Below are 243793 nucleotides of genomic sequence, written 5' to 3' on the forward strand. Positions count from 1 at the left end.
ACAACGGTTTAGGGGGAGCGTACCTGTGAGGGCGCGGGTTAGTGTGAGCGTACGGGTTAGGATTAGGGGACGGGTGAGGGGAAGGCTTCGGGGAAGTGTTAGGGTTAGGGTTCGGGCTAGGGTTAGGGTTAGGGGACGGGGACGGTTAGGGTCCAGGTGAGGGTACAACGGTTTACGGGGAGCGTACGTGTGAGGGTGCGTGTTAGTGTGAGCGTACGGGTTAGGATTAGGGGACGGGTGAGGGTAAGGCTTCGGGGAAGGGTTAGCATTAGGGTTCGGGCTAGGGTTAGGTTTAGGGGACGGGGTCAGTTTAGGGTCCATGTGAGGGTACGACAACGCTTTAGGGGGAGCGTACGTGAGAGGGCGCGGGTTAGTGTGAGCGTACGGGTTAGGATTAGGGGACGGGTGAGGGGAAGGCTTCGGGGAAGGGTTAGGGTTAGGGTTCGGGCTAGCTTTAGGGTTAGGGGACGGGGACGGTTTAGGGTCCAGGTGAGGGTACGACAACGGTTTAGGGGGAGCGTACGTGTGAGGGTGCGGGTTAGTGTGAGCGTACGGGTTAGGATTAGGGGACGGGTGAGGGGAAGGCTTCAGGGAAGGGTTAGGTTTAGGGTTCGGGCTAGGGTTAGGGTTAAGGGACGGGGACGTTTTAGGGTCCAGGTGAGGGTACGACAACGCTTTGCGGGGAGCGTACATGTGAGGGCGCGGGTTAGTGTGAGCGTACGGGTTAGGATTAGGGGACGGGTGAGGGGAAGGATTCGGGGAAGGGTTAGGTTTAGGGTTCGGGCTAGGGTTAGGGTTAAGGGACGGGGACGTTTTAGGGTCCAGGTGAGGGTACGACAACGATTTAGGGGGAGCGTACGAGTGAGGGCACGGGTTAGTGTGAGCGTACGAGTTAGGATTATGGGTCGGGTGAGGGGAAGGCTTAGGGGAAGGGTTAGGGTTAGGGTTCGGGCTAGGTTTAGGGTTAGGGTACGGGGACGGTTTAGGGTCCAGGTGAGGATACGACAACGGTTTAGGGGGAGCGTACGTGTGAGGGCGCGGGTTAGTGTGAGCGTTCGGGTTAGGATTAGGGGACGGGTGAGGGTAAGGCTTCGGGGAAGGGTTAGGGTTAGGGTTCGGGCTAGGGTTAGTGTTAAGGGACGGGGACGGTTTCGGGTCCAGGTGAGGGTACGAAAACGGTTTAGGGGGAGAGTACATGTGAGGGCGCGGGTTACTGTGAGCGTACGGGTTAGGTATAGGGACGGATGAGGGGAAGGCTTCGGGCAATGGTTAGGGTTAGGGTTCGTGCTAGGGTAAGGGTTAGGGCACGGGGACAGTTTAGGGTCCAGGTGAGGGTACGACAACGGTTTAGGGGGAGCGTACGTGCGAGGGCACGGTTAGTGTGAGCGTACGGGTTAGGATTAGGGGACGGGTGAGGGGAAGGCTTCGGGGAAGGGTTAGGGTTAGTGTTCAGGCTAGGGTTAGGATTAGCGGACGGGGACGGTTTAGGGTCCAGGTGAGGGTACGACAACGGTTTAGGGGGAACGTACGTGTGATGGAGCGGGTTAGTGTGAGCGTACGGGTTAGGATTAGGGGACAGATGAGGGTAAGGCTTCGGGGAAGTGTTAAGTTTAGGGTTCGGGCTAGGGTTAGGGTTAGGGTACGGGGACGGTTTAGGATCCAGGTGAGGGTACGACAACGGTTTAGGGAGAGCGTACGTGTCAGGGCGCGGGTGAGTGTGAGCGTACGGATTAGGTTTAGGGGACGGGTGAGGGGAAGGCTTCGGGGAAGTGTTAGGGTTAGGGTTCGGGCTAGGGTTAGGATTCGGGGACGGGGACGGTTTAGGGTCCAGGTGAAGTTACGACAACGGTTTAGGGGGAGTGTAAGTTTGAGGGCGCGGCTTAGTGTGAGCGTACGGGTTAGGATTAGAGGACGGGTGAGGGGAAGGCTTCGGGGAAGGGTTAGGGTTAGGGTTCGGGCTAGGGTTAGGGTTAGGGGACAGGGACGGTTTAGGGTCCAGGTGAGAGTAAGACAACGGTTTAGGGGGAGCGTACGTGTGAAGGCGTGGGTTAATGTGAGCGTACGGGTTAGGAATAAGGGACGGGTGAGGGGAAGGCTTCGGGGAAGGTTTAGGGTTAGGGTATGGGCTAGGGTTAGGGTTAGGGGACGGGGACGGTTTAGGGTCCAGATGAATGTACGACAACGGTTTAGGGGTTGCGTACGTGTGAGGGCGCGTGTTAGTGTGAGCGTACGGCTTAGGATTAGGGGACGGCTGAGGGTAAGGCTTCAGGGAAGTGTAAGGATTAGGGTTCGGGCTAAGGTTAGTGTTAGGGGACGGGCAAGGTTTAGGGTCCAGGTGAGGGTACGACAACGATTTAGGCGGAGCGTACATGTGAGGGTTCGGGTTAGTGTGAGCGTACGGGTTAGGATTAGGGGACGGGTGAGGGGAAGGGTTCGGGGAAGGGTTAGGGTTAGGGTTTGGGCTAGGGTTAGGGTTAGCAGACGGGAACGGTTTAGGGTCCAGGTAAGTGTACGACAACGGTTTAGGGGGAGCGTACGTGTCAGGGCGCGGGTTAGTGTGAGCGTACGGGTTAGGATTAGGGGACGTGTGAGGGAAAGGCTTCGGGGAAGGGTTAGGGTTAGGGTTCGGTTTGGGTAAGGGTTATGGGACGGGGACAGTTTCGGGTCCAGGTGAGGGTACGACAACGGTTTAGGGGGAGCGTACGTGTGAGGGCACGGGTTACTGTGAGCGTACGGGTTAGGATTAGGGGATGGGTGAGGGGAAGGCTTCGGGGAAGGGTTGGGGTTAGGATTCGGCCTAGGGTAAGGGTTTAGGGATGCGGACGGTTAGGGTCCAGGTGAGGGTACGACAACAGTTTAGGGGGAGCGTACGTGTGAGAGCACGGGTTAGTGTGAGCGTACGGGTTAGGATTAGGGGACGGGTGAGGGGAAGGCTTCGGGGAAGGGTTAGGTTTAGGGTTCGGCCTAGGGTTAGGGGACGGGGACGGTTTAGGGTCCAGGTGAGGGTACGACATCGGTTTAGGGGGAGCGTATGTGTGATGGAATGGGTTAGTGTGAGCGTACGGGTTAGCATTAGGGAACGGGTGAGGGGAAGATTTCGGGGAAGGGTTAGGTTTAGGGTTCGGGCTAGGGTTAGGGTTAGGGGACGGGAACGGTATAGGGTCCAGGTGAGGGTATGACAACGGTTTAGGGGGAGCGTACGTGTGAGGGCGTGGGTTAGTGTGAGCGTACGGGTTAGTTTTAGGGGACGGGTGAGGGGAAGATTTCGGGAAAGGGTTAGGGTTAGGGTTCGGGCTAGGGTTAGATTTAGGGGACGGGGACGGTTTAGGGTCTAGGTGAGGTTACGACAAAGGTTTAGGGGGAGCGTAAGTGTGAGGGCGCGGGATAGTGTGAGCGTACGGGTTAGGATTAGGGGACGGGCGAGGGTAAGGCTTCGGGGAAGGGTTAGGGTTAGGGTTCGGGCTAGGGTTCGGGTTAGGGGACGGGGACGGTTTAGGGTCCAGGTGAGGATACGACAACGCTTTAGGGGGAGCGTACGTGTGAGGGCACGGGTTAGTGTGAGCGTACGGGTTAGGATTAGGGGACAGGTGAGGGGAAGGCTTCGGGGAAGGGTTAGGGTTAGGGTTCAGGCTAGGGTAAGTGTTTAGGGATGCGGACGAATTAGGGTCCAGGTGAGGGTACGACAACAGTTTAGGGGCTGCGTACGTGTGAGGGCGCGGGTTTATGTGAACGTACGGGTTAGGATTAGGGGACGGGTGAGGGGAAGGCTTCGGGAAAGGGTTAGGTTTAGGGTTCGGGCTAGGGTTAGGGGACGGAGACGGTTTAGGGTCCAGGTGAGGGTACGACAACGGTTTAGGGGGAGCGTACGTGTGATGGAGCGGGTTAGTGTGAGAGTACGGGTTAGCATTAGGGGAAGGGTGAGGGGAAGACTTCGGGGAAGGGTTAGGTTTAGGGTTCGGGCTAGGGTTATGGTTAGGGAACGGGGACGGTATAGGGTCCAGCTGAGGGTACGACAACGGTTTAGGGGGCGCGTACGTGTGAGGGTGTGGGTTAGTGTGAGCGTACGGGTTAGGTTTAGGGGACGGGTGAGGGGAAGGCTTCAGGGAAGGGTTAGGGTTAGGGTTCGGGCTAGGGTTAGTGTTAGGGGACGGGGACGGTTTAGGGTCTTGCTGAGGTTACGACAAAGGTTTAGGGGGAGCGTAAGTGTGAGGGTGCGGGATAGTGTGAGCGTACGGGTTAGGATTAGGGGAGGGGTGAGGAGAAGGCTTCGGGGAAGGGTTAGGGTTAGGGTTCGGGCTAGGGTTAGGGTTAGGGGACGGGGACGGTTTAGGGTCCAGGTGAGGGTACGACAATGGTTTAAGGGGAGCGTACGTGTGAGGGCGCGGTTTAGTGTGAGCGTACGGGTTAGGATTAGGGGACGGGTGAGGGAAAGGCTTCGGGGAAGTGTTACGTTTAGGGTTTGGGCTAGGGTTAGGGTTAGGGGACGGGGATGGTTTAGGGTCCAGGTGAGGGTAGGACAACGGTTTAGGGGGAGCGTACGTGTGAGGGCGCGGGTAAGTGTGAGCGTACAGGTTAGGATTAGGGGACGGGTGAGGGTAAGGCTTCGGGGAAGGGTTAGAGTTAGGGTTCGGGCTAGGGTTAGGGTTAGGGGACGGGGACCGTTTAGGATCCAGGTGAGGGTACGACAACGGTTTCGGGGGAGCGTACGTGTGAGGGGGCAAGTTAGTGTGAGCGTACGGGTTAGGATTAGAGGACGGGTGAGGGGAAGGCTTCGGGGAAGGGTTAGGGTTAGGGTTCGGGCTAGCGTTAGCGTTAGGGGACGGGGACGGTTTAGGGTCCGTGTGAGGGTACGGCAACGGTTTAGGGGGAGCGAACGTGTGAGGGCACGGGTTAGTGTGAGCGTACGGGTTAGGATTACGGGACGGGTGAGGGGAAGGCTTCGGGGAAGCGTTAGTGTTAGGGTTCGGGCTAGGGTTAGGGTTAGGGGACAGGGACGGTTTAGGGTCCGTGTGAGGATACGGCAACGGTTTAGGGGGAGCGTACGTGTGAGGGCAAGGCTTAGTGTGAGCGTACGGATTAGGATTAGGGGACGGGTGAGGGGAAGGCTTCGTGGAAGTGTAAGGGTTAGGGTTCGGGCTAGGGTTAGTGTTAGGAGACGGGGACAGTTTAGGGTCCAGGTGAGGGTACGACAACGATTTAGGCGGAGTGTACGTGTGAGGGCTCGGGTTAGTGTGAGCGTACGGGTTAGGATTAGGGGACGGGAGAGGGTAAGGCTTCGGGGAAGTGTTAGGGTTAGGGTTCGGGCTAGGGTTAGGGTTAGGGGACGGGGACGGTTTAGGGTCCACGTGAGGGTACGACAACGGTTGAGGGGGAGCGTACGTGTGAGGGCGCGGGTTAGTGTGAGCATACAGGTTAGTATTAGGGTACGGGTGAGGGGAAGGCTTCGGGGAAGGGTTAGGGTTAGGGTTCGGCCTAGGGTTAGGGTTAGGGGACGGTTTAGGGTACAGGTTAGGGTACGACAATGGTTTAGGGGGAACGTACGTGTGAGGGCGCGGGTTATTGTGAGCGTACGGGTTAGGATTAGGGAACGGGTGAGGGGAAGGCTTCGGGGAAGGGTTAGGGTTAGGGTTCGAGCTAGTGTTACGGTTAGGGGACGGGGATGGTTTAGGGTCCAGGTGAGGGTACGACAAAGGTTTAGGGGGAGCGTACGTGTGAGGGCGTGGGTTAGTGTGAGCGAACGGCTTAGCATTAGGGGACGGGTGATGGGAAGGCTTCGGGGAAGGGATAGGGTTAGGTTTCGGGCTAGGGTTAGGTTTAGGGGAGGGGGACTGTTTAGGGTCCAGGTGAGGGTACGACAACGGTTTAGGGGGAGCGTACGTGTGAGGGCGCGGGTTAGTGTGAGCGTACGGGTTAGGATTAGGGGACGGGTGAGGGGAAGGCTTCGGGGAAGGGTTAGGGTTAGGGTTCGGGCTAGGGTTAGGGTTAGGGACGGGGACGGATTAGGGTACAGGTGAGGGTACGACAATGGTTTAGGGGGAGCGTAAGTGTGAGGGCTCGGGTTAGTGTGAGCGTACGGGTTAGGATTAGGGGCCGGGTGAGCAGAAGGCTTCGGGGAATGGTTAGGGTTAGGGTTCGGGCAAGGGTTAGGGTTAGTGGACGGGGACGGTTTAGGGTCCTGGTGAGGGTACGACAACGGTTTAGGGGGAGTGTACGTGTGAGGGTGCGGGTTAGTGTGAGCGTACGGGTTAGGATTAGGGGACGGGTGAGTGGAAGGCTTCGGGGAAGGGTTAGGGTGAGGGTTCGGGCTAGGGTTACGGTTAGGGGACAGGGACGGTTTAGGGTCCAGGTGATAGGACGACAACGGTTGAGGGGGAGCGTACATGTGAGGGCGCGGGTTAGTGTGAGCATACAGGTTAGTATTAGAGGACGGGTGAGGGGAACGCTTCGGGGAAGAGTTAGGGTTAGGATTCGGGATAGGGTTAGGGTTAGGGTTTGGGGACGGTTTAGGGTCTAGTTGAGGGTACGACAATGGTTTAGGGGAAGCGTACGTGTGAGGGAAAGGGTTAGTGTGAGTGTACGGGTTAGGATTAGGGGACGGGTGAGGGGAAGGCTTCGGGGAAGGGTTAGGGTTAGGGTTCGGACTAGGGTTAGGGTTAGGGGATGGGGACGGTTTAGGGTCCAGGTGAGGGTACGACAACGGTTTAGGGGGAGCGTACGTGTGAGGGCACGGGTTAGTGTGAACGTATGGGTTAGGATTAGGGGACGGGTGAGGGGAAGGCTTCGGGGAAGGGTTAGTGTTAGGGTTCGGGCTAGGGTTAGTGTTAGGGGACGGGGACGGTTTAGGGTCCAGGTGAGGGTACGACAACATTTAGGGGGAGCGTACGTGTGAGGTCGCGGGTTAGTGTGAGCATACGGGTTAGGTATAGGTGACGGGTGAGGGGAAAGCTTTGGGGAAGGGTTAGGGTTAGGGTACGGGCTAGGGTTAGGGTTAGGGGACGGGGACGGTTTAGGGTCCAGGTGAGGTTACAACAATGGTTGAGTGGGACCGTACGTGTGAGGGCGCGGGTTAGTGTGACCGTAAGGGTTAGGATTAGGGGACGGGTGAGGGGAAGGCTTCGGGGAAGACTTAGGGTTAGGGTTCGGGCTAGGGTTAGGGATAGGGGAAGGGGACGATTTAGGGTCCAGGTGAGGGTACGACAACAGTTTAGGAGCAGCGTACGTGTGAGGGCGCGGGTTAGTGTGAGCGTATGGGTTAGGATTAGGGGACGGGTGAGGGTAAGGCTTCGGGGAAGGGTTAGGTTTAGGGTTCGGACAAGGGTTTTGTTAGGGGAAAGGGGACGGTTTCGGGTCCATGTGACGATACGACAACAGTTTAGGGGGAGCGTACGTGTGAGGGCGCGGGTTAGTGTGAACGTACGGGTTATGATTAGGGGACGGGTGAGGGGAAGGCTTCGGGGAAGGGTTAGGGTTAGGGTTCGAGCTAGGGTTAGGTTTAGCGGACCGGGATGGTTTAGGGTCCGGGTCAGGGTACGACAACGGTTTAGAGGGAGCATACGTGTGAGGGCGTGGGTTAGTGTGAGCGTACGGGTTAGGATTAGGGGACGGGAGAGGGGAAGGCTTCGGGGACTGGTTATGGTTAGGGTTCGGGCTAGGGTTAGGGTTAGGTGACGGGGACGGTTTAGGGTCCAGGTGAGGGTACGACAACGGTTTAGGAGGAGCGTACGAGTGAGGGCACGGGTAAGTGTGAGCGTACGGGTTAGGATTAGTGAACGGGTGAGGGGAAGGCTTCAGGGAAGGGTTAGGCTTAGGGTTCGGGTTAGTGTTAGGGTTAGCGGACGGGCACGGTTTAGGGTCCAGGTGAGGGTACGACAACGGTTTAGTGGGTGCGTACGTGTGAGGGCGAGGTGAAGTGTGAGCGTACGGGTTAGGATTAGGGGACGGGTGAGGGGAATGCTTCGGGGAAGGGTTAGGGTTAGGGTTCGGGCTAGGGTTATGGTTAGGGGACGGGGACGGTTTAGGGTCCAGGTGAGGGTACGACAACGCTTTAGGGGGAGCGTACGTGTGAGGGCGCGGCTTAGTGTGAGCGTACGGGTTAGGATTAGGGGACGGGTGAGGGGAAGGCTTCGGGGAAGGGTTAGGGTTAGGGTTCGGGCTAGGATTAGGGTTAGGGGATGGGGACGGTTTAGGGTCCAGGTGAGGATAAGACAACGGTTTAGGGGGAGCGTACGGGTTAGGGCGCGGGTTAGTGTGAGCGTACGGTTTAGGATTAGGGTAGGGTGAGGGGAAGGCTTCGGGGAAGGTTTAGGGTTAGGGTTCGGGCTAGGGTTAGGGTTAGGGGACGGGGACGGTTTAGGGTCAAGGTGAGGGGACGAGAACGTTTTAGGGGGAGGGTACGTGTGAGGGCGCGGGTTAGTGTGATCGTACGGGTTAGGATTAGAACAAGGGTGAGGGGAAGGCTTTGGGGAAGGTTTAGGGTTAGGGTTCGGGCTAGGGTTAGGGTTAGGGGACGGGGACGGTTTAGGGTCCAGGTGAGGGTACGACAACGCTTTAGGGGGAGTGTACGTGTGAGGTCGCGGGTTAGTGTGAGCGTACGGCTTAGGATTAGGGGACGGGTGACAGGAAAGCTTTGGGGAAGGGTTAGGGTTAGGGTTCGGGCTAGAGTTAGGGTGAGGGGACGGGGACGGTTTAGGGTCCATGTGAGGGTACGACAACGGTTTAGGGGGAGCGTACGTGTGAGGGCGCGAGTTAGTGTGAGCGTACGGGTTACGATTAGGGGACGGGTGAGGGTAAGGCTTCGGGGAAGGGTTAGGGTTAGGGTTAGGGCTAGCGTTAGGGTTAGGGGACGGGGACAATTTAGGGTCCAGGTGAGGGTACGACAACGCTTTAGGGGGAGCTTACGTGTGAGGGCGCGGCTTAGTGTGAGCGTACGGGTTAGGATTAGGGGACGGGTAAGGGTAAGGCTTCGGGGAAGTGTTAGTGTTAGGGTTCAGACTAGGGCTAGGGTTAGGGTTAGGGGACGGGGACGCTTTAGGGTCCAGGTGAGGGTACGACAACGCTTTAGGGGGAGCATACGTGTGAGGTCGCGGCTTAGTGTGAGCGTACGGGTTAGGATTTGCGGACGGGTGAGGGGAAGGCTTCGGGGAAGGGTTAGGGTTAGGGTTCGGGCTAGGGTTAGGGTTAGGGGACAGGGACGGTTTAGGGTACGGGTGAGGGTACGACAACGGTTTAGGGGGAGTGTACGTGTGAGGGCGTGGGATAGTGTGAGCGTACGGGTTAGGATTAGGGGACGGGTGAGTGGAAGGCTTAGGGGAAGGGTTAGGGTTTGGGTTAGGGTTCGGGCGAGGGTTAGTGTTAGGGAATGGGGACGGTTTAGGGTCCGGGTGAGGGTATGACAACGGTTTAAGGGGATCATACGTGTGAGGGTGCGGGTTAGTGTGAGCGTACGGGTTAGGTTTAAGGGACGGGTGAGGGGAAGGCTTCGGGGAAGGTTTAGGGTTAGGGTTCGGGCTAGGGTTAGGGTTATGGGACGGGGACGGTTTAGGGTCCAGGTGAGGGTACAACGGTTTACGGGGTGCGTACGTGTGAGGGCGCGGGTTAGTTTGAGCGTACGTGTTAGGATTAGGGGACGGGTGAGGGTAAGGCTTCGGGGAAGGGTTAGGGTTAGGGTTCGGGCTAGGGTTAGGGTTAGGTTCGGGGTCGGTTTAGGGTCCAGGTGAGGGTACGACAACGCTTTAGGGGGAGCGTACGTGTGAGGGCGCGGGTTAGTGTGAGCGTACGGGTTAGGATAGGGGACGGGTGAGGGTAAGGCTTCGGCGAAGTGTTAGGGTTAGGTTTCGGGCTACGGTTAGGGTTAGGGGACGGGGACGGTTTAGGGTCCAGATGAATGTACGACAACGGTTTAGGGGGAGCGTACGTGTGAGGGCGCGGGTTAGTGTGAGCGTACGGGTTAGGATTAGGGGACGGGTGAGGGTAAGGCTTCGGGGAAGGGTTAGGGTTAGGGTTCAGGCTAGGGTTAGGGTTAGGGTCGGGGTCGGTTTAGGGTCCAGGTGAGGGTACGACAACGCTTTAGGGGGAGCGTACGTGTGAGGGCGCGGGTTAGTGTGAACGTACGGGTTAGGATAGGGGACGGGTGAGGGTAAGGCTTCGGCGAAGTGTTAGGGTTAGGTTTCGGGCTACGGTTAGGGTTAGGGGACGGGGACGGTTTAGGGTCCAGGTGAGGGAACGACAACGGTTTACGGGGAGCGTACGTGTGAGGGCGCGGGTTAGTGTGAGCGTACAGGTTAGGATTAGGGGACGGGTGATGGGAAGGCTTCGGGGAAGGGTTAGGTTTAGGGTTCAGGCTAGGGTTAGGGTTAAGGGACGGGGACGTTTTAGGGTCCAGGTAAGGGTACGACAACGCTTTAGGGGGAGCGTACATGTGAGGGCGCGGGTTAGTGTGAGCGTACGGGTTAGGATTAGGGGACGGGTGAGGGGAAGGCTTCGGGGAAGGGTTAGGGTTAGGATTCGGGCTAGGGTTAGGGTTAGGGGAAGGGGACGGTTTAGGGTCCAGGTGAGGGTACGACAATGGTTTAGGGGGAGCGTACATGTGACGGCGTGGGTTAGTTTGAGCGTACGGGTTAGGATTAGGGGACGGGTGAGGGGAAGGCTTCGGGGAAGGGTTAGGGTTAGGGTTCGCGCAAGGGTTTTGTTAGGGGACGGGGACGGTTTAGGGTCCATGTGACGGTACGACAACAGTTTAGGGGGAGCGTACGTGTGAGGGCGCGGGTTAGTGTGAGCGTACGTGTTAGGATTAGGGAACGGGTGAGGGGAAGGCTTCGGGGAAGGGTTAGGCTTAGGGTTCGGGCTAGTGTTAGGGTTAGCGGACGGGCACGGTTTAGGGTCCAGGTGAGGTACGACAACGGTTTAGTGAGAGCGTATGTGTGAGGGCGCGGGTAAGTGTGAGCGTACGGGTTAGGATTAGGGGACGGGTGAGGGGAAGTCTTCGGGGTAGGGTTAGGGTTAGTGTTCGGGCTAGGGTTATGGTTAGGGGACGGGGAGAATTTAGGGTCCAGGTAAGGGTACGACAACGCTTTAGGGGGAGCGTACGTGTCAGAGCGCGGGTTAGTGTGAGCGTACTGATTAGGATTAGGGGACGGGTGAGCGTAAGGCTTCGGGGAAGTATTAGGGTTAGGGTTCGGTCTAGGGTTAGGGTTAGCGGACGGGGACGGTTTAGGGTCCAGTCGAGGTTACGACAACGGTTTAGGGGGAGCGTACGTGTGAGGGCACGGGTTAGTGTGAGCGTACGGATTAGGATTAGGGGACGGGAGAGGGGAAGGCTTCGGGGAAGGGTTATGGTTAGGGTTCAGGCTAGGGTTAGGGTTAGGGGACGGGGACGGTTTAGGGTTCGGGTGAGGGTACGACAATGGTTTAGGGGCAGCGTACGTGTGAGGGCACGGGTTAGTGTGAGCGTACGGGTTAGGATTAGGGGACGGGTGAGGGGAAGGCTTCGGGGAAGGGTTAGGGTTAGCGTTAGGGATAGAGCTAGGGTTAGGGTTAGGGGACGGGGACGGGGACGGTTTAGGGTCCAGGTGAGTGTATGACAACGCTTTAGGGGGAGCGTACGTGTGAGGGCGCGGCTTAGTGTGAGCGTATGGGTTAGGATTAGGGGACGGGTGAGGGGAAGGCTTCGGGGAAGGGTTAGGGTTAGGGTTCGGGCTAGGGTTAGGGTTAGGGGACTGGGACGGTTTATGGTCCAGGTGAGGGTACGACAATGCTTTAGGGGAAGCGTACATGTGAGGGCACGGGTTAGTGTGAGCGTACGGGTTACGATTAGGGGACGGGAGAGGGGAAGGCTTCGGGGAAGGGTTATGGTTAGGGTTCAGGCTAGGGTTAGGGTTACGGGACGGGGACGGTTTAGGGTCCAGGTGAGGGTACGACAATGCTTTAGGGGAAGCGTACATGTGAGGGCGCGGGATAGTGTGAGCGTACGCGTTAGGATTAGGGAAAGGGTGAGGGGAAGGCTTCGGGGAAGGGTTAGGGTTAGAGTTCGGGCTAGGGTTAGTGTATAGGGACGGGGACGGTTTAGGGTCCAGGTGACGGTACGACAACGCTTTAGGGGGAGCGTACGTGTGAGGGCGCGGGATAGTGTGAGCGTACGCGTTAGGATTAGGGAAAGGGTGAGGGGAAGGCTTCGGGGAAGGGTTAGGGTTAGGGTTCGGGCTAGGGTTAGGGTTAGGGGACGGGGACGGTTTAGGGTCCAGGTGAGGGTACGACAATGGTTTAGGAGAAGCGTACGTGTGACGGCGCGGGTTAGTGTGAGCGTACGGGTTAATATTAGGGTACGGGTGAGGGGAAGGTTTCAGGGATGGGTTCGGGTTAGGATTCGGGCTAGGGTTAGGGTTAGGGGAAGGGGACGGTTTAGGGTCCAGGTGAGGGTACGACAATGGTTTAGGGGGAGCGTACATGTGACGGCGCGGGTTAGTTTGAGCGTACGGGTTAGGATTAGGGGACGGGTGAGGGGAAGGCTTCGGGGAAGGGTTAGGGTTAGGGTTCGCGCAAGGGTTTTGTTAGGGGACGGGGACGGTTTAGGGTCCATGTGACGGTACGACAACAGTTTAGGGGTAGCGTACGTGTGAGGGCGCGGGTTAGTGTGAGCGTACGTGTTAGGATTAGGGAACGGGTGAGGGGAAGGCTTCGGGGAACGGTTAGGCTTAGGGTTCGGGCTAGTGTTAGGGTTAGCGGACGGGCACGCTTTAGGGTCCAGGTGAGGTACGACAACGGTTTAGTGGGAGCGTATGTGTGAGGGCGCGGGTAAGTGTGAGCGTACGGGTTAGGATTAGGGGACGGGTGAGGGGAAGTCTTCGGGGTAGGGTTAGGGTTAGTGTTCGGGCTAGGGTTATGGTTAGGGGACGGGGAGAATTTAGGGTCCAGGTAAGGGTACGACAACGCTTTAGGGGGAGCGTACGTGTCAGAGCGTGCGTTAGTGTGAGCGTACTGATTAGGATTAGGGGACGGGTGAGCGTAAGGCTTCGGGGAAGTATTAGGGTTAGGGTTCGGTCTAGGGTTAGGGTTATGGGACGGGGACGGTTTAGGGTCCAGTCGAGGGTACGACAACGGTTTAGGGGGAGCGTACGTGTGAGGGCGCGGGTTAGTATGAGCGTACGGGTTAGGATTAGGGGACGGGTGAGGGGAAGGCTTCGGGGAAGGTTTAGGGTTAGGGTTCGGGCTAGGGTTAGCGTTAGGGGACGGGGACAGTTAAGGGTCCGGGTGAGGGTACGACAACGGTTTAGGGGGTGCGTACGTGTGAGGGCGCGGGTTAGTGTGACCGTACGGGTTAGAATTAGGGGACGGGAGAGGGGAAGGCTTCGGGGAAGGGTTATGGTTAGGGTTCGGGCTAGGGTTAGGGTTAGGGAATGGGGACGGTTTAGGGTCCGGTTGAGGGTACGACAACGGATTAAGGGGATCATACGTGTGAGGGTGCGCGTTAGTGTGAGCGTACGGGTTAGGTTTAAGGGACGGGTGAGGGGAAGGCTTCGGGGAAGGGTTAGGGTTAGGGTTCGGGCTAGGGTTAGGGTTATGGGACGGGGACGGTTTAGGGTCCAGGTGAGGGTACAACGGTTTACGGGGTGCGTACGTGTGAGGGCGCGGGTTAGTGTGAGCGTACGGGTTAGGATTAGGGGACGGGTGAGGGTAAGGCTTTGGGGAAGGGTTAGGGTTAGGGTTCAGTCTAGGGTTAGGGTTAGGGTCGGGGTCGGTTTAGGGTCCAGGTGAGGGTACAACAACGGTTTACGGGGAGCGTACGTGTGAGGGCGCGGGTTAGTGTGAGCGTACAGGTTAGGATTAGGGGACGGGTGATGGGAAGGCTTCGGGGAAGGGTTAGGTTTAGGGTTCAGGCTAGGGTTAGGGTTAAGGGACGGGGACGTTTTAGGGTCCAGGTAAGGGTACGACAACGCTTTAGGGGGAGCGTACATGTGAGGGCGCAGGTTAGTGTGAGCGTACGGGTTAGGATTAGGGGACGGGTGAGGGGAAGGCTTCGGGGAAGGGTTAGGGTTAGGGTTCGGGCTAGGGTTAGGGTTAGGGGACGGGGACGGTTTAGGGTCCAGGTGAGGGTACGACAATGGTTTAGGAGAAGCGTACGTGTGACGGCGCGGGTTAGTGTGAGCGTACGGGTTAATATTAGGGTACGGGTGAGGGGAAGGTTTCAGGGATGGGTTAGGGTTAGGATTCGGGCTAGGGTTAGGGTTAGGGGAAGGGGACGGTTTAGGGTCCAGGTGAGGGTACGACAATGGTTTAGGGGGAGCGTACATGTGACGGTGCGGGTTAGTTTGAGCGTACGGGTTAGGATTAGGGGACGGGTGAGGGGAAGGCTTCGGGGAAGGGTTAGGGTTAGGGTTCGCGCAAGGGTTTTGTTAGGGGACGGGGACGGTTTAGGGTCCATGTGACGGTACGACAACAGTTTAGGGGGAGCGTACGTGTGAGGGCGCGGGTTAGTGTGAGCGTACGTGTTAGGATTAGGGAACGGGTGAGGGGAAGGCTTCGGGGAAGGGTTAGGCTTAGGGTTCGGGCTAGTGTTAGGGTTAGCGGACGGGCACGGTTTAGGGTCCAGGTGAGGTACGACAACGGTTTAGTGGGAGCGTATGTGTGAGGGCGCGGGTAAGTGTGAGCGTACGGGTTAGGATTAGGGGACGGGTGAGGGGAAGTCTTCGGGGTAGGGTTAGGGTTAGTGTTCGGGCTAGGGATATGGTTAGGGGACGGGGAGAATTTAGGGTCCAGGTAAGGGTACGACAATGCTTTAGGGGAAGCGTACATGTGAGGGCGCGGGATAGTGTGAGCGTACGCGTTAGGATTAGGGAAAGGGTGAGGGGAAGGCTTCGGGGAAGGGTTAGGGTTAGAGTTCGGGCTAGGGTTAGTGTATAGGGACGGGGACGGTTTAGGGTCCAGGTGACGGTACGACAACGCTTTAGGGGGAGCGTACGTGTGAGGGTGTGGCTTAGTGTGAGCGTACGGGTTAGGATTAGGGGACGGGTGAGGGGAAGGTTTCGGGGAAGGTTTAGGGTTAGGGTTCGGGCTAGGGTTTGGGTTAGTGGACGGCGACGGTTTAGGGTCCAGGTGAGTGTACGACAACGATTTAGGGGGAGCGTACGTGTGAGGGCGCGGGTTAGTGTGAGCGTACGCGTTAGGATTAGGGGATGGGTGTGGGGAAGGCTTCGGGGAAGGGTTAGGGATAGGGTTCGGGCTTGGGTTAGGGTTAGGGGACGGTTTCGGGTCCAGGTGAGGGTACGACAACGGTTTAGGTGGAGCGAACGTGTGAGGGCACGGGTTAGTGTCAGCGTACGGGTTAGCATTAGGGGACAGGTGAGGGGAAGGCTTCAGGGAACCGTTAGGGTTAGGGTTCTGGCTAGGTTTAGGGTTAGGGGACGGGGACGGTTTAGGGTCCAGGTGAGGGTACGACAACGGTTTAGGATGAGCTACGTGTGAGGACACGGGTTAGTGTCAGCATACGGCTTAGCATTAGGGGACGGGTGAGGGGAAGGCTTCGGGGAAGGGTTAGGTTTAGGGTTCTGGCTAGGGTTACGGTTAGGGGATGGGGACGGTTTAGGGTACAGGTGAGGGTATGACAACGGTTTAGGGTGAGCATACGTGTGAGGGCACGGGTTAGTGTCAGCGTACAGGTTAACATTAGGGGACAGGTGACGTTAAGGCTTCGGGGAAGGGTTAGGATTCGGATTCAGGCTAAGGTTAGTGTTAGGGGACGGGGACGGTTTAGGGTCCAGGTGAGGGTACGACAACGGTTTAGGGGGAGCGTACGTGTGAGGTCGTGGGTTATTGTGAGCGTACGGGTTAGGATTAGGGGACGGGTGAGGGGAAGGCTTCGGGGAACGGTTAGGGATCGGGTTCGGGATAGGGTTAGGGTTAGGGGACGGGGACGGTTTAGGGTCCAGGTGAGGGTACGACAACGGTTTAGGGGGAGCTTACGTGTGAGGGCGCGGGTTAGTGTGAGCGTACGGGTTAGGATTAGGGGATGGGTGAGGGGAAGGCTTCGGGGAAGGTTTAGGGTTAGGGTTCGGGCTAGGGTTAGGGTTAAGGGACGGGGAGAGTTTAGGGTACAGGTGAGGGTACGACAACGATTTAGGGGGACCGTAGGTGTGAGGGCGCGGGTTGTTGTGAGCGTAAGGGTTAGGATTAGGGTACGGGTGAGGGGAAGGCTTCGGGGAAGGGTTAGGGTTAGGGTTCGGGCTAGGTTTAGGGTTAGGGGAAGAGGACGGTTTAGGTTCCAGGTGAGCGTATGACAACGGTTTAGAGGGAGCGTACGTGTGAGGGCGCGGGTTAGTGTGATCGTACGGTTTAGGATTAGGGGACGGGTGAGGGGAAGGCTTCGGGGAAGTGCTAGGGTTAGGGTTCGACCTAGGGTTAGGGTTAGGGGATGCGGACGGTTTAGGGTCCAGGTGAGGGTACGACAACGGTTTAGGGGGTGCGTACGTGTGAGGGCGCGGGTTAGTGTGAGCGTACGGGTTAGGATTAGGGCATGGTTGAGGGGTAGGCTTCAGGGAAGGGTTAGGGTTAGGGTTAGGGGACGGGGATGTTTTAGGGTCCAGGTGAGGGTACGACACGGTTTAATGGGAGCGTACGTGTGAGGGCGCGGGTTATTGTGAGCGTACGGGTTAGGATTATGGGACGGGTGAGGGGAAGGCTTCGGGGAACGGTTAGGGTTAGGATTCGGGCTAGGGTTAGGGTTAGGGGACGGAGACGGTTTAAGGTCCAGGTGAGGGTACGACAACGGTTTACGGCGAGCGTACGTGTGAGGGCGTGGGTTAGTGTGAGCGTACGGGTTAGGATTAGGGGACGGGTGAGGGGAAGGCTTCGGGGATGGGTTAGGGTTAGGGTTCGGACTACGTTTAGTGTTAGGGGACGGGGAAGGTTTAGGTTCCAGGTGAGTGTACGACAACGGTTTAGGGGCAGCGTACGTGTGAGGGCGCGGGTTAGTGTGAGCGTACGGGTTAGGATTAGGGGACGGGTGAGGGGAAGTCTTCGGGGAAGGGTTAGGGTTAGGGTTCGGGCTAGGGTTAGTGGTAGGGGACGGGGACGGTTTAGGGTCCAGGTGAGGGTATGACAACGGTATAGGGTGAGTGTACGTGTGAGGGCATGGGTTAGTGTCAGCGTACTGGTTAGCATTAGGGGACGGGTGAGGGGAAGGCTTCGGGGAAGTGTTAGGATTAGGGTTCGGGCTAGGGTTAGGGTTAGGGGACGGGGACGGTTTAGGGTCCAGGTGATGGTACGACAACGGTTTAGGGGGAGCGTACGTGTGAGGGCGCGGGTTAGTGTGAGCGTAAGGGTTATGATTAGGGGATGGGTGAGGGGACGGCTTCGGGAAAGGGTTAGGGTTAGGGTTCGGGCTAGGGTTAGGGTTAGGGGACGGGGACGGTTTAGGGTCCAGGTGAGTGTACGACAACGGTTTAGGGGGAGCGTACGTGTAACGGCGTGGGTTACTGCGAGCATACGGGTTAGGATTAGGGGATGGGTGACGGGAAGGCTTCGGGGAAGGGTTAGGGTTATGGTTCTGGCTAGGTTTAGGGTTAGGGGACGAGGACGGTTTAGGGTCCAGGTGAGGGTACGACAACGGTTTACGGGGAGCGTACGTGTGAGGGCGCGGGTTAGTGTGAGCGTACGGGTGAGGATTAGGGGACGGGTGAGGGGAAGGTTTCGGGGAAGTGTTAGGGTTAGGGTTCGGCTAGGGTTAGGGTTAGGGGACGGGGACGGTTTAGGGTCCAGCTGAGGGTACGACAACGGTTTAGGGGGAGCGTACGTGTGAGGGTGTGGCTTAGTGTGAGCGTACGGGTTAGGATTAGGGGAGGGGTGAGGGGAAGGTTTCGGGGAAGGTTTAGGGTTAGGGTTCGGGCTAGGGTTAGGGTTAGTGGACGGCGATGGTTTAGGGTCTAGGTGAGTGTACGACAACGATTTAGGGGGAGCGAACGTGTGAGGGCGCGGGTTAGTGTGAGCGTACGGGTTAGGATTACGGGACGGGTGAGCGTAAGGCTTCGGGGAAGGGTTAGGGTTAGGGTTCGGGCTAGGGTTAGGATTAGGGGACGGGGAAGGTTTAGGGTCCTGGTGAGTGCACGACAACGGCTTAGGGGGAGCGTACGTGTGAGGGCACGGATTAGTGTGAGCGTACGGGTTAGGATTAAGGGACAGTTGAGGGTAAGGCTTCGGGGAAGTGTTAGTGTTAGGGTTCGGGTAGGGTTAGGGTTAGGGGATGGGGACGGTTTAGACTCCAGGTGAGGGTACGACAACGGTTTAGGGGGAGCGTATATGTGAGGGCGCGGGTAAGTGTGAGCCTACGGGTTAGGATTAGGGGACGGGTGAGAGGAAGGCTTCGGGGAAGGGTTAGTGTTAGGGTTTGGGCTAGGGTTAGAGTTAGGGGACGGGGACGGTTTAGGGTCCAGGTGCGGGTACGACAACGCTATAGGGGGAGCGTACGTGTGAGGGCGCGGGTTAGTGTGAGCGTACGGGTTAGAATTAGTGGACGGGTGAGGGGAAGGTTTCGGGGAAGGGTTAGGGTCAGGGTTCGGGCTAGGGTTAGGGTTAGGGGACGGGGACGGTTTACGGTCCAGGTGAGGGTACGACAATGGTTTAGGCGGAGCATACGTGTGACGGCACGGGTTAGTGTGAGCGTACGGGTTAGGATTAGGGGACGGGTGAGGGGAATGCTTCGGAGAAGGGTTAGTGTTAGGGTTCGGGCTAGGGTTAGGGTTAGGGGACGGGAACGGTTTAGGGTCCAGGTGAGAGTACGACAACGGTTTAGGGGGAGTGTACGTGTGAGGGCGCGGGTTAGTGTGAGCGTACGGTTTAGCATTAGGGGACGGGTGAGGGGAAGGCTTCGGGGAAGGATTAGGTTTAGGGTTCGGGCTAGGGATAGGGTTAGGGGACGGGGACGGTTTAGGGTCCAGGAGAGGGTACGACAACGGTTTAGGGGGAGCGTACGTGTGAGGGCAAGTGTTAGTGTGAGCGTACGGGTTAGGATTAGGGGACGGGTGAGGGGAAGGCTTCGGGGAAGTGTTAGTGTTAGGGTTCGGGCTAGGGTTAGGGTTAGGGGACGGGGATTGTTTAGGGTCCAGGTGACAGTAAGACAACGGTTTAGGGGGAGCGTATGTGTGAGGGCTCTGGTTAGTGTGAGTGTACGGGTTAGGATTAGGGGACGGGTGAGGGGAAGGCTTCGGGGAAGGGATAGGGTTAGGGTTCAGGATAGGGTTAGGGTTGGGGACGGGGACGGTTTCGGGTCCAGGTGAGGTTACAACAACGGTTTAGGGTGAGCGTACGTGTGAGGGCACTGGTTAGTGTGAGCGTACGAGTTAGGATTAGGGGACAGGTGAGGGGAAGGCTTCGGGGAAGGGTTAGGGTTAGGGTTCGGGCTAGGGTTAGGGTTAGGGGACAGGGACGGTTTAGGGCCCAGGTGAGGGTACAAGAACGGTTTAGGGGGAGCGTACGTGTGAGGGCGCGGGTTAGTGTGAGCGTACGGGTTAGGATTAGGGGACGGGTGAGGGGAAGGCTTCGGGGAAGAGTTAGGCTTAAGGTTCGGGCTAAGGTTGGGGTTAGGGGACGGGGACGGTTTAGGGTCCAAGTGAGTGTACGACAACGGTTTAGGGGGAGCGTACATGTGAGGGCGCGTGTTAGTGTGAGCGTACGGGTTAGGATTAGGGGACGGGTGAGGGGAAGGCTTCGGGGAAGGGTTAGGGTTAGGGTTCGGGCTAGGGTTAGGGTTAGGTGATGGGGACGGTTTAGGGTCCAGGTGAGCGTACGACAACGGTTTAGGGGGAGCGTACATGTGAGGGCGTGGGTTAGTGTGAGCGTACCGGTTAGGATTAGGGGACGGGTGAGGGTAAGGCTTCGGAGAAGTGTTAGGGTTAGGGTTCGGGCTAGGGTTAGGGTTAGGGGACGGGGACGGTTTAGGGTCCAGGTGAGGGTACGACAACGATTTAGGAGAAGCGTATGTGTGAGGGCGCGGGTTAGTGTGACCGTACGGTTTAGGTTAAGAGACGGGTGAGGGGAAGGCTTCAGGGAAGGGTTAGGGTTAGGGATCCGGCTAGGGTTAGGGTTAGGGGACGGTTTAGGTTCCAGGTGAGGGTACGACAACGGTTTAGGGGGAGAGTACTTGTGATGGCGCGGGTTAGAGTGAGCGTACGCGTTAGGATTAGGGGACGGGTGAGGGGAAGGCTTCGGGGAAGGGTTAGGGTTAGGGTTCGGTCTAGGGTTAGGGTTAGGGTTAGGGGACGGTTTAGGGTCCAGGTGACGGTACGACAACGGTTTAGGGGGAGCGAACGTGTGAGGGCGCGGGTTAGTGTGAGCGTACTGGTTAGGATTAGGGGACGGGTGAGGGGAAGGCATCGGGGAAGGGTTAGGTTTAGGGTACGGGCTAGGGTTAGGGTTAGGGGACAGGGACGGTTTAGGGTCCAGGTGAGGGTACGACAACGGTTTGGGGGGAGGTAACGTGTGAGTGCGCGGGTTAGTGTGAGCGTACGGGTTAGGATTAGGGGACGAGTGAGGGGAAGGCTTCGGGGAAGGGTTAGGGTTAGGGTTCGGGCTAGGGTTAGGGTTAGGGGACGTGGACGGTTTAGGGTCCAGGTGAGGGTACGACAACGGTTTCGGGGGAGCGTACTTGTGAGGGCGCGGGTTAGTGTGAGCGTACTGGTTAGCAGTAGGGGATGGGTGAGGGGAAGGCTTCGGGGAAGGGTTAGCGTTAGGGTTCGGGCTAGGGTTAGGCTTAGGGGACGGGGACGGTTTAGAGTCCAGGTGAGGGTACGACAACGGTTTAGGGGGAGCGTACGTCTGAGGGCGCGGGTTAGTGTGATTTTACGGGTTAGAATTACGGGACGGGTGAGGGGAAGGCTTCGGGGAAGGGTTAGGTTTAGGGTTCGGGCTAGGGTTAGGGTTAGGGGACGGGGATGGTTTAGGGTCCAGGTGAGGGTACGACAACGGTTTAGGGGGAGCGTCCGTGTGAAGACGCGGGTTAGTGTGAGGGTACGTGTTAGGATTAGGGGATGGGTGAGGGTAAGGCTTCAGGGAAGGGTTAGGGATACGGTTCGGGCTAGGGTTAGGGTTAGGTGATGGGGACGGTTTAGGGTCCAGGTGAGGGTACGACAACGGTTTAGGGGGAGCATACGTGTGAGGGCGCGGGTTAGTGTGAGCGTACGGGTTAGTATTACGGGACGGGTGAGCGTAAGGCTTCGGGGAAGGGTTAGGGTTAGGGTTCGGGCTAGGGTTAGGGTTAGGGGACAGGGATGGTTTAGGGTCCAGGTGAGTGTAGGAAAACGGTTTAGGGGGAGCGTTCATGTGAGGGCACATGTTAGTGTGAGCGTACGGTTTAGGATTAGGGGACGGGTGAGGGTAAGGTTTCGGGAAGGGTTAGGGTTAGGGTTCGGGCTAGGGTTAGGGTTAGGGGACGGGGAGGGTTTAGGGTCCAGGTGAGGGTACGACATCATTTTAGGGGGAGCGTACGTGTGAGGGCGCGGGTTAGTGTGAGCGTACGGGTTAGAATTAGGGGACGGGTGAAGGGAAGGCTTCGGGGAAGGGTTAGGGTTAGGGTTCGGGCTACGGTTAAGATTAGGGGACCTGGACGGTTTAGGGTCCTGGTGAGTGTACGACAACGGTTTAGGGGGAGCGTACGTGTGAGGGCGCGGGTTACTGTGAGCGTACGGGTTAGGATTAAGGGACAGGTGAGGGTAAGGCTTCGGGGAAGTATTAGTGTTAGGGTTCGGGTAGGGTTAGGGTTAGGGGATGGGGATGGTTTAGGCTCCAGGTGAGGGTACGACAACGGTTTAGGGGGAGCGTACGTGTGAGGGCGTGGGTTAGTGTGAGCGTACGCGTTAGGATTAGGGGACGGGTGAGGGGAAGGCTTCGGGGAAGGGTTAGGGTTAGGGTTTGGGTTAGTGTTAGGGTTAGGGGACGGGGACGGTTTAGGGTCCAGCTGAGGGTACGACAACGCTTTAGGGGGAGCGTCCGTGTGAGGGCGCGGGTTAGTATGAGCGTACAGGTTAGGATTAGGGGACGGGTGAGGGGAAGGCTTCGGGGAAGGGTTAGGGCTAGGGTTCGGCCTAGGGTTAGGGTTAGGGGTCGGGCACGGTTTAGGGTCCAGGTGAGGGTACAACAACGGTTTACGGGGAGCGTACGTGTGAGGGCGCGGGTTAGTGTGAGCGTACGGCCTAGGATTATGGGACGGATGAGGGGAAGTCTTCGGGGAAGTTTTATGGTTAGGGTTCCGGCTAGGGTTAGGGTTAGGGACGGGGACGGTTTAGGGTCCAGGTGAGGGTACGACAAAGGTTTAGGGGGAGCGTACGTGTGAGGGCGCGGGTTAGTGTGAGCGTACGGGTTAGGATTAGGGGACGGGAGAGGGGAAGGCTTCGGGGAAGGGTTTTGGTTAGGGTTCAGGCTAGGGTTAGGGTTAGGGGACGGGGACGGTTTAGGGTCCAGGTGAGGGTACGACAACGCTTTAGGGGGAGCGTACGTGTGAGGGCGCGGCTTAGTGTGAGCGTACGGGTTAGGATTAGGGGACGGGTGAGGGGAAGGCTTCGGGGAAGGGTTAGGGTTAGGGTTCGGGCTAGAGTTAGGGTGAGGGGACGGGGACGGTTTAGGGTCCATGTGAGGGTACGACAACGGTTTAGGGGGAGCGTACGTGTGAGGGCGCGAGTTAGTGTGAGCGTACGGGTTAAGATTAGGGGACGGGTGAGGGTAAGGCTTTGGGGAAGTGTTAGGGTTAGGGTTCGGGATAGGGTAGGGTTAGGGGACTGGGACGGTTTAGGGTCCAGGTGAGGGTACGACAATGCTTTAGGGGAAGCATACGTGTGAGGGCACGGGTTAGTGTGAACGTACGGGTTACGATTAGGAGACGGGTGAGGGTAAGGCTTCGGGGAAGGGTTAGGGTTAGGGTTAGGGTTAGGGCTAGCGTTAGGGTTAGGGGACGGGGACGCTTTAGGGTCCAGGTGAGGGTACGACAACGCTTTAGGGGGAGCTTACGTGTGAGGGCGCGGCTTAGTGTGAGCGTACGGGTTAGGATTAGGGGACGGGTAAGGGTAAGGCTTCGGGGAAGTGTTAGTGTTAGGTTTCAGACTAGGGCTAGGGTTAGGGTTAGGGGACGGGGACGCTTTAGGGTCCAGGTGAGGGTACGACAACGCTTTAGGGGGAGCATACGTGTGAGGTCGCGGCTTAGTGTGAGCGTACGGGTTAGGATTTGCGGACGGGTGAGGGGAAGGCTTCGGGGAAGGGTTAGGGTTAGGGTTCGGGCTAGGGTTAGGGGTAGGGGACGGGGAAGATTTAGGGTCCAGGTGAGGGTACGACAATGGTTTAGGGGGAGCGTACGTGTGAGGGCACAGGTTAGTGTGAGCGTACGGGTTAGGATTAAGGGACGGGTGAGGGGAAAGCTTCTGGTAAGGGTTAGGGTTAGGGTTCGGGCTAGGGTTAGGGTTAGGGGACAGGGACGGTTTAGGGTACGGGTGAGGGTACGACAACGGTTTAGGGGGAGTGTACGTGTGAGGGCGTGGGATAGTGTGAGCGTACGGGTTAGGATTAGGGGACGGGTGAGTGGAAGGCTTAGGGGAAGGGTTAGGGTTTGTGTTAGGGTTCGGGCGAGGGTTAGGGTTAGGGAATGGGGACGGTTTAGGGTCCGGGTGAGGGTATGACAACGGTTTAAGGGGATCATACGTGTGAGGGTGCGGGTTAGTGTGAGCGTACGGGTTAGGTTTAAGGGACGGGTGAGGGGAAGGCTTCGGGGAAGGGTTAGGGTTAGGGTTCGGGCTAGGGTTAGGGTTATGGGACGGGGACGGTTTAGGGTCCAGGTGAGGGTACAACGGTTTACGGGGTGCGTACGTGTGAGGGCGCGGGTTAGTTTGAGCGTACGTGTTAGGATTAGGGGACGGGTGAGGGTAAGGCTTCGGGGAAGGGTTAGGGTTAGGGTTCGGGCTAGGGTTAGGGTTAGGTTCGGGGTCGGTTTAGGGTCCAGGTGAGGGTACGACAACGCTTTAGGGGGAGCGTACGTGTGAGGGCGCGGGTTAGTGTGAGCGTACGGGTTAGGATAGGGGACGGGTGAGGGTAAGGCTTCGGCGAAGTGTTAGGGTTAGGTTTCGGGCTACGGTTAGGGTTAGGGGACGGGGACGGTTTAGGGTCCAGATGAATGTACGACAACGGTTTAGGGGGAGCGTACGTGTGAGGGCGCGGGTTAGTGTGAGCGTACGGGTTAGGATTAGGGGACGGGTGAGGGTAAGGCTTCGGGGAAGGGTTAGGGTTAGGGTTCAGGCTAGGGTTAGGGTTAGGGTCGGGGTCAGTTTAGGGTCCAGGTGAGGGTACGACAACGCTTTAGGGGGAGCGTACGTGTGAGGGCGCGGGTTAGTGTGAGCGTACGGGTTAGGATAGGGGACGGGTGAGGGTAAGGCTTCGGCGAAGTGTTAGGGTTAGGTTTCGGGCTACGGTTAGGGTTAGGGGACGGGGACGGTTTAGGGTCCAGGTGAGGGTACGACAACGGTTTACGGGGAGCGTACGTGTGAGGGCGCGGGTTAGTGTGAGCGTACAGGTTAGGATTAAGGGACGGGTGATGGGAAGGCTTCGGGGAAGGGTTAGGTTTAGGGTTCAGGCTAGGCTTAGGGTTAAGGGACGGGGACGTTTTAGGGTCCAGGTAAGGGTACGACAACGCTTTAGGGGGAGCGTACATGTGAGGGCGCGGGTTAGTGTGAGCGTACGGGTTAGGATTAGGGGACGGGTGAGGGGAAGGCTTCGGGGAAGGGTTAGGGTTAGGGTTCGGGCTAGGATTAGGGTTAGGGGACGGGGACGGTTTAGGGTCCAGGTGAGGGTACGACAATGGTTTAGGAGAAGCGTACGTGTGACGGCGCGGGTTAGTGTGAGCGTACGGGTTAATATTACGGTACGGGTGAGGGGAAGGTTTCAGGGATGGGTTAGGGTTAGGATTCGGGCTAGGGTTAGGGTTAGGGGAAGGGGACGGTTTAGGGTCCAGGTGAGGGTACGACAATGGTTTAGGGGGAGCGTACATGTGACGGCGCGGGTTAGTTTGAGCGTACGGGTTAGGATTAGGGGACGGGTGAGGGGAAGGCTTCGGGGAAGGGTTAGGGTTAGGGTTCGCGCAAGGGTTTTGTTAGGGGACGGGGACGGTTTAGGGTCCATGTGACGGTACGACAACAGTTTAGGGGGAGCGTACGTGTGAGGGCGCGGGTTAGTGTGAGCGTACGTGTTAGGATTAGGGAACGGGTGAGGGGAAGGCTTCGGGGAAGGGTTAGGCTTAGGGTTCGGGCTAGTGTTAGGGTTAGCGGACGGGCACGGTTTAGGGTCCAGGTGAGGTACGACAACGGTTTAGGGGGAGCGTACGTGTGAGGGCGCGGGTAAGTGTGAGCGTACGGGTTAGGATTAGGGGACGGGTGAGGGGAAGTCTTCGGGGTAGGGTTAGGGTTAGTGTTCGGGCTAGGGTTATGGTTTGGGGACGGGGAGAATTTAGGGTCCAGGTAAGGGTACGACAACGCTTTAGGGGGAGCGTACGTGTCAGAGCGCGGGTTAGTGTGAGCGTACTGATTAGGATTAGGGGACGGGTGAGCGTAAGGCTTCGGGGAAGTATTAGGGTTAGGGTTCGGTCTAGGGTTAGGGTTAGCGGACGGGGACGGTTTAGGGTCCAGTCGAGGTTACGACAACGGTTTAGGGGGAGCGTACGTGTGAGGGCGCGGGTTAGTATGAGCGTACGGGTTAGGATTAGGGGACGGGTGAGGGGAATGCTTCGGGGAAGGGTTAGGGTTAGGGTTCGGGCTAGGGTTAGCGTTAGGGGACGGGGACAGTTAAGGGTCCGGGTGAGGGTACGACAACGGTTTAGGGGGAGCGTACGTGTGAGGGAACGGGTTAGTGTGAGCGTACGGATTAGGATTAGGGGACGGGAGAGGGGAAGGCTTCGGGGAAGGGTTATGGTTAGGGTTCAGGCTAGGGTTAGGGTTAGGGGACGGGGACGGTTTAGGGTTCGGGTGAGGGTACGACAATGGTTTAGGGGCAGCGTACGTGTGAGGGCACGGGTTAGTGTGAGCGTACGGGTTAGGATTAGGGGACGGGTGAGGGGAAGGCTTCGGGGAAGGGTTAGGGTTAGCGTTAGGGATAGAGCTAGGGTTAGGGTTAGGGGACGGGGACGGGGACGGTTTAGGGTCCAGGTGAGTGTATGACAACGCTTTAGGGGGAGCGTACGTGTGAGGGCGCGGCTTAGTGTGAGCGTATGGGTTAGGATTAGGGGACGGGTGAGGGGAAGGCTTCGGGGAAGGGTTAGGGTTAGGGTTCAGGCTAGGGTTAGGGTTAGGGGACTGGGACGGTTTATGGTCCAGGTGAGGGTACGACAATGCTTTAGGGGAAGCGTACATTTGAGGGCACGGGTTAGTGTGAGCGTACGGGTTACGATTAGGGGACGGGAGAGGGGAAGGCTTCGGGGAAGGGTTATGGTTAGGGTTCAGGCTAGGGTTAGGGTTACGGGACGGGGACGGTTTAGGGTCCAGGTGAGGGTACGACAATGCTTTAGGGGAAGCGTACATGTGAGGGCGCGGGATAGTGTGAGCGTACGCGTTAGGATTAGGGAAAGGGTGAGGGGAAGGCTTCGGGGAAGGGTTAGGGTTAGAGTTCGGGCTAGGGTTAGTGTATAGGGACGGGGACGGTTTAGGGTCCAGGTGACGGTACGACAACGCTTTAGGGGGAGCGTACGTGTGAGGGCGCGGGATAGTGTGAGCGTACGCGTTAGGATTAGGGAAAGGGTGAGGGGAAGGCTTCGGGGAAGGGTTAGGGTTAGGGTTCGGGCTAGGGTTAGGGTTAGGGGACGGGGACGGTTTAGGGTCCAGGTGAGGGTACGACAATGGTTTAGGAGAAGCGTACGTGTGACGGCGCGGGTTAGTGTGAGCGTACGGGTTAATATTAGGGTACGGGTGAGGGGAAGGTTTCAGGGATGGGTTCGGGTTAGGATTCGGGCTAGGGTTAGGGTTAGGGGAAGGGGACGGTTTAGGGTCCAGGTGAGGGTACGACAATGGTTTAGGGGGAGCGTACATGTGACGGCGCGGGTTAGTTTGAGCGTACGGGTTAGGATTAGGGGACGGGTGAGGGGAAGGCTTCGGGGAAGGGTTAGGGTTAGGGTTCGCGCAAGGGTTTTGTTAGGGGATGGGGACGGTTTAGGGTCCATGTGACGGTACGACAACAGTTTAGGGGGAGCGTACGTGTGAGGGCGCGGGTTAGTGTGAGCGTACGTGTTAGGATTAGGGAACGGGTGAGGGGAAGGCTTCGGGGAACGGTTAGGCTTAGGGTTCGGGCTAGTGTTAGGGTTAGCGGACGGGCACGCTTTAGGGTCCAGGTGAGGTACGACAACGGTTTAGTGGGAGCGTATGTGTGAGGGCGCGGGTAAGTGTGAGCGTACGGGTTAGGATTAGGGGACGGGTGAGGGGAAGTCTTCGGGGTAGGGTTAGGGTTAGTGTTCGGGCTTGGGTTATGGTTAGGGGACGGGGAGAATTTAGGGTCCAGGTAAGGGTACGACAACGCTTTAGGGGGAGCGTACGTGTCAGAGCGCGGGTTAGTGTGAGCGTACTGATTAGGATTAGGGGACGGGTGAGCGTAAGGCTTCGGGGAAGTATTAGGGTTAGGATTCGGTCTAGGGTTAGGGTTAGCGGACGGGGACGGTTTAGGGTCCAGTCGAGGGTACGACAACGGTTTAGGGGGAGCGTACGTGTGAGGGCGCGGGTTAGTATGAGCGTACGGGTTAGGATTAGGGGACGGGTGAGGGGAAGGCTTCGGGGAAGGGTTAGGGTTAGGGTTCGGGCTAGGGTTAGCGTTAGGGGACGGGGACAGTTAAGGGTCCGGGTGAGGGTACGACAACGCTTTAGGGGGTGCGTACGTGTGAGGGCGCGGGTTAGTGTGACCGTACGGGTTAGAATTAGGGGACGGGAGAGGGGAAGGCTTCGGGGAAGGGTTATGGTTAGGGTTCGGGCTAGGGTTAGGGTTAGGGAATGGGGACGGTTTAGGGTCCGGGTGAGGGTACGACAACGGATTAAGGGGATCATACGTGTGAGGGTGCGCGTTAGTGTGAGCGTACGGGTTAGGTTTAAGGGACGGGTGAGGGGAAGGCTTCGGGGAAGGGTTAGGGTTAGGGTTCGGGCTAGGGTTAGGGTTATGGGACGGGGACGGTTTAGGGTCCAGGTGAGGGTACAACGGTTTACGGGGTGCGTACGTGTGAGGGCGCGGGTTAGTGTGAGCGTACGGGTTAGGATTAGGGGACGGGTGAGGGTAAGGCTTCGGGGAAGGGTTAGGGTTAGGGTTCAGGCTAGGGTTAGGGTTAGGGTCGGGGTCGGTTTAGGGTCCAGGTGAGGGTACGACAACGCTTTAGGGGGAGCGTACGTGTGAGAGCGCGGGTTAGTGTGAGCGTACGGGTTAGGATAGGGGACGGGTGAGGGTAAGGCTTCGGCGAAGTGTTAGGGTTAGGTTTCGGGCTACGGTTAGGGTTAGGGGACGGGGACGGTTTAGGGTCCAGGTGAGGGTACGACAACGGTTTACGGGGAGCGTACGTGTGAGGGCGCGGGTTAGTGTGAGCGTACAGGTTAGGATTAGGGGACGGGTGATGGGAAGGCTTCGGGGAAGGGTTAGGTTTAGGGTTCAGGCTAGGGTTAGGGTTAAGGGACGGGGACGTTTTAGGGTCCAGGTAAGGGTACGACAACGCTTTAGGGGGAGCGTACATGTGAGGGCGCGGGTTAGTGTGAGCGTACGGGTTAGGATTAGGGGACGGGTGAGGGGAAGGCTTCGGGGAAGGGTTAGGGTTAGGGTTCGGGCTAGGGTTAGGGTTAGGGGACGGGGACGGTTTAGGGTCCAGGTGAGGGTACGACAATGGTTTAGGAGAAGCGTACGTGTGACGGCGCGGGTTAGTGTGAGCGTACGGGTTAATATTAGGGTACGGGTGAGGGGAAGGTTTCAGGGATGGGTTAGGGTTAGGATTCGGGCTAGGGTTAGGGTTAGGGGAAGGGGACGGTTTAGGGTCCAGGTGAGGGTACGACAATGGTTTAGGGGGAGCGTACATGTGACGGCGCGGGTTAGTTTGAGCGTACGGGTTAGGATTAGGGGACGGGTGAGGGGAAGGCTTCGGGGAAGGGTTAGGGTTAGGGTTCGCGCAAGGGTTTTGTTAGGGGACGGGGACGGTTTAGGGTCCATGTGACGGTACGACAACAGTTTAGGGGGAGCGTACGTGTGAGGGCGCGGGTTAGTGTGAGCGTACGTGTTAGGATTAGGGAACGGGTGAGGGGAAGGCTTCGGGGAAGGGTTAGGCTTAGGGTTCGGGCTAGTGTTAGGGTTAGCGGACGGGCACGGTTTAGGGTCCAGGTGAGGTACGACAACGGTTTAGTGGGAGCGTATGTGTGAGGGCGCGGGTAAGTGTGAGCGTACGGGTTAGGATTAGGGGACGGGTGAGGGGAAGTCTTCGGGGTAGGGTTAGGGTTAGTGTTCGGGCTAGGGTTATGGTTAGGGGACGGGGAGAATTTAGGGTCCAGGTAAGGGTACGACAACGCTTTAGGGGGAGCGTACGTGTCAGAGCGCGGGTTAGTGTGAGCGTACTGATTAGGATTAGGGGACGGGTGAGCGTAAGGCTTCGGGGAAGTATTAGGGTTAGGGTTCGGTCTAGGGTTAGGGTTAGCGGACGGGGACGGTTTAGGGTCCAGTCGAGGTTACGACAACGGTTTAGGGGGAGCGTACGTGTGAGGGCGCGGGTTAGTATGAGCGTACGGGTTAGGATTAGGGGACGGGTGAGGGGAAGGCTTCGGGGAAGGGTTAGGGTTAGGGTTCGGGCTAGGGTTAGCGTTAGGGGACGGGGACAGTTAAGGGTCCGGGTGAGGGTACGACAACGGTTTAGGGGGAGCGTTCGTGTGAGGGCACGGGTTAGTGTGAGCGTACGGATTAGGATTAGGGGACGGGAGAGGGGAAGGCTTCGGGGAAGGGTTATGGTTAGGGTTCAGGCTAGGGTTAGGGTTAGGGGACGGGGACGGTTTAGGGTTCGGGTGAGGGTACGACAATGGTTTAGGGGCAGCGTACGTGTGAGGGCACGGGTTAGTGTGAGCGTACGGGTTAGGATTAGGGGACGGGTGAGGGGAAGGCTTCGGGGAAGGGTTAGGGTTAGCGTTAGGGATAGAGCTAGGGCTAGGGTTAGGGTTAGGGGACTGGGACGGTTTATGGTCCAGGTGAGGGTACGACAATGCTTTAGGGGAAGCGTACATGTGAGGGCACGGGTTAGTGTGAGCGTACGGGTTACGATTAGGGGACGGGAGAGGGGAAGGCTTCGGGGAAGGGTTATGGTTAGGGTTCAGGCTAGGGTTAGGGTTAGGGGACGGGGACGGTTTAGGGTCCAGGTGAGGGTACGACAATGCTTTAGGGGAAGCGTACATGTGAGGGCGCGGGATAGTGTGAGCGTACGCGTTAGGATTAGGGAAAGGGTGAGGGGAAGGCTTCGGGGAAGGGTTAGGGTTAGAGTTCGGGCTAGGGTTAGTGTATAGGGACGGGGACGGTTTAGGGTCCAGGTGACGGTACGACAACGCTTTAGGGGGAGCGTACGTGTGAGGGTGTGGCTTAGTGTGAGCGTACGGGTTAGGATTAGGGGACGGGTGAGGGGAAGGTTTCGGGGAAGGTTTAGGGTTAGGGTTCGGGCTAGGGTTAGGGTTAGTGGACGGCGACGGTTTAGGGTCCAGGTGAGTGTACGACAACGATTTAGGGGGAGCGTACGTGTGAGGGCGCGGGTTAGTGTGAGCGTACGCGTTAGGATTAGGGGATGGGTGTGGGGAAGGCTTCGGGGAAGGGTTAGGGATAGGGTTCGGGCTTGGGTTAGGGTTAGGGGACGGTTTAGGGTCCAGGTGAGGGTACGACAACGGTTTAGGGGGAGCGAACGTGTGAGGGCACGGGTTAGTGTCAGCGTACGGGTTAGCATTAGGGGACAGGTGAGGGGAAGGCTTCAGGGAACCGTTAGGGTTAGGGTTCTGGCTAGGTTTAGGGTTAGGGGACGGGGACGGTTTAGGGTCCACGTGAGGGTACGACAACGGTTTAGGATGAGCTACGTGTGAGGACACGGGTTAGTGTCAGCATACGGCTTAGCATTAGGGGACGGGTGAGGGGAAGGCTTCGGGGAAGGGTTAGGTTTAGGGTTCTGGCTAGGGTTACGGTTAGGGGATGGGGACGGTTTAGGGTACAGGTGAGGGTATGACAACGGTTTAGGGTGAGCATACGTGTGAGGGCACGGGTTAGTGTCAGCGTACAGGTTAACATTAGGGGACAGGTGAGGTTAAGGCTTCGGGGAAGGGTTAGGATTCGGATTCAGGCTAGGGTTAGTGTTAGGGGACGGGGACGGTTTAGGGTCCAGGTGAGGGTACGACAACGGTTTAGGGGGAGCGTACGTGTGAGGTCGTGGGTTATTGTGAGCGTACGGGTTAGGATTAGGGGACGGGTGAGGGGAAGGCTTCGGGGAACGGTTAGGGATCGGGTTCGGGATAGGGTTAGGGTTAGGGGACGGGGACGGTTTAGGGTCCAGGTGAGGGTACGACAACGGTTTAGGGGGAGCTTACGTGTGAGGGCGCGGGTTAGTGTGAGCGTACGGGTTAGGATTAGGGGATGGGTGAGGGGAAGGCTTCGGGGAAGGTTTAGGGTTAGGGTTCGGGCTAGGGTTAGGGTTAAGGGACGGGGAGAGTTTAGGGTACAGGTGAGGGTACGACAACGATTTAGGGGGACCGTAGGTGTGAGGGCGCGGGTTGTTGTGAGCGTAAGGGTTAGGATTAGGGGACGGGTGAGGGGAAGGCTTCGGGGAAGGGTTAGGGTTAGGGTTCGGGCTAGGTTTAGGGTTAGGGGAAGAGGACGGTTTAGGTTCCAGGTGAGCGTATGACAACGGTTTAGAGGGAGCGTACGTGTGAGGGCGCGGGTTAGTGTGATCGTACGGTTTAGGATTAGGGGACGGGTGAGGGGAAGGCTTCGGGGAAGTGCTAGGGTTAGGGTTCGGCCTAGGGTTAGGGTTAGGGGATGCGGACGGTTTAGGGTCCAGGTGAGGGTACGACAACGGTTTAGGGGGTGCGTACGTGTGAGGGCGCGGGTTAGTGTGAGCGTACGGGTTAGGATTAGGGCATGGTTGAGGGGTAGGCTTCAGGGAAGGGTTAGGGTTAGGGTTAGGGGACGGGGATGTTTTAGGGTCCAGGTGAGGGTACGACACGGTTTAGTGGGAGCGTACGTGTGAGGGTGCGGGTTATTGTGAGCGTACGGGTTAGGATTATGGGACGGGTGAGGGGAAGGCTTCGGGGAATGGTTAGGGTTAGGGTTCGGGCTAGGGTTAGTGTTAGGGGACGGAGACGGTTTAAGGTCCAGGTGAGGGTACGACAACGGTTTACGGCGAGCGTACGTGTGAGGGCGTGGTTTAGTGTGAGCGTACGGGTTAGGATTAGGGGACGGGTGAGGGGAAGGCTTCGGGGATGGGTTAGGGTTAGGGTTCGGACTACGTTTAGTGTTAGGGGACGGGGAAGGTTTAGGTTCCAGGTGAGTGTACGACAACGGTTTAGGGGCAGCGTACGTGTGAGGGCGCGGGTTAGTGTGAGCGTACGGGTTAGGATTAGGGGACGGGTGAGGGGAAGTCTTCGGGGAAGGGTTAGGGTTAGGGTTCGGGCTAGGGTTAGTGTTAGGGGACGGGGACGGTTTAGGGTCCAGGTGAGGGTACGACAACGGTATAGGGTGAGTGTACGTGTGAGGGCATGGGTTAGTGTCAGCGTACTGGTTAGCATTAGGGGACGGGTGAGGGGAAGGCTTCGGGGAAGTGTTAGGATTAGGGTTCGGGCTAGGGTTAGGGTTAGGGGACGGGGACGGTTTAGGGTCCAGGTGATGGTACGACAACGGTTTAGGGGGAGCGTACGTGTGAGGGCGCGGGTTAGTGTGAGCGTAAGGGTTATGATTAGGGGATGGGTGAGGGGACGGCTTCGGGAAAGGGTTAGGGTTAGGGTTCGGGCTAGGGTTAGGGTTAGGGGACGGGGACGGTTTAGGGTCCAGGTGAGTGTACGACAACGGTTTAAGGGGAGCGTACGTGTAACGGCGTGGGTTACTGTGAGCATACGGGTTAGGATTAGGGGATGGGTGACGGGAAGGCTTCGGGGAAGGGTTAGGGTTATGGTTCTGGCTAGGTTTAGGGTTAGGGGACGAGGACGGTTTAGGGTCCAGGTGAGGGTACGACAACGGTTTACGGGGAGCGTACGTGTGAGGGCGCGGGTTAGTGTGAGCGTACGGGTGAGGATTAGGGGACGGGTGAGGGGAAGGTTTCGGGGAAGTGTTAGGGTTAGGGTTCGGCTAGGGTTAGGGTTAGGGGACGGGGACGGTTTAGGGTCCAGCTGAGGGTACGACAACGGTTTAGGGGGAGCGTACGTGTGAGGGTGTGGCTTAGTGTGAGCGTACGGGTTAGGATTAGGGGAGGGGTGAGGGGAAGGTTTCGGGGAAGGTTTAGGGTTAGGGTTCGGGCTAGGGTTAGGGTTAGTGGACGGCGATGGTTTAGGGTCTAGGTGAGTGTACGACAACGATTTAGGGGGAGCGAACGTGTGAGGGCGCGGGTTAGTGTGAGCGTACGGGTTAGGATTACGGGACGGGTGAGTGTAAGGCTTCGGGGAAGGGTTAGGGTTAGGGTTCGGGCTAGGGTTAGGATTAGGGGACGGGGACGGTTTAGGGTCCTGGTGAGTGTACGACAACGGTTTAGGGGGAGCGTACGTGTGAGGGCGCGGATTAGTGTGAGCGTACGGGTTAGGATTAAGGGACAGGTGAGGGTAAGGCTTCGGGGAAGTGTTAGTGTTAGGGTTCGGGTAGGGTTAGGGTTAGGGGATGGGGACGGTTTAGGCTCCAGGTGAGGGTACGACAACGGTTTAGGGGGAGCGTACATGTGAGGGCGCGGATAAGTGTGAGCCTACGGGTTAGGATTAGGGGACGGGAGAGGGGAAGGCTTCGGGGAAGGTTTAGGGTTAGGGTTCGGGCTAGGGTGAGGGTTAGGGGACGGGGACGGTTTAGGGTCCAGGTGAGGGTACGACAACGGTTTAGGGGGAGGTAACGTGTGAGGGCAAGTGTTAGTGTGAGCGTACGGGTTAGGATTAGGGGACGGGTGAGGGGAAGGCTTCGGGGAAGTGTTAGTGTTAGGGTTCGGGCTAGGGTTAGGGTTAGGGGACGGGGATTGTTTAGGGTCCAGGTGACAGTAAGACAACGGTTTAGGGGGAGCGTATGTGTGAGGGCTCTGGTTAGTGTGAGTGTACGGGTTAGGATTAGGGGACGGGTGAGGGGAAGCCTTCGGGGAAGGGATAGGGTTAGGGTTCAGGATAGGGTTAGGGTTGGGGACGGGGACGGTTTCGGGTCCAGGTGAGGTTACAACAACGGTTTAGGGTGAGCGTACGTGTGAGGGCACTGGTTAGTGTGAGCGTACGAGTTAGGATTAGGGGACAGGTGAGGGGAAGGCTTCGGGGAAGGGTTAGGGTTAGGGTTCGGGCTAGGGTTAGGGTTAGGGGACGGGGAAGGTTTAGGGTCCAAGTGAGTGTACGACAACGGTTTAGGGGGAGCGTACATGTGAGGGCGCGTGTTAGTGTGAGCGTACGGGTTAGGATTAGGGGACGGGTGAGGGGAAGGCTTCGGGGAAGGGTTAGGGTTAGGGTTCGGGCTAGGGTTAGGGTTAGGTGATGGGGACGGTTTAGGGTCCAGGTGAGCGTACGACAACGGTTTAGGGGGAGCGTACATGTGAGGGCGTGGGTTAGTGTGAGCGTACCGGTTAGGATTAGGGGACGGGTGAGGGTAAGGCTTCGGAGAAGTGTTAGGGTTAGGGTTCGGGCTAGGGTTAGGGTTAGGGGACGGGGACGGTTTAGGGTCCAGGTGAGGGTACGACAATGATTTAGGAGAAGCGTATGTGTGAGGGCGCGGGTTAGTGTGACCGTACGGTTTAGGTTAAGAGACGGGTGAGGGGAAGGCTTCAGGGAAGGGTTAGGGTTAGGGATCGGGCTAGGGTTAGGGTTAGGGGACGGTTTAGGTTCCAGGTGAGGGTACGACAACGGTTTAGGGGGAGAGTACTTGTGATGGCGCGGGTTAGAGTGAGCGTACGCGTTAGGATTAGGGGACGGGTGAGGGGAAGGCTTCGGGGAAGGGTTAGGGTTAGGGTTCGGTCTAGGGTTAGGGTTAGGGGACGGGGACGGTTTAGGGTCCAGGTGACGGTACGACAACGGTTTAGGGGGAGCGAACGTGTGAGGGCGCGGGTTAGTGTGAGCGTACTGGTTAGGATTAGGGGACGGGTGAGGGGAAGGCATCGGGGAAGGGTTAGGTTTAGGGTTCGGGCTAGGGTTAGGGTTAGGGGACAGGGACGGTTTAGGGTCCAGGTGAGGGTACGACAACGGTTTGGGGGGAGGTAACGTGTGAGTGCGCGGGTTAGTGTGAGCGTACGGGTTAGGATTAGGGGACGAGTGAGGGGAAGGCTTCGGGGAAGGGTTAGGGTTAGGGTTCGGGCTAGGGTTAGGGTTAGGGGACGTGGACAGTTTAGGGTCCAGGTGAGGGTACGACAACGGTTTAGGGGGAGCGTACTTGTGAGGGCGCGGGTTAGTGTGAGCGTACTGGTTAGCAGTAGGGGATGGGTGAGGGGAAGGCTTCGGGGAAGGGTTAGCGTTAGGGTTCGGGCTAGGGTTAGGCTTAGGGGACGGGGACGGTTTAGAGTCCAGGTGAGGGTACGACAACGGTTTAGGGGGAGCGTACGTCTGAGGGCGCGGGTTAGTGTGATTTTACGGGTTAGAATTACGGGACGGGTGAGGGGAAGGCTTCGGGGAAGGGTTAGGTTTAGGGTTCGGGCTAGGGTTAGGGTTAGGGGACGGGGATGGTTTAGGGTCCAGGTGAGGGTACGACAACGGTTTAGGGGGAGCGTACGTGTGAAGACGCGGGTTAGTGTGAGGGTACGTGTTAGGATTAGGGGATGGGTGAGGGTAAGGCTTCAGGGAAGGGTTAGGGATACGGTTCGGGCTAGGGTTAGGGTTAGGGGACCTGGACGGTTTAGGGTCCTGGTGAGTGTACGACAACGGTTTAGGGGGAGCGTACGTGTGAGGGCGCGGGTTACTGTGAGCGTACGGGTTAGGATTAAGGGACAGGTGAGGGTAAGGCTTCGGGGAAGTATTAGTGTTAGGGTTCGGGTAGGGTTAGGGTTAGGGGATGGGGATGGTTTAGGCTCCAGGTGAGGGTACGACAACGGTTTAGGGGGAGCGTACGTGTGAGGGCGTGGGTTAGTGTGAGCGTACGCGTTAGGATTAGGGGACGGGTGAGGGGAAGGCTTCGGGGAAGGGTTAGGGTTAGGGTTTGGGTTAGTGTTAGGGTTAGGGGACGGGGACGGTTTAGGGTCCAGTTGAGGGTACGACAACGCTTTAGGGGGAGCGTCCGTGTGAGGGCGCGGGTTAGTATGAGCGTACGGGTTAGGATTAGGGGACGGGTGAGGGGAAGGCTTCGGGGAAGGGTTAGGGCTAGGGTTCGGGCTAGGGTTAGGGTTAGGGGACGGGGACGGTTTATGGTCCAGGTGAAGGTACGACAACGGTTTAGGGGGAGCGTACGTGTGGCGGCGCGGGTTAGTGTGAGCGTACGGGTTAGGATTAGCGGACGGGTGAGCGTAAGGCTTCGGGGAAGGGTTAGGGTTAGGGTTCGGCCTAGGGTTAGGGTTAGGGGTCGGGCACGGTTTAGGGTCCAGGTGAGGGTACGACAACGGTTTACGGGGAGCGTACGTGTGAGGGCGCGGGTTAGTGTGAGCGTACGGCCTAGGATTATGGGACGGATGAGGGGAAGTCTTCGGGGAAGTTTTAGGGTTAGGGTTCCGGCTAGGGTTAGGGTTAGGGACGGGGACGGTTTAGGGTCCAGGTGAGGGTACGACAAAGGTTTAGGGGGAGCGTACGTGTGAGGGCGCGGGTTAGTGTGAGCGTACGGGTTAGGATTAGGGGACGGGTGAGGGGAAGGCTTCGGGGAAGGGTTAGGGTTAGGGTTCGGGCTAGGGTTAGGGTTAGGGGACGGGGACGCTTTAGGGTCCATGTGAGGGTACGACAATGGTTTAGGGGGAGCGTACGTGTGAGGGCGCGGTTTAGTGTGAGCGTACGGGTTAGGATTAGAAGACGTGTAAGGGGAAGGCTTCGGGGAAGGGTTAGGTTTAGGGTTCGGGCTAGGGTTAGGGTTAGGGTACAGGAACAGTTTAGGGTCCAGGTGAGGGTACGACAACGCTTTAGGAGGAGCGTAAGTGTGAGGGCGTGGGTTAGTGTGAGTGTAAGGGTTAGGATTAGGGGACAGGTGAGGGGAAGGCTTCGGGGAAGGGTTAGGTTTAGGGCTCGGGCTAGGGTTAGGGTTAGGGGACGGGGACGGTTTACGGTCCAGGTGAGGGTACGACAATGGTTTAGGGGGACCGTACGTGTGAGGGCGTGGGTTAGTGTGAGCGTACGGTTTAGGATTAGGGGACGGGTGAGGAGAAGGCTTCAGGGAAGTGTTAGGTTTAGGGATCTGGCCAGGGTTAGGCTTAGAGCACGGGGACGATTTAGGGTCCAGGTGAGGGTACGACAACGGTTTAGGGGGAGCGTACGTGTGAGGGCGCGGATTAGTGTGACCGTACGGGTTAGGATTAGGGGTAGGGTGAGGGGAAGGCTTCGGGGAAGGGTTAGGGTTATGGTTCGGGCTAGGTTTAGGGTTAGGGGACGGTTTAGGGTCCAGGTGAGGGTACGACAACGGTTTAGGGGGAGCGTACGTGTGAGGGCGTGGGATAGGGTGAGCGTACGGGTTAGGAATAGGGGACGGGTGAGGGGAAGGCTTCGGGGCAGGGTTAGGGTTAGGGTTCGGGCTAGGGTTAGGGTTAGGGGACGGGGACGGTTTATGATCCAGGTGAGGGTACAACAACGGTATAGGGAGAGCGTACATGTGAGGGCGCGGGTTAGTGTGAGCGTACGGGTTAGGATTAGGGAAAGGGTGAGGGAAAGGCTTCGGGGAAGGGTTAGGGTTAGGGTTCGGGCTAGGGTTCGCGTTAGGAGACGGGGACGGTTTAGGGTCCGGGTGAGTGTACGACAACGGTTTAGGGGGACCGTACGTGTGAGGGCGTGGGTTAGTGTGAGCGTACGGGTTAGGATTAGGGGACGGCTGAGGGTAAGGCTTCGGGGAAGTTTTGGGGTTAGGGTTCGGTCTGGGGTTAGGGTTAGGGGATGGGGACGGTTTAGGGTCCAGGTGAGGGTACGACAACGGTTTAGGGGGAGCGTACGTGTGAGGGCGCGGGTTAGTGTGATCATACGGGTTAGGATTAGGGGACGGGTGAGGCGAAGGCTTCGGGAAAGAGTTAGGGTTAGGTTTCAGGCTAGGGTTAGGGTTAGGGGACGGGGATGGTTTACGGTCCAGGTGAGGGTACGACAACGGTTTAGGGGGAGCATACGTGTGAGGGCGCGGCTTAGTGTGAGCGTACGGGTTAGGATTAGGGGACGGGTGAGGGGAAGGCTTCGGGGAAGGGTTAGGGTTAGGGTTCGGGCTAGGGTTAGGGTTAGGGGACGGGGACGGTTTAGGGTCCAGGTGAGGGTACGACAACGGTTTAGGGGGAGCGTAAGTGTGTGGGCGCGGGTTAGAGTGAGCGTACGGGTTAGGAATAGGGGACGGGTGAGGGGAAGGCTTCGGGGAAGGGTTAGGGTTAGGGTTCGGGCTAGGGTTAGGGTTAGGGGACGGAGACGGTTTAGGGTCCAGGTGAGGGTACGACAACGGTTTAGGGGCAGCGTACGTGTGAGGGCGCGGGTTAGTTTGAGCATACGGGTTAGGATTAGGGGACGGGTGAGGAGAAGGGTTCGGGGAAGGGTTAGGATTAGGGTTCGGGCTAGGGTTAGGGTTAGGGGACGGGGACGGTTTAGCGTCCTGGTGAGGGTATGACAACGGTTTAGGGGGAACGTACGTGTGAGTTCGCAGGTTAGTGTGAGCGTACGGGTTAGGATTAGGGGACGGGTGAAGGGAAGGCTTCGGGGAAGGGTTACGATTAGGGTTCTGGCTAGGGTTAGAGTTAGGGGACGGGAACGCTTTAGGGTCCAGGTGAGGGTACGACAACGGTTTAGGGTGAGCGTACGTGTGAGGTCACAGGTTAGTGTTAGTGTACGGTTTAGGATTAGGGGACGTGTTAGGGTACGTCTTCGGGTAGTAGTTAGGGTTCGTGTTAGGGTTAGGGTTAGGGGCGGGAACTTTTCAGGGAACAAGTTAGTGTATGACAACGGTTTAGGGTGAGCGTACGTGTTAGGGTACACGTTAGTGTTAGCATACGGGTTAGGATTAGGGGACGGGTTCAGGTAAGGCTTCGGGTAAGTGTTAGGGTTAGGGTTAGGGTTAGGGTTAGGGTTATGGACGGGGAAGGTTTGGGGTACAGGTTAGGGTACGACAACGGTTTAGGGTGAGCATACGTGTTAGGGTACGGGTTAGTGTTAGCATACGGTTTAGGATTAGTGGACAGGTTAGGGTAAGGCTTCGGGTAAGGGTTAGGGTTAGTGTTAGGGTTAGTCTTAGGGAACGGGTATGGTTTTCGGTACAGTTTAGTGTACGACAGCCCTTTAGGTTTAGCGTACATGTTAGCGTACGGGTTAGTGTTAGTGTACGGGTTAGGATTGTGGTTCGGGTAAGGGTTAGGGTTTCGGTTAAGGTTAGGGTTATTGAACTGGTACGGTTTAGGGTACAGGTTAGTTTACAACAAAGGTTTAGGCTTAGCTTACGTGTTATGGCACTGGTTCGTGTTAATTTATGCGGTAGGATTAGGTTATGGTTTAGGGTAAGGTTTTGAGTAAGGATTAGGGTTACGTGTAGTGTTAAGGTTAGGGAATGGGTATGGTTTAGGGTACAGTTTCGTGTACAACAATGGTTTACAGTTAGCGTACGTGTTAGGGTACGGGTTAGTGTTGGCGTATGGGTTAGGATTAGTGTATGTTTTAGGGTAATGCTTCGGTTAATGATTAATGTAGGGTTAAGGTTAGGGTTGGGGTTAGGGAATGGGTACAGTTTTGCGTTAGGTACAAGGTTAGGGTTACAGGTAAGGTACGTAAGGTACAGGTTAGGGTACAAAACGGTTTATGGTTAGAGTACGTGTTAGGGTACAGGTTAATGTTAGTGTATGGGTTAGGATTAAGGTACGGGATAGGGTAAGGTTTCGGGTAAGGGTTAAATTTAGGGTTAGCATTAAGGTTATGGTTAGGGAACGTGTACGGTTTAGTGTACAGTTTAGTGTATGACAAAGGCTTAGTGTTAGGTTACGTGTTGGTATGGGTTGGTGTTAGTGTACGGGTTAGGATTAGGGTACGGTTCAGGGTAAGGTATAGGGTTAGTTTTAGGGAACAAGTATGGTTTAGGTTACAGGTTATTGTAAGTCAGTGCTTTAGGGTTAGGGTACCTGTTAGGGTACTGGTTAGTGGAAATGTACGGGTTACTATTAGGGTACGGGTTACTGTTAGTGTTAGTGTAAGGGAATGGGTACGGTTTAGGGTACAGTTTAGGGTACAACAAAGGTTTAGTTTTAGGGTACGTGTTAGTGTATGGGTTAGTGTTAGTGTACGGATTAGGATTAGGGCATGGGTTAGGGTAAGGCTTCTTGTAAGGGTTATGGTTATGGTTAGGATTAGTGTAAGGGAACAGGTATGGTTTATGGTACAGGTTAATGTACTACAACGTGTTAGGATTAGGGTACGTGTTAGGCTACATGTTAGTGTTAGTGTACCAGTTAAGATTAGAATACGGGTTAGTGTAAGGTTTAGTGTTAGGGTTAGGTTTAGGGTTAGGTTTAGGGTTAGAATTAGAGAATGGGTATGTTTTAGGGTACAGGTTATTGTACAACAACGTGTTAGGGTTAGGGTTAGGGTACATGTATGGTTTAGGGTACAGGTTAGGGTACGAAAACGTTTTAGGGTTAGGGGACTTCTTAGGGTACAGATTAGTGATAGTGTACAGATTAGGATTAGGGTACGGTTTAGGGTAAAGTTAGGTTTAGGTTTACAGTTAGGTAACGGGTATGGTTTTTGTTATGGTTAGGGTTAGGGTTAGAGTTTGGTTTAGGGTACGCGTATGGTTTAGGGTACAGGTTAGTGTATGACAACGATTTAAGGTGAGGGTATGTGTTACGTTACGGGTTAGTGGTAGTGTATGTGTTAGGATTAAGGTATGGGTTAGTGTAAGGTTTAGGATTAGGTTTAGGGTTAGGGAACAGGTATGTTTTAGGGTACAGGTTATGTTACAACAACAGTTTAGGTTTAGCATACATGTTAGGGTATGGGTGTTATTGTACAGGTTAGGATTAGGGTACGGGTTCGTGTAAAGTTTAGTGTTAGTGTTAGGTTTAGTCTTATGGTAAGGTTTACAGAATGGTACGGTTTACAGTACAGGTTAAGGTACAACAAAGGTTTAGTATTAAGAGTACGTGTTAGGGTATGGGTTATTGTTAGTGTACGGGTTAGGATTAGGGTACCGGTTCGCCTAATGTTAGGGGTTAGATTTAGTTGAAGGTTTAAGTTTAGAATAAGGGTTAGGGAAAGGGTACGGTTTAGGGTACATTTTAGGATTCGACAATGTTTTAGGGTTCGGGTACGTGTTAGGTTATTGGTTAGTGTTAGTGTAGTAGTTAGGATTAGGGTATGGGTTAGGGTAAGGGTTAGGGTTACAGTTAGAGCTAGGGTTAGGGAATGGTATGGTTTAGGTTACAGGTTAGGGTATGACAACAGTTTAGATTTAGGGTATGTGCTAGGGTACAGGTTCATGGTAGTGTACTAGTTAGGATTTGGGTATGGTTTAGGGTTCGGCTTAGGTTTAGGGAACATGTACAGTTTAGGGTACACTTTAGGGTATGACAACAGGTTAGGTTTAGGGTACGTTTCAGGGTATGGTTTAGTGTTACTGTACGGGTTAGGATTAAGGTACGTGTTAGGGTTTGGTTTAGAGTTAGTGTTAGGTTTAGGGTTAAGTTTAGGGTTAGAGTTAGGGAATGGTTATAGTTTAGGGTACAGGTTAGTGTACGACAACATGTTAGGGTTAGGGTACATGTTAGGGTATGGGTTAGTGTTAGTGTACGGGTTAGGATTAGGGTACGGGTTAGAGTAAGGGTTAGGGTTATTTTTAGGGTTAGGGTCAGGGTTAGATTTAGGGATTGGGTATGGTTTAGGGTACAGGATAGGGTACAACGACTGTTTAGTGTTAGGGTATGTGTTAGGATATTGTTCACTTTTAGTGTATGGGTTAGCATTAGGGTACGTGATAGGGTAAGGTTTAGTTTTAGTGTTAGGTTTAGGATTAATGTTAGTTTTAGGGTTAGGGAACAGGTATGGTTGAGGGTACAAGTTTGGGTTCAACAACGGTTTAGGGTTAGGGTATGCGTTAGGGTACAGGTTAGTTTTCGCCTATGGTTTAGAATTAGGGTACATGCTGGGTAAGTTTTAGGGTTAGTGTTATGGTTAGTGTTAAGGTTAGTGTTAGGTTTAGGGAACGGGTATGGTTTAGGTTACTGTTTAGGGTACAACAAGAGGTTAGGGTTAGGGTATGTGTTAGGGAATGGGTTAGTGTTAGTGTATGGGTTAGGATTAGGTTATGGGTTAGGGTAAGGTTTAGGGTGAGGTTTAGCGTTAGTGTTAAGGAACAGGTACGTTTTAGGGTGCAGGTTATTGTATGACAACAGTTTAGGCTTAGGGTACGTGGTAGTGTATGGGTTAGTGGTAGTGTACGAGTTAGAATTAGGGTACGGATTAGGCTAAGGAATAGGGTTAGGGTTAGGGAATGGATATGGTTTTGGATACAGTTTAGGGTACAACAATAGGTTAGGGTTAGGGTACGTGTTAGGGTACAGGTTCGTGTTTGTGTACGGGTAAGGATTAGGGTACGGTTTAGGGTAAGGTTTTGGGTTACTGTTAGGTTTAGGGTTAAGTTTAGGTTAGGGTTAGGGAACGGGTATGGCTTAGGTTACAGGTTAGGGTACGACAACGGTTTAGAGATAGGATACGTGTTAGGGTATGGGTTAGTGTTAGTGTAAGGGTTAGGATTAGGGTATGGGTTAGGGTAAGTATTAGGATTAGGTATAGTGTTAGGCTTTGGGAATGGGTATGGTTTAAGGTACAGGTTAGTGTACGACAACGGTTTAGGTTTAGGGTATGGGTTAGCATTAGTGTATGGTTTAGGATTAGGGTACGGGTTAGGGTAAGGTTTAGGGTTACTGTTATTGTTAGTGTTAAAGTTAGGGTTAGGGTTAGGGAACGCATATGGTTTAGGGTATATTATAGTGTACGACAACGGGTTAGGATTTTGGTACGTGTTAAGGTACAGGTTTGTGTTAGTGTACAGGTTAGGATTAGGGTACGTGTTAGGACAAAGTTTAGGGTTATGGCTATTGTTAGGGTTAGGGAATGGGTACAGTTTAGGGTACACGTTAGGGTACAACAACAGTTTAGATTTAGGGTACGTGTTAGGGTGTGGTTTAGTGTTAGTGTACAGTTTATGATTAAGGTACGGGTTAGTGTTTGGTTTAGAGTTAGTGTTAGGGTTAGGGTTAAGTTTAGGGTTAGAATTAGTGAACTGTTATAGTTTAGGGTACAAGTTAGCATATGACAACGTGTTAGAGTTAGGGTATGTGTTAGGATACGGGTTAGTGTTAGTGTATGGTTTAGGAGTACGGTACAGTTTAGGGTAAGGTTTAGGGTTAGGGTTAGGTTTAGGGAATGGCTATGTTTTAGGATACATTTTAGTGCACAACAACTCTTTAGGGTTAGGGTACGTGTTAGGATATGGTTTAGTTTTAGTGTACGTGTTAGGATTAGGGTATGGGATAGGGTAAGGTTTAGGTTTAGTGTTAGTGTTAGGTTTAAGGTTAGTTATATGGTTAGGGAACGTTTATGGTTGAGGGTACAAGTTAGGATACGACAAAGGTTGAGGGTTAGTGTAAGTGTTACAGTACAGGTTAGTTTTCGTGTACAGCTTAGAATTAGGGTACATGCTGGGTAAGCTTTAGTGTTAATGTTAGCATTATGGTTAAAGTTAGGGTTAGGCTTAGGGAATGGGTATGATTTAGGGTACAGTTAAGGATACAACAATGGTTTAGGGTTAGGGTACGTGTTACAGTACGGGTTAGTGTTAGTGTATGGGTTAGGATTAGGGTACGGGTTAGGGTAAGTTTAAGGGTTTGGGTAAGTATTAGGGTCAGGTTTAGGGTTAGGCTTTGGGAACGGGTATGGTTTAAGGTACAGGTTAGTGTAAAACAACGATTTAGGGTTAGGGTACGTATTAGGGTATGGATTAGCGTTAGTGTATGGGTCAGGAATAGGTTATGGGTTAGGGTAAGGCTTAGGGTTAGTGTTTGGGTTAGGGTTAAAGTTAGGGTTAGGGTTAGGGAATGGGTATCTTTTAACGTACAGGTTAGGGTATGACAACGTTTTAGGGTTAGGGTTGGGGTTATGGTTAGCGTTAGTGTTATGGATCAGTTATGGTTTAGGGTACAGATTAGGGTACAATAATGGTTTAAGATTATAGTACGTGTTAGGGTACGGGTTACTGTTAGTGTACAGTTTCGGATAAAGATATGGGTTAGGGTAATGTTAGGGTTAGGGCTAGGGAATGGGTACGGTTTAGGGTACAGTTTAGGGTATGACCACGGGGTAGAGGTAGGCTACGTGTTAGGGCATGGGTTATTGTTAGTGTACGGGTTAGGATTAGTGTATGGTTCAGGGTAAGGTTAGTGTTAGGGTTAGGGTTACAGTTAGGTAACGGGTACGGTATAGGGTACAGGTTAGGATACAACAACAGGTTAGATTTAGGGTACGTGTTAGGGTTAGGGTTAGTGTTAGTGTATGGTTTAGGATTAGGGTATGGTTTAGGGTAAGGTTAGGGTTAGTGTTAGGGTTAAGGTTAGTGTTAGGGAACGGGTATGGTTCAGGGTACAGGTTAGGGTATGACAATGTGTTAGGGAATGTGTTAGGGTACGGGTTAGTGTTAGTGTACTTGTTAGGATTATGGTACGGTTTAGGGTAAGGTTAGGATTACGGTTAGGGTTAGTGTTAGGGTTAGAGAATGGGTACAGTTTAGGGTTCAGGTTAGGATACAACAAGTGTTAGGGTTAGGGTACGTGTTAGGCTACGGGTTAGTTTTAGTGTACCGGTGAAGATTAGAGTACAGGTTAGTGTAAGGTTTAGTGTTAGTGTTAGGGTTAGGATTAAGTTTAGGGTTAGAGTTAGAAAACGGGTATGGTTTAGGGTACAGATCAGGGTAGGACAACATGTTAGGGTTTGGGTATGTGTTACATTGTGAATTTGTTTTAGTGTACGAGTTAGGATTCTGTTATGGGTTACGGCAAGGTTTAGGGTTAGAGTTAGTTTTAGGGTTAGGATTAGGGAACAGGTATGGTTTAGGGTACAGGTTAGGGTACAACAACGTTTTAGTGTTAGGGCACGTGTTAGGGTACAGGTTAGTGATACTATACAGGTTAGGATTAGGGTATGGTTTAAGGTAAAGTTAGGGTTAAGTTTCGGTTTATGGTTAGGGAACGGGTAGGGTTTGGACTAGGATTAGCATTAGGGTTAGAGTTTTGTTTAGGGTACACGTATGTTTTAGGGTACAGGTTATTATACAATGACGATTTAGGGTTAGGGTATGTGTTAGGGTATGGGTTAGTGGTAGTGTACGGGTTAGGATTAAGGTATGGGTTAGTGTAAGGATTAGGATTAGGTTTAGGGTTAGGAAACGGGTATGTTTTAGGGTAAAGGTTAGCTTACGATAATAGTTTAGGTTTAGGGTACATGTTAGGGTATGGGTTAGTGTTAGTGTACAGGTTAGGTTTAGGGTACGGGTTCATGTAAGGTTTAGCGTTAGTGTTAGGTTTAGGCTTAGGGTAAGGGTTAGGGAACGGTATGGTTTAGGGTACAGGTAAAGGTACAACAACGGTTTAGGATTAGGCTACGTGTAAGGGTATGGGTTATTGTTAGTGTACGGGTTAGGATTAGGGTACGGATTCGCGTAACGTTAAGGGTTAGAATTAGGTGAAGGGTTAAGTTTAGGATTAGGGTTAGGGAACGGCTACGGTTTAGGGTACATTTTAGGATACGACAACATGTTAGGGTTCAGGTACACGTTAGGGTATTGGTTAGTGTTAGTGTACTAGTTAGGATTAGTGTATGGGTTAGGGTAAGTGTTAGGGTTACGATTAGGTTTAGGGTTAGGGAACACTATGCTTTAGGTTACAGGTTAGCGTACGACAATGGTTTCTGTTTAGGGTACATGTTAGGGTATGGGTTCGTGGTAGTGTACTGGTTAGGATTAGGGTACAGGTTAGGGTCAGACTTAGGTTTAGGGCTAGGGAAAGGGTTCGGTTTAGGGTACGCTTTAGGGTACGACAACAGGTTAGGTTTAGGGTACGTTTTAGACTATGGTTTAGTGTTAGTGTTCGGGTTAGGGTTAAGGTACGTGTTACGGTTAAGTTTAGAGTTAGTGTTACATTTAGGGTTAAATTTAGGGTTAGAGTTAGGCAACAGTTATAGTTTAAGCTACAGGTTAGGCTACGACAACATATTAGGGTTACGGTATGTGTTAGGGAATGGGTTAGTGTTAGTGTACGGTTTAGGATTAGGTTACGGGTTAGGGTAAGGGTTAGGGTTAGGGTAAGGTTTAGGTTTAGTGTTAGGGTTAGGTTTAAGATTAGTTTTATGGTTAGGGAACGTGTATGGTTGAGGGTGCAAGTTAGGATACGACAAAGGTTTAGGGTTAGGGTACGTGTTACAGTACGGGTTAGTTTTCGTGTACATCTTAGAATTAGAGTACATGCTTGGTAAGCTTTAGTGTTAGTGTTAGGGTTATGGTTAAGGTTAGGGTTAGGATTAGGGAACGGATATGATTTAGGGTACAGTTAAGGGTACGACAATGGTTTAGGGTTAGGGTACGTGTTATAGTCCGGGAAAATATTAGTATACGGGTTAGGATTAGGGTACGGATTACGGTAAGTTTTAGGGTTTGGGTAAGTATTAGGTTTAGGTTTAGGGTTAGGCTTTGGGAACAGTTATGGTTTAAGGTACAGGTTAGTGTACGACAACGATTTAGGGTTAGGGTACCTGTTAGGGCATGGGTTAGTGTTAGTGTATGGGTTAGGATTAGGTTACGGGTTAGGGTAAGGTTTAGGGTTAGTGTTTGTGTTACAGTTAAAGTTAGGGTTACGGAACGGGTAACGATTAATGTACTGGTTGGGGTACGACAACATGTTAGGGTTAGGGTTGTGGTTATGGTTAGCGTTAGTGTTATGGATCGGTTCAGGTTTAGGGTACAGAATAGGGTAAAACAACGTTTTAGCGTTAGGGTACGTGTTAGGGTATGGGTTAGTGTTCGTGTATGGGTTTGGATAAAGATACGTGTTAGGGTAAGGTTTAGGGTTAGGGTTAGGGTTAGGGAATGGGTACAGTTTAGGGTTAAGCTTAGGGTACAACAACGTGTTAGGGTTAGGGTACATGTTAGGATATGGTTTAGTGTTAGTGTATGGGTTAGGATTACGGTACAGGTAAGGGTAACTTAGGGTTAGGGTTACAGTTAGGTTTAGGGAACGGGTATGGTTTAGGGTACTGTTTTGGGTACAAAAACGTGTTAGGGTTAAGGTACATGTTAGGGTGTGGGTTAGTGTTAGTGTACGGGTTAGGGTTAGTTTACGGTTTACAGTAAGTTTTAGGGTGAGTTTTAGAGTTAGGGTTAGGGAATGGGTAGGGTTTAGGGTACAGGTTATGGTAGGACAACGGTTTAGGGTTAGGGTACGTGTTAGGTTATGAGTTAGTGTACATGTTCGTATAAGGGTTCGGGTTAGTGTAAATTTTAGGGTTTGGGTTAGTGTTAGGGTTAGGGTGTGGGTACACTTTAGGGTTCAGGTTAGGGTACGACAACCGTGTTAGGCTTAGGGTAGTTGTTAGGGTACGGTTTAGTGTTAGTGTATGGTTTAGGATTAGGGTACGGGATAGGGTAAGGTTAGGGTTAGGGTTAGGGAATGGGTACAGTTTAGGGTACAGTTTAGGGTATGACCACAGGGTAGAGGTAGGCTACGTGTTAGGGCATGGGTTATTGTTAGTGTACACGTTAGGATTAGGGTACAGTTCAGGGTAAGGTTAGTGTTAGGGTTAGGGTTACGGTTAGGTAATGGGTATGGTTTAGGGTACAGGTTAGGATACAACAACAGGTTAGATTTAGGGTATGTGTTAGGGTACAGGTTAGTGTTAGTGTACGGTTTAGGATTAGGGTATGGTTTAGGGTAAGGTTAGGGTTAGCGTTAGGGTTAGGGTTAGTGTTAGGGAATGGGTATGGTTCAGGGTACAGGTTAGGGTATGACAACGGGTTAGGGAACGTGTTAGGGTATGGGTTAGTGTTAGTGTACTTGTTAGGATTATGGTACGGTTTAGGGTAAGGTTAGGATTAGGGTTAGGGTTAGGGTTACGGTTAGGGAACGGGTTTGGTTTAGGGTACAAGTTAGAGTACGACAATGGGTTAGATTTAGGGTACGTGTTAGGATATGGGTTAGTGTTTCAGTACTGGTTAGGATTACTGTACGTGTTAGTGTAAGGTTTAAGGTTAGGTTTAGGGTTTGGTTTAGGGAACGGGTACGGTTTATGGTACAGTTTAAGGTATAACAAAATGTAAGGGTTTGTGTACATGTTAGGTAAGGGTTAGTGTTAGTGTATGGGTTAGTATTAGGGTATAGTTTAGGGTAAGGTTAGCGTTAGGCTTAGGGTTAGGGTTACGTTTAGGGAATGTGTACGGTTTAGGGTACGGCTTAATTTACAACAACAGGTTTGATTTAGGTTACATGTTAGGGTCCTGGTTAGTGTTAGTGTATGGGTGAAGATTAGGGTATGGTTCAGGGTAAGGGATAGTGTTAGGCTTAGGGTTAGCTTTAGGGAATGGGTACAGTTTAGGGTACAGGTTAGGCTATGGCAATGGCTTAGGGTTAGGATACTTGTTAGGGTACGGGTTAGTATTAGTGTATGGGTTAGATTTAGGATATGGGTTACTGTGAGATTTAGGGTTATTGTTAGTATTCGGGTTAGGATTATGGTACAGTTTAGGGTTAGGGTTAGTGTTAGGGTTTGGTTAGGGTTAGGGTTAGGGAATGGGTACAGTTTAGGGTACAATTTAGGGTGCGACAATGGCTTAGTGTTACAGTATGTGTTAGTGTTCTGGTTAGTGTTAGTGTACAGGTTAGGATTAGGTTACGGGTTAGGGTAATTTTTAGGGTTAGTGTTAGGATTAGGATTAGGGTTAGGGTTAGGGTTAGGGAATGGTTACGGTTTAGGGTACAGGTTAGGCTACGACAACAGCTTAGGGTTAGGGTATGGGTTAGTGTTAGTGTACGGGTTAGGATTAGGGTACGGTTTAATCTTAGGTTAGGGTTAGGGAACAGGTACGGTTTAGGGTACAGTTTAGGGTACAACAATGGATTAGGGTTAGGGTACGTGTTAGGGTATGGGTTAGTGTTTATATATGCGTTAGGTTTAGGATAAGGGTTTGGGTAAGGTTTAAGGTTAGTGTTAGGGTTAGGGTTAGGGTAGGGTTAGGGTTAGGGAATGGGTACAGTTTAGGGTGCAGGTTAGGTTATGACAACGGTTTAGGTTTAGGGTACGTGTTAGGGTATGGGTTAGAGTTAATGTATGGCTTAGTTTTAGGGTACAGTTTAGGGTAAGGTTTAGGGTTAGGGTTAGGGCTAGTTTTAGGGAATGGGTACAGTTTAAGGTACATGTTAGAGTACAACAATGGGTTATGGTTAGAGTACATGTTAGTGTATGGGTTAGTGTTAATGTATGGGTTAGGATGAGGGTACGAGTTATGGTAAGGTTTAGGGTTAGTGTTAGTGTTATGATTAGGGTTAGGGTTAGGTTATTGAATGCGTACGGTTTAGGGTACAGGTTAGGGTACGACAACATTTTAGGGTTAGGGTACATGTTAGGGTATATGTTAGTGTACAGGTTAGGATTAGGGTATGGTTAGTGTAAGGGTTATGGTTAGGGTTAAGTTTATGGTTAAGGTTAGGTTTAGGGAACGGATACAGTTTAGGGTACAGGTTAGGGTACGACAACGTGGTTAATTTTAGGGTTATGATACGGGTTAGGGTTAGAGTACACTTTCGGGTATGGCTACGTTTTAGGGTTACAGTATGGGTTAGGGTTAGGGTATGGGTTACGGTATGGTTTACGTCTAGATTTACAGCTAGGGTTCGGATACGGGATAGGGTTAGAGTACAGTTTAGGGTTTGGCTATGGTTTAGGTTTAGGCAACCTTTTAGAGTACGATTTATGCTTAGGGTTAGGATTAGTGTATGGGTTAGGGTTAGTGTATGGGTTAGTGTTAGTGGATGGGTTAGAGTTAGGGTACTGGTTAGGGTAAGGGATACGGTTAGGTTTAGGGTTAGAATTAGGGCACATGTACGATTTAGGGTACAGGTTCAGTAAAAGCAACTTGTTAGCATTAGGTTACGTGTTAGGTCAAGGGTTAGTTTTGCGGTACGGGTTAGGGTTAGGGTATGTTTTAGGGTACGGTTTAGGGTTAGGGTTACAGTATGGGTTACGTTTAGGTACAGTTTAGGATATGGCTACAGGTTAGTGTTAGGGTATGTGTTAGGGTTCGGGTTAGGATTAGGGTACTGTTTAGGGTAAGGGTTAGGGTTAGTTTTAGGTTTAGGGTATGCATTAGAATTAGTGTACAGAATAGGTCATGGCTGCAGGTTAGTGGTAGGTTATGGGTTAGGGTATGGGTTAGTGTTAAGTTATGGGTTAGGATTAGGGTACAGGTTAGGATACAGTTTACAGTTAGGGTACGGTTTAGGGTACGGTTTTGGGTAGAGGTTAGTGTACAGCTATGGGTTAATGTTACGGTATGGGATATGGTTAGGGTATGGTTTAGGCTTAGTGTATGGGTTAGGGTTGGGGTACGGGTTAGGTTTAGGATACAAATTAGGGTTAGGGTTATGGTACGCTTTAGGGTTAGTGTATTTATTAATCCTCTCACCAGATATCACTTAGCACGTAAAGGAATATTATTTGGTGTCCAGCCATGGAGAGGACCTTAGACACTAGGATAAGACAAAGAACAAACACATTATAAGTAAATCACATTAGGATTTTGTTTTTAACACGTACATTAACACACTAGTGCTTAGGAAATCTAATGGAGGCAGAAGCAGTAAAGGGTAGTTTTATGGGAATATCATCACAGATTTTCTGTAGTATACACAGATTTTGACTGGTTAGAAAGTCAAGGAGGAATGCTTTTGTTCTGAAGATATAAACCCTCTTCTAAATTGGGCTGTTTTTGGAAGTTAGAAATTTTTTGTTGCTGTTGTATTGCTTTGTGTTTTCATGATTATTCTCCTTGCATCTCCTTTGCTATACCTTTGATTAGGGGAAGAGTGCCATTACTGGAAAAAAGTTTACAGAATTATTCTCAAAAACAGAAGGAAATGGTTCTCACCTAAATATTAAGAAATAATCTCTACTGGTGTACTAACAGAATTATGATTCAAGGATAATAATTCTATGAAATGTAATTAAACACACAATATATATATTTTTTCTTTTATATTTCCATTCTTACATTTTAAAAGTACAATTATAATTCAAGTTCTTTGTAACAAGTGAAATTTAAAAAGATTATAGGAAAAAAATATTTTACCTCTTGCCATCCTTTCCCACTAGCTGAAACGACCAGCATAATGTGTAGCTTTCTCATTTTATCCAGGTGTTCCTTACATATGGAACATCATGTTTCTCACTGTAGAAAAACAGATTTATCTCTCACACTTTTTATAGGCTACATAACAGTCCATAGAACAGAAGTACCAAGTATTTCAGACTTAGCTTTTTGAGGGACACTCAGATTATGTTCCGTTTATTTTCTTGTTCTGCTAATTTGTTTTAACCCTAGAAAAATATTTTTTATAATACAAAAAAAAATTTATTTCGGGGTAAGGATTAGGGATTAGGCTACAGTTTAGAGTACAGGTTATGGTTAGGGTACAGGTTGGGATTAGGGTACAGGTTAGGGTTAGGGTACAGGTTAGGTTACAGGTTAGGGTATGGCTACGGGTTAGGTTTAGGGTATGGGTTAGGCTACAGGTTAGGGTTACAGTACGGGTTAGGGTACAGGTTAGTGTTAGGGTAGAGTTTAGGGTATGGCTACAGGTTAGGGTTAGGGTACCGTGTTACGGTACAGGTTAGGATTAGGGTATGGGTTAGGGTACAGGTTAGGGTTAGGGTTAGGGCTAGTGGTGTACGGTTTAGAGTACAGGTTAGGGTACAGCTACATGTTAGGATTAGGATACGGGTTAGGGTATGGTTTAGTGTTAGGGTATGGGCTATTATTAGGGTACAGATTAGGGTACAGGTTAGGGTTAGGGTATGGGTTAGGATTAGGGTACAGTTAAGGGTATGGCTACGGTTTAGGGCTAGGGTATGGGTTATGGTACGGTTTAGTGTTAGTGTACAGGTTAGGATTAGGGTTCAGGTTAGGGTACAGTTTAGCGTTACAGTTAGGGAATGGGATAGGGTTAGGGTAAAGTTTAGGGTATGGTAATGGGTTAAGGTTAGGGTACATGTTAGGGTATGGGTTAGTGTTAGTGTAAGGGTTAGTACAAGGGTACGGGTTAGGGTAAAGGATAGGGTTAGGTTTAGGGTTAGCATTAGGGCATGGGTACGGTTTAGGGAACAGGTTAGTGTTCGGCAATGGGTTAGGGTTAGGGTACATGTTATGGTGTGGGTTAGTCTTATGGTACGGGTTACGATAAGGGTATGGGTTAGGGTAGCGTTTCGGGTAAGTTTTAGAGTTAGGGTACAGTTTAGGGTACAGGTTAGGGTACAGCTATGGGTTAGGGTTAGGGTATTGGATAGAGTTAGGGTACGGGTTTGCTTTAGAGTACGGGTTAGGCTTAGTGTATGGGTTATGTTTAGGGTATAGGTTAGGGTTAGGGTAAGAGTTAGGATTACGGTTATGGTACGGTTTGGGGTTAGGTATTTATTAATCCTCTCCCACTCTCCAGATATCACTTAGCATGTAAAAGAATATTATTTGCGATCCAGCCATAGAGAGGACTTCAGACCCTGGGATAAGACAAGGAACACACACATTACAAGTAAATCACATAAGGATTTTGGTTTTTACCTGTACATTAAAACACTAGTGCTTAGGAAATCTAATGGAGACAGAAGCACTAAAGGGTAGTTTTATGGGAATAACATCACAGATTTTCTGTAGAATACACAGTTTTTCGCTGGTTAGAAAGTCAAGGATGAATGCTTCTGTTCTGAAGATATAAACCCTCTTCTAAATTGAGTTTTTATTGGAAGTTAGAAATTTTTTGTTTCTGTTGTATTGCTTTGTGTTTTCATGATTTTTCTGGTTGCATCTCCCTTGTTGAACCTTTGATTTGGGGAAGAGTACCATTATTGGAAGTGAGTTTGCAGAATTATTCTCAAGAACAGAAGGAAATGGTTCTCACCTAAATATTAAGAAATAATCTCTATACTGGTGTACTAACAGAATTATGATTCAGGGATAATAATTCTATGAAATGTAATTAAACACACAATATATTTTTTCTTTTAAATTTCTATTGTTACTTTGAAAAGTACAATTATAATTCAAGTTCTTTGTAACAAGTGAAATTTAAAGATTAACGAAAAGACAATATTTTATCTCTTGCCATCCTTTCCCACTCCCTGAAACGACCAGCATAATGTGTAGCTTTCTCATTTTATCCATGTGTTCCTTACATCTGGAACATCATGTTTATCACTGTAGAAAAACAGATTTATTTCTCACACATTTTTAGGCAACATAACAGTCCATAGAACAGAAGTACCAAGTATTTCAGACCTAGCTTTTTGAGGGACACTCAGGTTACTTTCTGTTTTATTTTGTTGTTCTGCTAATTTGTTTTAAGCCCAGGAAATATTTTTTTAAATACAAAAAAAATTTTAGTTAGGTGTAAGGAGTAGAGTTTAGAGTACGGGTTAGTGTATGGGTTAGGGTACGGGTTAGGGTTAGGGTTAGGGCACGGGATAGGGTTAGGGTACAGTTTAGGGTATGACTACAGGTTAGTGTTAGGGTACATGTTAGAGTATGGTTTAGTGTTAGTGTACGGGTTAGGATTAGGGTACGGGTTAGTGTAATGTTTAGGTTTAGGGTTAGGGCATGGGTACAGTTTAGGGGACAAATTAGGGTGTGGCAATGGGTTAGGATTAGGGTACATGATAAGGTACAGGTTAGTGTTAGGGTAAGGGTAAAGATTAGGATACGGTTTAGGGTACGGGTTAAGGTTAGGGTTACGGTACAGCTTAGGGTTAGGGTACAGTTCAGAGTATGGCTACGGTTTAGTGTTAAGGTTCGTGTTAGGGTATGGGTTAGTGTTAGGGTACAAGTTAGGATTAAGGTATGGGTTAGGGTACGGTTTAGGTTTAGGGTTAAGGTACGGGTTAGAGTTAGGGTACGGTTTAGGGTATGGCTACAGGTTCTGGGTAGAATGTGGGTTAAGGTACGGTTTAGAATTAGGGTATGGTTTAGGGTACAGTTTAGGGTTAGGGTTTCAGTTAGGGTATGGGTTAGGGTTAGGGTACAGTTTAGGGTATGGCTACGGTTTAGAGTTTGGGTTAGGGTTAGGGTACTGGTTAGGATTCAGGTACGTGGTAGGGTATGGATTAGGGTTACATTTAGGGTAAGCGTTAGGGTATGGGATAGGGTTAAGGTACAGTTTATGGTATGGCTACGGTTTAGGGTTGGGGTACGTGTTAGGGTATGGGTTAACGTTATGGTATGGGTTAGGAGTAGGGTACAGGTTAGGGTACAGTTTAGGGTTAGGGTTAGTGTTAAAGTTCGGGGTCAGGCACCAGTACGGTTTAGGGTACACAGTAGGGTACAGCAATGGGTTAGTGATAGGGTATGTGTTAGTGTATGGGTTAGTGTTAGGGTACAGGTTAGGATTAGGGTATGGTTTAGGATATGGGTTAGGGTTAGTGTTAGGGTTAGTGTACGGTTTTGGGTACAGTTTAGGGTTTGGCTACAGGTTAGGGTTAGGATACAGGTTAGGGTACAGTTTAGGTTATGGCTATGGTTTAGGATTAGGGTACTGGCTAGGGTACAGGTTAGTATTTGAGTACTGTTTAGGATTAGGGTACAGGTTAGGGTACAGTTTAGGTTATGGCTATGGTCTAGGATTAGCGTACCGGCTAGGGTACAGGTTAGTGTTTCAGTACTGTTTAGGATTAGGGTACAGGTTAGGGTATGGTTTAGGGTTAGGTTTAGTGTTAGGGTTAGGGTACAGTGTGGGGTTAGGGTACAGTTTAGGGTATGGCTACTTGTTAGGGTTAGGGTACGTGTTAGGTTATGGGTTAGTGTTAGGTTATGGGTCAGGATTAGGGTTTGGGTTAGGGTACAATTTTGGGTTAGTGTTAGGGTACGTTTACAGTTTAGGGTACAGCTTAGGGTACAGCAATGAGATAGGGTACGTGTTAGGGTATGGGTTAGTTTTAGTGTATGGGTTAGGGTAAGGGTTAGGGTTAGGGTTAGGGCATGTGTATGGTTTAGGGTACAGGTTATGGTATGGCAATGGGTTAGTGTTAGCATACATGTTAGGGTATGGGATAGTGCTAGGGTATGGTTTAGGATTAGGGTACAGTCTAGGATACAGTTTAAGGATAGGGTTACGGTAAGGGGTTAGGGTTAGGATACAGTTTAGGGTATGTCTACGGTTTAGGATTAAGGTACGGGTTAGGGTATGGGTTAGTGTTAGTGTATGGGTTAGGATTAGGGTACAGGTTAGTGTTAGGGTTAGGTTTAGGGTTAGTGTACAGTTTAGGGTACAGGTTAGTGTTTGTCTATGGGTTAGGGTTAAGATAAGATTTATGGTACAGTTTAGTGTTAGGGTACAGGTTAGGATTAGGGTACAGGTTAGGGTACGAGTTAGGGTTAGGTTTAGGGCTAGGGTTCAGGTTAGGGTTAGGGTACAGTTTAGGGTATGTCTATGGTTTAGGGCTAGGTTACAGGTTAGGGTATGGGTTAGGATTAGGGTAAGGGTCATGGTATGGTTTAGGGTTAGTGTATGTGATAGGGTTAGTGTAAATTTTGGGGTATGGCTACGGGTTTGTGTTAGAGTATGTGTTAGGGTATGAGTTAGTGTTAGTGTACGGGTTAGGATTAGGGTAAGTGTTAGGGTTAGGGTTAGGTTTAGGGCACGCGTATGGTTTAGAGTACAATTTAGTGTATGGCAACGGGTTAGGGTAGGGTACGTGTTAGGATACATGGTAGTGTTAGTGTATGGGTTAGGATTAGGGTACAGTTTTGGGTATAGGTTAGGGTTAGGGTTACGGTATGGGTTAGGGTTAGGGTACAGTGTAGGGTATGGCTACGGATTAGGGGTAGGGTACATGTTAGGGTATGGATTAGTGTTAGTTTACAGGTTTGGATTAGGGTAAGAGTTAGGGTAAGGTTTAGTTTTAGGGTTAGGGTTAGGGCACAGTTACAGTTTAGGGTACAGTGTAGGGTACCTCAACAGGTCAGGGTTAGGGTACATGTTATGGTACAAGTTAGTGTTAGGGTACGGGTTAGGATTAGGGTATGATTTATTGTATGGGTTAGGGTTAGGTTTACAGTATGGATTAGGGTTAAGGTACAGTTTAGGGTATGGCTATGGTTTAGGGTTAGGGTACAGGTTATGGTACAGGTTATAGTAGGGTATAGGTTAGGATTAGGGTACGGGTTAGAGTTAGGATATAGGTTAGGATTCGGGTACAGGTTAGGGTACGGTTTAGGTTTAGTTTTATGGTTAGGGTATGTGTTAGGGTTTGGGTACAGTTTAGGGTATGGCTACAGGTTAGGGATAGAGTACGGGTTAGAGTATGGGTTAGGATTAGGGTACCAGTTAGTGTACAGATTAGGGTTAGGGTTAGAGTTAGGGTACGGTTTAGGGTACAGGATAGGGTATGGCTATGGATTAGGGTTAGGGTACAGGATAGGGTTAGTGTATGGTTTAGGCTTAGTGTATGGGTTAGGGTTAGGGTATGAGTTAGGGTTAGGTTTAGGGTCCGCTTTAGGGTTAGGGTATTTATTAAACCTTTCCCACTCTCCATATATCATTTAGCACATAAAGGAATATTATTTGGGGTCCAGCCATAGAGAGGACTTTAGACACTAGGATAAGACAAAGAGCACACACATTATAAGTAAATCACATTAAGAATTTGTTTTTAACATGTACATTAAAATGCTAGTGCTTAGGAAACCTAGTGAAGGCAGTAGCAGTAAAGGGTAGTTTAATGAGAATAACATCACAGGTTTTCTGTAGAATACATAGATTATGACTGGTTGGAAAGTCAAGCAGGAATGCTTTTGTTCTGAAGATATAAACCCTCTTCTAAATTGAGCTGTTATTAGAAGTTAGAATTTTTTTGCTGCTGTTGTATTGCTTTGTGTTTTCATGATTATTCTGCTCGCATCTCCCTTGTTAAAGCTTTGATTTGGGGAAGAGTGCCATTACTGAAAATGTGTTTACAGAATTATTCTCAAAAACATAAGGAAATGGTTCTCACCTAAATATTAAGAAATAATCTCTATACTGGTGTACTAACAGAATTATGATTCAGGGATAATAATTCTATGAAATGTAATTAAACACATTATATATATTTTTTTAATTTCCATTGTTACTTTTTAAAAGTACAATTATAATTCAAGTTCTTTGTAACAAGTGAAATTTAAAAAGATTAATGGAAAAGAAAATATTTTACCTCTTGCCATCCTTTCCCACTAGCTGAAATGACCAGCATAATGTGTAGCTTTCTCATTTTATCCAGGTGTTCCTTACATCTGGAACATCATGTTTCTCACTGTAGAAAAACAAATTTAGCTCTCACACTTTTTATAGGCAACATAATAATCCATAGAACAGAAGTACAAAGTATTTCAAACTTAGCTTTTTGAGGGACAATCAGGTTATTTTCTGTTTAATTTTGTTGTTCTGCAAATTTGTTTTAACCCCAGAAAAATATTTTTTAAAATACAATAAAAAATTAAGCTAGGGGTAAGGATTAGGGTTTAGGGTACGGGTTAGGTTATGAGTTAGGGTATGGGTTAGTGTTAGGGTACAGGTTAGGGTTAGGGTATGGGTTTGGGTACATGTTAGGGTTAGGTTTAGTTACAGGTTAGGGTACAGGTTAGGGTACGGCTATGGGTTAGGTTTAGGGTATGGGTTATGTTACTGGTTAGGGTTACGATATGGGTTAGGGTACATGTTAGGGTTAGTGTATGGGTTAGGGTACTGGTTAGTGTTAGGGTACGTGTTAGGATTAGGGTACAGGTTAGTGTCAGGGTTAGGTTTAGGGTTAGGGATAAGGTTAGTGTACAGTTTAGGGTATAGGTTAGGGTACAGCTACAGGTTAGGGTTAGGATATGGTTTAGGGTATGGTTTACTGTTAGGGTACATGTTAGGATTAGGGTTAGGGATAGGGTTAGGGTACGGGATAGGGTTAGGGTACAGTTAAGGGTATGACTATGGGTTAGGGTACGTGTTAGGGTATGGGTTAGTGTTAGTGTACGGGTTAGGATTACAGTATGGGTTAGGGTAAGGGTTAGGATAAGGCTTAGGGTTAGTGTTAGGGCACAGGTACGGTTTAGGGTACAGGTTAGTGTATGACAACAGGTTAGGGTTAGGGTATGTGTTAGGTTACAGGTTAGTGTTAGGGTATGGATAAATATTAGGGTATGGTTTAGAGTACGGTTTAGGGCTAGGATTAGAGTTACAGTACAGATTAGGTTTAGGGTACAGTTTAGGGTATGACTATGGATTAGGATTAAGGTATGTGTTAGGGTACCAGTTAGTGTTAGGGTATGGGTTAGAGTTAGGGTACAGGTTAGGATTAGGGTACGGATTAGGATACTAGGTAGGGTTACAGTTATGGTAAGGGGTTAGGTTTTAGGGTACAGTTTAGGGTATGGCTACGGTTTATGGTTAGTGTATGGGTTAGGGTATGGGTTAGTGTTAGTGTACGGGTTAGGATTAGGGTATGGGTTAGGGTACGGGTTAGGGTTAGGGTTAGTGTACATTTTAGGGTACAGGACAGGGTATGTCTACAGGTTAGGGTTAGTATACGGTTTAGGGTATGGTTTACTGTTAGGGTACGGTTTAGGATTAGGGTATGGGTTAGGATACGGGATAGAGTTAGGGTACAGTTGAGGGTATGACTATGGGTTAGGGTTAGGTTATGTGTTACAGTACAGGTTAGTGTTAGTGTATGGGTTAGTATTAGGGTACAGGTTAGGGTAAGGCTTAGGCTTAGGTTTAGGGTTAGGGCACGGCTACAGTTTAGGGTACAGGTTAGGGTATGGCAATGCGTTATGGATAGGGTACATGTTAGCGTACGGGTTAGTGTTAGGTTACAGTAAGGTTAGGGTACGGTTTAGGGTACAGGTTACAGTTAGGGTTATGGTACGGGTTAGGGTTAGGGTACAGTTTAGGGTATGGCTAGGGTTTATGGTTAAGGTACATGTTAGGTTACAGTTTAATTTTAGGGTACGGGTTAGGATTAGGATACGTGTTAGGATATGGTTTAGGGTTAGGGTTAGTCTACGGGTTAGTGTTTGGGTACAGTTTAGGGTAAGGCTACGGGTTCGAGGTAGGGTACGGGTTAGGGTAAGGGTTAGTGTTAGGGTACGGGTTAGGATTAGGGTACAGGTTAGGGTACAGTTTAGGGTTAGGGTACGGGATAGGGTTAGGGTTAGGGTACGGGATAGGGTTAGAGTACAGTATAGGGTATGGTTATGGGTTAGGGTTAGGGTAGGTGTTAGGGTACAGTTTATTGTTAGTGTATGGGTTAGGATTAGGGTAGGGGTTAGGGTAAGGTATAGGGTTAGGTTTAGTGATAGCGTTACGGCATGGGTACAGTTTAGGGTACAGGTTAGTGTACAGCAATGGGTTAGGGTTATGCTACGTGTTAGGGTATGGGTTAGTGTTACGCTACAGGTTAGGATTAGGGTACAGTTTCGGGTATGGGTTAGGGTTAGGGTTACGGTATGGTTTAGGTTTAGGGTACAGTTTAGGGCATGGCTATGATTTAGGGTTGGGTTACGTGTTAGGGTACGTGTTAGTGTTAGGGTATGGATTAGGTTTAAGGTACTGTTTAGGGTATGGTTTAGGGTTAGGGTTAGTGTTAGGGTTAGGTTACGATTTAGGGTTAGGGTACAGATTAGATTATGGCTACAGGTTAGTGGTAGGGTACGGGTTAGGGTAACAGTAGTGTCAGGGTATGGGTTAGGATTAGGGTACGGGTTAGGGTACAGTTTAGGTTTAGGGTTAGGGTACCGTTTAGGGTACAGTTTAGGGTATGGCTATGGGTTAGGTTTAGGGTACAGGATAGGGTTAGGGTACAGTTTAGGATTAGGGTGGGGGTAGGCTGGGTGTATGGGTTAGGGTTAGGTTACGGGTTAGGGTTAGGATACGAGTTAGGGTTAGGGTACGCTTTAGGGTTAGTGTATTTATTAATCCTCTCCCACTCTCCAGATATCACTTAACATGTAAAGGAATATTATTTGGGGTCCAGCCATGGAGAGGACTTTAGACACTAGGATAAGACAAAGAACACACACATTATAAGTAAATCACATTAATGTTTAACTGTACATTAAAACACTAGTGCTTAAGAAATCTAATGGAGGCAGAAGCAGTAAAAGGTAGTTTTATGGAATAACATCACAGATTTTCTGTAGAATACACAGATTTTGACTGGTTAGAAAGTCAAAGAGGAATGCTTTTGTTCTGAAGATATAAACCGTCTTCTAAATTGAGCTGTTATTTGAAGTTAGAAATTTTTTGTTGCTGTTGTATTGCTTTGTGTTTTCATGATTATGCTGCTCGCATCTCCCTTGTTAAACCTTTGATTTGGGGAAAGTGCCATTACTGGAAATGAGTTAACAGAATTATTTTCAAGAACAGAAGGATACTGTTCTCACCTAAATGTTAAGAAATATCTCTATACTGGTGTACTAACAGAATTATGATTCAGGGATACAATTCCATGAAATGTAATTAAACACAATATATATATTCTTTTCTTTTAAGTGTCCATTGTTACATTTCAAAAGTACAATTATAATTCAAGTTCTTTGTAACAAGTGAATTTTAAAAGGATTAAAGAAAAGAAAATATTTTACCACATACCATGTTCTCCCACTCCCTGAAACGACCAGCATAATGTGTAGCTTTCTCATTTTATCCAGGAGTTCATTACATCTGGAACATCATGTTTCTCACTGTAGAAAATCAAATTTAGCTCTCTCACTTTTTATAGGCTACATAACAGTCCATAGAACAGAAATACCAAGTATTTCAGACTTAGCTTTTTGAGGGACACTCAGGTTACTTTCTGTTTTATTTTGTTGTTCTGCTAATTTGTTTTAACCCCAGAAAAATATATTTTAAAATACAAAAAAATTAAGTTAGCGGTAAGGATTAGGGTTTAGGGTATGGGAAGGGTACATGTTAGGGTTAGGGTACAGGTTAGGATTAGGGTACAGGTTAGGGATAGGATCCATGTTAGGGTATGGTTTAGGGTACAGGTTAGGGTACGGCTACGGGTTAGGGTTAGGGTATGGGTTAGTCTATGGGTTAGGGTTATGGTACGGGTTAGGATTAGGGTATGGGTTAGGGTTAGGGTACAGTTTAGGGTATGGCTATGGGTTAAGGTTAGGATACGGGTTAGGGTATGGGTTAGTGTTAGGTTACGGGTTAGGATTAGGTTTCAGGTTAGGGTATGGTTTAGAGTTAGGGTTAGGGTACGGAATAGCATTAGGGTACAGTTTAGGGTATGGCTAAAGGTTAGGGTTATGGTACATGTTAGGGTATGGGTTAGTGTTAGTGTACAGGTTAGGATTAGGGTACAGGTTAGGGTAAGGGCTAGGGTTAGGTTTAGTGTTAGGGCACCGGTAGGGTTTAGGCAACAGGTTAGTGTACGGCAACTGGTGAGGGTTAGGGTACGTGTTAGGTTACGGGTTAGTGTTATGGTATGGGTTAGGATTAGGGTATGGTTTAGGGTACAAGTTAAGATTAGGGTTACGTTACTGGTTAGGGTTAGGGTACAGTTTAGGGTATGGCCACGGTTTAGGGTTACAGTACAGGTTATGGTATGAGTTAGTGTTAGGATACGGTTTAAGATTGGGGTACAGGTTATGGTTAGGTTTAGGGTTAGCTTTAGGGTTAGAGTATGGGTTACGGTTAAGGTACAGTTTAGGGTATGGCTACAGGTTAAAGGTAGGGTACAGTTTATGGTACATGTTAGTGTTAGTGTATTGGTTGGGGTATGGTTTAGGGTTAGGGTTAGGGTTAGGGCTAGGGTACAGTTTAGGGTATGGCAACATGTTAGATGTAGGGTACGGGTTAGGGAATGTTAGTGTTAGGGTATGGGTTAGGATTAGGGTACAGGTCAGAGTACAGTTTAGCGTTAAGGTTACAGTTAGGGAACGGGTACGGTTTAGGGTACAGGTTAAGGTACAGCTATGGGTTAGGTTTAGGGTACGGGATAGGGTTAGGGTATGGGTTAGGTTTAGGTTACGGATTAGGCTTAGTGTATCTGTATCGGTTAGGGTTAGTGTATGTGTTACTGTTAGGTTAGGAGTTAGGGTTAGGATTAGGGTACGCTTTATGGTTAGTGTATTTATTAATCCTCTCCCAATCTCCAGATATCACTTAGCATGTAAAGGAATATTACTTGGGGTCCAGCCATGGAGAGGACTTTAGACACTAGGATAAGACAAAGAACACACACATTATAAGTAAATCACATTAGGATTTTGTTTTCAACCTGTAAATTAAAACACTAGTGCTTAGGAATTCTAATGGAGGCAGAAGCATTAAAGAGTAGTTTTATGGGAATAACATCGCATATTTTCTGTATATACAGAGATTTTGACTGGTTAGAAAGCCAAGGAGGAATGCTTTTATTCTGAACGTATAAACCCACTTCTAAATTGAGTTGTTATTGGAAGTTAGAAATATTTTTGTTGCTGTTGTATTGCTTTGTGTTTTCATCATTATTCAGCTTCGATCTCCCTTGTTGAACCTTGGATTTGGGGAAGAGTGCCATTACTGGAAATGAGTTTACAGAATTATTCTCAAGCACAGAAGAAAATTGTTCCCACCTAAATATTAAGAAACAATCTCTGTACTGGTGTACTAACAGAATTATGATTCAGGGATAATAATTCTATGAAATATAAAACCCAGAATGGAAATGCAGAAATACTATAGCCTTGTGGCCATTTCCCGCAAGAGCGGATTAAACCCACATCTAATGGTCACTTAACATTCACAAGGACTCAGGGCTGTAAAGGACACCTCTCCTCAAAAAATATCCTGGGGTAAGGAATGGCCAAAAAAATTCAAAACCGGCAAAATGTTCAAGAAGATAACATGAAGAGGTAAGTTTTACTCACTCTCTTTAAACAGAAAATGAAAATGGATAAAAGCTCAATATCAAAAATTATTAGACTCATGCAAATCTAATCTACAAAAAGCTTTCAACTCACACCAGTCGACTGACCATCAGCAAAAAGTCTACAAACAATAAATGCTGAAGGGATTTTAGAGAGCTGTGTACACTCTAGCTGCTGGTGAGATGTGAAGTGGTAACAGCCAATACTGAGAAGAGAAAGGAGCTGCGTTGAAAAGTAAAAATTGAGCTACAATTCGATGCAGCTGGCCCACCGCTGGGCCTCTCGCGTGACAACACCAGAATCCCGAAGACACAGGCTGCAAAAGCTGCACTGAAGCCTATTCACAATAGCCAAGACATGGAAGCAACCTAAATGTCCATCAACAGATGAATAGATGAAGAAAATGTGGTCCACGTATACAATGGAATATTAGCCATGGAAAACAATGAAACACTGCTCTTTGAGGCACCATAGATGAGCCTAGAGATAATCACAGAACATGAGGTAAGTTGGAAAGCAAAAGACAGATATCCGATGATATCACTTATAGGTGTTACGTACGACCTGACAAAAATGGACATATTTCCACAGAGAAAGACACACAAAGACTTAAAAAACAAACCATGCATATCTAAAACGAAAGGTGGTGGAAATGGATAAATTAAGATTCGATTTACCATACCTACACAAATACAGATTAAGTACATATATCTAAAAAGACCAAGCACATGGCAAGGGAGGTCTATGAAACATTCTGTAATCTTTTACATGGGAAAAGGATCTGTACATGAATAGATATATATGATGTACAAATAAACCAGACTGTGTACACCCAAGACAAACTGTATTCTAATCATTAACCCAATTAAAACAACGAACAATAATTAATAAGACATAAATTTCAGGGGCTTTTCCTGGCACATTCCATTGTAATTTACAACCTAGGAACACGCCTTCCAGAAAGACTCTGCTGCCCGTGTACCCAGATTTGGGAATGGAGAAATGCTGCCCCCTTGTGGCCTTTTCTCACAACACAAGCTTTAAACCCAGTACTAAAGGTCACTAAATATGCACAATCATTGCAGGCATGTAAATGACACCTGACCTGCTCTCAAAATAAATCCTGGGGCAAAAACTGACAACAAAATTCAAAAGAGGGCACCTTCCAAGACAATTTCCGGAGGTATATTGTACACACACTTTTTCTTTTTTTTTCTTAAAGCAAAGAGAAGGGTGTGGAAAGATGCTGAACATTAGGAATTATTAAAGACATGCAAATACAAATTACAAAAACCTATCAGCTCACACCAGTCAGAATTGCCACGAGAAAACATTCTGCAAAAAATAAATGCTGAAGGCGTTGTGGAGAAATGGGTACCCTCAGTTCTAAGGGGGACGTGGTAAGAGCCACTAATGAAAACAAAATGGAGGTGTTTTGAAACGGTAAACATTGAGCTACCAGTTAATGAAGCATACCCACTGCTGGGCCTATCACTTGAGAAAATGAGAATCAAAAGTCACAGGCTGGTAATACTGCACTCCAGAAATATTTACCATAGCCAACACTTGGAAGCAACGAAAATGTCCATCAACAGAGGAATGCACAAAGAAGAAGTGGTCCATGTACACAATGGAATATTACTCCACTAAAAAATATAAATCAAATTTGAAAAACAAACATAAGTAAGAAGACATAAGCTTTTGGGGGTTAATCAGGGCACATTGCACTCTAAATTATATCTGAGGAACACCACAGGCAGGAAGTTCTGTTTCCCTAGGTACCAGAGTGGGGAACGTAGAAATGCTGCCGACCTCTGGCTGATACCTGCAAAAGCAGCTTGAAAATATGTGCTAATGGTCACTTCATATGCACAAGTACTGCAGGCCTGTAAATGAAACATGCCCTCAAAATTTCTTGACGCAGGTAAAGGCCAAAAAATTTCAAAATGGGGCACATGTTTCAAGAAAACAATTTGAAGAAGTAAGCTGTAATAACAGTTTGAACAATAAAAGGACATGCCTGAAAGCTCAATTTCAAAGGATTATGAGACACATGCAAATCCAACCACAAAGAGGTATCAGCTCACACCACTCAGAATAACCATCAGCAAGAAAACTATAAACTACAAATGCTGAAGTGGTTGTGGAGAAATGCATACCCTCAACTTTAAGTGGGACGCACCCTGGAAAGGGCCACTAATGAGAACAGAATGGAGATGCCTTTAAAAGGTAAACATTGACCTACCATGTGATCCAGCAGGCCATCCCTGGACCTATAACCAAGAAGACAGAATTGGAAAGACACACGCAGACAAATCTGCACTACACAGGATTACAATAGCCAAGATATGGAAGTAACCGAAAAGTCCAGCAACAGAGGGTGGACAGAGAAGAACTGCTACAAGTAGAGATGGAATATTAGCTGGGGAAAAAATGAAACAATGCCATTTGCAGCACCATAGATGAGTCTAGAAGCAATCACGCAAGTTGTAGTAAGTGAGAAAATGAAAGACACATATCCTATGATATGACTTATAGGTGTTACCTAAAAGTTGATAACAACGAAGATATTTCCACAGAGAAATCCAATCACAAATTCATTAAGCAAACTTATGCTTGACCAAAGGGAAAGGTGTGAGGATTGGATACATTAGGATATTGGGGTGAACAGAGATATACAAACACACGTGAAGTATAAAATCACCAAAGACCTACGGCATACCAAGAGGAGACTACTCAACATTGTGTCATAACCCACATGGAAAAAGGATCCGAAGAAGAATAGATATATGTATATGTGTAAAAGAACCACATCTTGCACACCTAGAACAAAAAAAAAACATTGTAATCAAATTGGTTGTGATAAAAAACAAAAATTAAATTAAGAAACGAACAAGAAGTAATGAGACATAACATTAAGGAGATTTCGCTGCCATTTTCCAGTCTAATTTACAACCTACAGCACAACTTCCCTTAGGGCTCTGTTGCCCTAGTAACCAGATTTGGTAAGGAGAAGAGCTGCCACCTTCTGGCCATTTCACACAACAGCGCTAATGCTCACCTAATATTCAAAATAATTGCAGGCCTGTAAATGACACCTGCCATCAAAAAAAATCCTAGGGTCGTAAATCGACCAGAAAATTCCAAAGACGTCAACATTTCAAGAAGACAATTACAAGAGGCATATTTGGCGAACACTTTGTCTTTTTTTATTTTTCTTTAAAATAAAAGGGAAAGGTAACATGCTCAACATCAGCAATTAATAAAGCCATGCAAATCCAGTCTACAGAAATCTTCACCTCACAGCCGTCAGAATGATTTTCAGCAAAAAGTCTACAAAGAATAAATGCTGAAGGGGTTTCAGAGAACTGTGTACCCACTAGCTGCTGGGGGAATGTAAACCCCTAACAGCCATTACTGAGAACATAATGGAGGTGCGTTTAAGGGTAAAAATTGAGCTACCATGTGATCTCGTAAGTCCATAGATGCGCCTATCACCTGAGCAGACCACAATGAGAAAGATACAGGCTGGCAATCCTGCACTGCTGGAACATTTACCATAGCGAAGACTTGGAAGAAATCAAAATGACCATCAACAGAAAAATGTACAAGGAAGAAGTGGTCCATGTACACAATGGAATATTAGCCATGGAAAAGAATGAAACTGTGCCATTTGCACCACCATAGAAGGACCTAAAGATCATCACCCAACTTGAAGTACGAAAGAAACTGAAAGACAGATATGCTATGAGGTCACTTATAGGTGTTACCTAAAAATTGATACCCACGAACTAATTTCCAAGAGAAGGAAAAGCATGGATTAAGAAAAAATTACGTTTAACCAAATGGAAAGTTGTAAGGAATGGATGAATTAGGATATGGGGGTTAACAGACATGTACTAATACATATGAAATATATAATCACAAAATACCTATGGAATACCAAGAAAGGTCTACTCAACACTCTGTAATAACCTACACGGGAAAGGATCCAAAGCTGAATAGACAGATACATTGATATAATGAACCAGATTCTGTACACCTAGGAGAAACAAACTCTTTTTATCAAATTTGCTCTGATAATTAATAAAAGTTAAATTTAAAAAACAAACAAGAAGTAAGGAGATATAAGCTCTTGGGGTTTGTCCTGGCACATTCAACTCAAGTTTGCAGCCTACTAACACGATTTCCAGGAAGGCTCTACTGCCCAAAAACCGAGTTGGAAATGGAGAAATGCTGCCGGCTTGTGGCCGTTTCCCGCAAGAGCGGCTTTAAGCCCACAGCTAGTGGTCACTTAACATTCACAAGGACTCAGGGCTGTAAAGGACACCTGCCCTAAATATTTGTGCTGAGGTAGGGAATGGATAAAAAAATTCAAAACAGGCAAATGTTTCAAGAAGATAGTATGAAGAGGTAAGTTTGACTCACTCTCTTTTCTAAAAAAAGGAAAATGGATAAAAGCTCAACCTCAGGAATTATTAGACTCATGCAAATCTAATCTACAAAAAGCTTTCAACTCACACCTGTCGACTGACGATCAGCAAAAAGTCTACAAACAATAAACACTGAAGGGGTTTTAGAGAACTGTGTACCCTCTAGCTGCTGGTGAGATGTAAAGTGGTAACAGCCAATAATGAGAAGAGAAAGGAGCTGCTTTGAAAAGTAAAAATTGAGCTACCATTCGATGCAGCAGACCCACCGCTGGGCCTCTCGCGTGACAACACCAGAATCCCGAAGACACAGGCTGCAAAAGCTGCACTGAAGCCTTATTCACAATAGCCAAGATATGGAAGCAACCTAAATGTCCATCAACAGATGAATAGATGAAGAAAAAGTGGTCCACGTATACAATGGAATATTAGCCATGGAAAACAATGAAACACTGCTCTTTGAGGCACCATAGATGAGCCTAGAGATAATCACAGAACGTGAGGTAAGTTGGAAAGCAAAAGACAGATATCCGATGGTATCACTTATAGGTGTTACGTACGACCTGACAAAAATGGACATATTTCCACAGAGAAAGACACACAAAGACTTAAAAAACAAACTATGCATATCTAAAACCAAGGTGGTGGAAATGGGTAAATTAAGATTCGATTTACCATACCTACACAAATACAGATTAAGTACATATATCTAAAAAGACCAAGCACATGGCAAGGGAGGTCTATGAAACATTCTGTAATCTTTTACATGGGAAAAGGATCTGTACATGAATAGATATATATGATGTACAAATGAACCAGATTCTGTACACCCAAGACAAACTGTATTCTAATCATTACCCCGATTAAAACAATTAAAACAACGAACAATAATTAATGAGACATAAACTTCAGAGGCTTTTCCTGGCACATTCCATTGTAATTTACAACCTAGGAACACGACTTCCAGAAAGACTCTGCTGCCCTAGTACCCAGATTTGAGAATGGAGAAATGCTGACGCCTTGTGGCCTTTTCTCACAACACAAGCTTTAAACCCAGTACTAAAGGTCACTAAATATGCACAATCATTGCAGGTATGTAAATGACACCTGACCTGCTCTCAAAAAAAATCCTGTGGTCAAAAATCGAACACAAAATTCAAAAGAGGGCACCCCTCCAAGACAATTTTAGGAGGTATATTGTACACACACTTTTTCTTTTTTTTTCTTAAAGCAAAGAGGAAGATGTGGAAAGATGCTGAGCATTAGGAATTATTAAAGACATGCAAATACAAATTACAAAAACCTATCAGCTCACACCAGTCAGAATTGCCACGAGAAAACATTCTGCAAAAAATAAATGCTGAAGGCGTTGTGGAGAAATGGGTACCCTCAGTTCTAAGGGGGACGTGGTAAGAGCCACTAATGAAAACAAAATGGAGGTGTTTTGAAACGGTAAACATTGAGCTACCAGTTAATGAAGCATACCCACTGCTGGGCCTATCACTTGAGAAAATGAGAATCAAAAGTCACAGGCTGGTAATACTGCACTCCAGAAATATTTACCATAGCCAACATTTGGAAGCAACAAAAATGTCCATCAACAGAGGAATGCACAAAGAAGAAGTGGTCCATGTACACAATGGAATATTACTCCACTAAAAAATATAAATCAAATTTGAAAAACAAACATAAGTAAGAAGACATAAGCTTTTGGGGGTTAATCAGGGCACATTGCACTCTAAATTATATCTGAGGAACACCACTGGCAGGAAGTTCTGTTTCCCTAGGTACCAGAGTGGGGAACGTAGAAATGCTGCCGACCTCTGGCTGATACCTGCAAAAGCAGCTTGAAAATATGTGCTAATGGTCACTTCATATGCACAAGTACTGCAGGCCTGTAAATGAAACATGCCCTCAAAATTTCTTGACGCAGGTAAAGGCCAAAAAATTTCAAAATGGGGCACATGTTTCAAGAAAACAATTTGAAGAAGTAAGCTGTAATAACAGTTTGAACAATAAAAGGACATGCCTGAAAGCTCAATTTCAAAGGATTATGAGACACATGCAAATCCAACCACAAAGAGGTATCAGCTCACACCACTCAGAATAACCATCAGCAAGAAAACTATAAACTACAAATGCTGAAGTGGTTGTGGAGAAATGCATACCTTCAACTTTAAGTGGGACGCACCCTGGAAAGGGCCACTAATGAGAACAGAATGGAGATGCCTTTAAAAGGTAAACATTGACCTACCATGTGATCCAGCAGGCCATCCCTGGACCTATAACCAAGAAGACAGAATTGGAAAGACACACGCAGACAAATCTGCACTACACAGGATTACGATAGCCAAGATATGGAAGTAACCGAAAAGTCCAGCAACAGAGGGTGGACAGAGAAGAACTGCTACAAGTAGAGATGGAATATTAGCTGGGGAAAAAATGAAACAATGCCATTTGCAGCACCATAGATGAGTCTAGAAGCAATCACGCAAGTTGTAGTAAGTGAGAAAATGAAAGACACATATCCTATGATATGACTTATAGGTGTTACCTAAAAGTTGATAACAACGAAGATATTTCCACAGAGAAATCCAATCACAGATTCATTAAGCAAACTTATGCTTGACCAAAGGGAAAGGTGTGAGGATTGGATACATTAGGATATTGGGGTGAACAGAGATATACAAACACACGTGAAGTATAAAATCACCAAAGACCTACGGCATACCAAGAGGAGACTACTCAACATTGTGCCATAACCCACATGGAAAAAGGATCCGAAGAAGAATAGATATATGTATATGTGTAAAAGAACCACATCTTGCACACCTAGAACAACAAAAAAAAAAACACATTGTAATCAAATTGGTTGTGATAAAAAACAAAAATTAAATTAAGAAACGAACAAGAAGTAATGAGACATAACATTAAGGAGATTTCGCTGCCATTTTCCAGTCTAATTTACAACCTACAGCACAACTTCCATTAGGGCTCTGTTGCCCTAGTAACCAGATTTGGTAAGGAGAAGTGCTGCCACCTTCTGGCCATTTCACACAACAGCGCTAATGCTCACTTAATATTCAAAATAATTGCAGGCCTGTAAATGACACCTGCCATCAAAAAAAATCCTAGGGTCGTAAATATCGACCAGAAAATTCCAAAGACGTCAACATTTCAAGAAGATAATTACAAGAGGCATATTTGGCGAACACTTTGTCTTTTTTTATTTTTCTTTAAAATAAAAGGGAAAGGTAACATGCTCAACATCAGCAATTAATAAAGCCATGCAAATCCAGTCTACAGAAATCTTCACCTCACAGCCGTCAGAATGATTTTCAGCAAAAAGTCTACAAAGAATAAATGCTGAAGGGGTTTCAGAGAACTGTGTACCCACTAGCTGCTGGGGGAATGTAAACCCCTAACAGCCATTACTGAGAACATAATGGAGGTGCGTTTAAGGGTAAAAATTGAGCTACCATGTGATCTCGTAAGTCCATAGATGCGCCTATCACCTGAGCAGACCACAATGAGAAAGATACAGGCTGGCAATCCTGCACTGCTGGAACATTTACCATAGCGAAGACTTGGAAGAAATCAAAATGACCATCAACAGAAAAATGTACAAGGAAGAAGTGGTCCATGTACACAATGGAATATTAGCCATGGAAAAGAATGAAACTGTGCCATTTGCACCACCATAGAAGGACCTAAAGATCATCACCCAACTTGAAGTACGAAAGAAACTGAAAGACAGATATGCTATGAGGTCACTTATAGGTGTTACCTAAAAATTGATACCCACGAACTAATTTCCAAGAGAAGGAAAAGCATGGATTAAGAAAAAATTACGTTTAACCAAATGGAAAGTTGTAAGGAATGGATGAATTAGGATATGGGGGTTAACAGACATGTACTAATACATATGAAATATATAATCACAAAATACCTATGGAATACCAAGAAAGGTCTACTCAACACTCTGTAATAACCTACACGGGAAAGGATCCAAAGCTGAATAGACAGATACATTGATATAATGAACCAGATTCTGTACACCTAGGAGAAACAAACTCTTTTTATCAAATTTGCTCTGATAATTAATAAAAGTTAAATTTAAAAAACAAACAAGAAGTAAGGAGATATAAGCTCTTGGGGTTTGTCCTGGCACATTCAACTCAAGTTTGCAGCCTACTAACACGATTTCCAGGAAGGCTCTACTGCCCAAAAACCGAGTTGGAAATGGAGAAATGCTGCCGGCTTGTGGCCGTTTCCCGCAAGAGCGGCTTTAAGCCCACAGCTAGTGGTCACTTAACATTCACAAGGACTCAGGGCTGTAAAGGACACCTGCCCTAAATATTTGTGCTGAGGTAGGGAATGGATAAAAAAATTCAAAACAGGCAAATGTTTCAAGAAGATAGTATGAAGAGGTAAGTTTGACTCACTCTCTTTTCTAAAAAAAGGAAAATGGATAAAAGCTCAACCTCAGGAATTATTAGACTCATGCAAATCTAATCTACAAAAAGCTTTCAACTCACACCTGTCGACTGACGATCAGCAAAAAGTCTACAAACAATAAACACTGAAGGGGTTTTAGAGAACTGTGTACCCTCTAGCTGCTGGTGAGATGTAAAGTGGTAACAGCCAATAATGAGAAGAGAAAGGAGCTGCTTTGAAAAGTAAAAATTGAGCTACCATTCGATGCAGCAGACCCACCGCTGGGCCTCTCGCGTGACAACACCAGAATCCCGAAGACACAGGCTGCAAAAGCTGCACTGAAGCCTTATTCACAATAGCCAAGATATGGAAGCAACCTAAATGTCCATCAACAGATGAATAGATGAAGAAAAAGTGGTCCACGTATACAATGGAATATTAGCCATGGAAAACAATGAAACACTGCTCTTTGAGGCACCATAGATGAGCCTAGAGATAATCACAGAACGTGAGGTAAGTTGGAAAGCAAAAGACAGATATCCGATGGTATCACTTATAGGTGTTACGTACGACCTGACAAAAATGGACATATTTCCACAGAGAAAGACACACAAAGACTTAAAAAACAAACTATGCATATCTAAAACCAAGGTGGTGGAAATGGGTAAATTAAGATTCGATTTACCATACCTACACAAATACAGATTAAGTACATATATCTAAAAAGACCAAGCACATGGCAAGGGAGGTCTATGAAACATTCTGTAATCTTTTACATGGGAAAAGGATCTGTACATGAATAGATATATATGATGTACAAATGAACCAGATTCTGTACACCCAAGACAAACTGTATTCTAATCATTACCCCGATTAAAACAATTAGAACAACGAACAATAATTAATGAGACATAAACTTCAGGGGCTTTTCCTGGCACATTCCATTGTAATTTACAACCTAGGAACACGACTTCCAGAAAGACTCTGCTGCCCTAGTACCCAGATTTGAGAATGGAGAAATGCTGACCCCTTGTGGCCTTTTCTCACAACACAAGCTTTAAACCCAGTACTAAAGGTCACTAAATATTCACAATCATTGCAGGTATGTAAATGACACCTGACCTGCTCTCAAAAAAAATCCTGTGGTCAAAAATCGAACACAAAATTCAAAAGAGGGCACCCCTCCAAGACAATTTTAGGAGGTATATTGTACACACACTTTTTCTTTTTTTTTCTTAAAGCAAAGAGGAAGATGTGGAAAGATGCTGAGCATTAGGAATTATTAAAGACATGCAAATACAAATTACAAAAACCTATCAGCTCACACCAGTCAGAATTGCCACGAGAAAACATTCTGCAAAAAATAAATGCTGAAGGCGTTGTGGAGAAATGGGTACCCTCGGTTCTAAGGGGGACGTGATAGAACCACTAATGAAAACACAATGGAGGTGTTTTGAAACGGTAAACACTGAGCTACCAGTTAATGAAGCATACCCACTGCTGGGCCTATCACTTGAGAAAATGATAATCAAAAGTCACAGGCTGGTAATACTGCACTCCAGAAATATTTACCATAGCCAACATTTGGAAGCAACAAAAATGTCCATCAACAGAGGAATACACAAAGAAGAAGTGGTCCATGTACACAATGGAATATTACTCCACTAAAAAATATAAATCAAATTTGAAAAACAAACATAAGTAAGAGACGTAAGCTTTTGGGGGTTAATCAGGGCACATTGCACTCTAAATTATATCTGAGGAACACCACAGGCAGGAAGTTCTGTTTCCCTAGGTACCAGAGTGGGGAACGTAGAAATGCTGCCGACCTCTGGCCGATACCTGCAAAAGCAGCTTGAAAATATGTGCTAATGGTCACTTCATATGCACAAGTACTGCAGGCCTGTAAATGAAACATGCCCTCAAAATTTCTTGACGCAGGTAAAGGCCAAAAAATTTCAAAATGGGGCACATGTTTCAAGAAAACAATTTGAAGAAGTAAGCTGTAATAACAGTTTGAACAATAAAAGGACATGCCTGAAAGCTCAATTTCAAAGGATTATGAGACACATGCAAATCCAACCACAAAGAGGTATCAGCTCACACCACTCAGAATAACCATCAGCAAGAAAACTATAAACTACAAATGCTGAAGTGGTTGTGGAGAAATGCATACCTTCAACTTTAAGTGGGACGCACCCTGGAAAGGGCCACTAATGAGAACAGAATGGAGATGCCTTTAAAAGGTAAACATTGACCTACCATATGATCCAGCAGGCCATCCCTGGACCTATAACCAAGAAGACAGAATTGGAAAGACACACGCAGACAAATCTGCACTACACAGGATTACGATAGCCAAGATATGGAAGTAACCGAAAAGTCCAGCAACAGATGGGTGGACAGAGAAGAACTGCTACAAGTAGAGATGGAATATTAGCTGGGGAAAAAATGAAACAATGCCATTTGCAGCACCATAGATGAGTCTAGAAGCAATCACGCAAGTTGTAGTAAGTGAGAAAATGAAAGACACATATCCTATGATATGACTTATAGGTGTTACCTAAAAGTTGATGACAACGAAGATATTTCCACAGAGAAATCCAATCACAGATTCATTAAGCAAACTTATGCTTGACCAAAGGGAAAGGTGTGAGGATTGGATACATTAGGATATTGGGGTGAACAGAGATATACAAACACACATGAAGTATAAAATCACCAAAGACCTACGGCATACCAAGAGGAGACTACTCAACATTGTGCCATAACCCACATGGGAAAAGGATCCGAAGAAGAATAGATATATGTGTATGTGTAAAAGAACCACATCTTGCACACCTAGAACAAAAAAAAAAAACATTGTAATCAAATTGGTTGTGATAAAAAATTAAATTTAAAAACGTACAAGAAGTAATGAGACATAATCTTAAGGAGTTTTCCCTGGCATTTTCCGTTCTAATTTACAACCTACAGCACAACTTCCCTTATGGCTCTGTTGCCCTAGTAACCAGATTTGGTAAGGAGAAGTGCTGCCGCCTTCTGGCCGTTTCACACAACAGCGCTAATGCTCACTTAATATTCAAAATAATTGCAGGCCTGTACATGACACCTGCCATCAAAAAAAATCCTGGGGTCGTAAAACGACCAGAAAATTCCAAAGACGTCAACATTTCAAGAGGACAATTTCAAGAAGCACATTTTGCGCACATTTTGTCTTTTCTTTTCTTTTTTTCTTTAAAATAAAAGGGAGGGGGGCTGCTGGGAAGATGGCGGAAGAGTAAGACGCGGAGATCCCCTTCCTCCCCACAGATACACCAGAAATACATCTACACGTGGAACAACTCCTACAGAACACCTACTGAATGCTGGCAGAAGACCTCAGACCTCCCAAAAGGCAAGAAACTCTCCACGTACCTGGGTAGGGCAAAAGAAAAAAAGAAAAAACAGAGACAAAAGAATAGGGACGGCACCTGCACCAGTGGGAGGTAGCTGTGAAGGAGGAAAAGTTTCCACACACTAGGAAGCCCCTTCGCGGGCGGAGACTGCGGGAGGCGGAGGGGGGAGCTTCGGAGCCGCGGAGGAGAGCACAGCAACAGGGGTGCGGAGGGCAAAGCGGGGAGATTCCCACACAGAGGATCGGTGCCGAACAGCACTCACCAGCCCGAGAGGCTCGTCTGCTCACCCGCCGGGGCGGGCGGGGCTGCGTGCTGAGGCTCGGGCTTCGGTCGGAGCGCAGGGAGAGGACTGGGGTTGGCGGCTTGAACATAACCTGAAGGGGTTAGTGCACCACGGCTAGCCAGGAGGGAGTCCGGGGAAAAGTCTGGACCTGCCGAAGAGGCAAGAGACTTTTTCTTCCCTCTTTGTTTCCTGGTGCGCGAGGAGAGGGGTTCAAGAGCGCTGCTTAAAGGAACTCCAGAGACGGACGCGAGCCGCGGTTAAAAGCGCGAACCCCAGAGACGGACGCGAGCCGCGGCTAAAAGCGCGGACCACAGAGACGGGCGGGAGACGCTAAGGCTGCTGCTGCCGCCACCAAGGGGCCTGTGTGCGAGCACAGGTCACTCTCCACACCCCTCTTCCGGGGAGCCTGTGCAGCCCGCCACTGCCAGGTTCCCGGGATCCAAGGACAACTTCCCCGGGAGAACGCACGGCGCACCTCAGGCTCGTGCAACGTCACGCCGGCCTCTGCCGCCGCAGGCCCGCCCCGCACGCCGTGCCCCTCCCTCCCCCCCGCCCCCCGGCCTGAGCCGGCGACCTACACGCAGAGGCGGGGCCAAATCCAAAGCTGAGCCCCGGGAGCTGTGAGAACAAAGAAGAGAAAGGGAAATCTCTCCCAGCTGCCGCAGAAGCAGCGGATTAAAGCTCCACAATCAACTTGATATACCCTGCATCTGTGGAATACATGAATAGACAATGAATCATCCCCAATTGAGGAGGTGGACTTTTAGAGCAAAATCTATGATTTTTTTCCCTTTTCCTCTTCTTGTGAATGTGTGTGTGTATGCTTCTGTGTGAGATCTTGTCTGTATAGCTTTGCTTCCACCATTTGTCCTAGGGTTCTATCCGTCCATTGTTGTTTTTTTTAAATTTTTTTTCTTAATAATTAATTCTAATAACTTTATTAAACTTTACCTTCTTTCTTTCTTTCTTTCTTTCTTTCTTTCTTTCTTTCTTTCTTTCCTTCCTTCCTTCCTTCATTCCTTCCTTCCTTCCCTCCTTTAGACAACGAATCATCCCAAATTGAGGAGGTGGACTTTGAGAGCAAGATTTATGATTTTTCCCCCTTACCTCTTTTTGTGAATGTGTATGCTTCTGTGTAAGATTTTGTCTGTATAGCTTTGCTTCCACCATTTGTCCTAAGGTTCTATCCGTCCCTTTTTTTTTTCTAAATAATTATTTTTTAATTCAATAACTTTATTATACTTTATTTTATTTTACTGTGTCTTCTTTCTTTCTGTCTTTTTTCCTTCCTTCCCTCCTTCCTTCCTTCCTTCCTCCCTCCCTCCCTCCCTCCTTTCTTTCCTTCTTGCCTTCTTTCCTTCTTTTCTTCTTTCTTCCTTCCTTCCTTCCTTCTTTCCTTCCTTCCTTCCTTCCTTTCTTTCTTTCTTTCTTCCTACTTCTACTAATTCTCTCTACTTTTTCTCCCTTTTATTCTGAGCCGTGTGGATGAAAGGCTCCTGGTGCTCCAGCCAGGAGTCAGGGCTCTGCCTCTGAGGTGGGAGAGCCAATTTCAGGACACTGGTCAACAAGAGACCTCCCAGCTCCACATAATATCAAATGGCGAAAATCTCCCAGAGACCTCCATCTTAACACCAGCACCCAGCACCACTCAACGACCAGCAAGCTACAGTGCTGGACACCCTATGCCAAACAACTAGCAAAACAGGAACACAAACCCACCCATTAGCAGACAGGCTGCCTAAAATAATAATAAGTCCACAGACACCCCAAAACACACCACCAGACGTGGACCTGCCCCCTAGAGAAACAAGATCCAGCCTCATCCACCACAACACAGGCACTAGTCCCCTCCACCAGGAAGCTTACACAACCCACTGAACCAACCTTAGCCACTGGAGACAGACATCAAAAACAACAGGAACTACGAACCTGCAGCCTGCAAAAAGGAGACCCCAAACACAGTAAGATAAGCAAAATGAGAAGACAGAAAAACACACAGCAGATGAAGGAGCAAGATAAAAATGCACCAGACCTAACAAATGAAGAGGAAATAGGCAGTCTACCTGAAAAAGAATTCAGAATAATGATAGTAAAGATGATCCAAAATCTTGGAAATAGAATGGACAAAATGCAAGAAACATTTAACAAGGACCTAGAAGAAATAAAGATGAAACAAGCAATGATGAATAACACAATAAATGAAATTTAAAATGCTCTAGATGGGATCTATAGCAGAATAACTGAGGCAGAAGAACGGATAAGTGACCTGGAAGATAAAATAGTGGAAACAACTAATGCAGAGCAGAATAAAGAAAAAAGAATGAAAAGAACTGAGGACAGTCTCAGAGACCTCTGGGACAACATTAAACGCACCAACATTCGAATTATAGGGGTTCCAGAAGAAGAAGAGAAAAAGAAAGGGACTGAGAAAATATTTGAAGAGATTATAGTTGAAAACTTCCCTAATATGGGAAAGGAAATAGTTAATCAAGTCCAGGAAGCACAGAGAGTCCCATACAGGATAAATCCAAGGAGAAATACGCCAAGACACATATTAATCAAACTGTCAAAAATTAAATACAAAGAAAACATATTAAAAGCAGCAAGGGAAAAACAACAAATAACACGCAAGGGAATCCCCATAAGGATAACAGCTGACCTCTCAGCAGAAACTCTGCAAGCCAGAAGGGTGTGGCAGGACATACTGAAAGTGATGAAGGAGAAAAACCTGCAACCAAGATTACTCTACCCAGCAAGGATCTCATTCAGATTTGATGGAGAAATTAAAACCTTTACAGACAAGCAAAAGCTGAGAGAGTTCAGCACCACCAAACCAGCTTTACAACAAATGCTAAAGGAACTTCTCTAGACAAGAAACACAAGAGAAGGAAAAGACCTACAATAACGAACCCAAAACAATTAAGAAAATGGAAATAGGAACATACATATCGATAATTACCTTAAATGTAAATGGACTAAATGCTCCCACCAAAAGACACAGATTGGCTGAATGGATACAAAAACAAGACCCATATATATGCTGTCTACAAGAGACCCACTTTAGACCTAGAGACACATACAGACTGAAAGTAAGGGGATGGAAAAAGATATTCCATGCAAATGGAAACCAAAAGAAAGCTGGAGTAGCAATTCTCATATCAGACAAAATAGACTTTAAATAAAGACTATTAGAAGAGAGAAAGGACACTACATAATGATCAAGGGATCGATCCAAGAAGAAGGTATAACAATTGTAAATATTTATGCACCCAACATAGGAGCACCTCAATACATAAGGCAAATACTAACAGACATAAAGGGAAATCGACAGTAACACATTCATAGTAGGGGACTTTAACACCCCACTTTCACCAATGGACAGATCATCCAAAATGAAAATAAATAAGGAAACACAAGCTTTAAATGATACATTAAACAAGATGGACTTAATTGATATTTATAGGACACTCCATCCAAAAACAACAGAATACTCATTTTTCTCAAGTGCTCTTGGAACATTCTCCAGGATAGCTCATATCTTGGGTCACAAATCAAGCCTTGGTAAATTTAAGAAAATTGAAATTGTATCAAGTATCTTTTCCGACAAAAACGCCATGAGACTAGATATCAATTACAGGAAAAGATCTGTAAAAAATACAAACACATGAAGGCTAAACAATACACTACTTAATGACGAAGTGATCACTGAAGAAATCAAAGAGGAAATTTAAAAATACCTAGAAACAAATGACAATGGAGACACAACAACCCAAAACCTATGGGATGCAGCAAAAGCAGCTCTAAGAGGGAAGTTTATAGCAACAAAAGCCCACCTTAAGAAGCAGGAAACATCTCGAATAAACAACCTAACCTTGCACCTCAAGCAATTAGAGAAAGAAAAACAAAAAAAACCCCAAAGTTAGCAGAAGGAAAGAAATCATAAAAATCAGATCAGAAATAAATGAAAAAGGAATGATGGAAACGATAGCAAAGATCAATAAAACTAAAAGCTGGTTCTTTGAGAAGATAAACAAAATAGATAAACCATTAGCCAGACTCATCAAGAAAAAAAGGGAGAAGACTCAAATCAATAGAATTAGAAATGAAAAAGGAGAAGTAACAACTGACACTGCAGAAATAAAAAAGATCATGAGAGATTACTACAAGCAACTATATGCCAATAAAATGGACAATCTGGAAGAAATGGACAAATTCTTAGAAATGCACAACCTGCCAAGACTGAATCAGGAAGAAATAGAAAATATGAACAGACCAATCACAAGCACTGAAATTGAAACTGTGATTAAAAATCTTCCAACAAACAAAAGCCCAGGACCAGATGGCTTCACAGGCGAATTCTATCAAACATTTAGAGAAGAGCTATCACCTATCCTTCTCAAACTCTTCCAAAATATAGCAGAGGGAGGAACACTCCCAAACTCATTCTACGAGGCCACCATCACCCTGATACCAAAACCAGACAAGGATGTCACAAAGAAAGAAAACTACAGGCCAATATCACTGATGAACATAGATGCAAAAACCCTCAACAAAATACTAGCAAACAGAATCCAACAGCACATTAAAAGGATCATACACCATGATCAAGTGGGGTTTATTCCAGGAATGCAAGGATTTTTCAATATATGCAAATCTATCAATGTGATAAACCATATTAACAAATTGAAGGAGAAAAACCATATGATCATCTCAATAGATGCAGAGAAAGCTTTTGACAAAATTCAACACCCATTTATGATAAAAACCCTGAAGAAAGTAGGCATAGAGGGAACTTTCCTCAACATAATAAAGGCCATATATGACAAGCCCACAGCCAACATCATCCTCAATGGTGAAAAATTGAAAGCATTTCCACTAAGATCAGGAACAAGAAAAAGTTGCCCACTCTCACCACTCTTTTTCAACATAGTCTTGGAAGTTTTAGCCACAGCAATCAGAGAAGAAAAGGAAATAAAAGGAATCCAAATCAGAAAGGAAGAAGTAAAGCGGTCACTGTTTGCAGATGACATGATACTATACATAAAGAATCCTAAAGATGCTACCAGAAAACTACTAGAGCTAATCAATGAATTTGGTAAAGTAGCAGGATACAAAATTAATGCACAGAAATCTCTGGCATTCCTATACACTAAGGATGAAAAATCTGAAAGTGAAATCAAGAAAACACTCCCATTTACCATTGCAACAAAAAGAATAAAATACCTAGGAATAAACCTACCTAAGGAGACAAAAGACCTGTATGCAGAAAATTATAAGACACTGATGAAAGAAATTAAAGATGATACAAATAGATGGAGAGATATACCATGTTCTTGGATTGGAAGAATCAACATTGTGAAAATGACTCTACTACCCAAAGCAATCTACAGATTCAATGCAATCCCTATGAAACTACCACTGGCATTTTTCACAGAAATAGAACAAAAAATTTCACAATTTGTATGGAAACACAAAAGACCCCGAATAGCCAAAGCAATCTTGAGAACGAAAAATGGAGCTGGAGGAATCAGGCTTCCTGACTTCAGACTATACTACAAAGCTACAGTAATCAAGACAGTATGGTACTGGCACAAAAACAGAAATATAGATCAATGGAACAGGATAGAAAGCCCAGAGATAAACCCACGCACATATGGTCACCTTATCTTTGACAAAGGAGGCAGAAATGTACAGTGGAGAAAGGACAGCCTATTCAATAAGTGGTGCTGGGAAAACTGGACAGGTACATGTAAAAGTATGAGATTAGATCACTCCCTAACACCATACACAAAAATAAGCTCAAAATGGATTAAAGACCTAAATGTAAGGCCAGACACTATCAAACTCTTAGAGGAAAAGATAGGCAGAACACTCTATGACATAAATCACAGCAAGGTCCTTTTTGACCCACCTCCTAGAGAAATGGAAATAAAAACAAAAGTAAACAAATGGGACCTAATGAAACTTAAAAGCTTTTGCGCAGCAAAGGAAACCATAAAGAAGACCAAAAGACAACCCTCTGAATGGGAGAAAATATTTGCAAATGAAGCAACTGACAAAGGATTAATCTCCAAAATTTATAAGCAGCTCATGCAGCTTAATAACAAAAAAACAAACAACCCAATCCAAAAATGGGCAGAAGACCTAAATAGACATTTCTCCAAAGAAGATATACAGAGTGCCAACAAACACATGAAAGAATGCTCAACATCACTAATCATTAGAGAAACGCAAATCAAAACTACAATGAGATATCATCTCACACCAGTCAGAATGGCCATCATCAAAAAATCTAGAAACAATAAATGCTGGAGAGGGTGTGGAGAAAAGGGAACCCTCTTACACTGTTGGTGGGAATGTAAATTGATACAGCCACTGTGGAGAACAGTATGGAGGTTCCTTAAAAAGCTACAAATAGAACTACCATATGACCCAGCAATCCCACTACTGGGCATATACCCTGAGAAAACCATAATTCAAAAAGAGTCATGTACCAAAATGTTCATTGCAGCTCTATTTACAATAGCCCAGAGATGGAAACAACCTAAGTGTCCATCATCAGATGAATGGATAATGAAGATGTGGCACATATATACAATGGAATATTACTCAGCCATAAAAAGAGACGAAATCGAGCTATTTGTAATGAGGTGGATAGACCTAGAGTCTGTCATACAGAGTGAAGTAAGTCAGAAAGAGAGAGACAAATACCGTATGCTAACACATATATATGGAATTTAAGAAAAAAAAATGTCATGGAAAACCTAGGGGTGAAACAGGAATAAAGACACAGACTTACTAGAGAATGGACTTGAGGCTATGGGGAGGGGGAAGGGTAAACGGTGACAAAGCGATAAAGAGGCATGGACATATACACACTACCAAACGTAAGGTAGATAGCTAGTGGGAAGCAGCCGCATAGCACAGGGAGATCAGCTCGGTGCTTTGTGACCGCCTGGAGGGGTGGGATAGGGAGAGTGGGAGGGAGGGAGACGCAAGCGGGAAGAGATATGGGAATATATGTATATATATAACTGATTCATTTTGTTGTGAAGCTGAAACTAACATACCATTGTAAAGCAATTATACTCCAATTAAAAAAAAAAACCTTTAAAAATATCTGTGTCTTTCAATCTAATACATATAGGAATTTAGAATACAGTAAATGTGACATTTCAAAAGATCAGGTAAAGAGTGTGCTAGTCAATGAACAACACTGCGGCAATTGCCTATAGTTGGGGGAAAAAATAAAGCTAACTATTTAAACTTATGGATAAAAATAAAATGCTATATACGGCTAAATGTAAAAAAACAAATAAAAAACTATAAACTTGAAAGGACTTTCAAAAGAAAAGGAAAAAAAAGCACAAAACCATAAACCCATGAAGAAAAAAAGGTAAACAAAACTTTAAACTTCTTTATGACAAAAGAAACCATAAACAATATTGAAAAATACATTTGAAAACCAATGTGAGGCTGGGAGAAAATATTACAACTATATAACAGTTTAATATCTGGTATATATGAATAGGTACTAGAAATCAATGAGAAAAAAAGAAAGAAAATCAGGTAAGAGGGGGATTTCTGACCAGAAGATTCTCTAGAATTGATTCATAAACTAACCTACTAGAATGACAGGTGTAGCTTGCCATCCAACTTTATTTAAAACGACACAGAAAAAAAACTGAAATAGACTAGTTAATATAACAGATGCAAGGAAATCTGGAATGGCTTCTCTCTATATATAAGATAGCAGTACATTTTATTTGGTGCAATTACAGAGGAATGACCTTCAGTTTCTTCACAAGCTAGCTCTTATTTTTGTAATCTCATCTCAAAGCTCACTCTGGCCTTATATATTCTTTGAAGTCAGAGTATTTAGAAAATAAGGAAGTTGAAATCCTACATCCAAGATTGAAAGGACTCTGCCCTACCTTTACTCAGAGACCAATTATACATTAACTAAACTACTATTATACTGTTTTTTAGTGGCATATAACACATTTTTGGGTAAGGCACCACAGTATCTTTATAATAATGAAGATAGTGATATGGATCAAAGGCCACTCAATTAATTGTGGTTGAAACTCTTAACGAGAAGAACAGAGTTCAAAATATTTATTTAGATAAGAAGTGGCTAGTTTGATAAGAACTCCTTGAACAATACACTCCCTCCCACCTCACCTTGATTTGATGGCTCAACAGGAGCTGACAGATAAGGGGTAGAAGGCATGGACAGCCTAGGACCCCCTAGATGTCAGCTTTGGACCGTGTTTCTTAATTCTGGGTTGCACAGTATAATCACTTGAGAATGTATTTTAAATTACTGATTCATAGCCCTAACTTCTCTTCCTTCCTTCCACCCCAAGAAATTTCTATTTGATTAGTCTGAGGTAGGACCTGGGTGATGGTACTTTTTACAAAGCTCTAAGCTGACTCTGATGGGTAGCTAGAGTTGAGATCTGTTGATCTAGAAATAGGGTTAATATTTCAAACCAGTTGAGAAGCCAAATGGACTCTGACACACACTTGATTGTGCATATCACTCAGCATATGTATTTCTCAGCAATAAAAATAAAGCTTGATACAAGGCTGTTTCGCTGGCCAAAAACAAGAAGATTTTTGTATCTTTACTGAGCATGGTTTAAGATTAATTATATACTTCTTGATGACTGTGGAATGGAAGAATTGTGCAGTTCTTTCCCTAACCTCATTCCCTCTACCTGTCTTCTCATTCCACCCAATGTGGACAAGAGATGCTATGAAATAGCCCAATTCAAGAACATGCAGATGGCTAACAGACACCTGAAAAGATGTCCAACATTGCTTATCATTAGAGAAATGCAAATCAAAACAACTGAGAGATATCACCTCACACCTACTAGAATGGATATCATCAAAAAGTCAAATATTGGCAAGGATGTGAAAAAAAGGGAACCCTTGTGCACTGTTGGTGGGAATGTAAATTGGTGCAGCCACTATGAAACCGTATGGAGGTTCCTCAAAAAACTAAAAATAGGGGAATTCCCTGGTGGTCCACTGGTTAGGACACGGCGCTTTCACTGACATGGGCCTGGAGTTCGGGAAACTAAGATCCTGCAAGCCGAGGGGTGTGGCCAAAAAAACAAAACCAAAAACAAACAAACAAACCAAAAACAACTAAAAATAGAACTACCATATGACCCAGAAATTCCATTCCTGGGTATATATCTGAAGAAAACAAAGACACTGATTTGAAAAGAAATATGCACCCAAATGTTCATAGCAGCATTATTTACAATAGCCAAGATATAAAAGCAACTTAAATGTCCATCAACAGATGAATGAAAAAGAATATTTGGTATATATATATATAGATATGTGTGTGTGTGTGTGTGTGTGTGTGTGTGTAATGAAGTATTACTCAACCATAAAAAATAATGAAATTCTGACTTTGCAACAACATGGATGGACCTAGAGAGTATTATGCTTAGTGAAATAAGTCAGACAGATAAAGAAAAATACTCTGTTATCACTTATATGTGGAATCTAAAAATAAAGCAAATGACTGTGTATAACAAAACAGAAACAGACTCACAGGTATAGAAAACAAACTAGTGGTTACCAATGGGGAGAGGGAAGGGGACAGACAAGATAAGGGTTTGGAATTAAGAGGCACAAAATACAGTGTAAAAACTAGATAAGAAACAAGGACATATTACACAGCACAGGGAATATAGCCATTGTTTTGATCTAACTTTTTTTTAACATCTTTATTGGAGTATAATTGCTTTACAATGGTGTGTTAGTTTCTGCTGTATAACAAAGTGAAGCAGCTATACATACACATACATCCCCATATCTCCTCCCTCTTGTGTCTCCCTCCCACCCTCCCTATCCGACCCCTCCAGGTGGACACAAAGCACTGAGTTGATCTACCTGTGTTATGCGGCTGCTTCCCACTAGCTATCTATTTTACATTTGGTAGTGTGTATACGTCCATGCCACTTTCTCACTTCATCCCAGCTTACACTTCCCACTTCCCGGGTCCTCAAGTCTATTCTCTACATCTGCGTCTTTATTCCTGTCCTGCCCCTAGGTTCTTCATAACCATATTTGTTTTTTTAGATTCCATATAACCATATGTGTTAGCATACGGTTTTTGTTTTTCTCTTTCTGAATTACTTCACTCTGTATGACAGTCTCTAGGTCCATCCACTTCACTACAAATAACTCAATTCCTTTTCTTTTTATGGCTGAGTAATATTCCATTGTATATATGTGCCACACCTTCTTTATCCATTCATCTGTCAATGGACACTTAGCTTGCTTCCATGTCCTGGCTATTGTAAATAGAGCTGCAATGAACATTATGGTACATGACTCTTTTTGAATTATGGTTTTCTCAAGGTATATGCCCTGTAATGGGATTGCTGGGTCATATGGTAGTTCTATTTTTAGTTTTTTGAGGAACCTCCATACTGTTCTCCATAGTGGCTGTATCAATTTACATTCCCACCAACACTGCAAGAGGGTGCCCTTTTCTCCACACCCTCTCCAGTATTTATTGTTTGTAGATGTTTTGATGATGGCCATTCTGACCAGTGTGAGGTGATACCTCACTGTAGTTTTGATTTGCATTTCTCTAATGATTAGTGATGTTGAGCAGCTTTTCATATGCTTCTTGGCCATCTGTATGTCTTCTTTGGAGAAATGTCTATTTAGGTCTTCCACCCATTTTTGGATTCGGTTGTTTGTGTTTTTGATATTGAACTGCATGTGCTGCTTGTATATTTTGGAGATTACTCCTTTGTCAGTTGCTTCATTTGCAAATATTTTCTCCCACTCTGAGGGTTGTCTTTTCATCTTGTTTATGGTTTCCTTTGCTGTGCAAAAGCTTTGAAGTTTCATTAGGTCTCATTTGTTTATTTTTGTTTTTATTTCCATTTCTCTAGGAGGTGGGTCAAAAAGAATCTTGCTGTGATTTATGTCATGGAGTTTTCTGCCTATGTTTTCCTCTAAGAATTTTATAGTGTCTGGCCTTACATTTAGGTCTTTAATTCATTTTGAGTTTATTTTTGTGTATGGTGTTAGGGAGTGTTCTAATTTCATTCTTTTACATGTAGCTGTCCAGTTTTCCCAGCACCACTTATTGAAGAGGCTGTCTTTTCTCCGTGGTATATTCTTGCCTCCTTTATCAAAGATAAGTTGACCATAGGTGCATGAGTTTATCTCTGGGCTTTCTATCCTGTTCCATTGATCTATATTTCTGTTTTTGTGCCAGTACCAAACTGTCTTGATTACTGTAGCTTTGTAGTATAGTCTGAAGTCAGGGAGTCTGATTCTTCCAGCTCCTTTTTTCTTTCTCAAGATTGCTTTGGCTATTCAGGGTCTTTCATGTTTCCACACAAATTGTGAAATTTTTTGTTCTATTTCTGTGAAAAATGCCGTTGGTAGTTTGATAGGGATTGCACTGAATCTGTACATTGCTTTGGCTAGTATAGTCATTTTCACAATATTGATTCTTCCAATCCAAGAACATAGTATATCTCTCCATCTATTTGTATCATCTTATTTTCTTTCATCAGTGTCTTATAGTTTTCTGCATACAGGTCTTTTGTCTCCTTAGGTAGGTTTATTCCTAGGTATTTTATTCATTTTGTTGCAATGGTAAATGGGAGTGTTTCCTGAATTTCTCTTTTAGATTTTTCATCATTAGTGTATAGGAATGCAAGAGGTTTATGTGCATTAATTTTGTATCCTGCTTCTTTACCAAATTCATTGATTAGCTCTAGTAGTTTTCTGGTAGCATCTTTAGGATTCTCTATGTATAGTATCATGTCATTTGCAAACAGTGACAGTTCTGCCTCTTCTTTTCCAATTTGGATTCCTTTTATTTCTTTTTCTTCTCTGATTGCTATGATAGCCATTGTTTTGTAATAATTTTAAATGGAGTATAATCTATACAAATATTGAATCACTATATTGTACACCTGAAACTAATATAATATTGTAAATTAACTGCACTTCAATTTTTAAAAAAAGGAGAACAACAGTGGAAACAATAGGGACTGCCTCTCTTAGGATTACCTCTGATCTTTCTATAAAGTTGGGAAAATAAGAACACACAACCTCCTTTCATAAAGCTAGAAAGGTAAGAATTTTTGAAGAGGGTAATTCTCCAGTAAGTCACTTCAAGCTAAGAAAGATTGAGGCAGGTAGCATAGATAAGTTATGCTTTAGTTTTTGGGTGAACATTCTTGGAATTTAGCACTGATGACAATCTTTCTGGTCAAATTTTTCCTCCCCATCAACAGATTATGTAAGACTTTTAGGGAAAAGAGGAGAAATTCCCTTTCTTTTTCCAGTGTTGTCAAAAGACTTAAAACACTTTCCATTCTTTGGATTATTCATTTACATGTAAAATTTGTGAAATAGCACACAGGATTGTCCTGTCCAAAATTACCCTAAGTGTTTGTAAAAAGTACCATCATAGACTAATCAGACAGAAATTTCTTGGGAGAGGGGAGGGGGAAGGGAGGAAAAGAACAGGGCTATGAATCAGTAATTTAAAAATAATCTTATTGGGAGATTGGGATTGACATATGCACACTCCTATATATAAAATAACTAATAAGGACCTAATGTATAGCACAGGGAACTCTACTCAATACTCTATAATGACCTATATGGGAAAAGAATCTAAAAGAGAGTGGATATATGTATATGTATAACTGATTCACTTCGCTGTATAGCAGAAACTAAAAAACACTGTAAATCAACTATACTCCAATAAAACTTAAAAAAAAATTAGTCTCAAGTGATTATACTGTGCACCCAGGATTAAGAAGCACAGGCCTAGGCTGCCATCTCCATGCCTCTTACCCCTTGTCTATCAGCTCCTGCTGAGCCCTCAAGACAGGGTGAGGTGATAGAACATGCATTGTTCAAGGACCCTCTTATCCAACCAGCCAACAATTTATATCCAACAGAATTTATATCAAGAAAAGAACATTTCTAAAGAAAAATCTCCTCTCCCCCAGAAATCCATTATATGACCTTGATATGTTTTATTTTGTAAATATGAAGTAACATTCATGGATTCCAGGAAGAGAGCAGGAAAAAGCAAGAGAAATACAGTGAGAGAGAGAAGAGAGTCTAACTTCTAATTAGACACAGAACACTCAACATGACACCGAGAAAGTGTAAAAAAGATCATTAAATATGATCACAGGGGCTTCCCTGGTGGCGCAGTGGTTGAGAGTCCGCCTGCCGATGCAGGGGACACGGGTTCGTGCCCCGGTCCGGGAAGATCCCACATGCCGCGGAGCGGCTGGCCCGTGAGCCACGGCCGCTGAGCCTGCGCGTCCGGAGCCTGTGCTCCGCGACGGGAGAGGCCACAACAGTGAGAGGCCCGCGTACCGCAAAAAAAAAAAAAAAAAGATCACAACTACTCATTTTTAACTTCCTTTAAAACAGAGGGAAGCAAGCATGGATCACAGGAAAACAGAAAAGAGAGAAACAGAATAGCAACAATAGATGAATCATTTTTTATTCATCCTTCATTAATTAGAAAGTCTTTACTGAAAACGATTATTTTCAAATTACTGTATTAAAAAAATGCACTGTAAAATTCACTAAAGTTGCGCGCGAGCTCGGCGTCCCAGCGGCGGGGTCGGCCGAACGCGGAAGGGGTGGAGGGAGCCCGCGGCGACGGCGGCGGCGGCTACAGCCGTGAAACGTCGGAGACCGTGGCGGGCACCCGGCGGCTGATCACCAAGCCGCAGAACCTGAACGACGCCTGCGGGCCTCCCAGCAGCTTCCTCGAGGTCGATGTGAGCAACCCTTAGACAGTGCGGGTAGGCCAGGGTCGGTTCACCACCTACGAAAGCAGGGTCAAGACAAATCTGCCTATTTTCAAGCTGAAGGAATCTGCCGTTAGAAGAAGATACAGTGACTTTGAGTAGCTGCGAAGTGAATTAGAAAGAGAGATCAAGGTTGTAGTTCCCCCAGTCCCTGGGAAAGCATTTTTGCGTCAACTTTCTTTTAGAAGAGATGATGGAGTATTTGTTGACAATTTTATTGAAGAAAGGAAGCAAGGACTGGAGCAGTTTATGAACAAGGTCGCTGGTCATCCTTTGGCACAGAATGGACGTTGTCTTCATATGTTTTTACAGGATGAAATTATAGATACAAGTAATGCTCCATCAAAAATAAGACATGCCTGAAATTTGGCAAGAAGGGGCAAAAAAACTTTCCATGACTATTAATGATTCATACGCACCAGTGAAGAAGTTTTAACTTTAGTATGCTGCACAAAAACTGGTGTAATATGCCTTCAGTATACTAACATAATGCTCAGTTCTGTTTTGTTTTGGCAGTTGACAAGAAGTTAATTTGCTTTAGTGAAAAAAATCCCTCATTCCAGCCTTTCCATATAAATAGCCCTTTCTTGCTGTTTTAATGTGGTACACACTGTAGTTTCACAAACCTGTTACTCCAGTATAACCTGCAGTGTCCTAACTAAAATTACTCATTTGGTCTTCACCTGCAGTTTTTGTGTCATGTTTGCTTCTCGGATCTGAGTAATAGAATTTTTCTCTTATCCCCTTTTTAACAGGTGGTGTCACGACCTAATTTATGTGTGGAAGCTACTACACGTTGGTTTCCAGTACCCTACACGTAAGATGCACACTTGTGTGCAGAAGGTATCTCCCTTCAGGCTTGTAATCCCCTTCACATGGAAGATCAATGAGGAAAATCTTTATATTCTGTATAAAAACAAAATCAAATTTATATACTAAAATCATTTGTCTAAAAATTTAGGTTGTTTTCAAATAAAAATAAAAATGCATTTCTGATACACAAAAGTAAACTTCACTGAAGTTAAGATACAGGCACATCTGGTTTTACTGTGCTTTGCTTTGTTGTGTTTCTCAGACAGTGCTTTTTTCTACAAATTAAAGGTTTGTGGCAATCCTGCACACAGTAGGTCTATCAGTGCCATTTTCCCAACAGCATTTGCTTATTTAGTGTCTCTGTGACACATTTTGATAATTCTTGCAATATTTCAAACTTAACTATATTTGTTATGGTGATCTGTGATCAGTGATCTTTGATGTTACTATTGAAAAAAGACTAAGATTTGCTGAAGGTCAGATGATGGTTAGCATATTTTAGCAATAAAATGTTTTAAAATTAAGGTATGCACGTTTTTGAGATATAATCCTATTTCGTACTTAATAGACTACAGTATAGTGCAACTTTTAATGCACTGGGAAACCAAAAAATCAGTCTGACTAGCTTTATTGCAATAATCACTTTATTGAGGTGTCTGGAATTGAATCCACAGTATGTCTGAGGTATGCCTGTAGTGACAAGAACACTAGGGAAAATATCGATATTAATAAACGATTATATCCGATACGATAAACATATAATTCTATTAAAAATACAAATATTTTGTGAGATATTACTATGTGACATCACTATGTGTTTTGCTGCCCTTTGTACTAATCTGTCCCCCAAACAAGATTGTGATTGACCTGAAAGAAAAGTAAGGACTTGAATTCTGGAGCTTCAATATCTTACCTGACGCAAGTAGAAGTCTCAAAAGGCAATGGAGTTAGCCAGATGTGAAAACAGAGTAAGAATGTAAAATACCAGATCGTCTATTGTACAGTTTATTGGAGGTTCTCACTAGAGCAGTAAACAAAGAAAAATAGTAATATTGCAAATTAACTAATTTAAAAACTGGATTAATTCATGTTCTATACAGGCACTATAGGTATAGAGCAGGGAAGAAAGTAGGTACCAATTCCCACCTTTAAGGAGTTTACATTCTTGTGAAGGGAGATAATAAACATTAAAAAAGTTAAATACAGAGTGTATTAAATGGTGATAAATACTGAGGAGAAGATAAAGTAGCAAAGGTAGATAACGGTTGCATGAGGGTGGCAACATTAGACTGTTTGTCCAGGGAGAGTCCCACTGGAAAGGAGAATAAAGACCTGAGAGAGTCGTGGGAATATCTGGAGGAAGAGTATTCCAGGTGGAGGAAAGAGTAAGCAGGAAACAAAAGCAGCTTGGAGTATTCATGGAGCAACAAGGAGACTGGTCTGATTAGAGCAGGTGATCAAATGAGTGTGAGATGAGGTCAGAGATGGAGTCCCAGGGACTCCACTGAAGAACCCAGTGGACCAACGTAAGGATTAGAGATGCAAGGAGAACCCATGGCAGAGTCTAGGTCCAACATAGCAGAAAGGGTTCACAGAAGGTCACACAATCTGAGGAGCAAAGCGCCTAGGACTGAATTTGGGCAGCTGAAGAAAACGCTTGAGGCAAGGAGACTGGTATCAGTGGATAAAGTTTTGAGAAAAAAAGAAGAGGAACCTATTCTGTAACAATCCTGGCTTAGTTTTATTGGTCTGTATAAATTATCAAGTGAACATAAAATTTCTTCCTCTTTCAGCAATAGATACGCTAGCTCAGGTTGATTTGCATGAAGAGAAATATAAAAAAAAGAAATCTAACCTCCCATTTATCAATTGATTTTCTGTGTATAAGCAATTATTTGTGCATTTATTCAAGTGAGCAAATGAACAACTGCAACTAAAGTATTGCTTTATAATCCTGTAAGGTCCAGAGTCCAGAGTCTCCTCCTGTTTCTGATTAATTCCATACCGCACCTAGCTACAGAGCTCAGGAGCCAGAAACCTGATTTGCATGACTGAAAATTCTCTCTGACCCAAGGATATTGCCTTGGGTGGTATAATCTCTTCCCTCTGTGTTTGTAGAGGGGACACAAAAACATTTCAAAATCCTGCCAACACAACTCAGAACCAAGTTGAGAATTTTCTATGGGCCACAAGTGACAGTCGTGAAACAATTTCCTGCCAAAGATGCTTACTTATCCAATAGAGCACTGCAGAAGATTTCCTATGACTAATGAAAATCATGAGGGTGAGTTTTATTTTTAAATATTGCTGTTATTGTTTGTGCTTGTCTCTCTGTGTGTGTGTGTGTGTGTGTGTGTGTGTGTAGGAGAGACAGAGACAGAGAGACAGAGAGACTAGGTCTAGTGCTTCTAAGAGAAGTATTTGAGTCACAAAGATAGAGCAGACCTGAGGGTACAAGACATAAGACTTAGATCTTCTACTCTCTCAAGTCTGATCCACCTGACTGCCACACATCCTTTTCTATATGTCATAAGAACATTACTTATTTCAAAAATATAACCAGAAATTAGCAATTAATAAGTGTGCTATTTGCATTCTAAAGTCATGAAAAATTACCTTATAGGATTGAAAACCAATACTCTTATACTGGCCACTCTTTGTAATAATGAAATAAAAGCTTCTTTTAAGGAACGTGTTGCTGTGGAATTCCAAGATGCTTTTAATATTCATGGTAAATACATTTTAATGTGCAGTAATTGGGCATTTTAGGAGTAGAGATCCAACCTATAGTGGCTAATATTCTGATTCATAGTAAATCCTGAAAAAAACTGATGTATAATGAGACTGTGGGTAAGTAATTAACCTTCTCTGTTTGGAAAAATAAACAAGGACAACTCATGGACAGATAGAGAGTGGAAAATGTTATTTCTGGCCATCAGTGGGGTATTATTCAAATTATCCTAACATAAGATTTATATATTGCTCTAAAAAATTTTTATGCAAGAATGTGGTATTGGACTACTTTGATGTTAACTTTAAACATTTAAGTGTTTTGCAATATTTAATGAACTCCTTTTTGTCACTGTTATTTTTTCAGTAGAATGGTTGGATTGTACAGGTAAATTTCCCCTGTGTTTTCTTACTTTTTTTTTTTTTTTCTTTTTCGGTACGCGGACCTCTCACTGTTGTGGCCTCTCCCGTTGTGGAGCACAGGCTCCGGACACGCAGGCTTAGCAGCCATGGCTCACGGGCCCAGCCGCTCCGCGGCATGTGGGATCTTCCCGGACCGGGGCACGAACCCGCGTCCCCTGCATCAACAGGCGGACTCTCAACCACTGCGCCACCAGGGAAGCCCTCCCCTGTGTTTTCTTATGTACAAGACCATATTATTACATGAGCATTTTTTTTTTTTTTGCTATTATTGACTATCTATTTAGAATCTAAAATTATGCAAATATAACAGGAAAGGAAATGCAGTTTATGTTCTCTTCCTCAATGATGTTTATATATCACTTTTGAAATTTAACACAATTTTTCTCATTGCCTTATTATGATTTTATATATATGTCATACACATAATAATATGCTTAATTTCAAAGCAATATTCAATAGTGGAAAAATATGAGGACCAAAAAGTGACAGAAAATGAGAGTCATATGGGCAGGAGTAGATGCAGGAAACGATGTTGTTATAAAAGGACAAATCAATTTGAATGGAGTGGAAGATATTCAGATTGTAGAAAATTGAAGAACATTGAAAAGTGAGCAGCTGATTTAGCGATGTCACTGCTGTTGACCATTGCCAGTGAATTTACAGTGTAATATTAGGAGAAAAAGTGTAATTATACATGACAGAAAAGACAAAGGCAGGTGGTCTGGCAATTTTTTGAGGAAGAAGGTTGGATGCAAGAACAAAGATACCAACGGATGATATGACAATTTATCTAGGAGAGCTGGACCAAACTTTCTGCTCAAACAGTACCAATAGTAATTATGTAAATAAATCCAATTCTCACAGGCATTTCTCAGGCATTTGGCTGAAAAATAAGTAGAAAATTGTTGGTCTCTAGCAAGAAGAAAAATGATAATATAAACAGGAAGTGAGAATATAACTGAGTCATGTTATAGCCAGTTTAATAAAGTAAAGATGGCTACATCTTGGTTACTTAAATTCTTGGAATTCTTGGAATTTGTCTCAATTACTTAAATAATTATTTTTAAAAAACAACAATTAAAAAAAAACAACAACAATGAAATAATCTGAATGACATGAGACCATATTATCTTCAAATGCATTTTCTGAAAAAAATTTAAACATGTAGAATTTACATTCAGAATGAATGCGTTTTTTCTATAATTTTTAAAGGCTACACTCCATTTACAGTTATTACAAAACATTGGCACAGGAAAAATATATTTCCTGTGTTGTATAATGCATCCTAGCAACCTGTCTTACACTCAGTAGTTTGTGCCTCCCGCTCCCCCACCCCTATATTGCCCCTCCCTCCTTTAAAATTGTTTATGAAAAAAGAATGAATGAGTGTTTCCATACAGGCTTTCAAAGTAAGGATCAGATTCAAAGATGAAAAAGGATTTTCCCTGTTTATTGCTCATTTCTCAGACTCTTGCTTTTTGTCATAAAATTTGATTCTCTTCGATGTGATTGTCACCACATAGTGACGCATTTACCTCACCAAATAAAATTTCGTATTTCATCTTTTATATATTATTTTAAAGTACTGACACGTACTCAAATTTTAATTTCCAGGAAATCAATTGGAAAAGATAGATGAGTTCTTTTATTACTCTTTATTCAAAATTGTGTTGGATTTTTAGTCAAATTTAAATCTTCAGGTAACTCATCTCCTAACCTCTATTAGTCTGCAGTTAGATATTTTAAATATAGAATTGAAACACACATAAATGAAATATTTAAGTGTATCATTTTTTACTGTGTCTCTTTTTTTTTTTTGAAGTATAGTTGATTTACAATATATTAGTTTCAAGTGTACAATTTATTGATTTGATGGGGGTTTTTTTGGGTTTTTTGTTTTTTATTTTGTGTGTGTGTGTGTGTGTGTGTGTGTGTGTGTGTGTGTTTTGGCGGTACGCGGGCCTCTCACCGTTGCGGCCTCTCCCGTTGCGAAGCACAGGCTCCGGACGTGCGGGCTCAGCGGCCATGGCTCACGGGCCCAGCCGCTCCGCGGCATGTGGGATCTTCCCGGACCAGGGCATGAACCCGTGTCCTCTGCATCGGCAGGCGGACTCTCAACCACTGCGCCACCAGGGAAGCCCATAATGTTATAACTTTTGCTTCAACCATCAAATGTATTCCAGAAAACTCAAAAGGAAAAGGAAAATCTATCATATTTGTCCATATTTGTTCTCCTTCCTTTGTTCTGTCTTCCTTACTGATGTTCCAAGATTCCTTGTTTTATCATTCCCTTTCAATTTCAAGACTTTATTTAGCCATTCCTTTAGGACAGGTCTGCTGGCAAGAAATTCTCTAAGTTAACCTTAATCTGAAAATGTCTTTATTTCCCTTTCATTCCTAAAGTGTATTTTCACTGAGTAGAGAATTCTGATTGAGTTTTTTTTTTCAGCACTTTAAAAATATTCTGCCACTTCCTCTGATTTCTGTGGTTTCTGATTAGAAATCTATTATAATTCAAATAGTTTTTCCCATAAAGTTAAAGAATCATTCCTCTACCTTCAAGATATTTTTCTCATTAATTTTCAGAAGTTGGATTATGATGTGTCTCGGCATGGATTTATTCAGGTTTATCCTATTTGTGGTTTGCTTAGCTTATTGAACATATAAGTTAATGTCCTTTGTCAAATTTGGGAAATTTTCAGCTATCATTTCTTCAAATACTTTTTCAGCTCCACAGTTTTTCTCCTCTCTTGGGCCCCCAATGACATGTATATTAGATCTTTTGTTATAGCTCCACAGGACCCTGAGTCTTTATTCATTTATTTCAGTCTCTTTGTTGTTCAGATTGGATAATTAGTATAGTACTATCTTCAAGTTCACCGACTAATTCTTCTGTCATCTCTATTCTCTGCTAAGCCTATTCAGTGAGTATTTTATTTTGGACATTGTATTTTCTTAAATTTCTATTTTGTTCTCCTTTCTATTTGTTTACTGAGACTTTCTGTGTTTTCTGATTTGTTAAAAGTGTGTTCATAATTGCTTATTTTTATGATGACCACCATAAAATCCTTGACAGGTCATTCAAATATCTTTGTCATTTTGATGTTGATGTGTATTGATTGTCTTTTTTTTTTTTTTTTTTTTTTTTTGCGGTACGTGGGCCTCTCACTGCTGTGGCCTCTCCCGTTGCGGAGCACAGGCTCCGGACGCGCAGGCTCAGCGGCCATGGCCCACGGGTGCAGCCGCTCAGCGGCATGCGGGATCCTCCCAGACCGGGGCACGAACCCGCGTCCCCCATTTCGGCAGGCAGACTCCCAACCACTGCGCCACCAGGGAAGCCCTGATTGTCTTTTTTTAATTTGAGATGATATTTTCTTGGTTCTCCCAGGTATGAATTGTGATTTTCTATTGTATCCTGGACATTTTGGGTCTTATGTTACGAGACTATGGATTTTATTTCCATCATCTGTTTCATCAAGGCTCAAATGGCACCAAATGTATGAGAAAAAGAAGATATCTCATATTGCTAAGTGAAGGTGGAACTACAGATCCCCCACTCAGCATTAACACTGTGGAAGGAGAGAGGCACTTTGTTACTGCTGTGTAGGGCTCTGGTCCTCTGCTGACACAACCTCACCTGGTAGAGTGAGGGCCACCTCATTACTGTTCTCTGTGTGATCTCCATTGACTTGGTGGCAAGGCAGCGGGGCTGGCCTCACTGCTGCTGGATGGGAATGAAAGTTCCAGCTCTCCTCTTTGCCTTCACTGACAACAGCCAGGACGAGAAGGGGTACCTTGTTAGCTGAGTGAAGGTGAACCTCTAGGCTCCTCAGTCTTTGCTGAATAGCGGGAGTGGGGCTACAGTTTTCTCTGTGGTGTTTGGTTGGAGTAGGGGAGTTATTGTCTAAAAGTTTTCATTTTGTTAGATTGCCTATTCCTGGTCCTGTGATCACAAAGAGCAGGCTTTCCTTGGGGATTAGTTTATCTTCGCCCATTGACATTTCTGGGTTGTTGGCTTCTCCAGCACCCAGCCAAGGATATATTAAGGAAAAAGAAAAAAAAAAACAAAAACGGAGAACTCGCTATGTGTCATTTTTGACACCTTTCAGAGTCTTCTTGTATTTGTTTTATATATATATATATATATATACATGTATATATATATATATGTACAGTTTTAGGCTTCAGTTATTATGAGGAATAGGAAAAAGTGTGTCTATTCCATTTTGTCCCTGAACTAGGTAATCCCTTGGTTTCTTAATTGACTGATAATATTGTTTCTAATGTCTTCAACCATTTGAACAAACATTCTCACCAAACAATTAATAGACTTGAGTTTATTTTCTCTGGACACATTTCTTTGGCTTCTTCAATCAAACACAATTTATCTCACTCACCTTTGGTTGATGGTGTCTCTTACTTGACTAAAACCTGAGTTATTAAAAATTTTTTTGGTTGCAGCGTGATTTTTCCTTTTATATTTCCATGAAAAAAATTTTCTATAATGAGATTTTAAATTTTATAATTTTTACCACAGTTACTTTACAATAATTTGAAAATATTATAATGAATGCTAGTCTGGTAATGCCAGTGTATATTGTTAACTTTTAGCAAAGCTACAGTATCTTTGCATAATAAATACATAACTCAATAATAAAATAATCCACACCCTAATGTACCTTAAAATGTTTTATTCAAAGTCTACTTTTTTTCTCCTTTACTTGTTTTGACATGATTATGGTTCCCTGGTAATAAAACAAAGATATAAAATAAAGTGTTGCAGTGCTGTGACAGTCCAGCCACTCAAAATGATGTGGAGTTATAACTGTGTCACTGCACTTCGTCTTGATGCAACTACTCATCTCTGTTACTGTAGTGAAAAGGCAGCTATAGACCATATGTATATGAATAAGCATAGCTGAGTTCAGTGGACAGCAAAATTTGAATTTTTTATTTTTGTGTCACAAATACTATTCTTTTCATTTTTCCAATGATATAAAAACATAAGATCCATTCTGAAATCACAAGCCTTCCAAAAATGTATGTCAGACTTGAGTTGGCCAATCCCTGCCCTAGATCACGTTTAGCTTCATAGGATACAGCAAAGTGATGAGGGCATATCTGGAATTTGGCAGAGATCCCCTCATTTACTGTGAAGTGTCCACACTCAGAAACCCTTCACAACCCATGGGAGAAGCACTTCTCTAACCCCTGTTCTACAATAAGATATTCAATCCCACACTGTTTTCTGAGTGGCAGCTGCAATCCACCGCTGTGATACTTAGAAGTAATGAGATCCCTCAAGTCTATCTATGAAGATTGAAACTTGGTCATAGACCTACAGGTTACTTGAAGTATAGAATAAAACTTCTATTGTAGAAACAGCAGTAAGATTGAGCTGAATGGTAATATGAAAATTCTCTGGCATAACTTTTTCAGAATCTCACCCCAAAGTAGATGACGTAGACACTTTACCTGCAATTCACCTTCTCTGCCTCTTAGTGGTGTTCTTTATTATCAATGTATCCCGGGAGGAATATCGCAAAAATGGTAAGTTACTAAATATTTAAATAATTAAAGTCATGACATCTTAAGAGAACTGTCCACTACTCTGACAGACTTTGACATGGTTCCTGAGTGGTGATGATAACAGAGAGGAGCAGAGTATGAGCTTCCCATTAGAAAAGCAGAATTGGAGCCAAGAGATGTGGCAGTCTCATTCCATTGTTTACTTGTTGCTTTTGATGGGAGCTCATTCATTTAGTTCTGGACAACACAGTTTAAGAGACTTTGACAAACTGCAAGTCATCAAGTGTACCATTCCCCCAAATTGCAAAGCTTCTAAAAACATTTCTTTTAAATTAACAGAATAAATAAATAAATAGTTGAAATTTCTCAACTATTTTGATAACCCTTCATTGAGAGTAGATTCTCTCAGTCTCTGTTTCTCCCTCTCTCTCTCTCTCTTCAGAGTTATCTCAACTGTTAGCATAAGAAATAACTGCTTGAAGTTGTAAAGAGTCATATTTGAGCTCTATATATAAGGAAATATTTTAATGGTGAGACCTTTTTCATTATTTAATATACCTGAAAAAAAGGTCATGGGTTGACTAACCACTGATACCACTTAATTGAAATCTTAATGGTCATACACAGGAATTGTTTTTCTTATATTAAAGAGTAGATTTCTAAATCAGATGGAGGATTGAATTATAATATATTTTATCGTAAAGAATGTGCAAGTGTAAAGAAGAAATCCTATATTCTCAAGCAAGATTTGTAGGGTGATGTTAAGAAAAATTTTACCACAGAGTTTTCACAATTTTTTAAAGTTGCTGTAAGAAAAAAATTATTATCTCCTTAGAAAAATAAAATGTGCAATATTTTACAAATTCAAAAATCCTGAATATGCAGAAATTTTCAAAGATACACACTGGGATTTTTTTCAGTATAGATTCCTAGATGGCATTAGGAATCAATGAGTATTAATGAATGAAATCCCACAAAAATATTTTATTCTAAAAACAAACACACTGAATTTAAATAAATGTTCTTAAGTAAAATCAAGACAAAATTTTTTAAAACTCAATTTAAATGAACACAGTCAACGCAACAGAAAAATGGTTATTGGCACAATACAGGAAGCAAAATTTGAACAAATATCTTTTAAAATTCCTAATAATAGATTAAAGCAATCCATATAGTATTAGAATCTACTTCAAAAGATAGAGCCACACAATCCAACTGAAGGAATTCAAACATCATAGCTATGGAAGGGCTAATTGCAAATATTTCACTGAGGACTATTATAGAACAGGCAACAGGAAAGCTACCGTTCTACTCTCTTAGGCTGATAAAAGAGATGGATATGGAAACACTAAAATCCTCCAATGGGGTTTTGACCTGGGTCCAGATTTGTGACAGCAGCAGTGGCAACAGCAACAGAAGTGACATCAGTGGCTGTAGCTGTGGGAAAGAGGAGGAGGTTCTCATTTGTGCAGTGAGAGGGCCTGCAATGGAGGCAAGCTTGCCCATCTGTCCCCAGAGCCTATTCCTGTGACATCTGCATAAATATTAACTCTCTGTTCTGAGTGTTGGAAGAGAAACAAATATTCATAGTAAGTTTATTTGTATTAGCAGAAAATTGGACACAAAGCAAATACCTTTCAATAGATGAAAGGTTAAATAAACTGTTGTACATCCATACAGTGGAATACTATTCAGCAGTAAAGTAGAGCAGACTATTGATTCATACAGCAAACCTTTTGGACTTACACTGTTCTTTGTGAAAAAAAAGTCTATTTCAAAAGATTATATATTATGTCATTCTATTTGTATAACATTTGAAAAATTACATAACTATAAATATGGAGTGTAGATTAGTGGTTGACAGGGTACAAGAGCTGAACAGGGTTGTAGAGTAGGAATATAAAGAGATTGTATGAGATATTTTCTTTGTGTTATGGAATATTTCTGTATCTTTATTGTGGTGGTAGTAACTTGACACTGTATAGGGTGGAACATTACATAAACACAGACGTACATACACACCCAGACACACATACACATCAATGCATGGCAAAACGGTGAAACCTGAATGCTACATGTTGTATAGTTAATAATATTGTACCCATGTTAATTTATTGGCTTTGATATTTTGCTATAGTTATAAAGATGTTATCTATCATTAGTGGAATATGGATAAAGGACACACAGGGCTTTATATGTAAAAAAAAAAGGCAGGAAAAGAAGGCTATGATTGCCATGCTGTATCAGGTAAAGTAGAAGAAACTAGAAATGAAAGAAAAATAAATTCACAACAGAGAAAAAGAAACTAAAAAACCCAGCCAAATCAAAATTTTAGAGCTGAAAAATATATCTGAAATGCAAATATTACTCAATTGACACAATAGCAGAATGTAGATGACGAAATAAAAAGACCAGAAACTGTAAGACAAATCTATAGAATTTTTTTTTATGTGAAGAATAAAAAAGAAAATATACTTAAACAATGAAGAGAGCTGTGGAGAAACTATAAGGTAATACCAATAGTTCTAACACAAAAATCATGAGATTCCCAGAGGAGAGAGCAAGATTGAGGCATAAAATATACCTTGAAAAGAATGTCAAAAATTTCTCAAACTTGGTGATGATTTACACTTAAGGTTACAAAATGCTTGGCAACATACAAGAAGAATAAACTTCAAGAATAGCTACATGCCTAGATACATCACAGTCATAATTCTTGAAAACCAAAGGTAAAGAAATAACTCCTGAAAGTTTCTAAAGGAAAACAGCAGAGAAGAAATGATTTAAGATCAGGTGGTTTCACATCAGAAATCATAGGAGTGAGAATACAGTGCATCAATAGCATTCAAATGCTGAATGAGAAGATTGTCAACCCAGTACTCTATATATCCAGTGAAAATAGACTTCCTTCAGTGATAAAGACAAAATTAAGACAATCATGCACGAAAGGAAGGAAAGTCAAGGAATTTATCAGAATATTTGTTTAATAAGAAACTGTAAAGGAATTTCCGCAAGCTTAAGGGAAATGACACCAGAGGGAGTAATAGAGAGGAAAGGAAGGACATGGTGGATAGAAATAAGATGAAGAGTTTGTCTATTTCAGTTTTCATTCTGAAAATTAAAAATTTCTTCTATTTTTTTTAGAAGACATGAAGAAAGAGAAAGGTATTTTATCTTCATCTATGTACAAAGGATTTGATTAATTAATAACCTAATCAATTTAAACTTCTTAATTCATTTGTAAATTGTATCAATTTATTGGAAACAAATAAATTTATCTAATCTGTTTATTCAGAGAAAGGAAGGAAGGAAAAGGAGAATTTATCTCCACCCAAGTGGAAAATACATACCTGAAGAAAAACTCAGACTTGGATTGTATAAAAGCAATGTTCAGTACCTTGGCATTATGTAAAATAGAGTTTTGTCCATACAAGAATTAATATTTGATCCTCTGTAATTTTATTTATGAATTACTTCAGTTATTTTAATCAATATTTGTCTTACTTGTTTTGCAGAGAAAATAAAAGAAAATGGTGAGTTTCAAATTTTGATCCACTTACAAAGATATCGTTGCAGCAAACCCAGTTTTAGACAATAGTAAGGAAAGGGTTCCAGTATCTTCACATTGTATAAGGAAAAACCTCCCCCTGGTATACCAATCTATTTGAAACTCTGTTCTATTTGCAATTTGCTTCAATTTAATCTGTAATAAGTTTGTTCCTATTTGTTTTTCCAAATTGTCAAAATTTTTGTCTAATTTTTTTTTTCAGAGACAATGAAGGAAGAAAATAAGCCAGAGCAAGGTAGGCCTTTTATCTTCACATAAATATAAATTATGTAGCTAAAGCAATGTCAGCCCTTGTCTCTATGAGAGTAACTCTATGGGTATTTTGGCATTTTGTTAGAACCAAGGGCTTTGTTCATGAGTAAATGAATTGATTAGACCCTCTGTTATTTCATTTGTAGATTTCTTCTACTGATTTATTTTTTAGTTCTATTGAGGTAAAATTTATATAACATTAAATTAACAATTTTGAAGTGTACAGTTCAGTGGCATTTGGTACATTCACAATATTGAGTAACTATCACTTCCATCTAGTTCCAAAATAATTTTATCACCCTAAAAGTAAATTCCGTACTCGTTAAGAAGTCACTTCTCATTCCCCTGCTCCTTAGTCTCTGGCAACCACTGGTCTGCTTTCTGTCTCTGTGATCTCATATGCATGGGATTATACAATATGCCCCCTTTTCTGTCTGCCTTCTTTCACTTACATAAAGTGTTTGAGGTTCAGTCATGTTGTAACGTGTACTCGTACTTCATCCATTTTTAAGGTTGAGTAAAAGTTCGTTGTATGGGTATACCACATTTTGCTTATCCATAAGTTGTTGATGGGCATTTGGGCTTTTTATACCTTTTGATTATTGTGAATGGTGTTGCTTTGGATATTTCTATACATGTATTTGCTTGAATGTCTGTTTTCAAGAATTGGGGGTTTCTATACTTAGCAATTGCTGGGTTATATGGTGTACAATTTTTTTACTTTTTGAGAATCTGCTAAACTATTTCCCATAGAGATGGCACCATTTTACATTACAATCAGCAATGTATTAAAGTTCCGGTTTCTCTCCAATCTCAATAACACTTGTTATTTTTCAATATTTAAAATTATAGCCATACTAGTGCCTGTAAAGTGGTATCTCATTGTGGTTTTGATTTGCATTCCCCTAAGGACAAAAGAAGTTGAGCATCTTTTCATATGCTAATTGGCATTCCTTGGAGAAATATCTATTCAAATTCTCTGCCATTTTTAAACTGGGTTCTTTTTCTTTTTGTTGTTGAGCAGTAAGAGCTTTTTTCCTACATATATTTCTGATACTGGGCCCTTAAAATATATAATTTGCAGATATTTTCTCCCATTCTGTACCTTGTCTCTTCACTTTTTCGTCTTTTGATGCACAGAAGTTTTCAATTTTTTTATTAAGTCCAATTTCTCTGTTGTTTTTTCTTTTGTTGCTTGTGCACTGGTGTCATTTCTAAGAATCCATTCTCAAACCCAAGGTCATGAAAATGTAACTTTATGTTTTCTTTTTAGAGTTTTATAGTTTTAAGCTCTTGTATTTAAGTCTGATTCATTTTGAGTACATATTATGAATGTAGTAGAACATAAAACAGTGAATAAGAGAGTGAATTAATTACATGAATTAATAGTCAGAGGTTTTTCATGATGTTAAATGACTAATTGGATTTTCAAATAATGTGGTTGAAATAAAAAAAAAATATGTAGTATACTCTGTTTAACTTTTTGAGGGTCAGCCAAACTCTTTCCATAGTCTTGCTACGTATTACACAGTATTACATAGCACTGCATAGTATCAGGATTTGAGAGTGCTGCTGTACTCTAACGCTTCGTTCTTCTATTGTAAATTTCTTTCTCTAAAAACAAAATACACAGGCAAATGCATGCCCCATTTTTTCTCTTTTATCACATATTAAGTTAAATTAAAAGAAAATAAATTATTTATGAAGCATTGGAGTAGATTGGTTAAAAATAACTAACAGTTATATGCTTAAAACTTTCTACCGGAGAGACCTAGTAATGGGAGAATTATATTATAATGAAAGTCAAAGCAAATAATAACAAAGAGAATGAGAGAGGGGCCATATGCAGATGAAACAGTTTTACATTTTATAGAAAATAGAAAATGGGTATTATTAGTACATAGCAGAGCAACAGTGATCATAAAACAGAAGAGGAGGCCTACCCTCCTGTATAAACCTTTAACGATTTCCAGACATATCAATGTCAAAGGCAATGAAGAATTAGAGTGCATCATGGAGTTGAAAATAGGGTGTACATGGAAACAACTTTTATGAATTTTCCCAGTATGAATTTTACTGCCGTATACTCAATAATCTAGGAACTTGCTCGTCACACAAACAAAAGACAACTAATACTTCATCTTTATAAAAATTGAATTTCTCTAAAGAAAAAAATTTCTTAACTATTTGCTACTTAGAAGGGCTCCAAAATAATGGCTGGCTCTACCTCTTATGATCCTAAGGAGGAATTCACCTTTTATAGAGCTATTTCCAGAGACAAAGGATGTCCAGTTTGCTTTTAAATGGCCTTACTTTTAAATATGAATTCATTACTAAGCCTCACCCATCATTTGACATGTTGTTCAACAAAGAGGATGAAAAGCTTTTTTTTTTTTTTTTTTTTTGCGATACCGGGGCCTCTCACTGTTGCGGCCTCTCCCGTTGCGGAGCACAGGCTCCGGACGCGCAGGCCCAGCGACCATGGCTCACGGGCTCAGCCGCTCCGCGGCATCTGGGATCTTCCCAGACAAGGGCACGAACCCGTGTCCCCTGCATCGGCAGGCGGACTCTCAACCACTGCGCCACCAGGAAAGCCCTGAAAAGCTAATTTTAAAAATGATGCTGAGGACTTCCCTGGTGGCGCAGTGGTTGGGAATCCACGTGCCAATGCAGCGGACATAGGTTCAAGCCCTGGTCTGGGAAGATCCCACATGCCGTGGAGCAACTAAGCCCTGCGCCACAACTACTGAGCCTGTGCTCTAGAGCCCGCGAGCCACAACTACTGAAGCCTGCACACCTAGAACCCGTGCTCCGCAATAAGAGAAGCCACTGCAATGAGAAGCCCGCACACCGCAACGAAGAGTAGCACTTGCTTGCCGCAACTAGAGAAAGCCCGCGTGCAGCAATAAAGACCCAACGCAGCCAGAAATAAAATGTAAATAAATAAATGTTTAAAAAATGATGCTGAGCTGCCCAGAGATAATACAGAGAACAGATTATTTTATTGGATAAAATAGTTAATTTTGATGTCAGACAGACTTTGGATAAGGTTCTGACTCTGAAATAAGCAACTGTGGGGAGCTCAGCAAGTAATGTATCCTTGCTGTAACCTCAGTTTACACTTCTGCGTAATTTTAATAACTTTCCCGGAGCACTTTTGATGATCAAATGTAATGCTACTTCTAAAGCATGTATCACAGAGTCTAGTATGGAGAAAGCACTCAATGAATGTCAATGGTAATTGTCATGATGGTGGTGATGATGGTGATGATAGCAATGATGCTATTAAGTCTTAATAAGGACTTTAGGAAATCATTTTGTGGTATTTTAAGTTCAGTCATGATAAATTAAAAATTCTTTATCTACTTTACCACTTGGCAAAGAGCAATGTTGACCCCTATATATTTTACAGTAAAACACCCAGAAAATAAATGTTTTTTTCCCTCTAAAGTGGCTAACCTATTTTATATATAGAATAGGTGAAGAGATTTTTGGGAAGATTTTGTGTTTGTTTTGTTTCTGTTTCATAGTGATTTTTATATTACTCTTTTTTATTTTTCAGATCAAATTAAGAAAGAAAACGGTAAATTTAATGATTTTTTACAAAATATGATCATATTAGCTGTTTCATAAGAATTCTTATATTACTCTTTTTATTTTTTCAGATCAACTTAGGAAAGAAAACGGTAAACTCTTTTTTTTATTTATTTTGGGCTGTGTTAGGTCTTCGTTGCTGTGCATGGGCTTTCTCTAGTTGTGGCGAGGGGGGCTACTCTTCACTGTGGTGCACTGACTTCTCATTGCGGTGGCTTCTTTTGTTGCGGAGCATGGGCTCTAGGTGCGTAAGATTCAGTAGCTGTGGCACGCAGGCTCAGTAGCTGTGGCACACGGGCTTAGTTACTCCACGGCATGTGGTATCCTCCCCAACCAGGGCTTGAACCCGTGTCCCCTGCATTGGCAGGCAAATTCTTAACCACTGCACCACCAGGGAAGCCCAGAAAATGGTAAACTTTAATGACAATTTATAAGATGTGATCTTTCTATAGTGATTTTTCTTGCTTCCTCCCTTTTCCATTCCTCCTACCTCCTCTGTGTAATTTTCTCTTTCGTGATTTTTATTCATCCTTACTGTATTACAACTTCTGTTACCTGTTTCTCTCTTTGTTCTTCTCTTGTCAGTTAACTTACTTTTCCCATCATTCTTCTCTTTATCTAATGTATTATTTTTGATTTTCTCCATGCCAACACTAACTCCTTGTCATGGCTCTGAGATGAGCAAAATGTTAATGAGAATATATCTGAAAGAGCTCTTGTGGTGCTTACTGTGCCCACAGTCTGATTCTAAGAAAAATTCAAAAGCTCTTCTATGCAGGACACTTTTTAAAAAGTACAGTCAATTGTTCCTTGTAGAGAACGCCACTGTTTTCTACCTTGTGATTGAAGCCTCAACTGGCTGCCCCAGGGGTGGAGATTTAGGGCATAGTGTTACAGAGTCTTCGTTTTGCATTTAAACAGACCTGGTTTCAAATCATTGATCTGTCCATTTACCAACAGAAACTTCTTCATGTTATTGACCCCTTTGATTCTCAGATCTTTCTGTTTTGAACAGAGGAGCACTACTTCACAATTATTTTGCTAGTATTAATTACATAAAGCCTTTAGCAAATATTTAAGTCACTGGAAAATTGCATAAGTTGTAGCTTGTATTGCATGACAACATTGCAGGTGATGATAATCATGACTCTCAGTATTCTAAATTAGATTAGAAAGAATACTTCATGGAGGAATTTGATAATTTCCCTCTTGAATTTTAACTGTAAAATTATCTATATTAACACATAATATGTTTTCTTCCTTTTTTTTTGAAATGTGTTGGAGAAAACAGTATATCATCCTTCCAAGTGAGTTTAATTTTTCTTTTCTCTGTAACATTAAAATGAAGTTTTTACTTTTGTTTTTCAGAAAAATTGCAAAAGGAAATTGGTAATTGTATTCTAATAGTTAACTATTTGCAAGATTATGTCCTCCTCTGGTGATCCCTTGCTTCTCTTCATTCTTTCCCCTTAACTCCTTATTTTAGGTATCTCTTGCATTTCCCTTTTGCCTCTGTATATTGCAGCTATCATGTTAGGAATAATTTACCTGCTTACCTTGATTAAGTCCTTAAAATCATGTGATTCAACTTTATTTTATCCATGAAAATAATTTCAGAAGGGAGCAATGGCTTGACTAATGATAGAAATGATTATGATAAACTCCTCAGAAGAATGCATGTCTTTTTTTCTGTATCTTCATCTCTTTGGGAGTCCCCATCTTACATGTGCATCTCCTTTCAGATGAGAGGAAAGCTCAATTTAGGAATGGTAAGTAACTCAGGAGTTCTTTCATGGGATCAAATTCCACAAATAATAAGACACCTACCCTTTTCTAAACCTCCTTCCCAGAAAAAGTCAGGAGTAATATACCATTGCATGTGCTCATTGTGTAGAAGCATAAATGGAAGAGAATCTGTAAAAGTGAGTTAACTCATTTTCTTTCTTAGAGTATCTTTTTTACTGAGATGGAAAAGAAAAACAGTGTAATTGTTTTGATGGATATTTCCCAAGCTTTCCTTCCTTTCTCGTCACTTCCCTCACCACTCTTTTCTTTCCTGTTTCCGTCTTTGCCTCACCTTTTCAATTCTTTATTTTTTCACATCTTTAGTCTTTGTCTCGCTCTTTTCAATCCTTTATTCTTTCACCTCTGTTTTTCCTAATTCCTTACCTTTCTCCTTTCCTCCTTGCATTCCTTCCATTTCGTCCATTATTCTTTCTTTCCGTCTTCATTTCTCAAACTATCCACCTTTCTTTCCATCATTTCTTTATTTTCTATGTTCCCTTTTTCCCTTTTCTTCCTTCTCTTGCTTGTAGCTTGATTTTTCTTCTAACTTTACCTTTTTCTGTACATATACACAAACCCAACCATTTTCAAATTAAAGGGATGGTCACACTATGGTGAGGAAGGAAAGGGACAGAGAGATAAATAAGTAACTGAATACTTAGAGAATGCCAGTGATGAGAGAGGAAAAGATATGAGAAGGACCAGGGAAGGGTAATAACATTTTCTCATTTTGTTCACTTGCAGGCTGGCAGAAGACATCATTGTACCCCGGTGAGTACATTGGCCTGAAGATGATTCTAAGATATTTAATTAAGCTCCTAAATTCTATGAAACATCATGCTAACTACCACATGACGGAGAAAAATATAGAAAGCACAACTTGTGGCCCATAGCAAACATGGCAAAAAATGATCATTTTTAAAGTATTTTTCTTCTCATCTCTTTCTCACCTCCATCTCACAAGACACAAGTTAATTAAAGCAGATTCCAAGAAATGAAAGCAGAGTATAATTTTCTCTTCTGTGATTTTTATTTATGCTTACTATATTATAACATCAGTACTCCTTGCATAACTCAAGGTTATGAATTTTTTTCTCTAATTTTTCTACTGAAAATTTTATATTTTTAGCTGTTACCTTTAGGTCTATAACACATTTTGAGTTAATTGTTTTGTGTGGGTTAAGGGAAAGATCTAAATATGTCTTTCTGTATGTGGATATCCAATTGTGTTAGCACCAACTCTTGAAAAGAGTGTACTTTTCCTCATTGAATTGCATTGGACCCTTTTGAAAAAAATCAATTGATCATAAACTGAATTCTGGACTCAAAATTCTGTTCTGTTGCTCTAATTTAGTTTACTCTTCTCTTTTTTAGTCCTTTCAGGGAGAAGCTTAGGCTGTTGGTTTAAGATAATACTCCTTTTCTACTGCAGACATTTAAAGCTCTAAATTTCCCTCTAGGCACTACTTTTAGCTGCATCCAATAAAGTTTGGTAGGTAGTGTTTTCATTTTTATTCAATTCAAAATATTTTCAAAATTTTCTTTTGATTTCCTTTTTGATCCACAGATTATTTATAAGTATATTGACTAATATCCAAATGTGGTTTATATCTAAAATTTGCTTCTGTTTTTTATTCCTAATTTAATTTTATTGTAACAAGAGATCATCCTTTTACGGGCATTCTTTTATTAATCATTTGAAATATTTTTTCATGAATGAGTGAGTCCCAATTTGATGTGTGCCTTTGTTACTTTCCATGTAAAGTGATTATTTCTGACAATTTTTCCAGTCTTAATTGTTGCTTTCAGTGAGAGGATTTGCTGAGCTATTTACTGAGCCATTCCAGAAGAACTCTTCATGTTATTTTTGACATTTTTCTCCAAACTTAGTAGGCTTCTCAACATTTCCTGACAGTTTCATGTGTTAATAATTACATCCAAAATACAACTTTAGACATATTTGTCAATCTCATTTTTTTCTTACATGTTTCCCTTTATGATTGCGCACTTGAAGCTACCCCGTAAAACTGAAAAAGTCCATCATCCTGATTTTTGCTCATTCTTGATTTTCCTACAACACTTTGTTCAATGCACTATTCCCTTGAGCTGAGTGCACTTGTAATTTCATCTCTTATTTTAGCTGGCCTACAAAAGTGATGGCCATCCTTGTTCTGTAAAGGCCAAGATTGTAAATACTTTAAGGTTGGTGGGTTATATGGTCTCTGTCACAGTTACTCAACTGTGCCCTTTTAGCACAAAAGCAGCCACAGGTAATACATAAAGAGTTAGCATCACTGTGCAACAATAAAACTGTATTTACGCAAACATGGGGTGGGCTGGATTTGGCTCCTGGACCATAATTTGTTGACTCTTGGTCTAGAAAGAATCACCTTTTAAACTTGACAATTTACACATTTGGGGAGTTTTTCGTTTATTTTGATTTATGTTTGAAAAAGAAGTGAATAATTATTTTTTAAATGAATAGTTTTTTTTAAATAGGATGTCAATAACAGATCCAAGAATACTCTCTTTCAAATTAACTCCTGTAGTCCTGTTTAGGGCACACGATATGTTTCCTAAATGATCATAGGAAACAGTTTTAGCAGCTGTTTTGTCTCTTCTTATCATGGATGTCTCTACATGCAGTCAGTTTTATCTGTTTTGTCACTTCTATTGCCTAAGCATTAAACAAAGACCACATGCTTTTTAAGTGTTGGTTATGATATTTTGCTTTCATTTTACAATGTTGCCGAAATACCAGCTTCCCTGTGCACCGAGGCGGAACAGAAATACGGAAACAGGGATTTTGGAGGAAGAGAGAGATGGCTTTATTTTTCTTCCAGGCAGCAGGAAAGACACAACAGGCTAGCGTCTCAAGAACTGTGCCCCCCCCCCCCCACTCCTTGGGAATCAGGGAAGATGTTATATGTGGGGCTCGAAGTCCAGGGTATATGATAAGAATCAAAGTAGTGAAGGTCTTGCCGCCTTCTTTTCCTTTGCATTATTTCAAAACAGTCATAGCTGGTGTCAGGCCGCTCGGTAATTGGGGTCCTGCAGTCTGGTAATTGTGTCCGTTTGCCTCTGGTTTATGTTCGGTGACCTTGTTTCTGAAATGCAAAAACTATAGGGGGTGATTTGTTACGAGGGGTGTATGGAATGTAAGTGCTGGGACCTAATAAGCTTAGGAGTAGGGGGCACGGGTTGTAATTCACACAGAGCTAGGGGTGATAGGTACAGAATGTAAATTACATAGTGTCAGGAAGTGAGGTTAGCTTTGTCAAGTACAAATCTAGTTAGTACAAATTAGTGACAGTTAAAGTAAACCAAGGAGTGATTAACTCTTTCAGGCCAGGTTACGTTTCTTTAGCCTGTTCGCTGTTCCCTTTATTTTCCTTGTTATCAGGGGAGGGAAAACTTCATTTCTACTTTTGCTGCAAGAACAACAGCACTTTCTGCCTTGAGCAGTGTAATTAACTTTGATTTTTACAAAAATCAATTCCCATGCCTCTGTGGTTTAACCACACATACAAATTTTATGAATATACCTGGGTCAGTGGCTCTCCTGGGCAACTCTCTTCAAAATAGTAACTCTGAGAACAAGTTTTTTTTCCCAGTCTTCTATATTCTCAATTTTAAGGGCCTTTTAGTTCTGGAATTGGGTGGGAAAGTGTTACAGTGAGAAGAAGAACAAAAAAAATCACATGAACAATTTTCTTGTCAAGCCTAGAAATGACATGGTTCCCTGCTGAGCACATTTTATCAGTCACAACTCAGTCACATAGTCTCACCTAAATGCAGTGAAGGTGGTGAGAGGCAGACATGTAATTTTGCTATTTGCTTAAGAAGAGGGTAACTGTGAGTTGGGAATGCCTATAGTCTGCACCACATAAAGTATAAGCTAGAGGAAGTAATTCTTATAAGAATATTTAATAAGAAAAGCAGCAGAAACTTTAGTTCAAGCAAAAGTTATAGAATAAATTTGGATCCTTAGCAAAAGAAGTATCAAATAGAAAAAATTACCTCTTGGGGCACAGCAGTTGGGAATCCGCCTGCCAATGCAGGGGACACGGTTTCAAGCCCTGGTCTGGGAAGATCTCACATGCCGCAGAGCAACTAAGCCTGTGAGCCACAACTACTGAGCCTGTGCTCTAGAGCCTGCAAGCCATAACTACTGAGCCCATGAGCCACAACTACCGAAGCCCATGCGCCTACAGCCCATGCTCCGCAACAAGAGAAGCCCCTGCTCACCACAACTAGACAAAGCCCGCGCACAACAACGAAGACCCAACATAGCCAAAAATAAATAAATAAATAAAATAATAAATAAATTTTAAAACAAAAGAAAGAGAGAAAATTACTTCTTGTACCAGGAAGTTCAGGCACTAGGTCTGATAATACATATTTCTTTTCTTTTCAGACTGGAGGAAAGAATTGTTCCAGGCTGGTGAGTCCATTCCCTGATGGCCGAAGAGGGACTCTACTCCTGACTCTCAGGATCAGTCTCAGGATTTGTAGATGAAAGAGTCCACGTGGGAGTACATGCATGTCCCACAAGCTCAAAGATATCTCAGGCTAATACAAATAGTTTCTCGGCTCCCAGGATCCCTGTTCTTCAGAGATTAAAAGGGTTATTGTCTTTGCAGTGCATATTACTCTGGATCCAGCCACAGCACATCCTTCCCTCACCTTGTCAGAAGGGAACAGACGTGTAACCTGGGGAGTGAAGTCTCAAGATCTACCTGAGGACCCACAGAGATTTTATTCCCTTCCCTGTGTGCTGGGTCATCAGGTCTTCACCTCCAGGAAGTGCTACTGGGAAGTAGAAGTCGGAGACCATGGAGCCTGGGACCTGGGAATTTGTAGGCCTCATGTAATGAGGAAGGGGAGGATTTGCATCACACCTGAGAATGGTTTCTGGGCCATCAGGTTTTATAAGGGTGAGTACTGGGCACTCACCTCTCCAGAAACGCAACTTACTCTAAAGGAGCACCCTGCCAGGGTGTGTATTTTCCTAGAATATGAGGAGGGGCGTATCTCATTTTATAATATGATAGATAAATCCCATATTCACACCTTGTCTCAAGGCTCCTTTGATGGGCCCTTAAAGCCCTTTTTCAGGCTTTGGTCCAGTGATTGAGGGCATTTGACCATCTGTCCAGTGCCTTAAGCAGCACAGAATCCCCTGTACTAGGAGTATCATATAAGCTGCAGGTCAGTGTGAATTGAAGCATCTGATCATGACATGACTTCTAGACCAGAAGCAAATTATTTTTTCTTATCCATTTTTATGGTTGTCCCTATCCTTTTATATTCTTCATAAACAGCTCCCCCAAAGCATGGTGCAGGGTAAAAAACTGTGTTGCTTATGGTATGTGTAATGAAAACACTATTTTCTATATATATATATGTATATATATGCTCATATAATATAATCATATTATCACTGTAAATATACGTAAGAAACTAGTCATGTGATTGCCCATCCAGTGTTATAATTTCTTTAAGATTACAAATTTAAAATGACAAAGGTAGAAATAAGGGAAGAATACCTTTTATTTTATACTCTTTTGTATCTGATAAAGGGAAAATTTATAAATGGAATATTTATAAATGGAATATTTCTTGCCATATCAATAAACAAAGGATGTCACAGTCGTCAACGATTGCAGCCCTCCAACATGAGCTGGTGAGCTCTGAGGAAACTCAGCGTTGAAAAGAATACCTGCAATCTAGCAGCTGTCAGACTGCAGCCACTCCCTGAGGTGAACCCTGAGGAAACTCAGGGTGTGAAAATACAAGATACTGGCCCCAGATAGCTGAGGTGCACATCAAAGGAGCGATTTCAGTGAGCCCAGACTCATCTATGTACGCATCTTCCCATACATAGAAAAGAGCTAAATTCCTTAATTTGAGATATCTGGTTTTCTTTAATTAACAATAATCTTTTGACGTTCCCGACTACCTGCCCTTTGTTGCAAAACTCCTGTATATCCTGGCTCCCCAAGAAGATGTGGTACATTTATACAATAGAATATTACTCAGCCATAAAAAGGAATGAAATTGGATCATTTGTTGAGACGTGGATGGATCTAGAGACTGTCATACAGAGTGAAGTAAGTCAGAAAGAGAAAAAAAATATCGTACGTTAACGTATATATGTGGAATCTAGAAAAATGGTACAGATGAGCCAGTTTGCAAGGCAGAAATAGAGACACAGATGTAGAGCACAAACATATGGACACCAAGGGGGAAAGCGGTGGGGGGGGGGATGAATTGTGAGATTGGGATTGACATATATACACCAATATGTATAAAATAGATTAATAAGAACCTGTGTATTAAAAAATAAAATAAAATTCAAAAATAAATAAATAAATAAAATGTAATTTGGAAATTATTTGCCAATCAATTTACCTCCTCTTTTAATGAAAAACAAAAGCAATATCTTGGGCCACATGACACCTCAGGTGACTAGAAGTTAAATAGAAATGCAGTTCTGTAGTTCAAGAAAGAGATTGAACAGGAGATGTAGATATGGAGTCATGAATATGCGGGTGAGAGCTGATTTCTAAGGCATAGATGGGAAATAATATTTAGGAGGAAAAGAGAAGAGAATCTAGGACTGAATCCTAGGAAACAAACATTTTAAAAGCCAGTGTAAGGAGCATCTGCAAGGAAAAACAAATGATTGAGTCAGATAAGTGGAAGGGTTTGACATTGCAAAAGCCAACAAGGAGAAAGTGACAAGGAGAACGCTGTGATCAGGAAAGTCCCATTCCTCAGCTAGATGAGTTATTTCATTCATATTTGTTTGGTTGTATGTTTACATATTTATTTATATGCTACCTTATTCTAAACAACAATTTTGAACAGCTCTTTAAAAATTCTTTCAAAACAACAATACAATACTAAAGAAATGAAATTAAGAAAAATGAAAAACAAGAATTAAAATGTAAAATAAAATCAAGAGAGTTTATATCCAAACTGCACAATTATTAGAAATATATAAGCCACAAATGGACCTTAATTTCTAGCAGTGAATACAAGGAGGGAAACATGATCAATTATATTCATTCAACAAATATTTAATAAGCAGCCATGATATAAAAGGCATTGAAATCCCAGGCTTTGGGCATCCATATCCCTTACGGGACTTATACTCTGGAAGAGACTTGGTCATCAATCAAGTAATTAGGACTAACTAGAAACTGAAATAACTGCTCCAAAGTTAGGGAAGGAATTCTGTGAGACAGAATAATGAATGCATCCCATTCAGACTGAGAGAGAGCCTGAGGATCAGCTGAATAAGTAGCAATGAACCAGAGAAGGAGTTCAGAGGAGACAGTAAGATTGAAAAATAAATTTGTTTCTCCATAGCAATGCCACTAGTATGTAGCCCCATCTTACACAACGAGTTTGGTTCTCAGGAAGGTAAAACTTACGCATGGTCACAATAACCCTTGAAAATCCTTTATATTACTCATCAAGTACAGCTACGTGGCTAGGTTTGGACTACCCTATGCATAAAGTAAACATGTGAATGTATAATTTCATAATAATGAACATAATATTATAAACAGGGTTGCAGTAAGTGAAAAAATGCATTTTAAACATTGAAATCACACTCAGTGCTTGAACAGGCCCAAACGGTGAGATACCCTGGGGAACAGAGGTCTCATCAGCAAACAAGAGTTAACATCTCCCTTTTCACATTCAAACAAGGTTGACATGTCCTGAGTCAAGTGAAATAGTTTTCCATTTACATTGCTGCCTTGTTCTGCTTGGTTCTTTTTTCTTTCCTCTTGCAGAAAATTCATAGTTGAACTTCTTTGCATTCCTATGATATTCAACCATTGCTTCCAAACTCTGAGGCCAGAGAAACCCTAGGGGTTCCTCAGAAAGATGACATACCAGTTAATAGGTTGAGAAAGGTACCTTTAAAAATCCCTACACTAGGGCTTCCCTGGTGGCGCAGTGGTTGAGAGTCCACCTGGCGATGCAGGGGACGCGGGTTCGTGCCCCGGTCCGGGAAGATCCCACATGCCGCGGGGCGGCTGGGCCCGTGAGCCATGGCCGCTGAGCCTGCGCGTCCGGAGCCTGTGCTCCACAACGGGAGAGGCCACAACAGTAAGAGGCCTGTGTACAGCAAATTTAAAAAAAAAAAAAAAAAAATCCCTACACTAAGCCCAGCCATAAGTCCAGTCAGGTCATCCTTTATGACATTCCCTGGTGTGGACCAGGGCAAATGCCAAAAGCCAGGTCAGAGAAGCAATCTCCAGACAGGATGAGAGGAAGTGGACCAGGGACCTGGCTTTCTACTAACCTGGCTGGATCAGATGCAAGTGTATAGAGGACCAGATAAGTGTGTGCCCTTCAGCACAGCGCTCCTCTCACAGGAGGTTTTGTAAAGTACTGAGTGGCAGTATTCCCAGTCACCCCAGATGTGAGATTCATGTCTCTGGTGGTACCTGAGAGGATGATTTTAGCTGACACATGGGTGTTAATCTTGATCAACACAGGATTATTACAGTATCCCACCACCTCCATGGGAAAAGCCATGTGGTATGGAAAATTAGAGGAAGAAAAAGAGAGAAAGAAAAGAGGAAAGAAGGTGGGACTCCGTGGAATTGAAAGATAAGCCAAGGAACTCCCCCAGTGCGGAGGAAGAGATGTCCAGTCTGAGCCTAACCTGAGAGAGAGAGTTTTTCCCCACAGAGCTTTGTGTGGTGCGAGGACACGCAGGGGGTCTCAATAAGGGGAAGCAGAAGTCATTTGGGGATGTGGCCTCATGCGGAAACACCCTGACCTTCCTTCTGCAGACTCCTACCCCTCTGACTAAAGAACTCTGCACTCCATCACATACAGTCTTCACTGAGACCACACAGTGTCAGACAGGTGAGTGTAGAAGGTGATAGGCAACAATCAAACCAAATAGAGAGAATGAGGCAATGGAAATGCCAGCCAAGGACTCTTTGATTAAATGGATGCTGGACAGTACTCAGCTGTGGGGATGAGCAAGCTAATAACATGGGGAAGGGGGAACTTCCCTAGTGAAGCAGTGGTTAAGAATCCGCCTGCCAATGCAGGGGACACAGGTTCGAGCCCTGGTCCGGGAAGATCCCACATGCCGCAGAGCAACTAAGCCCGTGCACCAAAACTACTGAGCCTGCGCTCTAGAGCCAGCAAGCCACAACTACTGAGCCTGTGTGCCACAACTACGGAAGCCCACGCGGCCTAGAGCCCGTGCTCCGCAACAAGAGAAGCCACCGCAATGAGAAGCCTGTGCATCGCAACAAAAAGTAGCTCCCATTCGCCTCAACTAGAGAAAGCCCGCGCGCAGCAATGAAGACCCAACGCTGCCAAAAACAAATAAATAAACTTATTAAAAAAAATTAGCCACGAAAAAAACCCTTTCTGTTTAATTAAATGTTTTCCTAAACAACATAATAAAAGACACAGAAAAGTACTTTGCAACTTTGACCAATATAACTTCAAAAAAACGGATAACAAAATTATACATCTACATAACATTTATATCAGTCAATTCTGACAAAGCACTACCATACTGATGACCTTAATCATTCTTTCTGGAAATACTTAGGCAGCTGGTCCCCTTGTTTAAAAAGATTACTCCTCTGTTGTGTGGATAATTCGTATCACATGAACATCTTCCTTTTCTCTCTATTGCAAAGGAAATATGCCCATAGCTTATCCAAAAGTAATATAGTGTCATAAAGGTATAAGATAAATGGAAGAGGGGATAAATATAACAGGAAATATATTACCATAAAGAATACTTAAAATCCACATGAGGACCCCAAAGAGTACATTTGTGTGACTTCAGTGTTGGGGTAGCCATTATAATGAATCTGTCAATGCCTCAACTACTCTTTCCCACGCCCTGGGAGCAGGGCAGGGCCCTCCTCTAAGCCACACTACAGTTGAGATGTTTATATCAGAGTCCAGTCAGGAGACAAAAACCACATCAGTCATCTGAAAGGGGAAAATTGAGATGAAGAACTATTAACTACCAAAAGGTAGTTAGCTTCTAAAGAAGGGAAAGAAAGCTCTAAGGAATACAGAAATAGCAGATATGGGGAAAACACACTACCTCTAGGGCTGAGGCAGACCCTGCACCTTTGGCCACTCAGCTTCCACACACACCATTTTATACACAATTGAACTTCCACGTAACAGCACCACAGCTCTGCCTTCTCACCGATCAAGACAAAGCTAGCCTTGCAGGGGAAGACGTTTTCACCCTTTCCCCCAAACGAGGAGACAGACAGACCCAGACATTGGATCCACACTGCTCCTCAAATGTAATCACGATACCTTTGACTCTTCTGCTACCTGAAGACTGTATTACAAACATAACCTCCAACAACTTGAATAAAAGCAAAAGGGTAAGAAGAAGAAAGAGGAAGAAAATGGATAATAAATAGAAATCAACACACACACGCACACACACACATGACAAGAAAGAGAAAATATGCAAAGCTGTTAAAGTCCTCTTTCTGTAATTGATCACAGGGTAGATCAGTATCCATGACTGCCTTCTTCCACTTCCTACCCTCTGTCTTCTCACCCCAGAACCACAGGTCAGATTCTCTACCGGGTCGAGTGACCACAACTTCATTCCCAAAGGTCTGGCTCCTTAATAGTCCTGCTTCCTTTTGTTTGCTGTGGTTTTCCATTAACCTTTACCATTGGACTTGGAAGTACTGAGAGGCAATACATGGATTACCGGCTCCATGCTCATGGTCAAAGCTTTCTACAATTCACCCTGCCCCTGAAAATTCTCTTCTTCATTTACATCTTAATTTGGATATCAGTTCTTTTATTTCCATCTGCTGTTGACAGAAATGAAAAACCCAGATCCTTCTCCTTAATTCCTTAAATGAACACAACACAAGTTTTTCACAGGTAACAGAAATTTACTGACGTTTGGAAAAATGGGTGTGTTTTATCCATCACAGAATATGAAATACATAAAATACTAGACTTCTTAGAAGTCCATCTGCCACCCATTTCCCTGGAAATTTTTGGATGACCACATTTTATGGCTTAATAGTAAAGTTCCCCCAAAACAGATCTGGGGACCAACCATCAGCCCCTGGGTTCTTCTGCACAAACTCAAATTGGATACAGTAAACACCACTTTATTCTGCAGAGTAATTCAACCTATCACATCCAAACAGTATAAAACCCTCATGAAATATTTTTCATTACCGAAAGAAAAACAACTTCCCAGAGTAAAATTCAGGCTACCCCGAAACACGCTCAGAGTCAGCTTTTATAATCTGCTCCCTGAGCACAAGGCAAGAACTGATGGTTCTCATAACCTTACACCCAGGAGTCTGCCTCCACAGCAACAGGGCAAGACTCCCAGCCATCCAGGACTCACGCAGAGGCCTCTGTAACATGGGGTCTGCAGCTCCATGAAGACCCACAGCGAGGGGTCCAGGACAGTGACGAGCCCTATGGGGACACAGCCTCCGGTTTGCAGGGGAGTAATGGAGTCTCAGCCACTGGGGGAGCATTAGCAGCAGAGCCTGAGCTGAACCCCTCCCCTGGGAGGCTCACAGGCTCCTCCAGAAAAGAACTGTTATGGGGCACAGGGTGCCCCTCAGACCATCCCTCCTTGGAACAGATGGTCAGGGACACATCTCCTGACTTGATCATGAAATATGGAAGGATGGTCCCAAAGAAGGAAGCCCGAGGGAAGGAGAAAATGTGGGAGCCATCAGTCATGTTGTAGAAGGAGACATCCCCTTCCTCATGGTCCAGGAACACCCCTACCCTGTGGGGAACCTGTCTGAGGGTTAGCCAAGTCAGAGGTACGGGCACAATATCCACTTTTATACTTCCTCACAACCCAGAACCCCTTATCTGGGGATTCTGCATACCAGCCGTTCCTGTCCACATCTTCCCTACAGACCCCCAGAGCCCACTCGCTTCGGTCTCCATCCCTGATCTCCACCTCCCAGTAACAGCACCCTGATGTGATGCTCTCAAAGCCCAAAACGCTGCAGGTGTCTTCTGAGCTCCCACTGGTGTCCTTCCAGGCCACAGTCGTGTTTTCATGAGAGACGACAAGGTTTGAATGGGCAGATCCTGGATCCAGAGTGACAGGCCCTGCAGAGAAAGTTGGCTATCATGCAAGGCCTTCCCCTGCCCCATAATAAGAGCACACAACCACCCCCGAAGCTGGACTCTCAGCTGCATGGGGAGAAGGCTAAGCCCCCCTAGATTAGAAACTTGTGACTCAAGTTCACAGCCTTCCAAACAGGAAAAGGATCCACAAGACTAATTTCAGAGTTACATATGTCACAGGGCCCTGAGGACCAGCCTGGACTTCAAAGACTGAAAAATATCTATTTAGCATCCAATATCAGTCACACCCACCAGCCCCACCTATGCGACTATCAGCACCACAACGCACCCCCACCACTGATGGTGCCAGGATCCACATCACCACTGAGAACTGAAGGAGAGGCCACGGGGGCAGCAGGAGGAACATCCAGAAAGAACACGAAGTCACTCACAGGCCTGGAACTTCTCCTTCCGCCAGTCTACAAGAGAACCACACGTTTCATATCAGGGGTTTGCAGAGACTACATATCAGGGTCAGTGCTTAGTCTTCGGAAGCATACTGATGTGAGAGTTATAAAGGAAAATGTTTTGGAAACTTTCAACTGATGCATGTATTTCTTTTCTCTCTCTCTCTCTCTCCCTCTCTCTCTCTCTCTCTCTCTCTCTCTCTCTCACACACACACACACACACACACACACACACACACACACAACCATCATGCTTCAGCCTCCCTTGAAGGCTAAGCCATAGACCTTAATACTGAAGGATTGAGAGGCCTGATATCAATTTGAACATAAATTGATATTTCACCAGATTTCACTATAAAATGAAGCTTTCTGAAGTCCCTAGCCACTCATCCATCCTGAAAACTAGGTTTTCTGGAGAAAGAATTGGGGATATCAAAATTTCCAAGGCTTTCATGTAATTATAAAGAATTAATCGAGGGGCTTCCCTGGTGGCACAGTGGTTAAGAACCTGCCTGCCAATGCAGGGGACACAGGTTCGAGCCCTGGTCCAGGAAGATCCCACATGCCGCGAAGCAACTAAGCCTGTGCACCACAACTACTGAGCCTGCGCTCTAGAACCCGCGAGTCACAACTACTGAGCCCGCGAGCCACAACTACTGAGCCCACGTTCCACAACTAACAAAGCCCATGCACCTAGAGCCTGTGCTCCGCAACAAGAGAAGGCACCGCAATGAGAAGCCCGCACACAAAAAGGAAGAGTAGCACCTGCTCACTGCAACTAAAGCCTGCACACAGAGACCAAGAACCAACACAACCAAAAATAAATTAATTACTTTAAAAAAAAAGAGTTAATTGAGCTACAGTAGAAACTAACACAACATTGGAAAACAACTATACCCCAATAAAAATAAAAAACAAAAAGCAGAGCTTATGACATGGAATGTCAAGTTTCCCTCTAGAATGTTGTACTTAATTATTTCCTTTCGTCAGTTATAAAACTACCTTTTCATCCCATCTTTTGATAGGTAGTGAAGATATATGTTTGTTCATGTGTTTATTGATTTGGAATTTCTTCTTTTATGAATTGCATGTTTGTGCCAGTTCCAGTGGGGGGGGAATTTTATACTGACTTACACTAGGTCTTTCTCTATTTAGCATTTTAAGCCTTTGTATGTCACATCCAGGGCAAGTATTCTTCCTTTTTGCCATTTTTGTTTGTTTGTATTTTGTTGTTGTATTATGGTGTTTTGATGAGGGAAGTATTTTATTTTTATGAAGTAAAATATGGCATAATTTTTAAAAAAAAAGAATTAATTGAGCTGAACGTGCAGGTTACCTCTAAGCCAGCAGTAGAGAGAATACAACTTGGCTTAACTGAACTCGAAAGTTGACTCTAAACCATTAGTGGAGAGAATTCGGGATACAGCATCAGAGAAATCTTGCCCAGTTAGGAGGCAACGGAAAGCTTTCAAGGAAGGGAGACAGATGTTCAAAGTGAGAAAGACACACATTCAGTAAGAGGAAAGACACTAATGAATTCTCTTCCCCCTTTTCGCAGGGTTAGTGAAGCAAAAACATCCTTATATGTGAGGGAGAACCCAAAATACTAGGAGTAGTCATCTGCTTCCCCCTCTAGTTGCCCAGAGAGGTTGTAAGCTTCCAGGAGAACCTCAGTGAGAGGCCCCCAAAGATGTCCATGTTCTAAACCCCAAAATGTGTAAATATGTTGTGGTAAAGGGAACTTTATGGATGTATTAAGAACCTTGGGATGGGGTCAAGGGTAGGCGGGAAACAACAGTGCCTAAATAGCTAGACAGGACCTGCCGCTCCTCAGCTGACCCCAGACCAAGGATCTTAAGGACCAGGTCAGGCTAGTCCCCCCAGGATGATGGCCTGATATGACTAAGGGAGAGCAGAGGGACCCCTTCCTCCACTGATCCAAGGCCACATAATCTCTTCCAACCTCCATACTCCCTTTTGGGAAGAAGAAAGGAAGCTCGCCGCCAACCAAAGCAGAACCTATATGAGTCATGGGACCCTGAAATGTCTGCACTGGGAGAGCTGTTGCCTCCAACAGGGTGAAGACTCGGGAACAAGATCAGAACATTTGTAGAAGTATGTAAATGACATTTCCATGCACATTTGGGGTGCAAATTTGTGACTACCATCCCCACGTAATACAGGTTCACGCAGAAATTGGCATTTCCGTCTCTGTTCATTTGATTGATGGAAATAAGATCAGAAAAACTGGCCTGACCCATGTGACCCTTTGAGAAAAAAAATGAACTTTAACTTACTTGTTCTTCACCAAGACACTAGTTGACACCCAGCTATAAATTTCTGTATCACAAGTGATAGAGATTAACAAGAAGAAGGGGGAGGAGGAGAAAAGAGAGTTGGCATTTAATTGTGAGACTCCACAATGTATCGAGTGTGATGCTATTCTTCACTTAATTTCCACAGCAAATCATTAAATTACAAATTGTTTTGCCAGTTTTATGAATAAAAAGAGATCAAACATTTGTTCACCTCACACTATGAACCTGCTAATATGAAAATGTTGATTCTAGTGTAATGGGATTTGTCCTTACAAAATAGAAGGGTTTACAAGATATACATTAACGCACATGCTCTTTAATCTAGCAGGTAAGGGGAGATGGTAAAAGAGGACGATCTGAGCCTCCTGTTTAACATAGAAATCCCAGGGAGAATCGGTAAGAATCCCTAAGACGAGACCCTCAGTCCTCATGCTTTCTTCACCCCTTGGTTTACCCCTCTCTGTCTCTCATGATCTATACTCCTGACTGTAAACAAAAACATTCCAAGCAGGGAAAGGGCGTGTTACACAGGCTTTGAGGGTATAGATCTTTAACTCACCCCAAAGCTAAAGGGTCCTTGGGACAACCTTACATTGCACTAGGATGCCCCATACCACACTCCTGTCCTGACCACTACGGGAAGATTGCGATGGTCTCATTATCAGAGGCAAACTCAACTAGAGGGTTACCTCAAAATGGCTTAAAAATAAATGTGTCTTGACTGAAATTTCTCAAAGTGGTATCAAGGAGTTGATTACACTTCGTGCACCCAAATAACTTGCACACCCTCTGTGTGCTCCCCAACTCAAACCACCATGGTTGTGCCTTGTGGTCTCTCTTCCACCACTACAGGCAACCCCAATCTCTATAAGACAAATCTCAGACACACTACTTCCTCCTCATCTCCTCCTCTCTTCCTCCTTCTGGTCTTGTCTTCCTTGATTTGCTCCACACCCATTCTCTGGGAAAGAATCGTGACTCCTCTATGTTTCTTCACACATTGCCCCTAATAAACCTAACCAGGAATGAGCCTATCAGTGAACACAGAGTTCTCCGAAAAGGAGACATAATGGTTGTTACATTTTTGTTCCTATTACACAAACATATACACAGGATTTTTCATATAATTTCAGATCTTTCACAGACCCTCACCCCAGGAGTCCATCAACATCCCAGAAGTTCTGGACCCCAGATCCAGAACACCTGCTCTAGAGCAACTCATTCCTCAGCAACCAAGGAGGCTTGGAGGAAGAAACTGAGCCTGGACAGGGAGTCAGAGGAAGCAGAGAGAAGACCAGTATCCCAGAGGACCAGGAAGAAGCGGGAAAACCAAAACTAGAGCCAAAAGGGGTAGGAATTTTGGAGCAAGAGGGATCAAGAACCAAGGGCCCCCTTGGGAAGACCTGAGTCCTAAGCAGGCAAGCATGATCTCTGAAATCTTCCAGAGGTGAGCGATTCGTGATCCACACAGTCGTTCCCTGCTGCTGTCCCTCCTCACAACTGACCTCTCCGTGGTCACTGCACCAGTGAGCAGTTCCAGTTGGGCCAGGTGTTTGGGGAGGGCGTTGCTAACCCTGACAGCACCCTGCAGCAGAGGACAGGCCGGAATGAAGGCAGATCTGTGTTCCAAGGAGTCCCTGCGGTCTCTGGATAGAGGCTACAGAAGTGACAAGGAGACCAGGGACACCAACCGCACCCTCATGTGTCCCCTGATGGAGAAGAGGGAAGAGTCCAGGTTGGGGAGGGGAGGCTACAGGAACTCAGAGCCACTTACCTGCATACAGCTGGGCCTTCCTCCAGGCTGAAAGGGAACACACCCTGGTGAGACCTCAGCCAGAACGAGCCTGCTCGCTGTGAATCCCCTGGCCCGTGCCTCCCCTCTGCTCTGCAGGTGAGACTAACTACGGTTGTGGAGAGGCTGGAGGGGAGGTGACCCCCTGCTATGTGCAGACAGCAGGTGTTGTGGGAATTTCCCTGGACCACAGGTCAGGAGCCCTGCATTACAGGCCGGCTTACACCACTGTCCCGCTGCTCCTATGTGATGTTTGGCAAGTCACTTAGCTGTTCTGTGCCTCAAAAACCTCAAAAATTCTTATTCTACTTACATTGACTTTTGCCGCTAAGGATCAAAATGTTTCCTACTATGTGTGAAAACATTTTAGGGAAACAATATAAATTATTCAATAATTGTAAGAAAGCATCATCATATTCAGTTTTTTTCTGGCAAAGATATATTTGGGAAATAACTTGAAATGCGAACTATTTAAGGACAGGAATGTGAGCTGAGTTCTGGGGTAAAAGTGGCTAATGTTTCTCAGATGAAATATTTCTAGAGATAAACATCACTATTCTGGGGCATTGACAGCCCTTCCCATCACATTCCCACGCATGGTCAGCCCAGCTATGCCCCCATAACTTTTTGATCATCACCCAAAGAAACTAGGGGGAACAGACCCTCTTTGGATGCTGTTTTGGGGTGGAGACAGGAGGTCACACTCCTAAACTGAATCACCTCGCTGATCTGGATAGCTCCTTTGATGCAATCTCAGAGCACATGACTTTTGCTTCCAGGTACTGTCTGAAAACCAGGGGCATTCAAGGCTAGAAAACTATCAATATGGTGGGTCAGTCAAGGCTGGAATAAGACGCAGGGTGCATGATGGACCCTGGGGTCACCGTCACACCCAGGCTCCCAAGCACTGGGTGGGAATCAGCGGCCCAGATCTGGGAGAGCCCTTGCAGCTGGGTTCTGCCTCCCAGCAGCCTCCACTTCCACCCCAGGGAGGGGGTCCACACGGCTGTGTCTGGACAGAAGCAAGGAGAGGGATGCCTTGTCACAGGAGCACAGGAAACCCAAGGACATCAGGAGAGTCACTCACCAGCCAGGTAAGCGGATTTCCTCCAGCCTGAAAGGCAACACACAGGAAGCAGGTGAAATAAGAAGCAGAATGTCTCCTCTGACGGGGACGCAGAGAGCTTGGGGGAAAAGCAGAACTTACCGAGTTCTGTCCGGAGTTCATCTGAAAGAGAGTGCAGAAGAAGCATGAGCTCCCATCCCTAAGAAAAAGCGTCCACAAAATACCACCTCTCTGTGTGTAACCTGGAGGAGGTTCTAGCCCCAGACCCATCGGGGCCTCCCTGGCTCCAGCCATCCACCCTGGGTCTCCCCAGCCACCTGCCCTGGGCCCGGATTTCCCTGGAGCCCTGCACTCAGGAAGGCCCTGTGGTCGGTCATCCATCTCAGTGTGGCTGCCATGCTCTCCAGCCCTGGCCACTGTCCTGCCTTACCTGTGTCCTTCAGCACCTCCTCCTTCGTCCGCCACTCCTGCTCCTTCTCCAGGCGCAGATTCTCCTTTTCTTGCATCACCAGCAACTTCCTGAAATGTTCTCTACAGGTGTAATATCCAGCCCCAAGGAGCAGGGCCATCAGCACAGTCAGGCTCACTAAGAAAGCCAGCTTCCAGGGAGAGGCCTGGGGAAAGAAGGGCTCTGCGGCCCGGGCAGAGGCCCTGTCAGGGCCACCACCAAGACACCCAAGCCCAGGACACTCAAGAACGCCCGGCCCGCTCCCCCAGCCCCGCGGGATGCAGGGAGCAGCGCTGACCTGGGATGAAAATGGCCATGGCCTTCTCCTGGCCCAGGACAGTGTTGAGGACGGAGCATGTCACGTTCCCTGCAGAGCTGTCTCTCACCACCAGAGCCACTTCCACGCTGAACAGCCCTTCAGCGTCCTGGCTGTGGGCCTCGGAGAACGCCGGGAACTTCTCTCCGGTGAGGTCTCTCCACTGCACCTGGGGCTTCGGGAACCACCCTGAGGCCGTGCACACCACACGGACCCCATCCTCCTCGGGCCCTGTGATGCGCACCTGAGGGGCAGAGCCCACACCTGTGGGAGGCAAGATGTAGAGCCCAGGGGGGCCGCCTGGGTCCTGGGGACCCCAGCAGTGCCTACGTGCGCACAACTCCAGTGGGAGCCTTGCAATCTGGGGCTCTGGGGGAGGCTGTTCCCTGCAGGGAGAAAGGCAGCCGCTCTGCCACGGGGAACACAAGGAAGGGGTGTGGGGACCTCCGGGGGCTCAGAGCGCTGGGGCTCTTCTCCCCAGTCATGCAGGTGCAAGGGCTGTCACCCAGTGGAAACAGGAGGAATGTGGTCCCAGGTCCCAGCCTTATCCTCGACTCTCCTCACCTCACACACTCTCCCAGGGCATCGGCTTCCACACACACTGCCTCTCTTTGAAAATCACCACCAAAATTAGATCAGATGACAACCCTGTCCCCTGAACTCCCCTTCCATACATCCACATCCAATGGGTTATTTCCACCAGGACTCCTCACATACACTTCAAACTTAAAATTCCAGAACTGAACACGTGATTTTGCCCCGTGATACATTGATTGTAAAAGATTCCCAAATCATCACTCCCTCTTTATATCCAGCTGGCCCTCAGCCACACACTTTTTGATGCCTTCACACTCTGCCTCTGGGCCGGGTCAGGTGACTCAACTAGCCAGTGAGAGACTAGGCCATGTGACTCAAGCAGGGGTTCTAACATCCTCGTGCCATTGGGCTACCCTCTGCCACAGGGAGGCCATGTTTGGTCTGGTGCAGCCTTTTCAGCTGAAGCTTTCCTAGATCAACCAACACCCAGCTGAAAAAACCCAGCAAAGGTCCTTATGGTGGCCTCCTCAGCCGACTGTAAGGACAAATAAGAATTAAAATTAAGAGGCGTCATTCTCTGCGTTGAAAATAAAGGAAGAAATTCCCCTCCCATCCTTTTTCTTAGAACACTTGCTTTAGAAAAACTGTAATTGTAGGTATTTTTCCCCACTTCCTATTTTTTTTTTTTTGTCGATTTTTAATTTTTTGGCTACACGCCACACGGCACGTGGGATCCTAGTTCACCGACCCAGGATTGAACCCGCAGCCCCTCCATTTGAAGGGCGGAGTCCTAACCTCTGGACCGCCAGGGAAGTCACCCCCTCCACTTTGAAATGTATATAAATCCTTTTTGAAAACTAGATAGGCCTCTTGCCAGCTTTGGAAACCATGAATGCCTTTCTCTAGGACCTGGGAAACATCTCTTTGAAATATAAATGTTAAGGGAGACAGCACCCAACTTTCGCCTTCCCTGTGGAAGGGTAGGAGGCAGACTTCAGTGGACACTGAACTCCAAGCTGTAAAACCACCTTCTGTCATAAAGGCATAAGAATTTGTTTTTCCTCTGGATAAAGCCAGTTAGCTAACATAGTCACCTCAATTACCAGGAAAATTGAGGGTGAACTATGTGACAGATGGTGCTATCAAGTCCTCTGACCTGAGGATTAGTTACTGTTTACCTTGAAAACATGTATGTATGGGTCGTATCTGCTTGACTTTATAAAAGGGGGCGCTTTCTCTCTGTCTTTGCGATCTCTTAGTAGATTGCCTGTGATGTGTATCACACTCTGGTTTAATGCCCATGCAGTAATAAAACTGTATTCTTTCTCTACTAACTTTGTGAAGACAATTTCTGGTTTGGGAGATTTTGTTTTTAGTTGTATTTCCCCAACACCACCAAAGATGTATAAATAATCACAGGTAAGATTAGTCAAATATAGTCCAGATTCGCTGTACTCCCTCCATGCCTGAATTAAATACATGGTCATTGTTATACGCCACTGTGATTTTTGTGGCTGTTTGTTACACAGCATTATCATGGCAACAGATGACACATGTAAAACAAAGAATGTTGCCCACCACGCAATTCTACAAGGATCAAGTCATTAGCACTGTAGCCACTCACTGACAGTACACCCCGAAAGGAATTCAGGACCAAAAAATAGGATAAGGCACTCTGTACTTTGGAAAAACAAGCCCCTTAGATAGTTAGAGATATCTCAGGGAAAAAAAATTTAATGAACCCAGGTTCTTGCATCTTCCCATACATAGAAAAGCACTAAAACCTATTTATCTAGTATTTATGGATTGCCTCTAGAATATAAACTCCACAGAGCAGGCAACATTGTTTGGTTCACTGATGTATCCCAGGTGCCCAAAATAGGATGTGGCACAGAGTAGGCTTTCGATACATTTGCACTGAATAACGGAATGAGTGGGTGAGCCTCCTGTTCATCTGTAAAATGAGGGGCTGATTCACATGGTCCCTGAAGTTCCTCCCAGCTCCAGTATTCCAGGTCAAAAACATAACTCAAGTCACCAACCTGCCACCTTCAGCTCCAAACTCGCCTCTTTGTAGAAGCCTCCCTTTCTGAAGAAGCAGGTGTACAGCCCATTGTCTGAAACCTGGACCCTCTGGATGCGTACGGCAGCCTCCCCCTGGGCAAGGAAGTCGCTCACCAGCGAGGTCCGCCCTGCGTAACGAGCCATCTGCCCCTCATTCTGCTCGACTCGGTTTTGATAGATGAACACGGCTTCTGAAGACTTGGAGCGGAACCACCTCAGCTCCATGTCTTCTGCACTTATGGGTGGGAACACACGACACGGCAGCACGGTGTCTCCACCCAGCACTGCCACGATGGGATCCAAGGGGCCAGTCACGAAGAACCCCTCTGTGGACACAGACATAGGAGTGAGAAAGGAAGAGAGACACAGAGTGAGGGCAGGAAACACACACAGTCTGGTGGGAAGGCCCGGGCAGGCTGGGGACAGGTGTTGGATAACATGAGCCATCATGACCTGAGGGATTGAGCTGTGATGATTCTGAATCTCCGCAAGACATCCTGATCACAATTTTATGACCCAGAAGTGATGTCACAGAGAATCCTTCATCCATCTGTACTGCTGTTTTCACACTCTTTCATGGAAAACTCTAAGTCAGTGGTTGGCAACCTTCAGCATGCAGCAAAATCAGCAAGAGGGCTTATAAAACACAGTGCTGCCCCCTCACCCCTGCCCTGAGCTTCTGATTCAGTAGGTCTGGGTGGGCCCAAGGATCTGCATTTCTAAAGAATTCCCCGAGGGCTTCCCTGGTGGCGCAGTGGTTGAGAGTCCACCTGGCGATGCAGGGGACACGGGTTCGTGCTCCAGTCCGGGAAGATCCCACATACCGAGGAGTGACTGGGCCAGTGAGCCATGGCCGCTGAGCCTGCACGTCCGGAGCCTGTGCTCCGCAACGGGAGAGGCAAAAAAAAAAAAAAAAAGAATTCCCCGAGATGCTGAAACTTATGTTCCAGGGACCTTACTTTGAGAACGATAGCTCTATCCTGGCCCCTCTTGGGCAGGACTGAACCCTGACGAAAGAGAATACCTGTGGCCTAGGACAGAACTCCTTGATCACTCAGCCACACCCAGAAACATCCCCACTGCCTCCCCTAACTTAATTATTTGTGCTCATGACTTTCTCCTCAACTGAACTACAAGTGCACTAAAAACTAGACGCAAATGCTATTTTCATTAAAAACCTGCCTTTACTCTCGTCGCCCGCAGGAGCCCATATTCACCCCACCGATATCTTCTCAGAGCCATTGGCCTTCTGAGGCGTTGTGGATGGGCCACGACATGACCCTTCTGCAGCACAGCCCCGCTGGATCTCCGAAGAACCACTTCTCACTCCTGAGCTGCTCAGACTTGGTCTGAGTCACACTTGTCCCTCACCTGGAGGATGACAGTAGACTCCCTCCCTGTGTCTTCCTCTCCCCAGTCCTGTGTCTGCGACTCTTCAACCTGGAAACCATGTCCTTACTCTGCTCAAAGCCTTGCCATGGCTTCTCGTCACCACCCCCCCCCCCCGCGCCTGTGGACCACAGGCCCGGTGGGGATGACCCCCAGGGCCTCTCTGACCCCAACTCCTGCATCTCTCCCTCTCGCTCACACTGTTCCAGCCAACACTTCCTCCACAGTCCCTTGAACATCCCAGGCACACGGGCAGCTTTTCACGGGCTGTTCTTTCCTGCAGAAACCATCCTTCCAAGGGACCCCTCACAGGCTCACACCCTCCTCCAGCTCTTTGCTCTCATCTCCTTGTCTTCACTGAACACCTCACTGAACACGCTGCTGCCCGCTTCCCACCTCCACACCCCTGACTCCCCCCCACCCCAGCACACGGCTTCACTACCCCCCTCTTCTCATCTCTCTTTTTTTTTTTTTTTTGGTTTATTTTTGGCTGCGTTGGGTCTTTGTTGCTAAGCACAGGCTTTCTCTAGTTGCGGCGAGTGGGGGCTACTCTTCATTGATGTGCAGGGGCTTCTCATTGTGGTGGCTTCTCTTGCTGCGGAGCACGGGCTCTAGGCGCAGGGGCTTCAGTAGTTATGACTCGCGGGCTCCAGAGCGCAGGCTCAGTATTTGTGGTGCACAGGCCGAGTTGCTCCGCGGCATGTGGGATCTTCCCGGACCAGGGATTAAACCCGTGTCCCCTGCATTGGCCGGCGGGTTCTTAACCACTGCGCCACCAGGGAAGTCCTCTTCTCATCTCTTTTAACAAGCTGTCTAATATAGCTGTTTCTTGCATTTATTATTCATGGCCTCCTGCTAGAGTGTAAGCTCTAAAAAGACAGGGATTCTCTCTATTTTATTCAAGTATAGTACCTAACACGTAGTCGACACCTTATAAATATATATAGAATGAAGTGAAGTAATGGATGAATAAGAACTTCAATACCAATAAAGCTGGGAAACAAAAGTTAAGTGGAGGGCTTCCCTGGTGGCGCAGTGGTTGAGAGTCCGCCTGCCGATGCAGGGGACGTGGGTTCGTGCCCCGGTCCGGGAGGATCCCACGTGCCACGGAGCGGCTGGGCCTGTGAGCCATGGCCACTGAGCCTGCGCGTCCGGAGCCTGTGCCCCGCAATGGGGGAGGCCACAACAGTGAGGGGCCGGTGTGCCCCACCCCCCAAAAAAAAGTTAACTGGAAAAGTATGGTCATATTTTTGACAGTTGATGTTTTAAAACATCATAAGTTCGTAACTGAACAAATGTCGAGGTCCTTTATCCTTATTTTATGGTTTAGAGACTCTTGTTAAATATTTAATAACAATTACTGGTTGGGGAAGCATCATGATTTTTCTAGAGAAGGGACTCCTCAAATAGCAACCCACTCCGGACGGTTGGTGGAGCTGAACCAGCCCAGCTCCCGGGGATCCACTCACCCACGAGGACACAGGACGAGGGGTGGGGCACACTCACCTGCGGACCCCCCACTGGGCAGCTGGATGAGAAGGAGCAGGGAGGTGAGGGGGCAGAGCGCACAGCAGCTGGAGAGATCTCCCATGGCGTCAGCTGGGGACACAGGGCAGGAGGCAGGGCCGGCCCGGAGCTCTGGGGCCCCAGAGGGGAGGCAGGGCTCAGGGCCAGCAACAGTCCCCCCAGGAGCAGAGCCCCCTGCTGGATCACTATGCTGGTGAGGTGGTGGCCTCCCACAACCCTGACACCAAGAAAGCCCTGGATCTGGAGCTTCCCACCCCTGTAGCAAGCCTCTGTGGGGCTAGACAACCACTAGCTTTGCTTGGGAAAAACACAGTCCTTCCCTTCCCACCCCAATGGCACCTGCAGCACAACCCACTCTGCCCAGAAAACCAGGCGCTTCCTTTCTCAGCACCAGGGGCCCTGTGGTGGAAACGTCCTCCATCTCCCCATTATTCACAACCACCGGTGATGCCCCGGGACAGAGACCCAGACTCAGGCCCCTCACCACGAAGGACAGGCCAGTTCTCACTTGGTGTCCTTCTGTGCCCCCCCAGAGTGACCAGGAATCACTGAGAAGCCCCAGAGACACACTACGTCCTCCTCAAGGAGACTGTGGGTCCGTCACAGGTACCCTGTGCTGCCTCTGTTGCTTGTTTAGTTGACCTGAACTTCAATCCCACCCAGCCCTTTCCTGAGAGGGACCAAGGACATGGCCCTGCACCCAGGTGCCCAGCCAATCCCCACTTACAGGTTAATCCTCACCCTCACTGCCTTTGAAGAAGATTTCTGCATTGGGGTAGAAGATCCCAGTGGAAACAGAGCAGCCGAGGAGATAAATGAGTCCTGGTCCGAGAAATGACTTAGTGTTCAGGGTGGGGGACGAGGCAGCTTAGGGTCCTGGGAAGGACAGATTCTTAGGGCCGACTGCTGAGTCCCCGAAAGCTGGGGCACTGTCTGTGTGACGACCTTAACCAAGTTTCTCAACCTTCTCTGCCTGTTTCCTCATCTACAAAATGTGCATATTAACAGCATCTAGAGCCCAAAGTTTTCATGAGAATCCCAGGAATTTATATTTCTAGAGTCACTACATGTAATTAGAACGGGGCCTATTACTACTAAGTGCCAGAGATACGAGATTAAAATGAAGGAAGGAAGGTACACCCCTCACCGCAGTTGTCCTGGGTCTTCCTAGAACCACACTGTCATCCAGCGCCACCCATCCCTGCCCCCAGCCCCACCTCCTTCTCATCCTCTTCCTCACAGCCAGCTGCTCCCTGCTTCCTCTTCTTGGCCCACAGGTGTCTTCGAAACCAACCTACCTGCCTGGAAAGGCGGGGGCTTCTGAAGCGTCTCTCAACTCAGCAGCGTGAGAAGGTTCAGGGACCCCAGCAGACCCCAAATCTGCCCTCAAAATTTGCACCTGAAGTTAGTCACTCTGAGCCCCAAACCCTAATTCCAGATCGAAATCTGAGTTCCTCACGTCTGAGGGGCAGGCGGCTCCCAGCAGAGTGGAGAAGCAGCAGAGCCTGGCACAGGGGTGTCCCCGCTGAAACGGGGACCATGGGGACCCCGCTGAAACGATCCCGGACAGCTAAGTCCACCTTTCTCTGGTTCCTTCCACTATTTGAAAGTGAAACTTGGAAAAAGCAATCCCAGCAGACTCTGCCCTGTCCTCTGGACAGTCACCCAGCGATCACAAAGGAAACAGCATGATCAGAGCAGCAAAAGAGAGTAGATACAAGTAAGCTGAAACCACCCTGAGCGGGACAGATAGACTCACAGACTCGGTAACCGTAATTTGGACAAGTGCTGCACTCTGGGTTGGCTCCTAACCTCGGCAGTGGGGACTATGTGTGTGGCACAGCCAAGAGTACTAGCTGGCCCCCTGCCTGGTCTGTGTGCCCCAGGGGCTCACTGCTGAGACGATCAACGTCAGCTGGTAAACTGCACCGGAACACAGCCCCCAGTGTGGCTGTTTTCTCTTCTTCCCCAACAGATGACCCAGGAGCTCCCCACAACCTGGCAGCCTCAGGAGCTTCCACAACCACCAGCTCCAGGACCCTGGCCCTGCCCATGCTGAATGGACAGTGCCCTAAGGCTTGTTAAGGCTTTATATCACCCATGGCCTGGGTACAGCCATTCAGACCCCTCCCTGACAGGCTGCAGTGAACACCAGGAAAGGCTGGTCTCCAAAGAAAAACCAGGGAGACTGGCAATTCCTCTCCTGCCCCTCCCTCACCTGCAGTTTGCTTACTGAGTAAAGGACACCTGTGTTCCCCCAGTTTTCTCTGCCAGAAACTTGAGAGGCATTCTTCATACCCCACTCTCCCACCCAGTCTACTTCCAAAAAGTTCAAGATTTTTCACGAATTCACGTCGACGGCCAGCACCGACTTCCAAGCCACCCTCATTTTCAGCTGCCTCAGGCAGTGGTCTCCTCGTGGGTGTCCCCACCCCCACCCCACCTCCAGCCTCGCCTCCTCCAGTTCATTTGCCTTCCAAGGTCATGATCCTCTCACATCGTCTCTTGTCAACTCTCTGGCTCACCCCTCAAGGGACCTCCCCGCTTAACCTCTCCTCTGTGGCTCCCAGGCCTCCAACGTCCTCTCTGACCTCATCCCTGGTTCTCCCAGGTGCTCCCTTACTGGCCTCAGGTGAGATCCTCCAGTTCCCCGAGCCTTCCCAGCCGAGGACCTCCTCACCAGCCACTGGATGCTCCTGCCCGCCCCCTCCTCCCCCAACCTCCTCACGTCCAGCTCTCACCTAAAATGACTTTGCTCGGGGGACCCTTTGCTGACTTCCCGATCCCCATTGTGGGCCCCACACACATGCTTCTGGGGTTTTGGTTGCACCCTGTCTCCTCCACAGCCCTGACCTGTGCTCAGGTGAGGAATGTCTGGGGAATCCAGGAGAGGAGCCACTGTGTGTCCTGTTCACCTGTCCAGCACGTAGTAAACACTCAATAAACATTACTTGAGCACATTTTCAGGAGTCTCTTCAGCAGCGCATGGGCTACTCAGCCTCGCCCATTTTCAGAAAACATTTTAGTCCACAGAAACACAAAGACCGTTAACCCTGAAAGTCAGCCCCTGGACAGATGCAAGAGCCACACCATCTGCCCCTCTTTTTTCTTATCTACCCCAGAAATAAACGCATCACTGAGTACAGCCCTGGCCAGAACCATCAGCTTCAACCACTTCTGATGCTTCCTAAGCCTGCCCAGTGTGGGGGGTTCACAGTAAAGTGACTTTCCTAATGTCTCTCACACCTCACTTCCGCCTGGCGGTTGTCATTATTATCCTCATTCTACAGTCGAGGAAATCAAATCTCAGACTGACAACCACACACCCAGCAAATCTCTCTCAACCTGCGTTCACTCTGGGTTGTTCTGAACGGCCTGTTATATTTACCTTCATGGAACAAGGACTGACCGACCCGCTGATGCCTGGGATGCTTGGTTTCTGCCCGAAGTCTGGCATGAGCTGTTACCCAGAACTTCTGGATATACCCAAACACAGCCCCCTTTGGCATCCCACAAAATGCCATCTTTGCTAATATCTACTTACACTCGGGAGTATTTGGAAAATCCACATTAACACAAAAGTACCTAATTAGATGAGAACAAATATTAGCCTCCGGGTCTGCCTAAACTTCACCCCCCACTACCTCCACCAATCCTTTCCCCACAAGGAGATTTTTCAAGGCCTGAGAAACATTAGAGGAATTTTATGAAAACGAAATTTTACTGAATACCTACTAAGTGCCAGGAACTGAGTCACACAAATCGAATTTACGCCACATCATTTTCACACATGCACACAGACATGAAGTAAGATAAGAGCCCTGCCACTGAGGACACTTAGTCCAGGCCCCTCACAGAGGAGGGAGGGCTAGAGATGCAGGGAGGCTGCCCCACCCACCACCTCCAGCCCTCAAACCCCGCCCAGCTCAGCCCCCTGCTCCACACACAACTCCACAGGAAGCAGGAGCAAAAAGGGACCTTGGACTCCGCAATGCCACAAGATGATCTGGCCGGAAAGCTTATCTCACCCTGAATGCCAGCCCTTTGATTCCATACTGGGAGGGGAAGAGCAGTAGGGATGACAAAGTACAGGGAAGATTTTCTGGAAGCACACTGGAAGGACACTGGAACACACTGGCAAGATGGATATCAAACAACATACTTCACTGCCCTCTCCCAGACATCAGGGTCATGTTCCAGCCGCTTTAACGAGAAAGGCTGCTCCCTAGCCACAGATGATTTTTCTTTCTCAAGGTATAAATTATCCTAATGCTAGTGGGTTAATAGTTTACTTTCTTCTGTAACAGCCACATAGTACCTCTTATCTTTAATTCGCTTCAAGTGCTTTCAAAAGAGTTTCAGATAAACACCTAAGCCATAAAGCAATGGTGATGTAAAATGAACTGTGATTCTTAAAATGTTACAGTGCATAAATCACAGCAAGATCTTTTTCAACCCACTGCCTAGAGTAATGAAAATAAAAACAAAAATAAACAAATGGGACCTAAAGAAACTTAAAAGCTTTTGCACAGCAAAGGAAACCATAAACAAGATGAAAAGACAGCCCTCAGAATGGGAGAAACTATTTACAAATGAAGCAACTGACAAGGGATTGATCTCCAAAATTTACAAGCAGCTCATGCAGCTCAATAACAAAAAAACAAACAACCCAATCAAAAAATGGGTGGAAGACCTAAATAGACATTTCTCTAAAGAAGACATACAGATGGCCAAGAAGCACATGAAAAGCTGCTCAACGTCACTAATTATTAGAGAAATGCAGATCAAAACTACAATGAGGGGGCTTCCCTGGTGGCGCAGTGATTGAAAGTCGGCCTGCCAATGCAGGGGACACGGGTTCGTGCCCCAGTCCAGGAGGATCCCACATGCCGTGGAGCGGCTGGGCCCGTGAGCCATGGCCGCTGAGCCTGCGCGTCCGGAGCCTGTGCTCCGCAACAGAAGAGGCCACAACAGTGAGAGGCCCGTGTACCGCAAAAAAAAAAAAAGAACTACAATGAGGTATCACCTCACACTGCTCAGAATGGCCATCATCAAAAAATCTACAAACAATAAATGCTGGAGAGGGTGTGGAGAAAAGGCAACCTTCTTACACGGTTGGTGGAAATGTAAATTGGTACAGCCACTATGGAGAACAGTATGGAGGTTCCTTAAAAAACTAAAAATAGAATTACTGTATGATCCAGCAATCCCACTCCTAGGCACATATCTGGAGAAAAACATAATCCGAAAGGATACATGTACCCCAATGTTCATTGCAGCACTATTTACAATAGCCAAGACATGGAAGCAACCTAAGTGTCCATCAACAGACAAATGGATAAAGAAGATGTGGTACATGTATACAATGGAATATTACTCAGCCATAAAAAGGAATGAAATAGTGCCATTTGCAGAGACGTGGATGGACCTAGAGATTGTCATACAGAGTGAAGTAAGTCAGAAAGAGAAAAACAAATATCGTATAATATCACTTATATGTAGAATCTAGAAAAATGGTAGAGATGAACTTATTTGCAAAGCAGAAATAGAGTCACAGATGTAGAGAACAAATTTATAGTTACCAAGAAAGGAAGTCGGGGTGAGATGACCTGGGAGATGGGGACTGACATATATACACTACTATGTTCAAAATAGATAACTAATGAGAACCTACTGTACAGCACAGGGAACTCTACTCATTGCTCTGTGGTGACCTAAATGGGAAGAAAGTCTAAAAAGGAGTGGATATATGTATACAGATGACTGATTCACTTTGCTGTACAGCAAGAAACTAACACAACATTGTAAAGTAAATATGCTCCAATAAAAATTAATTTAAAAATGTCATAGTGGATGGAAAGAATTAATCCCCTTTTTTCTTAAACATGCAATCTGGTACAGCTTATTTTACTTGACACTGTTAAGTTGAAGTGTTCACTGGATTAATTTACACTGTAGGAAAAGTTTAAACAACTCCTTTGATACTTATTTTTTTAAAAAATAGGAGCGCGCACACACACACACACACACACACCAGGCAATGATTTTATTTCAACATTAAAGTGTTTCCCTCCTTCTCTAACAACGATGGCCCTGGCTGGTGGGCTAAGCTCTGCCCTGGAAGCCTGCTGAGCAGAGCCCCAAGGGCACAATTGGGGCCATGACCTTCCTCTGAACCTGCACTTCTGCCCCTCTGCTGAGGAAGGACAGCCCCTCCCAGAATAGGCTGTCATCTCCAAAACTGAAATATCCAACCAAAGGTGGCTCACAGACTTCCTTAGGCCCCTTACTCATTCCCAAGAGTGGGTGCTGCCCGGGTCCACCCAGAGGTTGGCTGCAGAACCCACCTGGACCATAGCACCTACCACACCACCCTCTGAGTAGACAATCTACTCTGCTTCCAAAGTCTGAGATTCCTGGGGACATGAAGACGCGTCACTCCCGCCCGAGCCCTGAGATGTATAAAGGTAAAGGAGGGAGACTGGGGAGAAAGACATTCTTATGGAAAATGTAATAAATTTTATTACATTAATGAATAAACAAAAGATAATAAGAGATTAAAAGGAAAGGAAACACAAAGATAGTATAAGAAAGGAAAGAGGAAGGAAGGGAGGAAGGAAGGAAGGAAGGAAGGAAGGAAGGGAGGGAGGGAGGGAGGGAGGGAGGAAGGGGAAAGAAGGAAGGCGTAGGATCCCCCTGGCATTCAGCCCTGGCACATCTGGGACAGGACACCTGAATGAACACATCTGCCCAGAGTGTCTCAAGCACGTTCCCTAGTCACTGAGATGTCAGTGAATTTTGCAGAGAAAGTTACTGTACTGCCCACATGGGTGACCCACTCAGCAACCTGGGAAGTATTTACTCAGTCTCTCAATCCCATAAGTCAGGCCCACCCACAGTCAAGAGTTAATCAGGCAAGTCTTGCTCGGAGGGATTTGAGCGCCAACGTACAGGAAAGGCCTGGAGTTCTGGCGCTTTGGCCTCTGTCCCTGAGAGAATCAGAGGAGAGAGACCTGGCAGTAAAGGCAGGAGAGGCCCTGACCAACCCTCAGAGGCCGATTCCAGCAGCCCCCAGGATGCCCGCCCTGTTCCTTCATGTCAGGAGACTTGTCTCCACAGGCTGAGCTGCAGGCTGAAGCCCTGAGGCTGGGCCCTGCTCTCTAATGAGTGTCACCAACTACTCAGGCACACTGTTCACCCAGTGCCATTTTACTCTGAACGTTACATACTTTATTATAATCCTCAGAGGAAAGTTTAACTTTGCTCATTTTACAGCTGGGAAATAGAGGTTCAACAATATGAGGGGACCTGCCCAGGGTCAGACCTTTGTGTGTCAAATCCACAGGCTCCACCCCACCCCCCAAAAAAGCTCAGCTGAGCTCTAACCAGGGGCCACCAGGTAGGGGTGAACCAGCCCCAGGGGTGCTCCAGGGATCTGGGGGCAGGAGGGGAGGCAGAAGAAATATTCAAAGTTCTGTTATAAATGCTTTAGTTTTATCTCTTTCCATGTGTTACTTGTGTTTGTTTTTATAATCTGTACAACATTTGTGTGTATTTGATAGCTGCATGTTCAAAATATATTACCAGAAGGAGCAGGTGATCCAAAGAGGTTGGAGACCCAAGCTCCAAACTTCCAGTCCAGAAATCCTCTCTAAAGCAGCAGGTGTCAGAGAGGGAAGCAGCAGAACCACCTGCAGCAGCTGCCTGGGAGGCAGCCCAGGAAGAAGGTGCTACCTGGGTGGGAGGAGCCCAGGGGCCAAGAGAAGCGTTGCCCCGCTGGGTCAGCCCAGATTCCACTGGGTTCTGCTGCCCCCTTGTGGCCAGCGGAGTGGACTGGCAGAGCGCTTCCCGGGTGGAGACACTGAGGGAAGGAATGGAGAAGCAGACAAGGAATCTTAGAAAAGTGGACCGGGACACAGGAAACCAGACACAAAAGACTGCACGCTACAGGATCCCTGATATACGAAGTTAAAGCACAGGCAAATGCGTCTGTGGTGGCAGAAGTCAAATGGGTTCCCTGCCTTGCTAAAGGGTAGTTAGTACAGGAAGGGACACCAGGGAGTGTCCTGGGGTGGGGGCACTTAATTCAAATATTTACTGACTTACTGAAGAGTTAGCTCTTATTCATTTTATCTATTATTTTTATTTTATTTATTTATTTTTTATAAAATAGTGTTCGTTTTAAGAACAAAACTGAATTCCCACAGGACAGTGCTGGGACGACAGCATCTCCATCCAACCCAGTCGCCACTCACTCGTCTATCCCACGACGCTCCCCAATCGCATTGCTCCCTGAAGCCTGAGAAGGTGAGGATCTCCCCCTTCATGGACCCCTCCTCACTAACCTGCGTGTGCATGCGCGCACACACACACACACACACACACACACACACACACACACACGTACATCCTGACTTTGCAAAAGGCCCAGCCTTGGCTCTGCCATTTCCCCCAAATCAAAAGCTTTCCTCCTCCACCTGCCCCCTCCCCTTTCACCTCTCCTGGCATCTGTACTAAAAGGTTATAGGACACACTCCCTACACTCACTGGTTCAGTGGGCATTTATTGACAGCACCTCGGGAAGAAAAAGGAAGTCTCTTGCTTCAGGCAGCCTCACAGCCTGGACACGTGACAGAACAGAAGAAGTGGAGAAAATCACAAAACATGGGACCCCTCAGGTACACCAAGGATAAAACACAGCTAAGGGAGGCCCTGGGCCGTCAGTTTCAGCTCTGGCTCCCCTGGGGAAATTCCGAATTCCTGGAACGAAGCTGAAAATGGATGGTGGGAGCCTGACCTCTCTGGGGAGACGTCTTCCTTGCTGAGAAGGCATTGACTCAGAGAGCTGGAACCAGGGCTTCAAAGGTAGAGGGAGGAGTTGAAGGCTGAATCCCAGGAGGCTGGAAGATGAGGGTGAAGCTGGAGACTCCACCCTCCAGCTTGTGCTGAGGAAGAGCACAGTCCTGAGCGAGGGGGGAGGGATCTCCCCACCGCCCCTCACCCAGCGCCCCCAGCCCATGAGAAACTCAGCTCTCGTCCAGCCCCTGCGAGGACTGGGTGAAGGGAACAGCAGGGGATTCTGAGGCACTGGGCAGCCTTTACCCCCACACACACACACACACCAGACCTGAGGGGACAAGGGGAGGACCCCAACACTGACAGGGAAGGAATGTGAGAGAAGCACCCCATCCTCTCTCCTTCCACAGCAGGTCTCCCCCTCGTGTCTCCCACTAGCCAAACCCGATGAGCCGCCGCCAGCAAGTCCCCCCTCCCAGTGATCAATCCAAGGAGGTCAGTCTCCCAGGTTACAAAGCAGGGTAGGGAAAAGTGAGAAAGGATGGGGGGGGGAGGTGCAGATGGAGAGTAACACAACAAAGGACAAAGGGGCCTGGGGGAGGGGGTAACATGAGAATTGCCACCCTGATGTCTCTACCACAAGCACCTTCCCAGGTGACCCACCTATTGCTTCTGCCAGAAGACAACCCTCCCCCCACAAAGATATGGACATACTCCTTTCCCCAAATAGCTGACTCCAGTGAACTCCCAGGCTCTTCCCCATTTCTCTCTGCAGGTGTCCCTCTGTCGCCTGAGGACTTCCCTGCCCCACCTGCCTGCTCAGGGAAGCCCAGTGCCTCAGCCTCCTGCTATCAGGTGTCAGGTAGGAAACCCAAAGGGGTACTAGAAAATTCTAGTTCACATCCAGAGGTTCAAGTGGTCCACTGCCCCTGGTCACCATTTCCCACTCTATCCCTTCCCTCCTCCGAGGTGATACCTTCTCCTTGGCTAAAAATACAGAAGAGCAGGCTGCCTCGCCCCAAGGCGACCTACCCTTCCCCGGCCTTGGTCTTTCCCGTTTGCTTCCCTCACTGCAGGGTGAGGGTCCCGTGTCACCCTGGAGCTGCACCCAGCACAGGTATGCAGTTCCTCTCCCAGGGGCCAGGCTCCGCCACTACTTCTGAAGAGCCACACTTCCACCTCCTGGCAGGAAGGGGTCAGCCTGCTTCTCCCTTCCCACAACCAAGACTTGGACATACGGGTCTTCCCTGGTGGCGCAGTGGTTGAGAGTCCGCCTGCCGATGCAGGGGACATGGGTTTGTGCCCCGGTCCGGGAGGATCCCACATGCAGCGGAGCGGCTGGGCCCGTGAGCCATGGCCACTGAGCCTGCACGTCCGGAGCCTGTGCTCCGCGACGGGAGAGGCCACAACAGTGAGAGGCCCACATACCACAAAAAAAAAAGATAAAAACAATATAATTAACTCTTCATACCCAGATTCTAGAATTTTCAACTTTGTCACTTTTGCTTTATCCATCCCTCTTTTTTCCCTGAAGTATTTTAAAGCAAATCATGGTCATTTTGTCTTATTACCCCCACAAACTTCAGTGTACTATTCTAAAAAATAGTAAATTTTCTGACATAATCACAATGTCCAGATCACAGCATTAACAGTAACTCCTGTGTCATCTTATTCCCAGTTCATTGAAGAAACTGCCTTTTCCCCATTGTATGTTCTTGCCTCCTTTGTCATAGGTTAATTGATCACATAAGCATAGGTTTATTTCTTGTGTCTCTATGCTGTTCCATTGATCTGTGTGTCTGTTTTTGTGCCAGTACCATTATGTTTTGATTACTGTAACTTTGTCATATAGTCTGAAATCAAGGATTATGGTGCCTCCAGCTTGTTCTTCCTTCTCGAGATTGTTTTGAATATTCAGTATCTTTTGTGTCTCTCTACAACTTTTAGAATTATTTTTTCTAGTTCTGTGAAAAATGCCATTGGTATTTTGATAGTGATTGCAATCTGTAGATTGCCTTGGGAGTATGGTCATTTTAACAACATTAAATCTTCCAATCCATGAGAACAGTGTATCTTTCCATTTATTTGTGTCATCTTCAATTTCTTGTCATCAGTGTCTTATAGTTTTCTGTGTACAGGTCTTTTACCCCCTTAGGTAGGTTTATTCCCTGTTGGCGAGCTGGGACTTTTACCTGGGACTTTCAGCTCTCCATCACAATGTCACTGGAAACCAAATGGAAGCAGTAATAATGTGTTTCACACTCTCCCAGTCAATGTGTGTTAGAAGAGGCCTAGCAGGTAGCCCGAACTCCCAACCCTATCCAGCACTAACAAGATGTCAACAGAAGCCAAGTGAGGAAACTGGGCTTCTACCTCCACCTGACAACAATGAGGCAGCACCCTCTTTCCCCCACTGGCACAGCATCAGAGGATATCCGTTAAAATAGATTTAGATAAAATCCAGAGTCTCATCATGTAATACCCAAAATGTCTAGGATACAATAGAAAAGCACTTATACCAAGAACCAGGAAAATCTCAAATTGAATAAGAAAAGACACTCAACAGACACCAACACTCAAGACGACCTAAATGTTGGAATAAATGATATATATTTACAACAGACAAGTATTTCAAAGTAAATATTAAAAATGCTGCAACAAGCAAGGACAACCTCTTTTTTTAAATATTTATTTATTTATATATTTACTTGGCTACATCAGGTCTTAGTTACGGCATGCAGGATCTTCGTTGTGGCACGTGGGATCTTTAGTTGTGGCATGTGGAATCTTTTTAGTTGCAGCATGCAGGATCTTTTGTTGAGGCATGCAAACTCTTAGTTGCAGCATGTAGGATCTAGTTCCCTGACCAGTGATCAAACCCGGGCCCCCTGCATTGGGAGCGTGGAGTCTTAGCCACTGGACTACCAGGGAAGTCCCCAGGAAAAACTTTCTTGAAACAGATGAAAAAATTAATAGTCTTAGCAAAGAAATAGAAATTATAAAGAAGAACCAAACAGAAACTTTAGAACTTAAAAATACGATCATCAAAATTTAAAACTCAATGGATTGGCGTAACAGGAAAGTGGAGAAGACAGAGGAAAGATTCAGTGAACTTAAAGGTAGATGAACAGAAATTACCCAATCTTGGAAACTGAGAAAAAATAGACTAAAAAATGAGCAGAGGTTCAGAGATTTATGGGACTGTAACCCATTTTTAAATTGTCATTATTGAGTTATAAGAGTTCTTTTTCAATTTAATTTTTATTTATTTATTTTTGGCTGCATTGGGTCTTCGTTGCTGCGTGTGGGCTTTCTATAGTTGTGGAGAGTGGGGCCTACTCTTCGTTGAGGTGCGCGGGTCTCTCATTGCTGTGGTTTCTCTTGTTGCAGAGCATGGGCTCTAGGTGCACGGGCTTCAGTAGTTGTGGCACACGGTCTCAGTAGTTGTGGTTCATGGGCTGGAGAGCACAGGCTCAGTAGTTGTGGTGCGCAGGCTTAATTGCTCCATGGTATGTGGGATCTTCCCGGACCAGGGCTCAAACCCGTGTCCCCTGTATTGGCAGGCAGACTCCTAACCACTGCACCACCAGGGAAGTCCCAAGTTATGAGAGTTCTTTATATATTCTGGATACAAGTCCTTTATTTGATATATGATTTTCAAATATTTGCTCTCATTCTGTTGCTTGTCTCTTCACCTTCTTGAGGTGCCATTTGGAGAGCAAATGTTTTTAATTTTGATGAAGTCCAATTTATTTTGTTGCTTGTGCATTTGGTGTCATATGTAAGAAATCATTGTCTGATCCAAGATCTTAGGCAGAGATAAGGCACGAAGTGGGCTCTGCACCTTCCTGACATTGTCCTTAAACTCAGTTTCTGCCCACCACCCTCTGGATTCCCCTGCTACCTAACCACTCCTTCTCTGTCTCCGTTACCATTTCCTCTTCTTTCTCTCAAGTCTCAGCCTAGTGCCCCAGCCTACTTTTCCACAAAAGATGTGAGGTCAGGAAGATGGCGACCCTGATTCCCAGGGTTGGTGAGAGTAAGGGCATGTGCAGACACTACAACCAAGAATATAAAGTCCTGCACTGCTTTCTGGAGAGTGACACTTAGGTACCAAAAGCTTTAAAAATGAGTCTATCCTCACTTGGAGCCTCCTTCTGCAGGGAAGAGAATCAGTCTGGAATTTACTAACATTGTTTTGCTTTCACTGAAGTTTTTGATGCCTACTCTCTATTTACAATCAGACAGAAAAAGATTCCCTTTAAAACCTAAGTTTAAAAATGGGCGGAATTCCCTGGTGGTCCAGTTGTTAGGACTCGGTGCTTTCACTGCCGAGGGTCCAGGTTCAATCCCTGGTCAGGGAATTAAGATCCCACAAGCTGCTCAGCAAAGCCAAAAAAAAAAAAAAGGGAGTAGACTGTTTAAATATATAAAACATATTATAGTACTTGTGGTGTGCAGGTATGGTGTGGGTGGTCACAAATGACTGTAGTTTTAGAAAGATGTAACTAGTGCTAGACACTGTGTATTTAACTACAGTGAATGTTTAAAATACGTCGTATTGAAAAATGGAGGAGACTTACAAGTAGATATATGTCCTAATTCTTCTCAAAGCCAAAAAAAAATTTTAAGTCTATCCTTTGACCCTTTGGCTCAGTATTCTCTTCTAGGAATTTAGCCTAAGGAAATAACTAGACAACCACTCAAGTATGTAAGTTCAAGAATATTTATTGCAAAAAAAAAGAATATTTATTGCACCATAGTTTCTCATATTTTTAAAGATTGAGAGCCACCTAAGTGCCACCCCACAATAGGAAACTGGTCTCAGTGAACTAGAGTTCACCAAACAGTGGAATACTAGGCAACCATTAAGAATGAAGTTAGCTCCAACTTCCCTGGTGGTGCAGTGGTTAAGAGTCTGCCTGCCAATGCAGGGGACACGGGTTCGAGCCCTGCTCCAGGAAGATTTCACATGCCGCGGAGCAAGTAAGCCCATGGGCCACAATTACTGAGCCTGTGCTCTAGAGCCCACAAGCCACAACTACTGAAGCCTGCACGCCTAGAGCCCGTGCTCCACAACAAGAGATGCCACCACAATGAGAAACCCACGCACCACAACAAAGAGTAACCCCCGCTTAGCCCATACGTAGCAACGAAGACCCAATGCAGCCAAAAATAAAATAATTAATTAATTAAAAAAAAAAAAAAAGAATGATGTTGGCTCACGTGTCCCCTGGTGTGTTGCAGTGAGGACACAACATCACTTCTGTGGTATTCCTGGTCAGAAATGCATAAACTGAAGAAACAGCAGACATACCTAAATTTAGGGACAGTCTGCAAAGTAACTGAACTGTATCCTTCAGAAGTATCAATATAATGAAAGACAAAATCTAAGGAACTGTATCCTTTTATTTTATTAAAATAAAGGAGACTGAGAAGACATGACAAATAAGTGCAATGCAGAATCCTAGATTAGATTCTGGACCAAGAAAAAAACAGCTTTATAAAGGACATTATGAGGCAATTGGCAAATTTTGAACATGGACTGTAGATTAGCTAATAGTATTGTATCACTCTAAGTTTCCTGATTTTGATAGCTGTACTGTGGTTATGTGAAAGAAGGTTCTTGGGACTTCCCTGGTGCTGCAGTGGTTAAGAATTCACCTGCTAACGCAGGGGACACGAGTTCGAGCCCTGGTCCAGGAAGATCCCACTTGCCTCAGAGCAACTAAGCCCGTGCGCCACAACTACTGAGCCTGCGCTCTAGAGCCCATGAGTCACAACTACTGAGCCCGCGCGCCTAGAGCTCGTGCTCCGCAACAAGAGAAGCCACCACAATGAGAAGCCCACGCACTGCAAGGAGGAGAAAGTCCCGCTTGCCGCAACTAGAAGAAGCTCGCGTGCAGCAACGAAGACCCAACGCAGGCAAAAATAATGAATTAATTAATTAATAAACCTTCTTTAGAAAAAATAAAATCTCTAGAAAAAAACAAAAAGAAGGTTCCTGTTCCTAAGAAATTCACACCGATGTATTTATGAGGAAAGGGATATACTGTGTGCAACTTACTCTCAAATGGTTCAGAAAAAAATACTAACGTGTATTTAGAAAAATAATGATAAAGCAAATGTGGTCGAATGATATCAATTGGTGAATCTGAGTGAAGAATATCCTGGAATAATTTTTAGTATTCTTGCCTCCTTTCTGTGAGTTTTTTAAATTATTTCAAAATAAAAAGTTAGTAATTTAAAAAAATTGTGCTGGCAAAGTATACTTATCGGCGTGGAAAGGCACTCAGGGTGCACCAATGCTGGGGCTGTGCACAGCTGCTGCTGCCACCTCTAACCACCCTGGACTTTCAGTTCTCTGAGCTACTGGAGGAACTGGGTGTGTGGCTGACCCCAAAGCTATCCTGGGTTGACTCAAGAAGGTTGAACGAGTCACTGCATTCTCTTTTCTGATTTTATTTACTCCAATTTTTAATTCAGTGACTGGCATTCCTTGCATCCCAGGGACCTCTGCGGTGGAGGGAGGGAGACATGGGAGGAGGGAAACCCACACAAATGCAGTGTTCGCTATGGATAATCCAGACTGCAAAATTTAGTGGAGACAATGTTCATTTATCATTGATGACGATCTTACACGTTCCCCTCCAAAAGAAGGCCTACAGTTCCCCCCAAACCAGCCCAGCATCTTCTCCATTTCCCAGAAGGAGAAATCTAACAGCCCAGCAAGGGCCAAGGGTAGACCCAGAAGTCCCCTGTGTTCCTTCTGCCAAGATGAGTGGGTGGAAGCGTGCAGATTCTCTGAGAAACATCTGTACTGACCTCGCAAAACAAGCATCCTCTCCAGACAAGGGGAATAGGAGATCTCTCATCACCCCACACCTCTGTTTCCAGGTCCTGACCCCACCCCGCCCCCAGGGCATAGGGCAGCCACCTTGCAGTTCCCACCTCTAGAAAGGGGAGACCACAACAACAACAGGAGGACTGGGACTGCTCCTGGGGGCCCCGTTCCCCCTTCTATCACTTGCACTCCAGCCACACTGTCCTTCCTCGCCACCTCCCCAGGGGTTGTCAGGGACAGAAGGCCCCTCCCTCATCCCCCTCAATGTTCCTCCACTCTGCCCCCCCCCATCACTAGGGTGTCCAGGACATTGTGTGACTCAGGAAACAGCTCAGACGTGAGGTTCACAGCAGGCCGAAGAGGAGGAAGAAGGGGCCGTGGGAGCAGAGTGGGTGGTTATTGCCTCAGTGAGGGCTCTGAGGGTCCCACTGGAAGAGGCAGGGGGGATCTGGACTTGGGCAGGGGCTCTGGAATGCAGCCCCCTTCACTGCTGCTGCCGCTGCTGCTGCTGCTGTGTTGGTCAGTCGTCCAGACCAGAGGTGAGGCGTGGGGTGGGAGAAGTGAGGGGACCCACCTTCCTTAGGAGGATGTCCAGTGGGCTGGGGACAGAGGGTCAATCTGCATGCTTTGAGGCGACACTGGATGGAGAAGATTCTCCCGCCCCAAATGGGGCTGCCGGCAGGGAGAGACAACTCTGCCCCTGCAGCTACAGAGACCCAGGCTATGGGCCCTGTGCCAGGGGTGGTGACGGTAGGGGGGATGGGCGAGAAGGTGCCCACCCCCAGGGAGAACCAAGTGGGCCCTGGAACTGGGGGACAGCGTGCTCTTACAGTCACGTTTAGGAGGAAGAGAGGGAAAAGAGGGACCCCCTGCTAGGGGAAGAGATGAGAGGGAACAGGAGATGGAGACATGGGAAGGTCAAGGGCCCACCAAGTCCCTTTCCTGGTCCAGCTGTCCCCACCCCCCCACCCCCCCCACCCACCCACCCCCCCCCCCCCCATGGCTCAATGCTGGGCCCTTCCGGGAGGAAATCCCTTCAATGTTTCAGCCATTCATCTCCCAGGAGTCCCCTCCGCGCCCCCCTCCTTATTCCTGTTGTCTTGCTTCCGAGGGATGGAGCCTGAGGCTAGACTTGGGAGGCCAGAGAATAAACAGGAAAGGAGGGGTGGGGATTAGTAACTGAGAGGCCTGGGACCTGGGGGGCTGGGAGTGAGCACCACGTGGGGGGTAGGAACAAGAGTATCAAGGCAATGGTGGGGTTCAGAGCACCTGTGCGGGGCTGCTGCAGGCAGGTCCCTCCGGAGCGTCCAGGGGAGGAAAAGTGGAGCGTAATGCTACCTGCTCCCATCTCATCCTCATCTCCATCTCTAGGGCTGCAGTGCGGGAGTTTCCCAGAACCCTGTGCCAATGGAGGCACCTGCCTGAGTCTATCTCAGGGGCAAGGGACCTGCCAGTGAGTGTACCTTGTGGGAGTGGGAGACTGGGAAGGGGAGTAGGGGAGGGGACGGGGAGAAATGGGAAGGAAGGAGAAAGGGAGGAGGTGAAGCAGATGAAGGGAGACAAATGAAAGCAAAGGAGGGAGGGAGGAGAGAAAGCAGAGGGCCAGGAAGTAAGCTCTCCTGTCTCCTCCCCTGCCCAGGTGTGCCCCCGGCTTCCTGGGTGAGACATGCCAGTTTCCGGACCCCTGCCAGGGTGCCCAGCTCTGTCAGAATGGAGGCAGCTGTCAAGCCCTGCTTCCCACCCTTCCCAGCCCCCCCAGCCCTCCCTCTCCCTCGGCCCCCAGCTTCTTCTGCACCTGCCCCTCTGGCTTCACTGGTGAGAGGTGCCAGGCCCAGCTCAAGGACCCCTGTTCTTCCTTCTGTTCCAAAATGGGCCGCTGCCACGTCCAGGCCTCGGGCCGCCCACAGTGCTCCTGCATGCCGGGATGGACAGGTGAGCACTGATGGGGGCGGCGAGGAAGGGGGACAGGCAGGGGCAACGGGCTGGGCTGTGGGGTAGGAAAGATGGAAATAGAGCCTGAGAGACTGCGAGCCCTTTGAGGAGAGAGGCCGAGAGAATCAACAAGCCAATTCTTGGTGAACCATTTATCCAAGATTGACATTCACCGACAGGATAGTACCGATTGCGAAGATGTTGAGGTGTTTCCAAGCCAGCTGGTAAATAGCTACCGCCTCAGCCCCCTTCGCACACCAACCTGACCCCTCTCCCAGCCCCTCAACCTCCCCTCGGTCCACTAGCTAGAGGGTTAATGCCTAGCACAGCAGGGGACTTCCAGGACTCTGCGTTCTGAGCACCTGAATGGCTTCTATTCTGAGTGGCGGGAGCCCACACTGTCACCCGGGAAGACTGCAGTGGTGGGCGGTGTGACGGGACGTGGGTGCAGCCCTGGAGCGAGAGAGCAGGACACACGATGGGCAGGGTGTGCTACCATGAGGAAGTGGTCAGGGGTGCCTGGACAGAGCTGCGAGGCCCTGGACGGAAAGGTTCTACAACACCTCACCAGGATGGGGAGGGCTGGACCAGGCAGCAAAGGCCACGAGGTCAGAGAGCGCTTGGGATGTGGGTGCATCCAGGAGGGGGTGGACTGGAGACAAAGATTCTCAAACTTAGGTAGGCATAGCAGTCACCTGGAAAGCCTTAAAAAGACCGATGCCCTGTCCCAGAGAGCCTGCCCTGGTGCATCTGGGGTGGGCCCAGGACATGGAGATGTCTTAACTGACGAGGAAATTCTGAGGCAACGGGGCCTGAGACCGGGTGTGAGAGACCAGCGTATGTGACAAGAAGGATGGTCAGTGGCAACTTGCCACGCCTTGTACTTCAGAGTAGGGGCTCCGGGCGGCCCCCTCCTCGGGTCCATTGCCAGCTCTGCCACTGACTAGACATGTGACCTTGCATAAGATATTTAAGCTGTCTGGGTCCTCGGTGGTCAGCCGAGGTCCACACTTCATAAGGTTGTTGTCGGGAAGAAAGGGGGCGATGCTCAGGAAGTGCTTACTTAGCTCAGTACCAGCGCCGCCAGCGCCACCATTCCCACTGGTGCACGGGGCTGTGAAGTGAGTCTCTTTATCGTTATCCGGACCATTACACCCACCTGAAGATCAGGAAATCAGCATAAGAGAGGCAAGATGACTGCCCGAGGACACACAGCTGGCGGGGGGGGGGGGGGGGGGGGGGGGGGGGCAAGGCAAGGGGCTAAGTCTCCTGCTTGCAGAGGCTGCATGCTTTCTAATTCGCCACCAAGGTCACCACTAAAGGAACCCTCCGTCCCAGATTTTCCCAAGCAGGGCTGATTCACGATACTCCCACCAAGAGCTACATGTTCAGTTTTCAGCTTGAAAAATGTGGTCACTCCAGATATAACCCTCCCAAAGAATGATAAAAGTGAGGGTGATGGAATAGGGCAGAGAGGGTATGGGAGGGAAGGGAAGAAAATATGGAAATTCGACACAGAGATAATCCAGAGTGAGAGCTGGGTCATCTCAGAGGAGCTGGAATTTGTGCAGTGCTAGGAAAATGCCCCCCCCCCACCCTGTCCTCTGCCTCAGGTGAGCACTGCCAGCTCCGGGACTTCTGCTCAGCCAACCCCTGCGTCAACGGAGGGGTGTGTCTGGCCACATACCCCCAGATCCAGTGCCGCTGCCCACCTGGCTTCGAGGGCCATGCCTGCGAACGCGATATCAACGAGTGTTTCCTGGACCCAGGACCCTGCCCCAAGGGCACCTCCTGCCATAACACCCTGGGGTCCTTCCAGTGCCTCTGCCCTGCTGGGTGGGGGGGTCCACGCTGTGAGCTCCGGCCAGGACCCTGCCCCCCCAGGGGCTGTCCCAGTGGGGGCACCTGTCAAGTGGTTCCAGGGAGAGACTCCACCTTCCACCTCTGCCTGTGTCCCCCAGGTGTGTCCTCGCAGGGGTCTTCCTGCAGCCCCTCTCTCTGGGCACGGAGGTTGTCTCCCATGGGTCCCCTTCCCTCCGCTGATCGCATGACCCTGTCAGGTTTCACAGGCCCAAGCTGTGAGGTGAATCCAGATGACTGTGTCGGGCACCAGTGTCAGAACGGGGGCACCTGTCAGGATGGGCTGGGCACCTACACGTGCCTCTGCCCAGAGGCCTGGGCAGGTGAGTCGTTTCGGCCAAGCTGATAGCACCGGTGGCCCAGTGGAGCCCTGCTCCCCACTCCTCACAGGGCCCCCAGCTCCAGCACCTGTCCCCTTCCCCCTGGCAGGCTGGGATTGCTCTGAAGATGTGGACGAATGTGAGGCTCAGGGTCCCCCTCGCTGCAGAAACGGGGGTACCTGCCAGAACTCAGCTGGCAGCTTCCATTGTGTGTGTGTGAGCGGCTGGGGGGGCACGGGCTGCGAGGAGAACCTGGACGACTGTGTTGCCGCCACCTGTGCCCCCGGTTCCACCTGCATCGACCGTGTGGGCTCCTTCTCCTGCCTCTGCCCACCTGGCCGCACAGGTGTGACACGGGGTACAGGGAGGCGGGAGGTGGAGATGGTACGTGACAGAAGCACCAGGAGGGCAGCTGGGAGCTTCAAGCGGCCTCTGAGAGCCTCGCCTCCACCCTGCCCTCCAGGCCTCCTGTGCCACATGGAGGACATGTGTCTGAGCCAGCCGTGCCACCGGGAAGCCCAGTGCAACACCAACCCCCTGAGGGGCTCCACATTCTGCGTGTGTCAGCCTGGCTACACGGGGCCCACTTGCCACCAGGACCTGGACGAGTGTCAGATGGGTGAGGCACCTCCACGTGAGACCCTCTCTGAGCCCCCAGACAGCCTCTGCACTGAGGAGGGAAACAGGCCAATTGTTTTCCAAATTAAAAATATAAACATCTTGGGGATTCCCTGGCGGTCCAGTGGTTAGGACCTCGCACTTTCACTGCCAAGGGCCTGGGTTCGATCCCTGGTTGGGAAACTAAGATCCCGCAAGCCACACGGTGGCCATGTAAATAAGTAAACATCTCTTTTTCCTGAATTTGTCCATTTTTGGCATCTCCGCCTTACACGGTCTTCTCACCAATCCTCAGCCCTCGAGGCCCCATTTAGTCCTCCTCCATTTTAAAGCCACAATCCCTTTCCCCACTTTGATCTCATCAGCCACAAACAGGGTCCCCACACCTTCCCTGCCACTCTGGCCTCCTCGCCCTTCCACCACTGACCCCTGCGGACCCCCGGATCTTCTCTCCTCCTAGCCCAGCAAGGCCCCAGTCCCTGTGAACACGGCGGCTCCTGCCTCAACACGCCCGGCTCCTTTGACTGCCTCTGTCCGCCTGGCTACACGGGATCCCGCTGCGAGGCCGATCACAATGAGTGCCTGTCGCAGCCCTGCCACCCTGGCAGCACCTGCCTGGACTTGCTCGCCACCTTCCAGTGCCTCTGCCCACCAGGTACCAGCTGAGTGGGCCCTCAAGTAGAGGGGACGGGAGACTAATCCCGAACCCATTGGACGTGACCCCTGTAGAGCACAGATAGCCTCAGGCCGGTCGGGGCCAGACAGCAAAGAATGCTTCTCCTCTCCTCACCCGCCAGATGAAAACTCTGGGAAACTGACGGGCCCTGGGAGAAGGACTGCCACAGATGGTAGTGAGGCTGTGCACAGCTCAACTCTGCATTCATTTCATAGACACCGCAGGGTACACAAACTGGTCCACTGTACACAGAGGCCCATCAAGGGAGAGCAGAGCAGCAGTGAATAAACTTTTCATGCTGCAGCCTCTGCTTATGCCAACCCAGAATGCTCATCCTAATCACAGAACCTCTCCCTTGTAGAGATTGAAAGTAAACGTTTAAAATCCCAAAGGGTCGGGCTTCCCTGGTGGCGCAGTGGTTGAGAGTCCGCCTGCCGATGCAGCGGACATGGGTTCATTCCCCGGTGTGGGAAGATCCCACATACCGCGGAGTGGCTAGGCCTGTGAGCCATGGCCGCTGAGCCTGCGCGTCTGGAGCCTGTGCTCCGCAACGGGAGAGGCCACAACAGTGAGAGGCCCACGTACCGCAAAAAAAAAAAATCCCAAAGGGTCTGTGTGCTTGAATTTGGTACAATGGGAAAGGAATGCTGCAAGGCTGCACCTACCTACAAGTTAGTTTTAAGGGGGGTAAACATCTCCCCAGGGAGACAGTGAGAGAGCCAATATCAAGGAGCTGAATAAAACCAGGAAAATAACAGCTTACTTTGTGCCTGAGCGTCTTACACGCATTATCTAATCTTTACAATAACCCTATGAAGTCAGCATTGTTACTATGCCCATTTTATAAATGACACTGAGGCACAGAGAGGTTAAGTGACTTGTTGAAGGTTGCCCAGCTAGTAAGTGGCAGAGCCAGGATTCAACCCCAGAGCTTTGATAGTTTTACCCACTATACTACACAGCTTTCCTAAGCTGAGAAGCATCCAAAGAAAAATGCTGAGAAAACTATCCACTAATCCAAGGGACAAGGTTGTAGATCTCAAGGAGCTTCAGAGGCAGGTTCCCCAGGCAAGAAGAGGGAGGCAGCCGAGGTCCAGCTTCAGTTCAGGGTGAGACAGTGAGGACCGGGAGGAGGTCGAAGAAGCAGGACAAGTATGGCAGTGACACAGGTCCCCAGACGCCCTTCAAATCCCCACCTTGGGGATGCCTGGTCTCCCTGGCACAGAGGTCTGCCCAGGTAGAACAAGAGGAGTGAACCACCTCCAAGCAGATGCCCATTTGTCACATTGGTACCTCGAGGACCTCCAGGCAGGTCAGCCCTCCCGGGTGAGCCCTGCCTTCTCTGCACAGAGGAATGGCCCCAAAAGGCACTTCCCCAGAGCCCTCCCACATGTCCCGGCAGGTGCCCTGCTCCCTGAGCTTTCACACCTGAGGGGGGTAGAGCCAAACACAGCAGAGTAGCAGGGCCTCGGGTTCATCTCTCCAACCCACGCGCAGACGGCCTCCTGGGAGAGGCTGCCTGCTGGGGCACAGGGCAGGTCAGGGACAGGGCTGGTTCTAGAACCCAGGCCTCCTGGACAGAAGGGGTGAGCAGCTAAGGCAAGGCTGGCCTGGCTGAGCCTCGCCCTTGACCCCTCCTCAGGCTTAGAAGGGCGGCTCTGTGAGGTAGAGACAGACGAGTGCGCCTCTGCCCCTTGCCTGAACCAGGCTGACTGCCACGACCTGCTCAATGGCTTCCGGTGCGTCTGCCGGCCCGGTGAGTGCAGATTCCACTCCACGGTTCCAGCCTAGCAATCGCCCGTGGCCTCTTGAAGCTCTCTCGGGCCAGACCGAGGAGCGCCCCATTTCTCCAACTCCTTCTCTCTCTCCAAACTCTCTTCTGTTACGTCCTCCAAATCTTCCCCTGCTTACTCACCCACCCTCATCTCTGTCCTGCCAAGTCACCCAAATATCCCTCCTCTCCAGCCCTCCTGCAGAGTCCTCTGTACTCTCCCCCTGCATGCCGGGGGTCCCCGGCTGGTCTTGGCACTGTTCGCCACGGATGCAGGGAAAGTCGCCCCAGGCCTTCCTTCTCCAGCTTCACGGGACATCCCTCTATTCCCTGTTATGATAATAACTGATGTTTATTGAATATTTACTCTAAGCCAGGCACTTGGCTATGTACTTTTCAGGCATTATCTCATTTAATTCTCTCAGTGGTACCATGAGTAGTTTATATTATCATTTCCCTTTTACAGGGGAATAAAGTGGAGCCTAGAGAGGTTGGGTAGCTTGCCGAAAGTCACACGGCTGGCAGGTGGCTGTTTCACCTTTATGCATCACCCTCCTGTCATCTCCACCTGTCCCAGGTGTCTTCTCTGGAAGTCCTCCAGGTTCACCTTTCCTAGCAAGGGAAAGGGCCAGGACCTGTATTTATTCTTTTGATAAAATGTACTTTCAGCATTAGTACACATATCCAGTTATGCCTTATTTATATAAAGACTAAAGTTACCAAGTTATGCTCTATTTCGTCCTGAAATCCAAATCACTATTCGAGAAGCTCCCATATTGGTGCCTTCATTATATAATGACACATTTAGACGAAACCCCAAACCAAACCATTTGAAGCAAGATTCTCTCCCTTGCAATTTGTAGCAATGTTATTGCTGTATTTGTAAAGAGAAGGCTAAATACCAGTGTTAACTCCTAATTTCTTGTTTGAATCCATGAAATCATGCCTGTAAAGCTCAAACATTTGTAACAAACTCCCTCATAGATCTAGAGAAAGTCAAGAAGAGAAAAAAAAAAAAAAGACCTTGGTCATCTCTCCCCTCTCACTCCCAACCCCACCAGGATTCACTGGCCCCCGGTGTGAGGAGGACATCGACGAGTGCAGAAGCTCTCCCTGCGCCAACGGTGGGCAGTGCCAGGACCAGCCTGGATCCTTCCATTGCAAGTGTCTCCCAGGTAAACTGGGGCTCAAACTCTGGAGGTGAGAGTGAGGGCAGGCACAGACTTCCGTGCAGGTCCCTGACCCTCCTGCTGTGCCATAGGCTTTGAAGGCCCACGCTGTCAGGCGGAGGTGGACGAGTGTCTGAGTGGCCCATGCCCCACTGGAGCCAGCTGCCTTGACCTCCCAGGAGCTTTCCTTTGCCTCTGCCCATCTGGCTTTACAGGTCAGCAGGGGAGGCATTGGAAAGAACTGGAGGGGTATTTGGGGTAACTGGAGTCCATTTGGGGTACAGTAGAGGTCACTGATGGGTATTTGAGCATTGGGATGTGAGAACAGAATGCGAATGGAATCCCTTAAATTTATGCAGTGCAAAACCTGCACAACCGTACAGGAGCTGAGGGTGAGTGTTACTGTAGGACCCACATCAGGCCCAACATGAGTGGCATGACTGGGGAACAGGAGCAGAGGATGAGGTTCAAAGGCAAGCCATTCATCTGCTTATTTAGCAAACATTTATTAAGTGTCTACTACGCCAGACACAGACACTAAGTTGAGCAAGAGTTGCTATCCTCAAGTGGATTTAAATCTACTGTAGAGAGACCAACAAGTTGATTATGGCCCAGAGACATGCTCTGGGAGAGGAATGCACAGGATCCTATAGGAACACAAAGGACTGGCCAACCCAGACTAGAGATGAGAAAAGATGGCTGAACGGAGTCTTAAAGACTGAGTAGGAGTTTGTCAAGACAGAATGCTAGGCAGCGCGTTTTAACTGCAGATAACAGCATGTGCAAAGGCACAGAGGGAAGAAAAGCACACCCTGCTTAAGGGAGTGTAGGACATCCAGAGCTTAGGCTACAATGGGGCGAAGGTCAGAAACATAGCAATTGTAGGAAGGCCATGGCATGCAGGACCCCATGTGGCATTCTGAAGAAGTTGGTATCCTGAGGCATTAGGGAGCCACTGAAGGACAGGTTCATGAAGAGTGAGCAAGTCATGCATAAGAAGCGGCCTTTGGCCCCATCAAGGACAGGGAGGGACTCTGTTTTCTCTCTGACCAATCTCCCCACCCCAGGTTATCTCTGTGAAATTCCCCTGTGTGCCCCCAACCTGTGCCAGCCCAAGCAAAGATGCCAGGATCCGGAGGAAGAGGCCCACTGCCTCTGCCCCAGTGGAAGCCCTGGCTGTGTCCCAGCTGAAGACAACTGCACCTGCCACCATGGGCACTGCCAGAGGTAACATCTTCTAGGCCCTCCCCATTCATAGTCTCCTCTGGGTCCTCCTCAGCTAAGGCAGGAGAAAAGAGCCAGTGAGGGGTGAGTCTGTAGGAAATGACCAATGGGGAATGGGAAGAAGATGGCAAAGTTCTGAGATCACAACCAATGAGAGGGTTTGACTGGTGAGTGTTATCCAATGAGGGGAGAGTTCATAAATAAAGAGGGAAACAGAGGACTAGGGAGGTCAAAGCAGAAAGAAGAGTATTAAATCCCAGGACCAATTCATCTCATCATTCATTAGACAAATATTTATTGAGCATCTACTATGTGTGGATACATTTCCAGGCATTGGGGGAGCAACACAGAACAAAAGAGGCAAGGTATTTACTCTCATGGAGCTTTGGTTCTAATGAGGAAAGACAGACAACAAACAAGTTATAGAAGGGATGGATGAATAGATAGATAGACAGATAGATAGACAGATAGATAGATAGATAGACAGATAGACAGATAGATAGATAGACAGATAGATAGACAGATAGATAGATAGATAGACAGACAGATAGATAGATAGATAGATAGACAGATAGATAGATAGACAGATAGATAGATAGATAGATAGACAGATAGATAGATAGATAGATAGATAGACAGATAGATAGATAGATAGACAGATAGACAGATAGATAGACAGATAGATAGACAGATAGATAGATAGATAGACAGATAGACAGATAGATAGACAGATAGAGAGATAGATAGACAGATAGATACATAGACAGATAGATAGATAGATAGACAGATAGATAGATAGACAGATAGATAGACAGATAGATAGACAGATAGATAGATAGATAGATAGACAGATAGATAGATAGACAGATAGATAGATAGATAGATAGATAGACAGATAGACAGATAGATAGACAGATAGATAGACAGATAGATAGATAGATAGACAGATAGACAGATAGATAGACAGATAGAGAGATAGATAGACAGATAGATAGATAGATAGACAGATAGATAGATAGATAGACAGATAGATAGATAGACAGATAGACAGATAGATAGATAGACAGATAGATAGATAGATAGACAGACAGATAGATAGATAGATAGATAGACAGATAGATAGATAGATAGATAGATAGATAGACAGATAGACAGATAGATAGACAGATAGATAGACAGATAGATAGATAGATAGACAGATAGACAGATAGATAGACAGATAGAGAGATAGATAGACAGATAGATACATAGACAGATAGATAGATAGATAGACAGATAGATAGATAGACAGATAGATAGACAGATAGATAGACAGATAGATAGATAGATAGATAGATAGACAGATAGATAGATAGACAGATAGATAGACAGATAGATAGATAGATAGATAGATAGACAGATAGATAGATAGATAGACAGATAGACAGATAGATAGACAGATAGATAGACAGATAGATAGATAGATAGACAGATAGACAGATAGATAGACAGATAGAGAGATAGACAGATAGATAGATAGACAGATAGATAGATAGATAGACAGATAGATAGATAGATAGACAGATAGACAGATAGATAGACAGATAGACAGATAGATAGACAGATAGATAGATAGATAGACAGATAGATGGACAGATAGATAGATAGATGGACAGATAGACAGATAGACAGATAGATAGATAGATAGACAGATAGACAGATAGATAGATAGACAGATAGATAGATAGATAGACAGATAGACAGATAGACAGATAGATAGATAGACAGATAGACAGATAGATAGATAGATAGACAGATAGATAGATAGATAGATAGATAGACAGATAGATAGATAGATAGACAGATAGACAGATAGATAGACAGATAGATAGATAGACAGACAGATAGATAGATAGACAGATAGACAGATAGATAGATAGACAGATAGATAGATAGATAGACAGATAGATAGATAGACAGATAGATAGACAGATAGATAGATCTAGTTGGAGAAAATGAGTGGGGCAGGTAGGGCAGAAGGGGGACAATGCTGAGAGCAAAGACGCTGAGAAAGGGGCCAGAGTCCCAGGACCAAAAAAGAAGAAGTCATAGGGGTCTGACCAACGGGGAGGGGAGAAGAGAAAACCCCCCTTTCTTTTTATGACCAGATCCTCGTGTGTGTGTGATGTGGGTTGGACAGGACCGGAGTGTGACACAGAGCTGGGGGGTTGCGTCTCCACACCCTGTGCCCACGGAGGGACCTGCCACCCCCAACCCTTTGGCTTCAACTGCACCTGCCCCACAGGTTACACAGGTGAGGTGCTCCCTAAACCGTGTATACCCTGGGCTGACCACCATCTAAATCAAGGGCAAGGCCAGTGGAGACATGTGTCCAAAGGGCTCTGGGTCTCAGTCACCACCAAGAAGAACTGGGCAGGGGCTGGGACTTCCCTGGTTGCCCAGTGGTTAAGACTCCACACTTCCACTGCAGGGGGTGCAGGTTCCCTCCCTGGTCAGGGAACTCAGATCCCACGTGCCCCACGGGGTGACGTAAGAGGTGGTGAGAAAAGAAAAGAGGTTGGGGGATGGGGGTGAGGAAGGGAAGGAAAGGGAAGAGCAGGAAAAGAAGAGAAAAGGAGGTTTCCCTTTCTCAGACCCCACCCGCTTCCCTCAGGGCCCACTTGCAGCGAGGAGGTGACAGCTTGTCACTCAGGGCCCTGTCTCAACGGTGGTTCCTGTAGCCCCAGCCCTGGGGGCTACTCCTGCACCTGCCCTCTGAGCCACACCGGGCTCCGCTGCCAGATCAGCATTGACCACTGTGCCTCTGGTGAGTGCCCACCATGCCCTGGGTCTGGGCCACAGGAGGATGGAGAAACTGGTCAGGGTATGTTTGTACCCTGACATTTAAAAAAAAAAATTAACTGGACACAGTGAGCCGTTGTTTGGGTGGGGAAGTTGCGGGGGGCGGGGGGGTGCCCCGTGTGTGGTGTGACTGAGGCCACAGGCCAGGTTACAGGCAAGGAACCCAACCCCTCACAGCCTCCTCTCTCCAGCACCGTGCCTCAATGGGGGCACCTGTGTGAACAGGCCCAGCACCTACTCCTGCCTCTGCACCACGGGCTTCCAGGGCCCACGCTGCGAGGGAAGGATCCGTCCCAGCTGTGCGGACAGGTGAGCAGGGCACAGAGACCCCTGGAGGGAGGGAGGGAGGAAGGGAGGGAGCCCTCACCACCCTTCCTCTCCATCTCCTCTGGGGCGCCATGCTGCCTCTCATCCCACGTCCCACATCCTTTCACTCTGCCTTCCCTCCTACTTTCCCATCTCCCCAGTGGTTGCCTGCCACCACATCACACACTCCCTCCCCTTGCTGCCTTGGCCTTCCTCCTACTGTGCCCTCTCTCTTTCTTATCCAGCCCCTGTAGGAACAGGGCAACCTGCCAAGACGGCCCTCAGGGTCCCCGCTGCCTCTGTCCCCCTGGCTACACAGGAGGCAGCTGCCAGGTGAGGGGCACTGAGCCAGGTGTGCTGATGAGGGAGGGGCAGGAGAGCTCTAGTGAGAGGGCCTCGGGTATTAAAAGGGGGCAGCAGGGAAGCTTAGGAGGGGTATCCACGTGAAAGGAGGTGTGGAAGTCTAGGAGTTGAGGTCTAACTTGAGATTTGTATGGTTCACTGAAAGGATTTCTGATCCCAGCGACTGTTCTGGGATGTGGGTATCCAAGGAATCCAGGGAGGGTGACCTAGTCCCAGACCATTCAGGAGGGAGTTTTCAGGGTAAGGGATTTTGAGACACTGGCAGGGGACCATCTCTAGGCCTGGGAACCTGGTGTTCTTTCCTGCCTCACGCTCCCTCCTAACCCTCAGACGCTGATCGACTCATGCGCTCAGAAGCCCTGTCCACACAATTCCCACTGCCTCCAGACTGGGCCCTCCTTCCAGTGCCTGTGCCTCCAGGGATGGACTGGGCCTCTCTGCAACCTACCGCTGTCCTCCTGCCAGAAGGCTGCTCTGAGCCAAGGTACTGACCCAAGGACCGACTATGGGGCAGATGAAGAGCAAAAGAGTGTCCTCCTCTACCCCACCCCTAAGGACATCCACACACAGCATTTGGACAAACAGTGGACCAAGAGTCAAAGCAACACAGACAACCAGTTATTGATGCTGCAGCTCAACACCCAGGACAGCTTAACACAACTCAACTCCTAGCACCACGTTCAACACAACACAAGCAACACCACCCAGCCCAGTCAACCAGACTCCAGTTTAACACAATCACCAGGGACATAACCCAGTGATCCATCCAGCGTGGAACAACTCCAGCATGGATGTCTTTACCATCATAACTCAACTAGAGTGAACCACGCTTAACCAGCTACACTCAACACACTTCGCCATGCCCCACTCACTTGGATGTTATGCCAACCCCTGGGTAAAAGAATACCGTTCTAGTTCAAATAAGTTTTGTTATGAGAAGAACTTAGGAAAGAGACCATTGTGAGGTTAGGGGATGGCTGATGGGAATCACTGTAAGAGAACATCAGAGGATGCAAAACCCAGGGGATGGACTTAGACCATTAGTTAAGCCACTTCAGGTGTCCCCACCTGAAGTTTCTCTTGAGTTCTTTCTTGCTTGAGACATTTAAAGCCAAGAATATAGTTGCTTATAATGCCCTGATAAGCCAAAGAAGAGATATTTCTCTCCATTCTGACAAAACAGGCAGGAGGAGGAACTTGATTTTTTTTTTTTTAAGTTGGGGTATAGTTGATTTACAATGTTGTGTTAGTTTCAGGTGTACAGCAAAGTGAATCAGTTATACATATACATATAGCCTCTCTTTTTTAGATTCTTTTCCTGTATAGGCCATTACAGAGTATTGAGTAGAGCTCCCTGTGCTATACAATAGGTCCTTATTAGTTATCGATTTTTTAAAATTAATTAATTTATTTATTATTTACTTTTGGGTGCATTGAGTCTTTGTTGCTGCACGCAGGCTTTCTCTAGTTGCGGTGAGCGGGGGCTGCTCTTTGTTGCGGTGCGCGGGCTTCTCATTGTGGTGGCTTCTCTTGTTGTGGACCACGGGCTCTAGGCGCACGGGCTTCAGTAGTTGTGGCACGTGGGCTTCCGTAGTTGTGGCACGCGGGCTCAGTAATTGTGGCTCGTGGGCTCTAGAGTGCAGGCTCCGCAATTGCGGCCCACAGGCTTAGTGGCTCCATGGCATGTGGGATCTTCCCGGACCAGGGCTCGAACCCGTGTCCCCTGCACTGGCAGGCGGATTCTTAACCACTGTGCCACCAGGGAAGCCCTAGTTATCTATTTTATATAGAGTAGTGTGTATACGTCAGTCCCAGTCTCTCAGTTTATCCCTCCCCCACTTACCCCCTCGCAACCATAAGTTTGTCTTCTACATCTGTAAATCTATTTCCATTTTGTAGATAAGTTCATTGGTACCCTTTTCTTTACATTCCACATATAAGCAATATCATACGATATTTGTCTTTCTCTGTCTGACTTACTTCACTCAGTATGACAATCTCTAGGTCCATCCACGTCGGGAACTTGATGCTTTAATCTCTTCAGGGTCAAGAGTTACTGACTCCTCAGGCCCCGAGTGGCCTCCACCCACCCCAGGAATGTCAGTGGCCCCTCCATGGACCTCTCTGCTCATTGTCTGGAGCCCCTGAGCATCCTTCCACCCCACCTAGCTTTATCGATCCCTGTGTGTCTCTCTTCCCAGGCACAGAAGTCTCTTCCGTGTGCCAGAATGGAGGCATCTGCATCGACAGCGGCCCCTCCCATTTCTGCCACTGTCCCCCTGGATTCCAAGGCAGTATATGCCAGGAGAGGGTGAACCCCTGTGAGTCCAGGCCCTGCCAGCACGGGGCCACCTGCATGGCCCAACCTAATGGTTATTTCTGCCAGGTGAGAGGGTCTAAAGGAGGTGGGGGAAGACAAATTTGGGCTGGATGTGGGAAACAGCAGTCATGGGGCAGAAAGGGGAGGGGGAGAGGGCATTTTCTTTTCATTCACCCCACACATCCAACCAACCACCGAGTCAGGTTATTTTACCTCCTGAATATTTCTCAACTCTGTCCTTGCCCCTTCACCCTCATCCCACTGCCTTAGTCCAGGCTTTCGTTGCATTCCGCCCGGACGCCTGCATCAGCCTCCTAAGTGTCACCCCTGCCTCCACACTTGTCCTCCTAAAGGTTCGGCCTCTACTCCACCACTAGGGTGCTCCGTTGAAAATATTAAGCTGGCCTGTCACTCTCCTGCTTAAAACCCTTCAGTGGCTGCCCACCTCTTTCGCAGTGAAGTCCCAAGCCTGGCACGACCCAGCCCTGCCTGCCTCTCAGGCCTCATCTCTCTCCGCCAACCCCTAACCCTGCTCCAGCAACACAAAACTGCAGCTGACTTCCCTACACCCCAGACCGGCTCTCTGGGGGCTTTCCTCACCCCTCTTCCACTGGATGGTGCCCAGGAGGCGTCTGCCTCAGGGGAATGTCCCTAACTTCTCTCCAGACTGGGTCAGGGCCTTACCTTGGTGGTTCAGGTCACTGAGCAGGACGGGAAGGCAAAGCTGGGACTCAAGTCCAAGCAGCCTGATCCCTGTACTCACAAACACGAGACTGGATAGAAGGCGTGATCCTTTAACCACCCTCTTTCTTTAACTTTTTTTTTTTTTTTTGTGGTACGCGGGCCTCTCACTGTTGTGGCCTCTCCCGTTGTGGAGCACAGGCTCCGGACGCGCAGGCTCAGCGGCCACGGCTCACGGGCCCAGCCGCTCCGCGGCATGTGGGATCTTCCCGGACCGAGGCACGAACCCGCGTCCCCTGCATCGGCAGGCGGACTCCCAACCACTGCGCCACCAGGGAAGCACTTTCTTTAACTTTTAAATTTTACTTTTTAACTTTTTATTACGAGAGTTTTCAAACATACACAAAAGCAGCGTACTGATCAGTAGTGAACCCCCGTGTACCCATTACTCAGCTCTATTTCCTCTTTCATGAAACTCCTTCCTCCAGAAATTTCCAAACACGACCCTCGTCTGCTTCTTCCGGCTCTCTGGCCATTCCTCGGATGCTTTGTGAATCCCTTTTCCCCCATTTTTCTGAAGCCTTCCTGGTACTCCATTCTTGCATACTCTCCTTCCTCCTGCAAGAACTTGGCACATGATACAGACCTCATCAATGACTCTTCTCTCACTAGCAAAATGATATGAGATAATCAGAAAATGGTTAAGGTCATCAGTTATGGAGTCACAGACGCATTGAATCCCAGCTCTGCCACCTACCAACTGTGTGGCTTGTGCAAGTCACTCATCTTTCAAGGAATCAGTTTCCTTTTCTGCAAAGTGAGACTCAAATGAGATGATCCATATAGAGGATTGTTAGGAGGGTTTTATGAGGTTATGTATATAAATTATGCGATCAGTGCTAGCTGTCTCTCCTCTGGTTGACTGAGAATTTCATAGACGCAGGGATGAGTTCTAATTTTCTCTATGTTCCTAGAGCCTGAAAAGGTGCCTGGCACAAAACAAAGCAGGCGTTCAATAAATGGTTATAAATTAATTAAGCATGAGCGAACCCAGTGGGTGTGTGGCTGGGGGAAGAAGGATTTTTCAAAATCGGAGCTATATCTATTGGCAATGAATCAAAGAGATTGTTTGGGACTGGGAAGTGGTTAAGTTGCGTATTATCAAATAATTGTGTATCACATGGAGTTGAGGTGCAAGGGTTAAGCTACACATGGCTGTGATGGACGGTGAGCTGAGTGATGCTCTGAGTTGGAAGGTGGGGTGCTGGCAAACTACCTGGAGCTGGGTCCCCCAGAGTGCCAGGATGGGCTCATTTACTGGTTCCCTGTCTGACCCCCTTTGCCTACAAGTGTACACCAGGCTACAGTGGACAGAACTGCTCAAAGGAACCTGACGCTTGTCAATCCCAGCCCTGTCACAACCATGGAACGTGCACCCCCAAACCTGGAGGCTTCCACTGTGCCTGCCCTCCAGGCTTTGTGGGGTTGCGCTGTGAGGGGGACGTGGATGAATGTCTGGACCAGCCCTGTCACCCCACAGGCACTGCAGCCTGCCACTCTCTGTCCAATGCCTTCTACTGCCAGTGTCTGCCTGGACACACAGGTAAGGTCTGAGAGAGGGGGTATGAGCATTTCTGGGCACAGCTGAATTGACCATGGAAACCCAGACAATCCCCACCCATGAGGCAGCCTAGTCACCTGGTCCATCCCCCTGCCTCTAAACCCCACACCAGAGAACGTGCCCACCACCCCTTTGCCTGTGCGGCTAGTGCTGGGCTGTCTCCCAGGAATGAGCTAGCAAGGAGGCAGCGACTGAAACAGAGTGTTATGTTTAACCCCACCCCTGCCACAGGCCAGTGGTGTGAAGTGGAGCTAGACCCCTGCCAGAGCCAGCCCTGCTCCCACGGAGGGTCTTGTGAGGCCACAGCAGGACCACCCCCAGGATTCACCTGCCACTGCCCCCAGGTGAGAGACCACAAAGCTGCTTTCTCTGTTGCCCCCAACGCTGACGTAAGGTGAGAATGCCTGAGCCGGGAACCTGGGGGAGCACTGGAGTGGCAACTATTGGAGAAAGCCATCTCATGTCCACAGTGGTAAGTGGCTCTCAGCAGCAGTCGTGGGGAAAGGCAGGATCAGGTGGTAGCATGAATGGAACTTTCAGAAACCACGGGCACTGCCTAAGGGAAGGTCCCCAAGGCAAGCTGGGTGAGCTTGGATAAGTTCTTTTAACTCCGTGTGTGTATTTGTTTATAGACCTCAGACGCATAAAAGTGGGTTAATCTTAAGCCTTGGTTCATGATACACTAACATACAAACTAACATTAGTTTAGGTACTGCCTTCTTTTAATTATCCTTACAAGATAACACCCATGAACCTAAAACAAGAATTACAATATTAATAATAACTTTCATGTACTTATGTCCTCCTGTATCCTGTTCCCCTTCCAGAGGAAGAGAAAGTACATAATCCTATCTCCAAGGATCAAGATAATATAGTATTAGTTCAATTACTATTACTCTGTTAACAGTTTCGTCTTCCAGGACTCACATCATGATGACAGTTCACCCATGTTTTGTTTTGTTTTGTTTTTAAATTGGTGTATAGCTGAGTTACAATGCTGTGTTAGCTTCAGGTATACAGCAAAGTGATTCAGTTATACATGTACATAGATTCATTCTTTCACCCACGTTCTTGCGAACAGCTGTGTTTCATCCATTCTCCCCACTATGCAATATGTCACTGTGTGAAAAAAAAAGGGGGGGGGGGACATGGTTTCCACTACTGTAAAATGATGAATTTGATGTTCTCTGAGGCCCCTTCCAGATATGAGAATCTAGGACCCTCTGAGTTATCTTAATGCAGGGGTTAGCTTAAGGGGAGGTGGAGAGAATACTACAAGGTCCTTCCCCCAATCTCTCTCCTCCTCTCCGCAGGGTTTTGAAGGCCCCACCTGCAGCCACAGAGCCCCCTCCTGCGGCCTCCATCACTGCCACCATGGTGGCCTGTGTCTGCCCTCCCACAAGCCTGGATTCCCACCCCGCTGTGCCTGCCTCAATGGCTATGGGGGCCCTGACTGCCTGACCCCACCCGTCCCTCCAGGCTGTGGCCCTCCTTCTCCATGCCTACACAATGGCAGCTGCTCAGAGACCCCTGGGCTGGGGGGCCCAGGCTTTCGATGCTCCTGCCCTCCCAGCTCTCCAGGGCCCCGGTGTCAGAGGCCTGGAGCAAAGGGATGTGAGGGCAGAAGTGGAGATGGGGCCTGCGACGCTGGCTGCAGCGGCCCAGGAGGAAATTGGGATGGTGGGGACTGCTCCCTGGGGGTCCCAGACCCCTGGAAGGGCTGCCCCTCCCATTCTCGGTGCTGGCTTCTCTTCCGGGATGGGCAGTGCCATCCACAGTGTGACTCTGAAGAGTGTTTGTTTGACGGCTATGACTGTGAGACTCCTCCAGCCTGCACGTGAGTCTGAAACCCTGAAGGGCTGGGCGGGGGCAGGGTGAGGGTAGAAGGAAGGACATAGATATCTCTTGAGTTACAGCATGACCACAGCCTCAAGCTTCAGGGAGTTTCCACCCTAATAACCATTGCTAATTAGGGGTATAAGACGCTAGACTCCAACCCAGAGGAATGGGGCAGCATGAATATTTAATGTGGGGACCAAGAAAGAGGGCACTGCCTCTTTCAGAGCTACCCTCTGAGAGCTGTGGGATCTCTGGCCTCAAGCTTCTCTAAGCCCTGTTGCCATGGAGTATCTCCCCTAGCAACCAGCATCCCTGAGGGAAAAGGGCTTCACTTCAGGGAGACAGGAGTTTGGGAGGGTAGAGAGTGGGGACAGTGTTAGGAAACAAAGGTGTCAGTAGACATTAGGGTATCTGGAATACCTATCATCCGGGGTCTAAGCCCATTACTCCAGAGCTGCCCCCACTTAGCAACCAGAGCCCTAGAGGCTGTGGAGTATCAGGAATCCTCTCTGGGATGAGGAAGTCAGGTTTCTTTGGGGGTCCTGAGTCCCCGTCTCCTCAACCCACAGTCCAGCCTATGACCAGTACTGCCGTGATCACTTCCACAATGGACACTGTGAGAAGGGCTGCAACACTGCAGAATGTGGCTGGGATGGGGGCGACTGCAGGCCCGAAGACGGGGATTCGGAGTGGGGGCCCTCCCTGGCCCTGCTGGTGGTGCTGAGCCCCTCAACCCTGGACCAGCAGCTGCTTGCCCTGGCCCGGGTGCTGTCCCTGACTCTGAGGGTAGGGCTTTGGGTAAGGAAAGATAGGGATGGCAGGAACATGGTGTACCCCTATCCTGGAGCCCAGGCCGAAGAGGAGCTAGGAGGAGCCCCAGACCCCTCTCACCATGAGAGAGCAACCCCTCAAACACAGCCTACAGGCAAGGAGACGGACTCCCTCAGCACTGGGTAAGAAGGCTGGGAGGCGGGGAAGAGGGGGCAGACATTAGTTTTTAACCAGCAGAGGGAAGGGAAGCAGGGACCAACCGAGGGGTCTCTGAGGTGCCTTCCCCGCAGGTTTGTGGTGGTGATGGATGTGGACTTGTCCCGCTGTGGCCCCGACCATCCTGCATCCCGCTGTCCCTGGGACCCTGGGCTCCTGCTCCGCTTCCTTGCTGCGATGGCCGCAGTGGGGGCCCTGGAGCCCCTACTGCCAGGACCCCTGCTGGCTGCCCACCCTCGTGCAGGCACCGGTAGGTGGCCCCGTCATTTCCCCTGACTTTGCTCCCAGGCCAGCTTTCACGCCAGCAACCAGCAATGAAGTCAAATGAAACAGAAGCACTGGAACCCCAAATGTTCTTTGTGGAGACTTACCTTTGTTAACGTTCTTCTCCAGCTAGATCTCCTCATGGCCCATTTGCTCTGCAATCTCCTTTACTTCCCTCAGTACTTTATTCTAACCTCTATCACAGACCGCCCACAAACCTTGGGTTCTGGTCTATTCTACTAAGCCGAGAGTATCCAACCATCCCCGTATCAACAGTTCATAGCACATGAGAGAATAATAGCTCTTATATACCACTTACTATGTGCCAGGCCTTGCTCTAAGCATTTTACAGTATTAACTTATTTAATCCTCCCAACGACCCCTATGAGGCAAGTACTGTTATTATTCCCATTTTACAGTTGAGGAAACTGAGGCAAAAAGAGGTTACTGCACTTGTCCAAAGGTCTCACCAGAGTACCCAGCCTCACCAGGAATGGCCTCTTTTTCTGACTGTGTCTCTTCCACCAGAGCCCCCCGCCAACCAGCTTCCCTGGCCTGTACTGTGCTCGCCGGTGGCCGGGGTGCTTCTCCTGGCCCTCGGGGCTCTTCTCGTCCTCCAGCTCATCCGCCGGAAGCGCCGAGAGCATGGGGCCCTCTGGCTGCCCCCTGGGTTCACTCGAAGGTCTCAGACTCAGCCAGTTCCCCGCCGACGCCGGCCCCCGCTGGGCGAGGACAGCATCGGCCTCAAGTGAGAGTGAGAAAGAACTGGGGCTCAGGGAGGGGACTCTTTCCTGTGGAGATATTTATGATCAGAAGCAATAAGAGATGCTATGCAGAAGTTGAAGACACGGGAAGGGGAGAGGGGTGGGAAGACTGCTGGAAATCTTAGGGACCCTGAAGGTCCTCTACCCACCCATCCCCTTCCAGGGCACTGAAACCAGAGGCAGAAGTTGATGCGGATGGAGTTGTGATGTGCTCGGGCCCCAAGGAAGGAGAAGAGGCGGACCAGGTGAAAGCACTGGGGCAGGAATGGTCCTAAAGTGATGGAGGGGTTGAAGGGACAAGTCAACCTTCCTTCACTGATCCTTGCTTGTCCTGATCCCCAAGGCTGAAGAAATGGCCTCACCCTCCAAGTGCCAGCTCTGGCCTCTGAGTAGTGACTGTCAGGAGCTCCCCCAGGCAGCCATGCTGACTCCTCCCCAGGATTCTGAGATGGATGTCCCTGATGTGGACACCCGTGGACCTGGTATGTGAGCCACCCCAGACCAAGAAAATGAAAACTCCCTTTGACCCTTTTAGAATCAGAAAGTCCTCTGATATCAGAACTGGAGAAACTAATATTAGAGTGAGTGCTTCCAACAGCCATTCTCAAAGTGTGGTCCCAGGACAGAAGAATCAGCATCACCAGGGAAATTGTTAGAAATATAAATTCTCAGGTTCCACTCCAGAGCTACTGATTCAGAAATTCAAAATATTGGGGAATCTGTGTTTTAACAAGCCCTGCAGGTGAGTCTGATCCAGGACTCAAGTTTGAGAATCACGGCCCTAGAATGTTAGAGTATTAAAGCCTGATGCTTCCTTTTACAGATGAGGAAACCAAAGCCCAGAGAAAAACAAAGTAGAAAGTCACTTGACTAAAGCCACACAAAATCAAGAACCCAAGCTGGGCTTCCTGACACCTCAAGCTGTGATTCTCCCTGAGCCTCCATGTTCTCCCCCTTCCCCAGTTGTCTCCCATTCTTCATGTCTCTCACCCACAGATGGGGTGACACCCCTGATGTCAGCAGTCTGCTGTGGGGGAGTGGAGCCCAGGACCTATCAGGAGACATGGCTGGGAAGCCCTGAGCCCTGGGAACCTCTGCTGGGTGGAGGGGCCTGTCCCCAGGTTCACACCGTGGGCACTGGGGAGACTCCCCTGCACCTGGCTGCTCGATTCTCCCGGCCAACCGCTGCCCGCCGCCTCCTTGAGGCAGGAGCCAACCCCAACCAGCCAGACCGGGCAGGGCGCACCCCGCTTCACACCGCTGTGGCCGCTGATGCTCGGGAGGTTTGCCAGGTCAGTGCACACTGGGGCTGCTAAAGGAAACGGGGCAAACTTGCAAGTAAGGCTGGGCAATAGCATCCTCTGGGTCTGGCAGAGAGGAAGGTGATGTGAGACTGGGGACTGAAAGAGAAACAAGAACAGATGGATGAATATGGATTCGGAGGTGCTTAACAGTGTGAGGGACCTTAGCTAGCAGTTCAGATATACCAAGGGTCACTGGCCCTCTCTGCCGCCCCACCCCCACCCCGCCCCAGCTCTTACTCCGCAGCAGACAGACTGCAATAGATGCGCGGACAGAGGATGGGACCACAGCCCTGATGCTGGCCGCCAGGCTAGCTGTTGAGGACCTGGTTGAAGAACTGATTGCAGCCCAAGCAGATGTGGGGGCCAGAGATAAATGGGGTATGGATCTGGGGAAGTTGATGTTGTGCTATCAAGAAGTTGAGCAAATGGGGTGTGAGATAAGATGCAAAAAAGGGGGGTTAGCAGAGGGACCAACTGGAAACTGGGGCATTCCCTCCCACCCTGCTGTCAAGGTGGTAAATCTGCACAGTACGGTGGCAGTAGGCAGCAAGTGAGTCTTCCCTCATCATCCTCAAACACACACACACACACACACACACACACACTACCCTAGTCCACTGGGAACTAGGATGGCGGAAGAGTGAGAAGGGAGGGGGTCTCGTGGGAGGGACGTGGTCTGCCGGTCCCATTGACCCCAGAACAATGCCCCATTGTCCCTCCCGCACGCCGGTGACGTCACTGGGGCAACGCTTCCTGCAAGCCGGCGGTCACCCGGGCAACGCTTCCGCCTTTGAGGGACCCGGCGGGCTGAATAGCCCTTCCCCCAAGTCCAGAATCCGTGGGAAACAGGAACCCAGGCGTCGGGCCCCCAGCCTCGGGGTAACAACCTCTCACGTGGTGCCCTAGGAAAAACCGCGCTGCACTGGGCCGCCGCCGTGAACAACGCCCGGGCCGCCCGCTCCCTTCTCCAGGCCGGAGCCGATAAAGACGCACTGGACGGCAGGGTTAGACCGGGTAGCGGGCCCCCAACAATTAAGCTGACGCGGGCGAGGTGCAAAGCGCCGGAACTCCGAAAAACCTGAAGGGGGAGGGACCACCAGTCAAGTAGGAGGGCCAGTCCTGTGGGCGCGGCCTTCCCTGACCGCCCCCGCTGGCTGTTTCCTCCCGGGCAGGAGCAGACGCCGCTGTTCCTGGCGGCCCGAGAAGGAGCCATGGAGGTAGCCCAGCTGCTGCTGGGGCTGGGAGCCGCCCGAGGGCTGCGGGACCAAGCCGGGCTAGCGGCCGGGGACATCGCACGCCAGCGCAACCACTGGGATCTGCTGACGCTACTGGAAGGGGCGGGACCACCGGAAGCTCGTCACAAAGCGACGCCAGGCCGCGGCGCCGGCGCCTTGCAGCGCGCGCGGACTGCATCAGGAAGCGTGCCCCCGCGTGGGGGCGGGGCTCAGCCGCGCTGCCGGACGCTGTCAGCCGGAGCCTATCCTCAAGCCCGGACTTTGTCCGTAGACTTGGCCGCCCATGGGGGCGGGGCCTATTCGCACTGCCGAAGCCTATCGAAAGGAGCAGGAGAAGGCCCGCCCCTCCGCGGCCGTAGGTTTTCTGCAGGCATGCGCGGGCCTCCGTCCAACCCTGCAATAGTGCGAGGAAGATCCGGGGTCGCGGCCGGGAGCGGGGGTGTGGCCTCAGCTGTTGACTGGCCCTGCGATTGGGTGGCTCTAGGAGCCTGCGGCCCCGCCTCCAACACGCCAATCCCGCCTCCTTGCCTCACTCCGTCCCCTGAGCGGGGATCCCCTCAAGTTGCATGGGGTCCCCCAGCCCACCAAGTAATACCCTTAAATGCGGGAGGCGAGGGTGAGAAATAAAAGGCTGCATGTCAGGGAGGGATTCTAAAAGTGAGTACTCGTTAAATGGCAAGCAGTATGGAAGGCCTCCAGATTTTAAGGTCCTTGAGCCTCAAAAGTGAGGGGTCATGAGTGTAGTGTCTCTCCCAAAATGGTGTATGCCACATCGTCTTACACGTGGAGAAACTGCAGCCCTGGAAAGAGGGTTCGGGGTGCTGGGATGAAGCAGGCCCAGCCTCTCTCACAGAAAATAAGGATGAGGTGTTACAGGAGGATGGAGTGGAATGGGAGAAGTACCCCTGAACCAAGAACTGCAGACAGATAGAATGTAAGATGTTCTTTCCTGTATACTGTTTCCAAAGGGAGCCTCTATCGCCTGTAACCCCCACTACCCACAAACGGCTGACAGATATTTATTGAGCACCTCCTGTGTGCCAGGCACTGTGTAGGCACAGAAGGCAGGGCCAAGGGTCACTCCAGCTGATGACTCCTTGCATTCTCCCCACCTCACCCCACCCCCAAACAAACCATTGCAGGGATGAAGTGCCACTCTTCTAGCCACCACTATAGCTAAGAACTCCAAATCTGTCACCCCATAATAAAGCTGATTTGAAGTGTTACCGTCTTTTGGAGGGGTTGGGGAATGGAAAAAACACGAAGTTGACTGCAGAGTGTTTTCAGAATTTTGTGCCCTAGGTTCAACATTTGGATGGAAGCTTTGAGTATAGTTTTAAGAGCAGGAATGAGTAGATTTGGGGTCCTATGTTAATTTAGGGTATCATCTAAAGGCAAGAGTCTCTAGTAGCCCGATGAGAAACCACACACACACACTAAACCATGCATACCCTTTGTCCCTCTTCCAAGGGCATTCTTTTATAGCCACTTGGGAGATTCCTGAGCCCTCACGTGGAGGGAGATGGAGAGAGCACCTCAAACTTTAACCACCATTCAGCCATATGGTTATACCTCTTTCATGGCGATAGACCTGAGACACGGAGACATGAAGCATATTGAAAACGAATAATAACTACCATTTATGAGCATTCACTATGTGCCAAATGCTTTATCACATTTGATCCTCATATCAACGCTATTAAAAAAAACCTCCATTTTACTCCTTCAGAAACTGAGGCACAGAGATTGTATTTGCCCAAGATTGCAAAGCACTAAGTGGCAGAACCTGACCTCTTCATCGTATTTCATGCTCAGTCACTCAGCTAACATGACAGGCTGCCATTTAGAGGTCACAAATGTCTATGTCCTGTTCCCACCCTGGTGCCAGCCAGCCTGACCAGCATTGATCAAAGACCAGGGCAGGCTGTGGTCCCCTCTCCCTTTTCCGTTTCATGACGAAAGGAAAGCTTCCCCTGCATCTCTTAGGTTTGGTGCATATTTTGTGCCCTAAGTAGACTCTAAGCACGTATAGGGCAATGATAACTATTTAACACATATTTGTTAGACAGTGCTAGGGGTATATGTATGTTTGAGGGCCTGACATCCTTGGATCTGAGTCCTCTGCTTCCCACTGGAAACATGCCCCTCCCCGACCCAATAAGTCTGAGGGAAGCTGGGAAGCAGGGGGCAGGTCCTTCTTAGGGAAGGTACCTGGGGTAAGGAGTGGGGGGGGTGGGGGGATTCTGAGGAGTGAAACCACTTCCTCTGTAGCTAGTTCCTGTGTTGACAGAACTGAAGGGGAGGAGGGGGGTGGAGGGAACAGAGCAGGAGGTTAGGGGGTTCCTGAGGCTCTGGAGATGAGAAAGCCAAAAGTCCTTCCCCCTCTGAACCCCCATCCCTACTGCAGCTGGAGGAGTTTTTCCAGTCTCTGTGCTCCCCCGGGGCGAGAGAGGTCAAACAAGCCTTTGGGTGGGAAAAGAGAACTGGAGGAAGTTGACAGGGATGGGCGGGGCCCGGGGGGGTGCTGACCAGGAACCCAGCTTCCTGCTCAGTACCCAGGCATCCAGCCCCCGGCTCACCCCCACCCCTTTCAGCCCCTACTCCCCTCAGGAACTCAGGGTTCCGGCCCTCCTCCCAAATCCCAGCTACCCCTCCCCTATCGGTTTCTCCCCTCCAGGGGATGGAGGCTGAGAGACCCCAGGAAGAAGAGGATGGCGAGCAGGTGAGCTGGCACCGGGTTGGGGAGGCTGGCATTGGGAGAGAGGGAGGTGAGAGGACCTGAGGCAGAGACTGAGTAATGGTGGACTCAAGGGACTTGGACAGGCTTGGGCACAGAGGCAGGAACAGAGACGCAGAGAGAGGAAATGGGCTGCTGGCCTAGCCCTCTGCCCACCCCACCCCCACTTGACTGGAACGGATGTCTCTCAGCATCAGGGCCCCCATCAGGATGAGCATGGCTGGCCCACTGTGAACACCAGCAATCGGCCTTGGCGATCTGCTCCTCCGTCCCCTCCTCCTCCAGGGTCCCGCCACACAGGTACCCCCACCCACCCAAGGAGCTCCCTGACTCTGGTGCCCACATCCTTCCTGATCCCATGACCAAGGCCCAATCCATCATGGGCTCTCTCCCCACTCCTCCGGACTCCCCATCATACCCCCTTAGCTCTGACCCCCCATACACACACACCCACCACTGCTGTCTGCCAATTCTCTGGGTGTCTGAGCCCTCCCCCTCCTCTCCCCAGCCCTGGGGCCCCGCTCGTCCTCCCTGCTCTCCCTGCAGACTGAGCTCCTTCTGGACCTGGTGGCTGAGGCCCAGTCCCGCCGCCTAGAAGAGCAGAGGGCCACCTTCCATCCCCCCCAGAACCGTCCAAGCCTAGGCCAAGCCCCGCCCCGGCCTCTTGAGGACAGAGAACAGCTCTACAGCACCATCCTCAGTCACCAGGTGAGACACCCATCCCCTCTCCACCAGGAGGCAAGACCCAGGCTTCTTGGTCTCTTGGCCCTTGTACTCTTTGGGGGTCCTACCCCTCCTTCTCCTCAGGCATCTGCCCCCCTGCCCCGCCAGGTCCTACTCCCCCTACCCCCATCACAGGTGTCCTCACACCAGCCCCTCACACCAGCTCTGGCTCCTTTCAAGCCCTGCTCCTCTTAGAACCTCACCAACAACCTCCCCTCCCTCCACTCCTCCAGAGCCAGCGGATGGAAGCCCAGCGGTCAGAGCCTCCCTTACCCCCAGGGGGACAGGAGCTCCTGGAGTTGCTGCTGAGAGTTCAGGGTGGGGGTCGAATGGAGGAGCAAAGGTCCCAGCCCCCCACACACACCTGCTGAGACTTGAGCCCCACCAGCCCCTCTGCACTCCTGCGGCTCAAAAGCTGGGCAGCCCACTGCATGCCCTCAACCCTGCCAGGCAGGGGCACCAGAGACTGGAAGACCCAGCAGAAATCTCAGTATTCATCGCCCTCATCCACCTTTCCTGGGAACTGGAGCGGGTGAAATCCTCAAACCCTGGGAATAGTCAAGGTAGGATGGACATTGAACTCCCTCCATGACCAAGTATGTAGGAGCTTGAGGCCATGAGAGGATCCCAGCCACAGTGGGACACCTCACCCTCTCCTCTTATCTCAGGGAGTGGCTGGGAGTCTTGGTCCTGAACTGTGGGGACACCCCCCGTAGTCAAGCCACCAGGCAGGATCTGAGGTGCTCATTTCCCAGAGGAAAGGCAAATCTCCCAAGGTTTTCACCTGAGAGACAGTTCCACCCTCCTTCTCAGTAAGAAGAAAGGAAGAGAGGGCACAGCAAAGACATAAAGACTGTTCTCCCACCTCCATCACCGGCACACCCAGCCCCTGGACTGAGGGGCCTACAGGCTGTGAATGGACATTTAGCCCTGCCCACCCTCCCTTCCCACTGCTGTTCTGAGCTGTCTGATGTTTGGTTATATGAATAAATGTAATTCCCCTCTGGACTGAAGACTGGTGTTTCGGGTGGCGGCGTGGAGGGTAGGAGGGTGAGGCCGGAGGCCACCACTCTCCCCAGTCTGGCCAGAGGCCAGCTTCCCTCCCTGGCTGGTTAATTACTGGCTCATTAAGCAGCGGCTGGAGACCTCCCTAATTATCCCCCCAGCCCCCCTCTCCTGGTTTTAATTAAGTAGAACAGGGAGGGGAGTCATTAGGATACGAAATATGAACTAAGCTGTCTGTGAACCCAGGCATTCCAGCGGCCAGAGTCCTCATCAGTTAGATCCCGGATTCAGAACCCAGGTGCAAGGCCCCCCAGCCTCCAACACGCCCCCTCTTCAAGGCCACAGAAGTCCAGCCCCTGGGACCTTCCCTTATTTTCCCCACGGGCTAGTCTCCTCCCCTCGTCCCCTCTCCCCTCCTCCACTCGTCTCCGTTCCTACGTTTCTGTGTGTCTCTCTCCGCCCCCAGCTCCTCCCTGTTCCTCCTCTCTTCTCCCCTCCTCTTCCTCTCCGGCTCCCCTCCCCCAGCCTCCCTCCCTCGCTCCCCCCCTCTTCTCTCCTCCCTCCTCCCTCTCTCTCACACACACCCCCGCTTGGGCCTCCTCTCTCTGTCTCTCTCTCTCTCTCTCTCTCCCTCTCTCTCTCTCTCCCTCTCTCTCTCCCTCTCTCTCTCTCTCCCTCTCTCTCTCTCTCTCTCTCTCTCTCTCTCTCTCTCTCTCTCTCTCTCTCTCTCTCTCTCTCTCTCTCCCTCTCCGGCTCCATTTTCTCCGCCGCCGGGGGCCGGGGTCTCCCGTGGGGGGCCCAGACGGTACCCCAGGTCTCCCTACAGGGCCGGGGTGAACCCCCGGGAGAGCCGGGAGGGGGGGAGACGGGCGGGGGTTGGGGCGGAGGGAGCAGCGGCCCCAGCGAGTTTGGGGGGGAAGTAACCAGGCGCGGGGGGGAGGGGCGGAGCAGGGAGGGGGCCTCAGGGCCCCCCCCCAACTATGGACGAGCGGCTGCTGGGGCCGCCCCCTCCAGGCGGGGGCCGGGGGGGCCTTGGATTGGTGGGTGGGGAGCCTGGGGGCCCTGGCGAACCTCCCGGTGGTGGAGACCCCGGTGGGAGTAGCGGGGGGGTCCCGGGAGGCCGAGGGAAGCAAGACATCGGGGACATTCTGCAGCAGATAATGACCATCACCGACCAGAGCCTGGACGAGGCCCAGGCCAAGTGAGTGCCCCCAACCCGGTCCCCACACAGACCCAGCAGAAGCCCCATTCACAAGCTCTGAATCTTCTGGGAGCCCCCCAACTCCAGGACCCTCCCCAGGATACTACAGCTCTTCTCTCCTCCCCTTACTCCCGGGAGCCCCAAGATAAGTGATCCCTCTCAAACCTTCCTTCACCCCCAGTCCCTGAAACCTTCAAAAAGGGGAACGCTAGATGGTCTCACTCCCACCCCACCCCGGTCTGTCACTGACCCCCGCCTACACACACACACACACACACACACACACACACTCACTCACTCACTCCCCTGGAACATCTTTCCATCTCCAGAGCCCTCTTCTGGCTCCCACACTAAGAAACAGCTATGCTGTCTTCTCCCCTAACTCTCCAGCCCACCCTCATCCTAGGGGCCTCCACACCCCTTTCCAGGGCTGTGACCCTTTCTCTCCATGCGTGGCCCAGCCTCCAAGGGCCCTCACTCACCCTTTGCCCCTGCTCAGCTGACACTAGGAGCATCAGAGCCCCCAGCCTGCTCGGTCCCAGGACCCTTCACACACCTCTATACTGAGCTACCCACTTTAGCTCAGCACCCCTAGCCCCCTCTGGCACCTCAAACTCTGACTCTTCTCCCCAGCCTCCCGTCTCCGCTGAAATTTACCCAATCTCTCATTTCTGCAGCCATTCCCCAAATCCCCTCTGTACGCTTCTAGACCATCTCCCACAACCTCCACCCGGCCACGGTGCCTTCAGCCTGCTGCACCTTCCCTCTGTCCGGCCAAAGCCAAGCAGCTTCCCCATGTCTCCACACTGGGAGCTGAGCTCTTCCCAAGAACCTCCCAGCTCCATTCGGCCTCCAGCCCTGCTTTCTCCCACCACAGATTTACGCGCCACCTCCCTTGTTCCCAGGCTCCCCTCTCTTAGCCTCATGGGTGTGTCGCTTTGTGCTTGTCTTTCCCACTCCCCCATTTCTGTAGCCTCTCAACTTTTCTCTCCCATTCCTCCCAAGGAAACACGCCCTAAACTGCCACCGAATGAAGCCTGCTCTCTTTAGCGTGCTGTGTGAAATCAAGGAGAAAACGGGTACGTGGGTCACCCCTTCTGATTCCTCAACTCTGGGGACAGAACCCTGTTCACTATAGAACTGGGGCTACGAGTGTGACAACTTGGGGCCCTGAGGAAAGTGTGGGTCAGGAGGATTGCTAAGGGGGCGCCTGGGAGGGAACCCAGGCCTGGAGGCTTGGGTCTCCAGGAGGCACCAGGAGGGCTGAGAGCTGGGTGTGGGGTCCCTGGGTCCCTAAGTGCACCCGCCTGCATGCTAGGCCTCAGCATTCGAAGCTCCCAAGAGGAGGAGCCTGTGGACCCACAGCTGATGCGCTTGGACAACATGCTTCTGGCAGAGGGTGTGGCCGGGCCTGAGAAAGGGGGTGGCTCAGCCGCAGCAGCTGCGGCCGCCGCAGCCTCCGGAGGCGGCGTGTCCCCTGACAACTCCATTGAACACTCGGACTATCGCAGCAAACTTGCCCAGATCCGCCACATTTACCACTCGGAGCTGGAGAAGTATGAGCAGGTGAGGAGAGGAAGCTGGAGTGGGTGGAGGGAGAGGCCCTTAGGGGGAATCCCAAGGCCAAGGGGCTCCTCCTCACCAGGCCACGGGCCCCCCTGCAGGCGTGTAACGAGTTCACAACCCACGTCATGAACCTGCTGAGGGAGCAGAGCCGCACGCGGCCCGTGGCGCCCAAGGAGATGGAGCGCATGGTGGGCATCATTCACCGGAAGTTCAGCGCCATCCAGATGCAGCTGAAGCAGAGCACCTGCGAGGCCGTCATGATCCTGCGCTCCCGCTTCCTGGACGCCAGGTGCAGCCCGGGGCCCCAGGCCAGCCCCCAGCCCCCAGCCCCTGCACGTCCTTCTCCAAGCCTCTGGGCCACCAGGTTGTGCAACACAGCACCGTATACCCCGTGACAGTGGTGCTCTCTGGAGTTGATCAACGTGGTGGCCCTGCCGGGACACCAGCATCCTCCTCACCACCCCCTCTCTCCTGTAGACTCTCCTGTAGACTCACTCTCCCTCTCTTCTGTAGACGGAAACGCCGTAACTTCAGCAAACAGGCCACTGAGGTCCTGAATGAGTATTTCTACTCCCACCTGAGTAACCCATACCCTAGTGAGGAGGCAAAGGAGGAGCTCGCCAAGAAGTGCGGGATCACCGTCTCTCAGGTACTGGGGAGGCGTGGGGAGGGGCTTTGGGGGCACAGCGCTCTCCAATCCTGTTGACTAAGGTGTTTACAGAGGGACAGGTTCCCACCTGACCCTCCTTTCTGCCCCACACCCCACAGGTCTCCAACTGGTTTGGCAACAAGCGGATTCGCTATAAGAAAAATATTGGAAAGTTCCAAGAGGAGGCAAACATCTATGCCGTCAAGACCGCTGTGTCAGTCACCCAGGGAGGCCACAGCCGCACCAGCTCCCCGACGCCCCCTTCCTCCGCAGGTGGATCCCGCTGCCACCCTGGCTGGCTGTTGCTGCGCGCTTCCTGCTTTTGTTCCAACTTCCTATCTAGGCAGGATCATAGCAGAGAGGGGGCCTTCTGGGGTGAGAGGGACCAAGCTGAGATGGGGTGGGGATATCGGGGCAGAGGCCACTCTAGTGAAGCTGCTTCTGCCTTTCCTCCAGCAAGTGGCCAGGGGAGGCTCAGGAACAGCCTGCTTCTGAGTGTTGCAGTGTTGTTTGGTAGAGAATTTGCGTACGGTGGCCCAACCCCCAGAGAGCTAGTTCAGGGGGCTTTTTGAAAACTCAGAGCTGTGATGAGCCTCCCGTCTGCCATCACAGGCTCTGTTACACTCTTCCCTCATTCCCCCTCTGCTCCCCCAAGGCTCTGGCGGCTCTTTCAATCTCTCAGGATCCGGTGACATGTTTCTGGGGATGCCCGGGCTCAACGGAGATTCCTACTCTGCCTCCCAGGTCAGGTGGTCCATCTCGCCTTGAGTAGGGCTTTCCCAAACTCAGTTTCCCTACTTTAGGATATGAGACTTCTTTTCCTTTGAGGCTTCTCACTGTGTCCTATCCTCCTTTGTTGCCTGCAGGTGGAATCACTCCGACACTCGATGGGGCCAGGGGGCTACGGGGATAACCTCGGGGGAGGCCAGATGTATAGCCCTCGGGAAATGAGGGTGAGTACCTGAAGCCCCTCTCTCCACCTCTCACCAGGATGGGAGGGCCTTTTCCCTGGCAGCGCTGTCCCCTGTGCTGGGTTTCCTAAAGCCTTACCCCAACTGTCTGCCTCTTTTTCCAGGCAAACGGTGGCTGGCAGGAGGCTGTGACCCCGTCCTCAGTGACATCCCCGACAGAGGGACCAGGGAGCGTTCATTCTGACACTTCCAACTGATCTCGCCCCTCAGGGCCACAGGGGTTGGGGCTCACAAGGCACCTCTTGAAGAGGACGCAGGCATCCAGAGGACAAAACCCAGACAAAGGAGAAGCACAAGATAGAGAAGGGCAAACGGGGGTCATCCCCTCCCTGGCCAGACTCTCTCAGTGCTGGGGGTGCTGACTACATGGCAGGGAAGATGGGGCCTCTTAAGGGGAGAGTGGGGTCTGTCTCCCCCTTTTTTCCCTTTTTCATTATTTTTTTCTCCCCCTTTTTCTCTCACATAGAAACACACGCACCCAGAATCCTATTTTTCAGAGTTTTCCTCTCCTCCTCTCTCATACACGCACGTACAACTATTCTCTCTCTCTCTCTCTCTCTCTCTCTCTCTCTCTCTCTCTCTCTCTCTCTCTCTCTCTCTCTCGGCTCCCCCACTCTCCTTCCCTCACCCCACTTAGCTGCTTTGGGATCTGTGGAGATGCCAGCCCTGCCCAGCCAGAGATGCCAAAAATGGGGACATGACTTCTGGACAGAGGACATGGGCCACGCCCCCTGTGCCTCCCCACCCCCCTGCCCCCCCAGACGGCTTTATTACCTCATACGCAGCTCATCTTAAACCAATAGAATCGCTCGGTGGACGGGAGTGTCTGACTCAGATATCTACCTCGGAGGGAGTTTCTGCTACTTTAGGGAATTGTTGACTGGGCTTTGGGGTTGAACTTTTTTTTAAAGGAAAGAAAAATTAACCCTGGGATCCATCTGTATTTTTTTTAATTTTTATTTCGGGGATTTTTGGTGGTGGTGGTGGTTCTTAATTTTTAATTTAGTTTGGGGAAGTAGATGTTTTTATATATATGCTGATTTTTTTTTTTCATTTCTTGCTTTCCCACATTAGGGGTGATAGCCAAAGGGGTCATGATAAGAAAAAGGGGAACAAATAGAACTGGTGAAGAGGCCTGCCTGCCTCCACTCCTGTTCATCAGGAAGTACGTTTAGCAGGGCACCAAGCCTGCCCCCTGAAATCACTTAGGTGTTCTCCTTTGCTTCCAGGGCCACCGAGGTGTTCTTTGCTCGTGCAGGCAGCTTTCTGCTGCATTTGGTGTGGAAGCAGTCAGGGCTTGCTCTGCCAGCCTGTTCCCCACCACCCTTGGGCAGGGCTAGACTCGGTAATTTTGAGCAAATGTCACCTTCCCCTGTGAGTGACACATCTAAAATCTTTCTTTTAAACCACTATTTGCAGATTGGAGGGGGAAGAATGGGGAGGGGGGTTATTGCCAAATATGTTAAATATGGGTTGGGGTGTTTGTGTATGTATCTCCCTCAGTTTCCCCAGAAACGAGGTATCTTTTTTTTTTTTTCTCAGTCCAAAATCGAGAGGGTGGGGAGAGAGAGGAGGGAGGCTGCAAAAAGCCAGGTATGAGGGAAGGTAAAATGACCACTGTCCCACCCTCGGCCCTGAACCCTACTATCTGAACCCCTCAGATATCCTCAGGATTTCACAAGACTGTCAGTGGGGAACCCCTCCCGTCAAAGATCTAGGCAGGACTGGGGGGCAGGTCGGGAGTGTGATGGGTGGGGGCGGGAGGCATGGGCCTGGGGCAGTTCTCTCCTCACTTGTAAACTTGTAGTTTCACAGAAGAAAAAACAAAAAACGCAGTTTTAAATAAAGAAGTTTCTTTTTTCCCTGGGTTTAGTTGAGAATTCTTTTCAAAAACATGAGAACTTTTTTTCTCTCATAAAGCCCCAAACAGGATTTTCCCCTGAGTTCCCCGCCTTGACCTCACCACCCAGGCCCCAGGTTTCACCCCTGCCTCCTCTCCATGGGAAACAGCCAGACCTGAACCCTGTTGCCTAGCAACCTCGCCTAGTCGTCCAGTAGCCCTGGGTGGTCTGGTGCAATAGGTTGGGGGTCCTGAGGGGATGAAGAGACCCTAGGAGATGCACTCCCCACCCCCATGGATGTGGCTGTACCCAGAGGCTGGCAGTGCCCAGGGGTGGGGTGACAGCTGTTTCTCCCAGTACCTGAAGGACTCTTGTCTGAGAGAGACATGAATTCCTAGCATTCCCTGTGACGGGACAAGACGGGGGAGATGGGGGCAGGGGAGAGGGTACAAGCCCCACCTAGGGTGGTGGCCGCAGCAGCAAGGGGCAGACAGAGCCAGGAGCCTGGGAAGGAAGCAGGATGGCAGCAGGGGCAGCAGCTGGAGCCTGGGTGCTGGTCCTCAGTCTGTGGGGTGAGCCCTGCCCCCCCACCCCCACACCAATCCTCCCCGCAGAAAGCACTCTGCCCCTGTCCCCGAAACTCCCCACAGCTTTCCAGGAACCTGGGTACTGCTTTTCAATCTCCTTCATCCGCCCTGTTATAGTTTTATTAGCTCCCATCTCCCTTCCTGCCCTTCCATTGTGGTGCTGTCTCCCAGGGGCAGTAGTAGGGGATCAAAACATCACAGCCAGGATCGGGAAGCCACTGGTGCTGAACTGTAAGGGGGCCCCCAAGAAACCACCCCAGCAGCTGGAATGGAAACTGGTAAGTGGGGCTCCTGTCTCCCCACTTCCGGAGAGACCAATGACGATTCGCATCTCCTCCTCCCCACCTCCCTACCTCCCTACCTCATGAGCCCTTTCCCAAACGGCTTGCACTGTTGAGGCCCCTCTCCTCTGTCCCCAGAACACAGGCCGGACAGAAGCTTGGAAGGTCCTATCTCCCCAGGGAGGCCCCTGGGATAGCGTGGCTCGTGTCCTCCCCAACGGCTCCCTCCTCCTGCCGGCTGTTGGGATCCAGGATGAGGGGAGTTTCCGGTGCCGGGCAATGAGCCGGAATGGAAAGGAGACCAAGTCCAACTACCGAGTCCGAGTCTATCGTAAGGGTTCCAGGGCCTTGTTCACAGCCCACCTCTCATCTAAGGAAAAGCCTTCTACCCCAGCCCTTGACTCCCGGGCCCTGGCATGTGAGAACTTGACTTCAGCTGCCCCCATTCCCACAGCTGGGGTGTATCTTCAAAGCTGCAGCCTCTGATTGGAATTTTCCCTCCTTCAGAGATTCCTGGGAAGCCAGAAATTGTTGATCCTGCCTCTGAACTCATGGCTGGTGTCCCCGATAAGGTAGAAGAAAAGGCGAGATGTGGAAAGGGGTCCTGAGAATGGGAGGGGAGTGTAGCTGTGTGTGTGCATTCTCTTATTTTCAAAGACGATGAGGTCACTTTTTCCCCAGGTGGGAACATGTGTGTCCAAGGGGGGCTACCCTGAAGGGACTCTTAGCTGGCACTTGGATGGGAAAACCCTGATACCTGATGGCAAAGGTGAGTCCCAGCGTCTCCCCTCCTAGCTGCCTTCTTTCTGATCGCTCTCCCATACCCACCCTGGAATGTCTTGCCTTGTCCTCCCCTCACCATAGGAGTGTCTGTGAAGGAAGAGACCAAGAGACACCCTGAGACAGGGCTTTTCACACTCCGTTCGGAGCTGATGGTGACCCCAGCCCGGGGAGGAGCTCCCCACCCCACCTTCTCCTGTAGCTTCAGCCCTGGCCTTCCCCGGCGCCGAGCCCTGCACACGGCCCCCATCCAGCTCAGGGTCTGGGATGAGCACAGAACTGGGGAGGGCCCCAACTTGGGTGAGCACCTGTCGGAAGGTATGACCCTCAGGAAGGAGAGGGTTAAGCCCATGGCCACTGGGACCACAGACAGGTGTAACTCTCAACCTCATGTCCCTCCCCACCCCCAGAGCCTGTGCCACTGGAGGAAGTCCTGTTGGTGGTGGAGCCAGAAGGTGGAGCAGTAGCTCCTGGTGGTACCGTGACCTTGACCTGTGAAGCCCCTGCCCAGCCCCCTCCTCAAATCCACTGGATCAAGGATGTGAGTGACCTGGAGAGGGGGCTGGCAGGTAGCGAGATACGTCATTGGCAACTAGGAGGGCAGGGGCTTCATGGAGAGCGAGGCAGGCGAGGAGGTACAAGGGTGTCTGATAATGTGGAGGCAAAGACAGCAGTATGGGATGTGTTGGCAGGGGTTTTAAGAGTCTCCTGTCGGGGCTTCCCTGGTGGCGCAGTGGTTGAGAGTCCGCCTGCCGATGCAGGGGACACGGGTTCGTGCCCCGGTCCGGGAAGATCCCACGTGCCGCGGAGCGGCTGGGCCCATGAGCCATGGCCGCTGAGCCTGCGCGTCCGGAGCCTGTGCTCCGCAACAGGAGAGGCCGCAGCGGTGAGAGGCCCGCGTACCGCAAAAAAAAAAAAAAAAAAAAAGTCTCCTGTCCCCTTTTCCCCACCAGGGCATGCCCCTGCCCCTTCCCACCAGCTCCGTGCTGCTCCTCCCTGAGGTAGGGCCTGAGGACCAGGGAACCTACAGTTGTGTGGCCACCCATCCCAGCCATGGGCCCCAGGAGAGCCATGCTGTCAGCGTCAGCATCATCGGTGAGGAGACCTCTCTCCAAATCCCAGGGACCCTGGGGGCGGCTGAGGGACAGTGCAGGTTCCAATTCCCTACCCTATGCTAACACTGTCCCCGAGAGCCACCCCATGCTTCCCTCAGTGCAGCCACACCCAGGCCTTCTCTGCCCCACACAACCCAAGAGAAGAGCCCAGCCTGTCCCCTCTCCCCTCTAAACTGAAGAAAGGGAAAGGCTCCGCCGGGGCTCCCACTAGCCTTCTCCCAAACTGAAGCCTTCCCTTCTGACTTTGTTTTCCAGAAACAGGCGAGGAGGGGCCAACCGCAGGTGAGGGGTTGGATAAAGTCAGAGAGAAGCAGACAGACCTCAGCATGACTGAGGGGATGGGCAACAAGAAAGGAACTGTGAGGGCTGTGCCCTCAGTTCTCCCCGTCTCCCTACAGGCTCTGTGGAAGGGCCGGAGCTGGGAACTCTAGCCCTGGCCCTGGGGATCCTGGGAGGCCTGGGGACAGCCGCCCTGCTCATTGGGGTCATCATGTGGCAAAGGCGGCAACGCAGAGGAGAGGAGAGGTGAGTGGAGGAAGCCAGACACCTCCAACTAAGGGCTTCCAGGCAGCAAGGAGGGGTGTGGGGAGAGAAATGACGGAGTGCTGGGAACCATGTGCAGAATTCTCCCCAATCCTCCTCCCCAGGAAGGTCCCAGAAAACCAGGAGGAGGAAGAGGAGGAGCGCACGGAGCTGAATCAGCCCGAGGGGCCTGAGGCAGCAGAAAGCAGTGCAGGAGGGCCTTGAGAAGCCCACAGCCAGACCCCATCCATCAGCTCCCTTTTTTTTCCCCACCCTCTTTTCTGGCCCCAGACCAGTTCTCCCCTGTATAATCTCTACCCCACCTCCCCAAACTTTCTTCCACAACCAGAGCCTCTCACAAACAGTGATGAGTAAACACCTGACACATTTGCTCTTGTGTATGTGTGATGCCCTCACCCCCTGCACCCTTGAGAGCCCTGAAGGAGAGGGTCTCACCCCCACGCTTCACCACACCACACCGACATCTACTGAAGTTGGAGAGAAATGCTCCTGTCTTGGAAGGAAGGAGGGATGGACAAAGGTGGGCAGAGTTCCCGTGAATACATCTCAACTTGTTTATTGAATTTGTAATAAAGGAGGTAGTGAGGGGAAGGAAGCACTTACGAGTCAGGACCCACATTAGACACCGGGGAGAGAAAAATTAAATTAAATCAACAAGGGGAATATGGGGGAGAGTCAGAGGGAGCCTTGCCCACCTTTCAACATCAAATCAAGAAATGGGGGGGAAAGCAAAGGATCAGGAGAGAGGGGAGACAGACCTTGTCTTCAGTCCGTCCTCCTCTCCCAGAGCTGGGAGTTACGATGCGACTGAGCGAGCAGTTCAGAGCAAAGGTTCTCCCATTCCATGCACAGGTGTCACTCCTCCCCACACCCTCCTGGAAAGTGGCCAGGGTTGCCCTTAGCCAACAAAAATGGAGGGCTTACAGGGGAGGGTCCGGGAGTAAGGAAGGGTCAGCAGGGACCCCCAATACTGATTTTCCTCTGGCTGGAGGTGGGCAGGAAGGAGACACAGCTCAAATACTGAGCAGCCAGAAAAAGAAGAAGACGGCGAGAAACAGGAAGAGGGAGTCCTGCCAGCTGGAGGCCGGGTGACCCTGTCCTAGATCCACACCTGTGGAAGAGAGGAAAGCTGTGGAAGAAACATCCACTCTAGGCTGGAAGCGGGGCTGAGGAGATTCAGGGGGCTCGCTGGTAGGAGCTGAGGGAAGGCTCTTACCTGTACCCCGACGGAATGGCTCGTGGGTATTGAAGACGGTGGTGAAAAAGCCAAAGGGAAAAGCGCCAACACCAAATGAGAAGTGAAAGCCCCCAGTATCGCCAAACGGCTGGAATCCCTAGGGAGACGAAGAAAGTCAGTGGGGAACGGGGCAAGTCTCTGGCAAGGAAGGAATACAATCAGACAAGACTCACCCCTCTGCTCTCTGGAGCGGGTCGCTGGCCCTGGGGGCGGGGTGGGGTTTTCAATCTGAGGAAGGAGAGGGCCTATCAGCAGGAAGTAGTCCCTCCTCTTCCACACCCCACTCCCCAAGCAGAACCTTCCACCTTCCCTCAGCATCACCTCCCCTCTCTCACCTGGGATCCCGGGGCTTCTGGCTCCCTCGCCCGTAAAGGGGGACAACCTTTTCTCTGCTGATCCCAGCTTTACACACTGGGCACTCTTGCCGCTCTGGCCGTGCCTCCAGCCACTGGGGGAAAAAAATGTAGTGGTTTCCAGTACACAGAAGGGTCTTCCAGCTCCTCAGACCTCCCCATCTCCCTCTTCATCTCCTCTGCGTACGCACCTGATGGAGACAGGGCCAACTGGAAGGGGAACGAGAAAGGTCAAACCAGTTACACAAAAGAGAGACACAGACCCCACCTTAAGGTCCCATCTTTCCCCCTCTTACCAGGTGTTACCTGCTGTTTCTTTTCATATTTTCCACAACCCCTACCATACTAGCCAACTTAGCCTTGCTGCTTCTCTGATCTTCCAACACCTAAAGCTACATCCATCCTCAACATGCTCAACCCTCTCCTCTCTTCTCTCCCCCAGCAAACACACACACACACACAAATCCTCACCCCTTCCTTCTCTGCTTTTCGACTTAATTTCCAGTCCTGTTCAACCACCCATTTCCAGGTCTCCTCTTTCAGCCCCAGCCCTACCCTTGCCCCCATCACTCCCAGACCAAACCCCCTTTACCAGCACCTTCTCCCGCTACTCCTTTTCCTCTCTCCTATGCCCAACAAAGTCCCTGTTTCCACAACTCCTTAACCTTTAGGGGCTGCCCCTCCACAGTGCCCTTGTCCCCAAGTTTCCCATACCACCCCTTGCCATATCTCACCTGCATGTGATCCCACCTTCCCTAGATGTCCCCCTACTCAACTGATGCGTGCCTCCCCTAACCTTTGAGTCTAATCCGATCCCACCTGTACAGCTAAGACCCCTCCCTTCCCTGGGGTAAGGTGGCTCGCGCCTCGCCTGCACAGATGTGCAGTGCCCACCCCCTGCGCCCCACTTCCTCTTAACGCACCTCTTAACACAACTAGGTTGGCTCCTAGTTGCTATGACTTTCCTTTCCACAGTTCTCCTCTGTACAGACGTGACCCTCTCGCCCACACATACCCCAAAACACGTAAGAACCCCCCTCAAGCCTCACCTATGAGAATGTGCCCTCCGATTATTTGTATGACTGTATGGTCCCCCCCGGCCCCAGCCTCCCCAGTATAAATCTGAGCCCCACTCCTTTTCGCACCCCTCTCAGATTCTCACCAGTACAGGTGGCCACACACACTGACCACAGCTTCCCGAGCAGTCTCCAGACATATATTACATTCGAAGGTCGCGCCCGCCCCGCCCCGCTCGCGGTTTGGCCCTTCGGGGCCCCCGTCCTCCTCCTCCGCTGCTGCCATGGCCGGTACTGTTTTGCCCCCCGCGTGCCCCTTAATCCCCCGAAACACACATACAGACGCCGCAACAAACGAGAAACCGCCTCCTGCCCACGATCTTTCGGCAGGCTTCAAGGTTTTCTAATCACTATTGGTCTCAGGGCCTGCCAATCATACAGAATCGAAAGAAAGGACTGGTCCAAAGGGCGGGGGAGGAAAGAAGTTTACGCGGTCCCGCCCTTGCACAATGACTATTGGCTAAAACAGTCACGGTCAGTTTGCAATGCCATGGGATTGGTAAATATTCCATACGTCCTGTCGCCCCGGCCAGGGAGGGCTTTATTCGTCTGAGTAGTTGCCAGTCATAACCAAAGGCCAGAAGCAATTGGCTCAAGGCTACTTAGACCTCGCCCACTACAAGCCCCTGTCTTTCTTTTACTTCCTCTTTCAGAGAACGTCCGGATTCCTTTGGCCTTTGGAGCGTATAGCTCCAAAGCAACTAATTGGCTAGAACTCGACGGAAAATGGAGGCCAGGTAAAGCGCGCGTGCGCAGTAGGAGGGAAGGGGGTGGGCCAATCCTATGAGAGTTGAGCTTTCTCTGGTCCCACCCCTTCACCGCTATATTGTCGCCATGGTGACTGCTCTACAATTGGCGGGATTTGGGGTTCAAAAGCCTTGTCTTGGCCTCATCCGGGTCCTCCGACTGCGGTCTCTCTCGACTGATTGGGCCGTTTTTTTCGCCCCTGATTGGCCGAGGTCGGAAAAGACGGCGAAGAGCTCGGAAAAGAGGACAAATGCTAGGGTCGCAGGGTTCAAAATGGCTCCGGCTTCCTTCGGTGACGTAAAGAGCAGAACTTGGGTCCGCCCCTCCCTCTTAGTGAAGAAGGGAGCAGAACTGGGATTAGCCCGACGTTTGGATGGTGCGAGCATCGATCTGCGGCGCTGGTGTTAACCCATCTCCCTCGGCTGGACGACTCAGCCCGCCCCTCTTTAGGTGATTTACAGAGCAGAAATGAAGTAAAGGCCCATCCCCTTTTTAATGTGACACAGAGTAAAACAGAGTTGCCCTAGACACCGTTTTAAACCTTAAGAGCCGAAAAGGTCTAGCTCCACCCCTTTGTGAGTGGGTGAAGAGGCAAGATCCACCCCCTTTTAGGCGACCCGCGGCGGAAAGGGGTTAGGCCCGCCCCTTCCTTCTTGTACTGTGCCCCGCAGAACTGGGGTCTTCCTCCTGGGCTGGACCCCTGGGACTTGGGCAAGCTGCTTCAGGGTTTGGGCCTTTCGTACGAGTTTGGGCCTTTTCTACAGTCACTGGCCCTCACTGTGGCTCAAGGAGCAGAACTAGGTAACAGTCCTCCCATTACCAGTGTTCTTTACATCTTGTTCCTCAGGGCGTGTAAACTCTTTCAGGGCAAAGGTATCTAGCGGGGGTGGAGGCCAGACACAAGCTGAGGGTTCTTCAACAACATCCTGATAAAAGGTCCCACGTGACTCAGTGAGGAACGGTGAGAAGTTAGGAGCTGCCTACGGCAGGGGAGGTTAGTGTTCGGGAAGCGTGTAGAGGTTTAGGGAAAAACCCTATTGAGAGGCAGAAGTGGAGACCAAGAAGGGAGGAGTGATGGAATGATCCTGATAAGGGGATGATGGGAGTATGGGGGAGAGGGCAGCAGGGGCTGGAGAGAGAGCTAGGTACATACTACAAAATTAAGGAGGCATGCTTATCCCAGAGGAATCAGCATTCTTCCTCACTTATTTTTTCAAGAAAGCAACCCTAATGCCCAGTTTCCACTGGAAGAAGAGTACATTTTTTCTACGTTGAGGAGAGGGGTAGTCTCAGCTTGGGTGAGTAAGGAGACTGATAAGAAGGAAGGAACTAGAAAAGAAAAGGTACTGAGGTTAAAGTACATCACAGAAGGAAACGGGCAGGGAGAGGGCCTGAGAATGTCCCTTCTCTCCAAAGACCAGGAAGGGGTGGGGGGTGGGAGGAGGTCAGTGGAGGAGGGAGCTGGACTGCTGGGAGATAGTGGCAGGGACAAAGGGCAGAAACCAGACAAGAGGGCTGGAGGGTGAGGTGGGGTGAGATGGAGTCCTGGAGAGAAAAAGAAGAGAGGTGAAGAACTCAGAGCTTGGCATATAGTAGGTGCTTGATAAATATTTGGACTTGAATGGGGGGACAGGAAGAGGGAGATGGAAAAGGGTTGGAGTTGGAGGGAATAAGCAGCAGATGTGGGAGTTAAGGAGAAAAAAAGAAACAAGTTGACAATAAGAGGAGAGCTGATGGAGAATGAGAAGGAACGGGCCAAGGAAGGAATACAGCACCAAGGGACACGCAAGCCATGTGTGCTGAAAGGAAGTTGGAGAAAAGAAGGTGCAGCTGGAGCCAGAAAAAGCCAGAGAGACCGAGACGGAGCCCAGCTGAGCTCTCGTAGGGTGGAGCTAGCAAGAGGAGACTGAAAGATGTGGGGAGGAGATGCCTGGGTCCCCGGGAGGCGATTGGCAAAACAGGGCGCCCATCACCGCCCCCTACTTCCTGGCCAGCCCCGGAAACTAGCGGGCGTGGGGAGGGGTGGTGGGGGATAGCGGCAGCAGCAGCCCCAGCCCTCAGAGAGACAGCAGGAAGGGAGGGAGGGAGGGAGGGAGCTGGGGGGACAACCCCCCACCATTCCTACCGCTATGGGCCCAGCCTCCCACTCTCACCTCCCCTCCATCGGCCGGGGCTAGGACACCCCCAAATCCTGTCGCCCCCTTGGCACCGACACCCCGACTGAGGCAGAGACACAGCCACCCGCCACCACCGCTGCCGCAGCCTGGCTGGGGAGGGGGCCAGCCCCCCAGGCCCCCCACCCCACTGAGGTGGGGGCAGGAAAGGGATGGGAGGAGGAGGGAGGAGGGAGCTAAAAGGGATGTGGAGGAGGGGATGGGGAAAGATTGGGTCTGGGAGGGTGGGCAGGGGAGAGGCTTGGTGGGAAAAGGATACGGGCCGACTTGGGAGAGGGTTGCTGGGGAAAGGAGAGGGGGCCTGAGAGGGAGGAAGGATGGAAGAGACACGAGGGAGGAGAGGTGGAGACCTTGTGAACTTGAGATGGGGGTGTGGACAGGGAATCTTGGAGAGGAAAGCCCCAACATCTTCCCCAGTTCCTTTTCTTGCCCTTTGGCCCCACGTGACCCTTGCGGGGTAGTGGCAGGCAGAAGGCAGTTTAGTGCCCTCCTTTCCCCAGCAGAATTTGCTTCCTAGGGATGCCCTGAGACACCTGTTTCTCTCAAGGCACGGGACCTCTTGTTTCTCAGTGGCCTCCATGCTGTGTTCGACCCTTACTGACATACAGATGCCTTGTGGGGGACCATGTTTTCTACATTGAGTGGGTGTGCCTTTGATGTGGTTTATGGCTTGTGTGTGGCTAGTTTGTCCTGTGCTCTCCATGGGTTGTGGAGAAATGATGTGTTATCTTCCATCAGAATTGCCTGTTCTCATATCTTACGTCCGTGTCTCATGTCCAGTCTTGACGTGTTCACATGTGTGTGTTTTCATCTGTTGCATCTGTTATGTGGTTTCATGTTTCTTGCACATCTTATGTTTACTTTAGCATGTAGAGATCATACCTTATTTTGTTTGGACTCACGGTTATGTGCATAGTCCCACCATATGCAGTCGTCTTCGTGTGTGGGATCTCGTGGCTTAGCTACTAGCGCACACTCATGTTGTGATCGTATTGGCCTGTTTATTGCATGTGTTTTCCCAGTCCCAGTTCACACCGCACACATGTGTGCCCCTTCGCATAATGTGCTGATGTGACACGTCCACAGCTTGTGTGCTTCTGGTTACATATACTATTTATTTCATAATTTTATTGCCAATATATTTTGTGAGCTGTATGCTCATTAACTCACTTGGCACTCCATTGTGCTTATAAATCCTCGGACATCCCTGCTCTGGAGAGAGTCACTTAATGTCACATATTAGAGGAAAAGGTAACTGGGCCTCCATGTCCCTAAAGAACCATCCCCATGCGCCTGACCTTGCTGACCCCGCTGGCCTGTGTCTCTTCATACACATTACATCCGGTGCCTGTGAACAGTCCGTGTCCATGGAGCTCAATGCATAGCACAGCGTCAGCTCTGCCATGTACATTATCTGTCCCCTGCTCTTTGCACTGTTGGCATGTATTTGATGACAGCGGCATCTTTCCCCTGTGGCATGTTAATCCCCTTTCTGTATGTTTCTCTTGTGTGCAAGATTGTATGTGCCATCTTGTCTAGATTGCTGTCACCCTGCCTTCACCGTGACCCTGTATTGTGTATTTTTATCCAGAGTAGGTTACTGTTAGCCTGGTGTGCTCATTGCTTTCTTGGTGGCTTTTCTTTTCATAGTTAATCGTCCTCAAGAGGGTAGCTATCTGATTGGTGTTCAGAACTGTTGTCTCAATAATTATGGCTATGTGGGTATGTACACAGCCTTATAATCTGTTCAGCAAATGTTTATTGAGCATCTTCCCTGCTTCCTTCTGTCCTGGGCATTGGGAATAAGAAAATCTCTGTCCTCAAGCTGCTTACACGTTAGGGAGGGAAACAAAGATAACCTCAAGTGGTTACACCCTGTCTAGTGTCAAGATGAGTGGTTCTCAAACTTATGTGCACATCAGACTCACCTGGATGGCTTGTTTAAAATAGTAAACAGATGCATGGGCCCAACGGCCTAAATTTCTGATTCAGTAATCTGGGATGAGGCCCAAGGATTTATTTTTCTGCACTTGGAGAATCAGTGATCAAGGTAAAAGTGTAATGAAAACACAGGCCTGGAGGGGTTCAGGAAGACCTCCAAAAAGTGACACTGAACTGTATAAGGCAAGTGAAGAGGCAGAAGAACATTCCAGCCAAAGGGAACAGCGTGTTCATGGCACAGAAGCGTGAAAGATAATGGTGTGTCTGAGGAACTGAAGTAAGTCAGTTTGACTAGAGCGAAAAGGCTTTTGTAGGGTTGTGGCCAAAGGTGTAAGCAGAAGTCAACTTGTCAAGAAGGGCCTTTGGGCAAGAGAGATGCTCAAATCTGTGCCACAGAAACATCTGTGGTTGCCATGTGGAAGATGGATTGAAGGGGAAGAGTTAGGAGCCTGTTGCAAATAGTCCAGGGGAGAAGCGCTTGTTCCAACTTGCGGGGGCAGTAGGATGAAGCAACTCAGAAAGCCTATTGTCCTAGAGCTGGCAGAGTCCCATTTCCTCTATCACCTGTTACCTTCACCCTTGGCAATGGACTTACCTTGGAGCACAGCCCTTCTGTCATTGGAAGCGCGTGCCTTTGGCCTTGATACAAGTGACAGATATTTGCCTGAACACCATTTGTGTGAATTGTGACCCTGCCCCAAACCATGGGGCAGAGTGGAGGAAGGAGGAAGAGCCTCTTCTTCCTGAACTCTTTCCTCTCCCAGGGCAGGTGGCGTAATGACCCTTTTACTCTCTGCCCTCCTTTTTTCGCTTGGTGAAGCCTTACACACTGCATGTCTGACCACATTGCCTGCAGTGTTGCTGGGAGGGAGGGAAGTGGGTGGTGGGATTTGTTTGCCTGTTCGTGGAAGCAGGATTAATAGATATAGGTATGTCCATGGGTTTATCTGGGAACAGGGAGCCTGCCTGGGTGGAGAGGGGTTTTAATGGGTATGAATTTACCATCCTTTATCGGTCATGGGTGTGACTGTAAGTTTGCGTATGTGTGTGAACAGGTCAGTCTTTGTATGGCTGTGTGTGTCTGAGTTTGCGTTAGTGACAAGAGCCTTTATTCTTGCCAGTCAGCCCCGGAGAATGTCTGTGTTTTGTCATTTCCACTGTATCTGCTGCGTGCTATGTGTGCATTTGTGTGTATATATACAGGCAGCAGCATAACCAAGTGGTTAGGAGCACAAGCTGCTTAGCTTTAAGCTAGGAAGTGCCTCTTAGGAGTCATATCACCTCAGGTAAGTTTTTTAACCTTTCTGGGTCTGTCTCCTTTAAAATGTAAATCGGGTGTTTCATATTTAAGGACTTAACATAGTATATAGACCAGCCCTGTCCAACAGAACTATAATGCAAGCCACATGTGTAATTTTTAATTTTCTGGTAGCTACATAAAAAAGGTAAAAGTAGCAGGGTGAAATTAATTTTAGTGTATTGAACCCAGTATGTCCAAAAGGTTATAATTTCACAATGTAATCAGTATAAAAGATTATTAATGGGATAGTTTACATTCTGTTTTTCCTTCAAAGTCTTTGAAATCTGATGTGTATTTTATATCTCTAAGCACCCCTCAGTGCAGGCTAGGCCACATTTCACGTGCTCAGTTGCCATATGTGGCTGGTGGCTACCATATTGGACAGCAGAGGGATAGACGATTATAAGATACTTACCAGCTACAAGCGTTAGCTATTATTAATGTCCTGTTGTTGTCTTGTGTCTGTGAGTTGTGGATGTCCATATCTTGTGTCTCATGTCTGAATGTATCTGGATCCTTCAGGGAGAGGGGTGGGAGAGCAGTCCTGAGCTCCCATCCCCACCGCCCCCATCCTAGAGAGGCTTTCTGGACAGGTTTTAATGGGAGCCCTGGCCCCCAGAGCCCCCCAGACCCTGCCTTCTGCACCTTGCCCGCCCCGTCCCTAATCCAGGAACCAGGCCCACTGGTTCTGTCCTTCGCCCCGTCCCCTGCAGGTGACCAGAATGGAGCTGTGGCCAGGGGTGTGGCCTCTACTGCTGCTGCTCTCCCTGCTGCTGCCCACTCTGTGGTTCTGCAGCCCCAGTGCCAAGTACTTCTTCAAGATGGCCTTCTACAATGGCTGGATCCTCTTCCTGGCTGTGCTCGCCATCCCTGTGTGTGCCGTGCGAGGACGCAACGTCGAGAACATGAAGTGAGGGGCAAGGGGTTTTGGGTGATGAGGGAACCTTAGGGTCAGAAGCAAGCAGGGGCTGGGGAGGGCACTGAGTGTGTAGGAGACACTGAGCGAGCCCAGGGACAAGGAAGCGGAGAAGACTGCAAAGATGCCCAGGAAGACGGGGGCCGGGGAGGGGGGCTGGGGCCTGCAGGTGGACGTCAGCAGGTCCCGCGGGAACCCCTTGCCTTGTGGAACCTCCACAGGATCTTGCGTCTGATGCTGCTCCACATCAAATACCTGTACGGGATCCGAGTGGAGGTGCGAGGGGCTCACCACTTCCCTCCTTCACAGCCCTACGTTGTTGTCTCCAACCACCAGAGCTCCCTCGACCTGCTTGGTGAGCAGCCTCCCCTAGCCACGCCCATCCTCCTGCAGCCCTCCCTGGGATCCCCTCCCTCACCTGGGGTGTTGCCCCCTTGCTCCCCCTGCAGGCCTCTGCCTGGGGTAGAGCTGCCCTCATAAGCAAGATAATACACCTTTAGTCACCTTTTCTTACTTTCTGGGGCTTCCCCACCCCTCACCCCCAGGTCTGCCTCTTCCTTTAGTTCTAGTCCCTGGGTGATGACCTGGGTGAGGTATCCTCACCCCACCCCCACCTCTGCCCTAGGGATGATGGAGGTACTGCCAGGCCGCTGTGTGCCCATTGCCAAGCGCGAGCTACTGTGGGCCGGCTCTGCCGGGCTGGCCTGCTGGCTGGCGGGAGTCATCTTCATTGACCGGAAGCGCACTGGGGATGCCATCAGTGTCATGTCTGAGGTCGCCCAGACCCTGCTCACACAGGATGTGAGTCACCCCGGGGGAATGGGGGTTATGGAGTAGAATAGTTGTAAATAAACTGATGTGCAGGGCCACCAGGCCTCACAAGTCCCATTACAGCATCACAGCCATTTTCTGATCCCTCCATATGTGTGTCTTCCTTGACTCTCTTTCTTTCCCAGGTACGGGTCTGGGTTTTTCCTGAGGGCACGAGAAACCACAATGGCTCCATGCTGCCCTTCAAACGTGGCGCCTTCCACCTCGCAGTGCAGGCCCAGGTGATTACTCCTTCCCGTCCACTACTGCCCCTCAAGCCCCCACCATCCCTTCCTCTCTCGGCAGAGGCTGGTCCTGGGCACCTCAGAAGGGAGCCGTGGGCTGATCGCTTTTCCTCTCCCTCAGGTTCCCATTGTTCCCATAGTCATGTCCTCCTATCAAGACTTCTACTGCAAGAAGGAGCGCCGCTTCACTTCAGGTGAGGGCTCTGTGCAGATCTGGGGTTCGGGGGTGGCCAGAAGGGCCATGGGAGAGGCTAGAGGGACATCCCCGTGGGGCAGGAGCTTCAGTCAGCGTCAGCACTGAGATGTCCACAGGATTATCTAAAGTGACCCCACATCAGCCAATAAGTATTTATTAAGCACCCCTATACCCTGCTAGATGGGTAACACTTGGTCCCTCCAAGAGAGGCCATTACTGTCTAGCCGGAAAGATAAAGCCTGTGTGCGCAGTTACAGCATTCGGCGGTGAACACTAAACCCAGACAGTGGGGCCGGCAGGGTGCTGAGGTGCCTGGACTGGGGCTGGGGAAGGCTTTGCGAGGGAGGGCCTCAGAGAACAGGTGGCAGCTGGTAAGCTGAGGGGGAGTTGTCCACGGCAGAGAACTGAAAGGTTGAGCAGGGAACTAAGCATCAGGAGAGCTCGGAAGCCAGGCGCCACCTGTGGGCAGAGTCCCGGTACACAGGCCATGATGGTGCTCACCCCCCTCCCAGGGCGATGTCAGGTACGGGTGCTGCCCCCAGTGCCCACAGAAGGGCTGACACCAGATGACGTCCCAGCTCTGGCCGACACAGTCCGACACTCCATGCTCACCGTTTTCCGGGAAATCTCCACTGATGGCAGGGGTGGTGGTGACTATCTGAAGAAGCCTGGAGGGGTGGGCGAGGCCCAGCTCTGAGCTCCCTTCCCATCTACCCCCACCCCCCACCGCCGTCTCCACACCTACCAGCCCAGTGGGCCCGAAGCTGGGCCAAGCCCTGTTCCTCATTTCCCCTCTCCCCACCTGTTCTCTTCTTTGGAATCTTCAACTTCTGAAGTGAATGTGGTTACAGAACCGCTCCCTGCCCCCTTCCCAGCACCGCCCCCCAACAGACTCTTGCCTAGGTGCGGCCTCCACTCTGAACCCCACCTTCCGTGCCATCCTGTCTGTGGGACAGTTGCCTCCCCCTCATCTTCAGTGGTTCAGCCTACACGAGGGTAGGAACACTCCATTCTGTCCCCAGTGGGCCCTCTTCCTTTGTGGTCTTCTCTACCTCTCCACCCCACATTGGCCAGTGGATTCATCCGTCCTGCGGGACAGTTTCTCACTCCCATGTCCACGGATTCAGTGGACTCATCCATTTGTGAGGACGACTCCTCACGCTGTGGCTGGAAGCTGATGCCTGGAATACTTCTCCCAGGCTCATCCTGGAAACATTCCTCAGCACCTTCTCCCTCCTTCCCGTGGAGCCTCCTGTCAGTGGGGGCTGGACTCTGTCACTCAGAGGTCTCATCCCTGCCCTTGTCCAAGTGCCCAGGGCTGAGCACACTCTTGGATGCCACATTTCTGCTTCCCCTCATCCCCTGGGTATAGTTGTTCAGTGGTCCTGGCCCCACCAAGCCCCCTACAGCCCTGCTGTACCATTCTAACCAGACACAAGGGGAAGAGGCAGACATCAGGTGCTGCACTCACTTCACCCTGGGGAGTTGGGGAAAGGAACTGAACCCTGGCTGGAGGGGATGGGAGGGCTTTTAATTTATTTCTCTTTCTTTTGAGGCTTCCCCTCTCTGAGCCAGTTTTCATTTCCTCCCTGTGGCATTAGCCACTCCCTGCCTCCCACCCCAGACCTGTGCTCACAACCACGGAGGTGGGCTGGGAGCGAAAGGAGAGGGTGGGACCCAGTGTTGCGTGGTTGATTTTTATTAATTATCTGGATAACAGCAAGAAACCGAGAATAAAGATTGAGAGAGATCTGGGCACTTTCTGGCTGCGTTTGTTAAGGAGTTAAAAAAGCAGTTCTTCTCCAGGCCCCTGCCCCAGCCGGAGCCAAGACAACCCGCCTTCCTCCTTCCTTCAGCTTTCCGAAGTTTCCACTGTTCATTGCTCCTTAGCGGCAGACAGCCTTCTCTGCAGCTCCCCAGCCGGCCCATCCCAGAGGATTAGTGGGTCCAGTTTCTGTATAAATTAGTGGGGCAGGGGCTCTGCAGGGGCTCCTTAGCTCCGCCGATTGAGGCCTGGGCCCAGGCTGTTGTCCTCGCAGGAGCCTGGTTAATGACAAGGAGACAGGCAGACACATTGACTGTGGACTTCTTGGACGCCTGGAGTGGGCCCTGGACACTGAAGGATTGACAGTCTCGCTCACCAATAAGTGGAGCCACCAAGTTGGAGACAGACCAGGAGAAGGGGTGGTAAAGTGCGGGACTGGGGAAGGCCTGGGGTGAGCGAGTGGAGGAGAAGAGGTTCTGGACAAGAGGAAACTGGGTTGGGAAAAGGTGTCTGGAAGAGCTGGGGGCAGCTGTTGGGAGATGGGGGTCCCCACAGAGAGGGGCATGGGGACTCACAGGCACCTAGCCTCTCCTCCAGCAGCAGAACCTGGTCACTGAGAGACTCAATCCTGTCGCCTCGGCCCCACAGCTCTGCCACCTGTTCGGGCTGCAGCTCTTCTGGGGGCATGGGCAGCACTGCTCGGACCCAGGCTCCAGCCTGACTGGCCCACTACAAAGGAAGAGACACCTCAGGGTGTTGGGGGTGGGGTCTGCCACCCAGACTTGGCCCCAGGCATCTCCACTCACCTGCTCCAGCCGCTCCAGGCGCCCTCGCAGCTCGCGAATCTCCCGCCTCAGGGCACGCTCATCGTGTCCAGCCTCCTGAACTGGGACAAAGGAGCGAGCCGAGAGTGACCACTGCCCCGGCCCCGCCTCTGGTCCGGCCCTCCGCGTGCCCCACGCACCCACCCACTCACCGGCCACGCTGAGGATGCTGGCACTGGTTGGGGGCTCTGGGGCCCCTTCTCCGCAAGTGCGCCCGTCGGCGCCCAGCACCAGGCCCTGGGGGCAGCCACAGGTGAAGCTGCCTGCTGTATTGAGGCATCCGTGCGAGCAGAGAGTGACGCCAGCCCTGCATTCATCCACGTCTAGTTACCGGAAAGAGGAGGGGGCTGAGGGGGGCGGGGCGGAGGTGGGCACCACAGCGGGTAGGGAAGTTCTGGCGTCACCCCGAGGGAGGGCGAGGCAACTCACCCACGTGACAGTGCTTCCCACCCCAGCCCGGGGCGCACTCGCACTGGTCCGGCCGGACGCAGACGCCTCCGTTCTGGCAGGGCTTGGCGCAGATGGCTGCGGGCGCAGGAAGCGGGGTTCAGAACCGAGCGGAAGGCCTGGCTCTCCAGCCCGGCCGGGCGCACCTCCCCCGAGGCCTGGGAAGACCCAGCCTCACCTTCGTCACAGGTGAGCGCCCCGGGATGCCGCTTTTTCCAGCCCTGGCAGCACACGGCGTGGGTCTGCTGCACCTCCCTCCTTACCTCCCGCCAAGCCACATGGTACGTGGTCCTGGAACACAGCGCCGGGCTCTGGACATTGGCATATGGGTCCTGGTCCCGGTTCTGGGGGTTCGTTCCTCTTGAGAGACCCCAGAGCCCAGGCTCCCCACCCCTCACCTGTAGGTGCTGCAGACACGCCTTCCAGAGCAGAGAGTCAAGTAGGGCTTATATACGGGTTGGCTGTAGGACTCGTTGTAACGGAGTGGGACCACCAGCGTCTGCTTGGAGCAGACCCCCTGACTGCACCCATGCGGGGGAAAGTGAGAGGCATTGAGTGGGCCAGGCCCTGGGGAGCCAGGAGCCCCACTTCCCTTCAGGCTCCACTGAGGCCCCACCCTCCCTAAAAATGACAGCCTCCCCCCCATTCTGAACTTTGTTTTGCCACCTGTGAAACCCCAGCCCCAGCAGGTTTCATGAAGACCTCACCCCTGGCCCTGCCCCCTCTGTTATCACCTCTCTTTGAGGGATCCACCCTTGGCCCCCTCGCCTGTCATCAGTAGCAGGAGGAATGAGAGTCCGCCTAAGACAGTGCACAGCTCAGCCCTGGACCCCATGTTTCTCCTTGACTTCAGACTCTGCCAGCTGCAGGCAAGAAGAGGTTAATGGAGGTCCTTCCCCTCTCCTGTTAACTTCTCCAGTTCCAACCCTTCCAAGAGCAGTCTGCTGGTGCCCTTTAAGTGGGGCAGGACATTCATTTGCACACTTGTACTAGCCACCAGGATTGTCTACACCCGCAGTTACATTTAACTAACACCCCCCTTCCTTTAGCACATCATGGTCCATGCAGCACCATACAAGCTCACAGCCCGACACACTCCCTCCACCTCCCCTCATGACCCTCCTGTCTCTGACGTGCCCTCTTCCATCCTAATCCTCCTACCTTCAAAATATCAGATATGCACCATTACACCCCTTTACACCTTGTACACACCCACACACCTGGAAACCCCACCTTAAACACATTCCTGCTACCCTCACGCACCCACACCACCACATACACCCTGGACCCACTCCCCTCACTCAGACAACACACCCAACTCACACTCAACTCTAAGACTCTGAGTGACCCCCAGTCTTTCCCCATTGACGTTCTCTCCCCACCTGTCTTTCCCCCTCTCCTGGAGACTTCAGGCCACCAACCTCGGAAGCAGCAGCTCAGACTGGTGGGCGGGCTGCGCTGGCTGCAAAGGAGAGGAGGGGCGGGCCAGACAGAGCCCTCCCATTCCTGCCCCCTCCCACAAGCCTCCTCCACAGCTGGAGCTTGGTCAGTTCAGTGGGGTCCAGATCCCACTCCCTTCACCCGCCCCAGCCAAGCAAAGGGCCCCTCAGAAGTCTCTTCTCAACCCTATGAGGCCCCTTATTTTTGGAACTCCCCAAATCAGCAGAGACTACTAGCTTTAAACACCAGCAGCACCCCTGGCCCTTGCCCTCCATCCTTCAACCCAACACAGACTAGGGAAGAACTGAGGGGCAGGAAAAGTCAGAGCTGGCAGAGAACAAAGTGGGGTCAAGTCATGGGAGAAAAGGCAAGAGCAGATGAGAAAAGAAAGAAGGGTGCGGTGGGGACTGCCCAGGGCGGTAAAGGGAAAATTGCCCCCATTTCTTGATGACATTTGTTAGGGCCTGGTGGGGGGTATGCAAAGTTGAGTCAGCCACTGCCCCCCATGCCAGAGCAGACAGGGCCTTATTGTCTCCACCAAGATTCCTTCTTTCAGGAAGAGGAGGCTCATTGTCCAACCCCTCACCCAGCTCTGGCCTACAAAGGTCAAAAAGGGGCACAACAAATGCCTACCCTGACCCTTAGCCCCCTCGTCTAGCCTGGGGGCTGGCTGGCGCATTCCACCCATGAGGCTGGGGCCCAAACCACTAGAGCCCTGGGCTCAGCCCCCCAATCACAGGCTGGGACAGGAAGAGAATTGTCCTCAGCAGGAAAGAACCCGCAGAGAATCAGGAACCCACACAGAATGGGCATTGAGAGAGCGGAAACACCAAGGGGGTCCCACCCCAGACCAGGCATCCGGGCACCCGGGCCTCAGGCTCTCCATCCCCACCCTCCCTGGGGAGCCAGGTCTCCCTCACCTGGAAATGAGTCAAGCCAAACTGAGTAAATGGAACTTTATTTCCATAAATACAGGGGTAACACCCATTCAAGGGTAGCTAAAAGAGGGGCTGGAGCCTCAAAGAAACTGGGCTCCCCAAGGGCACCCCAATACTGAACATAGGGACTGGGGGATCCCCAAACCTGAGATGGGCCTCACGGGCCACAGATATTCCCCAACACTGACACTTCAAGAATGGAAATGTCCCCATAGGGGAGCCTCAGAACCCCACTCTCATGGGTGGTCCTTCCTGGGGGTTGGGAGGGCTCACAACAGGGGAGTTCAGACGAACAGGGAACATGGGGAAAACAGAAGCTAAAAATGTCCTGAGTGGCCTGGAAGGAGACCCCTGTGGTGGGCAGGAGCTGGATTCTGCGCCTCCGGCCAGAGTCGAGGAGCAGCCACGAGTAAACCTGGCTTCTCCCTTCCCAAGCTTGGCCTTAAGAGGGTGGGGGCGCTTGCAGCGCGCCCCAAACGAGAGGACACGAGATGGCGGAAACCAGGATTTGCCTTTCACAGAAGAGCGGAGGAAGGGGCCCTGGGAGCCCTGGTTGGTGGGAGAGCGATGAGGTGGTCACGGGCACACCAGGGCCTGACATCCAAGGCTACCACTTGGTCTCTGGGCTGGGGAGTTCCTGAGGGATCCCTCAGGAGAGCCAAGGTTCAATGCAGGTCTCATAAAGGGTACGGTTGGAGTGCCAGGCCGTGTGGGAGATCCCAGCCATTGGACACCTCACTATGGCCCCCCGAGCCAGGAGAGTCTTCAACCCAAAAGAATCCCGCAGATAAACCTTCAAGGTGGGCAAAGGGGCATGGAAGAAAGACATAGGGAGGACAAAGTGAGTTCCTGCTGGTGTCCCAGACCCCCTCCCCACAGGGTGAACCTTTCAACTCCCGTGTCAGTGGCAGAGAGAGCCACGGACAGCTGGGACAGTGCGTGCAGAAAGGGAAGGTAATTCCAACGAACTCACCAGTTGCTCCTCCATCTCCAAGACCGTCTCATTTGCATCATAGAAACCAAAGAAGCTACAAAAAGATTGGGGGGTAAGGGGGAGGTTATCAGGAGAGCTGGAGAAAATCAAGGTGGGCTAGGGTCCTTCAGGAACTCATGGCCTGTTGAGGACACAAGCAGCAAGGAGGACACTCAAAATACCAATATTTAACTGGGTATCATGTACCTCATGAGGTGATGCACTGAGGGTACAGCATCACTTCTGCAGAATTCCCATCAAAAATGCACAGTCTGAATCTAATCATGAGGAAATAGCCAACAAATCCAAACCGAGGGACATTCTATAAAACAGCTGGCTCATACGCTTCAAAAATATCAACGTCGTGTACAAAGACCAAGGAAGTAATCCAGATTAAAAGGGACTAAAGAGACATGACAACTAAATGCAACACAGGATCCTGGGTTGGATCTTGCACTGGATTTTTTTCTATAAGGACAATTGGGAAAATTTGAATAAGGTCTACAGAGTACTGTATCAATGTTAATTTCCTGATTTTGATCATTATTGTGGATATGTAAAAGAATGTCCTGTACATAGAAAATAGACACTGACATACTGAAGTTTTCAAGGGTGAAGAGATATCATGCAAGCTGCTCTCAAATGGTTCACACACATACTCCGTACATATATACATATGTGTATATATATATATATGGAGAGAGAGAGAGAGAGGGAGGGAGAGAGAGAGGATGCTAAGGTAAACTCGGTAAGATGTTAACATTTGGGAAACCTAGGTGAAGAGTATACAAGATTGCTTTGTACTACTTTGGTAATTTCTTGAGTATGAAATTATTTCAAAATAAAAAGTTCTTAAATTTTTTTTAGTTAAGAATATTTAACTGGCATGGGCACTGAGTGGACACAGGCCATAAATAACTGAACAAATGCCAGCATGGGCTATGGGAGCAAAGAGGAGAGGCTACTACCCTAGTTTTAGAGCATCAACAAAGGCTTCCCAGCGATTACCCTGGACTAAGGAAGGCTGTCCCAGGCAAATGCAACAGCAAGAGCAGCACAGAGGTAAGGCACAGCTGGGTGCGGGGGGTGCTGGGTTGGAGGCCTGGAGGCCTTGTTGAAGGGCTGGATTTCACACGGTAGGGGCACAAAGACCTGGATTTTAAACTCCAGCTCTACCACACACTCCCCACTGTGTGTGGTTGATCATGTTGCTTATCTTCTTGGCCCTGTATAAGAATACCTCCTTTGTAGAGAGGAAGCAAAACATTGTGGTTGGGGTTCCCTGGTGGCGCAGTGGTTGGGAGTCCGCCTGCTGACACGGGTTCGTGCCCCGGTCCGGGAAGATCCCACATGCCGCGGAGCGGCTGGGCCTGTGAGCCATGGCCGCTGAGCCTGCATGTCCGGAGCTCCGCAATGGGAGAGGCCACAGCAGTGAGAGGCCCGCATACCAGAAAAAAAAAAAAAGAAAGAAGAAAACATTGTCCTTAAGTCAGACAGCCTGACTTCACCACTTAACTAACTCTATGAATGTAGGCAGGTTATTTAATCTCTTTGTACTTAAGTTTCCTTATATGTCAAAAGAGGATAGTAGTAATTACCCTATAGGGTTGTTGTGAGAATTAAATGAGCTTTATTTGAAAAGTACTTGGAATAATGCTTTGGGACATAAAAGGTGCTATATAACCTTGAGCCATTCTTACCTTCACAGGATTGTTTGAAATGAGATAAAAAATAAATCCCACCTCTAACTATTATAAGGCATGTCACTCATTCACTTAAAACCTTCCAACGTGTTCCTCTCACTCAGAATTTTCAAAAAGCAAGGGCCATGGTTGCCAGGGGCCAGGGAGGGGCAGGGATGAGGGAGTTGCCGTTCTTTAAAGGGTATGGGGTTGCAATTTGGGAAGGAAAAAAAGGTTCTGGAGATAAATAGTGGTGATGCTTATATAAGAATGTGAATGGACTTGACGCCACCGAACTATACACTTAAAAATGGTAAAATTTTATGTTGTGTATATTTCAGGAAAAAAGGGGGGGTGCTTACTGTGCCCCACAAAGGCTCTCTGTAACTGGCTCCCTGCTACCTCTTTCACCTCCTCTCCCACCCTCTCCATAGCTCCCTGCACTCTAGCCACATGGACCTCCTTATTCCTCAGACCTGCCTCAGGGCCTTTGCAGGTGCTACTCCTGTCCCCTGGGTTGTTCTTCCCCCAGTTTGATGCACAACTCTTTGCCTCACTTCCTTCAGTCTCTGCTCAAATGGCAACTCTTCCAGAAGGACTTCTCTGGCCACCAGCTAATATAGGCCGTGGCCATCCTCTAATCCCTTCCCCTGCCTTATTTTATCACCACTTGGCATATAGATTTACATTTATTATCTGTCTCCCCCACAAGAATGTAAGCTACATAACACCATGGACTTCTCTTTCATTTACTACTGCATCCCCAGGACCCAGAACAGTGCCTAGGCACACAGAGTATTTGTTGAGTGACTAAAGTAGATCAGGTGACGTTTCAGATCACTCATGATGATCAAAGGCAGGCACAGAGTGCCGTGAAGCCATGGATTTTCCTGAGGAATAGGATAGAGGGGATGAGCTGGAGGCTATTACAGTAGTCCAGGTAAGTAAAAGAGGTGGTAGGAAATGTGATTACATGGCATGTGGAACTATACACACGTACCAATGTCATATTCCTGGTTTTGATACTGTGCTATAGTTACATAGGATGCAGCCATTGAGGGGAACTTGGTGATGGATACACAGGACCTCTCTAAACTATCTTTGCAGCTTCCTATGAATCTGTAAATATTTCAAAGTTAAAAGTTTTTACAAAGGGGGGTTGGTAGGGATGGAGAACAAGCAGACTCTACCTAGTAGAGTCAGCGGGGCTTAGTGACTGGCTACGTATAAGAGGCTAGGAGATGACTCCCAGGTTTTGGTCTTGGGTGACAAGATGAGTGGAGGGTAGGGGTATTACCCAGTGGAAGCAGCAGGCCAGTTTTAGAAATGAGATAAAGACTGGTGGGGGCTGGAGTGTCCTTAGCCAATCTTCAGGCCACACAGTCCCTTATTACCTGGACTGCCAGGGGGTAATGACACCATCATCAGGGCCCCCAATCAGCACCAGGCGGCCCACACGAAGAAAGTTCTTCCGCCAAGCTGCAGAGCGGGAAGAAGAGAGCCTGAGTCAGTCACAGGGGTCAGGCCAGGCTGGAGAGGGGAACACAGGGGGTCAGAGAAGCAGAAAATGGGACCAGGGTAGGAGCCTGGGGTCTTACCAGTGGCATTGGGATGGTCTCTTTCCCCATTGATCAGGGCCAAGAAGCTGCTGGCATTGAGGTACAAGTCATCATGGTGGGGGTCTGGGTACAAACAGCAGTTAGAAAGGTTGTCAGAGAAGCAGGGAGAAGAGGCAAGACCAGAGGCTGGAAGACCAATCTGGAGGCTAAAGTAATAGACAAGGTGAATAGTAATATAATAGTAGCCATGATAATTGTAAACATAATAGCAAACACCTTTTTCTAACACCTGCTATGAGCCAGATACTGTTCAAAGTACATTACATTCATTAATTTATTTAATCCTCATAACCACCCTATAAGGTATGTACTATATCATTATACAGATGAGGAAAATTGAGTCACAGGAAGGTTGAGTAACTTGCCCAAAGTCATGCCGCAGGGCCAGGCTTCAAACCCAAGCAGTCTGGACCCAGCAGCATCCATGGTCTTAAAAACTACACCAGGCGTTTGCAAACTATGACTCATTAGCCAAATCCAGTTCACTGCTTGTTTCTGTAAATAAATTTTATTGCCAACACAGACACACTCATTCATTTACATAAGATATATGGCTGCTTTCACATGACTGTGGCAGAACTGAGTGGCTGTGACAGAGACTACGGCCTGCAAAGCTCAAAATATTTACTACCTTGCCCTTTAAGGATACAGTCGGCCGACCCCTGCAGCAGGCTATACTCTCTAAGGCAAATAAGGTGATACACATAAAGCATTTTGAACAGTGCCTGTTCACATAGTAAGTGCTCAATAACTGTTAAGTTATCATTATCATTGCTGTTGGTTATGGTAGAGGTGGGAGCAGCAGGCCCTATCCTCCAGGATGCCCTTTCCATGGAGGCCCCAGTTTGGCATGTCCTACTCACCATGCCAGTAGTTACAGATGGAGAATTCCTGGCCCCAGGGGCTATAGCAGATGCGGTAGAGGTTGGACCTCATGGAGGTGGGGAACAGCCACTTCAAATAGTCCGTGTCTGGCAAGAGAACAGCAGTGCCAGCTGGTTCCAAACTTGTGCCCTCAAGACTCAGGGTCCCCCCCCCCATGGAGCCCACAGTGCCCACTCACCTCCATACTGTCCCATCTGTGGAGAGGAGAGAGAGATGAAAGAATCCACATTGTGGTCATCCATCACAGACAGCAGTGCCCGGCATACCAGGCCCCCTGCAGGCGGAACACCACATTGGGCAGGGACTTAGGGACAGCCGGGCCAACACTGCCCCCCGTCCGCACCCCCCACACACGCAGTGTACCTAAAGGAAACTGAAGCCCAGAGAAGGCGCACACCCTGTGTCAAAACATCCATGTAAGTGACAGCCAGAATTCGACACTGGGTGTCCCGACTAACTGTAGGGTGCTTTTTACTGTCCCACTACCTTTTATGTCCAAGAACCATGGGTAATGGGCAAAGAAAGGGGCAGCAGTGCAGGGATCCTCCCTCCCACTCAGGACACACACAGAGATAAGACCCAGGTACTGAGGGAAGTCAGAAAAGGAGGGCTCAAGTATCAGGGCTCTGGCTGAAGCAATGTGGCTCAAAAAAGGGAACACTAGGCAGTGTCCCTCAGATAAGGATCAAGCCTCAGATAGGGCTTAGGAGCTGGGGTGGGAGACGGTGCCTACCCTGCGAGTAGCAGATGAGATGCACCCCTTGAGGGGCCTTTGCCATGATGGGGGCCACAGCCTCTCGGAACCCTTGCACCTGTTCCCACAGGGGCCGCAAACTCTCTCTCCCATCGAAGAGATCGAGCACTGTCACCACAGTCCCAGGGTGTGTCTGTGGGAAGGGGGCAATGCCCCAACCGGGGATGGACGATGAAGCCCCTCCACACCGACCCCTGGCCAGCGCCCACATGCCTATTGTGCCCTGCTAGAACCAAGGATCTCTCGTCCCCAGACTTTCCCCACGCCAGCACCAGCTCCCCGAGGAAGTTGGCAGGCCCAGCATTCAATTCCCCATTCTTCTTCCCCAGCCTCTGTAGACGCCACCAACGCCCCACAACCGGAGGTCCCCTGCCAGACCTCGTTGATGTATTCCAGCAGGTGGCGGAAGCTGTACGAGCTGTCAAAGAGCCCATGCACCACGATGACCGGCTTGTAGGAAGCCCGATGGGGCGCGGGGGTTGCGGGCAGCAGCAGCAGCAGGAACGGCAACAGGAGCAGGAACCCCGCCGGGGGGAGCCGCAGCCCCGGGAGCCCCAGCATGCTCCCGCCTGAGAAGGGGGCGATGAGGGCCTGTGAGAGAGATGACAACACCCCCTGCCTTCCGAACAGACGCCGGCAATCAAGCCTCCCCTGCCCGTTTCCACACCAGGTCCTTGTCACAAAATATCCTACTTTTACTCTAGTCCTCTCCCCACGAACACCGCCCCCAACCACATTGTAAACGCACTGACGCTCACCCAAGCCCCGCCCCTAACTCAGCGGGGACTCTGTCCCCAGGCCAGCATCTTCCTAATGCATTATCCCAGCCAGGCAAGACGGGGGTTTTGCAAGAAAGACCCCTGAGCAGCAGCGCAGGACCCCTGGAGAGTGCAAAGGCCCACCTGGCCTGGGTCCGTGAGCCTCGCTCTGCCCGCTGTTTACTTCCCTGCAGCTTGGAACCCACGTGGGGGAGGGGAAGGGTGTAAGGAGAACGCGCGCAGGGGAATGACGGATGGGAGAGGGGAGGCTGCTCAGGGTCGCACTCAGCCGTCACGTCCGGGGCTTTCCCTACCAACCGTGCCAGTGTCCCCCGCAACGCAGGCCCGAGACTGGAGGGGCAATGGAACAATCCATTGCGCCGAAAGAGCGGGGGAGGAAATAGGTGGAGCGATCCACTTAGACCGGCGGGGAGAGGCAGAAGCAGCAAACATGTCCTGGGAATTGAGAGACTGCCTCTTCAGTCCCTGCGGCAGCAGCGACCCAAGGGTCCCATTTCCCGGCCTTGATTCGCCCTACTTCCCAATTCAGGCGTCCGGCTCCGCAAAGGAACACGGAGTTTAGTTCTCTTTCCCCAGGGAGGCGCTGGGAGAACAGACTGGGGAAAGGTAGTCCTTCGCAGTTCGCCGTCCGTCTGATGAGGGCTGAAGGTAGCCCAGGCGGACCCTACTCCTAACCCCTTCCCTCCCGCCCGCGCCGGATCTGCGTCTTACAACTCTTCATCCTGAAGTGCTTGTAGTGCCCTTGTTTCCAGAGACACGGAGAGCCCTCGAGGCCCCTCGAGGTAAAAGTGCAGCTTGGCCCAGTTTCTTCTGCCCTACTCTACTCCGGGGCCCATCTGTGACACCACCCCCGTCCCCCAGGGGCGGAGGGACCCTAGGGCAGCGCTGACTCAGGCTCGTTTGCTTTCGGATGAGTCTTTCCACCAGAGCGACTCCACAGCCCCGCCCTGAACTTGGAGCTCCTTGTGGGCGGCTCCTTACTCAGACCTTCCCACTCGGTCTGGACTTCTGAACTCCAGGCGTCCCGCACCTCTCCACCTGTGACCCCTACCGATACCCAGGTGCCCGGGTTAGGGCTTTTACTTAGCATTTAAAGACGTTTCCCTTGATTTTTTTAAAAAAAATCGCAACTTCTCTGAATTCCTCTCTCTATTCACAAGGTCTTTGCCAGTCTAAGTCTCTCCCAATAAAACCAACTTGCGCCCCGAGCTGTGTAGAGGATGGGGTGGCGGTAGAGGGTTCGGGGCTCACGCGAACGCGAACGCCTTAGAAGCCAAGTGAGCGGTATGGGGCTGTGATCTAAATCTCTGGGGCCTGGGAATCGCCCTGGCAAGCGCCTCTCTTACAACTCTGTAGTTTCTGCCTGGAGTCAGAGGGGAAGGACAGAGCTCTGGAGAGCGACTGCCTCAGACGGGGGCCGGGAAGTACTAGTCTAAAGGGGGAGGGTGGGATGGGTAATAATGACTCCCAGTTACGTTTTTGCAAAAAGCCCAACTCTGGTCAATCTTGGCTGACTGCTGATCTTCACCCCCTATCCCCACGTACAAGCTCCCAAGATACAATAAGCAAAATAAAAAGACTGCAGTTACCGCTGTGCCCCCAGGTCGACTCAGGCAATGGCGCTGCGTCTTGGCGGGGGTGGTGGGTGGGTGGGATTTCAGGAATGCATCTGAACACTGAGGGCCCTGGAAGCTCTAAGAAGCCCAATAAGTAAAAGGGGGAAGGGGGACCAAGCACGTATTCCCAAACCGAGCTGCCAGCAATAAGCAGTTGATCCGTCCCCTCCTCCCAGCGGGCTTCAGCTCCTTCATCCTGAAGAGGAAAGGTATCTATATATCCCCCAAGCTTCCTCTTCGCCCTATACTGCAACCCCCAGCCCCCAACACACCATAGGCCTCCTACCTCTGAACTGCTATAGACCAGAGCCTCTCACTTTACCTCCCGATTCATCCCAGGCCAGGGTGGCAGGTCAAGGTCATAACCCTGGGAACTTTTCAGGCCATGGCCGGCCTCAACTCTGCACACGTTTTTTTTTCTCTCTCTATTTTGTTTTGTTTAGTTGTTTGTTTGTTTTTGGTTTTGATTTTACGGTTCTCTCTCATACAGTCATCTCTCCTACAGAGGGGAAAACTAAGAGCCAAGGATTTGGGAGAAAATCCTGAGATCTTACAGGGACTCTGAGGGAAGCTGAGGAGGGGGAGGCCTGACTGGGTTGAACAAGATCCAGAGGGAACTGGGGTATTGAATCCACTGAGCGCCTGTTCGCTGCCTCCCACAATATAATCACTACGGCCAGTCTTGGAGGGGAAGACTCTAGAGAGTTCTTTCTCCCTCCTTCCTTCCCTTAGTACCACCCGCCTTGCTTGGTCTTGCTTGCCTCCCAGTTTCCATGACAACTCCAAAGGAGCCCAAACTGGGGGCTTGAATGCCGGGGTGAGAGGAGGCGAGACGTAGTCCAAAAGCGGAGACCGAGTGGGGATGCGTCTGGAGGATTCCCCCTCCCTCGCCTCGGTCCCTTTAAGCTCCCCCCCTCCCTGCTTTCCCTCCGCCCCCCGCCGCCACAGTCTTCATCTCTCCATCTCTGCGCTGCTGCCGGCTGCGCAATCTGCGCACCCAGACTCCGGTGCGAGCCAGGGATCCTGACTCCAGACTCCGGTTGCACGGCTCCTGTCCCAGCGAGACAGCAGGCATGTCATCCGAAAAGTCAGGTAGAAAACAACAACAAAACCTCCAGCCCTCTCCAGTGTCTCCTGACTCTTCCCCCCCCCCACCCCCTCCCTTACCCCTCCCTAGCGGTTGGTTCTGTTTCATTCCCCTTGTATCCAGCTCTCCACACCCCGACCCCCAACCCCCCTCCTCTTTTTATATCCCTCCCTTCTCTTCCTTTCCTCCTGCCAGTCTCAGCCTCAGTCCCTTGCCAACAACATGGGTTAGGGGGGCAGGTTGAGAGGGCGAGGGAAGTACAAGAGTGACTTAGCATCAGCCAGGTACTGCATGGATAGCATCATTGCAAGTGACAGATGGACAGATGACACTGGCTCGCGTGGAGACATCCAACGGGGAAATATGGAGAGATGATCAGATGGGGGTTGCCAGGGGAGTAAAATCCAGAGGACCCTTCTTTAATCTGTCCTAAAAGTGGTACTGAGACTCCCTAAGAGACTAGGGCACCCCCTCCCCACTGAAGGAATGGCAAAGAGGAACATGTTATCCTACCTGTGTTTATACAACTGTTGAACTGAGCACATGTTAACAGTGTTGCATGTCTACACACGTGCACACACAGGACCAGCTCGCATAGGCTAGCCCAAAGGCTGCCATAAGCCAAGGAGCATATGAATTTGGGTCTGCAGGTTAAAGCTGTGTGCCCATTGCTGAAGAAGGGAGAGGAGCAGAAGAGAGTTATGACCTCAAAACTAGATTGAAAAGCGGGGGCGGGGGGGGGGAGCTGATGGCCTAGATACAACCTCTCTGCTGCCCCAAGAATGAGAGGTGGCTTCTCACCCATCTCCTCTCTGTCTCTCCCATTATCTTCCTGCATCCCTGACCCTCTGTGTCTCCCCCTGCCCCTCCTTATCTCATCTGTCTTATCTCTCCCCACACCTCTGCTCACCGCCCCCAGGCCTCCCCGACTCAGTCCCTCACACCTCTCCACCACCCTACAATGCCCCCCAGCCCCCGGCCGAACCTCCCGCCCCGCCCCCACAGACAGCCCCTTCCTCGCACCATCACCACCACCACCACTACCACCAGTCTGGCACTGCCACCCTCCCGCGCTTAGGGGCTGGGGGCCTGGCTTCCGGGGCCGCCGCTCTGCGCGGTCCCTCGTCCTCCGCCACCTTGCCGAGGCCTCCGCATCACGTCCCGCCCGGCCCGGCCGCTGGGGTACCCCCACCCGGCTGCGCTACCTTGCCCCGCATGCCACCCGACCCTTACCTGCAGGAGACTCGCTTCGAGGGCCCACTACCCCCGCCGCCGCCCGCCGCCGCCGCCCCGCCCCCGCCGCCGCCCGCTCACACTGCCCAGGCCCCGGGCTTCGTGGTGCCCACGCACACTGGAGCGGTAGGCACGCTGTCACTGGGGGGCTACGTAGCCCCTGGTTACCCCTTACAGCTGCAGCCTTGCACTGCCTACGTGCCAGTCTACCCGGTGGGCGCGGTGAGTACGGGGAGGACAGGGGCCTGGGGGAAGGGGGGGATGGAAAAGGACCTGGAATTGGGGACACACTGAGGGGCTGGTGGGATAGAGAAAGAGGGCCAGGGGACCAGGCGGCGTTCTGGGGCCAAGGGAGAGGAGAGACTAAGGAAAAGCCTGGGAATGGGGCGAGGCGGGGAGGGAGTGGTCTGGTGGTCAGCTGGAGTCAAAGATCAAGGACTGGCAGGGGAAACAGCCTAAAAGTCCAGAGGAGGTTTGAAAGAAGGAAACAACCCTCTTTCTCTGCCAGACGTGGAAAGTTGGTGGGCTCAAGGAGGGTAAGAGTGACGTCTTCTCCCCACAACCTTCCTTCCACAGCCCTATGCCGGCGGGACCCCGGGGGGAACGGGAGTAACCTCCACGCTTCCCCCGCCGCCCCAAGGCCCAGGGCTGGCCCTGCTGGAGCCGAGGCGCCCGCCCCATGACTATATGCCCATCGCGGTGCTGACCACCATCTGCTGCTTCTGGCCTACGGGCATCATTGCCATCTTCAAGGCAGTGCAGGTGCGTGGGGGGGTGGGAGGGGGAGGGAATGGAGGCGGAGTATGGAGAGGAGGGCTCACTAGGTGTTCCTTAATCCCATGGAGTGCTGGACGTTTTGGGGAGCACCTTAGAGGGAGACTGAGGCGTGCGGCCGAGGTAGCAGCTCTCTGATCTGCTCTCCCCCACCCTCCCCCGCAGGTGCGCACGGCCTTGGCCCGCGGAGACATGGTGTCAGCCGAGATCGCTTCACGAGAGGCCCGGAACTTCTCCTTCATCTCCCTGGCCGTGGGCATAGCAGCCATGGTGCTCTGTACCATCCTCACCGTAGTCATCATCATTGCTGCACAGCACCACGAGAACTATTGGGATCCGTAAGGACGCCTACGGCCCGGCCCCACTCTGCGCCCCTCGACCTCCCAAGCGCGTTTTGCCGTCAAGCCGCGGATCCAGCGGGCGCCCTGCACACCCGCTTCTGGGGCCACCGGACTTGGTTACATCCTAAACTAGGCCTCTACAGAAACTCTCGCCTTGCGGGCACGCTCCGAATCCAGTTCCTCAGGAACCCCGCCAAAACCCACACTAACAGGGACGCCGCTTCCTGGGATTCCGGCCAAATGCCGGGCCCCTCAGTCGCTCCAGGCCCCCAACCCCTCTAAATACAGCGCCCCCGGCCGAACTCCCTCGGTCACTGCTCCCCAGCCTGGAAACTTGTCCCTAAAGCCCCGCCTCCTGTATAGGCTCCGCCCCGGCTCTGATAAAGCCCCGCCTCCAGGTCGGCAGGCTCCGCCTTCTTTTCTTCCCTGCGGGGTGATTCAGTCCGGTGATTGGGTTTGTGGCGCCAGGCCTCTCCCCCTTACTGACAGACTCCTCCCCTTTGCCCGGCGCGAGAACCGAGCCCCAGGGTAGCCACGCCCCCACGCTCACTCCCACTTTTGCGAGTACAGTTCCGTTTCTCCTCCACCTCATCCCCGCCTCTTTTCTTGCTAATCCCGGAACATCTGTCTACTTTTGATTTTTTTGGAATGAGATTTGGGAGGTTACCGGTTTCAGAACCTTCACCCTGGGATGAAGATTACGTCCCCGTTCTCTGTAAATACTCCCTTCCTCCTATCCCAACTCCTGGGCGGTCGGGCAGAAGGGAACCTAGGGTACAAACCTTCCAGTGTCCGGAGGGAGCCGGTCCCTCCCCGTCCCCTCGGTAGTCCTCACCTTGTTCTGATCTGTGTGTGAGTGTGTGTGTGAATTTCTGAAAGACAATATTAAATAGATTAAGTGGATTTATCACATGCAACTCCGAAGACTGCAGCCTTGCGAAGACCCTGCTTTTTTGGTTTCCCCTTTCACCTCCCCTCATCTCCCCTTCTGGGGCATGGGGAAAGCGGGGGAAGAAAACTGACAGAGACAAAAGTGAGAGGAGACAGATTCCCAGGACACCAGACAGACAAACACAAATATGGGGGGAAGGGGCCTCCCTGGGAATCCTACTGGGGAAGACCTTGAGATCCATCCTTGGTAGGGATTTCTTTACCCAGCACACCTTTTCCACTCCTTACCAGACTGGGCTTAAGGCTTTGGAGAGGAGGGAAGATTTACAAGCAGACCCAGGGATCTATCCCCAGAACTCCAGGAAGTCAGGAGGAAAGAAGGCAGACCATTCTGAAAAAGTTGGCCAGGGGTAGGGTGGCATGGGGCAGGGAAAAATGCCATCTGCCCACAGCTGTTCCTGCTTGCAGGCTGAAGGGTGGCAGACAACTTGGATTAGCCCTACTTGGTGTGTCGTACCAGTGTAGGGAAGGCAAAGGAAGCAAAGAGCTGTGGGAGTCGGGCTGCTATAACAAAAATACCATCACTGGATGGCTTATAAAGAACAGAAATGTACTGCAAGCCTGAGATCAGGGTGCAGCACAGTCAGGTGCAGGCCCTCTTCTGGGCTGTAGACCTCTCACTGTATCCTCACTTGGCCGAAAGGGCTAGGGAGCTCTTTGGGGTCTCTTTTATAAGAGCACTAATCCCACTCATGAGGGCTCTACTCTCATGACCTAAGTACCTCCCAAAGGCCTCACCTCCTAATACCATTGTATTGCACATTAGAATTTCAATATATGAATTGGGGGAGAGGGGAGGGCACACAAACATTCTGACCAAAGCTTAGTGCCAGGGAGGAAGTCCAGAGCCTCTCAAGTCTGCCTGGGGCTAGTTGCTCTCTCCTATCCTGAGATCAACCAGGAGACCTCTTGGGGAGGGGGAGGAGACACAAGCGGTGGGCTTGGTATCTTCAGTTGTACACCTGCAGGACAGGGTCCTATCTTGTATTCCATGCAGGATACTGCTGAAACATTGTCCGAGACAGCAGGTATGAACACTGAAGCTCATGAAGTTTATAATCTAGAAGGAAAGCCATGCACTGTGATAGGAGACATGGGATGAGGATGGGATGGAGTATGGAAATCATGGGTTCTCCTTTGGATGTTTCAGGTTTCATGTGCCTTCCGGACCCAATTTCGTGAAAAAAGAACTGACATCTGCAGCTTGCACTTCCTCACTACCTACTCACTTTTCCCCTGTTGAATAGGGTGTATTGTTGTCAGAAATGTCTTTCTTTCATACCCACTGCTTCTTAACCCTTTGAAATGCGCTTCCATTCCCAACTCTACTGAAATTGTTCTTTCAAACAGTACGCAATGACCAAAAGTTACCAGGAGCCAAAATCAATGGCATTTTCACAGTACACTGCCTCTCTGAACCCTCCCATGTGCCCTAAGTATCTATATCTGGATTTCTTTTCCCTTCTCTGAGAATTTCCCTTGAAAAAATCTCATCCACTCCAAACTCAGACGTCATTTGTAACCAGATGCTTCTTTGCTACAGACTGAATGTTTGTGTTTTCCCAAAATTCATCTGTTGAAGCCTAATCCCCAATGTGATGATGGGGCATTTGGGAGATGATTAGGTCTTGAAGGTAGGCCCTCATGGATGGTATTAGTGCCCTTATAAAAGAGACTCCAGAGAGCTCTCTTGCTCCTTCCACCATGTGAGGACATAGCTAGAAGAAGGCTGTCTATGAACCAGAAGGAGTTCTCACCAGACACTGAATCTGCCAGCACCTTAATCTTGGAATTCCCAGCCTCCAGGACTGTGAGAAATTGATTTCTGTTGTTTATAAGACAGCCAGTTTATGGTATTCTGTTACAGCAGCCCAAATTGACTAAGACATTCTGCAACCTATGTATTTATAGGCAGACATTCTTCTGGTGCTTGTGGAACACGGATGGTTGGACGGATGGTTGCTGGTTCTCTAAACTCAGCAGGTTCCAAACCAAACAGATGAAATGCCACTGAAAACCTGCTTCCCTACCTTTGTAGACAGCACCATTTCCTGGGCGCCCTTATCTGAAAACGTGACGCCCCTTCCACCTCCTTCCTGCCTTTACTTTTGGTGAGCTGTTAAGCCCAGTCAATTCTGCCATCACAATGTCTTTTGAATCTGTAACTTTTTCCCAACTCTTGCTGGAAAAATGACCTCATCTAGGATTATTGCAACAGCTCCCCTTTCCTACCTCTCCCTACCTCAAGTCTCCCTTGACACTGCTGTCAGGTTATCCTCCCTAAACACACTTTTCACAACCCCTTAACACACCTCTCAAAAGCCCTTCAAGATTCCCTATTGTTTACTCACCCGGTTACACAATTTTAATCTGGCCTTCAACCTCTTCCATAATTTGAAATCATCCAGCTTTCTCTGGAACCAAACTGTACTATTCACCATTCCCACTTCAGGTCTTTACCCAGCTGTTCTTCAAATCTAAGACCTCTTACTCCAATCTCTGCCTGTTACAAACCAAATTGTTTGCTGCTTGTCATGTGTTTCAGACCACATCTAAGCTTTTGCTCACGATATTCTCCTTCCCTTCACATCTGCTTCTTCACTTGGCTAAAATGTACCTATCCTTCAAGGCTCAGATCAATTGACCCCTTCACTCCAGCAAGAGGGAATCTCTCTCTATTAAGGGTTGGACTAAAGCAGTGGGTTTCTGAACATAGCTCCAGGCATTCCTTGGAGCCATGATTTTTACCCCTGGCTGTACATTATAGTCATCTGGGGAGCATTTAAAAATCCCAAACCCCAGGTCGCATCCTAAACCAATTAAATCACAATCTCTTGGGACTCAGGCGTCAATATTTTTAAAGACATCCCCAGGTGATTCCAAAGGTCGGGATCCCAGCCAAGGTTGGGAATCACAAGCTTAGAGGCACTTTGGGGACCACCGCAGAGAGGAGAGGCCGAAAGGTGTGGCTTCAACTAGAGCAAATTTCTTTAGGAGAAAGTATCTGGGTCTAAAACATATCCATTGTTCACTTTATCTGGATTTTTTCCCATCTCTTCCGGCTGAGATCTTGATGTCCTCACCTTACCTTGTCAGCTACTTGAAGGCAGGAGCCAAATCTGGCTTATCTCTGGTTTTCAGACCCTCACAGATAAAACCTCTTCTATCAATCTTTGAACTCAATTGAATGGAAAGGAATTAAGCAGAGAAAGAAGTGAATGAAAATGACTTCTCCAAGCTCTCATCACCTCACTCAGATTTCTCCCTCGGAGGCGTATTCCAATTCATTTCTCCTCCTACCTTACCTCAACCCCCTCCAAGAGCAAGGATGCCCGTGGCTCTTGTCCTCCTATCAACAGAGCTTCTATCCTCCAGGAGGAGAGTCTTTGGACCCTCTAACAGCTATTGGGAGCTCTGATTCCCCCATGATCGATTCTGGATCATCACTCTCCTGTTGAACCCTCATTGAAGATTCAGTATCTAGCTTACTGCCTTTCTCTCTGCCATCTACTCTCTACCATTCCTCTCTACCATCTACCTCTGCCATTTCATTATTTTTGGTGGCTTCAGTATCCATGTAGATAACTATACAGCACCCTCGTCATTTCCTTCCCTTCCTCAACTCCAATGATGTTTCCCCTCCCCAGCCACTGTCTCCCTGTGTCACATCTTTGACTTGGTTACCACAAATAATTGCCTCCCCTCCAAAATCTCTTCAGTCTTTTCATGTCACCCCTCCTCCTTCACTCAGTATCCCTGTTCCAAAAATTCTTCAACCCCACCTGGACCTCCCATTCATTGACTCTCTCACTCTTCTTTGCCGCTAGATACCCTCATTTTTTACTTACCTCAATACCTACTGCAGATCCCAAGGTTCAACACTGTAATTTCCTCTCAGGCCTTGCACTGTATTCTTGGTCCCTCTCCCTTCAACACATTTTATCCCTGGTTAAATCCAGCTCTGCCTGCACCACACCTGCACCCAAGAGCTGATGTGTCTGGGGAAAAAACACACAGTCATACCGACTGGTCTCGCTTCCTTTCCGCCTTCAGTGTGGCCTGCAAGCCTGCATTTTCCCACATTCCCCAAATCTGAGACCACAATTTCATAAGATGACAACCTTTCTTCCTATCTCAGTTAGAAAATAGAAACTGTCGGAAAAGAACTTCCTCATGGTCCCACCCCCAAATCTACCAGGCCACCTGCATCTCTATTGAATTCAATGCCTTCCCCTTGTTACTGCAGAGAAGATGACCTGCTCACTGCCCCCATCCCATCTGTGAGCTGGGATCCCATTCCTTCTCACCTGCACAGAAATGGGACTCTTGAAATTATCCCCTATCTCTCCCACATAATCAGCTTTCCCCTCATTACTGAAACATTCCCATCACCATATAAACATGCTGCAATACTACAGCTCATCTTTGAGAATAAGGGAGAAAAACTCTTTAAAAAAATATATATATATATATTTATTTGGCTGTGACAGGTCTTAGTTGCCACGTGCGGGATCTTCTTTGCGGCATGCAGGATCTAGTTCCCTGACCAGGGACTGAACCCAGGGCCCCTGCATTGGGAGCATGGAGTCTTAGCCACTGGACCACCAGGGAAGTCCCAAAAACTCTTTTGCTACTCACCTATGTAGTAAAAGCACAATGTTCAGAATAGTGGTTACCTCATGACAGGAGGAGAATTCTTTTGTTTTTCAATTTTTTAATTGAAATATAGTTGATTTTGTGTTAATTTCTGCTGTACAGCAAAATGATTCAGTTATACACACACACACACACACACACACATATATATATATATATATATATACATTCTTTTAAAAATATTCTTATCCATTATGGTTTATCATAGAATACTGAATATAGTTCCCTGTGCTATACAGTAGGATCTTGTTGTTTATCCATTCTATATATAATAGTTTGCATCTGCTAACCCCAAATTCCAATCCATCCCTCTCCCACCCGCCCCTCCCCCAGGAGAATTCTGAGTGGAGAGGGATACACAGGGAGCGTCAACAATAGCAGAAAGATTTTATTTCTTAAGCTGCAAGATATCCATTTAATTACTTTGGAACCTATACGTGCTGGGGTTGAGAAACTCTGGTCTAGAACCATTAGCAACATTTAACACAGTTGATCACTCCCTCCTCCTTGAAATGCTTTCTTCACTTCTACTCTTTCTGGATCCAGCTTAAGAAAGTGTCCCCTAGTTCCTTATTTGCTGCTACTTCTCAGTTTTCATTGACTCTTTCAGGCTCCTAAATATTAGAGGGCCTCAGGACTCTGCCCTTGGCCCTTGTCCTCCACCCTAATCCAAGGTCCTGTGCTACCATTGTCCCTTGGCTAGCCCCTTAATTGGATTTTCTGATTAATTGGGTTTCTGCCTTATACAGTCCTTCCTTCATGAAGAGACCACAGTAATCTTTTAACTTAGCAGATGATATCACTCACCTTGCTCAAACCCTCTGACGGCTCCCGATCACACTTAGAACAAAACCCTTACCTTGGCTCATGAGGCCTACCTGACCTGGCTTCTCCCCACCTCTGACTTCATCCCCTCCTACTCTTTCCCTTGCTTACTCTGATTCACCCACTCTGGCCCCCTTGCTGTTCTTCTAGCTGCTATGATTTAGCATAAAAATCTAATTCCTTCCTGCCTCAGGGCCTCTGCGCTTGTGTTTTTCTCACCCTGGACACTCTTCCTTCAGATATCTGCATGCCTGCTCCCTTATGTCATTTATGTCTTTGCACAAATATCACCTCCACAAGGAGACTTTCCCTTGTCATATGGTTCAAAACAGCACCATGCACACTTGGGGGCGTTTTCTGTCCATTCCCTTACCCTGCTTCATTGTGTTCATAGCACTTGCTACTTTATTTTTTCCTTTCTGGTGTAGTTATTTATCTAACACCACCTTGTACAAAATTGACATTATATTTTATTGGTTGATTTTTATTGCCTATTATCTTCACTAGAATATAAACTGCAAGAGATCCAGGGCTTTTTTCCACTGCCTTATTCCCAGAACCTAGCACAGTGCTTGGCACAGAGGAGGCCCTCAGTAAAGATTTGCTGAATGACTGAATAAGTAGCTCATGGAGCTGTGTGAAGAGAAATGAGGTAATATACATAAGACACTTAAAGAAATGTCTGGTATTGTGGTCAGGTGTTGGTAAAGACCAGCTCTTATAATTAAACATTTCACTGTGGAAAAGGCTGCCTTTCACTACCTCATCCTGCCTGAAATCTCTGCCTATAAGGGAAGCACAAGCAAAATGGTTTGGGAACCGAGAGGGGAGAGGACCTATTCTGACATAAATCCCAGCAGAACTAAAAACCACAGAAACCACCAAAGCTAAACAGAAGGGGAAATGGATTTAGCCTTTGGAAAGCTAGAATTTTTGTCTCTTATGCTGATGCTAAATGGCAGAAAATAAGTGCAGCATATGGTTCCGTGTGGTGAGTATGGAATTCAGGGGAATGTGAGGGTGTAAAAAGTTCCAACCAGCTTGATGCCTGGTGACAGGGCAGCAGGAATGGGTATAGGAGAAGCTGAAATTGACAAGCCAGAGATGAATAGCATGGGTGTAAAGTGGCTTTCCTTTCCTTACATCTCCTGCTTTGTGCTGCTTCCTCCACCTGCAATAAATCCCTTCAATCTCTACATGTCAAAATTATGGCCATCCTCCAAGGCTCAACCCTTTGGAGACATTTTCAGATCACCCCCAGTTGGAAATAGCTTCCCTTCCACTTATCACTTTTGCCCTTGCATCTGGAGTTTCGTTAACTATAACTCTTTACCCTTGTTAGCCTACTGATGGGGAGTTCTGTATTTATTTCCATGTCTCACTGACTAATCCTGAGTACTCAGTAAGGGTTACTGAATAGATAAGAAAAGAATTATTACCCCCAAACTGGGTTCACCTCTTGGTGTGTTGAGCCAGAAGACACAACCTAGCCAAGGATAGGTAGAAGAAGGATTTATTACTTACAGCAAGTAAGGAGAACACCAGGAATCTTTCCCAAAGCAGTGTCTTCTCAAACAGCAAAACTGTGGAAGTTTTCAACTAAGGGTGCATACTCATGAAGGGGCTTGGGCATAGTATGCATATTCTTGAAGGGGCTTGAGCGCAGAATTGGGGCAAAGGTCAACAGAGTCCAAGCTTTAGTTTGAAGTCATTAGGGTCAGAAACATTAGCATCCTTCAGGTGCTAGTTGATCTAGTGGTTGAGCGCTTATGAGGGGTGTTAAATTCTGCAAAATGGCTCAAGAAAGTGCTTCTGGCTAATTCTTATCATTGAAACAGAACTGGGAGTCTTTACAACTGATTTATTATCTTTGCTATTGTTACTTCCTTTTTTTCTTTCTTTCTTTATTTTTGGCTGCGTTGGGTCTTTGTTGCTGTGCGCAGGCTTTCTGTAGTTGCAGCGAGCGGGGGCTACTCTTCATTGAGGTGCATGGGCTTCTCCTTGCGGTGGCTTCTCTTGTTGCAGAGCACGGGCTCTAGGCACGTGGGCTTCAGTAGCTGTGGCTCGCAGGCTCCAGAGCGCAGGCTCAGTAGTTGTGGTGCACGGACCTAGTTGCTCCGCGACATGTGGGATCTTCCCGGACCAGGGCTGGAACAGGTGTCCCCTGCATTGCAGGCGGATTCTTAACCACTGTGCCACTAGGGAAGTCCAAGGATTGTTATTTCTTAAGATCATTAATACTAAGACCTGTTCAAGGGCAAGCATTGTGGCAAGGCTTAGATCACAAAATGGTTTAGGCCTAAAATGGCTTCTCTTACGTTAAAAAGCTATTATCGGGGACTTCCCTGGTGGTGCAGTGGTTGAGAGTCCGCCTGCCAATGCAGGGAACACGGGTTTGATCCCTGGTCCGGGAGGATCCCACATGCGGCGGAGCTGGGCCCGTGCACCACAACTACTGAGCCTGCGCTCTAGAGCCCGCAAGCCACAACTGCTGAGCCCATGCGCCACAGCTGCTGAAGCCTGCGTGCCTAGAGCCTGTGCTCCGCAGCAGGAGAAGCCACCGCAATGGGAAAAGCCCGCGCACCACCATGAAGAGTGGCCCCCACTTGCCACAACTGGAGGAAGCCCTTGCGCAGCAACGAAGATGCGACGCAGCCATAAATAAATAAATTTAAAAAAAAAAGCTATTATCTGGTTCTTTTCTTCTGGGGACCCCCCCCCACTCTATCTGCTTACAGAATGTTACTTCACCCATTTAGAAGGCAAGTGTCATATGCTCCGTGTGTGCTGAGACAACATGGAACAACCACCAGCTCACAAATTACCTTGCATCAGCTCCTGAACCTCTCCTTGGGTTCTGCCATCAGACTAGATCTTCCTTCCTTCCTTCCCTCCTTCCTTTCTTTCTTTCCGCTGCACCGGCATGCATGTGGGATCTTAGTTCCCCGAACAGGGATCGAACCTGTGCCCCCTGCATTGGGAGCGTGGAGTCTTAACCCCTGGACTGCCAGGGAAGTCACCAGATTAGATCTATAATGAAGGCAAAACAATGCCTTTATGGGGTAGGGCAAGGAGAGGAGCAGAATATGGCCAGATCCTCTGAGATCCCATGTTCTCTAGACAGGCTTGGGGATATAATCCTCCAGGCTTATTTCCCTTCTTTTTTTTTTTTTTTTTTTTTTGGATTCCTTGGTGACTATCTCCAGAGAACTGAGCTGTAGAATACTAGGACTCAGGGGCAGGGAACTGGGAGAGAGCAATCTGTGAGAGTCAGTCAATATTCATGCAGTTAACACTTTAGGGGTACAGCCTATGCTATTTCCCATTCCTGAGTTTTCACATCTTGGCCCCTTCCTAGACCTGTGTTTCTCAAGCTGAGACCCAGGGGAATCTACAGATCCATGAATGTCATCTCTGGGGACTTTTCAGTCCTCTTATAAAACTTAACTTTTGTGTTTTCATTTTAATGGGTCATCTTTTTATTGTTTGTTTGTTTTGTTTTATTTATTTATTTATTTGGCTGTGCCAGGTCTTAGTTGTGGCCCTCAGGATCTTTGTTGCAACGTGTGGGATCTTTTAGTTGCGGCATGTGGAGTCTTTAGTTGTGGCATGTGGAGTCTTTGGTTGCGGCATGTGAGATCTACTTCCCTGACCAAAGATCAAACCCGGGCCCCCTGCATTGTGGGCGTGGAGTCTTAGTAGCCACTGGACCACAAGGGAAGCCCCTGGGTCATCTTTTTAAAAATAAAAATATTTCCATTCTAGATGATTTGGATTACTGTCTTCCCCCCGCCCCCCTTTCCCCCCACACCGCATAGCACGCTTAGCACCACACAGTCATGTGGGATCTTAGTTCCCCAGCCAGGGATCAAACCCACGCCCCCTGCATTGAAAGCATGGGGTCTGAACCACCAGGGAAGTCCCTGGATTACTGTTTTTAGGGGTTTGATGCCTATGTTTGTTTTTATATATAGTCACAGATGGTGACAAGGGGTTACCTAAGGAGATAAAGTTGACCATTTAATTCAGCGTTTCTCAGTATGGGGTCTATTGGTGTGTTTTCAGAGGTTCAGTTCTAACTCATTCTTTAGATGGCAGCAAAAATGTCTCATCCTCAAGGGATATTCCCTCATCCTTCATTCACTCTCATAGCATCTCATGCTTCTTCATACCACTGTAATTACTTATTCTCCATGGCCAAACTATAAGTTCCACGAGAGCAGGGACTGTCTCTGTCTCATTCATCTATGTATCCCCAGTTCCTAACATCCTGCCTGGAACATAGCAAGTGCTCAATAAATATTTGTTGAATGAATGAATGAAGAAGGAGATAAAACACAAAAGAAATAGAGGCAAGGTCCTTGCCTCTTCAGTTCAGTTGGAACTGAAACATACACACACAAAAGAGTAAGAGACATTACAAAGCAATACATTTGTAACAGAGTACAGTTTCTTTTCATTGAGAGAAGCTAATCTTTGAAGGGTCATTGGAGTGGACCTCTCAGTTAAGGCACACATAATACAAATTAGCAATCTCTGTCCAGGGATTAGGATGTAATCAAATCTTTTGCGACTCATTCTAGACTATCTGCCTTTCCCAGAAATCCCTGAAATGCAACAGGGAAAAGTGAGGGAGAAAAGGTAGATTAATTTTCAATAGGAATATAAGGATTCCAAGAATCAGAGTATTTAGCCTTAGTTGCAGTGGACTAAGGTTACTAGAGTACAGAACCTAGAAATAAAACTTGAGAAAAAAAAGTCTAAGTTAGTGATCTGAGACGCAACACAAAACGGAGAGAACTGTTTTGACACAAGTCTGTGGCTAATGATGAAATTACCTCCCCTCCTGGCTGTCCCGGCATGGTCCTTGTAGTCTGGGGCACAATGGCCGGGTGTTAGAGAGCAAACTGAAGAGGGAGCCAAAGTGAGGACGGAGAGTGGGATTCTCCTTCCCTGAAGAGCTGTGGTAGCCCAGCCTGTGCAGGGAGCTGGATGAGCAAACATGAATCACAAAGGGGACCTACATGTTTTATTAGGAAGAGGAGGACAAATTTTCCACGGGTCGCCCAGTGGAGCAGGTTATACCAGTTATAGGTACAAAATATATGACAAACTAAAGGGGCACAGACCAAAGGGTGAAGAGAATGGGATGAGGTTATTCTAGAATCATACTATGCAAACTGTGGTCCATGGCCAGCCTCAGCAGCAGCCAAGAGCTTGTTAGAAATGCAGAATTGGGGCTTCCCTGGTGGTGCAGTAGTTGAGAATCCGCCTGCCTGTGCAGGGGACACGGGTTCGATCCCTGGTCCGGGAAGATCCCACATGCCCGGCGCGGCTGGGCCCGTGCGCCACAACTACTGAGCCTGTGCTCTGGAGCCCGTGGACCACAACTACTGAGCCTGCGTGCAGCAACTGCTGAAGCCCGCGTGCCTGGAGCTCGTGCTCCGCAACGAGAGAAGCCACCGCAATGAGAAACCCATGCACCGCGGCGAAGAGTGGCCTCCACTCGCCGCAGCTAGAGAGGGCCCGCGTGCAGCAGCGAAGACCCAACACAGCCAAAAATAAATAAATAAAATAAATAAATTAAAAAAAAAAAAGAAATGCAGAATTGCAGGGCCCACATTAGACCCCCTAATTCAGAACCTGCAATTTAACAAGTTCCCCAGATAGTGTGTAGGCACATCAAAGTTTGAAAAGCACTGTCTAAGATTTCTTGAGGAAGAAGAGCTTGAAAGGCATTAATGAATATGGGGTGAAAGGTAAGGCAAGCTTCAGGTGGTCCCCTAAGGGAATAGGGCCGGTTGGGGAGAAAAGTTTTATTTTGAAGCACCCTGGATTGAATGGGCGAAGAAGCAGGCGGGTTGACTCTGGCTGGGAGCCCCGAATGCAGGAACAAGGAGAATAGCACAGGTGGGCCTGAGGTCGCCAGATATAAGGACTGGTCGCTGCCGTGTGACACCAGCTCCACCACTCCCCGCTATATTCTCATTCGCCCCAATCTCCCATTCCAGGCCTTCTCTAGATTTTCACTCTCAGCAGCCTGGCCAGCCGTACCTCGCCTAGTTAGGTTTGATTTGGCCTAGCTCGGTTGCTAAGGCCTGGAGCTTCCCGGTTACGGAGGTGTGGCGGGTGAGCGTGTGGGGGAAATGACGTCACGTCCAAAAGGCGGGCTAACCTGACTTCTCCCTCCTCCCGATTGGCTGCCAGGATTTTAACTAGATTCGCTGTCTCGCGGGCTCCAGGGTTAGCCGTCAGTGTCTCTGTCCCGCTGTCCCCTGCCCACCCACCACCACCCCCGACCGTCCTCTCCGCCTGGGGCAAGACTCCGAGGACAGTACCTCAGTATCACTTAGCTTCGGAAAGAGAGGTGATTTGAAGGGTCCGGCTGTTGCCGCCAGGCGAGGCGCTTCGACCGCCCAGGTACTTTTTGACTCGATCGGTGTCCGTAGTTGGGACGGCTACCCAAGCCGCAGGGAATTGTGGAACTTATAGTTCTGGGTTAGTTCGGGGTTGGAACGGAGGCTCGAGCCGAGAAAGGAATCTAAATAAGATTCCTGCCAATGACATTATTTTTATTTATTTTTTTAAATCAGGTGCGGACCTGAACCTGGTCCATCCCTTTCTGACCAAAACTATTTATCCACATTGGAAAGGACCAGGCACCTAAATGGAGACGCCACCAGTCAATCCAGTGGGAGAGAAGGACGCCTCTCAACCGCAGCAACAATGGGAAAATAACCTTGATTTAACTACTCAGATTAGGCAGCAGCCCCGAGACCCTCCTACTGAAATCCTTGAGCTCAGAGTGAGCCCAGATTCAGACAGCCAAATTCTAGAGAATCCTCAAGAAACTGAAAAACTGGCCGCTGGACTTGAAGGAGACTCTAAGTCTCATGGCTCAGCCAGTGAGGTGCCAGAGCCCCTTCAAGCCTCTGATCTCTGGTACTGTCCGGATGGGAGCTTTGTCAAGAAGATCATAATCCGTGGCCGTGGCTTGGACAAACCCAAGCTGGGCTCCCGCTGCTGGGTACAGACTTTTGGATTTACTTTGGGGTCAGGGCTGCCAGAGGGCTGGACAGAGCTAACTATGGGGTTAGGCCCATGGAGGGAAGAAACCTGGGGGGAGCTCATAGAGAAATGCCTGGAGTCCATGTGTCAAGGCGAGCAGGCAGAGCTTCAGCTCCCTGGGTGCTCTGGACCTCCTGTCAGGCTCACACTGGCCTCCTTCACCAAGGGCCGGGACTCCTGGGAACTGGAGGCCACTGAGAAGGAGGCCCTGGCCAGGGAAGAACGTGCAAGAGGCACAGAATTATTCCGAGCTGGGAACCCTGAATCGGCTGCCCGATGCTATGGACGGGCTCTTCGGCTGCTGCTGACTTTACCCCCACCTGGCTCTCCGGAACGAACTGTCCTTCATGCCAACCTGGCTGCCTGTCAGTTGCTGCTAGGGCAGCCCCATTTGGCAGCCCAGAGCTGTGACCGGGTTCTGGAACGGGAGCCTGGCCATTTAAAGGCCTTATACCGAAGGGGGGTTGCCCAGGCTGCTCTTGGGAACCTGGAAAAAGCAACTGCTGACCTCAAGAAGGTGCTGGCGGTAGACCCAAAAAACCGGGCAGCCCAGGAGGAGCTGGGAAAGGTGATCATTCAGGGAAAGAAACAGGATGCAGGGCTGGCTCAGGGACTGCGCAAGATGTTTGGCTGATTAAAAGTTAAAACCTTAAAAGAAACAGGAACCTGTGAAGTGTGGTCTATGCTGTGAGATTTGGGGGGGGGGGGGGCCCAGAGGGAGGGTTTCACCCATATCCCACTCTCAGCTTTTGCCTTCCTAGGGGAGGTAGCAGTGGTCTCAGTGTCCCCCTTTACCCTTAAAAAGCCATATGGTCACGTGTGCTATGTTTTGGGGGGCTTATCTATCTCCGAAGATGAATAGAAGCCGTCTACACTTCTAAATTCAGGACACGCTGGCGGGGGGGGGACAGCGAAACTTCAAAACCTGGTAGCTCCATTTCCTAAGCGCTGTCTGGCTGCGTCCTGTTTGGCGCATGCGCAAATTTCACTGCCCGATGCTGCGGAGGTGCTAGCCTCCTGCCGCACTCCCATTGGCCCGGCCTGTACAGCCTCCTCTTCTATTGACTCATGTGCTCAGTGCCCAGGTCTCTTACTGGTCGGTAGAGCTTCCGGGCCGCCCCCTTTTTTTTAAGAGCCAACTGATTAGTTGATGATGGGGAGAGGCGGGCCTTGGGAGCCGTCTCATGGTTGCGGGGGGCGGGGGGGAAAGATGGCGGAGCTGATGCTCCTCAGCGAGATTGCGGACCCGACGCGCTTTTTCACCGACAATTTGCTGAGCCCGGAGGACTGGGGTGCGCGGAGTGAGGCCTCGGGGAGGGGAAAGGGCTGTGGCGTACTGTGACCCTGAGGCACGCAGGAGGAAGCGGAGGCCCAAGGAGGAAGGCTGGGCAAATACGGAATGCACCACCTGAAGGAGGGCGGAACGGGAGGCTAGTTGTGCTTTCGGGGGATGCGGGAGTTGGGGAAGACCTCCGCTCCTGCGGAAATATGGAGTTGTTCCGGGATCGGGGAGGGAGGGGCTGAAGTTCTTTTGGCTATATCACTTTTCAAGTGGGCGGGCGGTGGGTCTGGCCGAGCCGAGCCAATGAGGGATGGGTCGAGGGCTTTGTGTGGATCCGAAGGCTGCGCTACCGGAAGACCCCCCGACCCTCCGCACCTCTTGCAGACAGCACCTTATACACCGGCCTGGATGAAGTGGCCGAGGAGCAGACGCAGCTCTTCCTTTGCCCGGAGCAGGATGTCCCGGTATCGCTCCCCAGCCTGGTCTTTTACGCTTGGTGGGTGAGGGTGGTCGCAGAACCAGGACTCATCCCCCGGCCTGAGGTCATCTGGAGCCACCCGTCATCCTCACACTCCTGCCATCTAATATCCTCCCTTATTCAGTTTGACAGCAGTTCCCTGGACTTGGGGATGGATGTCAGCCCTCCTGAACCCCCCTGGGACTCTCTGCCTATCTTCCCAGGTAAGCTACCCTGTGTGATTCCCTCATCCAGAAACCCTGAGCTTCCGTTGTTTCCCAGAAACTGCAATTCCTCTTATCCTCACGCTTCCTCCACCTGATTGCCTGTGTACTCTTCTCCCTCTTTGATTCTTTATATGTGTTCGTTCCCCCTTGCCCCAGTGAGGGGTCCTTACCCCATAATCCTGGGCACTTTTTGGACTCTTGTCAGGCTCTGCTTCCAGGTTATTTTCTAACCCCTTTCTCTCCAGATCTTCAGGTGAAGTCTGAGCCATCCTCCCCCTCCTCTTCCTCCTCCCTCAGCTCTGAATCCTCGCGCCTTTCTGCAGAGCCCTCCAGCCAGGTGAGAGTCATCTCCCTCCTACTGTCTGTGGCAGGGACTCAGCTCCCTCGACTTCACCTATAGATGCTGAGGAAATGATTTGTGTGCTGCGAGTCATGGGGTGTTGGTGGGGGGCTTCTTTTCTGCCTTTGCCATTTCTTTTATATCCTCATTTTTCACATTTCCATTCTTTGGTTGTCTAGAATTGAAGGTGGAGTTTTTTAATATACAGAGAAATGTGGCAGCCACGGGGGGCCTGGGAAGAAGAGAGTTGTTAACTGCTGAGAATTCTGGAACTTTTCTTGTCCAAGTTGTCCACTCGAAGGCAATATTTGAAATCATGAGACTTTATCACCCCTCCCAGGAATAAAATAGAAAGAGAGAACCAGGGGCCAGACACAGCCTAGGGAGATGCTGAGTATGAATGTCAAGTAACTGGTGATTTGTAAGCTCGAAAGCTTTTGTTCTTGCTCTTACTCTCAACACGTCCTTTGTTTTCTTTCCTTGTTTCTGTCCCCCCTGCTTTACCCTGACTCGTACCCAGGCCTCTGGTGTAGGGGAGGTGCTGGTCGTGAAGTCAGAGTCCTTGACACCCTCACTCTGCCTCCTGGGAGATGATCCAACATCCCCGTTTGAAACCGTCCAGATCAATGTGGGCCCCACCTCTGATGATGCCTCAGGTAATAACAGCCTGCACCATCCTCAGGCTTTACCAAGGTAGAGTGTATGTATGCGTGTACACATGTGCACGCGCATGTGTGTATGGGAAGCGGGAGTGCAGTCAGCAGGACAGGGAGGAAAAGGTGGCGAGGAGAAATGGCAGATAACCAAGAGAGAGGCCGGGAGCGGGAGGGAGGATTTCAGGAAATCACAGCCAGCGAAGCACGGAAGAAATGGGGATGATTTTTCTTTCTTTTCTTGTTCCTAGTCACCTGTTGTGTGATTTAACTTCCTGTTGCTTTGCATAAACTTGCAGACAGTTTAGGGCATTTTTATCTATGTGACTTTCCCCCTGAAGGTTTTATCATAAAAATTTTCAAACGTACAGAAAAGTTGGAATACCATATACCCAACTCCTGGATTCTACAAGTAACATTGTTTGTGCTGTTTTGAAAAGCGTTATTGAGTTTAGTTACTCTTATATGTTTATTGAGCAGCTACTCCATGCCAGATACTGGACACGGTGCTGGAGTTGCAAAGGTGAAGAACACGTTAACCACCACACTGACTTGAGGCCCCTGTAGTGTGGTGGGGGGAAGAAAGCCAAGTAAGGTGTACTAATTCTAGGATAGAGCCTGTCACAGGCACCCTGAAAGCTCACAAGAGGGGGCCTCTCACCTGATTGGGGCTGGCTCAAGGGTGTACTCTAGGCGGAGGGGTTTCCTGAGCCGAGTTTCAAAGGACACATAGGAATTAGCCAGAAGGAGAACGTGGGGACTGGTTGTGTTTGTAAGGAACCTGCATCTCTTTAGAGAGGATGTGAGGTGGGGTAGTAAAGAAGGGCCAGGAGATGCAGAGGCTGCAGGGCCAGGTAGGAACCCTGCTAAGGGACTCTTAGCTTTTTTCCTGTGGGCAGTTGGGAGCCTTTGAAGAGTCAAGCAGGAGAGCAATATTATTAGGAAGAGGACTCTGGCGGCAGAGTAGAGAGTGGATTGCAGAGACACAGGACTGGAAGCAGAAGGAGGACCAAGAAAGAGGTTCATGCGGTTAATCAAGTAAGATACTCAGCTGCTGAGAAGAAGGCAGATTTGAGGAAGCATGAATTAGAATGGATGAGTGCAGTGACCCCCCTGGGCGTTGAAGAGAGATAGGGGTGAAAGAGTGTGCCTGGGTTTCTGGCTAGGGCAGCCACCCGGTGGGTGAGGGTACCGACCACTGGATAGAGCCTGCAGGAGCAGGAGCCCGCTGGTCAGGGAGCACGTGGTGAATTCATTGTGGGACGTGTTGGTTATTTTATTTATTTTATTTTATTTTATTTTTTGGGGGTACGCGGGCCTCTCACTGTTGTGGCCTCTCCCGTTGCGGAGCACAGGCTCCAGACGCGCAGGCTCAGCGGCCATGGCTCATGGGCCCAGCTGCTCCGCGGCATGTGGGATCCTCCCGGACCGGGGCACGAACCCGTGTCCCCTGCATCGGCAGGCGGACTCTCAACCACTGTGCCACCAGGGAAGCCCCCATGTTGATTATTGATTTCAAAGCGACTTCAGGGTTTCCTAGCACCGCCTCCCTTTGGTTGAACTTTAACCAGAAGCTAGAAGGCAAGAGAGCCCCAAGGTGCACTCCATTCATGTTTTCCCCCGGGCCTCAGAGTAGGGCAGGGAAAGATGGAGAGTGGGTTTGGAGGGACAAACAGCTCATATCCAGCATACGATTAAATGTTACAAAGAGGACAAACAAAATACGGATTGAAAAGTCTATAACAGCAAAAAGATTATTGATGGTTTTGCAAAGGATAGTGTTTTTGGAGTCAGAGTCTCCCCTGGTATTTAGGTATTTTTTGAGGGCCTGTACTTTACCCATCACTTTGATAGACATGAAGCATAAGACATAGTCCTTGCTTTTGAAGAGTTTCATGAGGTTTATAACACATGGTTAATAGCTCAAACAGTGGTCACCTCTGAGGAGGGGATCTGGGTGTCCGGTTGACAAGGAAGGGAATGAAATTTCTTTTTCACTGAATTCCCCTTCCTTCCTTTGGGATTTTGTATCATATGACTGTATTACCTATCAAAATATATAAGTAGTTATGACATTTTGAAATAGCAGTAGTGGCAATCATATAATTAAGTATCAAAATGCGTGCTGTGGACCAGAGGTAGTAGCGGACCATTGACCTCGGGACTGAATCTGGCCCTCGGACGGGTTCACCTCCATGGGGCAATCAACAGGTCTTATAGATAGGTTTTTTTTTTTCTTTGTTTGTTTTTTATTTTTATAGATAGGTTTAACAGAAGCCATGAAGGCTCAGAGGTGACTGAGCTTTGAAGGCTGACAGAAGGAAGAGAATCTGTATGAAGGGACAAGCAGTGAGCCCTGTTTAAGGCCAGTTGAATTTGGGTGAACGGCGAGGCTTGAGAAAGGAAGTGACCAGCAGGCAGCTTGGGAGTCAGGATCACGGTGCAGGGGGGCAGTCAAGGGTAGAGATGCAGACTGGGCAGTTGTCAGTGTGGCGATGCGTGATCGCGCTGGGCCAGGATGAGGTGGAAATCCAGCCAGACAGGAATCTGGGCCCTTACGAATGCTGCCGAATCCTCCTGCTTGGGCCTCCTCCATGTGAATGGACAAGGTGTGTGAGGAAGAAAGAGGGAGAGCAGAAGCACAGGGACAGCCTTGAGGGAAGCTGAGCAGCGGTGAAAACAACTGATAGGGGCCACGGAAGGAGAAAGGGAGTCCTGGGTAAAGAGGTAGGAGGAGAGGCAGCAGATTAGCAGCTCCATGGTGCCCCTCCTCTGGATTGCCCTCCTGGGCCAGAAGAGTTTTCCTTGCAGGTACAAGGAGAAATGACCATGTCTTCCATTTCCCCATCTTAGCCCTCGTCTCCTTCAGTGTTTGTCTGATATCCAGCTTTTTGTCTCATCCCACTGCCCCGCAGATGTTCAGATTAAGATAGAGCCTGTCTCTCCATCTTCCTCCATCAACTCAGAGGCTTCCCTGCTCTCTGCGGAGTCCCCCAACCAGGTAAGCATCCACTTCCTTCCTCCCTCCAGCACGCCGGTGCGTTCTTTCTGGCTCTCAGAGGTGTGAGAGCTTTCTTTTCTTCAGCTCCGTCTCCTCAGCACTCCTCCTGACTCACATATCTTCTGGAATGCCCCATGTAGGCTTTTATAGGAGAGGAGGTACTGGAAGTGAAGACAGAGTCCCCATCCCCTCAAGGGTGTCTCTTGCGGGATGTCTCAGGCCCCCCACTTGGAGCTGTCCAGATCAGCATGGGCCTGTCCTCTGATGGCTCCTCAGGTAATGAGGCCTCCTGACACCTGGAGTCTCTCGCAAGAGGCCTATAGTCCTGACATTTCTTCTTCCTTCCTTCCTTTCACCTTCCTTCAGGCAAACCCCTGCCCGCCCGGAAGCCACCACTGCAGCCCAAACCTGTGGTGATAACCACTGTCCCGATGCCGCCGAGAGCTGTGCCTCCCAGCACCACTGTCCTTTTGCAGCCCCTTGTCCAGCCACCCCCAGGTACTAAAGAAGGAGAGAAGGAGGTGGCCTGGATTGACCTTCTCAGGGGGCTCACAGCCATTGAGCCTCCTGACACTTGGGTGCTCAGGTGTGGGTGTGGACACAATGAACCCACCTGACTTCCAGCTCTCTGACCTCCTTCTCCTGTCCACTTGCCCCAGTGTCCCCAGTTGTTCTCATCCAAGGTGCTATTCGAGTCCAGCCTGAGGGACTGACCCCGCCTGCTCCACGGCCTGAGAGGAAGAGCATTGTTCCAGCTCCTATGCCTGGGAACTCCTGCCCGCCTGAGGTGGATGTAAGCATTTACTGGGGAGATGAGGAGTAGGGCTAGTAATGGGAAGAGAAGAGAACTGTCGTGGGAGAGAACTGTGGAGTGAGAAGGGAGCAAAAAGTGAGGAAGCAGGCCCGTAAGATGGTCCTGAAGGTTAACGTGGACCTCTTTTATATATGAGTATCTACTCCGTGTAGTTTTAGGATCCTTGGGTTTGCTACCCCTGCAGGTGGAGAAGTGGGCGTGGTCTTAGTACATCAAAGGCAGGGGAGTCATCCTGTGTTAGAGAAGAGGGAGGCTGCTTCCTAGGGGAAGACCAGGTAAACTGTTCTCTAATTTTAGCAAGCGTCAACTTCGGGTCCTAAAAAGGAGAATTGAGAAGAAGGAAGACCACCCATCAAGGAAAGGAACTGAGGTTCCAAGAAGAACCAGGATGGGGGAAGTTCCTCCTATAGTCTAACTTCTCTCAGTGCTGAGAAGCAGCATTAGGGAGTGGTTGAGAGAAGGGCCCCTTCCCTGGAATGTTTTGGCAGAGAGGAAGAACCTCTCTCTGGCTCTGTAGGTAGAGGTTAGGAAGGCAGGAGAGGCCCCTGTGAGCTCTGAGTGATCGGTCCCTGGAGTTGGAGGGTGTGATGCCCCTCTCCCTCCCCTCTTTCCCTGTCTCTCTGACCCTTTTGTGCCTAGGCAAAGCTGCTGAAGCGGCAGCAGCGAATGATCAAGAACCGGGAGTCGGCCTGCCAGTCCCGGAGGAAGAAGAAAGAGTATCTGCAGGGGCTGGAAGCTCGGCTGCAGGCTGTGCTGGCCGACAACCAGCAGCTCCGGCGGGAGAATGCTGCCCTCCGCCGGCGGCTGGAGGCCCTGCTGGCTGAGGTGAGACCCGGGTGTCCTTGGGAGACCCGTGGGAGTACGGGCTCCTTGGAATGACTCCCCCTCTCTGGCTTCTCTCTTTCTCTGCATCTTAGAACAGCGAGCTCAAGTTAGGGTCTGGAAACAGGAAGGTGGTCTGCATCATGGTCTTCCTTCTCTTCATTGCCTTCAACTTTGGGCCTGTCAGGTGAGACACTCGTTGCCTCCCCAGAGCCTTCTGGGTGGAGCCCAGCCCCCGGCTGCCCGATTGCCTGCTCTGGCACAGTCACTTTCGTTACTTGCACACAGACAGCTCTGATGTCCTTGGCGCTGATGGTGGGTGTATCCAGTCAGTCCCTTCTTGTTCCCTCATTGCTCTCATAAGTGTTATGTCCTGGAGGAGATGGTGGTGAGAACGTTGATAAAAATAGTGACTATTAAGTGCTTAGTGAGTTCTGGGCCCTTGGTTAAGCACTCTCCTTTCCTCATGTTTTCTGGCTCGATGAGTAGGGACTGTTCTCATTCCGTCCTACAGATGAAGAGATTCAGTCTTGTAGCACAGATCGGAACCAGGCGGGCTATCTGTAGAGCCCTCCCCCTTAACTAGCCCCTCAGTAAAGCTGGAATTCTTCCTCGTGCTCTGTCCTTTCCTATCCACAGCATCAGTGAGCCTCCTCCAGCTCCCATCTCTCCTCGGATGAGCAGAGAGGAGCCTCGACCCCAGAGACACTTGCTGGAGTTCTCGGCGCAAGAGCCAGTTCACAGAGTCGAGCACCCCCAGCATCCCTCCCAGGGTCCCAAGGAGACCCAGCCCAGCTCCACGGCCCAGCCAAGTTTCAGGTGAGGAGAGGGCCCTGTCTCTTTTGAGTGTGTCTTCTCCCCCAGAGTGACCTTTCCTTTTGAGGGGAGCTGGAGTTGCTCTCTTGCCAGCATGACCTTCTCCGTTGATGGGAGAGCACTGGGCAGCCTCAGGTCATTGCCTCGTCCCTGCCTCACTCCAGGAACCTGACAGCCTTCCCTGGGGGCACCAAGGAGCTGCTACTGAGAGACCTGGACCAGCTCTTCCTCTCCTCTGATTGCCGGCACTTCAACAGGACCGAGTCCCTGAGGTGTGGGGCATTCACAACCGGGGCGTCTTCCCTCTTGTCCCGAGCCGCCTCCGCAGACGGCCTGGCTGTCCTTGTGTGCTGAAGCACCAGCTCTCTGTGCCCTCTCTCTCCCCTCCTATGTGTGGGCGAGGAGAGTGGGAGTCTTGGCCTGGCACAGAGGTTTTACCCGTCCTCTGCTTCCCCAGGCTTGCTGATGAGCTGAGTGGCTGGGTCCAGCGCCACCAGAGAGGCCGGCGGAAGATGCCCCAGAGGCCCCAGGAGAGACAGGTAGGAGGGGGTGGGGCTGGTTCAAGGAAAGCCACTTGAAAACAAGGGCTGAATGTCCTGGGGATTTTAAGAGGGCATCTTGTTATGGGGCTTTGGGGGCAGTAGGAGGGTGGGTGTGCGGTGGCGTCAGCTCCCAGGGGCTGTCTGTTTCTTTTCCCTTTTCCCTCCACCCTCTTCAAATCCTCAGATACTTCTCCTTCCAGAAGTCTCAGCTATGGAAGAAGTCGCCTCCAGTTAAGGCAGTCCCCACCCAACCCCCTGGGCCCCCAGAAAGGTGAGTCTTGGGGGGGCACTTATTTGTTAAGTGAGGTTCCACTCTAAAGAGCTATACCCTAAGGAGCTGTCCTGTGCTCGTCATCATTGCCACCGATGGCGTGATGCTCCCCTTATCCCCTGGGGGTCTCCTGTCTTTCTCTCATCCTTTCCCCCTTCCGCACTGGGAACTGGGCACTGGGCTTAGTTCCTCGCCAATCCCGTTTCCCTGCCCATCTAGGGATGCTGTGGGCCAGCTGCAGCTATATCGCCAACCAGACCGTTCACAGCCAGAGTTCCTGGATGCAATTGACCGACGGGAAGACACATTTTATGTTGTCTCCTTCCGAAGGGTGAGTTTCTCCTCCTGGCCCCATCCCTGTCACCCTGGGTTCCCCAGCAGTCTGCCTGCAGGTTGAGGCTGTAGAGTAGGGCCGGGGAGCCTGTCAACATCTTTTCCTCCACCCTCCCAGCCTGGCCCCTCTTGTTCCCAGGACCACTTGCTGCTCCCAGCCATCAGCCACAACAAGACCTCTCGGCCCAAGATGTCCCTGGTGATGCCCGCCATGGCCCCCAATGGTAATTCTTTCTCTGCCCAGTGTGGGGAGGGGTCCTGAAATTGAGGAACAAGGAAGTTCCAGTGGGGAGACCCAGCATGAGGAGTTGAGGGGGGAGATGGGGACAGGAGTGGTAATTCTAGAGAGATGCTAGATGCATGGGTGAGAAGAAGCCAGAAATGACTGGATAGAAAAATAAAATGCAGGACACTGCTGGGAGGAAGATGAGGGTGCGGGTCCTCCCTAGGTGAAACTGCTTAGGGTGTGCTGGGCAGAGGGGTGTGGGCTGGGAACCCGCCGGACTCTTCTTTTTGTTCTCTTGCTGTCCTCTCCCCTGTGACCTCACACTCATCAGTGTCATTTTTTCCCCGACTTCCTTCCTTCTCCCTGCACCAACTCCCTCCCTCCCCTCTCATTTAACTCCCACTGGGGCTCTGCTTCCTCGTCACTGCCCTTCCCCCGCTGTCCACCTCTACTGTTCTGACCCCTCCTCTCTGTCTGTCTCCCCCTTCTCCTCTTCCCTAACTCCCCGCTTCTCACAGAGACCCTGTCAGGCCGGGGGCCCCCGGGAGACTATGAGGAGATGATGCAGATCGAGTGTGAGGTCATGGACACCAGGGTGATCCACATCAAGACCTCCACGGTGCCCCCCTCACTCCGAAAACAGCCGTCCTCAAGCCCGGGCAATGCCACAGGTGGCCCCTTGCCAGCTTCTGCAGCCAGCCAGGCCCACCAGGCCGCCCGTCAGCCCTCTACCTCAATCATCCCTGACCTCTACGACTCACACTGACTTAGAACTGGGGGGCAGGGGGTGGGGGCGACCAAGTGGGACTGTTTCGAATTTTCCTGATCCCTGGGCTGGGGGCAATTGGTAAAGGAAAGACAGGGTATGGGGGTTAAGCACTTATTTGGAGGTGCGGGGAAGTTTTCCTCTCTTCTCACCCCTTTTTGGAATATAGGGCTCCTCTCACTTCTGTGAACCCCGTGTCCCTGCTTCTTTCTTTGAGGGTGTTGAATGAGCTTAAGTTTTGGGGTAGGTGGGCTCCTGTACACTCTTTATTCTTTTGTTTCTGTTTGGGGGGTGGAGGTGGGAATTTAGTCCCCAGGCGGGACTAGGGAAGTTTTTACATTTTGGAGCTAGTTCCTGAGAGTCAAGGAGGAGAGGTGGAGGGAGGTCAGGTGTATGTATGTGCATATCTTCTTTTTTATTATTAAATAAACAACTTGGAGGGAGTTGAAGGAATGGTGCCTGCCTAACTGGCTCGTGACGGGGAATTCTGGGGAAAGTGACTTGCATAGGGCCAGTGTTCAGAGAATCAAGTACTGAAGACATGGCTGGCTCTGGGGTGGGGTGGGTGTGTGATCGCAGAGCTCACGTCATCCCCTTATCCCCACCCCTGCAAGGCGGGTATGTCTGCTGTCTAGCGGGGGAGCGGGGGAGCGGGGGAGCGGGGGAGTGGGGGAGGGCTGTCCCATGGCGTGACAGGCTGGAGGATGCAGCTCCCAGAATGTGTCTGAGTAAACAGGAAGGACAGGGGGCCCCACGCCCTTCAGGGTGAGCGTCCTCCCTGGGTCCTGTTCATTCTTGCAGGTTCTCCCCCACCTTGCTTTCCAGGACTAGCAGCTTGAACTAACAGTGGAGGTGGGGCCAGGGGCTGTGAGCCCAGAAAGGAGACACAGTGGAGAAGGGGGCAGTGTTTGGAGGGAAGGGGCACGTTGAGGAGCATCTCCTTAGCCCTAAACTGGAGGAAACTAAAACATGAGAGTCCAGTTGAGAGAAAAGGAGGAGCACGGGGCCAGCAGGAAAGGCTGTGTTTTCTAATTAGGAGGAAGGGGAACAGGGCAACGTGTGAGGGGCTGAGTCTCACTCAGCCTGGGGGGGATCTCCATCAGCAGCTCCTGTCCAGCAGCACCACGGGCCTGGCCCTGCAGGAGCGTCCTGGGTCAGCGGGAGGGTGTGGGCTAGGCCTGGGCTCAATGCCCAGGTGGCTGGACAGGGGCTGCCCGGGCCATAAGCCGAGGGCTGAAAGCGGGAAGAACCTCACGTGTTCAGCCAGGCTCCCCCGCTTCCCCATTACTGTGTTTGGGGTGAAAACAGACCAAGTAACTATGGCAACCTGGAACCTAGGGCCCCCAGGAACTAGGCCTCTCCTCCCTCCAGAGGGCAGCCCTGGCTCCTCCGCCAGCACTTCCTGTCCCAAGGTCCCTCCAGCTGTTTCCAGCCTTATCCAGGCAGTGAGTGCAAGGAGAACAGGGATTTTGGAGGGAGAGCACCTGAGTTGGAGCCCCTGCTTTGCCTTTTGTTAGTGGTGTCCTTGGTAGGTAACAAACACTCTGAGCCTTAGTTTCCTCATCTGTAAAATGGGGTACTCCTACCTACTTCTCAGGGTTGATGTGGGGAGGAAAGATGACGTGCAGGCTGCCTGGTCCTTAGTGGACACACTTTTCTCTCCTCCCCTGCTCCTTTCTCCCTCCATTTACATTGCCCTTTTCTCCTCAGTTCCGCTTTTCTCCCATCTGGGTCCATCACTGTTTCATTGTCCCATCGCTTTTTCTCTTTCCTGACCCCAGCTCAGGAAAGTGCTTGAAGTACTGGCATCTCAGACTGGGTGCTCTGGGGTGGGGCATACAGCTCCTCTGGCTTAGTGGCAAGGGACAGCTGGCACTGTGGTGTGAACCGAGAGTCAGACTCTTGGCCAAGGGCATGGGTGGTAGGAAGGACCAGGAGAGGCGTGGAGAGTGGGTGTGCTGTGGAGGGGGAAGGCAGGTCAGTCTGCCGCCCTTCAGGCCCACGTGGGTCTCCAGCTGCAGCCCCGTCGAAGGCCACCGCAGCATGCTGGCCATTGTCACTCCTGTACCTCCTGTTGGCCCCCTTCTGGCTCAGACCCTCTTTATCTTTCAGTTCTGCTGCTTTCCTTCCTCAGAGTCTGCCCTTCGTTCCTCTTATGACCCCTGACCCACTGTCTCTCCCTCTTCTTTTTCTCTAGACTTCTTTCCTGCCTTTCTTTGCCCTCTACCCACCACGAGTCATCACCTTCTCTTTCAGACCCTTTATTCTTTGTTCACCTGTTTGTTTCTCCCGGTTTTTGTATTTTTCCCTTCCTCCCCCTCTGCTTCACTGTCTGCTCCCTTCCTTTTTTCTGGGTCTTCTCATCTCCTCCTGCTGCGAACCCTGTGTGCACCACCCCGTTTCCATGGCCCTTTCCACTCCTTTGTCCACATTCCCTGTCCCCTTCCATGACTTCCTCTCTTCTCCCCGCCTCAGCCCTCTCCTCCTCCTTCTGCCCCCCCTTCTCCCTTCACCTCCCCACTCCGGTCCTCTGTCCTCTTCCCAGCTGTGGGGCCAGCACTGGAGAGCCTCACATGTTTGCCTCATCGTTCTGCTATGGCTTCTGGATATAGCACATCTGGATTCCGGGGCCCAGATGTGTGGTTGCTACAGCGACCTCGGTCCCTCTGGTAAATATGGGCGCCCACCCGCCCCAGAGCAGAGAACAAAATAATTGTGTGACTTTCTTTTGTCATGAGATAGAAATGTCCTCCCCCCTCCCTTTGCCCTACACCCATGTCTCCAGGCAAAGGAAGTTTTAAGGGTCCAAACCCTTCTTCCTGTGGCTCTCTTGCCCCCTTTTCAGCCCCGACCTCTTAGTTCTCTCCCATCTTTAATCTCAGGCTCAATCTTTTCTCTCCACATTCCCCTTCGTCACCATCTCCCTCCCCCCAGATCTCAATAATGGAGCGTTGCCCGCCCCCTGACTTATACTTGGCAATTTCTTCTGAATCTACATAAAAACTGGATGCGGAAAGAAGTTTCAAAAATCCACATCACCCACCCTTTCTTCTCAAACAAGTCCACCGGAAGCCCCTTCATTTATTTCTTCCCTAAGTCTTCAGTCTCTCTGGGGCTGTTCTTGTGGGAGGGGAGGAATACAGGCTTTGAAATCAGAAAACCTGGGCTGAGGCCCACCTTCACCACCACTAGTGAAGTCCCCAGGACAAGTCCCTTAATATCTAAGAGCCTCTGTTTCCTCAGCACAAAGTGGGATTAATAACGTGCTGCGGTGTAGGAAGGGCTTTGTAAACGGAAGCCCAGTACAACTGTTTTCTATCTTCCCGAGTCTGGGACTGCTTCCTTGGATCGCAGCCCCTGGCCTCTCTTTGCTCCCTCTCCCCATCCTTCAGGCCCTTGCCCTCAGTTGCCCTTACTCTTCTGTGTCTTCCTTGACTCCTTCGTGGCTTTCCCTTTCCTTCCTTGCTGTACCTTTTATGCCTTATCCTCCTGAGGGTAGGACAGGAACTGGGAGCTTCGTTCAAGGATGGAGGTCCAGAGCTGAAGACACCTGGACTGAGGATTCAGAGAATAGCCAGAGCATGCAGACGGCTCTTGCTAAGACCCCAGCCTTTCTTTCTGCCCATCGCCTGGGATACCTCAGTGAAGGCAAGCCGTCTCTGACCACTGGACTTCCCTGCCTTTGCCCTGGGGCTCCCTGCCAGACACTCTTGCCACACCCTCCTCTCCCAGTCATTTCACAGCTCAGTATTGACAGGCATTTATTTATTTATTTTAGTTATAAAATTTTTGGCTGCGTTGTGTCTTCGTTGCTGCGCGCGGGCTTTCTCTAGTTGTGGAGAGCGGGGGCTACTCTTCGTTGCGGTGGGTGAGCTTCTCACTGCGGTGGCTTCTCTTGTGGTGGAGCGCGGGCTTCAGTAGTTGTGGCGCACGGGCTTAGTCGCTCCGCAGCATGCGGGATCTTCCTGGACCAGGGCTCGAACCCGTGTCCCCTGCAATGGCAGGTGGATTCTTAACCACTGTGCCACCAGGGAAGCCCTTGACAGGCGTTTATGAAGCACCTGCTCTATGCGAGGCCCAGTGCTTTTCTGATAAAATGCAAACATATATAAGACATAAGCTCCTCCAAGAGCCTGAAATCCAGGGCGTGGATGACATTTTGGGTAATGATTATCTCAGAACCTGGAATTATGTCTGTCAGGCCTCCAGTGGCTTCTTCTAATGCCCTGTGAGCTTGTGAATGTCTGGAGTCCCGCACCCTTCTCTGACTCTGGCACCCCGTCTCTCCTCAGAAGTGGACTTCCAAAACACCCCAGGGCCGTCCTTTCAGCTCTTGCTTCTTTCTCTCCAGGGTCTTCTGGTCACTGTCTGGGCCAAGTATACCTGTGGTGACCATACTTCCTAAATAATAAAACCAAGGGACTTCTCTGGCGGTCCAGTGGTTAAGACTCCATGCTCCCACTGCAGGGGGTGTGGGTTCGATCCCGGGTTGGGGAACTAGGATCCCACATGCCATGTGGTGTGGCCAAAAAAATAAATAAAATAAAAATTTAAAAGTAAACAAAAAATAAATAAAACAAAGACAGGGTATAGGACCAAAAAGAAAAAAAAAAAGGATATGACCATTAGAATTACTAGAATCTGGGGTATCAGAGAATATCTGTTCTCTGCAGTCTGCTCTCTCCACATAATGCTGTTTCAGACCCTCCTTCGTCCTTTCATCTCCTTTCCCCCAACCCCTGCCTGGAGATCTGAGGGAAGCTGTTACCTATTCCAGGCTCTGGGGGCTTCGGGCCAAGGCAGAGGAAGGAAGCTGAGCCCAGCTCTATCCAAGAAGCTGATTTCATCCTCCCCATCAAAGCCACTAAAAAAAAAACAGCCACACACACACCCAGACACACGGACACACGGGGACACCCACGCGAGGGAACATGCAAGCCTTCGCCCTCAGCCAGTGGGAGTTCACAGGGCATAGGGCACAGCCAGGTGCTGGGCCAGCGCACCCTGACCCAGGATCACCACACCCACGACCCTGGGGACCTGACCAGGGTACGGACACCTGTGCCCCAACACAAGCGGCAGAATCGGGCACACACAGCCTGCTGCCCGTCCCTTTCACCCATGACCTGTGACTTGACCAAGCTACTCCTCAATGGTGAGGATTGTAGCTGGGTGGCAAGAACTTTATCCTCCGTGTGAAGCCTGGGATGGGGTCTCCCTCAGCCTGGATATTTCTCATCTGGCCAAAGTCTCCTTTTCAGCCCCTTGTCAGAGTGGCAAAGCACATGGGGAAATGAGAC

The 243793-nt window shown here is 48.9% G+C and overlaps 12 protein-coding genes and 1 pseudogene across 17 annotated transcripts; 9 read left to right on the forward strand and 4 right to left on the reverse strand.

Annotated features, from left to right (window-relative positions):
* The first annotated feature begins 71325 nt into the window (after nt 1-71325).
* On the forward strand, nt 71326-90159 carry LOC309967653 (sorting nexin-3-like; annotated as a pseudogene). Its single transcript has 3 exons — nt 71326-71331; nt 89621-89974; nt 90100-90159. The product of its transcript is annotated as a sorting nexin-3-like (transcript).
* Nucleotides 90160-120017: 29858 nt separating this feature from the next.
* Nucleotides 120018-132665, reverse strand: LOC309967790 (butyrophilin subfamily 1 member A1-like; the record flags this gene model as incomplete). The annotated part of the gene is given in 10 exon segments (XM_082848645.1): nt 120018-120374; nt 120376-120674; nt 121085-121111; nt 125193-125219; nt 126298-126324; nt 126418-126438; nt 126707-126907; nt 127023-127304; nt 129620-129967; nt 132537-132665. Coding segments are annotated over 10 exon segments (1674 nt in total). The 5' UTR covers nt 132622-132665.
* A 15975-nt stretch (nt 132666-148640) lies between these two features.
* Nucleotides 148641-172919, forward strand: NOTCH4 (notch receptor 4; the record flags this gene model as incomplete). The annotated part of the gene is made up of 30 exons (XM_082847626.1): nt 148641-148736; nt 149569-149650; nt 149837-150129; nt 151743-152090; nt 152190-152312; nt 152419-152655; nt 152773-152928; nt 153388-153582; nt 155246-155359; nt 156436-156549; nt 156636-156758; nt 157611-157770; nt 159915-160060; nt 160421-160573; nt 160800-160917; nt 161160-161247; nt 161608-161761; nt 163479-163663; nt 165629-165881; nt 166131-166243; nt 167213-167736; nt 168308-168691; nt 168800-168975; nt 169518-169737; nt 169917-169998; nt 170097-170235; nt 170750-171045; nt 171288-171435; nt 171964-172061; nt 172230-172919. Exons 1-30 carry the CDS (start codon nt 148670-148672, stop codon nt 172917-172919), a joined length of 5979 nt encoding a protein of 1992 aa, XP_082703752.1. The 5' UTR covers nt 148641-148669.
* A 1703-nt stretch (nt 172920-174622) lies between these two features.
* Nucleotides 174623-176753, forward strand: GPSM3 (G protein signaling modulator 3). The gene is made up of 4 exons (XM_082847732.1): nt 174623-175014; nt 175221-175329; nt 175538-175737; nt 175986-176753. The coding sequence occupies exons 1-4, from the start codon at nt 174973-174975 to the stop codon at nt 176121-176123; spliced, it is 489 nt and encodes a 162-aa protein (XP_082703858.1). The 5' UTR covers nt 174623-174972; the 3' UTR covers nt 176124-176753.
* Nucleotides 176754-177717: 964 nt separating this feature from the next.
* On the forward strand, nt 177718-182915 carry PBX2 (PBX homeobox 2). Its single transcript, XM_082848846.1, has 9 exons — nt 177718-177958; nt 178964-179037; nt 179277-179524; nt 179623-179813; nt 180038-180173; nt 180293-180446; nt 180829-180917; nt 181040-181126; nt 181249-182915. The coding sequence occupies exons 1-9, from the start codon at nt 177738-177740 to the stop codon at nt 181339-181341; spliced, it is 1293 nt and encodes a 430-aa protein (XP_082704972.1). The 5' UTR covers nt 177718-177737; the 3' UTR covers nt 181342-182915.
* Nucleotides 182916-183433: 518 nt separating this feature from the next.
* Nucleotides 183434-186660, forward strand: AGER (advanced glycosylation end-product specific receptor; the record flags this gene model as incomplete). 3 transcript variants are annotated; one of them, XM_082847938.1, is made up of 11 exons in its annotated part: nt 183434-183557; nt 183744-183850; nt 183992-184184; nt 184361-184425; nt 184535-184622; nt 184718-184899; nt 185043-185174; nt 185587-185728; nt 186004-186030; nt 186147-186273; nt 186396-186660. In XM_082847938.1, the coding sequence occupies 11 exons, from the start codon at nt 183506-183508 to the stop codon at nt 186493-186495; spliced, it is 1215 nt and encodes a 404-aa protein (XP_082704064.1). In that variant the 3' UTR covers nt 186496-186660. The 3 variants fall into 3 exon arrangements, with proteins under 3 accessions (XP_082704064.1, XP_082704063.1, XP_082704062.1); XM_082847937.1 differs by having other exon boundaries at nt 183451-183557; nt 183690-183850; XM_082847936.1 differs by having other exon boundaries at nt 183506-183850.
* Nucleotides 186661-186831: 171 nt separating this feature from the next.
* RNF5 (ring finger protein 5) lies at nt 186832-189183 on the reverse strand (the record flags this gene model as incomplete). The annotated part of the gene is made up of 6 exons (XM_082848084.1): nt 186832-187402; nt 187508-187625; nt 187702-187756; nt 187864-187976; nt 188073-188091; nt 189044-189183. The coding sequence occupies 6 exons, from the start codon at nt 189181-189183 to the stop codon at nt 187305-187307; spliced, it is 543 nt and encodes a 180-aa protein (XP_082704210.1). The 3' UTR covers nt 186832-187304.
* A 2728-nt stretch (nt 189184-191911) lies between these two features.
* AGPAT1 (1-acylglycerol-3-phosphate O-acyltransferase 1) lies at nt 191912-197983 on the forward strand (the record flags this gene model as incomplete). The annotated part of the gene is made up of 7 exons (XM_082848646.1): nt 191912-192013; nt 195833-196029; nt 196257-196390; nt 196661-196836; nt 196992-197087; nt 197212-197284; nt 197799-197983. Exons 2-7 carry the CDS (start codon nt 195842-195844, stop codon nt 197981-197983), a joined length of 852 nt encoding a protein of 283 aa, XP_082704772.1. The 5' UTR covers nt 191912-192013; nt 195833-195841.
* Nucleotides 197984-198429: 446 nt separating this feature from the next.
* Nucleotides 198430-201157, reverse strand: EGFL8 (EGF like domain multiple 8; the record flags this gene model as incomplete). Its single annotated transcript, XM_082848918.1, has 8 exons — nt 198430-199329; nt 199627-199780; nt 199858-199937; nt 200028-200198; nt 200305-200400; nt 200501-200613; nt 200721-200843; nt 201057-201157. 8 exons carry the CDS (start codon nt 201155-201157, stop codon nt 199280-199282), a joined length of 888 nt encoding a protein of 295 aa, XP_082705044.1. The 3' UTR covers nt 198430-199279.
* A 1657-nt stretch (nt 201158-202814) lies between these two features.
* On the reverse strand, nt 202815-210298 carry PPT2 (palmitoyl-protein thioesterase 2). Of its 3 annotated transcripts, none has more exons than XM_082847167.1 (9): nt 210104-210298; nt 208992-209182; nt 208593-208746; nt 208038-208133; nt 207838-207945; nt 206954-207037; nt 206750-206834; nt 203674-203728; nt 202815-203493 (listed from the first exon to the last, which is right to left on the reverse strand). In XM_082847167.1, the coding sequence occupies exons 1-9, from the start codon at nt 210111-210113 to the stop codon at nt 203350-203352; spliced, it is 927 nt and encodes a 308-aa protein (XP_082703293.1). In that variant the 5' UTR covers nt 210114-210298; the 3' UTR covers nt 202815-203349. The 3 variants fall into 3 exon arrangements, with proteins under 3 accessions (XP_082703293.1, XP_082703294.1, XP_082703292.1); XM_082847168.1 differs by having other exon boundaries at nt 208992-209204; XM_082847166.1 differs by lacking the exon at nt 210104-210298 and adding an exon at nt 209690-209959.
* Nucleotides 210299-211008: 710 nt separating this feature from the next.
* PRRT1 (proline rich transmembrane protein 1) lies at nt 211009-214444 on the forward strand (the record flags this gene model as incomplete). Its single annotated transcript, XM_082848422.1, is given in 8 exon segments — nt 211009-211033; nt 211185-211217; nt 211957-212095; nt 212877-212943; nt 212946-212981; nt 212984-213550; nt 213905-214090; nt 214268-214444. Coding segments are annotated over 8 exon segments (1230 nt in total).
* Nucleotides 214445-227141: 12697 nt separating this feature from the next.
* FKBPL (FKBP prolyl isomerase like) lies at nt 227142-228577 on the forward strand (the record flags this gene model as incomplete). The annotated part of the gene is made up of 2 exons (XM_082847939.1): nt 227142-227295; nt 227469-228577. Exon 2 carries the CDS (start codon nt 227543-227545, stop codon nt 228575-228577), a length of 1035 nt encoding a protein of 344 aa, XP_082704065.1. The 5' UTR covers nt 227142-227295; nt 227469-227542.
* A 564-nt stretch (nt 228578-229141) lies between these two features.
* Nucleotides 229142-238474, forward strand: ATF6B (activating transcription factor 6 beta; the record flags this gene model as incomplete). The annotated part of the gene is given in 19 exon segments (XM_082848085.1): nt 229142-229235; nt 229610-229689; nt 229828-229906; nt 230155-230246; nt 230770-230905; nt 233818-233903; nt 234044-234179; nt 234270-234401; nt 234563-234696; nt 235357-235542; nt 235635-235726; nt 236179-236358; nt 236520-236627; nt 236813-236894; nt 237098-237168; nt 237388-237499; nt 237641-237725; nt 238246-238452; nt 238455-238474. Coding segments are annotated over 19 exon segments (2100 nt in total). The 5' UTR covers nt 229142-229153.
* Nucleotides 238475-243793: the final 5319 nt, after the last annotated feature.

The sequence above is a fragment of the Leucopleurus acutus genome (genome assembly GCF_964270905.1).
Source record: "Leucopleurus acutus genome assembly, chromosome: 10".
In the NCBI taxonomy this organism is placed as follows: domain Eukaryota; kingdom Metazoa; phylum Chordata; class Mammalia; order Artiodactyla; family Delphinidae; genus Leucopleurus; species Leucopleurus acutus.

Coding starts and splice junctions, on each gene's coding strand:
- GPSM3 (XM_082847732.1), top strand. CDS start 174,973: ATGGAGGCTGAGAGACCCCAGGAAGAAGAGGATGGCGAGCAG. Junction 175,015..175,220: donor AAGAAGAGGATGGCGAGCAG/GTGAGCTGGCAC, acceptor GATGTCTCTCAG/CATCAGGGCCCCCATCAGGA. Junction 175,330..175,537: donor TCCAGGGTCCCGCCACACAG/GTACCCCCACCC, acceptor TCCTCTCCCCAG/CCCTGGGGCCCCGCTCGTCC.
- PBX2 (XM_082848846.1), top strand. CDS start 177,738: ATGGACGAGCGGCTGCTGGGGCCGCCCCCTCCAGGCGGGGGCCGGGGG. Junction 179,525..179,622: donor AGCTGGAGAAGTATGAGCAG/GTGAGGAGAGGA, acceptor GCCCCCCTGCAG/GCGTGTAACGAGTTCACAAC. Junction 179,814..180,037: donor TCCCGCTTCCTGGACGCCAG/GTGCAGCCCGGG, acceptor TCTCTTCTGTAG/ACGGAAACGCCGTAACTTCA.
- PPT2 (XM_082847166.1), bottom strand. CDS start 209,747: ATGGATTGTTCCATTGCCCCTCCAGTCTCGGGCCTGCGTTGCGGGGGA. Junction 208,134..208,592: donor TCTCATCTGCTACTCGCAGG/GTAGGCACCGTC, acceptor TTCCGCCTGCAG/GGGGCCTGGTATGCCGGGCA. Junction 203,729..206,749: donor ATTACCCCCTGGCAGTCCAG/GTAATAAGGGAC, acceptor ATCTTTTTGTAG/CTTCTTTGGTTTCTATGATG.